A 288,358-nucleotide genomic window follows, 5' to 3' on the forward strand; every position below is an offset into this window, starting at 1 on the left:
CTGTCGAAGACTTACAACCCGAAAATTTACAATTTTCAGGTCCTTTCGCCAGCGTCTAACCTATGTTGTAGTTCTTTCTCGGCTTCCCGTCTTTTAACACGGTCTGCCAACGGTAGGTCCTTTCGGATAAAGACTCCTGAACCCTTTAATTTGTGTCCATTTTGTAAAATTAGGTCACGTTCGTTCGAAGAGCCGAATACTACTTTAAGTAGTCTGGAATGATTTGGTTTCGAGTCCGTTAGACTCCTAGTCTGTACACCTTTAGCAAGGTGACCCCGGTCATATTTTGAGGCATGAGTTGATTAAGCAGCTGCCTAATCAGTACAATGTCATGCTCAAAACGAGCTTTAGGTTCAGAGCTATCGCTCTCCTTGATTCTATGAAAAATAGCTGATCTGTCGCTATAATCAGCTTTCGATTTTTCAACCACTCTTACGGGGGCAGGTTTCTCTTTTATATCCCTACTTTTCTTTCTTACAACCTTTACCCATTCGTCAACGGTGCTGGTAGAAGCAATAATAGTTGCGTCAAACCTAGTGTTGGGTTTTGGGGGTTGTCGACGTCCTGAGAGGTCGTGTTATGTTTACCGTTCAAAACCGATCGAGCCTTGCGATTGCGGCTTCTAGGTGTTTCCTGTTGGATCCCATCTGGAAGACGGGGAACAGAAGACCCTACTGTTCTTGAGCTTTTGTTTAAGGCAGGCCTCTTTGGAGACTGCTTTTCCTTCTTTGACGGGCGTGAGTCATCTGTCACCGGACTAACCTTAGTTTCCTTCACGTTGATTTGCGTGTCGGCAGATCGAGTGCTGTTTGACGCGTTCCGACTATGCTTGCTAAAACACTTCTTTGCAGCATCAACCAGTGAGATGGCCTCGGTTAGCAAGCTGTTTGCATCCGAGCAGCACTGTTGACAAAGCCACACACAACCCTTCTTACTGAACCGTTTGAAAGCAGCAGGCGTTAAGTTCGTGCAAACTTCGTGGTACCAGCCTTTGCACTCGTCGCACTGCATGCCGCTTTCAACAGGATAACGACAACCCGGACGTTGACAACTGCTTTTTTACACTGTCCGGTCATTTAGGAGGTTCTTTTTTAAACTGTGATGACACTCAGAAACAAAAAAATTTATCAGTGACCAAAAGTGAAGAGCTGTAGATTGCTAGGACCAAAAGTACTAACAGATACAGTTGAAAAGAGGTACTCAAGAGTACCAACGACAGAACAGTAAAAACGATACTTTAGTCGAATACTTTAACTGAAATAAATTCAATTACAGTGAAAACAGTAGTCTTGATACGTAATAAACGACCAAAACAAACAAATTTACTCAGCGAGGAAAAATACCACTGTCCTTTTTAAATAGCGCGCTTAGTGAATTGTCGTATAATGTAGAAAATATTTAGCTTCACAGTTGACTTGGCTATGGCTAAGTGGGATTTTACCGGCCCTACACACTTATTATACTTTATAACTTAGAGCCTGTGGTGTTTGAATGAATTAATGATACCTTTGTACTTGTTGAATGCTCGATTTCGAATTCCTACAATACATCCGCTTGTGCTTGTGTCTTACTTCTTAATTCGATTGCGTTAATTCTGGGATTCCTAGTTCATACTACAATTCAAAGAATTCAAAATATTATATTGGCGTCGCGATGGAGCCTGTAATGGAAAAGTTAGATATTCATTCAACTTCGGAAGCTTTTGAAGATTACTTTGAAAGGTTCGAAATCTGGGCTATGACCAAGGAAGATGATGAGGATGTTAATATTGTGGCACACTTCCTCACATTCATTGGGAGAGAAGCATACAGCCTATTAAGAATTCTGACTATGCCGGAAAAGCCTATCTCGCTTCCTTATACAACTCTCAAGGAACTGCTGCTAGACTATGTTAATTATACAAATTTCGAATGCGGTAAAGGAGGAAGATCTCATAAAATGATTCATGAGGATATAAAAAACACCACTACATTACTACGTCATCCTGACCCAGTGCATACTCAAGGTTATGCAAACAATTCATCGAGTTTGGATGCAGTTCACGAGGATGGAGACAAGTTTGGTCAGTGTTTGTCCTGTTGTAAGTTCCACTCTTCTAATTCATGTCAATTTCGTAACTCTAAGTGCTTCAAATGTCGTGATATTGGACAAGTTCAGACAGTTTGTAATGCTAACGTTCATCTTACTGCAACTAATATTAAGTCTTGTAATTCTGATTCTACTGAGTCAGTATTCATGATGATCATTTATCTTTATCAACGATTTCAAAAGACAGTGCAGAGTCATATGGCAGTTCAGAGTTAAATGAAATCCAGAATTCTTGTGAGACAACAGTTCCTAATCAACCGATTTATCAGAATTCTCATGCTATTGTACCAGGTATGACTTTTCCTAATGATTCACATATTTCTAATGAAATTACTTGCAATTCTGAGGAAAATATGTTAAATGAACCTAATCATGATCGGAAACCCGATGTGGTTTGGATAGATGCTGATTTTTCTAACGATCCTACGCTCTGCAATTACAGTCCTAATGAATTTCATGGGAATACTTCAGAAAAATCAAATCCTGATGTCATATCATATATTACCTCTCCTCATAATGCATTTGATCCTTGTGAAAAGCCTGCTCAATGCGAAGCACGAGTACTAAGTGACCTCGAGTTTGATTACATTTCGGATGATTTCATATCAACTGCTGTTTACCCTTATCACAAAAACAGTTCTAATGTTTACTCTAAACAATGTGAGAAATATGTCTTAAATGAAGCCACATTATTCATAACTTGGGGATATAAAGATCCAAGATTATTTCGTGGGGGAGGATAGGGTTGAAAAATCTATGGTTCGAATTCTAGATATTAATGATTTCATTACAAAACCGACATGCTGGTTGTATACAATTCCAGGTGAGTCTGTTCCGATTTCGTTTGTTAATTCCAATACTAATGAGCACTTTCTAGATACTACAAAGTTTTTATCTTATACAATGTCGGACAGACTCAGGATGAACTTAACAAGAAGACGTACAACCGATTACAAACACATACTTCTATTTAAGCTGTGGCGGATGTGGTGCTTGAATGAACTAATGATACCTTTGTACTTGTTGAATGCTCGATTTCGAATTCCAAATACAATACATTCGCTTGTGCTTGTGTCTTACTTCTTAATTCGATTGCGTTAATTCTGGGATTCCTAGTTCATAATACAATTCAAATTATTCAAAATATTATAGAGCCCCTCACTAAAATTTTCATACATATATACTTTATTGTAATGACCTATTAGCAGTTGAATTACTGACTGTTTGAACAAAGAAGCTTCATTCATCTAAAAAGATAAAACCAGTAATGGACTTATCAAAGTAAACAATTGTTGTAACAAAACAGAATGGCAACAATTGTCGGATGAAAATAAACTAAAGATTTTGCATATACTGACCTAGAACTGTGTATCCAATAAATTATACTGGCCAAACTATAAAAATGTGTGAACACCTAAGGAGTACGTAAAAACCGTAATAAAAATACATTTTCCTGTTTATTAACCAATACTTGACTGATATATATGCAGTAACTGTTTAGCTTGAGTCTAAGCTGATAAATGTTCGCCTTTTACACAAAATTACCAGCCTTCCACACTGATTTACCTACGATATACCTACTAATTATTTCATAGCTATAATCGGCAAGAACAACTACCTGAAGAAATTTATAGCTAAATATTTGTTTATTACAAGTTATTTCTGTTACCAAAGGTCAGGAGTAAACAAAGAAAGGAAACATGTGCACAGTACTCGATGTTTAGTTAGTAAACAGATATCTTTGCTGCGCTACAGGTACAGAAAGTTCCCCAAAACGGTTGTAGGACGTTAACATTTTTATGACTATTCGTAAACATCCATTTTCAACCATTTTACGGATATATTTGAGGCTTTGTTGGCAAGAAACATTTGATTTTTATCGTAGTGAAGAATAGTTTATGAAGAAAAAGCAGCCCAAAAACTATTCGACATTTGAGGTTAATCTCGAACGTCCCAATAAATTTAACTAGCCGAACGCGAATGGTAAAATCGACGACATATACCCTCATGTTAATCGACACTACCATCGATTACTAAAAGCAGGTAAAACTACCGGAAGAGTAACAACTGTCTTAAAAAGCCGGTGACTGGGTCCACTTTGAACACCATTAAACGAACATTTAACAACGAAAGCTACCAAAAGGGAAACTAGACGTAAACACGGGGAAAGTAAAGGGAAACGCGCTATAAAGTGCGACACTTTCCCTTACTGTCACTGGATTGTCTACATCTCCCTGGACGTATGTCGCCAAATCACTCAATCCAACTACCATAATTAAGTACTTAATTATTAGCCACGTTGCTTTTTATCGCGAGGTTTATCACTCAAAGCAAAAGGACACAGAAACTCAAACGACCCAATATAATGTTAAAGCTATTATGTTGCAAATTACTAGTACTCCCAAGAGATAAAATTTCATTGAACATTAGGTTTTGATATAAAAATCAACTCACTTCAGAGAATTGCTACGAACTTGAATAGAATTCCGTAAACACTCCACACGATTGAAATCATTATAACTATTTACATTATAATACTATGTGTGTAAATATGTACATAGTTCTTTGACTCACCGCCGACACTATAATTTATGGGCGAACTAATCAGAAGCGTTTTAGGAATTTCAAGGTCATGGCGCTAAGTTCAATAAGTGAAGCTCACATAGGATTGTTTTACAGCAGATTTCAGAGAAGAGGTGATTGTTGAGCGACTACAACAGATAGGACTATTAAGAAGTTCCTGTATCTGTGGTTGCGGCAATCAAATGACTACAGTACGACGTGTAGACTACCGTGACGAGATTGTGTTTCGTTGTTCTATATGTTGGAGAAAAAGAATGCTCGGACTGGCAATTTCTTCACTCGATCACGACTCAGACTAAGGCAAATCATGATAATTGTTGCAAACTGGATTATAAAGTCACCAGTAACATTGGCTGCGTTTTTGCAGATGTTACAGTACGTGCAGCCTGGCAGTACTATATATACCGATGATTGGAAAGCGTATAGATGTCTCCATAGACTTGGGTTTGTGCACCTTAGCCCTAAATACTAACCCTATGCATTATGATTTCAGGATATCTGAACCTTTATCTAACCTTAACCAGTTTTTAATTCATGTAAAGAAGAATATCCGCTGTAATTCATTGGTTTTTAATATATTTTCACTTTATGCAAACTCTTCTCTGATTGCCTAGTAGTCTCAGTCTTCAGTAATAAGGATAGGAGGTCTGTCGATCTATATTAATCGTTACAGTTTTTAATACTGTGGAGGTCCAATCTCGTTTTGAATATATTAGCAGAAGGTGCTGATATTACGTATTCCGGTAGAGAATTCCAGTAATGCACTACTCGGTGCGAGAAACGGAACTCCAGACGTAAACGGTTTGATCTCGGTTTTGAACTTTCTTCGAATGTCCTCTCAAATGATCGGTTCTAGACGGAAACAAAAGATAAGACATGTTAATACCAAGGTCATCGTTCAGTATACGATAAGCCAATATTAGATCACCCCGTATTGTACGGTAAGATAACGGAAATAAGTTAAGGTGTCTCAGTCTGTCTTCATAAGATAGGCCAGCTAGACCTTGTACCATCTTAGTAGCTCGTCGTTGGACTCTTTCTAGCATACCTGCTTCATATTTGAAACAAGGACGCGCTGCTTGAATCCCGTATTCTAAATGTGGTCGCACATAAATCGGGCATAGTAATCCAAACATTTCATCATCTAAATACTGAAAAGACCTACGAATTGACCATAATATCCTATAGCCTTTTGCAGCAACAGCCTTACAGTGACTAGTCGTTTTGAGGTCATTGCTTAATATAACTCCTAAGTCTTTATAGTTTCTTGCTTTGGGTGGCACGAATCCACGTAGTGTATAGTCATACGATTCATCAGAGTTATTTAACTGCATCACTACACTCTTATTAGGATTTACTTCTAGTGACCACCTGTCTAACCATGCCACCAATGAGCTAAGATCGTCCTGTAATACTATTCTATCCGACATACTATGTATGGGTCTCCAAATCTTTATGTCATCAGCGAAGAGTAGAACGGATGATTTTGCTACAGTTGGCAATTCATTTACATAAAGTAAGAAGAGAAGAGGAATGAGGATTGTACCTTGGAGAACTCCACTTTTTACAGGTACCCACGAGGAGAGAGCCCCATTAACCCCTACCCTTTGTTTCCTGTCATGGAGAAAGTTACTTATCCAATCGACGACTGTTTATTGGATTCCAAAACGTTTCAGTTTGAATTTAAGACCAGAGTGGGAAACCTTATCAAAGGCTTTACTTAGATCTATGAAAATTACATCCACAGGAGCATTCCGATCCTTTGCCGCAACCCACTCTTCTCGTGCAACGAGAAGATTTGTCAAGCAAGATAGGCCTTTCTGAAAACCATGTTGTTCCCTGGAGAAAAGATTTTGCCCTTCAACATAGTTTATAACAGCTATCCGAATGATTTTCTCCATCAGTTTCACAACTGCACTAGTTAAGCTAACGAGTCTATAGTTACTAACTAAATCCCTACTCCCAGCCTTATACACCAGACTTATTATGGCGTCTTTCCAGTCTCTAGGCAGTCTGGACTGTCTCAGAGACATGTCGAATAGTATCGCTAATGGTTCAGCAATTTCATCTGATATGGCTTTCATAATCCTAGGCTGAATATCATCAGGACCACTGGACTTATCAGGTTTGAGATGCTGAAGTAGCCTTAAAACAGTATCTTTCTCAATGACTACAGGATCCATCAGCGAGCCATCACGGTCATGACGAATCATTGGTCGTTCCTCATTACCAATAGAAAACACTTTACTAAAATATTCCGATAAAGCTTCAGCTTTTTCGGCATCATTCTCTGCTAAGATTAACGGATTGTCTCGTATCAAAAGCGATGGAATTCCATCGCTTCTCTTAGTTCGCCTTTTTATATACGAGAATAACCGTTTCGGACTATATCTAGAATCCCTAACCAATTGTTTTTCGTATGATAGTCTAGTCTTGCTTATTAACGCTTTACAGGCATTCCTAATCTTACAATAACTGGATCTGTATTGTTCTAAGCCAGTAGGGATGAACATATTCCAGTGATTCTTCCTTTTTCTAAGGAGTTTCCTGACTGTTTTAGCTATCCATGGTGGACTATTATTCGGTCTTCGCGGTACCAGGTATGGTATGAACGGGGACGTAACTAGTCTAAATTTACCTTTAAATACAGACCATGCTTCTTCAACTGATATGCTAGTATCTACTAACCAATTTGTCTTAGCAGCACATTCCTGAATGGCTGATATGTTAGCTTTCCATACATTTGGGCGAGGTGTAACCTGATCGTATAACATGTCCCTATTTCGAAACGCGAATGACAAAACAGAGTGATCGCTGTTTACTAACGGTGGAAGAATATTTAAGTCGACAATATCCTCAGTCTCATGAGTGATTACCAAATCCAGCAGAGAAGAACCCTGGTTAACACCAAAACGTGTGGGTCGGGATATATGCTGCACTAGTGCATGCTCCATTATTGTTATCAGGAACCTACTATCAAAGGAGTTTATAGATCCTTCTGTGGTCATATCAGTCCAACTAATATCAGGTGCGTTAAAGTCTCCTATTATCAAGCATCTGGTATTATCACTCCAAAGATGAATGTGCTCTAAAACAAAGTCATCAGCTAAGCAGATTGGGCTCCGATAGATGACACCTAGCATAAATGTACTACATCCTATAGCCAACTTACAGCTAATGACTTCACAAGTGCCGCTATCATGGGATTCGCTAGTAGAGGAGCGGATATTTATGCCATTGGCTATATATAACAGGACGCCGCCTCCTTTCCTACATCTATGTCTATCACTCCTGATGCAATGGTATCCGGATAATTCTGGAGTAATGTCTAAGTCATGGACTAACCAAGTTTCTGTCACTGCTACTATGAGTGGCTTTAACCTTTCTACTAGTACTTCTAGTTCATAGAACTTATTTCGTAGACTACGAGCGTTGGCATATAAAACTCCTAAGTAGAACAGCCTATCCACACAGGCCTTGGTAGCATTCGCTTCCAGAGACTGACTATCCGAAAGCCCACTAGTCGGAGATTTTCCTCGCCGTTTTGCCGACGGGTTTCAAGTTCAGCTAGTGCTTTCTTCCTTTTATTCTATCTTCGAGAGATATGTCAGGTCTAACTCGGATGTCAGAATTGTCGTGACAACGAGCGCTACTTAACAAGAGATCCCGTTGCTTCTCCGATCCTAGGATTACCTTAAGGAGTCTGCATGGACGGGGTTCAACATTGTCCTCGGTCCTCTTGCCTATTCTAACCAATTTTTGACCTGAACTCCTTTGGAGTTATCTGGTAAAATACTACGAATGTATTCTCCTAGCTTTTCTGAGTCATGCGCGTGTCTAATTTTCGGATCAGGGTCGTTTGACTCCCGCAATTTGCTCATAATAATATTCGATGTTATTAGATTTTTCTTCTCAGTCACGCCAGGATGGGTTTCACTCTTACCATCAGATCTTGGTAGTGCAATTTGTGGCTCACAATTTGAGTCCACTAGTGAGTTACCAACTACCTGTGTACTGCTTACAGCTTTTTTTTTTCGTTTCGTTTCCTACGTACCGTAGTCCATTTTCATCCCTCATAACACTGGGACTATTTGGAACGGTGACTGTTTTATCCAGCTCTTCGGTTCCCATTAAAGGTGCATTATTAACAATGTCAGTACCAGGTGGTACTACTCCCCTGTTAATGTCAACGAAGATTTCACTTTTACGTCGGTCATAGTCGGTTGTTTGAGGCGTCGCGTAACAGCAGGTACTACACTGACACATTCGTCACTGTCAGTGCCCGTGTTGTCAGCGCATATGCCATCCTTCTTCTTACAGGCCAAAGCCAATAGGCTCATAGCCTCCTGTATTAGTAATGCCTTGTTGGCACAGCAAAACATGCAAAGCCAATGTGAGTTAGGCTTCGAACATCTTTTGTATGCGGTGGGACTTAAGCGGGTGCACATTTTGTGGAACCACTTATTGTATTCGTCACACTGCATTCCCTCCTCCACAGGGAACAAACAGTTTGGTTGTCTACATTTGTGAGCACCACCAACCATTTTAGTCTGATCAAGGTGTAACACACAATATGATCACAGTATGAACACAAATGTCAGTCAACGAATAAAAGTTTTATACAAGAAAAACTTTAGCAAGACTTCAAACCTTAACTAAAGTACTTTGATACAGACCAAGAATGCCTCGAATGTAATAAATACACGAAAGCCAAAAAACTCAACAGAATATAACTTTAACTGTATTAGATTCAATTAAAGTGTAAATCGTAGTTTTGATACGTAATTTACGATCAAAACAGTTTACTAATCCAACGAGAAACAATACCACTGTCCTTTTTAGATAGCGCGCCGTGACCAGGGTTACTTAAAGGTTCGTTCAAGGTTGTCCATAAAATATAGTCTCGCCGACTCACTCAAGCAACCAAGAAAGGGGAAATAAAGCAGACGACGACGTAAATAAAGATGAAATATCGCTTTCTCGCCTTTACGTCGGTTATTTAGGGAAATATCGGTTTTCGCGCCCTTACGTCGTATTTGGTGGAAATTTGTCGACAATTATACTTAACGTACAGTGTTTGAATATACCACAACCCCAAATTACGTTTTCATAAACGCCGACAAATTAAGGCACGGCTTAATAAAAAACAAAACTATTTTCATAAAAACAAGGTTTAAAATACGGAACCAGGCATTCGGTTGATACGCATTTACACTGGCTTCATTTTTTGTTTAGCTAAAGTGTTCCGACATGCTAGGAGCCATCACAAATAACTTACGTGATGCAGGTGAGTGACGTGCTCTCAGATGTTCATGTTCATTATAACTAATTGCCTTCCTAGTCCAATACTATGAGTTTCATTGAAGTCAGTGAGTGTTCGTAGACTTAGGGCCACTGTGAACTTGGTTACGTTCCCTTCGCTGTCATAGATCCACTTATAATCAAAGGTGGAATAAAATGCGAGCCACTTTCATGAAAAATATGACTTTCTTTCGTTCAGTGAGTTTGCTAATGAAAGCACCCTAAAAAGTAACTGAGTTCAACAGTGTTTTTATTAAATTGATAGAAGTAAAGACAGAAACCACTTGTAATGACAGTACTTCAACTGTAACACCATCCACTAGCAACACCAATCAAAGGCCTTTAGATAATAGTGGTATGTACATGAAGTTCATACGTGAATATATTTCTTATAGGATGTAATGAAGTGAACTTGTTCTCTCAGAAGTTCGTCAATCGCAAAGACCTGATGAACGACGTTATGATGTATATAATGTCAAATACATCTCTGAGCATAAGAGATGTTGATCGGGTTCTGTATTGTTTCCGATTTCTTATACCGGACTTACCGAAAAGCATCCGAAGTGTCCTGAGGACGTGCACAAGTGTACAACCAATGTTCATCGGCAGTGGGGTTTACTACCATCTAGGATTGAAAACCGATCTGCTAAGATACGTTGAACTTTGGGTGTGTACTTTTGATTTTGACACTTTAAATTTATATATTAATTTGGATGAACCTTCTATGTCTAGAAGCTCCAATCAACAGTTGTGGCCTATACTAGGACGGATCATTGCCCCTAGGTTTAGTGACGTGTTCATGATAGGTATCTACGGAGGGAATACTAAACCGGCAGAATTTAACGAATTTTTGCGGGCACAATTTCTGGAATAAAAGAAATGGCTGACGTGGGTCTTTTTAGTGTGAAGTTTAATAAATACATAGCTATTAGGTTGGCGGCTGTTATGTGTGACTCACCTGCCCGTTCTTCCGTTAGGTACACGGCAAATCATAACGGTAAGGCAGGTTGCGATAGGTGTACTGTACTTGGGAGACGGCCGGAGTGGAAGACGATCTTTCCAAATGGGGCATATACTTTCAGAACAGACGACACGTTCCGTTTTCAGACTCAATCTATTCACCATCAAGGACATTCTATTATGGAAACGCTTCCTATTAATATGATTATAACTTTTCCTTTAGATCCTATGCACGTGGTGTACCTAGGTGTTACAAAAATCTGGATAATTTATGGATAGATTTAGCACGCAGAAGACTGCTGAACTTTAACCAATGTGCAATTAGAGACATAAGTAATTTAATATCAGGTTGTGTGGCAAGTAATCCTTCCGACTTTCTGTGTAAATGCCGTACACTAGACTTTGTATCGACATGGAAAGCTTCTGAATGTAGGTTGTTCCTTCTGTATTTAGGCCCGGTGATTCTTCAAAAACGTTGCCACAACCTTTGTATGTTAATTTCCGGCGTTTAGCGTTATCCATTTACCTGCTTGCACATCTAAACTACATAATACTGTTAAAGAATCCGCCAGAATAGATTTACAAAACTTCCTTGAGGAATACGAATGGTGTTATGGGTCTGAAACCTTAGTTTACAATGTGCATTCGTTAGAGCACCTCCTTAACGACGTTCGTGCACATGGACCTTTAGATAGTTTTTCAGCCTTTCCGTTCGAGTCCTATATGAGACAAATTAAGGATTCTGTGTACAGTGGGTTTGCAGTAGCTAAGCAACCAGCTCAGCGTTGTGCTGAAAATATGTACCTCTACGATAGGCTTCAACTTGTTTAACAGATACTACCTCAATAACTTCATTTAAGTCAGATAACATAGTAGTAGTAAACGGAAAGCCTGGTTTAGTCACTGATATAAAGGAGGATGGACTACCAAAATTTAGGTTTTTCACTGACCCACGCAATTACTTTGAAGATCCTTTCCCATCTAGTGATATAGGAATCTTTATGTGCTCTGTAGTTATCCATGACCACACATGGATATCGCTTAAGGACATTGATTGTAAATGCATAGCCATAAATTTTATCAATAATCTAGTTATAATCCCATTGTTGCATGCTTTAATGTAAATGCATTTTGCTTCATTAGTGTTGAGTTAATGACGATAAACCATTTAATTACATCTTATGTTATTTTTAGCCCACTAACAAGCGATACGTCATTGTTGACGTCCTCAGCAAGAAACAACTTATGATAGCATCCAAGGAGTGGATCGTAGGCAAGGAACCGATTTGTAAGTCATCAACATTAATTTGATAATTTGTTCCTGTTACAGATAGCAATGGTTACCCGGTTATCGGGTGATGATCCGAAAACATCAATGCGGTATGTTCTGTCGCACCTCTTGACACCTGAGGTTGCCAGTAAATTCAAGTTACTCGGCACCTCTCCAAAACGAGCACTTTAGAAATGCCAGTTTTACGGCTGCATACGAAGTAACTCTTATTTATTATTTAAACTTCAGGTGCGTTAACAAATCGCTTTCTGTCATCCGCTGTCAAAGAAAAGACCTTGCTAAGCTGTACAACATAGCGACACAAGGTTATTTTCATGATATCCGAGACAAAATGATAAAGTGTAGTAGAAGGAAACAAGATCAGGTATGTACTAATTTAAAGTTATAACTTCCCTACGGCTCTATAGTTACAGTCTACTGTAATAACGAACATAACCGTAAGTTTAGCTTAAATTAAAGCACGTCATTCAGATGTTGTTGTGACTTGTTTTGTTTTTAAACCTCAGAATTCACAGGACGACTATTTCAATTCTCAATAGCCGAACATACGTGGCTAAAGGCAAAAGTTCGTACAGTCTTTTTTATGTTCTACTTAATTTTTGATAAACAGTTTTTGGTAAAACAGCTTACCTTTTTACTTACATGGGAAGCTATTGAAGTGTTGAGAAAGTGTGTTTGATTGTCAGTGAACTAGCGATTAAATACACATGCCTTATAAATAATACATCACCTGTTCCTTCTTTTGCAGGTATTTTCAAATAACTATGATTTAGCAATTGCAACGGAAATGCAAAACAATCGATGCTGAAGCTTCTGCTTTAATGTTGTACAAAAATATGCTTTTCCCTTTAAATAAAATTTTTTAAAATATACCGGTTTTCCCGTGGATTGCAATTTTATTTTGGTCTGTCGTTGAAAATAAAGGCGAACATGGGAGACGTTTGGGGTTATGCCAATGGATCGAAAATAGGGAGTTCTGTGTGTATTTAGGCGAAAAGTTGACAATTAAGCGTATCTATAGGCGAAAAGTAGGCGATTCGGCGGAAATATAGGCGAAAAGTGGGCGATTCAGCGGATATTTAGGTGGAAAGTCGGTAATTTATCGACAAAGTGAAAAAACACGGAGGAAATCCGCATTATTTCTCCCGGACAAGCAAAAAGGCGACATTCTGGCGCGTTTTCCTCTTTATTTCCGTTTTCTCTTCCAATGCATTTTCCCCTTTGTTTCCCCTTTGTTCGCCTTTATTTCCCCTTTTTGGTTGTTTGGGTGGACGAATAACATTATTTGACCAGCACATATATTCTGGTCAAGAAAGCCATGACTGCAACTAAACTCAATTTTGGCAGACCATTTAGCGACCAATCAGAGTAAAGCGGGAAATATCGTTTCCTCCATCTTTGTAAGCAATGATGATCGGTTTGCGTCCTTCCCTATTTCTTTATTTTGTGGGAAATTTTATTTGTTTTGAGGAAGGCGCTATAAAAATTTCGAGGAAATAGCACAAAAGCCCAATATTTTGGGTTTTTTCCCAATATTTTCCCAGAATTTTTGATAACTTTGGGAAATCGTCTACGTTCTGTGATCAAACCGAAATATTTTTCACATTTTGGGGATATTCTGAAAGACTTTGGGTTATCTACAATATCACATTCGGAAAAACCCTAAGACTACAGATTGTACGTAGAAGCCTGTTGACTTGATAACAGGTACACAAAATTCCTACGTACCTATTCGACTTTTTCAGTTGACTTTGCAAAGTGAACGCACTCACAATGTTCTGCAAGAAGAAAAAGTTACTTTTCTGCATTACAAGCACACCACAAAAAAGCCATATTGCTAATAGTAGACGAACGAATACCCTATATCATAGCAATCATCCAACCTATGAACCCATAATGTCATGCAAGAGGTTGATAATTTACCGACGGCATGACAATAATGCTTGAAAGCTTACAGTTAGATCTGTGAACACATGCAAAGCCAGCTGAAAATAAGATGGATAGGAAATAATTAGTTTGATATAAATATTTACCGAAAGTTAATAAAAAAGAAACAGGTATTCAACTACAGGTCAAAAGTATATTTAGCTTGAATCACCATCCACGTTTATTTACTTTATCTCTTTCGTCGTGTAAAAATGCCCGGATCGCAACATGCATGCCTTGTGTTATTTCTTTTTCTGGAAAGGTTGCACTTCGCAACTGTGGACACAGAACATCCATAAATATATCAAGACTGTGATATGAACTCACTTTGAGTCGTCCTGTAGAATCCGTAGTTACTGATACATGTTTTACTTCTAGCCTCCCGTAAGTTATAAGTAACTGAAAATTCCAGTGTCGGCACGTAATCTAGACGAGCTTTGATTGAATTCCGAAGATTATCATCTACGATCTCAGACAGTCGGGTCACCTAAAACTTTACAAGTATCTGTCATGGAATTTGTGCTCCTCTAAGGCAGCTTTAAGAGTTCGCATTTACTCAGGCGTTTTTAAAGGCAATGCGCAACTTGAATTGTTTGTGCTGTCGCTGTGTCTGTTCTCTGCACCCACGGACGAGCTTTGGCCTTAGTCAGTCAGTTGTTCATCTTCTTGGACAATTCAATGACTGCCTTCAGAATCATTTTCAGTGCTTTACTGTCACGATTGTGCAACCTTTTGCTATTATGTTTACATTTACCCTAAATTACGGTTTACTAACTACCGTTGAAGTAGATGGAAGTGATGTTGAGAACACCAGCTTTCTATGATCTAATTTATGAGCCTGTGTTCGATAGGTACTTAATTAGCTATAGGTAAAAGGTTCCCAGTTAAAGTGTTGAGAACCGGAAAGTTGACTGAGACACATCCAGCCTTCATTTCAGCAAACTCCAGTTGTCCACAGATAGACAAGTAGTCGTTCATTTTTTGTTTGACAGCACCAACAATTAATGAATGGCTCATGTTTATCCGTTCACCTCTTCGGCTTCTCAGTTCAACACGGTAGTGTGTGCTTGTGTAACCGAACACTGTGGTGAATGATACTTTCAGTCCCTCGTCTGTATGGTAATCATCTGAGAGCAATGATCTCGAAGTGATGACAACACTCCACAATGATGCAATACGGTGCATGGTCTCAAAGAGAAGTGTGGAGATATGCATGACAAGCTTATTTTGTAAATAGTTTTCGATGTTATTTGCATTTATTATGTTAGTTTTTCATAGCATATACATTTACTATTAAATGATTGTACGTGTCGTTTAAGTGTATGACCTTGAACACACTTTCTTCCGTCGTGTTACACTTATAGTATGACACACGTTGTTACCTACTAACAAGTGCACTGCCATACACACACCTCTTGTTCTCCGTTTGCTCGTGGTTGTGTTAACTGAACTCTAAATCGACTACTATACCGCACCCTACGTTTGGTTATATCACTGGAAGGACATCAATCTCACTGGAATCTTCAATCATCTATAATTGTGGATTCAGTACTAAACTCAACCGGAACACGCACAAACCTGCTGAATTAAGTAGAGCCTCTACTTTTTGTTGTGTTTACAACGTTTAACTGATATATATTGACATTACTATTTGTACTTGGTAACTCGGTTATCATTTTTGAGTTCATATATTATTTGGTCCACCACAATTGTCTGGTGAGCCTCGAGTTTATCACAGTTGTTATATTGCTTATATTTTTACTTGGTACATAAGTTTATTTTTCACATTATGTACTCGCCAAATAAACTTATTGACATGGATTGTCCACCACTAAATCCCCTTAACTCATCGCACGCAAACGATAATACTTTAAGTTCAGACTACCTACATGCGGTGCTAACAACCCTAGGATTTGGTTCGCCCAAATAGAAGCATTATTCATGGCTAGAGGCATACGCTCATAAGCGGCGAAATATGCCTAGGTTGATTCTAGACTAGCGTGTTCAATAACTTCGTCAACAACGTGCTTTAAACCATGCATATTATGGACTAAGTGTTCCCTCCCGTAGTAATTTTTGTATCCCAAGAAGAAATTATTCAAATCAACACAAACACTGTTGAAGACAGTGCAACTTTGGTTGTGATATTAAGTAGACTGATAATGTAGTTTCCATAATTATAGGCAGTTCATCATATTTGTGTGTGGGCTGTGATATTGCCCGGGTGCCCAGACCGAAGCAGGTGGTTATCTTGGGGGCCACTCCCCGAGCCTTCGACCTAAGGTCTAACCCACAAGGCGGTGGAGCATCGTAAGGAGATGCAGTCCCATGGCAGCCAGTGACCAAGGATTGGTTCATACGCCACTTGTTCCCGCAGGATACTGGTGCCCATGTGCACCATTGGTTTAGGATTCGGTTAAAGCGCCGGACATTCGCTTTTCGTCCTCTCATTTTCGTAACCAACACCCGCGCCACGAGAAGGCAATGAGCAGGACTTCCCTGGCAGAGGCTGTATACGCGTGGCCGTGTGAGGGTATTTCGAGAGGGAGAGCGGACTCTCCCCACTCTCGGCCATACCAGGGCATTCGGGGGCCTTCGTGATGTTAGTCTGGATGTAAAGGTCGGATCTACAGCGCGTCGGTGAGAGCAGTTTTACTCTACGCTTGTGAAACCTGGTCTCTCCGAGTTGAGGACGTTAGACGACTCTCTGTGTTCGATCATCGCTGTCTCCGAAGGATTGCTAACATCCAGCGGCAGCACCATGTTAGTAGTGCAGAGGTTCGGCATCGTGTGTTTGGGCACAGAGATGATAATGCGATTGGTGTCACCATTCTGAAACACCGACTTCGGTGGCTTGGACATGTTCTACGAATGTCGTCCCAGAGACTTCCACGTCGTGCATTATTTGCCGACTCTGGGACTGGTTGGAAAAAGCGGAGAGGTGGTCAGTGTATGACATGGTGTCGTGGTATGAAGAAAGCTACAAAGGACTGGCTTCTGTTGGTCCTTCACGGCTCCCTGATTGGGGTCTGAGAGATGGTGCTACACAGTGACTAGAGACGTTATCAGATATGGCTCAGAATAGAAGCCAGTGGCGATCCTGCTGTAACCTTCTTTTACTTTCTTCGTGAAAAGTGGTTGTGTCTCCCTTACCTGAAAGATTTCTTCCGATTGTACCTTTCCGTCCCCCATTATTGCTATTATTATTATTACACTACCTTACACCAATCCGTTCGTTATTGTTCCTTTTGTTTCACTCTCCTTATTTTTTTCCTCGTCTTTAAATTCTCATTGTTTTGTGTGGCGCATATATATTTGGTGCCCTCTTGTACCAATATTTATGTGTTCAAATAAAATAAGATAAAATAATAGACTGATAATGATAGACGTTGAACGATACTGTATAATGTTATTCTAACTTATCATGAAGAACTACAGGACCTAAGTACAATAAAAAACCTGCATTCAATTGCTTTGCGAACAGAAACTTCATGCAGCGAACGACATTTCCTTTGAAAGTACAGTGTCGTTTGTTGTCTAAAAAGGACTAAGGCTACACTGATGGATGTTAAAATAGATTGATCCATCCGATTCAGTTGCTTACTGACTAGATCCTTCCGTAAGGAAATCACTTTCTTGGTGACGCCTAAATACTTTGAGTGCTGATCCAAATATTTTTGATTTCGTTATGTTTTCTTGGCTTTCGCTAATACTGATCAAGTGATTGTATCCCTTCAGGTAATCACTCTTGTTTTGTGTGACAAAATTTTGTCCGCTTTGCTCTGAGTATAATTTTGCAGATGTTGGAAACCAGAGTTAGTTTTTTAACAAATATGTGTTGCTAACGTCTGGGATTCTCTAAATGTCCGCATATTCGTTCCTAAATGCTATTTATTTTTCGAGAGCAATGGAAGACAAAAAACAATAGTTTGTTATTTCCCTCAGCAATACGGGTATGTAGATCGCCAAGATAGATGATATATGTCTGATGATTAGGGGCCTATTCGAGTTAGATGGGAATGGTATGACCAGCAGCTAACTTCGAAGTCACATCTCATGATCAGCACTTAACACGAATTACTCTTTCGTCGTATCAAGGTACTATTGGAGTGCAGGAGAACACAGGTGAGAACAACCGAATTATACTTAGCACTAAATTACAGAGTTACTTGGTAAAATAGAAAAACCATACAATAATACCTAATTTGCAAAATGTTCAATAATTGTCTCGGACTTCATTTTTCTTACATTTCCATACTAATTGCTTTCTATTTCCGTTCTTCCTTTCCTGATCTTCCTAATCTTCTGTTGCCAGACATTACATTCCTGACTCATGTTACACACTACTTATGTCTATATAAGTAGCACATTATGGTGAATTTGAAGACCGCATACTATAAAGGATGTTATTACCGAAAAGTATTAGTAAGAATGGAACAGAGAAGATAATGTGGGCACAACCGCATAGGCCAGTTCTTAGTTGTCAGGGAAATCAAAAATTCCTCGACAAATACCAAAAATGCCCTGAAAGCTCTGAGACACCCCATATTCGATCAGCATTCAATAGAAATTTTGCCAGAAACATCCAGAACGTCGCATGTCGCACTTCTGATTGAGTGATTATTTATACTACTGCTATATTTTGTAGCTTTCAAAAGATCAAGGCTACCTAAAATGCCATAAATACCCTAGATTCTCTGTGCACAAACGAAGCCTGAAGCAAAACGTCCTTTCCGTATTTCGTACCTTTTCTCTAGTGTTCTGGTTGCTGTGTAGTTTTGGCCTGGGGGTTACTCAAAGAGCTTAGGAAACCGAATCTAGCATTCAATTAGAAGATTTATCGATTGGGTACGATTAATTGCTGCACGTTGATTGTCCTTGACCTTGGCCGGAGTCGATGAACTGTCCGACATGTAGTGACCTAAACGTCCGGTGATTCGGCATGTGCCCAAAGACATTTAACTGACCGTAAGGATGACCTTATCCCATCAGCGAGTAAAACTAACGATAAGTGTCCAGTAGTAGCAGTAGTGAATACCAGTGATTTTTCGGGAGGATTATTAGACCTAGGCACTTGACAACATGGGACCAAGTCAGAAGTGTTATTAATTTATTGCGAAAAGCTTTTTATTTAAAATATACCATAAAACATTATTAGATGAGTCGGACGCATTACGTTGTGAGTAGAAGTAAGCTGGAAATCCATTACCAGTATATGTTATACTTTTGTTATTTTTGGCCATAAAAGAGCCGTAGGGCTATGATCAGGGAGAAAAAGGGTCAATAACTGTCATCATACTCACTATTTAAAGATCATGTTTCAGTAGTTGAAAAGCCATGTTTTGTTTGCGGTATGATGTCAGCCAGAACATAATAGCTTCACTTAAGATGATCCACAACCATCCTTGTGATGAAAAGTACCTCACAACTGATTATGGTTTAGGAGATTAAATGACGATTGGTCTCAAGTTATTGTGCCCACGATAGAAACTGAAAGTGATCCCGAACAGATTATTAAGTGTGTAATGCACTACTCGGTGCGAGAAACGGAACTCCAGACGTAAACGGTTTGATCTCGGTTTTTGAACTTTCTTCGAATGTCCTCTCAAATGATCGGTTCTAGACGGAAACAAAAGATAAGACATGTTAATACCAAGGTCATCGTTCAGTATACGATAAGCCAATATTAGATCACCCCGTATTGTACGGTAAGATAACGGAAATAAGTTAAGGTGTCTCAGTCTGTCTTCATAAGATAGGCCAGCTAGACCTTGTACCATCTTAGTAGCTCGTCGTTGGACTCTTTCTAGCATACCTGCTTCATATTTGAAACAAGGACGCGCTGCTTGAATCCCGTATTCTAAATGTGGTCGCACATAAATCGGGCATAGTAATCCAAACATTTCATCATCTAAATACTGAAAAGACCTACGAATTGACCATAATATCCTATAGCCTTTTGCAGCAACAGCCTTACAGTGACTAGTCGTTTTGAGGTCATTGCTTAATATAACTCCTAAGTCTTTATAGTTTCTTGCTTTGGGTGGCACGAATCCACGTAGTGTATAGTCATACGATTCATCAGAGTTATTTAACTGCATCACTACACTCTTATTAGGATTTACTTCTAGTGACCACCTGTCTAACCATGCCACCAATGAGCTAAGATCGTCCTGTAATACTATTCTATCCGACATACTATGTATGGGTCTCCAAATCTTTATGTCATCAGCGAAGAGTAGAACGGATGATTTTGCTACAGTTGGCAATTCATTTACATAAAGTAAGAAGAGAAGAGGAATGAGGATTGTACCTTGGAGAACTCCACTTTTACAGGTACCCACGAGGAGAGAGCCCCATTAACCCCTACCCTTTGTTTCCTGTCATGGAGAAAGTTACTTATCCAATCGACGACTGTTTATTGGATTCCAAAACGTTTCAGTTTGAATTTAAGACCAGAGTGGGAAACCTTATCAAAGGCTTTACTTAGATCTATGAAAATTACATCCACAGGAGCATTCCGATCCTTTGCCGCAACCCACTCTTCTCGTGCAACGAGAAGATTTGTCAAGCAAGATAGGCCTTTCTGAAAACCATGTTGTTCCCTGGAGAAAAGATTTTGCCCTTCAACATAGTTTATAACAGCTATCCGAATGATTTTCTCCATCAGTTTCACAACTGCACTAGTTAAGCTAACGAGTCTATAGTTACTAACTAAATCCCTACTCCCAGCCTTATACACCAGACTTATTATGGCGTCTTTCCAGTCTCTAGGCAGTCTGGACTGTCTCAGAGACATGTCGAATAGTATCGCTAATGGTTCAGCAATTTCATCTGATATGGCTTTCATAATCCTAGGCTGAATATCATCAGGACCACTGGACTTATCAGGTTTGAGATGCTGAAGTAGCCTTAAAACAGTATCTTTCTCAATGACTACAGGATCCATCAGCGAGCCATCACGGTCATGACGAATCATTGGTCGTTCCTCATTACCAATAGAAAACACTTTACTAAAATATTCCGATAAAGCTTCAGCTTTTCGGCATCATTCTCTGCTAAGATTAACGGATTGTCTCGTATCAAAAGCGATGGAATTCCATCGCTTCTCTTAGTTCGCCTTTTTATATACGAGAATAACCGTTTCGGACTATATCTAGAATCCCTAACCAATTGTTTTTCGTATGATAGTCTAGTCTTGCTTATTAACGCTTTACAGGCATTCCTAATCTTACAATAACTGGATCTGTATTGTTCTAAGCCAGTAGGGATGAACATATTCCAGTGATTCTTCCTTTTTCTAAGGAGTTTCCTGACTGTTTTAGCTATCCATGGTGGACTATTATTCGGTCTTCGCGGTACCAGGTATGGTATGAACGGGGACGTAACTAGTCTAAATTTACCTTTAAATACAGACCATGCTTCTTCAACTGATATGCTAGTATCTACTAACCAATTTGTCTTAGCAGCACATTCCTGAATGGCTGATATGTTAGCTTTCCATACATTTGGGCGAGGTGTAACCTGATCGTATAACATGTCCCTATTTCGAAACGCGAATGACAAAACAGAGTGATCGCTGTTTACTAACGGTGGAAGAATATTTAAGTCGACAATATCCTCAGTCTCATGAGTGATTACCAAATCCAGCAGAGAAGAACCCTGGTTAACACCAAAACGTGTGGGTTGGGATATATGCTGCACTAGTGCATGCTCCATTATTGTTATCAGGAACCTACTATCAAAGGAGTTTATAGATCCTTCTGTGGTCATATCAGTCCAACTAATATCAGGTGCGTTAAAGTCTCCTATTATCAAGCATCTGGTATTATCACTCAAAGATGAATGTGCTCTAAAACAAAGTCATCAGCTAAGCAGATTGGGCTCCGATAGATGACACCTAGCATAAATGTACTACATCCTATAGCCAACTTACAGCTAATGACTTCACAAGTGCCGCTATCATGGGATTCGCTAGTAGAGGAGCGGATATTTATGCCATTGGCTATATATAACAGGACGCCGCCTCCTTTCCTACATCTATGTCTATCACTCCTGATGCAATGGTATCCGGATAATTCTGGAGTAATGTCTAAGTCATGGACTAACCAAGTTTCTGTCACTGCTACTATGAGTGGCTTTAACCTTTCTACTAGTACTTCTAGTTCATAGAACTTATTTCGTAGACTACGAGCGTTGGCATATAAAACTCCTAAGTAGAACAGCCTATCCACACAGGCCTTGGTAGCATTCGCTTCCAAGAACTGACTATCCGAAAGCCCACTAGTCGGAGATTTTCCTCGCCGTTTTGCCGACGGGTTTCAAGTTCAGCTAGTGCTTTCTTCCTTTTATTCTATCTTCGAGAGATATGTCAGGTCTAACTCGGATGTCAGAATTGTCGTGACAACGAGCGCTACTTAACAAGAGATCCCGTTGCTTCTCCGATCCTAGGATTACCTTAAGGAGTCTGCATGGACGGGGTTCAACATTGTCCTCGGTCCTCTTGCCTATTCTAACCAATTTTTGACCTGAACTCCTTTGGAGTTATCTGGTAAAATACTACGAATGTATTCTCCTAGCTTTTCTGAGTCATGCGCGTGTCTAATTTTCGGATCAGGGTCGTTTGACTCCCGCAATTTGCTCATAATAATATTCGATGTTATTAGATTTTTCTTCTCAGTCACGCCAGGATGGGTTTCACTCTTACCATCAGATCTTGGTAGTGCAATTTGTGGCTCACAATTTGAGTCCACTAGTGAGTTACCAACTACCTGTGTACTGCTTACAGCTTTTTCTTTTCGTTTCGTTTCCTACGTACCGTAGTCCATTTTTCATCCCTCATAACACTGGGACTATTTGGAACGGTGACTGTTTTATCCAGCTCTTCGGTTCCCATTAAAGGTGCATTATTAACAATGTCAGTACCAGGTGGTACTACTCCCCTGTTAATGTCAACGAAGATTTCACTTTTACGTCGGTCATAGTCGGTTGTTTGAGGCGTCGCGTAACAGCAGGTACTACACTGACACATTCGTCACTGTCAGTGCCCGTGTTGTCAGCGCATATGCCATCCTTCTTCTTACAGGCCAAAGCCAATAGGCTCATAGCCTCCTGTATTAGTAATGCCTTGTTGGCACAGCAAAACATGCAAAGCCAATGTGAGTTAGGCTTCGAACATCTTTTGTATGCGGTGGGACTTAAGCGGGTGCACATTTTGTGGAACCACTTATTGTATTCGTCACACTGCATTCCCTCCTCCACAGGGAACAAACAGTTTGGTTGTCTACATTTGTGAGCACCACCAACCATTTTAGTCTGATCAAGGTGTAACACACAATATGATCACAGTATGAACACAAATGTCAGTCAACGAATAAAAGTTTTATACAAGAAAAACTTTAGCAAGACTTCAAACCTTAACTAAAGTACTTTGATACAGACCAAGAATGCCTCGAATGTAATAAATACACGAAAGCCAAAAAAACTCAACAGAATATAACTTTAACTGTATTAGATTCAATTAAAGTGTAAATCGTAGTTTTGATACGTAATTTACGATCAAAACAGTTTACTAATCCAACGAGAAACAATACCACTGTCCTTTTTAGATAGCGCGCCGTGACCAGGGTTACCAAAGGTTCGTTCAAGGTTGTCCATAAAATATAGTCTCGCCGACTCACTCAAGCAACCAAGAAAGGGAAATAAAGCAGACGACGACGTAAATAAAGATGAAATATCGCTTTCTCGCCTTTACGTCGGTTATTTAGGGAAATATCGGTTTTCGCGCCCTTACGTCGTGTATTTGGTGGAAATTTGTCGACAATTATACTTAACGTACAGTGTTTGAATATACCACAACCCCAAATTACGTTTTCATAAACGCCGACAAATTAAGGCACGGCTTAATAAAAACAAAACTATTTTCATAAAAACAAGGTTTAAAATACGGAACCAGGCATTCGGTTGATACGCATTTACACTGGCTTCATTTTTTGTTTAGCTAAAGTGTTCCGACATGCTAGGGAGCCATCACAAATAACTTACGTGATGCAGGTGAGTGACGTGCTCTCAGATGTTCATGTTCATTATAACTAATTGCCTTCCTAGTCCAATACTATGAGTTTCATTGAAGTCAGTGAGAGTGTTCGTAGACTTAGGGCCACTGTGAACTTGGTTACGTTCCCTTCGCTGTCATAGATCCACTTATAATCAAAGGTGGAATAAAATGCGAGCCACTTTCATGAAAAAATATGACTTTCTTTCGTTCAGTGAGTTTGCTAATGAAAGCACCCTAAAAAGTAACTGAGTTCAACAGTGTTTTTATTAAATTGATAGAAGTAAAGACAGAAACCACTTGTAATGACAGTACTTCAACTGTAACACCATCCACTAGCAACACCAATCAAAGGCCTTTAGATAATAGTGGTATGTACATGAAGTTCATACGTGAATATATTTCTTATAGGATGTAATGAAGTGAACTTGTTCTCTCAGAAGTTCGTCAATCGCAAAGACCTGATGAACGACGTTATGATGTATATAATGTCAAATACATCTCTGAGCATAAGAGATGTTGATCGGGTTCTGTATTGTTTCCGATTTCTTATACCGGACTTACCGAAAAGCATCCGAAGTGTCCTGAGGACGTGCACAAGTGTACAACCAATGTTCATCGGCAGTGGGGTTTACTACCATCTAGGATTGAAAACCGATCTGCTAAGATACGTTGAACTTTGGGTGTGTACTTTTGATTTTGACACTTTAAATTTATATATTAATTTGGATGAACCTTCTATGTCTAGAAGCTCCAATCAACAGTTGTGGCCTATACTAGGACGGATCATTGCCCCTAGGTTTAGTGACGTGTTCATGATAGGTATCTACGGAGGGAATACTAAACCGGCAGAATTTAACGAATTTTTTGCGGGCACAATTTCTGGAATAAAAGAAATGGCTGACGTGGGTCTTTTTAGTGTGAAGTTTAATAAATACATAGCTATTAGGTTGGCGGCTGTTATGTGTGACTCACCTGCCCGTTCTTCCGTTAGGTACACGGCAAATCATAACGGTAAGGCAGGTTGCGATAGGTGTACTGTACTTGGGAGACGGCCGGAGTGGAGGACGATCTTTCCAAATGGTGCATATACTTTCAGAACAGACGACACGTTCCGTTTTCAGACTCAATCTATTCACCATCAAGGACATTCTATTATGGAAACGCTTCCTATTAATATGATTATAACTTTTCCTTTAGATCCTATGCACGTGGTGTACCTAGGTGTTACAAAAAATCTGGATAATTTATGGATAGATTTAGCACGCAGAAGACTGCTGAACTTTAACCAATGTGCAATTAGAGACATAAGTAATTTAATATCAGGTTGTGTGGCAAGTAATCCTTCCGACTTTCTGTGTAAATGCCGTACACTAGACTTTGTATCGACATGGAAAGCTTCTGAATGTAGGTTGTTCCTTCTGTATTTAGGCCCGGTGATTCTTCAAAAACGTTGCCACAACCTTTGTATGTTAATTTCCGGCGTTTAGCGTTATCCATTTACCTGCTTGCACATCCTAAACTACATAATACTGTTAAAGAATCCGCCAGAATAGATTTACAAAACTTCCTTGAGGAATACGAATGGTGTTATGGGTCTGAAACCTTAGTTTACAATGTGCATTCGTTAGAGCACCTCCTTAACGACGTTCGTGCACATGGACCTTTAGATAGTTTTTCAGCCTTTCCGTTCGAGTCCTATATGAGACAAATTAAGGATTCTGTGTACAGTGGGTTTGCAGTAGCTAAGCAACCAGCTCAGCGTTGTGCTGAAAATATGTACCTCTACGATAGGCTTCAACTTACTTGTTTAACAGATACTACCTCAATAACTTCATTTAAGTCAGATAACATAGTAGTAGTAAACGGAAAGCCTGGTTTAGTCACTGATATAAAGGAGGATGGACTACCAAAATTTAGGTTTTTCACTGACCCACGCAATTACTTTGAAGATCCTTTCCCATCTAGTGATATAGGAATCTTTATGTGCTCTGTAGTTATCCATGACCACACATGGATATCGCTTAAGGACATTGATTGTAAATGCATAGCCATAAATTTTATCAATAATCTAGTTATAATCCCATTGTTGCATGCTTTAATGTAAATGCATTTTGCTTCATTAGTGTTGAGTTAATGACGATAAACCATTTAATTACATCTTATGTTATTTTTAGCCCACTAACAAGCGATACGTCATTGTTGACGTCCTCAGCAAGAAACAACTTATGATAGCATCCAAGGAGTGGATCGTAGGCAAGGAACCGATTTGTAAGTCATCAACATTAATTTGATAATTTGTTCCTGTTACAGATAGCAATGGTTACCCGGTTATCGGGTGATGATCCGAAAACATCAATGCGGTATGTTCTGTCGCACCTCTTGACACCTGAGGTTGCCAGTAAATTCAAGTTACTCGGCACCTCTCCAAAACGAGCACTTTAGAAATGCCAGTTTTACGGCTGCATACGAAGTAACTCTTATTTATTATTTAAACTTCAGGTGCGTTAACAAATCGCTTTCTGTCATCCGCTGTCAAAGAAAAGACCTTGCTAAGCTGTACAACATAGCGACACAAGGTTATTTTCATGATATCCGAGACAAAATGATAAAGTGTAGTAGAAGGAAACAAGATCAGGTATGTACTAATTTAAAGTTATAACTTCCCTACGGCTCTATAGTTACAGTCTACTGTAATAACGAACATAACCGTAAGTTTAGCTTAAATTAAAGCACGTCATTCAGATGTTGTTGTGACTTGTTTTGTTTTTAAACCTCAGAATTCACAGGACGACTATTTCAATTCTCAGTAGCCGAACATACGTGGCTAAAGGCAAAAGTTCGTACAGTCTTTTATGTTCTACTTAATTTTTGATAAACAGTTTTTGGTAAAACAGCTTACCTTTTTACTTACATGGGAAGCTATTGAAGTGTTGAGAAAGTGTGTTTGATTGTCAGTGAACTAGCGATTAAATACACATGCCTTATAAATAATACATCACCTGTTCCTTCTTTTGCAGGTATTTTCAAATAACTATGATTTAGCAATTGCAACGGAAATGCAAAACAATCGATGCTGAAGCTTCTGCTTTAATGTTGTACAAAAATATGCTTTTCCCTTTAAATAAAATTTTTTAAAAATATACCGGTTTTCCCGTGGATTGCAATTTTATTTTGGTCTGTCGTTGAAAATAAAGGCGAACATGGGAGACGTTTGGGGTTATGCCAATGGATCGAAAATAGGGAGTTCTGTGTGTATTTAGGCGAAAAGTTGACAATTAAGCGTATCTATAGGCGAAAAGTAGGCGATTCGGCGGAAATATAGGCGAAAAGTGGGCGATTCAGCGGATATTTAGGTGGAAAGTCGGTAATTTATCGACAAAGTGAAAAACACGGAGGAAATCCGCATTATTTCTCCCGGACAAGCAAAAGGCGACATTCTGGCGCGTTTTCCTCTTTATTTCCGTTTTCTCTTCCAATGCATTTTCCCTTTGTTTCCCCTTTGTTCGCCTTTATTTCCCTTTTTGGTTGTTTGGGTGGACGAATAACATTATTTGACCAGCACATATATTCTGGTCAAGAAAGCCATGACTGCAACTAAACTCAATTTTGGCAGACCATTTAGCGACCAATCAGAGTAAAGCGGGAAATATCGTTTCCTCCATCTTTGTAAGCAATGATGATCGGTTTGCGTCCTTCCCTATTTCTTTATTTTGTGGGAAATTTTATTTGTTTTGAGGAAGGCGCTATAAAAATTTCGAGGAAATAGCACAAAAGCCCAATATTTTGGGTTTTCCCAATATTTTCCCAGAATTTTTGATAACTTTGGGAAATCGTCTACGTTCTGTGATCAAACCGAAATATTTTTTCACATTTTGGGGATATTCTGAAAGACTTTGGGTTATCTACAATATCACATTCGGAAAAACCCTAAGACTACAGATTGTACGTAGAAGCCTGTTGACTTGATAACAGGTACACAAAATTCCCTACGTACCTATTCGACTTTTTCAGTTGACTTTGCAAAGTGAACGCACTCACAATGTTCTGCAAGAAGAAAAAGTTACTTTTCTGCATTACAAGCACACCACAAAAAGCCATATTGCTAATAGTAGACGAACGAATACCCTATATCATAGCAATCATCCAACCTATGAACCCATAATGTCATGCAAGAGGTTGATAATTTACCGACGGCATGACAATAATGCTTGAAAGCTTACAGTTAGATCTGTGAACACATGCAAAGCCAGCTGAAAATAAGATGGATAGGAAATAATTAGTTTGATATAAATATTTACCGAAAGTTAATAAAAAAGAAACAGGTATTCAACTACAGGTCAAAAGTATATTTAGCTTGAATCACCATCCACGTTTATTTACTTTATCTCTTTCGTCGTGTAAAAATGCCCGGATCGCAACATGCATGCCTTGTGTTATTTCTTTTTCTGGAAAGGTTGCACTTCGCAACTGTGGACACAGAACATCCATAAATATATCAAGACTGTGATATGAACTCACTTTGAGTCGTCCTGTAGAATCCGTAGTTACTGATACATGTTTTACTTCTAGCCTCCCGTAAGTTATAAGTAACTGAAAATTCCAGTGTCGGCACGTAATCTAGACGAGCTTTGATTGAATTCCGAAGATTATCATCTACGATCTCAGACAGTCGGGTCACCTAAAACTTTACAAGTATCTGTCATGGAATTTGTGCTCCTCTAAGGCAGCTTTAAGAGTTCGCATTTACTCAGGCGTTTTTAAAGGCAATGCGCAACTTGAATTGTTTGTGCTGTCGCTGTGTCTGTTCTCTGCACCCACGGACGAGCTTTGGCCTTAGTCAGTCAGTTGTTCATCTTCTTGGACAATTCAATGACTGCCTTCAGAATCATTTTCAGTGCTTTACTGTCATGATTGTGCAACCTTTTGCTATTATGTTTACATTTACCCTAAATTACGGTTTACTAACTACCGTTGAAGTAGATGGAAGTGATGTTGAGAACACCAGCTTTCTATGATCTAATTTATGAGCCTGTGTTCGATAGGTACTTAATTAGCTATAGGTAAAAGGTTCCCAGTTAAAGTGTTGAGAACCGGAAAGTTGACTGAGACACATCCAGCCTTCATTTCAGCAAACTCCAGTTGTCCACAGATAGACAAGTAGTCGTTCATTTTTTGTTTGACAGCACCAACAATTAATGAATGGCTCATGTTTATCCGTTCACCTCTTCGGCTTCTCAGTTCAACACGGTAGTGTGTGCTTGTGTAACCGAACACTGTGGTGAATGATACTTTCAGTCCCTCGTCTGTATGGTAATCATCTGAGAGCAATGATCTCGAAGTGATGACAACACTCCACAATGATGCAATACGGTGCATGGTCTCAAAGAGAAGTGTGGAGATATGCATGACAAGCTTATTTTGTAAATAGTTTTCGATGTTATTTGCATTTATTATGTTAGTTTTTCATAGCATATACATTTACTATTAAATGATTGTACGTGTCGTTTAAGTGTATGACCTTGAACACACTTTCTTCCGTCGTGTTACACTTATAGTATGACACACGTTGTTACCTACTAACAAGTGCACTGCCATACACACACCTCTTGTTCTCCGTTTGCTCGTGGTTGTGTTAACTGAACTCTAAATCGACTACTATACCGCACCCTACGTTTGGTTATATCACTGGAAGGACATCAATCTCACTGGAATCTTCAATCATCTATAATTGTGGATTCAGTACTAAACTCAACCGGAACACGCACAAACCTGCTGAATTAAGTAGAGCCTCTACTTTTGTTGTGTTTACAACGTTTAACTGATATATATTGACATTACTATTTGTACTTGGTAACTCGGTTATCATTTTTGAGTTCATATATTATTTGGTCCACCACAATTGTCTGGTGAGCCTCGAGTTTATCACAGTTGTTATATTGCTTATATTTTTACTTGGTACATAAGTTTATTTTTCACATTATGTACTCGCCAAATAAACTTATTGACATGGATTGTCCACCACTAAATCCCCTTAACTCATCGCACGCAAACGATAATACTTTAAGTTCAGACTACCTACATGCGGTGCTAACAACCCTAGGATTTGGTTCGCCCAAATAGAAGCATTATTCATGGCTAGAGGCATACGCTCATAAGCGGCGAAATATGCCTAGGTTGATTCTAGACTAGCGTGTTCAATAACTTCGTCAACAACGTGCTTTAAACCATGCATATTATGGACTAAGTGTTCCCTCCCGTAGTAATTTTTGTATCCCAAGAAGAAATTATTCAAATCAACACAAACACTGTTGATGGTACTTGTAAAAGTGTATAGAAACTGTGATATATATATATATATATATATATATATATATATATATATATATAGAGAGAGAGAGAGAGAGAGAGAGAGGCTGGAGAATATGTACTTTATTTACAGACACAAAGATACGTGTTGATATAGCAATATTTGACAAACAAACTTAGATTATTAAATACAAACAAATGAAGCCTGACAACACAGATGGAAACATTTTCAAAAAAAATCGATAGGGATTAAACTAAGCAAATGAAATAGCAATTAGGAACCCCCCACCGAACGAACCGAAAAATACACGATTTTCTTCAATTGTTTTAATAATCTACAAGAAAAAAGAAATGAGAAAATGTTTTAGATATTGGAAAAAGGATTTCACTTTATCTGTATAGGGTTATGGAGCTTATTAAGTTTTTGATTGAGATCATGAACTGATTGATGTTTGACCACCACTGAAAACCTGGAAGCACTGGATGGCCGTTTCGTCCTACTATGCGACCCCTCAGCAGTGTGCATACACGATCCCGTTCGCGGGATTCGAACCCAGGGCCTTCAGTCTCGCGCACAAACGCTTAACCTTTAGACCACTGAGCCGGCGTCCAACGGAGTTAATGTCTAACTTCAACTAACCCACAAAATTGCGCGACCATTTTCCATTGTACTGAGGTAGATACCTGTCTCTATCCGACACGGATTAGCTCCACTGATCACGGCTTCTCACTAGAACTCCGAGAATTTCCTCATGAAGCTAGTCACCAGTGAGCACATGGTAACTATTGACTATGTTATTAAAAATTTGATGATATATCCCTAGAATTAAGTTATTAAGGTTATTGATATCACTGGCCTTTTCAGTTGTCAATGACAGAAAAATAATGAAAGCTTTAAGATTACAATATCCAGTTCGAAGAACGCAACTACATCAAAATGTTTTAATTTGTGACATGATTGAATTAATCAAGTGTTTATAACTAATTTATCAACAAATGAGTTTCAAGTTCAAATTTGGTTCTGAGAAATCTTTTCTACAATGAATTACACTGAACTCGATGCAATTGCTGAATGAAATCCGGTAACTAAGGATGAAATTGAACATGCGAACACATACTTCGAAAAAGATGTACGAACTTTAAAAGCTAAAGAATCGATGGGGTGTAAGAAATATCTTAGTTATCGTGGTTGACATGCAATATATATATATATATATGAGAGAGAAGCGAGTGTTCGGCGCTTTAGCCGGGTTGATGGACATGGAGAATCCATCTAGAAGAGTTGGAAAATAACCCTGATTCCAAACCGATGGGGCACATGGGCTCCAGTAAACCCGTAGGAAACAAATGGCGTATGAACCAATCGTTGGTCACTGGCTACCATGGGACTGCATCTCCTGAAGTTACTCTATTGCCATGTGGATTCGACCTTCAGGTCGAAGCCTCGAGGTGTGGCCCACTAATGAAAACACCTACTTCGGTTTAGGGACCCGGGTAGCATCCCAGCCCTCACACAAATTGAATGATTTATGTGGCGCATATCTGTTTATTGCCTCCTCGTACCAATGTTTATGTGTTTAAATAAATAAATAAACGAGAGGGAAAGAGATTAAGCACATATCAATATCACTTTTCCCCATCGGATAGCAATCTACTCAATATTTGAGTTTTTTTTAACTCGCGGGACAATTACGATCTAAAATGATGAACACCACTTTTCAATGTTGTAATATTATTAAAACAACTTTGAAGTGTAGTTTTATAGTGTAATGGATGATATACTAAATTTAATGTTAAAAACGTAGATGTAGACATTGAATAGTATAAGGTACTACGAGGTCCGAGATATCTTTGGTAGTTGGAGTCAACAGTAGAATGTCTTTTTGATGAATGACTTGAAATTTATAAAACAATTTAGTTTATTAAAAAGCTGAATGGTTGATCTAATAAAGCAGTAGTTTCATTGTATTTCTTGTGATTTCGTTCAGAATTTCCGAGTCCTCAAAAATATACGTTTACTTGTTTCTAGCATACGACGTTGGGTTGAAAGTTTTATAAAGCTTTATATTTTACACTATTATTCATATTTATTTGGTACAAGGGGGCACTAAATACATATGAGCCGCACAATAACAATGAGGCCAGTAACAGTTATCATTGATTTTACTCCTAATCGTATCTATCTTACATATATGTTTGGACAGCTTTTTTCACTATATTGTTCATTGAGACAGTAAGAAAAAAAAAAGTGAATAACAAATACACGAATTCAATAAAGTTTTATAAGGTGGGGTTTTTTTCCAACTACAAGTAACCAGTGGGAGAACCGAAGACAAAAAACCGACCTTTCCAAATCATAATTGTCTTAAAGCTCAAATGATTCAAATTATTATTCACTCATGTATACACACAGCAACATTCTAATTCTATGAACACCAAATAATTTTCATTACACACACAAAATAATGCACCATTCTTAACACCAAATAAAAGATTGAAACATTAAGAAATATAGAAAATGGGAGGGTGAACAATAATGCGAAATACAATATTTTCAGGTATATTAGTCGTTTAGGTGTTCTAAAAAGTTCATGATTCAGTGAGAACGTATTCATTTTATTAGTGCTAAAATGGTCGTTATAAATTTTTGAATTGATATTACCTTACTGACTTTTGCTGTTATCTGATTAGCTACCTTCTCTTTTAGTCTATTATTTTCATCATATACCCTAAGGTTATAGTTTTTATTATATAAAAATTTGTTGTATCACAATTTCGACTTCTTGAAATAATCGTCAGCTCCCAAATGCGACGAGGGTGTTGTTTAAGAAATCGAGAGAACGAAAAGCGAATGTTTGGCGCTTTAACCGGGTCGGTAGGTTCGAACATCCTTTTAGGGGAGTTGGAAAACCCTGATTCCAAACCAATAGTCGATGCTACAGTATGACTCTGTTGGAGATAACATGGACGTTTAAGGTATTTGTCATTGTCAAAGGTGGTAACTGTTCTGGATAGCCAAAACTAAACACTAATAAGCAACTCAAAGCCTTTGGATGATTGTTAAGTCTCTATTGATAGTTCAAACCGAATCGACCGTCATGAGGCTGTTAACGGAACATCCTAATAGAAATAAGAAGAATGTCTAAGTAGACGACAACACTAAGGAAGCATTAGTCAAAGTGAATGAAAGGATTGCTAAGTCAACGACAATTGCTTACAATGTCATACATCAGGTAACATTTGTCCCGACCGTTGCTGCTACCTCAAGGTCCTACCATGCCAAACAGGTCGGTTGAAGAGTGGCAAGATTAAAAACAGCAAACCTAAGGTCTGAGGTCGAAGTTGTACTGCTGACTGTACAGAGGTGTGACAGCAGTAAGGTGTTTCCTTCAGACATTTAACATAACAGCAATGCTGCCTTCCCATAAGAAGGGGTGAGGTTAGAAAACGTCAACCCTAAAATGCACACCTCGCATTATCACACGGATATCCGTTTCGAGCGGTAAGGTTCCAATAAGTACGGAGCTAACACGAAAATTACTCACAAAAAGGTCGTGTATGACCGACCTCAAACAGTTGCCCCTTAGGCACCGTGGTCACGCTCTTACGTCACTAAAACCACCTTTAATCCAATTTCCTATTCAGGTACCTCCAGAAGAACCGTTCCGCGGTGTGGGCAACAGGGAAGTGATAACCGCCCTCATACCTCTAACAGCACTCCAGATCACTGCATTTATAACCAATCTCCCTGTTCAATTTTTATTATTCCTCCTACCGCGACTTTCAACTCTAAACTTGCTCTTTTGACTTCCTCCTCAAGTGTCACCATAGCCAACGATTCTGGTGCGCGAAACACTGTCTCAGGTCTACTGAAAACTCGCTCCAAATTACATACTAGAGCCTTCAACGTATGCACCCTGTGTTAAATCGGCAAGCAGGCCTCCTTGGTTAGGATCTAGAATCTTGTACCATCGACAGTGTGAATGGAACATTGAAGTAGGTCCCCCGACTCTACCTGAAGTTCAGAAAGCTATAGCTAATCTGAAACGAGGGAGAGCAGCTGGTCTAGATGGATTGGCGTCAGAGGTTTTTAAGGATGGTGGTCCAATTTTAGCGACTAGGTTGACTAATACTTTCAGTCAGTCAGTCAATAACAACGTAGAACTTCGTACATACGTACATCAGTTCGAGTTGCCACACCACATTAGCACAGAGATGCAGTTATCGATTTTAATCCAACAGTGATAGAGGCGGTAAGAGTATAAGCAGTAGTCGGAAACATCAGGGTTTGAAGATGTTATTCACGGAGTATAATCCAGTGAAATAGATTTGGGAAGAGAAAAAAAGAGACAATGAGGATTCAGGAGATTAGAATTTGGGAGAACACAAAGAGTGGATGCACCTGCGCCATTGCAGACTATTTTGAGCCATGTCATTCAGGGTCTCTAACCATCGGTTGCTTTCATTTCGCAGATCCCAACCAGGTAGTGTACACCTACCAACGTGACTCAGTCCACTTGTCAGTGACTTTATGGATTTGCGCCATGTTTTGGTCTGACCGCTCCTAGCTTTCTTCCAATCTACCCCTACACCATAAAATATCGCACGTCGAGACAGTCGGTGGTTGGGTATACGTAACACGTGTCCCAGCCATCTCAACTGATGAAGTTTCACTACGTCATCAATTGATTTGCCATCCTTACCTAGTACCCGTTTCCTAACAACTGCGTTATTTACTCGATGGTCCCAGGATATACGAACAATGTTTTGAAGACACCTATGATCAAATACTAGTAACCTATGAATATCATTTACTCTTACCGGCAATGTTTCACTGCCATAAAGTAGGACGGAACGAACTAATGCTTTAGCTAAAATCTGGCGGTTGGACATAATCCCATCTGGCTGGTCACAATCACTGATTGTCCCAATATATAAAAACGGGTCAAAATCACCCTGTAATAACCATAAGTTCAATATAGAATCTAAAATACTACCCTCAATAATGTTCGGATGCCTAATAAAGACTCGTGAACTGCAAACACGAGAAAATCAAGCTGGCTTCAGACCTGGTCGTGGCTGCATCGACCACATATTCACCATTCGTCAGGTTTTAGAACACAGGCATACTTATCGGTGTCCAACAGTGATAGTTTTTCTTGACTTAAAGGCAACATTTGACTCCGTAGACCGCGAGATTCTGTGAGTGAGATTCTATGGCAGTGTCTGTCAGTGAAAGGCGTACCTCAGAAGAACATAAACCTTGTGAAGGCTCTTTACTCGAACACTACCAGTCGAGTCAGAGCTTATGGCGAACTGTCATCTGCTTTTGCAACCTCAAGTGGTGTTTGACAAGGTTGTCCACTATCTCCATTTCTGTCTAACTTTATCATAGACCTATTGATGGAAATAACATTCTCGTCTACTGAATTCTCGGGTATTGATCTTATTCCAGGAGATCCACTTATCGACTTAGAATACGCAGATGATATAGTCCTGTTTGGTGAAGACGCTGATAAAATGCAGTCTTCCAGTAGCACTGAGCGACAATGCCAGAATGTTTGGGATGCTTTTCCCCTCTAGACCCAAGTTATTGCTTCAGGACTGGCCTATGTCAACACCTAAACTAAGGATAGGGAGTGAAGTAGTCGAACGCGTTGACAACTTCACTTATGTTGGAAGTCTGATCAACCCTAATAGGTTGGTGTCTGACGAAATCTCAGCACGGATTCGAAAAGCTCGCTTGACTTTTGCCAACTTACGTCACCTATGGAGAAGGCGAGATATCCGTCTATCAATTAAGGGACGAGTAAACTGCGTGGCAATTCGTTCCGTTCCACTTTACGGATGCGAAACGTGGCCATTAAGAGTAGAAGATACTCGTAAGTTACTGGTATGGCATTCAACTGATAAGATTATTCATGTGTATCAATAAATGGAGAAAAGGAATAAGTGAAAACGAATAAAAATTGGTGCTCAGTGTAAAATTTGATGACAAAATTATAAGCAGACAGATATCACCAGCAATAATACGTATATATAAGGACAATGATTCACAACAATCTACGACATGCACATTTCTTGTATGACTAACTTTATTTTTCGACGTACGCTTTACATAGAAATAAGTAAAGTAAAGGAATTATAATGAAAGTTTAAAAAAGATCTAGTGGGAAAATTTATACAAAACTAAGTAAATGTATAAAGAAACCCGTCCTCACTTTAAACTAGCATGGCAATTGAGGGTGTTGATAACCGAGAAAAAGTAAGCGAATGTTTTATTCCGATTCGGAGCTATTCATAAGTAAACATTTAAAGATTTTCAAAACATTTACATCCTGTGTTGAGCAAGTTGCAATTAAATTGTTGGTTACTAAGTAGGATGCTCCCAAATACCCTGGTACGGCCGAGAGTGGGGAGAATCAGCTGTCCCTCTCTAAACGCTCTCATATTGCCACGCGCACACAACCACTGCCAGGGAAGTCCTGTAGTGAACGAGAACGCAAGTGAGGACAATCCAATGTATTTGAATACAAAATTACGGAATATCTTGGTAAAATCTGAGAACCATACAGTAAATACTTCATTTGCAAAATGTCAACCAATCATCTAAGACTTCATCGTTCTTTCGTTACCACACCAATAATTGTTTGTTCCTTTTCTCTTTTCTTTGATTTTCTTAAACTTCTGCTCCAGGCATTTCACTTTTGACTGATGATACATCCTACTTATATCTGTCAACATTAGTAACAGACACCACAGTCCTACTCGGTGCCTTCTCGTCGCATTACTGTTGTTTACGAAATTGAGAGGACGAAAAGCGAATGTCCGGAGCTTTAGCCAGGTCGGTAGGTTGAAGCATCCTCCTAGGGGAGCTAGAAAACCCTGATTACAAACCAATGGAGCTCATGGGCTCCAGGATCCTAAGGAAACAAATGGCATGTGGATCTATTGTTGGTCACCGGCTACCATGGGACTGCATCTCCTGATGTTGCCCCACCCCCTTGTGGATTAGACCTTTAGGTCAAAAGCTTGTGGTGTGGCCCCCTAAAATAAAAACCTGCTTCGGTTTAGGGACCCGAGTAACACTCCAGCCCTCACGCAAATCAAATGATTTATGTGACGCATAGCTATTTGATGCCTTTTTGTACCAATGTATGTGTTTAAATAATTATAAAAAAATAATAACAAGTCCTAATTGAAACTAGACGATAGAGGTTCAGTGAGAGATGAGATTGACCTTGTACAGTTACTATAGATATATACGAGGTACATTCACTGTAACGTTATAAATAGAGTAGACGTAGAAACAGAATCAACGTCATTAAAACCGCGCATCAACAAAATATATACGATTTGGACATTTACAGCTGAGTCATTGTTGAGTTAGAATTGCATTCAATAGACAGTAATAGGTAGTGTAGGACTTGTTCTAAATGTATATCGATCCAAGTTACCACAACTTACATTAAAGACATAAAGAAATAAAATTAACAAGATGGACACAAGATCGAAAACAATTATAATTAAGGTTGAATCCAACTGTTCCACTGCAACTGATTCTGGGACATATTACCTGACGTCTTTTATTCATGGGTTACGATTAACTTACAGATTCCAAACTGAAACTTTGCACTAGCCGATGTTATTAAGTTCGAATGTTTAAGACTTAGTGGACTGAATTCACGCCTTCGTTTGGTGGCCTGTGGTTTTCTTTTAACCTACTCTTATGGAACTCAGCATTGAGTGCTGAGGTAGGGAGTGGGTGAGATACGCTTATCATGTATTTCTTCTACCTAGGTTGATGAGAGCTTGTGACCTAGTTAGTCGAATGTCCGGCGCTTTAACCAGGTTGGTGGACATATAGAGTCCACCTAGGAGAGTTGGAAAATAACCCTGATTCCAAACCAATGATGCATATGGGCTCCAGTATCCTGAAGGAACAAATGGCGTATGAACCAATCGTTGGCCACTGGTTACCATGGGACTGCATCTCATTACGATGCTCCACTGCCTTGTGGATGGAACTTTTAGGTCGAAGGCTCCGGGTGTGGCCCCATAAGAAAACCACCTACTTCAGTTTGGGCAGCCGGGCAGTGTCAGCCCTCACACAAATCAAATGATTTGTGTGGCGCATATGTACCTGGTGCCTTCTTGTACCAGTATTTGTGTTCGAATAAATCAATAAATTAATCGATTTATCAATTCTCATAAAAAATCACAAAGACCCTTTGATCAACTATTATTAATCGAGTACTGGCCTACGATGGCCCATCAACTGAATTCAACGAGTCAAGTAGTTTATTAGAACTACCAACTTATCTCAACCTTTACTGTTTCATGCATACGCTATTGGAACTGTATTGATTTCGTTTTATCTCTGAACAGTAGTTAGAAAATAAGTCATGAGAAAAATGATATATGATACGATTAACGTTTCTCTTTGACTATATGTAGATCAGTGGGTTATATACTGAAGAGATCAGTCAGTTCCCCAATTCGAATAAACGAGCAAAATTTGCCTTAATTGCTTATTTCGCGTGCATATCTGGAATTTAGAAATAGCATACAGTAGTTTTGACTTAAAATATTAGTAAGGATTTAAGAATTGCAACTAAAATGTTTGATTAGCGAAGCAACTAGGTACTTTGCAAAATAGTAAGTCATGAAATAAAAAGCAAGGATCCAGAAAGAACTATCAAATACTATTCTGAAACCAAAGACACAACCCACTGAGGGCCTACCTTGTCTTCGAAGATGACAGGTGTGTTTGACTGTATTTGGTGACCAGCATGTTCTACTTTTCTCCAATTGATACGTATAACGTCTTGTTGGACGGCGCACTAAGTGAAAATTTTAAGCAATAGAATTATATAAGAATGCAGAATGATAATGAAAATAATGGTAATCGACAATTGTTAATGTTACTAAAACATATGAACACGGTAATCATGAATTAAATTATGAAGTTGTATCAGCCTAGCCGACTGAGATATGTGGAGTACATAATCGACGACAACCCACACTTATATTGGGTTTTGAAATAAAATCAGTCAATTCATTTGATCGTTTTCAACTGTTTGAACTACCATATAGTCCGTATGGTTAGTGCATGAGGAAATGGGATCTAAATGATATAGCCAAATAAAAACCAGTGTAAAGTTTGTATGTTATTTAGGTCACTAGCATCTTTTTTTCAAAGAACTTGAAAGACAGTTTGCTGTATCTGGTTTACTACTTTTGATCAGCCTCTAAGCTTAGTAACATTCTATGTATATTTTTAATTTTACGTTGCTGATTTACCGACCGTTTAATTTTGAACTATGAAAACAAACCAACTCACGAAAACCACACGTATGAGGAAATGTTTAAATTCTAATATTTTGTAAAATAAGCGATTTTTGACTGTGACGCAAATCGATAAAACTCAGTTATCTACTTACAGCTCGCCAATTTAGGATGTAGTAAACCATAGAACGAAGTAGACTTTAAAATGATGGTATGCAGGTCAAGAAAGGTGTCTATTATGTTAGAAATGGCGTAAAACCAGAAGGGCTATTCATGAGGATGTTTTAGACATGCATACGAAACCATGTCATATATTGATAGGTAAATTGGTTTGTACGAATGCACAAATGTAACTATAATCATGTAGTACATGTTGGTGACACTAAACAGCAGTTGAAACATCATTATTTTAAGGAACGGAGCTGTATAGAAAAAGCGAATAGCTTTTACAACCTAAATAACTTTAATAATTGCATTACTTAGACTCCTTATTTTAACATTTTCCAACAAACCTCAAGAACGAATTTTAAAGACAGTTTGCAAAGTCACATACTTGTAAGGCAATCAGACTTCCACCCAAAAGAAGAGCAGCAACCCTGCCGATTTTCGCGAATATATAACCTGCAAGTCTAGGGAAGTAATTTGAAAATTTTATTACGATCTTACAGTCCTGATCCTACACCTATAATAACCTGCTGGCGATGAGGACGGCTTTTGATGTCATCGAGTGTATCCTTCACTGCAGTTAAGGCGCGTTCGCTCTGACCCTCAGTTCTCGTCATAGTAGCGCAGAATGATGAACTGACCACCCTCAACCTCTAGTAATCAGGTTTCAAGGTAGTGGTTCAGTCGACCTGTGCTGTTACTTGAGATATGTATAAGCGAAGTTTTTCATTCGCCATTTTTTGCTGATAAATCTGCTATTACATGTTTAGGGTCTTTTAGTCGTTTATTTGGTTGTTTCTGAACCCTTTTGCTGTGATCATGAAGATTATTAATGATAGATGGAGCAGCTTAGGTTGATTGGTTAAGAGTTGACCTCAAACAACTAATCACGTCAAAACAGTATAGTTCAAGTATTCATTCACTTCCTTATTTTGTATAGGCTTTACATTTCCTATTATTTTATATTGAATGTTAAGAGTTTTTTTTGTCTGAACAGGTAATCCCACGCTCCACTGTGACTGCGCGAAGATCTAAATAAAGACCTATTCACTACTAGTCTGGTTTCTCCTATCAATAGCACGAGGGTTACCTACGGGCACGAAAGATTAACACTTAAGCAGTGAGGCAATGAGAAGTTTTAATACAAATATCGTCGGACGTATCTTAATTGGCTGAACAAACTCTAAGATGTGGTCGTGCTTGATTTACTCAGTATCAGCTATTGTACAAGAGTAATCAAGGAACTACATTACTTCCCTATGTTCTATTAATATACGAAAATAACCGCCTAGTGGAAGCACGGATTTTATGAGTGGTGAGAGATCTAACGATCAACGTTTTACATAAACTCCTAACCTTTCGATCCTCATTCTTGAATGGTTCACTATTAGCCCACTAAGACCATTCGAAGGCATCAGTTTTATATTTATAGTGTAAGGAAGTAATAGATGAATTTGAAGATTAATCTGTAATTGCTAAAAACGTTAATAAGTTTACAGAGCTCAAATAAGGTGGCTGCTAAGCTACAGACCTGGGCATTTAATCCAATTATTCCTAGTTTGCTGTAACTCCGTCCGGTAAGTCCTTTCTCATCTTTTCCCATGTTAGTCTAAGTTTTGTGAAGCTCCAACATCTTGAAGTCGAACAGATCACCAGCTTGTGTAAATATAATGACTGAGATGGCACACGACACAGAGTCCTGATGGAATTCTATGACCTTATTGGCTTCTCTTCAGCAACGCTTTTCGAAGTTCTTTTAGTTAAGAGTGGACTACCCTCTGAATAAAAAAGGAGAGAAGTTACACCTGTACCTCAAAGGGATGGCAATTTTGAAACTTTTAGTTTCCGGTCAGTTTTTTCGCTCTGCAGTGGCGAAGGTCATCGTAGGAGTTACTGGTGAGTAACTCTCCAGTTACCTTCCCAAGATATTCACCCATGAATTGTAATGTGGTGTGCTATATGATGTGCCCTATAACGCGAAGTTGTAGGCTATCTATGAAAGCCGAACCATTCCACTGGAACACAATCAACTGATGTACATTGTCATTCTGTCTCACGAACTGAAGTATATAAGTATAACAATAATTAACCTTTATTCTTCAGCATTAAGGACAGTAGTTCAGGGGAACTGTGATAATCCTTGAAGCTTGCTTCACAATGGAGACCCGGGATTCTCTCTGAAAATGTTCGTTGATAGGGCAAAGAAGTCAAGTGGGGATTACAAATTTATTGTTTTATGCAAAATTACAGGGTCTTCGCAAAGTATGGAGACAATACATCGAATATTTCATTTCCACATCTTCCATCAATCATCTCTTTCAAAATTCATCGTTTCTTTATTTTTGTTGTTATTACAATTACTATCTGATTATACTTCTATTCCTTTCAATCAGATCTTCTCAACTTTCTGTTGCCACTCATTCCACTTCTGAATGGTGTTACGTACTACTTATATATATCGACATAAGTAGCATACACCACAATGTCACTTGTTCAGATAAGGCATTTAAGTAATTAATCATTCCACGAAAAGAATGGAACACCAGTCTAAGTTTATTTGATCGCTGTTTTTGAACCTCCTTGCTGTGCCCTCGGAGACTACTAGTTCTGGATGGAGTAAAAAGGTGAGACATAAATACCAAAGTCGTTATGAAAGATACGGAATGGAAATATGAGTCCACCTGATAACATTATACGGTAAAAAAATGGTCAGACGTTTTAGGCATCCATCATAAGGTAGTTTGTAGAGACCCTTCATTAACGTTTTTCCTAAGCGTTGAACATGCCTGAGTGTGTCAGCATCCTTGTTAAGAAATAAAACAGCCACTTTCATGCAGTATTGTCAGTACAGTCCTACTTAAGCAGGGTATAAAGTCCGAAACACCTCATCAGTTTTTTAATGCTCAGCGAAGTGAACATAGCACGCGAAAACGTTTGGCCGCTGATGCGTTACAATGTGCAGTTGTTTTTAAGCCATGACTTACTTCTACTCCATAAGTCCTTGGGTTCCTCCACACATGGAAGAGGTGTACCGTTAACAGCAGACTAGTAACTATTGCCGTATCCAACATGCATTGGCACACTCTTTCTAGAGTCACTTTGTAAGCCCTAAATTTGAGACCACCTGACAAATTCATCTAATTTGGCTTGGGGATCAGGATGATTAGCAACCCTATTTATTTTCACCCAGAATTCAACATCATCTGCAAACAGCAGTGACGACGCCTTAGGCAGTTGCAGTAATTCACTGATGTAAAGAAGGAAAAGTAGGGGACATTAGATGATACCTTGTGATACACCATTTTTGGTCGGTTTACATTCAGATAGCATCCCATTTACTCTCATGCTGTCTCCAGTCATAGAGGGAGTTTCTTATCCACTATTGTACGGGACATATTATTCTGAAGCTCGAGAGCTTCTGGATAAGATCTAAATTAGAATGAACGGTAGTATTACGGCTTGGAATATGGTCTTAAACATATTACATTTGTTTTCGACAGACCCATCTACAAAGATCAACTAGTCTTTTGTGATGACACAGTATCTGATTGCCGAAATGTTAGCTCGTCAGATATTGGGATGGGTGGAACAAATACATACTGCGTCATATGTGATCGAAACCTGATGTAAGGTACAAAACGTGATCACTGCTTACTAATGAGGGAAGGTGCTGAATGTCGATGACATCATCAGAGTGGTGTAAAGAAAAAGTCAAGTGTTGACAATTAGTGTTTGTCGGTTTGGCGGCACATTGAACAAGCGCACACCAAATAATGGCTGACAGTAAGCCACTGTCAAAACACCTACATGGGGTTGTAAGCCTATCCGGTCGGTGTGCGGCGCCAACGACGCGAGAACGACCGGCCGTATTCCAAGAACAAACTGTAGGACAAGCTACTATGTTAAGGCTGTATAACAGATTCTAGTTTTCGGACAAGCCAATCTACCCATTCTTCTTGATTCGGGTTTTGACCACGCTAATTATTCGCTTGTCGAATTTGACTGTTTTTATATGAGTGTATGTGTATGTACATTATATCCTACTCATAGCATGTCTGTAGCTTAATGTTGTGTGTCTATAAATATTGATTAACGCTTGATTAGATCGAGTTGGTTTACATGCCTTCTCCACTGCTAGTGCTTTCGTTTCGCTTCATCTCTCTGATTATCTGTCTAGATCGGTGAGTGTACAAAATATATGTATTCAGAAATACTCTCGCGTATTTGACTTATTTAATCCCGTTATTCATCAATGCCATCTAAGTCGATAACTATATATGAGGATTGATGTTATGAGTATTTCAATAACAAGCAATCAGAAGCGATCCAAACGGAATCAGATATCAGGCCACTAAAGTGGTGAGCCCGTCGACGTCGTCAGATCCAATTGGCTTAAAAACTGTAGAACTATGGTCTACTATAATATTAGTACTGCTCTAATAATAGACCTAATCCTAAATTTGTAGATTTGTCATGATATAACTGCCTAATCTATAAGATCTTACGTGGAAGTCACACCATCGACTACACCAACTCACTGTATCGTATCAATTACCAATACATTATGTAGAACAAGGTTAGGCTAGAGAAAGAACAATATATTTAGTATGAATAGAAGATATAAGGTAACATTCGCCAGAGACCACGCCTGCATGGCCGAGCCATGCCACTCGATCGACTCCAGTCCATTCAATTCATTCTCCGCGCCTTCTCCACTGTTAGGTATTTCTCTGAGTTAAATATTGAATATCTATTTTCTGAGTAGTCTCGTGTTCACAGCTTTGTGGATTGTGTGGCTATTGTCCAATGCCACCACAAAACAATGGGCCACTAAAAGATATGACTTAAAGTAAATTTGTTAGCAAGACTACGTGAACCATGGCATATTCCTCTCATAGCCACTATCCCATGTCTAGATTTAATTGCATAACAAGCTATCCCACATGTGTACCATAGTGCGTTTCTGATGCACACGATTTCACGCGGTGATCTGTAATATATAATATTATCCTTCTACGCTTACGATATGCATTCTGAAGACTCTTCTCTATGTACATTTCTGGTAGCGGAACCCACTAACTCCAAATTATATGTATGTCTTTTAGCAGGGTCATTTTCTTCTGGTTTACCGAGGTTCGAAATACTAAAAGTAGGAATGTATTCAGCTGCTGAAGCTCGTGTTCACGGCCTTCCACTGTGTTATAATTTTTTTCCAGTTAATCTGTAGTGGCATTGGACAATAGCCACACAATCCACAAAGCTGTGAACACGAGACTACTCAGAAAATAGATATTCAATATTTAACTCAGAGAAATACCTAACAGTGGAGAAGGCGCGGAGAATGAATTGAATGGACTGGAGTCGATCGAGTGGCATGGCTCGGCCATGCAGGCGTGGTCTCTGGCGAATGTTACCTTATATCTTCTATTCATACTAAATATATTGTTCTTTCTCTAGCCTAACCTTGTTCTACATAATGTATTGGTAATTGATACGATACAGTGAGTTGGTGTAGTCGATGGTGTGACTTCCACGTAAGATCTTATAGATTAGGCAGTTATATCATGACAAATCTACAAATTTAGGATTAGGTCTATTATTAGAGCAGTACTAATATCATAGTAGACCATAATTCTACATTGGTGAGCCCAACTAAAGAAACGCAACCCATTACTGTTAATCCTTATTTCCACCTTAACCTTCTCAATCGGTTTTTATTTTTGTAAACCCAGTATTCGTATAGTCCTCTGATTAATGGTCACATATGTTATCGTAATGTTATATCTATTAGTTCACATAACTTACTAGCTCAATCGATAATAAAAGTTGATCATCTATATCAACTAATTAGCTTTGATGGTTCGTTAACAAGCTTTAATAGCATTTACATGCTTCAGTGACATAGACTTGTTTAAACATCAAGCTCTAGCAAATATGACCTGTAAATAACGTAAATATACATTGACTAACAATGCAATCAAGGACTAAATAGTTATATGGATCTAATTCTCAGTGTTCCTTCGCTTAACACCTCATCCTGTTTTAAACTACGCACTATCCTGTAATATCTTTTCTTCCAACCACTGCCTGCCTAATTTTATATTCTCGAGTTCCATTGCCAAACAACAAGGATGACACTTCTCCAAAAATACGGTGAGTTCCAGCTATAAGTTTTCTGCAATCATAAGTTCATTTTAGATGGCTCATTCAATGGCACACACAATTATCTGGATTCATTCAGTTGTTCTGATCAGAGCGAGTCCCAAAAACCTCAACAGCATCAAGCACCCTGGAAGTGATTACCACACTGCATGTTTTATTCTGGATGCTTTTGGATCATTACTACTCACGAATGGCGTTATATATGTCGTCCACTGAATAATCTAATTTTCAAAAATAATCAAGGCGAGTTCAACTATTTTACTGGATGATTTTTTGTACTTAACATGTATATGTTTTCCAGTTGCTTTTGCCACATATTTGTAAGTGTCCCCAGGCTAAATGCAGTAACTTCTTATGGAATGTTTATAACGCGTCATATTCTTGCCTGAAGTTTCGTAAGCAGTCTTAACCTTAAAATTATTTTTCTGGTCATGTTCATTATTTTTAAATTTTTATATACGTCAACAACCTGCATGTTAACCTGGCCCGTACATACGTTACACTATATCTTCATATCTTTTGAATTTACAAATCATCTGAACCGCCTTTAACATTTATCAATAAACCCATCATAGTCGTTGTTGCTAATCGTATTTGGGTATATGGATTGGTTCATCATATTAGCAGCCTAAAATGCGAACATAGTTTAGATAATAAGATTAAAAATTTAGGTACTATCAACTGCACTAGTAAAATAACTAAATCCCTAGGTAGCTGTTGGCTAAACAAACGTTTAAAATCAAAACTCCGTAGCCTACTAGAATTAACACTAAACGAATCTTTCTGAATTAAAATTTATAATTAAATTAGGCGTCTCGGATTCTTTAACGTTATAAATTTCTGATAATTTCGAAACACCTAAAGCAACAATACCTATTTTTCCACTGACTAATCCTCATTCAACACTATAACTAGTTAAACATAATAGTTTCAGGATATCGTCATAAAGCATTGTCATGACTTGACAATCACGTAATATGATTGATAAAATTAATGAAACTATCAACAAAATCGGTCAGCAAATTGACTTATAATTATCACTAGTGTTGTTTTTCTTTTATCTTCATTCACTACAGATGATTACAGTATGTTTCTCTATCAGTTGCTCATTCAGTAAATATCTCAAAACCTTGTCAGTCTAATTGATGGTTTAGCGACACAATCATGCATGCAAATAATCAGTATAAGCAGTCGAGCAAATCTCCTGCAAACTGAAAACATCAATGTCGAATTTGCCCCAACACTGACTAAGGTTCAAGCCATTATCATAGACATGAGTTGGGAGTGTACTCCCTTGGTTACAACTTATGTTCTCCCTGTTAATCACATGAGCATCACTCACTATTAATCATCTTGTAAAAACTTATTTAGCTAAATACATCTTGCAGCACCACATCACTTCGTAATATGACACATAGGCCTAACTGATTTTAATAACTTGTAACCACTATATCTCAATTAAATCGTATTCCGACTTATGACAAACTGCATACTTGCAACTAACTTGTATGAATCATCAGCCGGTAGGTTTAAATAAAAATAAATATTCTATGGCAGATCAGAACATTGAGTCTGGAGCATGTCTCTTACGAATACACCCATGTTTAACGATTTGTTATTATTATTATTATTAGCTTTATTCAATATTATAATTTTGGTACAATATAGAATCCTAGCTATCTGTCCAAAATTCATATAATTATCAGTCACGTATTTAAATTTTGTTTTGACAACCATTCATGTGTATTAGTAGTATTACTAAATTATATCACAGTCAAGTAAAAATGAGGTTGAGGAAATCTCGCCGTAACTAAATAAACCGTATCAAACTAACTGGAACACTAGTTGAAATTCTCCACTCTAATACTTTTGTTCTTTCAGTTAGCCTACTAATGCAGATGCATTTGGAATTCAACTCATATGGACAACTTACCGGCATAATCGTTATTTGATTTCATAATTTAAACCAAAACTAATACCAATATTAATATTTCTACAACATTCATTATTTTAATACTTCTAAACACAAAATACTTACTACCTATACGTTAAGTTATTAACCAACGGCTATTAGCACGCATCGTTTTATTATTATTATTATTGTTATGCCATTCTTTATAGTTCAAATAATCTTCACCCAAATTCTCATTTCAAGCGTTTTAAGCATGAAGGCAGACATTTTAAAATTATTACATGTATTTCCCGACCAGATGCTGCCGCTTTCTTTTTGATTTATCTTTCAGCTTACCAATACCCGGAGGATGCTTATTATCCTTGGTAACCTCCGGTGCGCGACGATCTCATCCAATTTGGTATCAAACCAACATCACGTTGATTCTGGCGGGAGAGTAGTGTAGTGGCATTGGACAATAGCCACACAATCCACAAAGCTGTGAACACGAGACTACTCAGAAAATAGATATTCAATATTTAACTCAGAGAAATACCTAACAGTGGAGAAGGCGCGGAGAATGAATTGAATGGACTGGAGTCGATCGAGTGGCATGGCTCGGCCATGCAGGCGTGGTCTCTGGCGAATGTTACCTTATATCTTCTATTCATACTAAATATATTGTTCTTTCTCTAGCCTAACCTTGTTCTACATAATGTATTGGTAATTGATACGATACAGTGAGTTGGTGTAGTCGATGGTGTGACTTCCACGTAAGATCTTATAGATTAGGCAGTTATATCATGACAAATCTACAAATTTAGGATTAGGTCTATTATTAGAGCAGTACTAATATCATAGTAGACCATAATTCTACATTGGTGAGCCCAACTAAAGAAACGCAACCCATTACTGTTAATCCTTATTTCCACCTTAACCTTCTCAATCGGTTTTTATTTTTGTAAACCCAGTATTCGTATAGTCCTCTGATTAATGGTCACATATGTTATCGTAATGTTATATCTATTAGTTCACATAACTTACTAGCTCAATCGATAATAAAAGTTGATCATCTATATCAACTAATTAGCTTTGATGGTTCGTTAACAAGCTTTAATAGCATTTACATGCTTCAGTGACATAGACTTGTTTAAACATCAAGCTCTAGCAAATATGACCTGTAAATAACGTAAATATACATTGACTAACAATGCAATCAAGGACTAAATAGTTATATGGATCTAATTCTCAGTGTTCCTTCGCTTAACACCTCATCCTGTTTTAAACTACGCACTATCCTGTAATATCTTTTCTTCCAACCACTGCCTGCCTAATTTTATATTCTCGAGTTCCATTGCCAAACAACAAGGATGACACTTCTCCAAAAATACGGTGAGTTCCAGCTATAAGTTTTCTGCAATCATAAGTTCATTTTAGATGGCTCATTCAATGGCACACACAATTATCTGGATTCATTCAGTTGTTCTGATCAGAGCGAGTCCCAAAAACCTCAACAGCATCAAGCACCCTGGAAGTGATTACCACACTGCATGTTTTATTCTGGATGCTTTTGGATCATTACTACTCACGAATGGCGTTATATATGTCGTCCACTGAATAATCTAATTTTCAAAAATAATCAAGGCGAGTTCAACTATTTTACTGGATGATTTTTTGTACTTAACATGTATATGTTTTCCAGTTGCTTTTGCCACATATTTGTAAGTGTCCCCAGGCTAAATGCAGTAACTTCTTATGGAATGTTTATAACGCGTCATATTCTTGCCTGAAGTTTCGTAAGCAGTCTTAACCTTAAAATTATTTTTCTGGTCATGTTCATTATTTTTAAATTTTTATATACGTCAACAACCTGCATGTTAACCTGGCCCGTACATACGTTACACTATATCTTCATATCTTTTGAATTTACAAATCATCTGAACCGCCTTTAACATTTATCAATAAACCCATCATAGTCGTTGTTGCTAATCGTATTTGGGTATATGGATTGGTTCATCATATTAGCAGCCTAAAATGCGAACATAGTTTAGATAATAAGATTAAAAATTTAGGTACTATCAACTGCACTAGTAAAATAACTAAATCCCTAGGTAGCTGTTGGCTAAACAAACGTTTAAAATCAAAACTCCGTAGCCTACTAGAATTAACACTAAACGAATCTTTCTGAATTAAAATTTATAATTAAATTAGGCGTCTCGGATTCTTTAACGTTATAAATTTCTGATAATTTCGAAACACCTAAAGCAACAATACCTATTTTTCCACTGACTAATCCTCATTCAACACTATAACTAGTTAAACATAATAGTTTCAGGATATCGTCATAAAGCATTGTCATGACTTGACAATCACGTAATATGATTGATAAAATTAATGAAACTATCAACAAAATCGGTCAGCAAATTGACTTATAATTATCACTAGTGTTGTTTTTCTTTTATCTTCATTCACTACAGATGATTACAGTATGTTTCTCTATCAGTTGCTCATTCAGTAAATATCTCAAAACCTTGTCAGTCTAATTGATGGTTTAGCGACACAATCATGCATGCAAATAATCAGTATAAGCAGTCGAGCAAATCTCCTGCAAACTGAAAACATCAATGTCGAATTTGCCCCAACACTGACTAAGGTTCAAGCCATTATCATAGACATGAGTTGGGAGTGTACTCCCTTGGTTACAACTTATGTTCTCCCTGTTAATCACATGAGCATCACTCACTATTAATCATCTTGTAAAAACTTATTTAGCTAAATACATCTTGCAGCACCACATCACTTCGTAATATGACACATAGGCCTAACTGATTTTAATAACTTGTAACCACTATATCTCAATTAAATCGTATTCCGACTTATGACAAACTGCATACTTGCAACTAACTTGTATGAATCATCAGCCGGTAGGTTTAAATAAAAATAAATATTCTATGGCAGATCAGAACATTGAGTCTGGAGCATGTCTCTTACGAATACACCCATGTTTAACGATTTGTTATTATTATTATTATTAGCTTTATTCAATATTATAATTTTGGTACAATATAGAATCCTAGCTATCTGTCCAAAATTCATATAATTATCAGTCACGTATTTAAATTTTGTTTTGACAACCATTCATGTGTATTAGTAGTATTACTAAATTATATCACAGTCAAGTAAAAATGAGGTTGAGGAAATCTCGCCGTAACCAAATAAACCGTATCAAACTAACTGGAACACTAGTTGAAATTCTCCACTCTAATACTTTTGTTCTTTCAGTTAGCCTACTAATGCAGATGCATTTGGAATTCAACTCATATGGACAACTTACCGGCATAATCGTTATTTGATTTCATAATTTAAACCAAAACTAATACCAATATTAATATTTCTACAACATTCATTACTTTAATACTTCTAAACACAAAATACTTACTACCTATACGTTAAGTTATTAACCAACGGCTATTAGCACGCATCGTTTTATTATTATTATTATTGTTATGCCATTCTTTATAGTTCAAATAATCTTCACCCAAATTCTCATTTCAAGCGTTTTAAGCATGAAGGCAGACATTTTAAAATTATTACATGTATTTCCCGACCAGATGCTGCCGCTTTCTTTTTGATTTATCTTTCAGCTTACCAATACCCGGAGGATGCTTATTATCCTTGGTAACCTCCGGTGCGCGACGATCTCATCCAATTTGGTATCGAACCAACATCACGTTGATTCTGGCGGGAGAGTAGTGTAGTGGCATTGGACAATAGCCACACAATCCACAAAGCTGTGAACACGAGACTACTCAGAAAATAGATATTCAATATTTAACTCAGAGAAATACCTAACAGTGGAGAAGGCGCGGAGAATGAATTGAATGGACTGGAGTCGATCGAGTGGCATGGCTCGGCCATGCAGGCGTGGTCTCTGGCGAATGTTACCTTATATCTTCTATTCATACTAAATATATTGTTCTTTCTCTAGCCTAACCTTGTTCTACATAATGTATTGGTAATTGATACGATACAGTGAGTTGGTGTAGTCGATGGTGTGACTTCCACGTAAGATCTTATAGATTAGGCAGTTATATCATGACAAATCTACAAATTTAGGATTAGGTCTATTATTAGAGCAGTACTAATATCATAGTAGACCATAATTCTACAAATCACTGTAAGTTTTCCTTTATTCATCCTTCTGGTTTTGGCTTTCAGACGAATCCACTCACTAATAATGTTGAATTTTCTTGTGAGTGTTGTTCTCTGTATATTTTATTGTTGTATTCGTCTCATCTGCAGTGTTTGGAATAAATGTACTTTCAGTGGGTGGTAATTTCTTTGTCCGGACGGTAAAAGACTTATTTCGGTTACGCGCAACAATGATCTGAACAGGCTTTGTCTCCTGCTGGGGTGTTAAAATTTTTTGTCGAGACTTGTCCGTCAGATGCAAGAGCTGGACTAATGACACTGGCGACTAAACTTGTTTCTTCTTCATCTGCTGTCAGGCTCTATAATTGGGTATCGTCACTCTGTCACTTCATCAAAATGAGAAGCTCCGGGGTTAAACTAGGAGAATCACTTTAGTAAGATAACGTGCTCTACATAACCATGATGAGACCGGTTTAAAACAACGCTTGTACACGGATGACGATAAGTTGGTACACATGTTGTGAAGTCATTTCATGCGTTGGTCACACTGCACACGATCTTCAATGGGGAAGTGGCATAATGGTCGACTGTGTCGATGACTTTGAATCATCATTATAACCAGTACGATGTGGGCGAAACAAGAAAAGTTCAAACAACTACAAAACCCGACTCAGAATAAAAGCATGATGAAAATGGGAAATCACGGATACATGGTAGCAAAATGCTTCAAATAGTGAAAGGTGAAGTAAAAAACTTGGAAAGACACTTCAGAAACCCAAACAACTCCGAAGACGTCATACAAGAGCTTAAAAGTAGTTCCTGACACGATAACCACAAGAAGAATCTATTGTCTTAACACTTCCTTTTATCGAATCGCACGGCTCTCGTCTTCGTCATAACCAAGATCACATTACAATTGCCCAAACGCAAATCTCAGGACGCAAAGGGTTTTTTAATTTTTCTCAGATGATTTTAAGCTGAGGTATAGACGATTTGAAAGTAAAATGTATTTCGCAGGACGTTTGAAGTTTTCGTCACCTGGTAACAAACTCTGGCATTTCTTCAAAAATGGACGGGCAGACATGTGAAGCACTTGGGTCCAGTCACACCAATATATATCAGAATGCCATTTCTTTACTAAAAAACATATGTATTTCTAAATCAAAACATAATGACCTCTTAAATAGATGCGACTGTTGACAGTGGAAACATTCAGTCAATTACAGAAAGTGAAGTTAATAATATCAAGTCCTTAATAAATGATTTAAGATCACTCGTAGGTTCATTTAGGTTTCTTAGACCTTTAGTAGCATAAAATGAGATGTTGCGCCCATCAGATTCTTGAAACGGAGTCCATCAAAACATCCACTTTGAGGGTAAAGCTTCAGGAATTTAAAAAGCGAAAGGTAGAAGAAATTTTCGGTAAGACAAAGTTTTAATCCTACTATTCAAGCCTTCAAGACAAAAGAAATCTTGTGAGAATGCTGAATGAAAAGGAACTGAAGAACCTAGAGGATTCTCTGAACTCCATTAAAAGTACTTATGAGGAAAGTGAACAGGCACTTGAGGAACTTACTCGCATACTGAATTTATTAAGGTCAGATATTGATTGAATCTTAGCTCATCACTTGTCAAAATCACTGACCTGGAATTTCTAATTGGTTCACGTATTAGTTTGTCTTGTAGTAGTATAAAGCCTGGAGAACTATGAAATCCTACAGCTCATATCCATCCAGTTCATACTCCAAAGTACTTTTGACACAAACGTCGGAGCAAAAGGTTTTTTAGGCGTCTAATTTGTACCCCACTATTAGCCCATTTAGCGAGCTTCTGCCCTTCTCAAGATTGTGGTGGACAAGATATATGACTTCAGAAATAATCAGTCTTCAGTGATAAGGATAGGAGGTCTATCGATCTATATTAATCGTTGCAGTTTTTCACACTGTGGAGGTCCAACCTCGTTTTAAATATATCAGCAAAAGGTGCTGATATTACCTGTTCCGGTAGAGAGTTCCAGTAATTCACTACTCGGTGCGAGAAACGAAACTCCAGACGTAAACGATTTGATCTCGGTTTTTGAACTTTCTTCGAATGTCCTCTCAAATGATCGATCCTAGACAGAAGCAAGAGGTAATACATGTTAATATCAAGGTCATCGTTCAGTATACGATAAGCCAATATTAGATCACCCCGTATTCTACGGTAAGATAACGGAAATAAGTTAAGGTGTCTCAGTCTGTCTTCATAAGATAGGTCAGATAGACCTTGTACCATCTTAGTACCTCGTCTTTGAACTCTTTCCGGTATATCTGCTTCGTACTTGAAACAGGGACACGCTGCTTGAATCCCGTATTCTAAATGTGGTCGCACATAAATCGGGTATAGTAATCAAAACATTTCATCGTCTAAATACTGGAAAGACCTACGAATTGACCATAATACCCTATAGCCTTTCGCAGTAGCAGCTTTACAGTGACTAGTGGTTTTGAGATCATTGCTTAATATGACTCCTAAATCTTTATAGTTTCTTACTTTGAGTAGCACGAATTCACGTAGTGTATAGTGATACGATTCATCAGAGTTATTTAACTGCATCATTACACTCTTATTAGGATTTACTTCTAGTGACCACATGTCCAACCATGCCACCAATGAGCTAAGATCATCCTGTAATACTATTCTACCTGATATACTGTGTATGGGTCTCCAAATCTTTATGTCATCAGAGAAGAGTAGAATGGATGATTTTGTTATAGTTGGCAATTCACTTACATAAAGCAAAAAGAGAAGAAGACTGAGGAATGTACCTTGGGGAACTTCACTTTTTACAGGCACCCACGGGAAGAGAGCTCCGTCAAACCCTGCTCTTTGTCTCTTGTCATGAAGAAAGTTACTTATCTACCTATGACTGTAAAATTGATTCCAAAACGTTCCATTTTGAATTTAAGACCAGAGTGGGAAACCTTATCGAAGGTCTTACTTAGATCTATGGAAATCACATCCACAGGAACATTCCAATCTTTTGCAGCAGTCCAATCTTCTCTTGCAACGAAAAGATTTGTCGGGCAAGATAGGCCTTTCCGAAAACCATGTTGCGCCCTGGAGAAAAGATTATGCCCTTCAACATAGTTTAGGACGGATATCCGAATGATTTTCTCCATCAGTTTTACAACTGCACTAGTTAAGCTAACGGGTCTATGGTTACTTACTAAATTCTACTCTCAGCCCTATACACCGAACTTATTATAGCGTCTTTCCAGTCTGTGGGCAGTCTGGACTGTCTCAGAGACATGTCAAACAGTATCGCCAAAGGTTCAGCAATTACATCTGATATGGCTTTCATAATCCTAGGATGAATATCATCAGGACCACTCGACTTATCAGGTTTGAGATGTTGAAGTATCCTTAAGACAGGGTCCATCAGCAAGCCGTCACAATCACAATGAATCGTTGGTCGTTCTTCATTATTGACAGAAAACACTTTGCTAAAATATTCCGATAAAGCTTCAGGTTTTTCGGTATCATTTCTTGCCAAGATTAAAGGATATTCTTGTATCAAAGGTGGTGGAATTCCATCGCTTCTCTGAGTTTGCCTTTTTATATACGGGAATAACCGTTTCAGACTATATCTAGAATTCCTAACCAATTGTTTTTCATATGATCGTCTAGTCTTACTTATTAACGCTTTACAAGCATTGCTAATCTTACAATAACTGGATCTGTATTGTTCTAAGTCAGTGTAGATAAACATATTCCAGTACTTTTTCCTTTTTCTAAGAAGTTTTCTGACGGGTTTAGTTATCTATGGTGGACTTTATCCGGTCTACGCGGTATCAGGTATGGTATGAGCGAGGATGTAACTAAACTAAGCTTGCTTTTAAATACAGACCATGTTTCTTCAACTGATAAGCTAGTATCTACAGACCAATCAGTTTTAGCAACGCACTTCTGGATGGCTGATATGTTAGCTTTCCATATATTTGGGCGGGGTGTAACCTGATCGTATATCATGGCCCTAGTTCTAAACGTGAATGATAAAACAGAGTGATCGCTATTCGCTAACGGTGGAAGAATATTTAGGTCGACAGTATTGTCAATCTCATGAGTGATTACCAAGTCTAACAGAGAAGAACCTTGGTTTGCACCAAAACGTGTGGGTTTGGATAGATGCTGTACTAACGCATGCTTTATTATTGTTATCAGGAACCTACTATCAAATGAGTTTATATATTCCTCCGTGGTCATCACAGTCCAACTAATATCAGGTGTATTAAAGTCTCCTGATATCAAGCATATGTTATTTGCACTCTATAGCTGGAGTGCTCCAAAATAAAGTCATCAGCTAAGCGAATTCGGATGCGATAGATGGTACCGAGTATAAGATTATTAAAGAAAAAGATCAGAGGCATCTGACGATATGCCGAAATATAAAATATGCTCAAGGAAAAATATGAGACGTTACTTAAATTTTAGCAGAAGGCGTGTTCGGGTTCGTCTTTTGAGCTTGTGATCCACAATTATAAGTAGTCAATCTTCCAAAGTATGATCAATATAATTTTAGATATGTATCTAGATTCATCAAGCAATGAGGATATCAATGTGATTTGTAAACATAGACGATGAATATGCTAGTGTCCTATTATCGTGATAGCTGATAAATGGGAACGAGAAGCATGTGTGTTCAATAGTGTATTTGTGAGTGATAAACAATGTATCATTTCTGTACTATATCATTCTATGCAATCTTTCTTTTATATATTACCACCATTGAGTTTAATGCTCCTATGAATTCGGTGTTCATGTTGCTGTGCTAATGCAGTATGGCAACTTGGATCGATGCACATATGTGCCTGGCTCTACTTTGTAGCTGACTAACTGAATATTACCTTGAATCTTCTATCCTCTACCATTTAAATTCAATTATAAAATGATTTGTTAGGACGTATTTTCACCTTTATTCCATTTGTTTTGATGATTTGAATATTTTATCATGTTACATCCAAAGTTTGTTCGCATTCCGATGTCCGTTAATCTAGACACATATATTTCAGCTGCAGGGTATTGTGTCCAAACTCAACTATAACCTTTAAGCACTTCTCTTTTTTAGATATTTTTGGAGATTAGTTATTTTTTGTAAGGGAAATGTGCCAGTTACCACTCTTGCTAGCAATTATATACTGAAGTATGCACTAAGCTAGTTTTTTTAAGCATTCCAGCTTGTGGTATGTATTGAAACAGGTTCAAAGTTGATGTAATTTGATGAATAACTAGTATCTCAAAGTGGATGAGTTGTTGTGAAAGTGGTTCGAGCCTTAGAAACAACAAAATGTATTTCTTAAAATGTATGGTGGAGTCATACTAATTTGCCTTAAATTCCAAACACTTCAATGTCGGACCTATTCATCTTCTCAATATACATGACTTGTTAGTAACACTTTTCATAGTTACGCGAAGTATATTCAGTTGAACGTTTTCTATGAGTTTCAAAAATTCGATTGAAGATAAGGGTTTTCAGGCTAAAAACTAAAGTTTAACTAACCTTAATATCTATCTTTCAGGCTCATTTATCATTGGCTATCTCGATTTTTATATTTCACTTCTACTGGCTTCATATTTGATCTCCGTTACCTTTCTAATTTAAACTGTCATGATAATAATTTATCGGATTTTTATATCATTCATTCATTTAATAATTGAATTCATGAGTCGATTGAAAACCTGGAAGCAATGGACGACCCTTTCGTCCTATTCACAGACTCATCACTAGCGTGCATCCACGACCCCTCTCACAGACTATGAACCCAGAACCTTCGGTCTTACACACGAACCTTTAACCTTAAGACTTCTGAACTGGCATCCAATAATGCTAATGTTTAACTTCAATCGATTCATTAATTTTCAAACTTTTCTATTTAGACTTCATGAATTAAAGTCAAATGAAGAAAATAGTGTTACACTTGAAGCTTTAAATAACTGCTTAGATAATAAAGCAAATAAACAAATATTTTTGAATCAAAAAATTGAAGAAATTGAAATGACTGAATTGAAGGTAATTCGATGTTATTATTATTATTATTAGCGGCTTTATTCAATATTGAATTGTTGGTATAATATAGAATTTTCAGTAAAAAGTATTTCAAGAAATTTATGTTCCCTATTTCTTGACCGATCATGAAGATAAATATTGAGTGATCGCCAGTTAGATGTTAACAGTCCAGGAATCATCGGCATCTGAATAATGTATATTCTTTTCGCTACATATTGCCAAAAACCATCATGTTTCTGATTAGGCTCTTTTGTAAATTGTACAAATGCACCTGAATAGTTTATGCGACTAATAGGCATGATGATATATTAAAACACAAAAAATTAGATAACTTGTTGAAATATGTAGATAACAGGAACAGATAGCTCAGTTATTCAGGCAGGCCTCCATTATTCAACTTTTGTAAACAGATACCATTTTAAGCAAAGATGGATGATGACTAGCAGTGGAATCCAGTTTGACGCGTGTTTCGTCCTATTTGGGACTCGTCAGCTGGATGTACCTGCATCTCAGAGTTGATGTGCACTCTGCGACTCGAACTCAGTACCTTTCGCTTCAAACGCTATCGCGTTATCCACTTAGCTACTGAGTCCTGATAGCCACTTGCTTGTGCGATGGAGTGAAGTTTAAATTTAATCCGTAGTGTTTTTTTGAATCTTCCCATTGGTTTTTAGGACTGCAATTGATCAGTCTCATGTTGGCATATGTGCAACCTATGCGGATTGCCTCGATATAGCCTTAATTGATAGGACTTAGTAGCTCAATGGAGAACGCGATAGCGTTTGAAGCGAACGGTACTGGATTCGAGTCCCGGAGTACAGATAAACTCTGGGATGCAGGTATATCCTGCTGACGAGTCTCAAATAGGACAAAACGCGCGTCCTGGATTGCACTGCTAGCCACTATCCATCTTTGTTTAGTCTTCTTTTGTTAATATTTACATTTCAATGATTAGTAATTATAAATAGACCTGTTATCTGAAAAAAAACATTACTTTTGGACAGGTGAAAGAAACTCAAAAGATGTTGGACGATTTAAATACAGAAATAACAGAAGAACGTAGAAATGCAGTAAGAAAAGTTATCAAATTGGAAGAAGAAACGGTAAACATTGTCTTTTTAATTTTGTTTGACCATATTTACTACTTACTAGTTTTAAAGTAACCAGATTATATTAGAAAAGAAATGTCACCATTATAGGTAAGCTGAAAATTCCTGAAGTCAGAATGAAGTGACTGTTTGATACTGATATAACTTCTAGTAATTTTTACCGAGCAGTTAATCTATACATACGGAAGAACTTCGAGTTTACTCAAACTTTGAAGTAGGTTATTTCACTCACTAATAAAGGAATTTAAAAAATCAAGGAACGTGATATTGGAAACCAAAGTGTTTGTTTTACCATCAAACTGATGATGCTTTATGCTTTTAAATATTCCCACTGAAATATTAACATTACACTATTAACAAAGTACACTTAAGCAAATTGTGTGATTTCTAGGTTTCTTTCTATTTCACAGAAAAGAATTTGTTCCTAATGTTCAGTATTTAGCGTGTGTGATCTAAATTGACGAGAGTTATTCTAGTTTGTTACTTACTTACTTATGCCTGTTACTCCTCGTGAAGGAACATAAGCTGCTCACCAGCATTCTCCATTCAACCTTTTCCTGGGCAATCCTTTCCAGCTGTTTCCAGTTGTTATTCATCCTTTTGCATATCTGATTCCATTTCTCGACGTAATATGTTCTTTAGCCTTCCACTTTTCCGTTTCCTTTCAGGATTCCAAGTTAGGGCTTGCCTCGTGATGCAGTTTGATGATTTGCGTAATGTATGTCTTATCAATTTCCATCGTCTTTCACTAATTTCCTCTTCATCTGAAAGTTGGTGTGTTCTCTCCTACAGGAGGCTGTTGAGGCCTACTGATGCAGAGACTGCTGCTACACTGGCTGTCTTTATCTGCATTTGTTCATGTGTATGCGATAGGAGGGCTAACTCATCTGCGAAGTCCAAATCGTCTAATTGATTCTGAGCCGTCCATTGTATGCCGTGTTTTCCCTCAGATGTCGAGGTCTTCATAATCCAGTCGACCACCAGAAGAAAGAGGAAGGGAGAGAGTAAACAGCCTTGTCTGACTCCGGTCCTTACTAGGAGTGCATCTGTCAGCTGTCCTCCATGCACGACTTTGCACTATAGTCTGTCGTATGAGTCCCGGATAATATTGAAAATCTTCCAAGGAACGCCGTAGTGTCGAAGAAGTCTCCATCATGTTCTCCTATCTACACTGTCAAACGCTTTCTCATAATCAATGAAGTTGATATACAGTGACAAGTTCCATTCAACTGATTGTTCGACGATGATCCGTAGCGTCGCAATTTGGTCAGTGCACGACCGATCCTTACGGAATCCAGCTTGTTGATCTCGAAGTTGGGGGTCTACTGCATCTTTCATCCGGTTAAGCAACACTCTGTTGAAGACTTTCCCTGGTATTGACAGTAGTGTAATGCCTCTGTAGTTTTCACATTTGCTCAGATCTCCTTTCTTTGGAATCTTGACGAGGTGCCCTTCTTTCCAGTCCATCGGTACTTGTTCCTCCTCGTAAATCTTTTTGAATAGAAGGTAAAGCATGTTTGTAGTTACTTCGATGTCTGACTTCAGTGCTTCAGCTGGTATATTGTCGGGTCCTGCTGCTTTCCCGCTTCTGATTTGTCTGACGGCCATTCTGATTTCTTCCGTAGTTGGTGGATTGACATCTATAGGAAGATCTGTGTGTGCTGCTTCGATGTCCGGTGGATTCATTGGAGCCGACATAGTCAAGAGTTCCTCGAAGTATTCTACCCATCTGTCCCGCTATTGTTGAATTTTAGTGATTGGCTTGCCTTCTTTGTCCTTGACCGGTCTCTCTGGTTTACTATATTCCCCTGCTAGTTTCTTCGTTGTATCGTAAAGCTGTTTCATATTTCCTTCTCTTGCTGCTTTTTCCGCCGTCGTTGCTAGTTCTTCCCCGTATTTCTGCTTGTCGGCTTTAATGCTCCTCTTCACTTGCTTGTTTGCTCCTGTGTACTCAGCTTGTTCTTGGTCTTTCTCTGCACGTGATCGGCTGTTGTTTTTCCCTTCTTTGATCCTGTCCAGTGTTTTTATAGAGATCCATTCCTTATGATGATGCTTCTTTAGGCCCACAACCTCTTGACACGTTGAAGTTAAAGCTTCTTTGATACCTTTCCAGGTTTTCGCCATAGTAGTTTCTTCTTCCTTCAGTATATCTTGTAAGGCTTGGAATTCGTTGAAATTTTTAGTATCTCGAAGGAAGGCCTTATCGAATCTTTGTAGTGTTGTTGGTCCAGTTGTCCAGTTCTTCTTTAACTTCAGTTTTAAATTGGCCGTAACTAGGTGGTGATCTGAAGCTATGTCAGCTCCTCTCCTGGTTCTCATATCTTCCGTTGTCCTTCGGAATATTTTATTGATGCGAATATGATCTATCTGGTTCTCTGTGATGTGGTCCTCACGCTGGTTTATAATCCTCATTTAGCCCTAGTATGTAGGTGGACATTCTCAAAGTCTCTTTAGCGTTGCTCAAAGGTCGTCCATAAATTAGTGTCACCGAGATTACATTTTGTGATATATTTTTTTATTTTTAAAAAAATGACCACATGTTCTTTGGTTTCCGTTTAGTTAAATCAAAACCCTAACCTTTATATAATTTCACTAATTTGAGAATTAACATTTTTCATGGACTATTCTAAAGATGATGGAGAAGATTTGTAGCTCAGGTGGATGATTTTGATGGAGTTCCTGTTCTCTGAGCTGAATGGTTTAGTCGTGAAGCTTTCATCTTTCTTCTGGACGACAACATCAACACCATCCAGCTCAGAGAACGAAACTCCATCAAAAACAGGATTATCTTTAAAGATTGCATTTTATTAAGGTGTAATTTTTTTCTTATTTACAGAAAAAACTGAAAAAAGCGCTCAGTGTTCAACATGAAAAAAACAGAACATTAGAAATGTAGGTAAACGTCTAATAGATTTTGTTAAAGATGATGGTAAAGATTTGTAACTGAGGTGGATGATTTCGATGGAGTTTTGTTTTCTAAGTTGGATGGTTTGATCGTGGAGTTTTCATCGTTCTTCCGAACAACATCGTCAGTACAAAATTTAAGTAGAATTGAAGTGTTCGAATTTCTCCACAAATGACTTACAGCTTGTTCTGTAGACCTCGATGTTGATTGGTTCTTGTCGACTTTAGACTTCTTTGCTTTGGTTGTATCTTCGATTGGTTTGATTTTTGTTCCTATGTTTGTGCATAATTTCCCTGATTGGATAATAAATTGGATCGATTTCAATGTGCTTGTTGATTGTTGATTGATGAGTCTCAAACATTTTAGATTGTTCTTTATTCAAGATATCAACACTTTTCCAGTCGAATGTGTGCCCGCAGTTGTTCACGTGCATTGATATGAGTGAGATGTCATGGTGTTTGACTTCTAACTGATGTTCATGCAGGAGAAGACAAGTAATGCGTCCGCTTTGTACGACTGAAAAAATGTAGAAATCTTCGATGAAGGTAATTCTAAAAACACCAGATAATTTTTAAATGTTTGGCACTCAGATCAATCAGCAATCAACAAACACATTTAAATCGATCCAATTTCTAAACCAATCAGAAAAGTTATGGAAAAACTATAGGACCAAGAATCAAATCAATGGAACATACAACCAAGATAAAGAAGTAAACAATGACAGGTTAAATGTCAACAATAATAAATCGACATCGAGGTCTACAGGACAAGCTGTGAGCCATATGTGGAGAAGTTCGAACATTTCACTTCTACCTGAAGTGTGAGCTGATGAGATCGTTCAGAAGAACGATGCAAGCTCCACGACCAAACCATCTAGCTCAGAGAACAAAAACTCCATCAAAATATTTTTTTTAAACTTGGAAAGTGTACATTTTAATCCTGTTTATGGACTCACTCATTCGACTCGCACGCTCATTCACCTTCCCGCTTGCTTTTCGGCACTACTCTTTCATGCTTGTTTAACATACCTGTAATTTTGCTTATCTGTGCATGATGCAATAATAAACGTAATCAACACTTCGTATTCACCTTCTGATTAATACACCACTAGAGCATTATCTAGTGACGATTATTAGGACGAACTATATACGAAGCTTAATGATTCTATTGAATATCAACCATTACAATCTACTTAACGTCTTCCACTTTAAATAATTAGCCTTATAAAAATCAAGCTCTTATTCTCTTGGTTCTCTATATCTGTAAACATTTTGAGTATTTGTGTAGCTACATTGATCAATGCTGTCATGATGATATTTATGCGTATCTTGTTTAATATACTCTCAAAAGAAGTTACTTAACTTAACAATGAAATGTTTGGAAGCGTAGATTGATGAATCTTGTATAATTTATTTATTTATTTGAACACATATATATTGGTACGAGAGGGCACCAAAAATATATATAATGCTCTCAAATGCCCTGGTATGGCCAAGAGTGAGATGGGCCTTCTCTCCCTCTCGAAATGTTCTCACACTACCACGCGTATATAGCCTCTGCCAGGGAAGTCCCACTCACTGCTTTCTCGTGGTGAGGTGTTGTTTACGAAAATGAGAGGACGAAAAGTGAATGTCCGGTGCTTTAACCGGATCCCAAACCAATGGTGCACATGGGCTCCAGTACCCTGAGGGAATAAATGGTGTATGAATCAATCGTTGGTCACCGGCTACCATGGGACTGCATCTTCGGACGATGCTCCATTGCCTTGTAGATCAGACGTTTAGGTCAAAGGCTCCGGGTGTGGCCCCCTAAGATAACCACCTACTTCGGTCTGGGCACCCGGACAATATCGCAGCCCACACACAAATCAAATGAAAATGACAACATTTACTGAAAAATCTTGTATAATACTGATTAATATTATGGTTACTTTCTTCATCACTATCATCAGCTTCATTATAATCATTATTGTTCACTTCACAATTTTGTATTTTAATAGACCACATAAAGAAGTTAGTGAAGTATTACGTTGTAAAAGATTTGAAGAATTCTCATTATCAAATAGTGTTGATGAATTATACAATAATATTCATGAATGTAAAATACGAAAATCGTCTTTATTAAATACAATTCAAAAGAAAGAAATTGAAATTAAAGCAGCTGAAGAAAAACGGTTAGTTAATTGTGTGTAGTGATTGATACTATATCAAACTCATATGGGTTATTCTAGCTTCTAAACAGACCAATTTAAGATGAAATGGTCATCCAGTGCTTTCAGATTTCCAATGGTGGTCTAGTTTCAATTGATTCATGATCTCAACCATTGAAATTATTCATTCTTCTTGAGTCAAATGTTGATCGGTAAAACTATCATTTATGGACGACCTTTTATTGACCTTGAAAGTGTTCACCTAATAACTAGGATCAAATGAAGGTTATAAACCAGTGTGACGAATTCGAACTATGATTTACAGTTGATGGTCAGGGTTATAAATTAGATTTACGGTTTTCATCACGAACTGACATCAGCTATAATACCAAAACTTTATTTAGCCAGATGGGTGAGTGAATTTCGCGTCAAAATTCGAGATCTGTCATCTTATACCTGATTTGTTCGTCCATAAATTACAGTCTCGTCTGTTAACCTTCTTAATTATTTGCTTATCAACTTTGAGTGTTTTTCTGTGAGCTTATGTGTGTACATTGCTTATCTTATTCATCATCTGTCTTTAATGTACTTTTACTTGACTATAAATATCGATTCAAACTTGATTAAATCGAGTTGGCTCACATGCCTTCTCTGATTTCGTTTCGTACTCACTTCTTTGCTTCGTTCCCCTGATTGTCTGTCTGGGTCAACAAGTGTACGTAATATACCGATTCAAACTCCATTCTTGTACTTGACTTATCTAATTCCGTTATACACTAAAGCGATTTAAGTCGATAATTATGTACAAGGGTTGGTGGTATGTATGTTTCGATAGAAATCATAGGATATAACTGGAGTCAGATATTGGGCCACAAAAGTTGATAGTACATTATTTCATCCTGACTACCCATTTATCTTTCTTATAGTTAACAACCCGGATTGATCTTTTTTAAACAGCTTCTGATGATCAAGAAGCAGTGGACAACAGTTTCTTCTTGTTCATGGACTCTTCGCCAATGGGCATCCACAGCTTCTCTATAGGAGATCAAGGCTTAGGTCCTTCGGTTCCACGCGCAAACGTCTGACCTTTAGATCAATGAGCCAGCATACAGTGGCTTACATGTTTAGCTTTGATGGATTTTTAATATTGAGCAACCATCTCCCAATGTTACTTGATGGGTAACTGCCTCGTACTCGACATGGATTGACTCTACTGATCACGGTTTCTCACTAGGATTCCGGAATCACCTCTCGAAATTAGTCACTAGTGAGCACATGATCATTAATTACCATAGGGGATCTGTAGAGATTTCTATCTTTTTTACAGTTAAAACTTAGGCCTGATCTTTGTTTGCATTTATGAGGGAGACCAATAGTCCTAGGATCAACCACTGGTGGTGGGATCACAGACTCATACTTCTGTGAAGTCTCATACTACGACGAAACAACTTTCTAGTATCACTTAATCTTAAACAGATCAGTCCGAAATGCTAACTATAAAAATCCAAAGATCTACATGAACTCCCTATCGTAATCAACCGATTAACGTTTTAATTAATCTTGGATCAAAAATTTGTTGATGGATAGATATAAATACATGGAGTGTGTCAAAATTGGCTGATTGTTTTGTCGCTCACTCTACAATGGTGTCAAAACAGGTTGGGGTCATTCTTACGATGAATTGTTTTATATTGAGTCAGTTAAGTGTAGATGTAGTTGTGTGATAAACTGATAAAGTTAAAAAACCCCCCACCAATTTAGTTCTTTTTTCCTGATGTTAGATATCTGATGATAAACACTGAAACCATTAATCTCTGGATAACTAGTGGATTAGTTGAAGTTTGACATTAACATTGTTGGATGCTGGCTCAGTGATCTACAGGTGAAGCGTTCGTGCGTAAGACCGATAGGTTCTGGGTTCGAATCCCATGAGCGAGATCGTGGATGCTCACTAGTGAGGAGTCTCGTACTAGGACGAAACGGTTATCCAATGCGGTGATCTGCCGTTCATCGATCACATGATCTTAATCAAAAAAATTAGTCCAGGGTTTGACTCACTGAACTGTAATAGCTGACTCATTTTACTTCATTCATAGAATATTTAGTTCCATTGTCTAGTTAATGCACAGTTATTTCATTTCACTTTGATACCTATCAACATTGAACATACCTGACTATACATAGGACTGAATAAAGAAATCCAAATATTCCTGTCTTTTGACTGTTATCCAAACATTTCTAATCTGTGCTTAGAACAATGCTGAAAGAGATAGAAATTTCTATTAAGTAACCTTATTAAGATAAGATTTAAAGACTTACACTATCGAAATTTACACTGCAGCGGTAAGTAAATCCCCAAAATAAATAGCTCTGGAAGTTTTCGACATTGGATGCTGACCAAATTATTTTTAATGGACTCGCCTAGCTGAGGGAGCTCGGTCTTGCATCCGCACCAGATCACGAGTGGGAATGCCGTGCTCAAAAACTCCTGCAATCGCTAGCCAGATTAGATCAGACGATCCTCGATATATTGATAGCTTATCAAATATATCTTCGGACCTCCTCGCTTCTGTCTTTTGAGTTCACTTGGTGGGTATGATTCATATTACAAGGTGTTACTGGTTGAAGCGTTGTCAAACTCCGAATACCTGTGGCATCTTCAAAATCTTAAGTTTTTCTTCAAATCAACAAGATTAAAAGAAACTTAAAAGAGGATAATCAGAATAATGGCATTCATTATAAATACAAAATATGTTCGATGTACTTTTGAAGGATTTTAAGTTGTAGTGGTAATTACGATAACATACAGCTACTGTAGTAAAATACAACCTTCCACACTTTCCACCATCTTTAAATTTGTAACAAATTACTTGTAATCGTTTAGTGTAATCACTGAGTAATTACCCTACTTTTAACTTCATTCACTACATGAATAACTATTAATCATTACTAACTCATTTACTAAGTGGGGTATAAATATAGATATGCATATCAATTGAAGTCTTGGATTTTTGTTTTAAAATGATATTTTCTTTGAACGATTGAATTACCCTAAAATATTTCATCGTAAATTAGTAGTTGAATCCATGAAACAACTGAAACTAGACCACCATGAAAAATCTGGAAGCACTGGAAGGCTGTTTAGTCCTAGTACGAGACTCCTCAAAAGTGCGCATCGAAGACCCTGCTCGCGGGATTCAAACCCAGAACCTATAGGTCTCGTATGCGGACGTTTAACCTGTAGACCATTGGTCCGGCATGTAACGGTGTTAATGTCTAACTTTAGCCAATTCACGAAATTGAGCCACCGTCCACCATTGTCTTCAGTGAGATACTGTTTCACAACAGACCCGGTTTAATTCCACTGGTCACTGCTTCTCACTAGAACTATAGAAAATCTATCTTGAAGCTAGTCACTAGTGAGCACATGATTCTTACCAGAATGAACAGGGATCGTGAATGCGCACTTCTGAAGAGTCCTATATTAGGACGAAGCAACCATCCAATGCTTCCAGATTCTCCATGATGGTCTTTAGTTGCTTCATGAGTTCAACTATTAAATTACTATAATCTTTACGGAACCCCAATCTAATTGTAAATAATTATTCTATTTCTTTCATTTAATTTCTATATTATTTCTATAACTGTTAAGTTATTTACTGATTTCAGTGATTTCATACAACAATCATTAAATAAAATGTTAGAAGAACATGAAGAAAGTTTAGAAAATATAAGAAAAGAATTGAAAAAAGTACGTTATAAATTATTCTTCTTCTTCTCCTTCTCCTCCTTCTCCTTCTCCTCCTTCTCCTCTTCCTCCTCCCCCTCCCCCTCCTCCTTCTCCTCCTCCTCCTCCTCCTTCTTCTTCTTCTTCTTCCTATTATTATTATTATTATTATTATTATTATTATTATTATTGGCCTTATTTAATATTATAACTTTTGGTAAAATATAGAATTAATATCGGAAGGGGTTTTTGGGCATTATAGTAATTTTAATAGCTGAGATCATGAGTTAATTGAAGCTAGACCACCATGGAAAACCTGGAAGTACTGGACGGCTATTTCGTTTTAGTAACTCACTGAAGACAATAATGAACGGTTGCTCAATTTTGTGAATTGGTTAAAGTTATACATCAACATGGTTAGATGCCGGATCAGTGGTCTACAGTGTCCCCAGGTTTTCCACAGTGGTCTAGCTTCAAATGACTCATGATCTCAACTATTTAAATACAGAATTCTCAGCACAAATTAATTTCAACAAGTTTCCGTTCCTTACTTCTTAGTCGATCCTGAAGACAAGTATTGAGTGATCTCCAGTTAGATTCTAGCAGTTTAGGAATCGACATCTGACTAATGTTCATTATATTCAATGCATATTGCCAGCCATCACGATATCTCTGACTGTACTTTTTTGTAAGTTGTATCGAGAAAGGTCGTAAACTTTTCACAAACGCACCTGAATAGATTGTGCAATTAATTGACATAATGATCTGTTAAAACAAACTAGGAAACAGATAACCTGTCGATATATCTGGATAACAGGCGCAGGTAATCCAGATATTCAAGCAGGCCGCCTAGTTAATCCCAAAATAGTTTCCACATATATTTTTCTTAAAATAGAATAATCAGAATACATATATGATCGTGAATGCGCACTGCTGAGAAGTCTCGCACTAGGATGAAACGACCATCCAATGCTTTAAGGTTTTCCATAGTAGTGTAGCTTCAACTGACTCATGATCTCAACTACTGATATTACTATAATATCCATAAAACACCCCTTCTGACACATATGTTTGCTCGGTTTGAAAGCTGATCAAATACTGACTAATTTATGGTGAACTTCCATGAATTATTCACTAATAACATTAATTAATCCACCTATTGATTCGGGGGTTTTCTGTTTTGAATTTCCATTATTTTATGATGAATGAGTAGTTAAGGCACTGAAGGTTCCACTAATCATTTGATCAAATAATTTTAGAATATTTGAATTATGATCAGTAGTGAATGACCACTACATCCTATTTAAGACTTATCATCTGTATTTATTCGAATCTTATAATTCACAATTCAAATATGATAAATAGGTAATGTCGAGGCATCTCTTACATGATTGTTCGAGAGATCCCGAAAACTTCTCGTAATAAGACAAGCAAGGCTTTGAAAACATTGAAAAACATCTTATCCAATCAGCGTTCAGTAGGAGTTTGTGAAAAGTCACATGTAAAGTTTCTGACTGACTGATTACTATACTGCTACTATGTTTAGTGGCGTTCCAGAATTCTCGAGAAACCCAAAGACATCTAAAATACTATAAAAACATTAGATTTTCTGCACATAAACGATTCTTTGGAGTAAGGTATTTCTTGCATATTTCCTACCTTTTCTCTCGTGTTCAAGTTGTTGTGTAGATCTATGCCTGAGAGTTACTAGAAGAGCTTAGAAACTAAATCTAGCATTCAATTAGAAAGACTTATCAATGATGCCTTATGTGTCAGAAAAGAGTAATCGTAGGAATCTTCTACAAACCTTACATATAACTAACAATCTTCATTGGTTTAATAAAGCCAAACTTTGTGAATTTGGTTCCAAGTGTTTTGTTTACTTAGTTGTTATAAAGTAAATTTGATTTTGTTGTATTTCAAGTGATTCAAAACTGAAATGCTCTTCATAGTTTCCAAGAAAATTTTTGAACGGTTTCAATGTTTATCTTAAGATGTAAGACCGGGTTTGAAGCGGAGATATTTTTATCTACTACAACTCTATTAACTGAGTAGGTATGTAAGGGAACGACTCGAAACTAGTCTTAGTGGTGTTGATATATTCAACATTTATCGTATCTTAGATCCTAAGTTTAAATATACGTACATGGAGAAGATTTGTAGCTCAGGTGGATGATTTTGGTGGAGTTTTGTTCTTTGAGCTGGATGGTTTAGTTTTCGGAATGACATCATCAGCACAAACTTCAGGTAGAAGTGAAATGTTCTAATTTCTCAACATGTGGCTCACAGCTTGTCCTGTACACCTCGATGTTGATTAGACAGGACAAGCTGTAAGCCACATGTAGAGGAATTAGAACATTTCACTTCTACCTGAAGTTTGTGTTGATGATGTCTTTCAGAAGGACGATGAAAGCTCCACGACCAAACCATCCAACTCAGAGAACAAAACTCTACCAAAATATACGTACGTGCATATCTTCATTTTGTTCCTTCTTTACAAATCATATTCTTTATGTTTAGTCTTTTTTATTATCATTGTTATTCCCACTACATTGACTCTTTCATTGTTCATCTTGATCTGTTGGAATGGTGTAACAACTTGGTTGGATGGATATTTATTCCATGCTCTGACCTTATGGTGGTGTTGGGATATTCAGAAAAATATCCCTAAAACAATTATCCGGTTAAGTCTAATGCTACCCTTGAATGTTAAATGGTGTCATTTTCCTATTGGTTGTTTCCCTACTGATCAATGTTTATTCCGCGTGTCATTTTCCCATTGGTCAATACTATTTTACTGTCATTTTTCGATTGGTCAATATTTATAGTAATCCTAACTGTATAAATAGGCATTTGTTTATAAATCATGATTCTGCTCCTGACCCCATAAACAATTTCTCATCTACGGTTCGTGTCCTGATATATTGGAGATTGAGTACAGTATTGGGGTCGTACTGGGATAACTGAAGCTGGTCAATCGGTAGAATTTAGAGTAGCCACCTCGCGATTCACAATAGGTAGTTAAAGGAATTCTTTTGTTTTTCATTTCGAATATAGTAATGGAACCAATATCTAAATATAGTGTATCGTAATTCAGTAAAAATGTAACATTTGTACATGAGTTCATAACTAGCATGCAATTAAGCAAGGAAAATACATTAGGAAACTTGCGTTTATTAATTTAGTATGAAGATGAACGTGTAGTGGCTGGTCCTATGTGTAACCCACATCGCTTATTCTAGCTTCCAGACAAGCCAGTTTATCCATTCTTACCAAGCTACATTTTGACCATGTTAATGATTCGCTTATCACATTTAACTGTTTTTATATGAGAGTATGTGTGGGCACTGCATATCTCATTCATCATATGTCTGTAACCTATTTTTATCTGGCTATAAATATTGATTAACACTTGATTAAAGGGAGTCAGCTCATATGCCTTCTCTACTGCGCGTCTTTTCCTTTCGCTTCGCTATCTCTTTCTTCTCTTCATTTGCTGCGATTCTCTGATTGTCCGTTCCGACCAACGAGTGTACAAAATATACATATTCAAACATCCATTCACGTATTTGTTTTATTTAATTCTGTTATACACTAAAGCGGGTTAAGCCGATAATAATAAACGAGAATAATTAGGATGTATATTTCAACAGCAATCATTCATTGGAGTCAGATCCCAGGTCACTAAAAACGTATTCAATAAGATGATTTAAAATATTAGGTATAGAAACTGTTATCCCATATACTGATCTTTGGATGGTGAAAATCAGTAATTAACTATTGAACATGAAGCAACAGATACTGTGGTGTGTGCTACTTATATTGACATAAGTAGTATAGGATGTTAGTCGTGAACAGAAGGTCTGGCAGCAGAGAGACAAGAGGATCAAACAGTAAAGAATGAAAACAGAATGCAATTTGTATAAAAATGCAAGAACAATGAAGTCTGAGTCATTTTGCAAATTCAGTATTTACTTTATGATTGTTAGATTTTATTAACAAGTCCTGTAATTTTGTGTTAAATACATTCGATTGTTCCCTACTGGTGTTCGTGTTCACTACAATACAACTTAGTAACTATTGAAGGAGAGATTTCCTTTCTATCACAGACTGCTTTTAATCAGATTGAATAGAGTATTTTGTGCTTCTTTTCATCTATCGTATCATTTGGCAAAGCTAACATCTGTGATAGCTACTATGTATTCATGAAATAGTTGAAAAAGTATGGTTTATTTCAAATAAAAAATAAATTATCGAGTAGTATTAGTGAGAATAAACAATCAAATCCATGGTTTATATATGAGAGATAATAGAAATAAGAGATAGATAGTGATTTACTGTACATGAATGAAGCCACAGGGGTTAGGGTTACCAATATCAAAGTGAGAATCTTCAATACGAATATCAAGGCAGTTCTACTGTACGGAGCTGAAACTTGGAGAACTACAACAACCATTATCAAGAAGGTACAAGTATTTATAAACAGCTGTCTACGCAAGATACTCAACATCCATTGGTCGGATACCATCAGCAACAGTCTTTTGTGGGAGAGAACAAGCCAGCTTCCAGCTGAAGAGGAAATCAGGAAAAGACGATGGAAATGGATAGGAGATACATTACGCAAATCATCAAACTGCATCACGAGGCAAGCCCTAACATGGAATCTTGAAGGAAAGCAGAAAAGAGGAAGGCCAAATAACACGTTACGTCGGGAAATGAAAGCAGATATGGAAAGGATGAATAACAACTGGAAAGAGCTGGAAAGGATTGCCCAGGAAAAGGTTGGATGGAGAAAGCTGGTGAGCGGCCTATGTTCCTTCACGAGGAGTAACAGGCATAAGTAAGGGGTTAGGGTCACATAAATTAGATATTAGAGGAAATAATGCTTCTTACTTATTGCTTTCAACTAACATACAGATTTACATGTATTAGTTGTTTGGATCTTCCAATTAATGTTGATGAGTAGGATTGATCAATATCTTTTGGTGTATGTGCATCCTGTGTAGATTGCCTCAATATTGTAACTAAGTCACAAGCATTTTAAAGCATAGATTGATTGTGGTTACTTATAAATAACATACAGACTGTTGGTCCTTCAAGGTTGTCCACTATCTCCATTTTTGTTCAACTTCATTATAGACTTACTGATGGAAATAAAATTCTCGTCAACTGAATTGTTGGGCATTGATCTCTTTCCACGAGGTTCAGTTATCGACTTAGAATACGTAGATGACATAGTCCTGTTTGGTGAAGACGCTGATGAAATTCAGAGTCTCCGAGTAGAATTGAGCAACAATACCAGCATGTTTGGGATGACCATTAAGAGTTGAAGATATTCGTAAGCTACTAGTATTTGATCACAGATGACTTAGAAATATTGCTGGCATTTGCTGAGATAACCGAATAAGTAATAGTGAGGTTAGACGCAGGGTATTGAGGAACGATGGTAAATCAATTGATGAGGTTGTGAATCTTCATCGACTGAGATGGTTGAGCAACATGTTTCGTATGCCTGAACACTGATAACCACAACGCGCAATACTGACTAGTGTGGGAGACGGCTGGAAGAAAGTTAGGAGCGGCCAAACCGAAACCTGGCATCAGTACTTGAAGTCACTAACTTCTAATCTGAGGCATGTTGGTAGATGCAGACTACTTGATTGGGGTCCGCGTGACTATCGTAACTAATGGTTAGAGAGTGTGTGTGACATGGCTGAAAATCGATCACAATGGCGTGGGTGTATACACTCTCTGTCTTCCGTTAAACCATGACATTAAAATTGCTTTGTATCTTTCTTTCTACCAACTAATTCTTTCTTCCTATACTATATCCTTATATGCAATCTTTCTTTTATATATTACCACCATTGAATTAAGTACTTTTATGAATTTGGTGTTCATCTTGTTGTGCTAATGGGGTGTGGCAACTTAGACCGATGGATATATGTGCCTGGTCCTACATTGTAGCTGTCTAACTGATAATCTTACACAAGCACTTAATTATTAATTACATTAACCAATGCTGAATAAGTAAATTACATGATCCAACTAGGATGAACACATTGACTTCATAAATTTTTCTTTTCTGTCAGTCACTTTCACTTTCTTGTTGACAACTTTTCATAGATTGAAGAATCACAAAAGACTTCAATCACAAATATTGAAGCATATGAAAAGAAAAAGAGATTTTAAAAGCCGGTTAGTTTAAATGAAGCAAAATGTTTTTTGTTTGTTTTTTTAACCAAATTTATCTAACTCTTTGATGGAGTTTTATTCTCTACGCTGAATGGTTTGGTCGTGGAGCTTTCGTCGTTCTTCTGAACGACATCATATAAGTACAAACGTCACGGTAGATTATCATAAGACTTTCATAATATTGGTATCCTTCAAATTTTTATTATTATGTAAGTACTACTTATATGTGACTAATTATATTTGAAATATTCTCAGCGATTGAAATTTAAATAATTCCAACGTTTTGTCCAGCTAACTTGTCTGGACTTCTTCAGGGTAATAATCAAAATATAATTTTCACATATAATGACTTCTCTATACTCGGCGCCCGATTTCTGTCAAACTATTCGTTCTAATCTTGACGAATATTCGTATTAACTACTACTTAGTTTATTAGAATTTATATCTTTATAGATTGTTTAAATTGTATTTAGTTTCTGTAAATAACTAACTTTACTGTGATTAGTAGGGTTAAATCATACAGGGATTGAAATAAATATAACTGATTGAATTGATGATCATTTGAATGATCTTTCTAAATTCATGAAGTTCAACTATTTTGGTTATGAATTATTGGTGTCAGTTAGTCAACAACAACCTAGAACTTCATACGTACGTACATCAGTTCGAATTGCTATACCACTTTAGCATATAGATACAATTTTCCATTCAAATCCTACAGTGGTAGAGGTAGTAAAAGTAGAGGCAGTAATTGGAAACACTAGGGATTGAAGATGTTATTCAAAGAGTATAATACAGTGAAATAAACTTGAAAAGAGAAAAAGAAAGGGACATAAAGAATTTAGAAGATTAGAATTTGGGAGAACACAAAGAGTAGATGCACCTGCGCTATTGCAAACGATTTTGAGCCCTATCACTCAAGGTCTCTAACCATCGGTTGCAATCGTCTCGTGAATCTCAACCAGGTATTCTACACCTACCAACATGGCTCAGTTCAATTGTCAATGACTCGATGAATTTGTGCCATGTTTTGGTCTAGCCGCCCTTAGCTCTCCTCCAAATTACTCCTACACCATTATTGATTAGACAGGACAAGCTGTAAGCCACATGTAGAGGAATTAGAACATTTCACTTCTACCTGAAGTTTGTGTTGATGATGTCTTTCAGAAGGACGATGAAAGCTCCACGACCAAACCATCCAACTCAGAGAACAAAACTCTACCAAAATATACGTACGTGCATATCTTCATTTTGTTCCTTCTTTACAAATCATATTCTTTATGTTTAGTCTTTTTATTATCATTGTTATTCCCACTACATTGACTCTTTCATTGTTCATCTTGATCTGTTGGAATGGTGTAACAACTTGGTTGGATGGATATTTATTCCATGCTCTGACCTTATGGTGGTGTTGGGATATTCAGAAAAATATCCCTAAAACAATTATCCGGTTAAGTCTAATGCTACCCTTGAATGTTAAATGGTGTCATTTTCCTATTGGTTGTTTCCCTACTGATCAATGTTTATTCCGCGTGTCATTTTCCCATTGGTCAATACTATTTTACTGTCATTTTTCGATTGGTCAATATTTATAGTAATCCTAACTGTATAAATAGGCATTTGTTTATAAATCATGATTCTGCTCCTGACCCCATAAACAATTTCTCATCTACGGTTCGTGTCCTGATATATTGGAGATTGAGTACAGTATTGGGGTCGTACTGGGATAACTGAAGCTGGTCAATCGGTAGAATTTAGAGTAGCCACCTCGCGATTCACAATAGGTAGTTAAAGGAATTCTTTTGTTTTTCATTTCGAATATAGTAATGGAACCAATATCTAAATATAGTGTATCGTAATTCAGTAAAAATGTAACATTTGTACATGAGTTCATAACTAGCATGCAATTAAGCAAGGAAAATACATTAGGAAACTTGCGTTTATTAATTTAGTATGAAGATGAACGTGTAGTGGCTGGTCCTATGTGTAACCCACATCGCTTATTCTAGCTTCCAGACAAGCCAGTTTATCCATTCTTACCAAGCTACATTTTGACCATGTTAATGATTCGCTTATCACATTTAACTGTTTTTATATGAGAGTATGTGTGGGCACTGCATATCTCATTCATCATATGTCTGTAACCTATTTTTATCTGGCTATAAATATTGATTAACACTTGATTAAAGGGAGTCAGCTCATATGCCTTCTCTACTGCGCGTCTTTTCCTTTCGCTTCGCTATCTCTTTCTTCTCTTCATTTGCTGCGATTCTCTGATTGTCCGTTCCGACCAACGAGTGTACAAAATATACATATTCAAACATCCATTCACGTATTTGTTTTATTTAATTCTGTTATACACTAAAGCGGGTTAAGCCGATAATAATAAACGAGAATAATTAGGATGTATATTTCAACAGCAATCATTCATTGGAGTCAGATCCCAGGTCACTAAAAACGTATTCAATAAGATGATTTAAAATATTAGGTATAGAAACTGTTATCCCATATACTGATCTTTGGATGGTGAAAATCAGTAATTAACTATTGAACATGAAGCAACAGATACTGTGGTGTGTGCTACTTATATTGACATAAGTAGTATAGGATGTTAGTCGTGAACAGAAGGTCTGGCAGCAGAGAGACAAGAGGATCAAACAGTAAAGAATGAAAACAGAATGCAATTTGTATAAAAATGCAAGAACAATGAAGTCTGAGTCATTTTGCAAATTCAGTATTTACTTTATGATTGTTAGATTTTATTAACAAGTCCTGTAATTTTGTGTTAAATACATTCGATTGTTCCCTACTGGTGTTCGTGTTCACTACAATACAACTTAGTAACTATTGAAGGAGAGATTTCCTTTCTATCACAGACTGCTTTTAATCAGATTGAATAGAGTATTTTGTGCTTCTTTTCATCTATCGTATCATTTGGCAAAGCTAACATCTGTGATAGCTACTATGTATTCATGAAATAGTTGAAAAAGTATGGTTTATTTCAAATAAAAAATAAATTATCGAGTAGTATTAGTGAGAATAAACAATCAAATCCATGGTTTATATATGAGAGATAATAGAAATAAGAGATAGATAGTGATTTACTGTACATGAATGAAGCCACAGGGGTTAGGGTTACCAATATCAAAGTGAGAATCTTCAATACGAATATCAAGGCAGTTCTACTGTACGGAGCTGAAACTTGGAGAACTACAACAACCATTATCAAGAAGGTACAAGTATTTATAAACAGCTGTCTACGCAAGATACTCAACATCCATTGGTCGGATACCATCAGCAACAGTCTTTTGTGGGAGAGAACAAGCCAGCTTCCAGCTGAAGAGGAAATCAGGAAAAGACGATGGAAATGGATAGGAGATACATTACGCAAATCATCAAACTGCATCACGAGGCAAGCCCTAACATGGAATCTTGAAGGAAAGCAGAAAAGAGGAAGGCCAAATAACACGTTACGTCGGGAAATGAAAGCAGATATGGAAAGGATGAATAACAACTGGAAAGAGCTGGAAAGGATTGCCCAGGAAAAGGTTGGATGGAGAAAGCTGGTGAGCGGCCTATGTTCCTTCACGAGGAGTAACAGGCATAAGTAAGGGGTTAGGGTCACATAAATTAGATATTAGAGGAAATAATGCTTCTTACTTATTGCTTTCAACTAACATACAGATTTACATGTATTAGTTGTTTGGATCTTCCAATTAATGTTGATGAGTAGGATTGATCAATATCTTTTGGTGTATGTGCATCCTGTGTAGATTGCCTCAATATTGTAACTAAGTCACAAGCATTTTAAAGCATAGATTGATTGTGGTTACTTATAAATAACATACAGACTGTTGGTCCTTCAAGGTTGTCCACTATCTCCATTTTTGTTCAACTTCATTATAGACTTACTGATGGAAATAAAATTCTCGTCAACTGAATTGTTGGGCATTGATCTCTTTCCACGAGGTTCAGTTATCGACTTAGAATACGTAGATGACATAGTCCTGTTTGGTGAAGACGCTGATGAAATTCAGAGTCTCCGAGTAGAATTGAGCAACAATACCAGCATGTTTGGGATGACCATTAAGAGTTGAAGATATTCGTAAGCTACTAGTATTTGATCACAGATGACTTAGAAATATTGCTGGCATTTGCTGAGATAACCGAATAAGTAATAGTGAGGTTAGACGCAGGGTATTGAGGAACGATGGTAAATCAATTGATGAGGTTGTGAATCTTCATCGACTGAGATGGTTGAGCAACATGTTTCGTATGCCTGAACACTGATAACCACAACGCGCAATACTGACTAGTGTGGGAGACGGCTGGAAGAAAGTTAGGAGCGGCCAAACCGAAACCTGGCATCAGTACTTGAAGTCACTAACTTCTAATCTGAGGCATGTTGGTAGATGCAGACTACTTGATTGGGGTCCGCGTGACTATCGTAACTAATGGTTAGAGAGTGTGTGTGACATGGCTGAAAATCGATCACAATGGCGTGGGTGTATACACTCTCTGTCTTCCGTTAAACCATGACATTAAAATTGCTTTGTATCTTTCTTTCTACCAACTAATTCTTTCTTCCTATACTATATCCTTATATGCAATCTTTCTTTTATATATTACCACCATTGAATTAAGTACTTTTATGAATTTGGTGTTCATCTTGTTGTGCTAATGGGGTGTGGCAACTTAGACCGATGGATATATGTGCCTGGTCCTACATTGTAGCTGTCTAACTGATAATCTTACACAAGCACTTAATTATTAATTACATTAACCAATGCTGAATAAGTAAATTACATGATCCAACTAGGATGAACACATTGACTTCATAAATTTTTCTTTTCTGTCAGTCACTTTCACTTTCTTGTTGACAACTTTTCATAGATTGAAGAATCACAAAAGACTTCAATCACAAATATTGAAGCATATGAAAAGAAAAAAGAGATTTTAAAAGCCGGTTAGTTTAAATGAAGCAAAATGTTTTTTGTTTGTTTTTTTTAACCAAATTTATCTAACTCTTTGATGGAGTTTTATTCTCTACGCTGAATGGTTTGGTCGTGGAGCTTTCGTCGTTCTTCTGAACGACATCATATAAGTACAAACGTCACGGTAGATTATCATAAGACTTTCATAATATTGGTATCCTTCAAATTTTTATTATTATGTAAGTACTACTTATATGTGACTAATTATATTTGAAATATTCTCAGCGATTGAAATTTAAATAATTCCAACGTTTTGTCCAGCTAACTTGTCTGGACTTCTTCAGGGTAATAATCAAAATATAATTTTCACATATAATGACTTCTCTATACTCGGCGCCCGATTTCTGTCAAACTATTCGTTCTAATCTTGACGAATATTCGTATTAACTACTACTTAGTTTATTAGAATTTATATCTTTATAGATTGTTTAAATTGTATTTAGTTTCTGTAAATAACTAACTTTACTGTGATTAGTAGGGTTAAATCATACAGGGATTGAAATAAATATAACTGATTGAATTGATGATCATTTGAATGATCTTTCTAAATTCATGAAGTTCAACTATTTTGGTTATGAATTATTGGTGTCAGTTAGTCAACAACAACCTAGAACTTCATACGTACGTACATCAGTTCGAATTGCTATACCACTTTAGCATATAGATACAATTTTCCATTCAAATCCTACAGTGGTAGAGGTAGTAAAAGTAGAGGCAGTAATTGGAAACACTAGGGATTGAAGATGTTATTCAAAGAGTATAATACAGTGAAATAAACTTGAAAAGAGAAAAAAGAAAGGGACATAAAGAATTTAGAAGATTAGAATTTGGGAGAACACAAAGAGTAGATGCACCTGCGCTATTGCAAACGATTTTGAGCCCTATCACTCAAGGTCTCTAACCATCGGTTGCAATCGTCTCGTGAATCTCAACCAGGTATTCTACACCTACCAACATGGCTCAGTTCAATTGTCAATGACTCGATGAATTTGTGCCATGTTTTGGTCTAGCCGCCCTTAGCTCTCCTCCAAATTACTCCTACACCATTATTGGTCTATATATACAATACTCATTCCAAAGCATAATGATCCTGGGTTTAACTCTATGTTAATTTACTATTCATTACTGATGAGAGGTTCTGAAGACTGCACGAAACAGCCATTCAATCATCGTTTGTTTTCTATGACTCTAAACTTTGTCAGTTTATTATATGAAAATTCAAACATATAAATGTAATACTTTAAATGTTCGAGCACGTCTAAACTATAATTTTTTAATCTTTTTAAAATGGTGAGACCATAATTTATGGACGACCTTTGGGTGACGCCAAAGTGACCTTGAGTGTGTCCACCTAATAACTAGGACCAAACAAGGGTGTAAGTAATTAGAATTATGATTTACAGGTGGTGGTTACGGTTAGGATATAGATTTAGAGTTTTCATCACGAACTGAGATCAGCTAAAATGTCAAAACGCTATTTAGTCAAATGGATGAATGATTTTCGCGCCAAAATCCAAGACCTGTTATCTTATATCTGATTGATTCGTCCATAAATTCTAGTCTCACCTTTAATACTAATTAAAAGTTTAAGGATGAGTTTTGTTTTTGTAGAAAAGTCAACTGCAGTGACTTTCTCCAGTTTATTTACTACTAATTAGGATAATCACAATGGCTTATTCTGGCTAGTTAATGTTACTATTCTACAGTGATTATTGAGAGTGAATTATATATATATATATATATATATATATATATATATATATATATATATATATATAGCGTGCTATGTTGTGTGAAAGTGAGGTTTCTGGTCTATTGTTCTAGTGCTATAATGATATGCAGATGTATGTTTTTTATCTACTCTATATGATCTATATCGATTTAGACTTAAATAAAAAATGTAGGATCTCGGATCTGAAAATTATATGAACATACTACGTTAAATGGAGGAATGTTATGCAACGGTACAAAATTGAGAAAGATGATTAAGAATATTTCATATAAGCAGAGTTGAAGAGAAATATAGAAGTTTTATTTTAGGTCATAGTCAACAAAGTACTTGGATATGTCTTCTTTTAGAAATATAGTCTCTGTTTATTTCATATGATCCAAGGATAGTTACTACGATGCCTCTTGATAAATTAATTGGAACCTGATTTTATATTAGTTAAGCTTCCTCTACTTCAATACTATGATCATTAACATATCACATTAGAAAAGTTCACGATGGCTCATAGATTTTGTGACATCTTTTATTCATTTAAGCGTATGTTCACGAGCATTCTGGAATAAAGTTCTCTCAGTTTGACGTATGTACACGGAGTTGTTAAAATTATATATATATGTTGAATACTATTTAGTTTTCATCAGCTCTTTAGCTGATCTTAGTAGTAAATTCACTTGGTGATGTTTACTCGTTTCTTCCTATTTTTATTTAGGGCTGCAATTGATCAGTCTCTTATTGGCGTATGTACATCCTGTGCGGACTACCTCGATATTGTCTTAGGTTACAAGCTTTATAAGCAAAGATGGATGATGGCTAGTAGTGGAGTCCAGGACATGCGTTTCGTCCCAGAGTGAACACCAACTCTAAGATGCCGGCACATTCAGCCGACGAGTCCCAAATAGGACAAAACGCGCGTCAAAATGGGTTCCACTGCTAGCCACTATCTATTTTTGCTTATAATCTTAGTTGTTGTTTTAGGTCAATAAGGATTATTACAATATTCCTATGCAGTTATATCAGAAATGAATAGCTTTATTTATATAAACATAGATAAAAGTAACCAAATATTCACTAACATCGTTTATTTGTCAAGCACATTTAAAGCTTCTAGATAATAGAATAGAAACATTTTCTTAGAAGACCTATTATTCAAGTAATCTATGTAGAGATTATCCTTTAAAAATGTTCTCAGATTTGTTTAAAATGATAGATATAAATATCCTAGTGCACATATATGCGCACTGCTGAGGAGTTCCACAATAGGACGAAACAGCCATCCAGTGCTCCCAGGTTTTCAATGGTGATCTAACATCAATCAGCTCATGATCTCAACCAAAAACTTAATAATCTCCGCAACCCTATTCTGATAGACGCATATTCCTGATATTCCATAAATCTTGAATTCTGTAAAACAGCCTTATTAGGTTCACATTAAACATCTTTACTGATTGATAGATGATCTTTTTTCTTTTGGATTGACACATTTGTTGATTGTAAGGAAATTGAACTAATTGTGATGTGATATGTTGTTTTAGATGAACAACGTTATGAATCTGAAAAGGAAAAACTACAAAAAGTTTTCAAGACAAAAGAAACTGAGTAAGATATTTGTTTTATAAACTCGGCTAAAATATTTTAGAAAGAGGTTTGTGCTACTATTCAAATATTAAGTAGTTTATCTAAGTAAAAGAAAGATGACATGAGCTACCCTAAAGCTCATCAAGAGCGGAGGATATAATGAAATAGTGACTTAGATTCTAGTATACATATAAGCGACATGATTATTCAGGGACAACCATATAAAGACGTTTCAGGTATCTATGCTTCAAAATAACAACTTGACCATACTAATTTTCAATACGTAAGAAATGTTCAGAGTAAGAATAAGGTTTGAAATAATTTATCAATTTCCGACCACCACAATAATCGAAATACCACATTGTTCGAAAATTCAGAACTGTAGACCTCTTGATACCGTCATATTGTGGCAGCTCATTCATCAATTGATCTGAATTTTCTAAGAAATTGTGGATCTTTGTGGTAACTGGTTCAGTCGGTCAGAACTCTTCTATTCGTTTCATAATAATCCTGCTCCTAGGTTCAATGTTATCATCATCTTACTCTCTCTTCCTACTACCTTTCAGTAATGTTCAGGTTCTAACCTCATAGTTTATTTACACGGCTTTGAATGTCGGGTTAGATAAAGTTTCAGGATTCAGGTCTAAAAGAAGTAAGCTTCTGATCTGGAGAGTTCATATTTGACGACGAGAAGATGACCTTTAAGCCACCGCGTTAAATGTAGTTATTCCAAAAAATTCCTAGTTGATGCACTTGTGTACAGTCACAATAACTCGCGACTCCAATTACAATACTGCAAGCGAAAATATTCGATTCTATTTTTTTCCTGCCTTGCTAATTAGAGTAACAACATCAGTTTTTGTAGATGAAGCTATTTGATGTTCACTCAGTTTAATCAATCAAAATGCATTGAAAAGAGCAAGAACAAACATTTTAGGAGAATACCATGAATTCGTTTTTATTTCGTCTGATTCTCATCAGTTGCTCACAACTCGTGATATTTAAAATCATAATTACATAATGAGTCTGGTTGGAGGTTATATTGAAGACACTTTAGTAGAGCATAGCAAGGGCGTAAATAAATTTATTAGACTGAATATTGTACCTTATGTAAAAGAACATTTTAACAACAGTTCAAAAGGCTAGAAACAAGTAAACATTGATAGGAATAAATGAGTAGAGCTCAGTTGATAATATAAGGTTATTAATTTGGTGATGATTTTACAACCGGACAAAGGTTCAGGTGTCGTTCTAATGAATACAACTGATTATGTCACTAAGATGAAGCCACTCCTAGACGATCAACTGGGATTCAAGGTAGATAAATCCAAAACAGATTTAACTGATTCAACAGAAAAATGAATCACAGGTATGCTTATAATGACTTAAAACCATGTGGCTCACATCTACCTCATATATATGGTTTACTAAAAGTTCACAAACACGACGTTCCCCTTAGACCTATCCTATCAATGATCAACTCACCGTATCACAAAGTTGCACGCTGGCTAGCAGAAAAAACTAGAACCACTCCGTCGGAGATTAGCAACATATACGTTAAAAGAATCATTCCAGTTTGCTGATACACTAAATCGTACGAATGTTGCCGATAAGTTCATGGTTTCTTTTGATGCAACATCCTTGTTCACCAATATACCACTTCTTAACAATATTGATATAATTTGTCAGAATTATGATCTCCTACTTTCACCAGCCTCGGAATTCGAAAAATCCACTATTAATGTGCACAATAGACGTTCAACTCCAGTTAAATAACACCATATATCGTCAAATCGATTTCGTAGCAATGGGAAGTTCACTAGGTCAAATTCTGACAAATATTTTTATGAGGTATCTTGAAAACATGGTGCTCAAACAGGCAATTAACGAAAAGACGGAATATTCCAGATATGTTGATGACACGTTTATTGTCTGTAACAATAAACAACATGCAATCCGCCTGCTAAAACTCTTCAATAACACCCATCCTAACGTACAATTTACTATAAAACACGAACAGAATAACATGTTCCACTTTCTTGGTGTTGCTATCAAACGTAAGAGAGACGGGACAGTCCAGCGTTCGCTTTATTGAAAAAGTACTTGGAATGACCTTTACCTGAATTTTAATAGTTTTTGTCCACTCAGCCACAAGAAGGCATTAGTTAAAACACCATTTTATAGGGCAGAAAAGATATGTACCACCGACAAACTGGAAGAAGAATTAATGAACGTAGAAAAATGTCTAAAAGAAAACTTTTATCCACAAAAGTTTATTGACAAATATAAAAGGCCCAAGGAAAAGAAGACGGTAATAACTATGGTCAATAAGAAACCACTATCTATAAATCTTAACTTTAAAGGTGATGACGTCGCACAAATTATCAACAAGAGACTGAATACAGCGCTAGCCAGAACTTATCTTAAGGCCAAACTTCAAATTCTGTATAAAACAACATGTTCAATAATTCAATCAAAGGTTGATAAGCATTCTTTTCATGTTACGGCCAATTGTATTTATAAATTTACGTGTACCTGCCAAAGCAGCTACATTGGCCGAACAAAAAGGAGGGCATATCTCAAATTTTTTGGACATGTTCCAAAAAGTCTTAGAACAAGGGAAAGAAAGACTCTGAATAGTGCAATCACCAAACATCTCCTTGATACAAGACATCAGGTCGATACCCAACAATCATTCAAGGAGATTAGTAAGCAGCCAAACTCTAGTCTTCTGAAGTTTGTTGAAGCCGTTGCTATTAGACACCAAAAACCTGACCTATGTATTCAAAAGGAGACGGTGGTTAATCTTTCCTTGCCCTGGTGACAAATATTCCTTCACTGCACCATAAAATTTTTTTTCTTTTTTCTTTTGCATTTATTACATCATTGACTCTATTTTATTTTTTTCAACTATCTTTCAAATTAATAATCTTTCAACTGAACTCTATTCACTACATTCCTTCAATGTTATTCATTATGTAATCGATTGTTTCTAACCCACTTTTGAACTGTTGTCACAATGAATGTTGTAGAATATTCTTTCACATTAGGTATATATTTACAATATTCAGTTAGCAATTTAAACCCATTATGTAATTATGATTTTTAAATATCACAGGTTGTAAGCAGTTGACGAGAACCAACGAAATGAAAAATGAATTCATGCTATTCTGCTAGAATCTTTGTTCTTGCTCTTTTCAAAATGATAAAGGGAACTATGTGTATGAAAATGCATTGAGTTTGCCGATTATAGATCAATAAAAAGATGATCAGAATACTTAAATTGAATAGTTATCAATAACATAGAATATCGTAAAAATGGATTGAAATTTCGTGAATTATGTTGAAATTTAATAATTTACGTACTTACTTACTTACTAACTTACGCCGCCCACTAGCACTCTCCATCCAACCCTATCCTGAGCAATCCTTTCCAGCTCTTTCCAGTTGTTATTCATCCATTTTATATCTGATTCTATTTCCCGACGTAATGTGTTCTTTGGCCTTCCGCTTCTCCACTTTCCTTCAGGATTCCAAGTTGGGGCTTGCCTCCTGATTCAGTTTGATGAGCTGCGTAATGTATATCCTATCCATTTTCAACGTCTTTTCCTAATTTCCTCTTCATCTGGAAGTTGGTGTGTTCTCTCATACAGCAGGTTGTTGCTGATGATATCCAGTCAACGAACACTGATTATTTTGGGTGGATAATTGATTATAAATACTTATACCTCCTGACATACCGATGTTGATGCTTCTTTGATATCTGTCCAGTTGTCCTCCATAGTAGTTTCTTCTTCCTTTAGGAGATCTTGTAAGGCTTGGAACCTGTTGTTGAGAGCTATCTTGAATTAGTTGAATTTGTCAGTATCTCGAAGGAAGGCCTTATTGAACCTTTGTAGTGCTGTTTGTCCAGTTTTTCAGTCCTTCTTTAATTTCAGTTTTAAATTGTCCAAAACTAGGTGGTGATCTGAAGCTATGCCAGCTTCTCTCCTGCTTCTCAAGTTTTCCATTGTCCCTCTGAATTTTTTATTCATACAAATATGATCTATCTGGTTCCCCGTGATGTGTGGTTAATTACCCTGTGATAAATCACATTATAACTAGACCTTTCCATTTACTTTTCAAAATTACTTACAGAGTGTATAGTTCATTCAATGTTCTGGTATCATAGTTGAATCTTTGGTTCAGTCAGTCAGTCAATCAGCTACAACGTGGGACCAGGCACATATATACGTTGGTCCAATTTTGCTTACCTCATTAGCACAAGAATATGAACACCAAATTCATAGAAGTAGTTAACTCAATGGTGGTAATATATAAAAGAAAGATCGCATATAAGGATATAATACAGGAAGAAAGAATTAGTTCGTAGAAAGAAAGATACAAAGCAATTTTAATCTCACGGTTTGAGGGAAGATAGAGAGTGTATACACCTGAGCTATGTCACCCACAGTCAACAACAATTGATTACGAGAGTGACGCGGACCCCAATCAAGTAGTCTGCATCTACCAACATGCCTCAGATTAGAAGTTAGTGACTTCAAGTACTGATGCCAGGTTTCGGTTTGGCCGCTCCTAACTTTCTTCCAGCCGTCTCCCACACTAGTCAGTATTGCGCGTTGTGGTTATCAGTGTTCAGGCATACGAAACATGTTGCTCAACCATCTCAGTCGATGAAGATTCACAACCTCATCAATTGATTTACCATCGTTCCTCAATACCCTGCGTCTAACCTCACTATTACTTATTCGGTTATCTCAGCAAATGCCAGCAATATTTCTAAGTCATCTGTGATCAAATACTAGTAGCTTACGAATATCTTCAACTCTAAATGGCAACGTTTTGCATCCGTAACTTTAGATGCATTGAAAATCCTTTAAGGTTTACGTAAACATAATCAATATTGCTAAAGAAAATTATGTAAATATTTAATTTACTGAATAATTTACTAGTTAACGAAGTTATTGATTATCAAATTACGTTACGGGAACCTTTTTACGTTTGTACAGTACTACAGCTCTTGGATAAAGTTGATTGAAGTACCATTGAAAATATCAGAATATTATAAGATAATATTTATGAACTGCTTGTTAGCCTTTCTACGAGGAATCTAATCAAGATCTATCAGTCTACGGTTCGGTATAAGTTAGCTGGATTTTAAACAAATAATTTTCATTACGGACAAATAGAATTTGGGAAAAATATTGGCAATACAAAAAGGGCGAGGTGACAATCATTTCCATCAACAAATTTGTGGCTTATTACCAGTAAACAGCCATGAGCGATTACTGAACTGAACCCCGAATCCTTGATCTAGACAACAAGGAACTACACCTTTAACATAAGTTATTTTATGGTATAGAGAGATCATAACTTTATATCGTAGTGCCTAACTGACTTATAGCCGATAATAGAAACTCAACCAGTCATAAGCTCTTGGCTAAATATCTGGAATTTACTTCAGAGCCATTCACTCATAAGTATATAATTACTGTAAAAGGTTTGACTATATCTATAAAAACCACCTAGTACAGGACTCACTTCTCAGTTACCAAGTAAAACCCATTCCAAGAGGCGAGTACTTAATGAAGTGTACTAGCAATGGAATCCAAATAACTCATTATTAGTCTTGGTTAATATTAGAAGTTCAATTTCCCTCTACTAGACAATAATTAATTTGATACTATAAAGTTTGTCTTTAAAAACCACAATGTCTGGATGTTTTAATGATTGGAAACATTTATAGAAAAATATGGGTATCCTAAAACAAAGTAATTTATTAACTCACTCTGAAGGTTTCTCGTGAATCTTTCCATACATTACCCAGATTCCAGTGCTTTTCAGTATAATAAAATAATGAAATGATTGGCCAAGCGTTTGCTTCCTTTAGGTTTCCAAATGCCCTGGTACGGTCGAGAGTGAGGAGAGTCCGCTCTACCTCTCCAAATGCTTTCACATGGCCATGTGCATACAACCACAGACAGGGAAGTCTTATTCACTGCCTTCTGACGGCATTACTGTCATTTACAAAATTGAGGGGACGAAAAGCGAATGTCCGACTCTTTAACCGGGTTGGTGGACACAGAGAGTCCACTTAGGGGAGTCGGAAAACCCTGGGCTTTAGGATCCTAAGGAAACAAATGGCGTATGAACCAATCATTGGTCACTGGCTACCATGGGAATACATCTCCTTACGATGCTGCACTGCCTTGTGGGTCAGTCCTTTAGGTCGAAGTCTCCGGGCGTGTCTCCCTAAGAAAACTACCGATTTGGGTTTTGGAACCTGGGCAGTATCCCAGGCCTTACATAAATCGAATGATTTATGGGCGCATATCTGTTTGGTGCCTTCTTGTACCAGTGTTTATGTGTTTAAGTAAGTAAAAGTAAGTTATTTCTTCTATGAGCTGCCTCTCAACAAAAGCCACTACTTTTTGGATGCATTATCTATTAAAACCTTCCCATCTTCAGTATATGCAAGATTTGAGATTAATACAATATTCCAAGCGCATATGTTCATATCACATAATGAGTCTTCTGATAAACTCAATGATATAACTATAAAATCATAAAAACTGATTCCCAAACATTGGATTTGTTACATTTTCAGTGTTGATGCCACTATAATTTTCTATATGGCTCAATGAAACTCATTTATACTTATGAAATGATTTATCTCGAAATCAACAGATTTTAGAAGCTCTATCATTGTGACCTATCAGTGGGAATACCTAACTCATCTTAAGTCACAATTTCATTTTTGTTACCTATAATGGATACAGATATTTGTTTCAAATAGGTGGAAGATATACATCCTAATGATGATATAACTTAGTTAATTTCCTATCGATTTAGTTTTCCCACTTAAAAGTACTTTTCTTAAAACAATGTAACTATTTATTTAATATAACTGATGACAATGATGGATGTATCGCTCACTTTTGTGGATTAGTTGAATTTAGACATTAACACCACCAAATGCCGGCCAGACCATTGGTCTAGTGGTTAAGCGCTTGCTCGCGAGACTGATAGATCCTGGGTTCGAATCTCGCGAGGCGGGGTCGTAGATGCGCACTACTGAGGAGTTCCACAATAGGACGAAACGGCGGTCCAGTACTTCTAGGTTTTCTATGGTGGTCTAGCTTCAATTGGCTACTCATGATCTCAACTATTAGAAATTATTTATCTATTTGTTTTTTCATATGTTAATAAGTTTTTTTTCATATCTCTAGAGTAATAAAATTCGAAAAGGAATATATGGTTAAAGCGGAGAAGGCAGCTGAACTTCAAAAGCAAATCAATGAAATGCTTGAAAAGATTGAAAATTTAAATTTATCAAATAAGTATGTAATGATCAGTTTTTAATTTTAATTTTAATTAAATTAAACGTATACAGTCCTAGAGGGACCTTCGACTCTGAGACGCAGGTACCTCCAAATGACGAGTCCGAAATAGGACAGAACACGTGTCCTGTATTCCACTGTTAGTCACTACCCATCTTTGTTTATAATGCTTATGAATTAAGGCAAAATCGAGGCAATACGCACAGTATGCACATATGCCAATAAGAGACTGATCGAATGCAGTCCTAAACATCAATGGGAAGATTCAAGTAAAACAGTATCAAGTGAATTTAAATACAGTGGTTTATAATTTTCTTTCAAGTTATAATATTGATAAATAGTGTGTGATCTAACGACTATTTTGATACTAAGCAAAGATAGATAGTGGTAAGTAGTGGAATCCAGAACTCGCGTTCCGTCCTATTTGGGACTTGTCAGATGGATGTACCTGAACCTCAGAGTTGATGTTCACTATGGGACTCGAACTCAGTGCCGTTCGCTTCGAACGCTATCTCGTTATCCACTTAGCTACTAAGTCCTGATAGTCAATTGCTTCTGCAATGGGGTAAAGTTTTAAATTCACTTAGTACTGTTTACTTGAATGTTTCCATTGATGTTTAGAACTGAATTTGATCAGTTTTTTCGATACTTAGTTCATTCAAAGTTGACTTGTAATGAAATATTGAATTATCCATGATCAGATATTTGATGGGATATCAGTTTCCGCTTATTGTTAAGCCTACTTTTATCATTATTATTGGCTTTTATCAATATTATATTTTTGGTACAATATAGAATATTCAGCATGAAGTATTTCAACAAGTTTTACTTTTCTTATTTCTTGAACAATCCTGACGACAAATATTGAATGATCGCTAGATAGATGTTAGCAGTTCAGCAATCGACATCTGATTAATGTATATTCATTTCGATGCATATTTCCAGCAACCACACTGTCTCCCATTTGGCTCTTTTGTAACTTGTACAGTGAAATGTTGTAAACTTTTCACAAATACACCTGACTAGGTTGTAAATCACCAGGGTAGATGATCTATATCGAATGACTGGGGGCCTATTAAAGTTAAACGGGAATAGTGTGACGAACCAGATAACGTCAAAGTCATACCTTGCGGTCAGCACCTTATGTGGATTACCCCATCGACGCATCGAGGTACTATAGATGCTTTAAAGACTGTAAAACACAAAGGACGTTATTACAGAAATATATTAGTTAAAGTAGATACAAGCGAAAGTAAGACCATCACTGCATAGGCCAATCCATGGCGTACGATCAACTGACGCGCGTTGGTTGTCCTTGACCTTGACAGGAATCAACTATCAGTTCAATATTCAGTGACCCAACTGCCAGATGAGTTGGCTAAGGCTTAGTGACATTTCACTGGCCCTACAAAGTTATGCGATTAATAGCCATAATGATGTATTAAAAACAACAAGAAAACATATAACTTGTTGAAATATCTAGATGGTAGGAAGGTACAGGTAACCTAGATGTTCAAGCAAACCGCTTGAGTGATAAAGTAACAAAAAGCAGATATTTCATGATACCACAATATCCGGTTTAGTGATTACAGTGTATTCTGCAATTACTGGTGATTGATTAAACTATAAAACATTAAACATAGAATATAATTGCTAAAAATAGGTTCATTTTAATTAATGGATAATAATTGTATCATAAATTAATCTTGATGTTAAAACAAGAACTTAAAGTGTCAGTTTGAGTTTCCCCTGAAGTCACCTATAATCAAATATTTAATGATATCACTTATAATCCCTTTTTTTCTATGTATTTTCTAGCTGCTATATGCTTGATATAAGTGTATTACCACAAATTAGAGTAGTGCTCCGTTAATCCGATCTTCAATAGACATTTAAGTATCCTAAGATTCATATATATCACATGGGTTCCTTATTTATGTACATAAAGGTTTTTGTTTCCTATTTTAACCAGTCAATGCATACTATATATATATATATATATATATATATATAGGCGGCCTGTCTGAATATCTGGGCTATCTGTTCCTGTGATCTAGATATTTCAGCAGGTTACCTGTTTCAGAGGAATGTTTATTTATTATTTATCTGAACACATAGATACTGGTACAAGAAGGCACCAAATACATACGCGCCACACAAATCTCATTTGATATATGTGAGGGCTGTGATGCTGCCCGGGTGCCCAAATTCAAACCGGTGGTTTTCTTAGGAAGACACACCCGGAGACTTCAACCTAAAGATCTAATCTACAAGGCAGTGAAGCAAAATAGGGCGATGCAGTCCCATGGTAGCCAGTGATCAACGATTGGTCCATATGCCATTTGTTTCCTTAGAATCCTGGAGCCCACATTCACCATTAGTTTGAAATCAGCGTTTCTCGACTCCCTTGAGTGGACTTTCTGTGTCCACCAACCCGATCAAAGAGTCGGACATTCGCTTTTCGTCCCCTCAATTTCGTAAACGACAGTGATGCCGCGAGAAGGCAGTCAATAGGACTTCTCTGTCTGTGGTTGTATGCACATGGTCATGTGAGAGCATTTGAAGAGGGAGAGTTGACTCTCCTCACTCTCGACCGTGCCAGGGCATTTGGGGGCAGAGAGGAATGTGGTGAATATTATAGTAATATAATAGTTGAATTTATGAGTCAATTAAAGCTAGACCATCATGGAAAACCTGGAAGCACTAAAGGGCCGTTTTGTCCTAGTATGGGACTCCCCAGCAGTGAGCATTCACGATCTCGCCCCCCGCTAGATTCGAACCCAGGATCCATCGGTTCTGAGAATTCTATATTGTACCAAAAAATTGAATAAAGCCACTAATATGTATAGTTGAATGTGTTCATCTTGTATACTCACCACATAACAGTGTTAAGGTAAACACCATGTGAGTGATCATTCAAATTGAATCCATGATTGAAGAGACTAGATGGATGATCCATAAATTTAATAATACTGTTACTTACTAAATGTTTGTTACAGAATATCAGCTTTGATGGATTTGATATTGAAATAATATATATGAACTACTTCTATTTAACACCATTATCCAGTGACTAGAATAGAAATCTAAGTTGTGTGACTTTCTGGTTAGATTCCCTTGAGTGCTAGTATGTTACTTATTACTTGCCAGATCTTATACTAAACACATAAAACTTCGAGATGGTGGCGAAGATTTGTAGCTCAGGTGGATGATTTTGATGGAGTTTTGTTCTCTGAGCTGGATGGTTTGGTCAACATAAAACTTCATTTATTAGGTACAATAAAAGAGATTATTGACATTTCTATACAATCAGTCAGTTTTGTTATTACAAACTATTCATGTAGATAGTGCAATATCGACTTTTGAATTATACCTTACATTTATTATTGTCCCATCAAACCAGTTTTGAATAAAGAAGGAACGAATCGAGCACGAAGAAATTTCTCCTCAATTAGTTTTTCACCATGGCTCTACATTAATATCTATATCTATATGATATACAATAATGAAATAATACTCATCGAGTGGATACGTTACGTAATAGTTACATAATGATATATCGATTATAAATTGAGTAATTAGAAGGAAGAGGAGATAATAATAATCCATAATCACGCTAGACCGGTGAGTCCTAGGTTCGAATCCCGCAGGGCTAGATCGTGAATGGGCACTAATGAGGAGTTTCATACTTAGACGAAACGGCTGTTCAATGCTTCTAGGTTTTCTATGGCAATCTAGCTTTAATTGACTCATGAATTCAACTATTGAATAATCAAAGTAATTCTTCGAAAATCAAACGATTCCTACGTTGCATAATATAAAAAAGAGAAGAAGGAACTAATGAAATATTTTGATGAATAATCAGTAGTATAGTAGTCATGTAAAAATCAAGAGACGAATGTTGAGAATAAGTAAAATACAAAAAAATGGAAGAAATACAACGATAGTTTATCAAAGTTCTGCTTTAAACTCTGCTATACCGGTAGCCAAGGTAGCGAGAGTGATTGTACAAACTTCTTTTGGATGCTGCAAAGGTTAGGTTTGTGAACATGGATGGAAATGGCTTCAGTTATGTTCAAAAGACAAACTCGTAAACGATGTGACAAATTCGATGGAATATGGTAGATAACCTTAAAAGTTTTATTCAATTAAACTTGATGACCTGTGTGCACCAAGTGAACGAGAATAGAACTTTTAATCACTCTTACCTGTCTTTTGCTCAACCATAAGGGATGGTGTTCTGTTATACGATGACGAATTCGCTCAATTGTACATCCTATATAACTGGCTGCAAAGGAACAGTTGAATTGGTGAACACACATAGATGTTTTTGATTGGGATCATGAACCGATTGATGTTAGACCATCTTTGGAAACCTAGAAGCACTGGACGGCCCTTTCGTCCTATTGTGGGACTCCTCAGCAGTGCGCATCCACGACCCCGCTCGCGGGATTCGAACCCAGGGCCTTTGGTCTCGCGCGCGAACGCTTAACCTACTGGACCACTGAGAGGGCATCCAATGGTGATAGTGTCTAACATAGATGTCATGAATTCAGTTAATCTGTCTTTATTAACCGTTCTTATTATGTGTCAGTTGTAGAAGACGGCATGACATAGTTTAAGTCACTTCTTCAAAGAGTAAAGTAGTGAATAAATTAAACTAATGTAACATTAATTAATAACATTTTCAAACTACGTTTTCTTTAATTTGAAGAGAGCAAGAACTAAGATTCTAGCAGATTAGTATGAATACATTTCATCTCATCTTGTTCCCAACAACTGCTTACGACCTATGATATTTAAAAATCATAATTGACATATTGAGTTTAAATTACTTACATGAGAGGCTTTGGTTAGAAGTTATATTGAACATACATTCCTTCTTTATTTACTAAATGTTAAAATGGCATTGGTGGAGTTTTGTTCTCTGAGCTGGATGGTCTGGTCGTGACCAAATCATCCACCTGAGCTACAAATCTTCTCCACCATGTTAAAATGACAGTTTTGAATAAATAGTTACTGTAAAGGTTAATTCCCTATCTTCTTTCTCTTCTCTTCTAGAAGTGTAATAGATAATTTAAAACAACAAGCAGAAATTATCAATGACCAGTTAGCCAATGCACGTAAAGAAAGGTAATATCGCTCTATACTCATGATTATAAATGTTCAATTAGTCAATATGATTCAAGTGTATTATTATATATCAATAAAGATTTTAGTGGCTCGGGATCTGATTTCAGTTATATCGTATGTTTGTTTGCTGTCGAAATAGATATATCCCCATATATAATCATCGACTTAGATCGCGTTAGTGAATAACGGAATTAAATAAGTCAAATACAAGAATGGATTTTTGAATATGTATACTTACTTCACTCATTGATTTGAACAAACAATCAGAGAATGAAGTGAAGCGAAACGACACGAAATGGAGATGGCGGATAAACCAACTCTCTTGAACCAAGCGTTAGTCAATATTTACAGTCACATAAAAACAAGCTACTGACATGTGTTGAGTAGGATAAGAAGAGCACACACATATGCGCTCATATAAAAATAGTCAAGGTTGATAAGTGAATAATTAACATGATCAATGTGTGACTCAAGTAGAATGAATAGATTGGCCTGTCCAAAAGCTAGAATAAGTTAATATAGGTTTAACATAGTAACCGACACTACAAAGTCTATTTCAAAATGATAAGAACAAATTCATAAGTATCTATTGAAGGCTATGATGTACATTCTCAGGGTTAACCTACATTGAAATGTGATATTTTTCCATCATCAACTACGGCGAGACTATAATTTATGGACGAACCAATCAGATTTAGGATAACAGGTCTTAAATTTTGGCGCGAGATTCATTCACCCATTTGGCTAAATTGGATCCTGGCACTTTAGCTGTGATGAAAACCCTATATCTAATCCCTAATCCTGACCATCAACTATAAATCATAATCCTTATTTTTCAAACTGCTTTATAACCCTTTATTTAGCCCTAGTAAGTAGGTTAACACCCTCAAGGTCACTTTAGCGTCGCTCAAAAGTCGTCCATAAATTATAGTCTCACCTCAACCACTACTATCCTTGTTGTATCAATATAAGTGATTTGTCATTGTTAAACAATATTAGATACCCTGACTAACAAAAAGATGAACAGTTTGTTTTGAACAACACCCAACACACTAATAAAGACATTGTGATACATGAGATCGATGCATAAGTTACTGAAATCTGTGTATGAACCAGTAAACATTGAGTAAACAGTTAAAAGGCTAATTTATTTCTGATTTAGCATACTTTATTTTTTATCAAATACAGTATTAAATGAATGATTCAGTCAGTCACTTACAACGTAGGACCAGGCACATATATTCATCGGTTCAAGTTGCCATACCTCATTAGCACAACAAGATGAACACCAAATTCATAGAAGTAGTTAATTAAATGGTGGTAATATATAAAAGAAAGATTTCATATAAGGATATAATACAGGAAGAAAGAAAGATATAAAGCAATTTTAATCTCATAGTTTAAGGGAAGATAGAGACTGTATACACCTACACCATTGTGATCAATTCTCAGCCATGTCACCAAGAGTCTCCAACCATTGATTACGATAGTCACGCGGACCCCAATCAAGTAGTCTGCATCTACCAACATAGCTCAGATTAGAAGTTAGTGACTTCAAGTACTGATGCCAGGTTTCGGTTTGGCCGCTCCTAACTTTGTTCCGGCCGTCTCCCACACTAGTCAGTATTGCGTATCGTGGTTATCGGTGTTTAGGCATACGTAACACGTGACCCAACCGTCTAGGCTGATGAAGATTTACAACTACATCAACTGATTTACCATCATTCATGAATGATTTGTTTTCTAGAATATCCCAGTTGATACCAAAAATGAATTGTTACGTCATACTCGCTTTTATTTGTAAGAAACACTAGAAGTAATGTAAATAAATAAAGGATCGTTTCATTAATGACGGTATTGATTGAAAGCAACAAATTTAATAAGGAATAATTTGACATTCTAATATTGGAAGAAATTTTTTTTAAAAAAAAGCTTAAACTTAATCTTGAATGAACTGATTCTCATCACTCGATCCAAATGAATAACACTGTAATATACTTCACTGATGATCTAACCAGATAGCAACTGATTTCCTGTTGGAGCGAGAGATTTATGTCAATTTACTTTACTTAATCCTGTTACCCATAATGGAAGATAGACCACAGACTAACCTTGTCCCGGATCTTTCTTTCTAGTTCTATCTAATTGTTGCTCATTTTTCTCATGTCTATCTCCATTTCTCGGTGTATTGTGTTCTTTGGTTTTTCTTTTCTTCTTTGGCCTTGAGGAATCCGAATGAAGGCTTGCCTTATGACGCAGTTGAGTGCTTTCCTCAGTGTCTGTCTTATCTACTTCCAACGCTTCTTATTAATTTCTTCCTCTACTAGAATCTGGTTTGTTCTCTCCTACAGTAGGTTATTGCTGATAATTTCTGGCCAACGGATCTGAGGTATTTTGCGTAGACAACTATTAATAACCATTCAGAATAGAAAGTTCGAATAAAGCTGTTGTCTAGTTTTATCCTGTATGTCATATGTCATCGTTAATCTAGAACTTATTTAGGGCTGATCCAAGTTATGTTTGCCTTGAGTTCAGAAAAGAAGTTTGAAACTATTAGAATGAATCAAATCAGTAGTCGATAACTTTGATTTATCTATTCCCATTTCATTTATCAATCCATATTACTTAATGGTGTACTCAGTGTTTAGTGTCTTCTAACCACAGATACTTATCATTAAATAGCACTAATTCATAATGCTAAAATTGTATACTATATATTATTCGTTTCACACACTTATTTATATTTCAATAGTTGAGATTATGAGTCAGTTGAAGCCAGACCAACATGAAAAACCTAAGGAGTCGCACAATGGGACGAAACGACCGTCCAGTGCTTCCAGGTTTTCCATAGTGGTCTAACTTCAACTGACTCATGAATTCAACTATTGAAATTACTATACTATCCACGTTAAACCCTTCTGATATTTATTTCTATGTAAACAATAATAATAATAATATTAATAATAATAATAATGATAATAATAATAATAATAATAATGGTAATTCTATTCATTAAAGAGTTCAATTACAACGTAAACAACGTAAAATTCATAAACAAATTGGTAGTTTTAATGATGAACAAAATTTATTTGTACGAAAATATCAACGTCGTATTAATGAAACAAAAAATAAAATAAATTTACTTTTAAAACAAGTAAGTAGATATACTACTTATTTACTGATATATAATATTCTATGTATTTATTTTAATTATAATATGTTACATATGTAAGTGATCATGGCGTGTAGTTATCAAACGAGATATTATCATACAGTTGTTTAGTGCCATTTTATTAATTGTCACTGGGCTTGGAGTCCTTCTGGGGCTACTGCCGGTCCCAAGCCTGGATATAGAAGGAGGGTTGAGCATGGGGTAAGCGAACACATCCTGTCGAAAACTAACTCGCTAAGAAAACGCTAACCAGAAAAAATAATTCAAAAGCATTTAAACTCTGCCTTGGGAGTTAGAAGGTCTTCATTTAGAAGAGTTATTACGCCTCATGATGAAAGCCAAGTTCCTTCGGAATTCACGAGCCTGATACCCTTTTTGACAAACAGAGCAACCATAAATCTGAGTACATGGAATGCTTGTACAATGTGGGAGACCGGGAGAGTCATCCAAATCGCTGATGAAATGAAAAGATACAATAATTGTCTCGCTATAGTGGAAAATGTATTGATTGTGGTTGAAATTTACTATTGGATGCACAGCCAATGGTTTTAATAGTTAATTGTTTGATGAAGAACTTTGAAAATCTTGCATCCGATCCAACTATATTGGTAGATCCAGACTATTTGATTGAGGTCCGCGTGACTACCGTAACAAGTGGCTGGAGACTGTGGTTGACATGGCTCAGAATCGATCACAATAGTTTAGGTGTATACACTCTCTGTCTTCCCTTAAACTATGAGAATAAAATCGCTTTATATCTTTCTTTCTACCAACTAATTCTTTCTTCCTGTACTATATCCTTATCTGCAATCTTTCTTTTATATATTACCACCTCTGAATTAACTACTTTTATGTATCCGGTGTCCATCTTGTTGTGTTAATGAGGTATGGCAACTTGGACCGATGCATATATATGCCTAGTCCTTTGTTATAGCTGACTGACTGACTCGATCTAACTAAGATACACTTTTGACGAGCACAACTTATAAAATTAATCAGTCTTCATAAAATTCCTTTTAATTCGGTAATGATTTCCCAGGACAAGGTTGAATGGAGAGTACTGGTCGTTAGCCTATGCTTCTTGATGAGAGGTAATAGACGTAAGTAAGTATCATTCATCTATACAAACTGTATAATCTAGAGCAGATGTGTATCTGTTCAAATGATCATAATTCAAATTACGGTGATATAATGAATATGATCAATTAAAGACGAAAATGGTTAAAAAATCTCAATTGTGAAATTCTTTGGTTGATAAATGTGAAATAGAACTCCCATCACTTAAAAAAGGTTATGCACCCGATCCTTTTATAATACGAACAAAATTGGGATATGTTACCTATGTTTATTTTAAAGTAAATAACCTTTAGTTTTTCAACATATATCTATTCCAACTAACCTACAATACTAAGTGTTTTATCAAATATATATACAATATACAATTCTACTTGATTTATTAAACAAACTGTTATGTCCCGATAAGAATAAGGAATGGTAACTTTTACGATCCAGTTATGGACACATACTATGCTTACACTTTTATCGTATAATTGTTAAATAACTAAACTGTTCATATTCGTGTTCCTCTTGGTATATACATAAGATTTAACCTTTCATAACACTTACCACACCTTTATTTGTCTCGTTCAAATTGAATCTGGGTTATTTACTCGCTTTGTTCATGGTTGTTCAGTCAATGAAACATAGATATTGATAATGTGGAAAATTAAAATATAAACTATTTTGTTGAAATAAGATCAGTGAAAAATGTGTTACATGGAAACATCATCTTGAATGGAATGATCACAAAGCTTTCAAATTAAACTATCCAGCTTATGAAAAAACACGGCACCAACGAAAAGCATCCACTGTAATTAAATCTCTTCTGAATCATTTCAATATAGTGTTTAATGGTGTTGGAGTAGGTTGGAAGAAAGCTAGGGGAGGTAAGATCAAAATATGGCACAAATCCATGAAGTCATTGACAATTGGTTGGGATCGGCGAGACGATAGCAACCGATGGTTAGAGACCGTGAATGACATGGCTCGAAATCGCTGGCAATGGTGCAAATGCACCATTATCTCTATTTTGCTCTTTCCAAATTTACTTCACTCGATTATACTCATTGTGTAATGTCTTCAAACCGTAATCTTTCCGATTATTACATATACTTTTACCACCTCTACCACAATGGGATTTGAATCGACAGCTGCATCTCTGTACTAATGTGTTATGGCGACTTGAACTGATGTACGTTTGTACGAAGTTCTACGTTATTGCTGACTGACCGATAGTGTCTATATATCACTCACTATCAAATGTTTACAGTAAACTATGTAAAATTAACAAAAAACTATCAAATCACATACAAATACGCAACACTGAATACATAACAATTCTGTACTTATTATCAACTTGTATATTAAGTACGGAGTCATTTGATCGACTTAGATCCATCCAACTTGTGTGAAGCTGATGATTGTTTTAAGATGAAACCTCAAACTTAGTAATGGAAAGTTGAACACTTCAATCACTAAACTATTATGTATATCAATAGTATAGTATAGTACAGTAACGTATAGTATATAAGCATAATGAATTGTAACTTTTGGGATCCATTTATGGACCAATGGTATACGTATATTTCTATCGTATAATTATTAAATAACTAAACTGTTCATATTCATGTCCCTCTTATCATTCTTGAATTATGCCTTGTCTATCAACCAACATCTCCCTTATTCATAGCTACTTTTTTGCTAGATCTTGTACAAATGTTATTTTCTATTTTATTGGTACGATGTGGTCTATCTGGTTGGTATATAAATTCAGTATGTTTGAGATACATGATTCATATCGGGGAGGCTGAGAGTGATGTTCTGGACATAACATGCTGAGCTAGGCGGGAAGCAGGACCGATAAATATTCTAGACTGCTCGTACGATTTTTATGCGTCGTTGGTCCGATCGACAATTCACTGTTCTCTAATTGACGGTATGATGATTACGTTGTATATTAACAGGGCACACAGGCCATAAGTTATAACAATGACATACTCATATAAACATAACTTTAACAGTTTCAAATATCTTCATTAATTCATCACAAATATTGAATATTGAATAATCTACATTAAACTGTTATTGTTCTTTTACTCAATCAACAATAAAGTAAAGTTAATTGTTGATATCTTCTTTTATTTAAATGAACTTTTATTTGTATCAAAACTATTGACCTTGATTAGTCTAATCAATTAAATGATAGGAGTATTTCATTATGAATAGTTATATATTTAGTTTTCTGTTTTAATATTAACTCAGTTAGTAACAAAAAGTAACTTCAAACACATTGATTTATATCACATCCCATTTAAACTATTCACATAATGAATAATAAGGAAGAATAATGAAATTTATTCAATAGAATTCATTGATGTTCAATGGTTCAAATGATTTATTGATCTGATCTATTTAATTAGTAACAAATATTTCAAATATTTAAAATTAAAACAAATTTGGCAAGCAAATTACAGTAATAATAATAATAATGAATGTTGTATCTCAGTCAGTCAGTCACCTACAACGTAGGATCAGGCACATATGTGCATCCGTCCAAATTGCCATACCTCATTAGCAAAACAAGATGAATATCGAATTCATAGAAGTAGTTAATTCAGTGGTCGTAATCTATAATAGAAAAATTGCAATAAGGATATAATACAGGAAGAAAGAATTAGTTGGTAGAAAGAAAGATATAAAGCGATTTTAATCTCATAGTTTAAGGGAAGACAGAGAGTGTATACACCTAAACTATTGTGATCGATTCTGAGCCATGTCAACCACAGTCTCCAGCCACTTGTTACGGTAGTCACGCGGAGGCAAACCAAGTAGTCTGCATCTACCAACATTGATCGAATGTTGTATTTATTGAAATATGATTGGAAATATTAGACTTACTAAGAAAAGATGAATAATGATTAGTAGTGTAATTCAAGACTTGTCAGCTAGGTGTACTGGCATCTAAGAGTTGATGTTCATTCTGAGACTCGAACTAAGTATCCAGTATTAACGATAAGATTCAAATAAACAATATCAAATGAATTTAAAACTTCACCCCATTATACAAGCAAGTGGCTATCAGAATTTAGTAGCTAAGTGGATAACGTGATGGTGTTTAAAGCAAATGGTGCTGTGTTCGAGTCTCAGGGTGAACATCAAATCTGAGATACAGATAAATCTAACTGACAAGTCCAAAATAAAATGAAATACTCGTTCTGAATTCCACTACTAATCACTATCCATTTTTGCTTAGAATGTTTGTGAAATAAGGCAATATCGAGATAAGACCCACATTATGCATATTTGCCAATAAGTGGCTGATCAATTGTAGTCTTAAACATCAATGAGTAGCATTTATTTATTTATTTATTTATTTAAACGCATAAACATTAGTAAAAGGAGGCATCAAATAGATATGCGCTACATAAATCACTCGACCTATGTGACGGATGGGATACTGCTCGAGTGCCCAAACCCAAATCAGTCGTTTTCTTAGGAGGTCACACCCAGAACATTCGATCAAAAGATCTGATTCATAAGGTAGTAAAGAAACATAAGGAGATGCAGACCCATGGTAACCGGTCTCTAACTATTGGTTCATACGCTATTTGTTCCCTCAAGATCCTGGAGCCCATGTGTACTATTGGTTTGGAATCAGGGTTTTGCAACTCCTCCGTATCCACCTACCCGGTTAAAGCGCCGGATAATCGCTTTGCGTCCCCTCAATTTCGTAAACAACAGTAATGTCGCGAGAAGGCAGTGAATAGGACTTCCCTGTCAGTGGTTGTATGCATGTGGCAATGTGAGAGCATTTCGTGAGGGATAGCTGACTTCTCACCACTCTCAGCCGTACCAGGGCATTTGGGGACACATAAGTAGTATCCACCATATTATTTCTATCTTCCACTTGTGAAATATTTGAAGTAACTAACTAACTAACTAATTAGTCATATTTAATCAATATTTCCAGAAAACTCAATTAGAAAAAGAAATTGAAATGAACAAACAGAAACGCGAAGAAATTCAAACAACAATGAAAGTGGAAAAAGAACATCATGATCATGAAAGAATACATACTACAGAGAAAATTGTTTGTAAGTTAGTTGTTAAAAAAAGAAAAAAATGAAATAAACAAAAGAAACACTATTATTTTTTTGTTATTTGTGTTTTTTTTGTTGTTGTTTGGTACAATCTATAATGAATGATTCATTCAATTGTGATGAAGGACCACGGGTGAACTCGAGGAAGCTGTAGGAGGCTCAGAAGGAGCCGAAGATATTCCATCCAATCATCTTTTGGAAGAAAATCCTAGAATTCCTACGTGTAGCTTCCTGATTGGTCAATGCTAATAACCTCCTGTATGCGGATTGGAGGACTGTAATGATGATTTCGTTCTTACTAAAAACTATAAGTACCTGACAATTTTGTACTATAATGGACACTGTCGGGGAACAATATTCCTCTCATTAATATTCTATCTTCGCATTGCGACTTGGACGGGTTCTGGCGTTTTAGTGCTCACGTTATACGCGGTATATCAAGAACAACCTTCTAGATATAACATCAGTAATATACGTTTCATTCCAATTCAAATTAACTATTAAATAAACTAATCAGTGGTCTAGTGGTTAAGCGCTCGCGCGCAAGACTGATAGATCCTGGGTTCAAATCTTGCGAGGCGATATTGTGGATGAGCACTGCCGAGGGTTCCCAAAATAAGACGAAACAGCCATCCAGATTTTCCATGGTGGTCTAGCTTCAATTGACTCATGTTCTCAACTATTGTAATCTGCAAATGTTATTTTGCGTTCAGTTGAACTAGACTGAAATACTTCTAATCATTGAACATTAGTTGAAGTTAGACATTAACACCGTTGGATGCCGGCCGGCTCAGTGATCTTGATGTTAAGGGTTCGTGTGCTAGACCGATAGGTCCTGGGTTTGAATCTCGCGAGACAGGATCGTGGATGCGCACTGCTTGAGAGTCCCAGGATAGAACGAAACGATCATCCAGTGCTTCCAGGTTTTCTATGCTGATCTAACTTCAATTGTTTTACGAATCCAACTATTAAATTTATAAAAAAAATCCATGTTTCTGTTCAGTTGACGGATTATGTTTATTAACTGATCGACTGACTTATTTACTTACACCTGTTACTACCAATGTAGCATAGGCTGCCGACCAACATTCTCCAACCCACTCTGTATTGAGCCTACCTTTCTAGTTCTATCCAATTGTTGTTCATTCTTATCATGTATGTCTCTACATCTCGGCGTAATGTGTTCTTAGGTTTTCCTCTTCTGCTTCGACCCTGAGGATTCCATGTGAGGGTTTGCCATGTGACGCAGTTAGATGCTTTCCTAAATGTCTGATCGACTGAAGAACAATCTAATCATTGTTAAAAGAATATTGATAAACTTAGACTGTTGAGATGAATTTGAGAAATCGATAAAAGATATTCTAGGAAATATTGGTCTATTTTTTAGCCAATAAGTTGATAATCATAAATAATTGATAATTGGAAATAAATTCAATTAGGCGGTTTACTGAATAAATAATTCAAGAATTTTGTTTTAATGAATTCTTTTGTTTTAAAATATAAGTACGTTCTATATAGGAATGTAATTTTGTAGTTTAAAATCATTCTATTGTGTTAGTTATTGTAAGAAACATAAATGTTAGTTAGAAAGTATTTTGAAATTGTGGAAAGCTAGATTCAGATTTGTGTAGCAAGGACAGAAAGCCTACGGATTATGTTATTCCTTTTCTGGTATGCTTCTGTGAGTGTCCAGGCTTCTCTTGAAAGTCAATTGAAGGTGCGGACACCACTGCTTCGGGCAGCAGATTCCAAGTATTGATGACTCGGCGTGAAAAACCTGTATACTACGTGTATTTTGTTATTTCTTGGCTTTTCTACTTGCCTTCTATATCCTCTGAGATGTCCTGATCTAGTGGGAAGAATTATATTTAAGCAAAATAAACTGATTATATATATATATATATATATATATATATATATATATATATCTTACTCTAAGAATATCTCTTTCTGCTATGATTGTATTAAGATTCTTCAATTGTTATTTTTGTAACAATAATCACAGATTATTACGTTACTAAGCAATTCAACAAATAAAAATTATAATCAGAGAAGGGGATTTTGTGGTTATTATAGTAATTTAACAGTTGAATTCATGATTCAATTGAAGCTAAACTACCAAGGAAAACCTGGAAGCACTGGACGGTCATTTCTTCCTAGTATGGGACTCCTCAGCAGTGCGCATCCACGATCCTCACCTATTCTGATAAGAATCATGTGCTCACTGGTGACTAGCTTCAGGATTTTACGGAGTCCCAGTGAGAAGCCTTAACCAGTGGACAGTAACTCATTGAAGACAATTGTGGACGGTGGCGCAATTTCGTGGATTAGTTGAAGTTAGATATTAACAACGTTAGATACCGGCTCGCTCACGAGACTGATAGGTCCTGGGTTCGAATCTCGGGAGGCGGGGTCATGGATGTGTACTAATGAGAATTCCCATACTAGGACGAAACGGCCGTTCAGTGCTTCCAGGTTTTTCATGATGGTCTAACTTCAAATGACTCACGAATTCAGTTATTAAATAAAAATTATTCCGTTATGATGTACTCATTTAAATAGGCCGAAGTTGAGTCAATATTCGGTAGTTTACCTTTTTGTGCTTCATAAAAACTTCTCATATCAAATCTGATTGACTCACTTCTATAATAGTAGCAAGATTACAATTGGCTAACAAAATACCCTCAATAAAATTGATTTTGACCCACAAAATACAACATAACTACGATGATAGTACTTGAAGGAAAAAGAAACTATTTATAGATTATTAAGTTTGCCTTGATTCATTATCACGTTAGTTTTTGACTAACTTCAGGCAATTGGTAGATAGTTTTTTTGGGGGATCAAAAATGTTAATAAATTATGAGTGTTAGAGTGAAGAAAAAGGTGTGACATTCAATTGTCTCAAACTAATCAGGATCATATAGATCGTATTTCTATATAAAGTTATTCAACTTATTAAAATTTTTAGAAGTTTAATCGATAGTACTCAAATGCTTATGAAGATTGCTTGTTATTAACACATTAAATTGGCTTAGTAACAACCGTATGTGACTGTGAAGCCATAGTAAACTTCCTTGAATATCTCAGAAGTTATTAGTCGGTACTAATTAACCACTGAATACCAACTGCCCTGGTACGGCCGAAAGTAGGGAGAGTGAGCTCTCCCGCTCGAAATGCTCTCACATTGCCACATGCATACAACCACTGAAAGGGAAGTCCTACTCACTCCCTCCTCGCGACATTACTGTTGTTTACGGAATTGAGAGGACGAAAATCAACTGTCCGGCGCTTTAACCAGGTAGGTGGATATGGAGGAATTACGAAACCCCGATTCCAAACCAATGATGTACATGGGCTCCAGGATCTTGAGGGAACAAATAGCGTATGAACCAATAGTTAGAGACCGGTTACCATGGGTCTGCATCTCCTTATGTTTCTTTACTACCTTATGAATCAGATCTTTAGATCGAATGCTCAGCGTATGACCTCCTAAGAAAACGACCGGTCTCGGTTTGAGCAACCGAGCAGTATCCCATCCGTCACATAGGTCGATTGATTTATATAAATGATGATTTATATAAATTCAATATCCTAACTCATAAGCAATAAGCTAGCATGATTCATGGCGAAATATTTCTTAATGTAAATCAATAGTGATGAAATGTATTTTCTTTTCACTCAACATGTTTTACGTATAAAATCATAAATAGATCAGTGTTAGACCTGAAGGCATTGGACAACCGTCTTGTCCTAGTATGGGACTTCTCAACCGTGCGTATTTATGACCCTTCACGCTGGCCTCGAACCTAAGACCTTCAGTTTTCGATAATCTTTATTTTCTATCTCTTACTCTCAAATATATCATTGCTATTTAAATATTATTCTCTCTCTGTTGATGTTTATATAGCACTAAATAAATTGTTGGATGAATTCGTTGAAAAGTGTCAACAGATGGATAAAAATGTCCAAGATGAGCTACCAATATTGAAGGGATTAAATAATAAAGTAGAAAAAATTGAAAAGATTGAAACAGAAACTAAGTCATTACAGGTTGGTAAGTTTAGGGAAAAAAAAGTACACACTTTCAATGCTTTAAAGAGATTGATATTGTTTTATATAGGGCTTAATTTAAAAAAAAACTTCGATACCATCTAGAGTGCTGTTAAACGCTTTGACTATTTCATGGAAGATAATGAAGTAGTTGGAGAGTACAAATGAATAGGTTGCAAATATTAATAATCAGTGGTTTGTGCTTAAAATGAAAATGTTTCAAACCTCAGCTCACCTACTTAGAATTTGGTGACAGGATACTTTGGTTAAATTTCAGAATTAATAAGTGACAATTCAAGAACATATGGAACTCAAAACAACTATCAGGATTTGCAATACAAATATTAGGAGAGTTCTACAATATGGAGCTGAAGCTTAGAGAACTACCACAAACATCATCAAAATGTGCAGGTATTTATAAATAGTTATCTACTCAGGATACTCAATATCCGTTGACTAGTTATCATCAACAACAATCTAATGTAACAGAACAAACCAACTTCCAGATAAAGAGGGAGTTAAGGAAATAAACTGAAGGAGGGTAGGGCATACATTGCAGAGATTATCAAACTACATCACGAAGCAAAGCCTTAGTTGGGAACCTAAAAGTAAAAGAAAAAGAGAAAGATCTAAAAAGGCATTGTGCCGAAAATTGGAGGTAGGTATCAAAGGAATGAATGATACTTGAAAACAATTGGTAAGGAGAGCTAAGGACAGAGTTGGTTAAAGTATCCTGATCAAGCGTCTATGCTTCATGAGTAAATTAGCAGAATACAAATTCTGTCATAGATAAGCTGGAAACACAATAATGTTAAGATGCATTGGGTTAGGATTACATCGCTATACTTTTAACCTTGGATACCATACCGATATCAATACTCACAGCTAAATGGCTACACAGACATCATCGTTCTTTCCAATAACCCACTTGAGAGGTTGAGTATATATACAGATTCATGCAGTTGATCAAACGACTATTACATATTTTTGTTTTTCTTTTCTTTACAACTGTATCTGACAATTCTTTTTGTTCTGAATAATCATTTGCATTTTTATTACTTACTTACGTCTATTAATCCCAATGGAGGATAGGGCTGCCGACCAGCATTCTCCAACCCACTCTTTCTTAGGCCTTGCTTTTTAGTTCTATCCAATTGTTATGAATTCTTCTCATATGTGTCTCTACTTTCCGGTGTATCGTGTTCTTAGGTCTTCCTCTTCTCTTTTGAACCTAAGGATTCCATGTGAGGGATTTCCTTGTGATGCAGTTGTGTGTTTTCCTCAATGTGTATCCTATCCACTTCTATCGCCTCTTCCTGATTTCTTCCTCTGCTGAGATCTGGTTTGTTCACCATGAGGAGTCAGAACTCTTCTAAATGAAGATCTTCTAACTCCCAGGGCAGAGTTTAAATGGTTTGAATTATTTTTTTATGGTTAGCGTATTTTAGCGAGTTGATTTTCTACAGGACTAGGTCGCTAATCTCATGCCCAACCCTCCTCTTTTATCTAAGCTTGGGACCGACAGTAGCTTAAGAGGGGCTCCAGGCCGAGTTATTTACATGTTTATAGTGAAAATTAACTTCTAATTGTATCCAATTTTGTTTTATTCATTGGACAAAAAACGGAAATGGTAACTAACGTTTTTTGGTTTTAATGATCAGATTATGCAAATTTTATACTACAATAATAAATCTTTAGATAAATAAGTAGAATAGATGCAAATTTTCACAAGTTTTGTTATGATTACCAATGTTAATTAGGTAGGTATACGATTACATTTGTGATAGAAAAGATGATAAGTTATGTAATAGCATGGTAACTGATTTTATACATCATTTGTGGAATTCTGTTTTAATGTTTAATTCATCAATAACATGAATATACGATTATGTAATATGGATAAGATTATGGTAAGCAGTTAATAAATTACAATGTCATCATTTGTATCATTGCATGCAGATAAGTTTGCTAATTTATTCTGATATATGGCAAGCAATTACTTATTAGGACGAAACGGTCGTCTAGTGGTTTCAGGTTTCTCATGGTGGTCTAGCTTTAATTGACTCATAAATTTGACTATTAAATTACTATAATATTCACAAAACCTATTTCTAATTATGATCATCATATCCTCACTAGTGACGGTCTCCAAGAGGTATTTCCTGGAGTTCTATTGAGAAGCCATGACCATTGAAATTCAACCCGGTCTATTGTCAGATAGTAACTCACTGAACGGTGGCGCAACTTCGTGGATTAGTTGAAGTTAGACATTAACACCGTTGGATGCCGTTTTAATGGTCTAGAGTTTAAGCATTCATGCGCGAGACTGATAGGTCCTGGGTTCAAATCTCGCTTGTGGTTTGTGCATACGTACTGTTGAGTAGTCCTATGCTAGAACGAAAAGGTCGTTTAGGGCTTCCAGATTATCCACGGTGATCTAGCTTCAATTGACTCATAAATTTAGCTATTAAATTACTATAATATTCACAAAACCCATTTCTAATTACTTAATCATTTGGATTGCAAAGGACAATCATCTCTACAATCATCTGTAACTTGTAATCTTATTTTATGGTGTAATTATATGAATTAGTTAATCGGTCATATCTATTTGTTATATAAATGCTTAATTATTTGATATGTGTGCACACAGTAATTTATTGATTAATTGATGCTACATACTACTGAATTCAGTATAAACAAACCTAACTGTTAACCTGAATGTAAATAAATCACATGAAAAGTGATGTACTTATGAAAATATATTTCTCTTGATTTACTTACTGGGTCAAATAAATCTTTCCCATCAGTATTTATTGTTTTCATTACGCATCACTGGATTTCGAGTCTCAGTAACAAACACAAGGCAGTTAAGGATTACGTAGAAATTATAGTGTATATATATATATATATATATATATATATATATATATATATATATATATATATATATATACTATATTAACAAAGTGTCGAAATCCGTGTTAGAAAAACCTCTTAGAATGCTAGAGAACTTCTCAGTCAGCTACAACGTAGGACCAGGCACATACATGCATCAATTCAAGTTGTCATACCTCATTAGCACAACAAGATAAACACCAAATTCATAGAAGCAGTTAACTCAATGGTGGTAATATATAAAAGAAAGATTGCATATAAGGATATAATACAGGAAGAAAGAATTAGTTGGTAGAAAGAAAGATATGAAGCAATTTTAATCTCTTAGTTTAAGGGAAAACAGAGAGTGTATACACCTTCGCCATTGTGATCGATTCTGAGCCATGTCACCCAGAGTCTACAACCATTGACTACGATAGTCACGCGGACCCCAACCAAGTAGTCTGCATCTACCAACATGGCTCAGACTAGAAGTTAGTGACTTCAAGCACTGATTCCACATTTTCGTTTGGCCGCCTCTAACTTTCTTCCAACCATTCCCAATAGTAGTCAATATTGTGCGTCGTGGTAATCGGTGTTTAGACATACGTAACACGTTGCTCAACCATCTCGGTCGATGTAGATTCACAACCTCATCAATTGATTTACCATCATTCCCTAATTCCCTGCGTCTTCAATATCCTTCTAATAAAACAACAATAAAAGCTTCATGATAAAACGGTTCCACACCAGTGATACTAACGACAATCAATCCATGTATTTAAAATATAACTTTTTATTGTCAATAAGAGATTTCCAACACTAGTTATAACAACTTTTCAACCATATCAATAACATCTTCCGAAATTCTAGTCGGATCTACTTTAAAGGTTTATTACTTACTTGCTTACGACTTTTACTCTTCGTGGAGGAGCATACACCGACCACGAACACTCTTCATCCGATTTCGTCCTGGAAAATCATTTCCAACTCTTTCCAGTTGTTATTCATCCTTTCATATTTGATTCCATTTCCCGACGTAATGTGTTCTTTGGCCTTCCTCTTTTCCACCTCCCTTCAGGATTCGAAGTTACGGCTTGCCTCGTGATGCAGTTTGATGATTTGCGTAATGTATGTCCTATCCAGTTCCATCGTCTTTTCCTAATTTCCCCTTCAGCTGGAGGTTGGTTTGTTCTCTCTCACAGAAGATTGCTACTGATGGTATCCGTCCAATGAATGCTGAGTATCTTGCGTAGACAGCTATTTATAAATACTTGCACTGACAAGTGGACTGAGCATTGTTGGTAGGTGTAGACTACCTGGTTTGGATCCGCGAGACGATAGCGACCGATGGTTAGAGACCTTGAATGATATGGCTCAAAATCGTTTGCAAAAGCGCAGGTGCATTCACTCTTTATGTTCTTCCAAGTTCTAATCTGATGAATTCTTCATGTCCTTTATTTTCCTGTTTCCAAATTTATTTCACTGGATTATACTCCTTGAATAACATCTTCAAACCGTAGTGTTTCCGATTTCTGCTTATACTTTTACTATCTCTATCGCTATGGGATTTGAATCGAAACTTGTATCTCAGTGCTAATGTGGTATGGAAACTCGAAGTGATGTACGTATTTACGAAGTCCTACGTTGTTACTAACTGACTGACCTTGTTCATCGATGATGCTTCCCAGGTACGTGAAAGATTCCACATCTTCCAGAGTTTCGCCATCAAGTATGATTGGCTTGGTGATCTTTGTGTTGTATTTGGGGATCTTACTTTTTCCTGTCGTGTATGTTGGTTCCTACTGATGCAGAGGCTGAATATTATTTCAAGAAAGCTTCATAAGTGTCATTTTTTAACCTTCATGTTGAAATGTTCATCTCCTTCTACAAAAAGCAAAAGCATTAATTTTTCTGATGTCTTTGGATATAAAGTGTTTTTGTAATTATACATCTTTACAAAATGTAATTATTATTGATCATATCAAAGATTCACTAATTCATAAAAAATTCTTATTACTTGAAGACTATTTCAATCATAAACTACGATCCATTGAAGAGGTATTCGAAGTTATGATAATGGTTTAGTTCTAGTTTTAGGAATCCATGGTAAGTCCATACTCATCATTCTATACAAGAAAGAAATATTTGAATAAGATAAATGTTTACATTATAAGATGATGGAGAAGATTTGTAGCTCAGGTGGATGATTTCGATGAATTTTTGTTCTCTGAGTTGGATGGTTTGGTCGTGGAGCTTTCATCGTTCTTCTGAACGACATCATCAGCACATTCCATCCTAATGGGCAGTTGATGATGTCGTTCAAAAGAACGATGAAAGCTCAACGACCAAACCATCCAGCTCAGAGAACAAAAATCCATCAAGATATTTACATTATCACGGAATATTGTAAATGTTGATGATTATGTCAGTCAGTAAACAACAACGTAGAACTTCGTACGTGCATACATGATGATAATGATGATGATAATGTTATAGATAAATAATTATGTTATCATTGAACATGATTTGATTATTTTGATCCATTAGAAATGAATCAGAATATTCGTTCATTGGAAAATGAAATAAATCGATTGAATGATGAGAATAAAAAACTTGATTTTGATCTAGTAAGTCTTTTTTTGTTTTTTTTTTAAGGATAAATTACTTTTTATTATCTGTTTATTGATTAGTTGATTATTGATTGGTCTGATGATTGATTTCAAGAAGAACTGTTGAAGTTCTAATATGATTCTGAGGAGAGTAAACATCTGTTATGTCAGGAATGGGTTAGATATTATTAATGGAATGGATTATGTTGAAGACTCTGATTATTAGATATTATCTTGGTAGGAGAAAAATAATGCGCTTTCAACATTCCTTAAATACAGTAGGCGAGCAGTACTGTGGAGTCCTAGAGAGGAATAAAATATTTCATTGACTTTCAAATGTACCCCAATTGATGTCGATCTATGATAAAAAGAAACAAAACAATGACCTATATATTAGATTCATCTGTACAAGTAATAAGTGAAATATCTTAGATAAAATCAGAACGAACATGTATGTAAAATAATATGAATTAATTAGATTTCGTGGTTTCTCATCAGCTGTTTCCAACCGAATATGTATGAATTGCATGTAATATCAAACACACAGTTCACTTTTGCTTCCCCTCCCCTCTTAGTTACAAATTCAACAGGACTTTCAATCTATGATCTCATACTATGTTGAATTTTATACATTCCGATTTGTGGAATTATTTGTTATGAGGAAAAAATCGATAGGGAAATATCACAGTTACATTCACTCTTTTACTTTACCCTAATTCTATTTTCTGTACTATTCTAAGGTATTAGTTTTTCAATCTTAGTTATTTCGTATATATCATCATTAAGAATTGAATTAATGGTTTCCAACATACTCAATATTACTCAGTTTTAGTACATGAGTGAGTGAAAACATGGAAGTACTGGACGGACGTCTCGTCCTATTGTGGGACTCGTCAGCAATGTGCATTCACTATCCCGCTCGCGGGATTCGAACCCAGAGCTTCTGGTCTAGCGCGCGAACGTTTGAACTCTAGAGGTTAATAATCTACACAACCCCATACTGATACGTTACGTAATAATTATATAAATGACATGTCAATTATAAACTAAAATTGAGTGATTGGAAGAAAGAGGATTATAATAATCAATAATCACACTAGACCGACAAGTCCTGGGTTGGAATCTCGCGAGCGAGATTATATCATGTTGAAGATACATTAGTATTGCATAGCAAGCGTATGAATAAATGCAATCGACTGAATATTGTAAAATTTACCTTATGTAAGAGAAAATCCAAACGGCCAGAAATAAGTGACTACAGTGATAAGAATAAAATGAGTAAAGCGTAGTTAATAAAATAAAATTAGTAATCTAGGAGACAGTCTAAAGAGCAAGACATAGTGATGTAGTAAATGCTAGAAAGACTTTTAAAAACAAGGAAAAAGTTGTAAGATGCACAAAAGGAATATTTGTCACCAAGGCAAGGAGAGATTGATAACCATCTTCGTTTGAAAATATAAATCAGATTCCTGACACTTGATAGTAACGGCTTCAGCAAACTTCAAAAGACTGGAGTTTGGTTGTTCATGAACCACTTGGATAAATTGCAAGGTATCAATCTGATGTCCTGTATTCAAGAGATCTTTAGTAATTGCACTGTTTAAAGTCATTTCGTCTTTTGTTCTAAGTATTTTTGAAGCATGCTCAATATAGCTGTTTCGGCAGGTACACGTAAATTTATAAACACAGTTGACGATAACATAATTTAATCAATTCTGATTCGCCGAAGAGATGACTTGAATTATGTTATGAAATGTCAAAAATTCCATTCTGTTCCTCACTGAGATACTACAAATATTACTTACTTACTTAAGCCTATTACTCACAATGGATCATAGGCCGCTAACCAGCAATACTAGAAATATATTTCTTGTTATTTTTTGTCAACTTCATTTGATATTATTCCTATTTGTATTGCCTTGAATTATATTTTCTGGTTAGCGTGTTTTTAACAAGTTGGTTTTCTACAGGATGGGGTCGCTAATCCTATGCTCAATCCTTCTCCTCTATCCGGGCTTGGGACCGGCAGTAGCCCCAAAGGGTCTCCAGGCGGAATCGGCCAATAGAGATGATTACTTCGCTGCGAACTGTCTTTTCATTTTATCGCTTTATAGGTATTTGTTAAGTCTTGTATTGTTTGTAACTGACTGATTGATTTAAAAATATAGTAAAACCGTTTATAATATATAATCATCTATTATTCTATTCCATAAATAATGATTTCTACTATCTAAATACTGTATTCATATTTTAATGGTTGAAATCATGAGTCAGTTGAAGTTAGACCACCATGGAAAACCTGAAAGTATTGAGCCTCTGTTTCGTCCTATTGTGGAACTCCTCAGAAGTGCCCATCTACAATTCCGCCTCCTGAGATTCAAACCTAGGATCTATCAGTCTCGTGAGCCAACGCTTAACCTCTAGACCAATAAGCTGGCATCCAGTGGTGTTAATGTCTAACTTCAAATGATCCATGAAATAGAGTGACACATCAACCATTGGTGATCAGTAAGCTACTATTTCACAATCGAATCAATTGAACTCCACTGATCACTGTTTCTTACTAGAACTCCAGGAAATACCCCTTGATCCCAGTCACTATTGAGCATATGTTGATGAATATCAGAAGGGGTTTTGTAGATCTTATAGTAATTCTAATGTATTATATAATATTGAATATTTTTTTGTTTTAGAAATTATCGAAAAAGCAAACTAATGCATTTCAAATGGATTATATGAATAAATTTATCAATGAAATTGATTTATTGAATATGAATGAAAAAAATATTTATACTTATGGTTGTCGTTTAAATACAGTAGGAATTGAAAATGCTCGAATCAATGCAGTAAGTTACTAAGATGGATATTGATTTTTTAATTTTCAATAATTTTCCTTAAAAATCGATTAAATTTGGGATGAATCGGGTAATTTGAGTTTTTGATATTATGTTATTATATACTATACTATATTATACTATGGATATACATAATAGTTTAGTGATTGAAGTATTCAAATTTCTTGTGAGAACTTGTGGTCTGGGTACCCTGCTAATGTATCACGTAATGATACCGCCAACTGGAGTTCAGTGATTTATCGATCGGATCAATGACGCGTAGACCCGTATGAGCAGTCCACAGTCCTTATCGGTCCTGCTTCCCGCCTAGCTCAGCCAGTTAATTTTAGAACGTCAATCTCAGCCTCTCCGATATGAATCATTTAATTCAAACATACTAGGTTTATACAGCAAACAGAAAGACAACATCGTATCATAAAATAGGAAAAACATTTGTACAAAATTTAGCCAAATGTAGCTGTGAATAAGGGAAATGGTGATTGATAGACAGGGCATAATTCGAGAATGATAAGAGGGACATGAATATGAACAGTTTAGTTATTTAATAATTATACGATAGAAATATACGTATACCATTGGTCCATAAATGGATCCCAAAAGTTACAATTCATTATGCTTATATACTATACGTTACTGTACTATACTATACTATTGATATACATAATAGTTTAGTGATTGAAGTGTTCAACTTTCCATTACTAAGTTTGAGGTTTCATCTTAAAACAATCATCAGCTTCACACAAGTTGGATGGATCTAAGTCGATCAAATGACTCCGTACTTAATATACAAGTTGATAATAAGTACAGAATTGTTATGTATTCAGTGTTGCGTATTTGTATGTGATTTGATAGTTTTTTGTTAATTTTACATAGTTTACTGTAAACATTTGATAGTGAGTGATATATAGACACTATCGGTCAGTCAGCAATAACGTAGAACTTCGTACAAACGTACATCAGTTCAAGTCGCCATAACACATTAGTACAGAGATGCAGCTGTCGATTCAAATCCCATTGTGGTAGAGGTGGTAAAAGTATATGTAATAATCGGAAAGATTACGGTTTGAAGACATTACACAATGAGTATAATCGAGTGAAGTAAATTTGGAAAGAGCAAAATAGAGATAATGGTGCATTTGCACCATTGCCAGCGATTTCGAGCCATGTCATTCACGGTCTCTAACCATCGGTTGCTATCGTCTCGCCGATCCCAACCAATTGTCAATGACTTCATGGATTTGTGCCATATTTTGATCTTACCACCCCTAGCTTTCTTCCAACCTACTCCAACACCATTAAACACTATATTGAAATGATTCAGAAGAGATTTAATTACAGTGGATGCTTTTCGTTGGTGCCGTGTTTTTTCATAAGCTGGATAGTTTAATTTGAAAGCTTTGTGATCATTCCATTCAAGATGATGTTTCCATGTAACACATTTTTCACTGATCTTATTTCAACAAAATAGTTTATATTTTAATTTTCCACATTATCAATATCTATGTTTCATTGACTGAACAACCATGAACAAAGCGAGTAAATAACCCAGATTCAATTTGAACGAGACAAATAAAGGTGTGGTAAGTGTTATGAAAGGTTAAATCTTATGTATATACCAACCTTCATTCAAGATCACCAATATTAAAGCTTATTGATTAACAAAATATCGTCTATCCGCCAAGTGATAATCAACTTGAGTTAATATACACTTGCTATGAAATCAACTGTTATATTTCATCGTGGTTGTTCGGCTATTGATGAAGTTCTGAGAAGATTGAAAGTCACTTAATGCAGAATAACAATAATACATACAGAAATCGTATTTAGAACAACTGTATTGATTCGAATATTTAATACAACAGCAAAATGTTCTAGCATGTTACAATATAACTTAAAGTTTCTTGTATTGGTTAGTATGAGGAAGATCGTCAATACTTCTCAACTTTTCCGTTTTGCATTCTTCAAGCTGTCGATCAATCGAATCCTCACGCAAGTAATGATGAGCAGTTTCTGGCTTTAACCAACTGGTTATTTCTTTAATAAATAATCTTTACTATCGATTCTACGATATTTGATTTCAACGTTTGTGCGAAGGTGGTAATAAGGAGGATAAATACGGATGAAGTTGGATGGTTTTATTTGAATAACTCGTTTATTCAGAAGGGAAAGATAAACAAAACATAGAAGAAAACTATGCCAACTCCACTTGATAAAGTGCGACTCACTACTTATAACCAGAAAAAAAAAAGCTTAAGACATGCGATGAATAGTGTAAGTGATACACACACATAAGCCCAAAGAAAGACAGTTAAGGCTAATAAACGAATATTTGACGAGATCAAAACCGACTCAAGAAGAATAAATAAATCGGTCTATTCTTGATATGACGGGATAAAAAGGCAACTATCAACAAGACAACCACCAGTCATAACTATTCAAAAGTTAAAATAACCCATGTATGCTAGATATAATACTATTGCAACATTAAGCCAACCTTTTAAACTGAGGTGTTATGAACATGTTAGAATCCGGATTTTAAATGTCTATGTTGCTTATTTGTTGACTAACGCTTATTTTCCTTCTTAATCTGTCGAAAAAATATGAAGAGCAGTACACAACTTCAAGGATCGAAGTAAAGTTGCGTAACGATCAAGAAGTGAAAGAGAGATGATAAGATAGAACCAAATATATAAGGAATAATGATTACGGTAAAAATGAAAAGTTTAAAAAACATGAAGGTGGTAATAAAAAGTAACAATAACCGATTATGTGAACGAGTGAAGTTAGTTATTAGAGTCATTATATTATGACAACTTAACGCCACGTTTTTGGACATATAACTCAGGTTTGAAATGGTGAATTGCTACCGGTTCTACAGCGAAATCATCTGAGACATTGTTGTTATATAGTTGGATTTTTGAATTAAGCTAACTAATTTTAAAAAAATAAACTGCTTAAACATTCCTTTCTGTCAAATGTAAATCTGCCTTTTTGATGGAGTTTTGCTTTAGTCAAAAACCAAACCAATGAAAGATACAAACAAAATAAAGAATTAAACAATGACAGGTTTAAGGTCAACAAGAACCAATTAACATCGAGGTCTAGAGGACAAGCTGTTAACCACATGTGGAGAAATTTGAACACTTCAATTCTATCTGAAGTTTGTGCTGATGATGTCATTCGTAAGAACGATGAAAACTCCACGACCAAAACATCCAGCTCAGTCAACAAAACTCTATCAAAATCATCCACCTGAGCTACAAATCTTCACCATCTGTAAATCTGCCTATAGTTTCAACTGAAATAAATGATTATTTAAATTATCTACATAATAATCTTATATTAATAATGGTCATTGTATGAGGTCCACCTATTCATCTAATTATTATTATGAAATAAAACCTACTTATTTGACGACTCCACTTGGAGCCCCCCTGGGGCTACTGCCGATCTGAAGCACGGACAAAGGAGAAGAATTGGGCATGGGGTTAGCGACCCCATTCTGTAGAAAACTAACTCGCTGAAAAAGCGCTAACCAGAAAGAACTTATTTGACGCTTATTATCCCAGTTGTCAACAATCGACATTAAGTTTCACTACAGAGCACAAAGAATGATGATTTTTTGAGAATATATGTAATGAAGAATTCCGAGTATGACTTTTTAATTTTAAAATAAAAGCGTTTTTTTGGTATCTAAAACTTATTCAAAGTAAAATCTATCGAAAATTTCCCAAGTACTACCCCTTGAATAGACTATCCTCTGGCTGCTTGAAATAGATATACGAGATAACATTACTATAATGAAAATAAAAATTTGTAAACAAATTTGAAGAATTACAGTATTTATTGAGAGCAGAGTTTTTATTTGATCACATAAATACTAGTACAAGAGGGCACTAGATACATATGCCCTACACAAATCTCATTTGATTTGTGTGAGGGCGCCCAAACCGAAGTAGATGATTTTCCTAGGAGGACACACCCGGAGCCTTCAACTTAAAGATCTCGTCCACAAGACAGTGGAGCATCGTAAGGAGATGCAGTACCATGGTAGCCGGTTCCCAATTATTGGTTCATACGCCATTTATTCCCTCAAGATCCTGGAGCCAATGTGCACTATTGGTTTGGAATCAGTGTTTTCCAACTCCCCTAGGTGGACTCTCCATGTCCACTAACCCGGTTAAACGCCGGACATTCGCTTTTCGTCCTCTCAATTTCGTAAACAACACTCCCGCCACGAGAAGGCAGTGAGTAGGACTTCCCTGGCAGAGGCTATATACGCATGGCCATGTGAGGGCATTTGGAGGCAGATTCTTCATTAGACATTTAGAAAACTACATTTTTGACTGATTGCAGAGCAGAAGGACAGAAGACGAATCGGACATGTTTCACATCATCAAAAATATTATTCCCCATTTCAATTCTCACCTTTACTTATATGCGCTTTTTTCATGATAGCCCTTATTCATGTGTACCCTTTTTCATTTGCTCTTTAGAAAGAATACCATTCTACATTACTTATCACATAGATTGATTAAAATGTTTACATCATATTTATACAATTTTTTTCCACTTTATGGACACTTGGATAGATATGTGTGTATTTAACATGCTTATTCAACTTCATATGATGCATAAATATGTGTGCACGTACCTGTGTGGATTTTTCGGTGTTTATTTAAAGTAAACAAATTAAAAATCGATAAAAAAAATTACAAAATTGGTTTGTATTAAATAAACAGCACTAGAAATTCAGACACATAGATTATTTGTTCTGATCTGAAATGTATTGTGCTTGCCTCGTAACTTCAATATACTATGTCTTACCCCCCCCCATGGGGGGTTAAGAAAAGCAACTTGCATACATATTTTTACAGAGAGAAACGAATAGGTTACTTCTCAAAAGAAGTATTGATAATGGTAAATCTTCTGACTGAACGCTTGAATCGGTTTTCTAAGCTCTTCTAATAACCACAGGCTAACTCTACACAACAACTTGAATACGAGAGGAAAAGCACGAAACATGGTAAGGAGGCTTTACTTCAAAGTTAGTTTATGTACAGAAATTGGAGGTATTTATAGCTTTTCAGATGGCTTCGGGCTTCTGGAACCCTACTAAGCACAATAGCAAGATTGGTAACCATCCAATCAGAAATGTGACACGTGACTTCACTTTCCAGTAGTTTATGAGAAACGCTTATTTAATGCTGATTGGACTAAACGTTTCCAGGGGCTATTTAGGCTTTTTTCAAGGAATTTTCTGGACCTCCCCAGCCCCTTTATCCTTTCTTCTTCGAGCCTGTTTGCAGCCTGGTGACTGGCTTCCGACGCCGTTCCGACTTCCTTGGTGTCCTGTGACTACGAATTTTCATCCTATTGTTCTCCATTATGTCCCTAAAAGTCCTGTCATTATACTATCTGTAATTATTCCCAGTGAGAGACTCACTTGCCTATCTACCGCATTCAACGTCTTTTTCTTCTCTATGGATTTGGTTGATGAATCTAATCCACGTTCCGAAAGTCCCACCCACTTTATACAAAATGTTTCTTATTCTTTGTCTCAGTGAAGTGATCACAATAAATTAATCACAGGCTGTATATTTTAACTTTTTGGTCACACATTGATTAACTTTTAAGTACCATCAAAAACCGGGAACTAATAGGAATCTATATCGTACCACTATGGAACTTTTAATCAGTGGGACTCACGACATCTTCAGGAAATAGACCAACGACCTTCAGATCCCGTGTTTTAAGTAAATAAATATACAAATCACATGGTGGACGCATAAACATCAAAACCACTGATATAACTTTAACCATAAACAATTTCCAATATAGTATGCCGACCATTCAAAAGGAATGATGACAATTGTCACACTCCCAGCGTGTTTGAAGCCCACCAACAGTGATTTCTCGATAGTTCTAATGGTTGAACGTTCGTCACAACACCTGAAAGTTCTGATTTCGATCCTCGATATGGTTATAGATAAATCCTACGGAATAGTCCCGTACTAGAATGGAACGTTTGTCCATTGTCTCTTGGTTTTCATTGGTACCGCAAATGAGATCAAACTATGACGCATACTACTCACAATCATAGATTCCTTTGAAAATAACTAAATCCGAGATAAATGTTTTATAAAGAGCTGTTAATGATAGCAAACATGGCTAAATTTCCATCCTTGATACATCTGGACACATGTTTCTAATCCTTTATTTCAGTCGTATATAATCTGAAATGCTGTATGTAGAAATTTAAAATTTCTCTTGCAGTAAAGAAAAATAGTAACGCATTTCAAATATTTCAAGGATACTCCAATGTGAAAATGATTCGACTAATATGTGCATTGTAGAACCTGGAACATATGGGTTCCCATATTACAATGAAATAAAATTATCATAACAAATCCCAGAGTAGTAGAAATAGTTACAGTGTCTGTGGTAGTAAATAATACTAGACATAAGTAGTACGATTTGACAAGCGAAAATGAATTCGAAGAATAAAAAAATAATACGCTGATTTTAAATATGAAGATCTAATGGTATGGAAATAATAAATACATGATTCACTGTGATCGAAATTGAACTATATCAGCCAGTCTCCAACTATTGGCTACGACCATAGTCTGAACTTATTAACATGTCTCAGTCCAACAATCAATGTTAATTAATTAATAATTAGAAAACACAGAAACAGTAATTTTAAAACTCTGGATATCTAAACAAAGATGGATAGTAAATAAAAATAATATATTTGTAATATCCCAATGAGTAGAAAATTGGATTTTCTGGCGTTTCGTGACTTAGTGTAAGTCACTTCTTCAGAGAATAAATAACCAAATTAAAATTAATCCAATTCACAATTTCACACTATCATATTACAAATTTAAACTCTATCCTGTCTTACCATAAAGGTCACACAAGTTTTCATTCTTAAACAATGCACATATACATACACACACAAATTTACATACTTATCACTTATGAATCACCCTGACAGAAATGACAAGACATCAACTTGTTCAGACCTGTTTTCGTTTGATGCAATATTATTATTGCATTGTTCCGTTGTACTATTTAAACTTGGATTAATTTTAATTTGGTTATTTATTCTCTGAAGAAGTGACTTACACTAAGTCACGAAACGTCAGAAAATCCAATTTTCTACTCATTGGGATATTACAAATATATTACTTTTATTTATAACAATCAACCCAATGCTCAATTTATTCGAAATTATCAAATCAAACCTTGGTAATGACACCTACAAAGATGGATAGTGATTAGCAGTGGAATCCAGGACACGCATTTCTTTCTATTTGGGACTCGTCAGCTAGATATACTTGCATCTCAGAGTTGATATTTACTCTGAGACTCCAACTCAGTACCATTCACTTCAAACGTTATTGTGTATATCCACTTAGCTACTGAGTCCTTGCTTATGCAATAAGGGTGAAGTTTTCAGTTCACTTGATATTGTTTACTTGTATCTTCCCACTGGATATCTAAATAAAAGTGACCTATTTTTTTTTGTGTTTAGCATATATCCCTGCAGGCTATATTATAGTTACTAAGTATATCCACCCCCCTAATTATTTCTTCCTTGTTAACCTTTCAGCATATTACAATTTATTTATTATAATAAATTCTTATTAAATATTTAGGGTATTACAAAACAAGAACAAACTATACAACATATTTGTTCAGATTGGGAAAAGATATTGAGATTTAAATCAATATTAAGAAATCAATATCAATCTATAAAAGGTTCGATTGATTTACGATTTGCAATGTGTATCGATTCAATGAATCATAAAATGTTATCTACATCAAATGAAAATTTTCCCTATATTTTATTCATTTGTTAAGGTAGTTAATTAAGGTAATGATTAAGGCATTGATTGTTGTTGTTTACGTAAATCTGATCAACAATTGGTTATTGCATACTATCTGATATTCTTTCTTTAACTATTTGCAACATTTTGTATTGCTTCAGTCAGTCAGCTAAAATATAGGACCAGGCACATATATCCATCGGTCCAAGTTGCCACACCTCATTAGTACAACAAGATGAACACCTAACTCATAGAAGTAGTTAATTCAATGGTGGTAATATATAAAAGAAAGATTGCATATAAGGATATAATACAGGAAGAAAGAATTAGTTGGTAGAAAGAAAGATATGAAGCAATTTTAATCTCTTAGTTTAAGGGAAAACAGAGAGTGTATACACCTTCGCCATTGTGATCGATTCTGAGCCATGTCACCCAGAGTCTACAATCATTGACTACGATAGTCACGCGGACCCCAACCAAGTAGTCTGCATCTACCAACATGGCTCAGACTAGAAGTTAGTGACTTCAAGCATTGATTCCACGTTTTGGTTTGGCCACACTCCTAACTTTCTTCCAACTGTCTCCAACACTAGTCAGTATTACGCGTTGTGGTAAGTGGTGTTCAGGCATACGTACCACGTGACCCAACCATCTTAGTCGATGAAGTTTTACAACGTCATCAACTGACTTTACTGATTGATATAACCAGCGATGTTATTATTGATCTGTTCGGACTGTAATTCACCTTCCCTTAGGTTCTAAATATCTACTTATAATTTCACCAATTACTAGTTATGATTGCCAATGTTGATTGAATTTCATGGACAACATTCTAATGAACTTAATTTAATTTTAGATGGTTAGAAAAAATCATCAAACATGCTTTACTCGTCACTTATTGTAGATTTCTAATTATTTAAGAGGTCAGGAAGTATCTCGAATAGTTCAATGGTAATGTCTTTGATAATGGTTCACATCTCTTTCAAAAACAAAAATACATTGAAATTTTCAACTTCCATCGATAGACCTTACTGATGATTCCCAACTAACATGAAACTAATCAATTGTCTTCAATAAAATACATTGCAATATCAAATTATCGAAACTAGTAATCATTTTATAATTTGTTTAATAAAATTTAATCAACTCTAAATAGTAGTGTATTGACCAGAGGTTATTTCAGTTATGTTATTAATGTGGCCTATGTGCCCTGTTAATGTATAACGTGATGATACCGTCAATTAGAGAACATTGAATTATCGACTGGACTAATGATGCATAAAACAAGTACGAGCAGTCTAGAGTCTTCACTGGTCCTTCTTCCCGTCTTGTCCTACCTGATGGAGTCCAGAACACCAATCTCAGCCTCTGAGATATCAATCATTTATTTCAAGCATACTGGGTTTATATACAAACCAGACAGACCATATCGTAGTATAAAATAGGAAACAACACCTGTACAAGATTTAGCCAAATGTGGCTGTGAATGTGGGAGATAGAGACTGATAGACTTGAGTATAAGTCAAGAATGGTAAATCGTATCATAATAGTTCATAGATCAAAATAAAGCTCATAATTAGAGGGACATGAATATGAATAATTTAGTTGCTAAACAATTATACTCATAGGAATATAACAAGTTACTATATACATCTTCTATTGATTATTTATACCCATTATTCATTTATATATTTGGTTGTTGTTTTATGATTAGTTATGATCACAAATAATGAAAATAAAGAAAAGAAATTTATTCAATCATCTATTGAGCTTTATCAATATCTTATCAATATAAAATTAAATATCATAAAAGAGCAATGTATTGAACGTGATCAATTATTGAATCAATTTCTACCGGAATTAATGAAAAAATTTAATGAAATTAATCAATATTTTTACAATGATATTAACACATCCAAACAATGATAAGATGATGCAATCAATGAATGATTCAAAAGAAAATAGAGAGAAAACATGACAAGGAACATAATGATGGTGATGATGATGACGATGATATGGAATAGGTTAAATGAATATGTTTCAATTAGATGGAAACTATTTAGTTATTTTGTTTAATAAAACAAAACAAAAATAATAATCATAATCATAAGACATTTGTTTATTGACTTTTTTTTAAGACTCAGCAGTTCGCATTCACGATCCCACCTTGCAGGAATCAGTTGTTTAGAGGTTCAGCGCTTGCGCGTGAGACCGAAAGGTCTTGGATTCGAATCCTATGGGTGAGATGGTGGGTATGCATTTGTGAGGAGTTTTATACTAGGACAAAACGACCGTTTAGTGCTTCAGTTTTTCATAGTGGTCTAATTTTAATTGAACCATGAATTCAATTATGTAATTACTACAATCTCCACAAAAACCCTATTCCGGTAATAATCATCATATGCTAACTAGTGACTGGCTTCATGAGGTATTTCCGGGATTTCTAGTGACAAGTCGTGGCCAGAGAAGTTCAACTGTGTCTATTGTGAAGTAGTTACTCGATCAAGATAATGGTGGATGGTTGCACAATATCGTGGATTGGTCGAATTTTAGACATTAACACCATTGAATGCCTTAGCAGTGGTCTAGTTGGTAAGCATTCGCGTACGAGACCGAAGGGTTCTGGGTTCGAATCCTACGGGTGGGATCGTAGATATGGATTGTTGATGAGTCTCATACTAGGACAAAACGACGGCTTACTGTTTCAGAGTTTTTCATAGTGGTTTAACTTTAATTGACTCATGAACTAAATTATTAAATTACTACGATCTCTACAAAAATCTCCTTCTAAATATATATAATTAGACAAAATTTAATAAAAGGGAATGTAATTAGTTCATAATCGTAGAAAAATGTTTTGATATACTGAAATAGTTTGATATCTTATAATTGCTTTTTGATTTCTTCAAGAAACTTGAGACGCGATAATGAAACGAATGTATACTTTGCAAAGTTTAGCAAAATTCATCTTTATAAAGTTGTTAAGACTGGTTGAAATTGATAAACATGTTTTTGTAGTGGAACCTTACGATGGGTATATTATACTATGAAAGTTAAGTTATAGGGAACACTTATTAGATGGCACCTGAAGTGGAAATTACAATTTATGTAAACTTCATGTGATTCAAAGCATTATTATGAGTGTTTATTAATGAGAAAAAACTGACCTTGATAGCATCGTTGGGGATCTAACTTCCAATGACGATGGTGGAACCTAGGTCACAATCAACTTCAGATATTTACTTAGAGTTAAAAGTTGCGTGATGAATAAGATGAAAATAATGACTTATGAAGTCTGATGCGAAATTTGTTGTAGCTCTGTATATTACAAGTATTTCCATAAGCAGACAAGCCGTGAATGAATAGAATAAGTTTATTGTAGAAATTAGTGTGAGATAAAATTGTGGAATTAAATTTGACTCAATTTATATATAGGAGCATACACCGCAAGAAACAAACACGATGTACAGAAAATATACATCTCGTTATTCATATGAGATATACTTACTTAGGCATGTTATCCCTTGTGGAGGGACATAGACTGCCCATCAGCATTCTCCATCAAAATCTGTCCTGGGAAATCCTTTCCAGTAACTATTCATCCTTCTCATGTTTGATTCACATTCCTATTGCAGTGCGTTTGTTGATCTTCCTCTTTCACGTTTCCATGTTAGCACTTGCTTCGTCATACAGCTTGGTGATTTCCGTAATGTATGTCTTATCCACTTCCAACATCTTTTTCTAATTCCCTCTTCAGTTGTAAGTTGATTTTTTTTCTGTCACAGTAGATTGTTACTGATAGTATCCAATCAGTGGACCTAGTATATTTTGCGTAGACAACTGTTTATCAATATTCGTACTTTTTTTATAATGATTGTGGTAGTTCTCCACGTTTAAGCTCCGTACAGTAGAATTGTTTTGACATTCGTATTGAAGATCCTGATATTGGTTGACAGTTGTTTCGAGTTCCATATGTTGTTCAACTGTAAGAATGCTGCCCTTGCTTTGCCAATCCTTGTCTTTATGTTTCCATCACATGTGAGAAATTGTACAACATAATTCAACAGAACTAGAAATGAAATATTTACACGTCAGACTTGAAAAGATAATAATAGATTGCATAGGGGTCTACTCAAAATGGGTACATTCCAAACCATAAAAAAATGCCTTGATTAGCAATTTGGACTTTGTTTACCTAAGATTTCATCAACCATAAATGAATGAAATTAAACAACTAGGCATTTGTTTGTGAATTCCTCCATAACTTTACGGGATATGCATTTTTGCGAAGGCTAGTTAATGATACTACTATTCGACTACTTGAATAAAAAAAGGTAGAGTGAAGTTGAAAGATTTAATCATTTCATCATTTGAGGTTCAATATAACACAATACAATGTCAACCGATCAAATTTCGTTAACAGCAGAAAAATGATTACAAATAGAATAAATGGCAACCAATTGCATTAGATATTACAAATGAATATTGTTAATAATAATCAAAGGGAATAAGAAGAATATGGCAACTACGATGGAGGACAAAAAAAACTGGATTATAGTACTTTAATTTTGGAATTAATGTAAAATGTACAATCAGTAGACATATTATGCAATTTCATTGTCGGTCATGGTGAAATATCATATGAAGGTTACTAGTGATAATATTTGATGTGTTAATGAATGGAATAAACATTGATTCAAATCAGTTCATCTCAAAAATAAAGTCATCTAAATATTTATGTTTAAAACTTAGAAACCTTGAATTCAAGCTTCATCGAAGTTGGTGCTCATCAGCAAAGTGTACTTGGAAATTCGAAGCAAATGATGCTCCACAGTGAATTCAACACAGTTTCATTAGGTCAGTCCAACCACCTCGTATTTCAAAAAAGTCCATGCGACAATGACCAATCTAAACGTTACAGATCCATATATAAATAAGGAATATTTACTACATAAGTGAACAACTGCAGATTTGGTTATACACTAACCGTATAAATAATAGGGATGTTATATTTGCAATATCCTGACATTTAGTGACTCAGTGAGTCACTTCTTCAGAGAATGAAAAAAGATAACTATTTAAATATTTATACCACTCAGCTTCAATGGATTTCCCAAGATTATGCAATTATATAGTTAGCCTACGAATGAACTCATTAAAAACACATATACCGTATCTACAACTGGTTGGCGAATTCCGTTAAAACGTGTTATTTAATGACTTATTTTCATTATTGATGGAAATTAACTAGGAACTGGAATTCTATATGATATAAAGACATACAGAATTATTAACCTTAAGCTTAAAACAACGGATTAATGTGACCGGATCATAAGACAATTATAAATGAGATAGAAATTACTGATAGTAGTACACTACCTTAGTACAATGTTATATTGATCATATAAATTCCTGAAATCATCTATATATCCAAAAAAAAGATATCAATATGAATATAGTGAATAATTCATACAAGCTATTCAACCAGTTTCAAACAAACAAAATTGAAAGTATTTTTCAGTATAGGATTGTTAGTCAGTCAGTAACAACGTAGAACTTCATACATACGTATATCCGTTTGAGTTGCCATATCACATTAGTACATAGATGGAGTTGTCGATTGAAATCCCATAGTGGTGGAGATAGTAAAAGTATAAAAGTAATAGGAAAGATTAGAGTTTGAAGATGTTATTCAAGGAGTATAATCCAGTGAAATAAATTTGGAAAGAGGAAAAAGATGAGGGATATGAAGAATTCAGTAGATTAGAATTTAGGAGAACACAAAGAGTGAATGTTCCTACGCCATTCCAAACGATTTTGAGCAATGTCACATTCAAGGTCTCTAACCATCGATTGCTAGGGTTATTAGATCACTAGGTTTTCAATGATAGTTTAACATGGATAACTTTATGATTTCAATAAAGTAAAAAAAGAAGAAAAAAAAAGGAACTAATTTCAGAATCAATAATTTCTTATTTTCTCAGTCACTAACACAAAAAAAACATTTACTCTGAGATATAAAAAAGAGTAAAATGATTTACACTAATATCAATGTTGTGTTGAGATGTAAATGAATAGATTGTCTATAGTTCAAATGAACAAATAATCATTAACAATAATAGGAAGTAATAGAATACACTTTAAACAAAACATATACAATAGAGCAATACCATGCTCATATGATTTTGAAATGGTGGAGAAAATTTGTAGCTCAAGTGGATAACTTTGATAAAGTTTTGTTCTCTGAGCTGGATGATTTGGTCGTGGACCTCTTATCCTTCATCTGAATGACATCATCAGCACAAACTTCAGGTAGACGTCTTCTATGATGAACGATGAAAGCTTCACGACCATATCACCCAGCTTAGTCAACAAAACTCGATCAAAAATAGAGTAATACATAGATACATATAGATTATATATGCAAAATACGTTATAAATGCATTTGAAGCAAAGTAATAAAGGAGGCAAACTTTTTTTTAAAATAAATCCCATTCCTTCCTATGAAATGGGTAAATAGTAAGGTAAAGAAATAAAAAACAACCCATGGATCATAGACGAATAATGATAATAATAATAATATCTAATCTTGAAATGAATGTAGTGTATACACATCTAGAAAGAATATTTTATCACAACAACAACAACAGCAAGAAAAAGAATGAAGGGCGAAAAACAAAACATGGTAATAATAATAATAATAATAATAATAATAATAATAATAATAATAATTGGACGTGTTTTTGTAATCATCTTCATGAAAGAAAAATCAATTTTGCCATAGCAGATACCTTTTATAAAGTAAGGAGAATAATGATGATGTTGATGATAAAAGTTGGAATCATGTCATTATAATCATTGACCAATCATAACACAATGAACAGCAGTTAATAGTTACATAATATTCATAAACCGGGGTTAATATCATGCACACAAAAAAAGCAGGCAACGATGAACATATACAAACAGATCATATTTATATGTATATAATAAACTTAATGTACACAAATGAATCATCGTAATGGATTACTTAATAATTGCAAAAGAGAACAAAATGTATCTATCCATAAATAGATGAATGTTACTCTTTTATTACCAATCTATTCAATGAAGATACAATGATGATAGTGAACATTGGAAACATCTTTAGAAAATGGAGAAAAAAACAAACAATAACACATTGATTAACAATTTTCAAAACAACAAAAACAGTGATGAGGTAAAGAAAAAAAGTAGAAGAAGAAGAAGAGTTGTAAACATATAAGTATGTTTATACATGATATAAGTAGTATCTGAAAGACTAAAAACATTTCTCTTTATATAGACGGAAATAAATAAGAATTTCTAAATTAGAAAAGAAAACTATCAATCATGTTTGTTTAAATGTTTTCAATGAAAAATCTTTCTGAAAGGATCAACAAATATAAGTGATTAACGAGAAATAAATAAATAAAGGGGAGACCAATGAGGTATCCATTTACAACAGTTATATTATACATTCAAAATCGATGTGTTCTATATCTTATTGCCAACAACAAATGAATACATTTAAATATCAAAATATTGTAATAGATATACAATATGAAGGTAGATTAGTTGTTAAAAAAAAAGAGAGGGAGAGAGAGAGGGGAGGAGGAGGAGGAGGAGGAGGAGGAGGAGGAGGAGGAGGAGGAGGAGGAGGAGGAGGAGGAGGAGGAGGAGGAGAAAACTCTTCAGTTACACTTCGAACAATAGATAACAACAACAAAATATATTTGAATGTATATATGTGTAACTGTATGTAAATATAAAAAATTACTAATATTAGCAGTATAACCAAGAAGTATCATGAAAGCGTACAAGCATAATAACGACTAGAAATGATTATTCGATATAATAGATGGTGGAGTTGACGGTGGAGATGTTGTCGTTGTTGTTGTAGTTGACGTTGCTGATGAAGATGAATTCAAGTAAACACTTGTAATCATTGGATCATCTGGTATAAGACAAAGATCTTCTAATGGACCAATTGACTCAGTCATAACAGCTGGTGGTAAATCTTTCCACATTGAATATAATTCACCATTAATAGGACAATATGATTTATCATAATTCACTATTTTGTTATCCATTGTTGATTTTGGTGTAGATACAGTGGAATTTGATGGGTCAGATGGTGGGTTTGGTTGAGTAAATTTTAAATAACTACCAAGGGTAAAACGATTAGCATTATTACAACTATTATGTTCAGTGGTACTATTAGTGTTATTAGTCATTTCTAATATTTTATCAGAATCCAATGATGATTTTCTAAGCATCAATTCATGATTATCGGTTTTCGATTGAAGACGTTGTGATGTTAGTAGACTTTCATATTGATATTCCAATTGTAAATAACCTTGTTTACGTTCAGCTAGTTGAGTTTTAAATTCCATTTCACGACTACGCCACATAACACCATCGGCTTTACGCTAAAATTTTCAAACGAAATATTATTCAGGAAAAAAAAATAGTTAATTGTGACATTGTCGTGAAACAATGAGAAAACAAATCAAGCATAGAAATTTGTAATTACAAAGTGTACTTTCCACAATGTTATTGTTTGAAGGTATTAGACTGTCCAATCAGTGAGTCAATATTTTAGAACCCTACTAGATCGCCACTGCATTGTATTTAATTAAATGTGAATTTAAACAGGATCAATACAAGGGATTTAACAGTCAGTCAGCTACAACGTAGGACCAGGCACATATATGCATCGGTCCAAGTTGGATTGTTAGTACAGGTTGTTCAATTTCGAGATGGGAATGTAGAAAAATCGAATTGGAATTCAATAGTTTGAAAGAAATTGTGCTCATGAGAAGACCCGAAGATCTTTCGGTAAATAGGAGGGACTGTTTAACGGACTTAAAATATAACAAAGCTACTGTCCAGTACTCCGACGTTTTCACTGATTTCAGAGCTGATGTTAATCCAAAAAAATTATATTAGAGGGGTTACATTTGTAAGAAAACTAGTCAATCTTGTGATTCAGTGAAGAAAAGTTCCAATAATAAAAATAATATTAGTGATCATATTAGTATCCTAGTTGAAATGAGAACCAGGCTTGCAGTGCAATGAATCTAAACATTTAATAAAGTTTAAAAAAATAAGTAACGAATATTGATTGAGAACTGTGTAGTAGACGATTTCGTGTTTGCTATCCAGTTCTTGGTGTCGATCAAATTTTATCCATTAACTTGAATGAAGCCAATAGTCTAAGTGAATTTGTATTGCCTAGCATTGTAGTTTGAGGTTAGAGGCCTATGAAAGGACTGGACCTAAATTTCGAGCTAACTGGGAATTATCAACAAGGGATACTTGGAAATTAGATACTATTGACCGTTTCGCCATCTAGTCGATAGAATTATGTTAGGAATGAAGAAAAGATAAGTAAGAAATTGGTTAATACACAGTGACTATTCTATGCAAGTATTTCAGTTCTGCAGCGAATTATTCGTAGCGTGAATAGTTTAGTGGCAACATCTAATATTATCGAAACAATATGACGTGGATCAAATCCTACAAGAGCATTAGTCCTCTCAAGATTGATACTTATTATTACATGGCCTCTAAAATTACTGAAGTTATCGACCATCGATCTGAGTCATTCTAGTACGTACAGTTTACCCAGTTGAGGTCCACGCTATTAATGTGACGGATAGTTGCGAACGTTAGCTGATAAACCTTAGAGTCTATTTCAATGATGTAATTGTATTCACTCTTTCTTTCCGATTATATCATGAGTTTTAGAAACATTTTATACACCTAATTCATTTTATCGAGTCATTTTCTTTATGCCGAATCTTCAATATCACTAATACTTTTGATACTCAGGTATTTACCTTGATAATTTTGTTCTCGATGTATAGTTGCAGTGTGACAACTTGAGCTAATGTATATATTTACCAAGTTCCATATTGGTTATAACTAACGCAAGCAGCTGAATATTAGTGTGCCCGGTAGGCTCTTACAGAACATGTACTAGCTACTGTATAAAGCTTAGTAATCACTTACACATAATTATTAGGTTGATAATACAAACCTGAAACAAATTTTAAAAAAAAAACTGGGAGGACAGACAGAAACTAATGGGCAGTGAGACAGCGAAATCTATTACAAAAAAGTACATCACGGGATTGTTGTCGAACAGCAGTGGTCCTAACACCAAAGTTAGTTTGGCAGGGAAGAAAAAAAGTGGACAAGGATGTGGACGAGTACAGAATAAACAAATCTAAGAAAAGAGCAGTATACTAATACTGTGTACAATTTATCAATACATGTATATGCACGAAAAGAGAGAAGGAAACCCACACACTTTAAACAGATTTCGAAGTAAACATGTTTTCTGGTTGAGTAGTGTTTATGACGTAACAGATATAATGTACAAACTATTGATTACTATCAGCCTTTCACGGTCATTTCATTTTAATAATGGTAAGAATTATTGCATACCGGTAAGAGTTGTTGTGCTGTTGGAGAGTGGGTTCAGTTCAACTGGTCACAATAGTCATACCACAGGAATATTATGTAGGTATGTTTTTATCAATGTTACAGCACAGAATTGACAGAAAAAAGATCAACAAATATGCGTCGGAAAAAATCGGTATGTATTAATGATAAATAATCAGTAAACTCATTCACCAGGTACTTATGTATGAGATGGATATATTTTAAGTGTGAGGACTGATGATAGTACTCAATTCCGCAAACCAGAGTAGATAGAGTGGCGTTCAAACCTGAGATTTAGTGGTGTTGAGATGAATTTGTATTTTTAGTATATACTAAACAATTGTCCTAACGTTTCTGAAGTATATAAAATGCTAGCCTAGTCGTAAAATATCTTACTTTGAGACTGAATGTCGACGTGCAGGCTTAAGATACTATTTACCAGTTTCGTACGAAAATAAAGTTGGAACGTATGATGACTTGGTATAAAGTTGAATGTTTTAAATATTTCCAGATGGTTGAAAACCGTGAGTGACATGAAATTCACTGAGACGTTATTTAGAATGTTTTGTGCTTTGAGTAAGTAAATCAAGTACAAGGATATAACCTTATGAAGGTACAACAACTGGATAGCTTTTTAAAAAAAAGTAATTCAAAATACTATTTGAATATGATATACATGAAGGTCCTTCAGAGATATCCCATAGTTTTTTAAGTTCATGTGATACTGAATGATCAAAATTCAGTGCGATAAAATTTACAGTTGTGAGAAAGCTAATTCCAGAAGAAAACAGTACCCCTGCAGAAAACCTACTCATGTATATTCAGCTAAAAAAAGACACGACGATAGGAGACTGAATAAAAGGTTAATTCAACAACAACAAAAAATATGGGAAAGAAACCAGACCGTGATAGAAGCTGAAAATATGAACAATGGAATTTCAACTTTCAGTGATCCACAAAGAACAAAAAAAAAATAGAAATAGACTTGGAAATCTTACACCGATTTCATTAAATCAGAATTGTCACTATGCACTGCATAGTACTAACAAACTAGAACGAAACAACTGTGCAACGGTACTTCCCGGTTTTACATGTTATTGAAGTTGATTTTAGTTATCAGTAACATGGAGGCTGGCACATATGGGTTAAGGTCCCAATTGAAACAACAAATCAGCACTGTGAGATGAAATTATCAAGACAAACATCAGCGGTAGAATCATTAGTTATAGAAAATATTTGAGAAAAAAAGAGAATGAATACGTGGAATAAAAAGCATAAGTCCTTCAAGTCAAAGAGTGAGTTATGTGGCACAATATCTTCAACCTCTGGTTATGATAATCGTACCTACTTACATGACTAATTTCAACAATCAATAAATACCACATATTAGAATAGATTTAGGTAAACAACACTGTTTTTATTTAAATCACTGTCAGGATTTACTGGTCATATATAGTTACCAAAACTTCAAAACAACATCATATGAATGTATACGGTGAGCAAAAGAGAGAAACACTATAAACAACAGAATTTAAATCATCTTATGATCATTAATAAAAAATCATTATTTGATACACTCAAGTTTATTTTTGATACAACAATGTAAATGGAATATAATATTTAACTTTATAGCAGTTGTTATGAATTATTTTTTGTTCTAATGAATGAAAGTAAATATAATAGTGTAGAAATGGTGGAGAACACTTGTAACTCAGGTAGATATTATTGCATTCTCTGAGCTGGACGATTCAGAGTTCTGGACAAGATTACTGTCTTTTAATTCAAGTGTACATATAGAACAGAAATACTATCTATCAACTCGAAGATAGATAAAGGTTTAAATGAACACAAACTAATTGGGTTAGGTTCAGTAACTACCATCAGTAACTGAGAACGTTGGTAGATACGAACAGATATACAGTGGTTAGCAGTGGAATCTAGGACAGACTTTTCGTTCCATTTAGGACTTGTCAGCTGGTTGTGTCTGTATCCTAGAGTCGGTATTCACTACCGGATTTGGATTGAGTAACTTTCGCTTCAAATATCGACGCATTATTCACTTAGCTGCATACCTACCTGGGCTCAAACAAACTGATCATTTACAATCCTGAACATTAATGAGAAGATTCAAGCATTCAATACAATGAGTTGGTGAAAACGGCCTAAATTCGATTGCAATGGCACAGATTCATTCAATTTTCAGTTTACACTATATCTTATGTTTCCAATTTTATCCATTCCATTTAAAGTATAGTCGCTAAAACCAATGACATACATTTTATGACAAAAATGATAAAAGTATGTATATGATTAAATCTGTTTGCTTTTTTCAACAAAAAAAAGAATGACATCACTGTTACCTTCGCTTCTATATCAGCACATTTCTGTTCTAATTGCTTTAATTCCAGTGTTAATTCACGTTCTCTTGTTTGAAATGCTGTACGTGATTCGAGTAGTTCAGTGACACGTTTATCTAAACGATCAGCACGACGATCAGATAATTCTTGTTGTACAGTTAAATCAGTAATCTGATAAATTATGTGTTTTTTTTTTGTTGGGTAAAAACAGCAATAAAATGACAAATGTAAGATAGTTGATAAAAATGATGATTAGAAAGAATTAAAAAAGTATAGATATTTAAGAATATTTATGTTCAACAAATATACCTGGACAAATTTTATAGACTAATGGGCCAATGGTGAAAGGGATTGCTTCATCAACTAATAGATTGCGGACTCGAACTTCGTCGACTAGTCTACATCAATTTCAGCAACCGAGTAGTACCATGGAAGCATATAACTGAGAGTTCAGTATTTAAATCAGTAATTCGTATATGATTTATATTAGGTACGAGTAATACATTCAGCATAAAGCTGTGATTCCATCTTCATGTATAAATAACGTTATTTAGTTTCAGTTGGTCTACAGAATTTAAACATATAGGTTGCCTGCTAACGTTTACTTCTAATGGCTTCACTGACTTATCAACTTTCCAAATACAGCACTGACAGAAAATCTAACATATAAAAATACTTAAGAAGAGAAAGATACACTGCATATAAAGTATAAGAAAGGACTCATAGCTAGGATATAAGTAAAATTGTTGACAAGCATATTCGATCTTCCACGGTAGGGATGATTTTTGATAGTAATTAATGAAGAAAAAACTTAAGCTAAACTAGTATCAATATGATGCTAAAATCTATAAGGAAATTGATTATTTTAATAGTTCTTGTCGGTAACACGAATAAAATTCGTATCCACTGTACCTATTTCATATCAATAGTTACATGATCAGTATTTTGCGATTAAGTCAAACATTAAACCTAACATTTTTATTGATTTCCTTAATTCATTATTGTGTTCGAAGTTAATTCACTTAAAGATTAGTCAGTCAGTCAGCTACAACGTAGGACCAGGCACATATATGAATCGGTTCAAGTTGCTATATCTCATTAACACAACAAGATGAACACCGGATTCCTAAAAGTGATTATACATATGTTAGAGCGGTTGTGTGTAACCCTATGAATATAAAATATATATAAATATAAATATATATAAAAGTTTATATGCACATCGTTTAAAAGGGTAATTGAAACCAAGATGGAGATCAAAAACAGATAAAAATGCATACAATTATAGGTTAAAGATCAGCAATAACCAATCAATATCGAGGTCGTCAGGACAATAAGTCCGTCATATGAGAAGAAATTCGAACACTTCACTTCTAACTGAAGTTTATGCTGATGGTGTTGTTCAGAAGAATAATGAAAGCTTCACGACTAAACTAAGCAGCTCAAAGAACAAAAAACGATAACCACTAATACTGTTGAGCTCTTTTATTACATGAATGTATTTACAATTGATTGATCACTGAGTAGTGACCAATGTCATCTTTGCCAGGTCCTTCTTAGTGCTGATCAAGTTCTATCGACTAAGTTACCAATTTATTACACCTGCGCAGGTAGAACGTGTTATAACTTATGACCATGTGTCCTATTAATATATAACATATTTATACCGCTAATTAGATAACACTGATTTTATCGACCGGACCAATAACGCGAGCAGTCTAGAGTAATATGAATATGCATAGTTTAGCTACTTTACAATTACACAATAAATATGTATGTATCGTATTGGTCCATAAATAGTCTTCAAAAGTTATTATTCATAATTAACGTCAGCATACAACACCTCCTTTTTTCAGAAGATTCGGAGTTTATATCCCAATTTTAAATCTTCCAACTTTAGAAAGTAGAGTTGTGCACAAATATCCCAAAGTATAACAGAATAGTTGGTCACTTGTGTTTATTTTTCCCTCACTCGTATGAAGAAGAATAAAAAATTATTACACATAAAATAAATTTATACCTGTTGTTTTAAACTACTGATTTGATTGACGAATCGTGTTTCCAGTAGTCGGTCAGAAAATTTCATCTTGAAATTCGTTTCATGTGAATCCAGTGAGTTTAAAGAACCAATCCAAAGTGAAGAACGTTTTGTATCACTGTTAACACCTTTACATTTTCCAATATGTGCCTTATTACAAAGCGGAAACAAGGGAGAAAAAAAAACAAATATAAGGGAGGATTATGGTTAACTTAACTCTGCTTGGAGACCGTCTTGGGTTACTGCCGGTCCCAAGCTCGGATAAAGGAGGAGGGTTGGGCATGGATGGGGTTAGCGACACCATCCCGTAGAAAACTAACTCGCTAAAAAACGCTAACCAGGAAAAATTATTCAAACAATTTAGGTTCTGCCCAGGAAAGTAGGTCTTCATTTAGAAGAACTATTACGCTCATGGTGAAAGCCGAGTTTCTTCGGAAGCCACGAGGCCGATGACCTTTCTGACAACCAGAGCAACCATTTATTTGGGTACTTCGAATGCTCGTACGATATGGGAGACCGGAAGAGTCGTCCAAATTGCTGCATATTTCAACATACGATATAACTGAATTCAAATCCTGGGTCATTAAATCCCATTATTCAACACATAACACAAAAGAATCAATTATTCTAAAATCAATAAATCGATTTCTACATATATTTACAAATTGCTACAGAAATGAAGAGATACAACCTAGAGGTGCTTGGAATTAGTGAAACACATTCAGCACAAGTTCGACAACAATGACTAACTTCAGGGCAGCTTCTGTTATACTTCGGCCATGTTGAAGAAAATGCCCCATATACACAACGAGTTGCATTCATGCTGTCCAAACAAGCACAAAATGCTTTTATAGGATGGGAATCTCATGGACCAAGGATCATCAAAGCCTCCTTCAAAACAAACAAAGATAAAATTTCAATGAACGTCATCCAATGCTATGCGCCTACCAACGACTACAATGAAGACGCTAAAGATCAATTCTACAATAGGCTGCAGTCAATCATCGAGAAGTGCCCAACAAACGACTTGACCATTCTGATGGGAGATTTAAATGCCAAGGATGGAATGGACAACACTGGATATGAAGACATCATGGAACGACATGGACTGGGAGAAAGGAACGAAAATGGTGAGAGATTTGCAAACCTATGTGCCTTCAATAAACTGGTCATAGACGGCACTATATTCCCACATAAACGCATACACAAAACCACTTGGACTTCACCGGATCACACTACGCAAAACCAAATCGATCATATCTGCATCAACAAAAAGTTCAGGAGGACGATGGAAGACGTGGGAACCAAGAGAGGAGCTGATATAGCTTCAGATCATCACTTGCTGGTCGCCAAGATGAAATTGAAACCCAAGAAGCACTGGACAACAAGGGGCGGACAATATCACAAAAGTTCAATACGGCTTTTCTTCGGGATACTGACAAATTCAACAAATTCAAAATAGCCCTCAGCTATAGATTCCAGACCTTTCATGATCTACCCAGTGGAGAAGAAAATACTATGGAGAGCAACTGGAAAGGGATAAAAGAGCCAGTGACTTTAAAAATGTCATGGGGTTCTGGGCCACAAGAAGCACCACCACAAGGAATGGATCACTGTTGATACACTGGATAAGATTCAAGAAAGGAGGAACAAGAAGGCAGCAATCAACATCAGTCGTACAAGAGCACAAAAGGCCAAGGCACAAGCTGAATACACAGAAGTAAACAAGCAGATGAAGAGGAGCATCAGAACTGACAAACGTAAATATCTGGAAGATTTAGCAATGATGGTAGAAAAGGCTGTAAGAGAAGGAAATATGAGACAACTGTTCTGGCTCTTCTATCGCAAACGCAACAACAAATACAAGAGAAGACAACCAGAGTAGTAGCCGCAGTACGTCTCAACATAAACAAAGGAAAAGCAATATTCTCCGATACAACACAGCATGCACCAATCCAATCACAATTGATGGAGAAGATTTGGAAGATGTAAACACCTTTACATATTTGGGCAACATCATTGATGAACATGGTGAATCGGATGCAGATGTGAAGGCGCGAATCGGAAAAGCAAGAGCAGCATATTTATGGCTGAAGAACATCTGGAACTCAAAACAACTATCTGTCAATCAACACTAAGGTCAGGATTTTCAATACAAGGTCAAGACGGTTCTACTGCACGGGGTGGAAACCTGGAGAACTACGAAAGCCATCATCCACAAGATATAAGTGTTTATTAACAGTTGTCTACTCAGAATACTTTGGATCCGTTGGCTGGACACTATTAGCAACAACCTACTGTGGGAGGGAATAAACCAGATCCCAGTGGAGGAAGTAATCAGGAAGAAGCGTTGGAAGTGGATAAGACATACATTAGGGATAGCACCCAACTGCGTCACAAGGCAAGCCCTCACATGTAATCCTCAAGGCTAAATAAAAGAAAAGAGGAAGATTAAAGAACACATTATGCCGAGAAATGGAGACAGACATGAGAAGAATGAACAACAATTGGATAGAACTAGAAAGGAAGGCCCAGGAAAGAGTGGGTTGGAGAATGGTGGTCGGCGACCTATGCTCCATTGGGAGTAACAGGCGTAATTAAGTAATTAATTATGGTTAACTCAAGTGTTTTTTGATTATTGATACTGGCTGAAAATTGTGGTGTATCGCGAAAGAACTAGGTTTGAAAATGTGAGGTAGTGAATCATGTAAGTCGATAGACCAAACATATTCCGCTCGCTGAGAAACTTGAAGCTTGTATAACTCATGGCAGTTAGATACAACCAGATTACAGGAGTATTGTCCATGGGGCTAGTTAGTTACAATATCCAGGACTTGTTACGTGAGTATAAACATAGACTTCATGAAGCAACCATTCAAGATTATCTAGCTCACAGAGCTGAACGATAGCAAGAGCATATATGGTGTATAAAAGATCCGCTAGTCATAACATAAATACGATCTAATGTAAAAATCTATCGTATCAATGTTCCACAATTCCTATCGAAAAAGGTCTTTAGTAAATAGAAATGAATAAATTAATGTTCTACAATTAGATAACGAATTGCTAACTAACCTGCCAAAGTGAATTCAAATCATCAAATCTTCTTTTTAACTCTTCTACTTGATTTATTAATTCTGTTTCTCGAAGTTTTGCACCAAATAATTCATCTTTTAATACAGCAATTTGTTCAGCTGATCGAAGTGATTGATCCGATTTTGACTGATTTTGTAGTCATATATTCGTTAGGTACAAATGTGTTGTAGAATTAAGAAAAGCAAAGAAAATTATTAGGAGCATTGCTTGGACAATTATAACAGTAGAGTTTAGAAGAAAGAAAAAAAAACCGACATCATAACAACAACTCGTACAATAACCAAGGCGATACACAAGAGATTCTCAACAGGAATTTAGACAGAAATGACTTGAAGCTACTTGCATTTTTCAAGTTTCATCTAACTTCATCTATCATAATTCAGTATGAAGGACAGTGAAAACTGTTAGGGATGCAGAGGAATATACCAATAATTATCGTGTTAAGTTTAATGGTGTCCTTGGACGTTAAATGGACATTTCCATTGGTCGATATTCATTTCACCTGTCAAATATTGTACAAATGTTGTTTTCTATTTTATGGTACGATGTGGTCTGGTTGGTTGGCATATAAATAGAGTATGTCTGAAATATAATGATTCATATTATCTCAGAGGCTGTGACTTGCATTTTGGACTCAACTGGCTGGGCTAGACAGGGAAGCGGGACCAATCGAGACTCTAGGTCGTTCATTACGTGTTTTACGTGTCACTGTTCATCTTGTTGTGCTAATGAGGTATGTAAACTTGGACTGATGCATATATGTGCCAGGTCCTACGTTGTAGCTGACTGACTGGATGACTAACTAAAAGATAAAAGTCTATTTTCACCTATTTATATCAGAGAATGAGGTATATAATTAAAATTGAAAGAGAAACTTTTACTGACAATGAAAGAACACATCACTATTTTGTAATTAAGATGAAACATTCATTAATTAAAAAAATAAGAGAGTTTTACAGTTTGCTTTATTAAGTTAACTGACATCATCATTAAGAGTTGATGATATACGACTATAGTTGATGAAAAGAATGTTTACATTGAAAGTAAACTTCTCATCGACAGAGATAATGGATAAGATCGTACCCTTGAATCAAATAACATAATCTTTAAACCGTTCATGTCATATTCTATAGACATTGTAAAACTAAGAATTCAAATGTTTTCAAGAGTATAGCAAACAAAATGACACAGTAGTCAAAACAATGTTTATGAGCTCAATCTTCAGTCATATTTCCCGTGTGAGTAATCACTAATGACAAATAATGTAGTAAAGATAAAAATAGAAATGACCGTATTATAAGCAGAGATGATGGTGGCTATCAGTGTAATCCAGTACTAGAGTTACATCCTATTTGAGATTCGCCAGTTGGATGAATCTAAACCTTTAATTGAATTAAACTAACTCGAAGTTAAATATAATCGAGTTTATGTCACAATCATATATCGACTATTTTACTGACAAGAATCAATAACTGTAAATACTAATTATATTTTTCTGTTATATCCCAATAAATAGAAAAATTGTATTTTTGACGTTTCGCGACTTAATGTAATCAACTTAATCTGAAGAAGCGGTTTACATTAAGTTACGAAACTTCAGATATACAATTTTCCTACTCATTGAGATAACACAAATATTGATAAATTTTAATTCTGTCTGTGCAAAATCCAGTAAATCTATTTATTTATTAAAACACATAAACATTGGTACAAGGAGGCACCACATAGATATGCGCCACACAAGTCACTTGATTTGTGTGTGGGTTGTGACACTGTCCGGGTGCCCGAACCCAAGCAGGTGGCTTTCTTAGGAAGTCACACCCAGAGCCTTCGACCTGAAGGTCTCATCCACAAGGCAGTGGAACATCGTAAGGAGATGCACTACCATGGTAGCCAGTGATCAACAATTGGTTCATATGCCATTTGTTCCCTCAAGATCCTGGAGCACATGTGCACTATTGGTTTGGAATCACGGTTTTCCAACCCTTCTAGGTGGACCCTCCATATCCACAAACCCGGTTAAAGCTTCGAACATTCGCCTTCCATCCTCTCAATTTCGTAAACAACAGTAATGCCGCGAGAAGGCAGTGAGTAGGACTTCCCTGTCAGTGGTTGTATGCATTTGGGCATGTGAGAGCATTTCGAGAGAGAGAGAGAGAGAGAGAGAGAGAGAGAGAGAGAACCCTCCCCACTCTCAGTTGTACCACGGCATTTGGGAGAAATCCAGTAAATCTAATCGAGCTATTCAAATTAAACTAAAACTAAATTGATTTAAAACTTTTGAATCTTGCGGGGAGAGAGATCATGGATGCGCATTGCTAAGGAGTCCTATACTAGAAAGAAACAGCCATCCAATGCTTCCATATTTTTCATAGTGGTTTATTTACAATGGACTCATGAATTTACTCATTGGATAAATATTATTAAATCATTATTTAATATATCATTATAAAAATTTTAATAAATAATTACATAGAAATTACCTCTTCTAATTCATGTAATTTACATCGTAATTCATGTAATATTTTTTTAGTATCCGCTTCATTAAAACGTGAATTCATTAAATCTGTTTGTAATTGATTCATAGTAGTTGATAATAATTCATCATTTTTCATTTCATTATAATGATTACCACCTTTTATTTGATAATCACGATTTCTTGATCTTGGTAATGTACAAAAATCATATGAATTATTTAATTGTTGTTCATGTAATGAAGAAGAAGAACAAGTATTATTATTATTAGTAGTATTAGTATTATTAGTAGTATAGTTATTCTGAATATTATAAGTAGGTGATGAGAAACCATTAACAAGTGATTGATGTACTGTATCATTATTGGTATAATTCTGATTTGGGTTAGATATATTTGTGATTGTTGGCTTATCCATAGAGATTGTTGTATTTGTATTAGAAACAGTGGTATTTATTATCTTTTCATTTGTTGGCAGTACATCATCATGATTGATTGTGGTTGATTTCTGTAAATGAATTTCGAAAAAAGAAAGATGAAGATTTGGAGGATAAAGAAAAGTGAATTGTTTGAGAGATAGAGAACCAACAAAGATAAATATATCTTTTTACAGAGATAATGATTGAAGTATAACTGTTACAGTCATTATATCAGGGAAGATATTCAAAAAAGCTTCATTTACTGTACGAATTGTTTATTATTAATAGTTGAAGGAGATCGATAAATTATTGTGAACCTAGGAATCTTGCTAGAAAACAACTATAAAAAAGTTTTATCAACAATCTCTAGAAGATTTACGTGCTCTCATAAACCTAGTCCCAATTAGTGAAGTTGTCATCGAGTGCTTTAGACAGCGGATTAAAGCTCCCTAGATTAGAAGTATTGACATCAAATGATCATTGAATGATATTCTATGTTATGACTTTTCTAATCTTTCCTTTTATCATACAACTTCATCCACAGATTTATTAAGTGTCATTGAAAGATAGATGTTTGTAAACCATAGATGATTAAACATAATACATAGGTTCTAATTACCAATAACTTCTTAATAACAAATATATCAAAAGTTTTATGTTATACGTATTATAGGCATATGACACTAGTTTTCTAGCTTGTTACTTAGACCTAGAAGCAAAAAATCAATAAACTTCGGAATATTTGAAAGAACAGAGATCTTATTACCCATTTCTTGATTTGAAAGAACATGGGATTGAGGATCTTTAGAATCTATTGAAATTCAATATAGGAACATAAGGCTTCAAAAGAATGAATTTTTTTCTTCTTCTTAATGGTTTTTTAGAGGGATATTTATTAACATTCCCTAAGAGGAGGCAAGTAAAAATGCACTAGGAAATTAGAAAAAAACAAACAAACTAATACGGAGATTATCATCATTGAACATCATAAGATCTGGCAAAAAAATATACATCGTTCCAAATTAACTCATTTAATATCCAATCACTGATAAAAGATCAAACAAAGTACAAATAATAAAGAATAGTAACACTGATAGTAAAAAAAATTCAACTGATGTTTGAAATGTACACCTATTAGGTACTGAAACTCGTTTAGAAAGTCTTGATTTCAGTACTTAGTGGGCTCATGTGTATAGAGTAGTAAGAAGTCATATAATAAAAACAAAATAACCGTCTGATGATCACTAGTTTGTTAATAACTGTTCAATGAGAATCAATCCAATAATATAAACTAAATTTCAAATTAAATGAATAAGAAGATTATATCCTGGAAATAATTATGGAATGTATTTCAGTAATTTTCAGAAGTATCCTATGAGTTTAAGTAAAAAAAACGAACATAACTAGGAAATAATAAGTATGGAAAACAATTAAAATTGCTAGTATAGGGGTTGTGGAGATTATTAAGTTTTTGATCGAGATCATGAACCGATTGATGCTAGACCACCACAATTGAAAACCTGGAAGCCCTGGACGGCCGTTTCGTCCTATTGTGGGACTCCTCAGCAGTGCGCATCCACGATATATAGTATATTCGGTTTATGGTTCGGAGTGGAATCCAGATTAAACGTTTCATCACAATCGGAACTCATCAGGTGAATGTACCCAAGATTAAGGAGTTGATATTCACAATGAGACACATATTTTTCACTTTGAATGCCTAACACATTATCTATTCAGTTGTAAACTATTACTGATACTAGTCCATTCGATTATAAAATCAATTCAATAATAGAGATCAATATGCAAATGGGTTACTTTGAACTACATATATCTAGTGCAAACAATAAGACAATTATGTATTAAATTAAATTACAATGCGTTGTATTTGAAAAGTATTTAGGCTCTAATAATAGAAAGAAAAAATGTTAAAAAATTATTTGAAATAACTTTGTTTTCATGATTTATCACTATTATCTTTATTAAGTTGACGTATGAAATATTAATGAATGTGCCAATATCAAAATGAACAGTCATAGAATTCTCTTAGATACAACATACATTTGGTTGACGATTAATTCTTTTGAGAAGTATTTAATCCCTCTCTATTCCACCTCAACCCCCCCCCCCACCTTGTATAACTTTAAATATTAAAATGAGATCATAAAGTGATTGTCAAGATGTAGATCATTTTAATAATAATGAACTCAGCAACATACAGAAAGTAATAATACGTTTATCTACAGATATTTACTGATGACATTTTCTTTTTCAGTAAAGAAAATGAATAAGGTCTCTCTGTGTCAGATTGGAAACAACAACAACAACATAGTTCATACTTAATTTAGATGAAAAAGGATGAGTATCACATGTTCATTTAATCAAAAGTAAAAAATGTAACTGACATTTATATTATATGAAGCAAGAAATACAATTACAAACATCACTATAGTAAATGCTTTTATCAATTAGCTGTTCATTTTATTATGCTAATGAAGTGTGACAACATGGACTGATATATATACGTGTCTGGTCCTAAGTTGTAGCTAACTGACTAACTTCTATTGAAGCATCATCTAGTTTTTTTTATGACCGTGAATCAAAACATCATACAGTTTTACAAATTATTCCAGGATTCAATGGCTGAGTGGATAACGCGATGGCGTTTGAAGTGAATGGTACTGAGTTCGAGTCCCAGAGTCAACATCAACTCGGAGATGCAGGTACAACCAGCTGACGACTCCAAAATAGGACGAAACACGCATCCTCTATTCCACTGCTAGCCACTATCCATATAAGCCCCCAAATGCCCTGGTACGACCGAGAGTGAGGAGAGTCCCCTCTCCCTCTCCAAATGCTCTCACATGGCCACGTGCCTACAACCACTAACAAAGAAGTCCTACTCAATGCATTCTCGCAGCATTACTGTTGTTTACGAAATTGAGAGGACGAAAAGCGAATTTCCGCCGCTTTAACCCGGTTAGTGGACACGGAGAGTTCACCTGAAGAAGTTGGAAAACCCTGATTCCCAACCAGTGGAGTAAGTGGTCTCCAGGATTTTGACGGAACAAATGGCATATGAACCAGACGTTGGTTACCGGCTACGATGGCACTGCATCTCCTTACGATGCTCCACTGCTTTGTGGATGAGATCTTCCTAAGAAAACTACCTGTTTAGGTTCAGAGACCCGGGCAGTATCACAGCCCTCACACAAATCAAATGAGATTTGTGTAGGGCATATGTATCTGGTGCCCCCTTGTACCAGTATTTATGTGTTCAAATAAATAATAAATAAATAAGAATTGCTGGATGCTACGTTTTACAAAACGTAGGACAAACAACGGACATTGTTATTTTGAATGCCTTTATTAATGGTTGTTTTCAGCAACTTCAGCAGCATTTAAACTAAGTATAAATTTACTTTTCCAATTTTTTTGAAATGTCCATTCTGATTAATTTGTGATTAAATCAATTCATCCCTATGATGAATTTAGATAGAGCAATAAGAAGACGTAGATCATCAAGTCATCTGATAATCTTAATCTTCTTATTATACTATCCAAATTTATAATTAGCTATTTGTACAGCTTTTATTATCTTTGCAGGTTTTCATGTTCCTAACAGGAGTTTACTTCCCCATGACGTAGAAGTTATGTTGTCTAGAACTATGTTGAAAACTTCATCATTGTATTATCCAGTTCAGAGAATAAGAAAAGGATCGAAAACATCCATTTAACTTTAACGTTCTCTCCACCATTATTCAAACTAACTATTATTTATGTTTATACATTATGTAATATCAACAACGACAAGAATCTTACTTATTATTAAGCTTCTGTAATTAGGTGTACAATCATCAAGAGCAAAGAAATTTATACATAAATAAGCATAAATATTGGTACAAGAGAGTATCAAATAGATATGCACCACATAAATCTTTCGATTTGTGTGAGGGCTGATATACAACTCGGGCGCCAAAACCGAAGTACGAGCAAAGAAGTAAATATAGAATAAATACTTACCAATAATAATTTATGTTGTTCATCATTATTTTCAATACTTTTATTAGTATTATTATTCAATAAAAATTCATTAGTTATTAAATGAGAATTAGAATTTAAATTAGCATATTCACGTCTTAATATAGATAATTCACAACGTAATGCAATGGTAGTTTCAGCTTCTTGTGCTCGAATCAATTGACATTTAACTAAACGATCAGCCATTACACCACTTTCCTATAGTAAGATTTAAGTAAAACCAGAATAGTTAAGAAAAATATGGTAATGAAAAGAGAAAAAGAAAGAGCAATTTTAAACAAAATTGAAATGTAATTTAAGTGTGAAACAATTTAGTTAATCAGTCAGCTACAACACAGGACCAAGCACATATGTGCATCAGTCCAAGTTTACATACGTCATTAGCACAAGATGAACATTGAATTCATAAAAGTAGTTAATTCAATGGTGGTAACATATAAAAGAAAGATTGCATATAAGGATATAATACATGAAGAAAGAATTAGTTGGTAGAAAGAAAGATACATAGCAATTTTAATCTCACGGTTTGAGGGAAGACAGAGTGTATAAACCTACACCATTGTGATCAATTCTCAGCCATGTCACACACAGTCTCTAACCATTGGTTATGATAGTCACGCGGACACCAACCAAGTAGTCTGCATCTGCCAACATGGCTTAGACTAGAAGTTGGTGACATCAAGCACTGATGCCACGTTTTAGTTTCGCCACCCCTAACTTTCTTCCAACCATCCACAACACTAATCAGCATTGCACGCTGTGGTAATCGGTGTTCAGCCATACGTAACACATGGCCCAACCACCTTTGTCGATGAAGATTCACAACCTAACCAATTGATTTAACACCATTCGCTAATACTTTGTGTCTAACCTCACTATTACTTACCCGATGATCCCTTCCCTATAAAATCGGTAAGGATAAGATATATAACTGAACCTATGGCTATTACATCAATTTGCCTATAATAAGTGTTATGAAAGAGACATCACACTACTGTCGGTACAAGGAAAAGTTTTCGACAGTGTTGCTGAACCGAATAAAACACGCAGTAGACGCCCAACTTCGAGATCAACAGGCTGAATTCCGTAAGGATCGGTCGTGCACAGACCAAATTGCGACAATACGGATCATCGTCAAACAATCAGTTGAATGGAACTCGTCACTATATATCAAACTCATTGACTATGAGAAGGCATTTGACAGTGTGGGTAGGAGAACATTATGGAAACTTCTTCGACACTATGGAGTTCCTGAGAAGACTGTCAACATTATCCGGAAAGGGAAAGATAATATATTCTTTTGACGTGAATCCCGTATATCTTTAAACAGACTATTGATATTTTATATTACTATGTATCTCTGAATAACCTTGCATTAACTTTTCCTTTAAAAATTCTTAAACATTTGTTACTATAATGCACTAACAGAGTCTAGCTCATATCTGAAGGTGAATATTTCCGTTAGACCGACAGGGTTGATATGGGTAGTCCGTTAGGACCGTTATTGGCACGTGCTGAAAACTTGGCTGTAGACCTAATCGAAAAAATGTCTCTTTATAAGGGATATGAGGATGACATCTTACCTATCTGCAGAATAAAGGAGGATATGAATTGCTCATTAAATGAACTTAATGCTTATCAAAATCTCATCATCAACTGGTTTATCATCATTCCCAAATACCCTGCATCTAACGTCACTACTACTTACCCGATAATCCCAGCAGATGTGAACAATACTTCTAAGGCATCTGTGGTCAAATACTATCAACAATAAATTATATATTATTCTAGATTGAATATATCATGCATTGTTTCATTTATCATACTTCTATATTAGTAAATCGAACATAGTGATAATTGTTCACTAATAAACTCAAATAAATAAATTTGTTTATCTTTCACACAAGACAAAATCTGTTAAACTATATCTTATTTACAAAATATAAAATGTGTGTGAAAGATTTAGAAAGCATGTGAACTAATTAAGCAAAGATGGATAGTGGCTAGCAGTGGAATCCAGGACGCGCGTTTCATCCTATTTGGGACTCGTCAGCTGGATGTACCTGATCAATTGCAGTCCTAAATAATAATGGGAAGATACAAGTAAAACACCACCATGTGAACTAATCATTAAATTAACTCAATTTATCTTCTATAATGATTGTTGTTATTATTTTGAGTGAACATGAATGCATTAAAGAGTACCCATAATATGTATATAGAAACAATAGATTGAAAAACTTGAACCGAAAATAGTGATGATAAACAAGTTAAGACTTCGCATATCATCAATCGAAAACATGCAGATTGGCATATAATAATATGAATAAATGATATATATATATATATATATATATATATATATATATATATCCATACATAATTAAGTAAATTCAAGAGTTCTACTGTATAGACCTGAAACTTGGAGAATTACCATAACCATCATCAATCAAGTACGAATATTTATAAACAATTGTCTACGCAAAATATACTAGATCCGTTGACTGGATACTATCAGCAACAATCTGTTGCTGAAGAAGGAATTAGGAAAAGACGTTGGAAGTGGACAAGACATATATTACAGAAATTACCAAACTGTATCACGAAGCAAGCGCTAACATGGAAACCTGAAGAGAAACTTGAAAGAGGAAGAACAAAGAACACACTGCGTTGTGAATAGGAAGTAAACATGAACAGGATGAATAGAAACTTGAAACGACTGGAAAGGATTGCCCAGAACACAGAGAATGCTGATGGGCAGGTTATGCTCCACCATGAGTGTTAACAGGCGTAAGTAAGGAATTACAAACTTATCTACGTATTAAATACAACATTAGTTATGATTTAGAAATCTATCATGAGCTCATTTTTATGCAAATTATCTCGATTTGGTCAATTAAATAAATCAAAACTCGCGCATACATACATACATAATAATGATAGCTTGAATAAACACTATAATAAATTAATCTCACCTCTTCTAAACGGGCTAAACGTTGTAATAATAATCCATTTTCAGTACGAAGACGCTAAAAGTTAAATGAAGAAAGAAAAAGAAAAGATAAATATATAACACTTTCAACTAAGGCACATTTAGAAAAGTTAACACAGTTTACTTGAAGGTTTCAATAACCTTCAGTTAGTGATTGGTAAAATCTATAAATAAATCAAGATTTTCTGATTACATGATTTTAATATCGAATATTAAAATATATTGCAAAACAGTGATTAACAAGAAAAAAAAACTTATAAAGCAGAACCTTCAAAGTGAATTTGATGTTCTGGATTCTACCCATAACAGATGTGTTTCCAATATGACGAATCATTCATCTTAGCTTTACGTTCAAAGACACTGAGAAGAATGACAGAAATGCATTAATTTTTTATCAAACTTTCCATGCATTAGGCAATGTATCATTCATATATATATATATATATATATATATATATATATATATATATATATTGAACTAATTTACCAGGTTACTTACTTACTCACGCCTCGTACTCCTAATGAAGCATAGGCCGCCGACCAGCATTCTCCAACCCACTCCGTCCTAAGCCTTCCTTTCTAGTTCTATCCAATTGTTGTTCATTCTTCTCATACCTGTCTCCATTTCTCAGCGTAATGTGTTCTTTAATCTTCCTCTTTTCTTTTATTTAGCCTTGAGGATTACATGTGAGGGCTTGCCTTGTGACGCAGTTGGGTGCTATCCCTAATGTATGTCTTATCCATTTCCAACGCTTCTTCCTGATTACTTCCTCCACTGGGATCTGGTTTATTCCCTCCCACAGTAGGTTGTTGCTAATAGTGTCCAGCCAACGGATCCAAAGTATTCTGAGTAGACAACTGTTAATAAACACTTATATCTTGTGGATGATGGCTTTCGTAGTTCTCCAGGTTTCCACCCCGTGCAGTAGAACCGTCTTGACCTTGTATTGAAAATCCTGACCTTAGTGTTGATTGACAGATAGTTGTTTTGAGTTCCAGATGTTCTTCAGCCATAAATATGCTGCTCTTGCTTTTCCGATTCGCGCCTTCACATCTGCATCCGATTCACCATGTTCATCAATGATGTTGCCCAAATATGTAAAGGTGTTTACATCTTCCAAATCTTCTCCATCAATTGTGATTGGATTGGTGCATGCTGTGTTGTATCGGAGAATCTGGCTTTTCCATTTGTGTATATTGAGACCTACTGCTGTTGAGGCTGCTGCTACACTGGTCGTTTTATCCTGCATTTGTTGTTGCATTTGCGATAGGAAAGCCAGACCATCTGCGAAGTCTAGATCATCCAACTCCATCCTAGATGCCAGTGGCGATCCTGCTGTAATCTTCTTTTACTTCATAAAAAATGTGGTTGTAACTTCCTTAACTGAAGGAATTCTTCTGGTTGTACCTTTCCGTTTCCCAAATTATTATTATTATTACACTACCTTATACTGATCTGTGGTCGCTATTGTTCTCTTTTTTTCTTATACGCTCCTTATCTTCTTTTCTCTCATCCCATTCTCATTGTTTTGTGTGGCGCATATATATTGGGTGCCCCCTTGCACCAATATTTATGTGTTCAAATAAATAAATAGATAAAAACAGTTGAGATCATAAGACATTTAGTTAGACATTAACACCGTTAGATGCCGTCCGGCTCAGTGGTTTAATGGTTAAGCGCTAACACGCGAAACTGGTAGGTCCTGGGTTCGAATCTCGCAAGGTGGAATCGTGCATGCGCACTGCTGAGGGGCCCCACAGTGGGACGAAACGACTATCCAGTGCTTCCATGTTTTCCATGGTGCGCTAGCGTCAATTGACTTATGATCTCAACTATTAAAATTAGAAATTGTTCTATTATTATTGATAACTTAATACATATTTTTTACTATGTTACATAATTAGTTGATGGAAGTCGTTGAGAAATCCTGAACTTAATTTCATAGCTAGTTGACACGAAACATACCTACAATATTGAAGGAAATGATGCTTTCCGTGGAAGTTGGACTTGAAATAACTTAGCTGTTTTTCAGTCTGTAACATTACCAGTGGGCTATTCGAAGATCAATTAAAATGTTTACACAGATTGATCATTGATTAGCAAGCAATATCATACTAGGACGAAACGGCCGTCCAGTGCTCCCAGGTTTTCCATGGTGATCTAGCTTTAACTGACTCGTGATATCAATCTGTGAAATATCATATTTACTTAATTCGTCAGTGTTGATCGAATTTTATCGATCATATCTTTGTTATTCCCAGCTGTAAACTACGCGTTCTATGTACGGACAAAACATTCTTACCGATTTGATTATACACCCAAAGATTTACATATATATTCACATGGAATACTCACACGTAATTCAATTTGTTCTTCTCGTTCTTGACTACGCATTGTCATGTATTCTTTCGCTAATCTATAATTATAAATGGACAAATTACTTAGTTAATATTATGAGGAAAACAAACAGAACAAATGAAGAATAATCGAATAAGAGGTAGATTTTTATAACAATAAAACATATGATAGTATTTAATGAATAAGATTATTATATATTTTGTATGCAGATTGACTGATTTAGAGTTTATACAATAATTGTAGCCTAATATGATTAATAGATTGGTTAATATAACTTGAAATCAATCGCTATAACGTAGATACATTTACATTTTCTATAATTAAACATTTTGAAATTATGTTGATGAGACTAGAATTTATGGAAGAATCAATCAGGTATAAGATAACAGGTATCGGATTTTGGCACGAAAGTCACTCATCTATTTGGTTGAATAGAGTTTTGGCATTATAGTTGATATCAATTCGATATCAATTCCTAACCCTAACTATCAACTGTAAATTATAATTTGAATTCTTCACGCTTGTTTATAACCCTAGTTTGGTCCTAGTTATTAGGTGGATATTCTAAAGGTCACCTTAGTGTTGCTCAGAGATCGTCCATAAATGATAGTCACATCATTATGTTATACAATTGATTCTCTGAATTCGTTATTTCTTCGTGAGTCAGTTAATATATATGTATGTGTATATGTCAAGTGATTTTTTATTATCAATGATAATTTATTATTATCACTATTCTATCATCCTCAACGAGTGATTTATGATCTCACACAAAACTCAACAATCTCCACAACCCTATACTGATAATTATAATATGCTCACTAGTGACCAGCTTCGAGAAGTAAATCTCGAAGTTCTAGCGAGAAGCCATGACCAGTGGAGTACAATCCGTGTCAGATGTGAGGTGCGTACTTGTAGAAGCACGTACATACGAAGGATTGAAAGGAGAGTATTAACAACGTTTGCGTTACGAATTCTTCGTAAACAAGAAATGTATTAAACATCAATGGCCAAAGTTACTTTTCTACACTTAGTGAATAATTATTTACGTCAAGAAACTATTCTTAAACCGTCAAGTAAAATAACCGAACGGAAAATACATAAAAATTTATGTATGGTACAAGGAAAAATATACTAGAACCTGGAAAGAAAACGTGTGAAATATAGCGATTGTTTCATCATACGGAACTTACTTTTTCATCTTTTTTGTATTCAATTTAAGCGAACAAGCATTTTCAAATATAGTATTCGAATGTTTATCCCACGCTAATGGTCCTTCATGTTGAAGGAACTGGAAAATAAAAATATATATACATAGAAAATAATTTAGTGCGATCCAAATAATTGCCTGTTACTTGAAGAAAAAAGCTTGGAAAAACAATAAACAAAACATTTGTAGAATAGATAGATTTTGAACTAGCCCCCAAATGCCCTGGTACGGCCGAGAGTGGGGAGAGTCCGCTCTCCCTCTCCAAATGCTCTCACATGGCCACGCGTATATAGCCTCTGCCAGGGAAGTCCTACTCACTGCCTTCTCGTGGCATTACTGTTGTTTACGAAAATGAGAGGACGAAAAGCGAATGTCCGGCGCTTTAACCAGATTCCAAACCAATAGTGCACATGGGCTCCAGTATCCTGCGGGAACAAATGGCGTACGAACCAATCGTTGGTCACCAGCTACCATGGGACTGCATCTCCTGACAATGCTCCACTGCCTTGTGGATCAGACCTTTAGGTTGAAGGCTCAGGGTGTGGCCCACTAAGTAAACCACCTGCTTCGGTTTGGGCACCCGGGTAGTATCACAGCCCTCACACATATCGAATGAGATTTGTGTGGTGCATATGTATTTGGTGCCACTTTGTACAAATATCTATGTGTTGAAATAAATAAATAATAAAAAAGTAGTAGAATCCAAGACGTATGTTTGGTCCTATTCGGGATTTTTTAACCAGATATACCGACCAATCCTGGAGTTGATATTCATATCAAGATATGAAACCAGCAGCTTACACTACAAGTACCAAGGTGTTATGTCTGGTACTATGTCAGTTTATTTATTTGAACACATAAATATTAGTTCAAGGGGGCACCAAATACATATACACCACACAAGTCGCTTTATTTGTGTGAGGGTTGGGATACTGTCCAGGTGCCCAAACCGAAGCAGGTGGTTTTCTTAGGGGGACATATCAGGAGCCTTCAACTTAAAGGTCTCATCCACGAGGCAGTGGAGCAACGTAAGGAGATGCACTACCATGGTAGCCGGTGACCAACGACTGGTTCATACGCCATTTGTTCACTCAGGATAGTGGAGCCCATGTGCACCATTGGTTTGGAATCACGGTTCTCCAACTTCTCTAGGTGGACTGTCCATATCCACCTACCCGGTTAAAGCGCCAGACATTCACTTTTTGTCCTCTCAATTTCGTAAACAACAGTAGTGCCGTGATGCAGTGAGTAGGCCTTCCCTGACAGTGGCTGTATACGCGTGACCATATGAAAGCATTTTGAGAAGAAAAGCTGACTCTCCCCACTCTCGGTTATATTGGGGCATTTGGGGACGAGCTCACATGAGTTATTCTAGTTCCCAGACAAACCGACGTATTCATTTATTTTATGTCGTACTTTGATCTTGTCAACTATAGGCTTATTAGCCTTGACGTTTTTCATATGAGCGTGCGTGTACATCGCTTAGCCTTAGCGGTGCTTAAAACAACTTTCAGCTACTAATTTGCTGATTTATTCGCTTTTGTATGGACACTATCTTGTACAAATAAACTGAGTCATGAAGCTGAGCAGACTAATATGTACCAGGTAAACAACGTTAATAGACGAAAAATACCGAAAAAAACTTACTGCAACCATTGACTCCATATCACATCTTAACAAATTGTCTGCAGAAAATTTCAATATTGATAAAGCCAATTTAAATATGAATTGAAGGCCCTGAAATATTTAATGTAAAAAGAAATAACGAATGATAAATAATGAGACTATAATGTTCCTAACTGAGATCTGTCAATCAAAGGACCAATTTTTTTAAGTATTATTTAAGTTAGTGTTTTCGGTGGCGAACATTGAGATAGAAATTTCGAAGTTAATTGTAAGATACTCGGTAAAGATGGTAAATTGGTTGAAACTGTATCAGTTGAGATAGCTGATATATATGTTATGTACAGCCAGGAATAGGTGGGCAGAAAGATAGAGGTGGTATTAGTCCAGTTGTCACTGAGTATTGGACTGAGCTTTATCGGTAGTTGTACATTACTTGATTAAGGTCTGTATGGTTAACATGCCCAATGGCTGAAAACGTTGAGTGAAATAGGTTATTATCAATCGCAATAGCTTAGTTCCAGCTACTCATTGTCAACCCTTAGATCCTCCTGAGTATTAAGACTATTTCGGACATCTTACTTCGCCAATATATTCTTGCCTATTGATTCACATTCGCTCAGATCACTATCATCACTGGGACTATTACTACTCTGATATTCATGTTGTTAGTTCCAACTTGTTGTGTTAGTGCAAATATGATAACTTGAATTAATGCATATTTTTGCAAGTTCTAAGTAGCTTGTAGATTCAATTATGTTTTTGTGTTAATTATTATGCATTGAATAGTTGAATTCAATAGTTGTATGGCTAATGTTCAGTTTGAGTAATATCACAGACTGAATATGACACTTTTGAGCATTTATTCACTGTAAGCTTGTATATTGTAAAAGGAAAATAATCAACTTAGATAAATTCAAGATTAAAGGGATAATAAAACTGGGAAAAAATACTTTCATTGACTGAATACTTCAGTATGTAAATTTTTGACAGATTATAAGCAATAAGATTAGCAATCAAAGTCAATCAGTCAGTCAGCTACAACGTAGGACCAGGCATATATGTGCATCGGTTCAAGTTGCCATACCTCATTAGCACAACAAGATGAACACCGAATTCATAGAAGTAGTTAATTCAGTGGTGTTAATATATAAAAGTAAATTCAATAAACATTGCTCTACATAATCGTTAATCAGCGGTGTATTTTGATAGAGAAAAATTAAACATAGATTGAAACTTCTGATTAACTGTAAGTCAGTTATATGGATAATTCATTAGTCATTATTTTGATGTACTATGGTGACTAAAGTTTAGAAAAAAATATATAGATGACCAAAATAAAACATGGCACTTGACTATCAGGGTTACTGACTGTTGTTGATCTGAGGCAAGTGAAAAAGTATAGATTACTTAAATTACTCAGTGTCGCTATATATCATATGTGGAATATGACTGCAGAAAAATGGAAGAAGTTTCTTACACCTAATTTCTTATATATTCCACGTTTCAAATTTTGTTATCATTGATTTTGATGAACTCCTTTGATGCCTGTGCTACTAAAAAGCGTGACGACATTCAATGATTGATTGTAACGATAATATGGATTTGAATACATTGAAAAGACTGTACGAAATTGTTCGAACATCATTAAGTAACTGAATGACAATAAATTGAATTAATCAATAACACATACAAAAAAGGAAATCAATCTAAATAACTCAGTTTATGCGATGGTGGAGAGTTGTAGCTCAAGTGGATGATTTTGGAGTTTTGTTCTTTGAACTGCTGGTCAGCGGCCTATGCTCCATTGGAAGTAACAAGCGTAAGTAAGTAAGTAAGTAAGTAAGTAAGTAAGTAAGTAAGTAAGTAAGTAAGTAAGTAAGTAAGTAAGTAAGTAGTAAGTAAGTAAGTAAGTAAGTAAGTAAGTAAGTAAGTAAGTAAGTAAGTAAGTAAGTAAGTAAGTAAGTAAGTAAGTAAGTAAGTAAGTAAGTAAGTAAGTAAGTAAGTAAGTAAGTGAAGTAAGTAAGTAAGTAAGTAAGTAAGTAAGTAAGTAAGTAAGTAAGTAAGTAAGTAAGTAAGTAAGTAAGTAAGTAAGTAAGTGAGTAAGTAAGTAAGTAAGTAAGTGAGTAGTAAGTAAGTAAGTGTAAGTAAGAGTAGTAAGTGAGTGAAGTAAGTAAGTAAGTAAGTGAAGTGAAGTAAGTGAAGTAAGTAAGTAAGTAAGTAAGTGAAGTGAGTAAAGTAGTAAGTAAGTAAGTAGTGAGTAAGTAAGTAGAGAGTAAGTAAGTAAGTAAGTAAGTAAGTAAGTAAGTAAGTGTAAGTAGTAAGTAAAGTAAGTAAGTAAAGTAAGTGGTGAGTAAGTAAGTAAGTAAAGTAAGTGAAGTAGTGGTGTAAGTGAGTGAGTGAAGTAAGTGAGTAAGAGTAAGTGAGTAAGTAAGTAAGTGGTAGAGTAAGTGTAAGTGAAGTAAGTGAAGTGGTAAGTAGTAAGTGAGTAGTGAGTAAGTGAGTAAGTAGAGTGAGGTGGGTGAGTGAGTGGTGAGTGAGTGAGTGAGTGAGTGAGTAGTGAGTGAGTGAGTGAGTAAGTAAGTGAGTGAAGTGAGTGAGTGAGTAGGTGAGTGAGTAAGTGAGTGAGTGAGTGAGTGAGTGAGTGGTGAGTAGTAGTGAGTAAGTAAGTAAGTAAGTGAGTAAGTGAAGTGAGTAAGTAAGTAAGTAGTAGTAAGTAAGTAAGTAAGTAGTAGTAAGTAGTGGTAGAGTAAGTAAGTAAGTGAGTAAGTAAGTGAAGTAAGTAAGTAAGTAAAGTGGGTGTAAGTAAGTAAGTAAGTAAGTGAAGTGAGAGTGAGTAGTAAGTGAGTGAGGTGAGTGAGTGAGTGAAGTGAAGTGAGTAAGTGAGTGAGTAGAGTAAGTGAAGTAAGTAAGTGAGTGAAAGTGAAGTGAGTAGAGTAAGTGAAGTAAGTAGGTAAGTGAGGTGAGTGAGTAAGTAAGTAGTAGTGAGTGAGGTAAGTGAGTGAGTAAGTAGTAAGTGAGTAGAGTAAGTAAGTGAGTGAGTGAGTAGAGTGGTGAGTAAGTGAGTGAGTGAAGTGAGTGGTGAGTGAGTAGTGGTAAGTAAGTAGTGAGTGAGTAAGTAGTAAGTAAGTAGGTGGTAGGTAAGTAGTAAGTAAGTAAGAAGTAAGTAAGTAGTAAGTAAGTAAGTAAGTAGTGAGTAGTGTAAGTGAGTGTAGTGAGTAGTAAGTAAGTGAGTAAGTGTAAGTAAGTAAGTAAGTAGTAAGTAAGTGAGTAAGTGTAAGTAAGTAAGTAAGTGAGTGTAAGAGTGAGTGGGTAAGTGAGTGAGTGGAAGGTAAGTAAGTGAGTGAAGTGAGTGAAGTGAAGTAAGTGGTGAGTAAGAGTAAGTGTAAGTGAAAGTAAGTGAAGTAAGTAAGTGATAAGGTAAGTAAGTGAAGTAAGTGAAGTAAGTAAGTAAGTAAAGTAAGTAAGTAAGTAAGTAAGTAAGTAAGAAGTAAGTAAGTAAGTAAGTAAGTAAGTAAGTAAGTAAGTAAGTTCTTTGGACTGAATGGTTTGGTAATGAAGCTTTCATTGTTCTTCTGAAGCTTGTGTTGATGATGCCGTTCAGACGAATGATGAAAGCTTCATCACCAAACCATCCAGCGCTCAGAGAACAAAACTTCATCAAAATTCAGTTTATTAATCATATGATATTTAAGGGTATACGGAATAACATAGTGTTATATAGGAGGTGGTCAGTGTATGATATGATGTCGTGTTATGAAAGAAGGTTGCAAAGGGCTGGCTTCTGTTGGACCTTCACAACTCCTTGGTTGGGGTCCGAGAGATGGTGCAACACAGTGGCTAGAAACGTTATCAGATATAGCTCAGAATATGAATCAGTGGCGATCCTGCTGTAACCTTCTTTTACTTCCTTCATAAAAAAAGTGGTTGTAACTTCCTTAACTGAAAGAATTCCTTCTGGTTGTACCTTTCCGTTCCCCCTCCTATTATTACTATACTACCGTACGTTAATCTGTGGTTGTTATTGTTCTCTTTTTCTCTTTTCTTCTCTCCTATACACACCTTACATTCTTTTTCTCTTCCCATTCTCATTACTGTTGTGTGGCGCATATATATCTGGTGCCCCTTGTACTAATATTTATGTGTTCAAATAAATAAAAAAAATAGTGTTATATAGTGTTTTTCATCAAATGAATCGTGTAATTAACGATGAAAAAGAATTTAATTCAATGCTCCTCTTTTTATGCAGAAAATCTGAATACAAATTTTAAAGTTATAGAAACACTAATTATAAATGGATGGAGAGTGTTGATGGGCAGCCTATGCTCCTCCACGAGGAGTAATAGGCATAAGTAAGTAATTATAAATACTATGAGTATTGCATAGATTATATTAAAAGGTATAATGACTATCTTTACATTGAAATATTCTACTGAATAAAACAAGAATTAAGTAAGTACACGTGAATCTTAACTAAAAAAATGATGTTGTGAAAGATTGTTAAAGTAACAACACCTTATAATAGAGAATAAACATTATAACAAAAAAGGGAACTATTTACATGAAACATCTATGAAATAAACAGTAAAGAAATTTTGACATTAAACTATTATAATTAGTTTAGTTTCTCAAACTTCCGCAATTGATCATGTGAATTTATCACAGATCTAGTTAAACTATAAACAAAACAGAAAAAAAAGCAACAACATACGACCAGTTTGGATTGTTGTTACTATAAAATGAAACAGTTCATACATAAAATACATCAGAATTTTTAAGAGAAGAATAATCTACTTTAGTGGAGAGAGAGAGAAAAAAAAACACGGTAACGTTGTTGGTACTATATCATAACACTGATCATAGTGACTTTTAAACCATTTTCTAAACTTCTACTATCAATCAACAATGTTTGAAAACCGAATGAAATCAGAAAGTGAGAATAAGATTAATGCTGTTTTTCTGTATTAATTTCAGTGTAGATATCAAGGCATAAAATTCAACAATCTTAAAAACTTTAATTTTAATAGTTGAGAACATGGGTCAATTGAAGTTAGACCACCATGGAAAACCTGGAAGTACTGGACAGCCGTTTCGTCCTAGTGTGGGACTCCTCAGCAATGAGCATCCTCCATCCCACCCCGCGAGATTCGAACCCAGGACCTATCAGTCCTACAGTAGGACGAAACGGCTATCCAGTGCTTCCACGTTTTCCATGGTGGTCTAACTTCAATTGACCCATGTTCTCAACTATTAAAATTAGAAATTGTTCCAACTAACTTAAAATATTATAACACACCTCTCGATACACTAAAAGTATAAAAAGACTACTTCAATGGATAAATAACTATAGGTCAAGAATGTGGTATGAAACATGAAGATATAGATGGCACAGATAATGATCAATAGACCGATAGGACATATGTTAAGAATAGATTATTTGAAGTCAATTTATTAAGTACAATGTTAACAATTCAATTATTGTGTCGATCTAAGCTACACAACCATTGAGAACATAGAAGTTATGGACGGCCGTTTCATCCCAACATGAGACTCCTCATCAGTCCGCGTCCACGGTCTCGCACGTAGGAGTTTGGCACCTGTGACATAAATTATGTATATGTATACCTTAAGAGTTCATTGAAGTTTTCTATTTATATCGTACTTACTTACAACTTTTAACCCTCGTGAACGAACATAAGCCGCCCATCAGCATTCTCCATCTAACTCTGTCCTGGAAAATCCTTTCCAGTTGCTATCCATCCTTTTCATGTTGGCTTCCAATTCCCGACGCAGTGTGTTCTTCGACCTTCTTCTTTCCCGTTTCCCTTCAGGATTCCAAGTTAGCGCTTGCTTCGTGATGCAGTTTGGTGATTTATGTAATGTATGTTGTATCCACCAACTCCATTGTGTTTTCCTAATTCTCTATTCAGTCGGAAGCTGGTTTGTTATCTCCCACAGTAGACTGTTACTGATGTTATCCGGACAACGGATCTAGTAAATTTTGCGTAGACACCTGCTTATAAATATTCTTACTTTTTTGATGGTGGTTTTGGTAGTTCTTCAAGTTTCAACTCCGTACGGTAGAACTGTTTTGACGTTCGTATTGAACATTCTGATATTGGCTGACATTTATTTTGAGTTCCAAATGTTCTTCAATTGTAGGGATGTTGAACCTTCTTTGCTAATCCTTACCTTTACGTCTGCACCAAATCCTCCTTGTTCATCGATGATGCTAATTGACTAAAAGTTGGATGATTCTCATATTAAACCACCTCTAGTGTTGTAAATATCTCAGTTGACATTTAAAAAAAAATGAAATCAGATTTGTACCGAGACTATCTTGTCTACAATGTCAGTATTTAAGATTCTCTCCAGCTTATCACAATCATCCGTCATACACATATCGTACATAAATCGTTCATATTATGAGGACCTATTAATACTCTATTCTAACCAATAACCTACTTATAACCAAAGTAAGTAAACCAAAGGATCTGCTATCAGGATATTTATAGTAATTTTAATCGATTACCACCTATCATCATTAGATTACGCTTTCTTAACTATTCAAAGAAGGAAGAAAAAAAAGACCAAGATTGACTGTCATCAATTAGAATTACAAAACTATTTATAACCCAAGATATCATTAAAGTTTTTAATTATTGCATGGAATTTTAATAGAGCAAAATGGTTCAGTCAATTATCTAACTATTTTGGTTAATTACAACATACAAGTCAATCAATCAGAAGTTAGTGAGTTATTAATAATTCTTGGCGTAAAGATTAAGTAATTAGTATTATATTTATAATATAGTATAATATTAATAATATTTCTTCCATTATTGAATGATAGACTTGTTATTAAGAAAAGAAACATTAAAAAATGAAAGAAAAAACAACACAAAGAGTTGACTACTAATTGATGAACATCGGATTCATAGAAGCAGTTACTTCAATGGTAGTAATATATAAAAGATTGCATATAAGGATATAGTACAGGAAGAAAGAAGGAAAGATATAAAGCTATTTTAATCTCATATTTTAAGGGAAGACAGAGAGTGTATACACCTCATCCATGTCACTCAGAGTCTAACCTCACTATTACTTACCCGATGATCCCTTCCCTATAAAATCGGTAAGGATAAGATATAAAGCTGAACCTATGGCTATTACATCAATTTGCCTATAATAAGTGTTATGAAAGAGGCATCACATTGTTGTAAGTACCAGGAAATTTTTTCAACAGTGTCGCTGAACCGAATGAAAGACGCAGTAGACACTACGGATCATTGTCGAGCAATCAGTTGAATGGAACTCGTCACCATATATTAACTTGATTGACTATATTATAGGCGGCCTGCTTGAGCATCTGGGCTACCTGCTCCTGTCATCTAGATATTTCAACAAGTTATCTATTTTTGTTTGTTTTAATATATTATTATGTCTATTAACCGCATAACCTATCCTGGTGTATTTCTGAAAAGTGTACAACCTTTCGTTGTTAAAGTTACAAAAAGCCCATTAAGAGATAATGTGGTCGCTGGCAATATGCAGAGAAAAGAATATGCATTATTCAGATGTTCATTTACTGGACTGCTAACATCTAACTAGCGATCACTCAATATTTATCGTCAGGATCGACCAAGAAGTAAGAAACGGAAACTTGTTGAAATACTTTGTGCTGAGAATTATATATTGTACCAAAAATATAATGTTGAATAAAGCTTATAATAATAATAAAAATAATAATAATAATAATGAGAAGGCATTTGACAGTGTGGATAGAACATTATGGAAACTTTTTCGACACTATGGAGTTCCTGAGAAGACTGTCAACATTATCCGGAAAAGGGAAGATAATATATTCTTTTGAAGTGAATCCCGTGTATCTTTAAAAATACTGTTGATATTTTATATTACTATATATTACTATATGTGTCGCTCAATTTCATGGATTAGTTGAAGTTAGACATTAACAGCGTTGGATACCGGCTCAGTGGTCTAGTGGTTAAGTGCTCGCGCGCGCGAGACCAGTAGGTCCTAGGTTCAAATCCCACGAGACGGGGTCATGGGTGCGCACTGCTGAGGAGTCCCACAATAGGACGAGACGGCCGTCCAGTGCTTCCAGGTTTCCCAAGGTGGTCTAGCTTCAATTGACTCATGATCTCAACAACTGAAATTATTATATATCTTTGAATAACCTTGCATTAACTTTTCCTTTAAAAATTCTTAAACATTTGTTACTATAATGCACTAACAGAGTCTAGCTCATATCTGAAGGTGAATATTTCCGTTAGATCGACGGGGTTGATATGGGTAGTCCGTTAGGACCGTTATTAGCACGTGTTGAAAACTTTATTGAAGACCTAATCGAAAACATGTCTCTTTATAAGACATGTAGGATGATGTCTCAGCTATCTGCGGAAGAAAAGAGGATATGAATTATTCATTGAATAAACTTAAAGCTTTTCAAATCCACATAAGTCTTTAATGTGAAGAGGAGAAAAAAGACCAGTTTCCTTTCATAGACATACTTACAAGTAGAAAAGATGGTTCAGTCAAACGACCCATTTTTAGAAAGCCAACTTGGACAGGTAAGTACCCTAGTTATAATAGTTATTGCTCAATTCATTACAAACGGGCCTTGATAAGGGGACTATTTAACAGAATTTATCGTATTTGCAAAAATGACACTACTGATAAGGAAGTAATGTTGTTTTTCATGAGACCACATTGTTCGGAATGTATTGCGCTAATATATCACATAGTTTTGATAATCTTTGTTTTAATCTAATTTTATCACCAAAAGAGTTACTGTTATTACGCCATTTCAACACGCAACATTCTATTCGTAAATAGTCAGTCTATTTCATGAACCTAACACGGACACAATAAATACAAAGATAATTACATGTTTATAAAAACAATATTATGTAATAGGGCACATAAATACATAGCTAACTTTAAGTTACATTCTAATGATGAATAGTTGTAACTGATATAAGGTAATACAATTTTACAATGAGTGAAATTCTACACTCATATAATTTAGTAAGTCAACAACAGAGTACATACATATACACACATTTTACAAACAAATCGAAAATAATACTGATAACTTGGAATAAAACAGTAAAAGATATTCAGATCTAGTTCACTCAGAAATAAACCTAGAGTTCGTATAGGATAAGTATAATGTATTGAAGGCATTCATTAAGAAGCTTAGTACCTGACCTTTGGGCTAGTTGATGCCCTTTAATAAGATGTATCAGTAACATCCAGAAAACTGATTTACCCTATGAGATTTAAACTCGAATCAACCAGTATCATAGTCAGAAATATCACGACTGAGCTGCTTGGGTCGCGACTGTCCACTTGTAGGAAAGATCATAGAGCAGTAATCAATGTAACATTAGTCTAATTTTTCGAACTGGTCAAATTCTATCGGTCAGGTTACACTGAAGCCATTGCTGTACGTAATTCAAAACCTAATTTAATACCTTCTCTGTGACTGCCTCCAAAATTATGTAACGTTAAACAACATGTATAAAACTCTCCAATAATTAAAATTAGTATTGCTCCATTGCACATCTACCAATAGAATTCAATCGACACTTAAAAGCAATCTTGTAGATTCAGGAAGAGGATCAAAGTCCCCGATGAACAACTGGAAGATATTCAAAAAACGCGGCCCTTTGGGGAACAACGTTTTATATGTTGGCTCGATACTTTCAAGGCCTCACCACCCACAACCGGAATCTATGGGGTAATGTAAAATGTGTTATTTCTGGTGTTGACTTTTTCTACCCCTCATTTTTGTTTTGGGAAGAAAACATCGATTCAGACGCTCCTTGTCTGACGGAAACACCAAACTGCCGTAACATCCATATACAGTCAACAGCATGACTTCTTCATATGACCTAAAGTTGTTGCGTTTGGTCTTAACATTACTGAACCGATCTGGTTGGAATGCTAGGATCTAAAGAAACAAATATTTAAGCCAGGTATAGATCGGCTGGGTTACCCAAGACTGAAAGTCAATTCGAGGTAGTAATTACGGTCGGAAATGCAAATCATGTACAATAAGAAAGTTTATTTAAGAAAATAAAAGCATACCTCAACAATATAAAAATCCATAACACGTGTAGCACATGGTATAGGTAGAATAGTAGAGAACAATGTCAAAAACCATGCTGATGCATATAAACTTGGTGCAAATGATTGTGTACGAAAATGCGTATACAATTCGGGTAAATTATCAGCAATTAATTGTTCTAACTGGTACATACAAACGCCAAGTTCCATCATAGATGGTTTATACATTTCACGAAGTCGATAATCATTCATTAATTGAACAAGTACAGCGAATGCATTAAGTTCAGGCATCTGAAGTATCGAACAAAAGAAAGTCAAACAATGAATAGTCATGTTTCTACAAACAAAATTGGAAAGTAAAATGGAAAACTATTACTAGGTTGCGTCAATCAACTACATATGATGTGGTATAAATATGTAACAGTCTAAATCGCTAAACTTTCCATCAGGACATTAAACGGAAATTGATTTGATGAAAACCGAAGAAACTAAATTACATGTATCAATGGTAATAAAATGAAACATGGAGAAGAAAGATGAAACACAATACAATCCACATTCGTGGAATTGAAACTGATTTTAAAGCCAATTGCCTAAATAATGATTATAATTTGTACTTCATGATACATTTCATAAAATTGGTCAAACAGTTCATGAGCTGAAATGATGTTATGATTTAACAACCTGAATTTGCTATTAACTTACTCTAACATTAGTCAAAAATAATGTGTAAGTTGGACAGTGACAAGGTTTATAAGTAACACATGTTCCAGACAACTTAATCAACTAAGTTTCAAGTTCTCATCAACCCGTTTATTATATATTCCTAATACCTTATGCTGCATAACAGCTTTATTATTTCGGTAATCTTATAGTCACAGATTAATATTAATATCCAGTAGATTATCTCTTTATAAAGTTCGTCACAGATGGTGTTAGTTACATAAAACCAAGTAAGATTTCCGCATCATACCTCAGATCAAAGCATATCTGATGTGAGCATAGAAACAAAGAAACCATGACAAAAAACGGAAGCTAGTTTTGGGGCCGTTATTTCCCTTAATTCAATACTAACATTTAGCTTTGACCCTGATTATTTCTATAAACCGTAAACTTTCGTTTGATGGATGATTCATTGTCAAACTCTTTTCTATTCCAAAGTAATTGTAATTTAAACATGATGTTTTTACTTCATTTTCCCACCCTAATGGTTAGTTTGGACATAATTGTGTTTTCCCGATTGTTTGTGCGTTGTGGTCTTGTTATTCAACTATTTATTCATGCATCTTTTTACATTAATTCGAATCAGGGATCAATCAAGTAGTGTTCCAGTTGACTCGTCTAGTATGGTGTTCAATTATATATTAGGCAATAAGTCTGTTTACTTTCGATAATGTAATAAGAAGACGAAGATTATCAGAACTATGTGATGATATATTAGCGCAATACATTTCGAACAATCTAATCACACATATACTTGTTAAGAACATTTATATATAAAAATAAAAGGTCAACTAGACTGGAAATGGGGTAAGAGGAGACAAGGATAATAATAATAAGAGTGATAATAATGATGTGGAAACAATTTGAAACCTAATCACTTTGGATAATAAGCCAAGATCACTAGGGTAGGTTTAAGGTGAGAACAAACTGTTTTTGAATACACAAAGGGAGTTTGAATTTTTGTATTATCAAAGAAAGAACAAGGTGCATGCTTCATCCAAAACCTAAAAGACATGAAAACGATTGTGTCACATTCCACTGTGTTTACCAATTTAAATGTGTGTGTGGTCACACATACATAGGGAGGAGCAATCGTGATCTGATAATCTTCGTCTTCTTATTACATTGTCGAAATTTATCAAAGAGACTAATTACTTTAAATTTCTGTTTGTTTAGTTGAAAGTCAGGGACAAACAATGAATCAGTTTTTATTCTCCTACGTCAAACCATCTAATGAATGGATAGTCAGTTATAAATAACATTAACCTCAAAATAATAAACAAAACTAAACTGGTAAGATAATTGTTATTAAACATATAATAACTATTTATTTTACCTGCATTAATAATAATCCAACAATAAATGCGGAGCCTTGACAATAGCCCACTTCTGGGTCATGAATTGAATACGCTTTGATTACACGGAATAAGCTTTCTTGACCACAACCGTTCTGTGAAAAATATATATGTATGCAAAAAGAAATATAATTGTGAACAGAGACACAGGGAAACCATGACAAACAATGGAAGCTATTTTAGGGAAAGTTATTCCACTTAATTCAAAGCTTGTAAAATATTAACATTTAGGTTTATTCCTGGTTATTTCTATATATAAAGAATAGCATTCGAATAACATAATTAGCACATGATAGATAAATCAGCCTACCACACAGGACTTAAATCTGAAAGTGTATATTCACCTGTTGAAATTATTGAATTTCCAATAAAGGACTTAATTAGTGACTATCCTGTTGATTTGAAGTTTAACATTTTAGCGCCGAATCTCCACACAAGAGTTATTCTTTATATTTATCGCTATAAAAGACGATATTTCCTTATTGATCACTACCTCTTATGTGTTAGACTTTTGCTCTATCTGCAAGGCCATTGTGTCTGTACTTGTACAAATATGTTAATTCCTTAAGTATGTCGTTTTACGTTCCAACTAAATAAACTTTCCTTAAAAGATTATATTTCGGAGTGGAAAAAGTTAGAAGGAGAGAAACCGTTGTATCCAGGTATCGAAGTGATACCAAGAGTTCTATCAGTCAGTCAGTAACAACGTGGAACTTCGTACGTACGTACATCAGTTCGAGTTGCCACACCACATTAGCATACATATACAATTGTCCATTCAAATCCCATAGTGGTAGAGGTAGTAAGAGTATAAGCAGTAATCGGAAACACTAGAGTTTGAAGATGTTATTCAAGGAATATAATCCAGTGAAATAAATTTGAAAAGAGAAAAAAGAAAGGGACATGAAGAATTTAGAAGATTAGAGTTTGTGAGAACACAAAGAGTGGATGCACCTGAGCCATTGCAAATAATTTTGAGCCATGTCATTCAAGGTCTCTAACTATCGGTTGCTATCGTCTCGCGGATCCTAACCAGGTAGTCTACACCTACCAACAAGGCTCAGTCCACTTGTCAGTGACTTGATGGATTTGTGCCATGTTTTAGCCTGGCCGCCCCTAACTTTTTTTCAACCTACTCCCAAGAGTTCTATACTGACCAATAACTATCTACCAAGTTGAATCACAGTTTTAAGCGGATACTTTGGGAAATGTAAGATAAAATCTTGGCGTCGCTGTGATATTTTCAGCTTATTGACTTATTGATCCCACTGAAAATTTAGGATACCTTATTAGCAATACAATTAGAATTTTAGGTGATTGAATCTAACGAACAATTAATTTATAATGAAAAAAGTAGCGATGACCAGCCAATAACGAAATCAATCAGGATTTTTAGGTTGTTGAGGATTAAAATCATTTTACCTAAAGGATCATACTCACTGAACAACTGCCTCATCTTCTTATTGAGACAGCCCAGTGGCACATTCAAATGATCCTCCTCCAAGGATCAAATTTATAGTGTTTAAGTCTCTCTCACTAAAAGACCAACGAATTATATTTGCAAATTCACTTCACTTATGATACACAATTCAAACTCACCAGTTACGTTTTCTTACTAGAAAACATCATGTATTTACCTCGAAATCATTAAAGACTATTTCATAATTATTTAAAATAGTACAACCAATCGAAACTACAACGAAACGATTATCCATAGTACATTGTTAATAATTGAAGAGGTGAATATAATCCAATGTCAACACATAATTATTGATAAATATCAATAAAATTCAATATTGACACGACAAAATCTTTAATTAATTATGAAGAAATTGTAATAGTTAACTTTTTAATGATAATATTATCATTTATAAAGACAATGGAGGTTTGATGATTAGAAACGATGAAACAGTTGCTGATCAGTAATTTAAAGCCTTAAAACAGAATTCCAGTCAGTCAGTCAGTTAGTCAGCTACAACGTAGGACCAGGCATAGAATTATTCGAAAATATATAGAAATGGAGTGTATGCATGAATGTATTGTTAGCAAAAAATGTCTTAACAATAAACAAATAAGCTATGATTAGGATTCTATAGAATGGATGTCAGCAAGAAAACAACGAAAATAAGATATTGCCAATGGTTAGACAAACGGAGGTAGAAACAGAAAAATGAAAAGTTGAAAGGAGTATGCACATAAATGAACAGAAAAGAATTCAATGAATGTGGGGAAAAAATGTAATATATCATCAATTGTTTTCAGTTGACAGGTTTTAACTTTGTTCTTTTTTTATTCAGTCAGTCAGTCATCTTCAACGTAGGACCAGGCACATATATGCATCGGTCCAAGTTGTCACACCTCATTAGCACAACAAGATGAACACCGAATTCATAGAAGTACTTACTTCAATCGTAGTAGTTTATAAAAGACAGATTGTGTATAATGCAGGAAGAAAGAATTTGTTGGTAGAAAGAAAGGTAGAAAGTAACTTTAATCTCACGGTTTAAGGGAAGACAAAGAATGGTGCTACGCTTTGGTTTAGTACACTGATACTAGTTATTTTAGAAGGAGAATTAAGCGATCGAATATGAATTTAGACTAAACTGTATTCCGATTTGTATGGTCATTCGTACTGCAATGAAAATTTAGACAGCCTATGTGGCAGACATGTACACACTGTAAGAAGCCGCGAATTATAATTTTATTTGTCTAAATCGTCACATTTTATGTGAAAACAGTGAGGATGTACTTCAATAAGAGGAAAAGCAGTAAAGAGGTGGCTTAATAGCTAAAGGATTGAAATTCGGAACACAACGCCTCAGGTTCGAGGCCCGCTTCGCCTACCTTGAATCGGGTAACTGGATAGTGTCATTAGTCCTTACACACTGAGGGTTTGAATTATATATAAATACCTAGTGAATGAGTTAATCATATATATCTGTGCATGAATGATAAGTTACTTAATACATGAAAAGTTAGATAAAAAAAGAATGCATTTTTGTCATTCTTCTCATTGAATTTGGACGAAAATGTAACATGAACAAAACATGGTTATATTGGAAACACCCCTGTCATGGGTAGAATCAAGAACTTTCAAATTCGGAGGAGACTTCTCGGACACGCATTGATGAAAAAGAATACTGTAATCTGAGGAAAAAGTTGTCCAGTGATTTCTAGTTTCCAACGGTTATGAACTACACTTTGTCAGTGACAAAATCTACCTCCAACTGATCTCTATAAAATACATAACCACAGACTGCTTTTGTCTAGCTTAATATATTTTATACTTGGAGTTCCTTCATTGGTATTTTTATAATTTGTTAGAAAGATACTTGGAAGTTCCAATGATCAGTTAACTTATCATATATCTACCTTAAATGCCAACGTTAAATTATAACAGCATTACTTGGCACATTGTGAATCTATTCAAATTTGCACGGTGGCTTAGTCAAATACGAAAATCATACATTAAATACATCAATTGTACAACTTCTTTGCGTTTTCCTCTACATACTCCATTATTCCTCTAATTCTGTTGTTATTTTGATTCCTCTCCGATCTCTATTCTTATCTATTTGATTTTCTGCTGCCAGGTATTCCACTTCCGATTGCAGCTACACACTACTTATGTCTATCAGCATAAGTAGCATACACCACAATAGTACAATCATTGATACGATTAAAAAATTTAAACGTTCCCCCTTGCTTATAGCACATGACTTTAAGATGTTAACTAAACAAAATTCGTAAATTATAGAAATTAAATATATGATAAGCCAACTATAAGAAAAGTTTCACTCAGGTGATTAATTTTTAATACCTATGTAACGTCTTGCAGTGGAACCTAAACCAGTCGGCATGAAGTATCAGAGAAGAGAATTCAGGATTATTCGTGAGGACAAGATACGGGACCTACTCAAAACTAATTGAATACACATCATTTATGATCATTATCCACCGTAAAATTGTATCCCCTGGTGTTACTATATTCGTTGAGCTTAACATCATAAAGTCAACGTAGTCGCATCAAACAATTACTTGTTTCATTCTTAACGAAGTAGAAGTACCAACATAATGGCCAGATAAAGTCTAATGTAACATACAAAGAATTTAGCCGAACGAATCTACCATTAATTAAACTGTAACAAATTCGTTTAGATGAAAATAGATGAGAAAATTTGTCTTAAGTAAAAAAATTTCCAGATGAATAGTTTAAAACAATGCGATCATGTAACAATATTGAAAAGAAGATAACATAAAAACTGAAGTAGAAGGAGAACATTAGACAAAATCGATAACATTCCGTAAGTATATTGTGTAAATTTAAGTGGGCTAAATATAAATGAAGCAAAACAAAACTCAGCCTCATTATTTTTAATTGGTTAATTACAGGTCAATTAAGTTTCCATGTAATGTGAAATTTAATAGCAACAATAGAATGGTAGCATATGTTTTTCAAGGACATAAATTGTATAATTACAATGGAATGAAATGAGAAAATAGTTGGTATATACATTGAAAAATAAAGGAAAGAGCAAACAGGAGTTGGAAGAATTATCTTTCATTTAACAGTGAATTAATAATTGGATGGAGGTAGTTGTCAAGATATCCTAAACCTAAATTTCATACTTGTTCTCACTCGTCAGACAGGGCGTACATGCAGTCTTGAGGGAATTTGCTGTCTTAGTTGGATTTGAAACCGTGTTCCATTCGTTGGACAGGACTGTTATCTGGGATTGTCTATTGAAGAGGGGTGTGCCTGAGTTTATTAACATCCTAAAGGCTCTATATAAAAACACCTCAGGTAGAGTGAGGGCATACAACCACCTCTCTCCATTGTTCCATTCAAGCAGTGAGGTTAGACAGGGTTGCCCAATCTCACCATTCCTCTTCAACTTTGCCATCGATGACATTCTGAAAACAGCTCTGATGAATGTAAGTAATGGTGGTGTGGATCTGTTGCCTGAAGAAGGACTTCTCGACCTTGAGTATGCGGATGATATTGTCTTACTGTGCGATAATGCCCAAGCCATGCAATCCGCACTTAATCAGTTGGTAATCAATGTCCGTAGGTATGGTATGTGCTTTGCACCTTCGAAATGCAAAGTACTTCTACAAGACTGGCAGGATTCCAATCCTGTACTCACCCTGGATGGTGAGCAGATAAAAGTAGTCGAGAAGTTCGTGTATCTAGGTAGCTGCATAAGTGCTGGTGGGGGTGTGAGTGATGAGATCAATGCACGAATAGTGAAAGCCAGAGCGACTTATGCCAATCTGGGCCACATTTGGCGCCTTCGTGATGTTAGTCTGGCTGTAAAAGGTCGGATCTACAACGCGTCGGTGAGAGCAGTTCTACTCTATACTTGTGAAACCTGAGCTCTCCAAGTTGAAGATGTTAGACGACTCTGTGTTCGATCATCGCTGTCTCCGAAGGATTGCTGACATTCAGTGGCAACACCATATTAGTAATGCAGAGGTTCGGTATCGTGTGTTCGGGCACAGAGATGATAATTCAATTGGTGTTACCATCTTGAAACACCGACTTCGGTGGCTTGGACATGTTCTACGAATGTCATCCCAGAGAATTCCACGTCGTGCATTATTTGCCGACTCTGGGACTGGTTGGAAGAAGCGGAGAGGTGGTCAGTGCATGACATGGTGTCGTGGTATGAAAGAAAGCTGCAAAGGACTGGCTTCTGTTGGTCCTTCACGACTCCCTGGTTGGGGTCTGAGAGATGGTGCTACCCAGTGGCTAGAGACGTTATCAGATATGGCTCAGAATAGAAGCCAGTGGCGATCCTGCTGTAACCTTCTTTTACTTTCTTCATAAAAAGTGGTTGTGTCTCCTTCACCTGAAAAATTTCTTGTGATTGTACCTTTCCGTTCCCTCATTATTACTATTATTATTGCCACACTACCTTACACTAATATGTTCGTCATTGTTCTTTTTTTCTCTTCGAATTCTCGTTGTTTTGTGTGGCGCATACATAATTGGTGCCCTCTTGTAATAATATTTATGTGTTCAAATAAATAATTGATTTTTGTTCCTATGTTTGTGCATAATTTTCCTGATTGGTTGATAAATTGGATCGATTTCTCCACCATCTCAAACGACTTCACAGTTGGGTGTCAACAAACAGTACGGGTGAAGTACATGTTATCTAGATGGGGAATTGTACTTCGCGGAGTGCTTTATGGTACAGTTTTGGGGACGGTGTTCTTACTCCTGTATGTAAATGACCTTTCTAGTCTCCTATCACCATCGGTTTATTTACATGCCAACGATGTCAAAACAATGGAGAGTGAAGGTAATAGTTTCCAGCTTCAAACTGAACTGGAGAAATTGTCTGAATGGTATACAATTTAGCAGTTGCCGATAAATGTTTCCAAGTGCATTATGATGCTTATTGGTCAGTAAGGTACGGATACAGACGCACAATGACCCAGAAGTTGTCGTTAGTCAAGATTCGAAAACTACTGGACATTGTTGTATTCAATGCGTTAATGTATAAATCTCCTAAGTCAAACTTATTATACGAAGCCTAATGATGTTACTAGTCAGAGATACAGCGCACTTTAATTGCTGAAAGTGAAGTATGTAAGTACATATCTAAAATATATTAGACAATTCCACAATATACCAACAAAATATTGAATTTAACGACGAAAATAACTCCTACATAAATAATGTGCAATGCTGAAATGGCTGAACCGGATGAAGGATGTAGTAGACGCCCAACTTTGAGATCAAAGGGCTGGATTCCGTAAGGATCGATCGTACACAGACCAAATTGAAACACTACGGATCATCGTCGAACAATCAGTTGAGTGGAACTTGTCACTAGACATCAACTTCACTGATTATGAAAAGGCATTTAACAGTGTAGATAGGACGTTATGGAGACTTCTTCGACACTACGGAGTTCCTGAGAAGATTGTTAATATTATCCGGAACTCATACGACGGACTACAGTGCAAGGTCGTGCATGGAGGACAGCTGACAGATGCACTCCTAGTAAGGACCGGAGTTAGACAAGGCTGTTTACTCTCTCCCTTCCTCTTTCTTCTGGTGGTCGACTGGATTATGAAGACCTCGACATCTGAGGGAAAACACGGAATACAATGGACGGCTCAGAACCGTTTAGATTATTTGGACTTCGCATATGACCTAGTCCTCCTATCGTATACACACTAACTAATGCAGATGAAGACAACTCGTGTAGCAGCAGCCTCTACATCAGTAGGCCTCAACATATACAAGGAGAAAACCATGGTCCTCAAGTGCAACACGGAGAACAGCAATCCAATCACTCTTGATGGCGAAACTCTGGAAGATGAAGAATCCTTCACATACCTGGGAAGCATCATCGATTAACAAGGGGGATCAGATGCAGACGTAAAGGCGAGGATCGGCAAATTAAGGGTCGCATTCCTACAATTGAACGAACATATGGAACTCAAAACAACTTTCAACTAATATCAAAGTGAGAATCTTCAATACGAACGTCAAGGCAGTTCTACTGTATGGAGCTGAAACTTGGAGAACTACAACAAACACCATCAAGAAGATACAAGTATTTATAAATAGCTGTCTACGCAAGATACTCAACATCCATTGGCCGGATACCATCAGCAACAGCCTTTTGTGGGAGAGAACAAACCAGCTTACAGCTGAAGAAGAAATTAGGAAAAGACGATGGCAATGGATAGGACATACATTACGCAAATAGTCAAACTGTATCACGAGACAAGCCCTAACTTGGAATCCTGAAGGGAAGCGGAAAAGAGGAAGGCCAAAGAACACATTGCGTCGGATAATAGAAGCAGATATGAACAGGATGAATAACAACTGGAGTTGAAAAGGATTGCTTAGGACAGAGTTGGATGGAGAATGTTGGTGAGCTGCCTATGCTCCTTGACGAGGAGTAACAGGCGTAAGTAAGTAAGTAATGCTGAAATGAAATAAATCACTTTCTTTTCAAACAAAGATATTTAAATTATAAGTGAAATAACTCACTTCATCTTTAAATAAATCATGTTTAGGAAATGTACGTGCAATATCACGTCGGATAGCTTTTTCAACCGGTGAATTTACTAACAAATAATTATGATAATGTTTTTTAACAGCTGAATCATAAGCTCCACAGTATAGTTGCCAAATTAATGGACGAAATTCATCAGGAACACCTTTTTTAATGAGATCCTAATAAAATAAATATTTTTTCAACACATTAACAATTTGATTAAAATTACGTAAACATGGATAACATATTAAAATATCATCTCAATAAGCGATAGACTTATTAAAATTTCAGGTTAGTTCACGTCGATGACTGATATCGTCATAATGAAGTATTTAAAAGGCGAAAGAGGATTAGGTAAATGTTTTCTTCGAGCTTAAAATATCTGAATAGCACACACTGGCGACAAGAGATCTGACAATCATGAGTTTAATCTTATATGGAATGAGAGTTATGAGTGAGCAAAAGTTGGAATCCTGAATGCAAAACGAAAAGAGGTAGACGAAACACGTTGCGCTGGGAATCAGAGGCAGACGTCAAAAGAGTAAATAGCACTTGGTAACAGCTGAGGAGAGCTCAGGACAAAGTTGGTCGGAGACCTATGCTCCACAGGTGTAAGTAAGTATATCCCCATTTTTTGACATTAGTACAGAAACGGTATTGTTGGACTGTGTTCCGTAATACAGTCACTAAATTTTATCACTCAACTTTAACCACAAGAACTACCGTAGAAACATCTGTTACAAACACCCAAGAAATGTCTGACGCTTCTATAACCTAAAATACGTGAATATTCATGTACATTTCCTGGCTAAATATCTGCGGAACTGACTGAGTTAACAGACAGAAACATTGTCTCAGTCAGCGACCATATCACGTTGAAGACAAGCTCACATTCAGTCACCGAAAGCATGATGACTAAGTGGTTAAGGCAACTGACTTCCAACAACCAAGTTTAAACCCTACTCCGTCTATCTCGGTTAGAGTGGTAACCGAGTCGTATCACTTTATACTTCAAAAAACAGTGTGACTGGGAGTTGAGTACATTAACCTATATTTGACTGATAAAATCTCAATAATGAATAATTTTAGGGGCACTTCTGACACAAAAATATCTAGTTGCTTTAAAACTATTCATTCAGAACAATTATAATGACTCATCACAACGCACTAAAGATGACGGTGAATAAGAATTTGAAAACATCTTTCTTAGGAAAAAATGTTGTTTCTAACAACCTACAGAAACATAGGATTTCTTTTTCGAACATTGATCCCAATTATTTATTACGTAGTCCCACTGTTCACGAATAGAACTGCTAATTGGTGCTCCAGCAGTCCAACCAATCATTAAAGGAATCGAGACTCCAGAAGTGTTACTCGATTTCGACGACCCATGTGTTGCATGACCATTAAGCTGCAGCGAAGATGTTCCATTGCCTAATATAAGTGGACAAAACAAATACTATAATTTAAGTCACACCGTTTATATAGAGTAAATCAGAAAATACTTTAACTCAGAAAGAAATTACAGATTTGTAGACTAAGTTGATGTCCTCTACCTCCTACAACTACATATACATATACTTATGCCGCAGACACTATTATACGATTGAACCTGTAGTAACCTCACTGAACTTCCCTTGATTTTTCCAATTAGGTGTTGCGTGTTAAGGAGCACCATCAAGATTACTAAAACTTGCCATTGTTGGTCTTTTGTATGTGATTGTGTCAGGTTTTCAAAACTCATGCTAGAATATCATATGTAATGGTAATATTCTAAGTGATGAAGGTTACCTAAAACTATTATATCTAGACAGCAACAATCAGTTCTAAAGTTGTGAATAACACACAATGTAACGGGAATAAAACGCTGGAAATTCCTTTACAGAATTTCACTGGACAGTATTGTCATTTATTTGTTTCTTTTCCCTATCTTGTATTTTAACCTTTATCCAGGTCTCGTTTTAACCACACTTTACATTCTTAAGTTTTCATTGTCGTGAACTTTATTTGATCTTAATTGAAGATTTACTTTTGATTGCTTAATTAACTGTTTCATTTTGCCGGACCATTGATAATAAGGTCGTGTTTGACTGAACTGAGGGTCACGGCGCGGTTCAGTGTGACTGTTAACCTTTGACTGCCAGCTTGGAAAGGTTACTGGAATCCTCGCAGATAGATATCTGATTCCATTTTTTTGAGAATATATTTACTGATTCTCAGGTATAGAACACCTATTTGTTGACTATTCCTTTTGTTGTTTAGGACGTTAGTTTATGTTAGAAAAAGTCTTCATTGTATAGCACAGGCTGCACCTTTTGATGCATTTTGTACTTTTGATGCAATGTGTTTTCTTCTTCAAATTAGAATCGCTAAAATTGAACACAGAATTTGTTTCGATATAATTTAATACGAATCACTCAAAAACGCTTCGTGCGCTTAACATAAGAACGTAGTTTGGACTAATCGAATAAACTTTGGTTTGCTAGTTCTGCGTTCAAACTGAATATTGGTATTTCGGTCATTACACATAGTGAAAAAGATGTTATAAAACCATAAAAACAATGAAGGTACATTATATTAAAACTTCTATGAATGATAGACATTTCGTATAATGACACTATTCTTTCTGTCAGGTTTAGTCCATTTTCTTGGCGGTTAATCTTCTGCTTTTGTAATATCCGTTGACAACGTAGTTTACATGGTGTCAAGGTTTTAAGTCGGTAACTATTTCGAATGAAGTTTCAAGATATTACTGGTTAAGTATGTGATTGGCTTAAATCTTAAAATATCGAAAATCTCGTTTGAATTATATGAAATGTCTTCAACATTTAAACTAGGACACTAAAACTTGGAATTTTAGGGAAACCATGAATTGTATATGAGAAATGCTGATGTAAACCTTTAAAGAGGAAGTGAAAGCCAGTTAACAATAGGGCAAATTTCAAACAAATGTGGTAGTTAAAAAATGATGTGAAATGGAATAAACACTAGATTCTTCAGTAACGCTCTTACTTCGTGTATCATCCTGCCCAGATCCAGTGGAAATGCTACTTGATAAAGAACCTTCTCGTCGACGAGTATGTAAAGATGGAACGACTTTAGCATCTGAAAAAAGAGCTCTGAGGACTTAGAAACAATTATTGATCTTAAACTAATACCGATTTTTTTCCTCAAGTTTGGCTAGAAGTTCCAGTTCAGATTGTCTTTTGCACTCCATTATATTATTGGAAATACCTGATCAACATCTGTAAAAGGTTCGATATATTTGTCGACAGAATTTCAGTCGGTAACTCCAGTGAAATAAAGAATAATAGTAACTTTGAGTATTTGTAGAAGAGATCTTTCAATTGTACAAGCGTCTCAAACTTTGATCACTGAACACGATTACAAGGAGTCAACGAAAAAAGAGTTAATTCTTCGATTCAGCCACTTGTCCATATCTTCGTGTCAAATTGTGCTTTATAAGAGAATAAAAAGAAGAACTCTGAGGATATTGAAAAAGTACACATAATTAGTTACATGGTAGAAATAAATGTTATAAACAAATTGTGTACGTTATGAGTGAAATCACAAGAAATACGTGACTGGCAGGAATGAAAAACTTAAGTGTGTTTAACTATTTTTTATCAAATGTTATTGTTAAATCCTAGTGAAGATTAAATCACGAGTAACGTCTGAGACTTATTAATGAACTAATATTATCTATATATTCTCATGGTATAAATATTCGGGAACTAGATTACGTATATCTATATTCCCCTTGTTATAAGCCATATTTTGACCTATAATTTATTATTGTACGATTCACGGTTCTTAAGCTATGTTCAGTTTACTAACTACTGCCTCCCACGTTCACAGCCACTTTTTGGCTTTATTGTGTACAAATGTTATTTCCTATTTTATGGTGCGTTGCGGTCTGTTTGGTTGATATATAAACCCAGTATGTCTGAAATAAATGACTCGATTCGATTCGCATAGTGGAAGCTGGTGTTCTGGACTCAAGTGGACGGGCTAGGCGGGCATAGGACCAATAAGGACGCTAGGCTGCTCATACCGGTCGAACGTCATTGGTTTGGCACAGTACTAAGATTGTATAAGTCGTATTTTGATTGGTGGATAAATCACGTGGTAAAAAGCCGGACATAAAGTCATAACAGTTATTTTTTGAGATGTAATTACACTTTATCAGGAAAAAACCATTGACTGTTGAAGCAAATGGTCATTTGTGGGAGTTATTACATAGTAACAAGTTTTCTGGGATTTGATGTCGTCAAGTAGAACTAATTGCAGCCACATTCTGTAAGTGTCGTTCAAATTCCCTTTGGCGGATAAAACTTACGATAACTGGTATTTATAAAAACTTTTGTAATATCAGAAAGTCAATAGTCAAGCACGTAGATACGGTTGAGAGGAGAATCAACTCCATGACCAGACCAAGATGTCTCCGAATTCAAATAAATTTCTGTCCCAAATATCCTCGTAGTTAATAGTTAATCAGATGTACCTTTCGAAAATCCTTATGTTATTTCTATGATAGAGGATGTGAACTGTTGCTTAAATGAGACTTATAAAGAACCAACTGTATATCGATTCTAGCTAGTAAGGTATGTATGAAAATGAATAGTGAAGAGCACTGGAAACTGCACTTTTTCATAGTGTACAACGAGAGAGAGGATTGGAAGTCGAGTACTCCGAGGAAAACCAGATATTTATTTTGGAAGACATATTAGATAAAAATCCGGACATTCGCTTTTCGTCCTCTCATTTTCGTAAACAACACCCCCACCACGAGAAGGCAATGAGTAGGACTTCCCTGGCAGAGGCTGTATACGCGTGGCCGTGTGAGAGTATTTCGAGAGGGAGAGCGGACTCTCCCCACTCTCGGCCGTACCAGGGCATTCAGGGGGCGAATGTCCGGCGCTTTAACCGGATTCCAAATCAATGGTGCACATAGGCTCCAGTATCCTGCGGGAACAAATGGCGTATGAACCAATCGTTGGTCACCGGCTACCATGGGACTGCATCTCCTTACGATGCTCCACTGCCTTGTGGGTTAGACCTTTAGGTCAAAGGCTCGGGGAGTGGCCCCCTAAGATAACCACCTGCTTCGGTTTGGCCACCCGGGCAGTATCACAGCCCACACACAAATTGATGAACTCTTTATGCCTATGGAAATTACCTTTCTCGCTTTGAAAAACAAACAATTGATTCAGATTATTATCATTACAATTATTATCATTATTAATACTATTATTATTGGTACTACTATTATTGTCATTATTATTATTATTATTATTATTATTATTATTATTATTATTATTATCATTATCATTATTTTCCACATTATTCACCCTCTTTTATACTTATACAGCGGCTCGTCTTTGGTGGAAATTCGACTGTACCTAAACGTTCTCGAGTCACTGTCCGGTTGAAAATTGTATGTTACCACCGAATACGAGGACTGAAGCAGTTTTTCTGAAACCACGTGCACCATTCAAACTGGCTGCCTTCAACGTTCGCACATTTATGCAGGTCGGACAACAGATAGGGCTAGCTATGTCTTTGGAAAGTCTTAATATTGATGTTTGTTGTCTATCCGAGACCCGTATTCAAGACTCTGGCGAAGTACTACAAATTCGATCTCCATCTGTCGCTTCGAAAAGCTTGTTTTACGTGCGCTTATCCGGGGACCCTGTGGCATCTTCGTCTGGTCTTGCTGGCGTTGGTGTCGCACTAAGCGCTAGAGCTGAGGCAGCACTAGTCGATTGGATCCCCATTAACAGTCGGTTATGTGCTGTTAGATTAGAAAATTCCATCAAAGTGAGAAGAAATCGATGTGAGAAACGATGTCTTTTCGTCATCTCCGCCTATGCCCCGACAGATTGCAGCCCGGATGCAATCAAGGATGAGTTTTACCACCAGTTATCAGTTCTTCTCCAGAAAGTGCGTTCGACAGATATTGTAGTACTAGCCGGAGACTTGAATGCCCAGGTCGGGCGTCTAGGCACAGAAGAGAGTCGTTTAGGTGGCCGACGGGGACTCGTTGGTCGCAGGTCAGATAACGGGGACCGTCTACTGCAACTGTGCATAGACCACAACCTGTTTCTGGCTAGCACTAACTTTCGGCACAGTCATCGCCGATGTGCCACCTGGCGTCCTCCCTCTGCATCTCAAGCCTGGACTCAGATTGATCACATCGCGATCAGCTACCGCTGGCGTGGTTGTGTACAAGACTGCCGCTCCTTTTGGAGTACCTATCTGGACTCTGACCATGCCTTGGTCTGCGCCAATCTTGCCTTACTTTTCAGTGGCCAACGAAGTGACCACCACCAAAAGATTGATGTTAGCAAGCTGGTTGCAACTTCTGTTGCAAGTAAGTATCGAACCGAGCTAGTCTCTAGGCTAGCTACCACTCCATCGAAAAGTATAGATGAGCATTGGTTGCAATTGCATGACGCCATGAAAATGGTGGGAACAGTCAGTTGTGGGTTTGCGAAACGTCCCGCTTTTAAGCACTGGGTTTCTCCAGGTTCCTTACAACTCATTGAAGCCCGTCGGTCTACTCCGGGTGACCGTGAGTTTGACCATAAACGAAGGATGTTACGTAATGAAATTGGGCAAAGCTTGCGTAAGGACCGAGAAGCCTGGTGGTCGATGCGTGCTAATGAGCTGGAAGCAGCAGCTGTATCTGGTAACTACCGGAAACTCTTCCAGCTCATCCGAGCCACTGGCAGCAAAAAGTCTGGTGTGAGCGAAACAATCTGCGAGGATGATGGGATGCCAATCACTAACATCCATCGACGTCTTGGACGGTGGGCAGAATTTTTCGAAGGGCAGTTCAACTGGCCTGCTGCTCCGGCAACATCGGTCAGACTGTTCTGCCCTCCATGACCGGTGACGACTGATCCACCAAATGAGGAGGAAGTCCGCAAGGAACTCCAACTCTTGAAGTGTTACAAATCACCTGGCCCAGATGACTTACCTCCGACTCTTTTTAAAGATGGTGGTGACTTTTTGACTAAGGAATTGACGACGTTGTTTACAAAGGTTTGGGAACTAGAGAGTGTACCAACGTCATGGAATGAGTCGATAGTTGTCCCTATCTTTAAAAAGGGTTCACGTCGTTCCTGTAACAACTATCGGGGGATAAGTTTACTTCCGATTGCGTCCAAGCTATTGGCTTCCATCATACTTCGTAGGTTGTTCAAAACCCGAGAAAGATTGACTCGCGAGGAGCAGGCTGGGTTTCGTTCTGGTCGAGGATGTATTGATCATATCTTCACCTTCCGCCAAATGTTAGAACACCGCCATACTTTTCAAAGGCCGACAATCGTAGTGTTTCTTGACATCAGGGCTGCCTTCGATTCGTTGGATAGGACTGTTCTCTGGGATTGTCTATTGAAGAAGGGTGTGCCTGAGAAGTTTATTAACATCCTAAAAGCCCTATATAAAAACACCTCAGGCAGAGTGAGGGCACACAACCACCTCTCTCCATTGTTCCATTCAAGCAGTGAGGTTAGACAGGGTTGCCCAATCTCACCATTCCTCTTCAACTTTGCCATCGATGACATTCTGAAAACAGCTCTGATGAATGTAAGTAATGGTGGTGTGGATCTGTTGCCTGGAGAAAGACTTCTCGACCTTGAGTATGCGGATGATATTGTCTTACTGTGCGATAATGCCCAAGCCATGCAATCCGCACTTAATCAGTTGGTAATCAATGTCCGTAGGTATGGTATGTGCTTTGCACCTTCGAAATGCAAAGTACTTCTACAAGACTGGCAGGATTCCAATCCTGTACTCACCCTGGATGGTGAGCAGATAAAAGTAGTCGAGAAGTTCGTGTATCTAGGTAGCTGCATAAGTGCTGGTGGGGGTGTGAGTGATGAGATCAATGCACGAATAGTGAAAGCCAGAGCGACTTATGCCAATCTGGGCCACATTTGGCGCCTTCGTGATGTTAGTCTGGCTGTAAAAGGTCGGATCTACAACGCGTCGGTGAGAGCAGTTCTACTCTATACTTGTGAAACCTGAGCTCTCCAAGTTGAAGATGTTAGACGACTCTGTGTTCGATCATCGCTGTCTCCGAAGGATTGCTGACATTCAGTGGCAACACCATATTAGTAATGCAGAGGTTCGGTATCGTGTGTTCGGGCACAGAGATGATAATTCAATTGGTGTTACCATCTTGAAACACCGACTTCGGTGGCTTGGACATGTTCTACGAATGTCATCCCAGAGAATTCCACGTCGTGCATTATTTGCCGACTCTGGGACTGGTTGGAAGAAGCGGAGAGGTGGTCAGTGCATGACATGGTGTCGTGGTATGAAAGAAAGCTGCAAAGGACTGGCTTCTGTTGGTCCTTCACGACTCCCTGGTTGGGGTCTGAGAGATGGTGCTACCCAGTGGCTAGAGACGTTATCAGATATGGCTCAGAATAGAAGCCAGTGGCGATCCTGCTGTAACCTTCTTTTACTTTCTTCATAAAAAGTGGTTGTGTCTCCTTTACCTGAAAGATTTCTTCTGATTGTACCTTTTCGTCCCCTCGTTACTACCACACTACCTTACTCCAATCTCTTCGTCATTGTTCTCTTTTTCTTTTGCGCTCCTTAGTTTTTTTTTCTACTTCTCTTCGAATTTTCATTGTTTTGTGTGGCGCATATATATTGGCGCTCTATTGTACCAATATTCATGTGTTCAAATAAATAAATAAATAATATTAGATAAAAATTAGCCACATAAAAATGTTATTTAGTGACTTTGTAATTGGCCAAATTTTCATTTACCGTACTATGATCAATAGATCAGCTTTCAATGAACTTAGATAAACCATCAAAATATCGTCAGTGGTTGACCAAGAAAGAGCATTTCTATAATTTTAAAGTTGAATTTTTTTTATGAACAAATAGTTGTTAGAACATAGAGATCACTTTCTTTTTCTTGGACCGTAATTTCAACAAATTTTTTATTTTATCTAAAGACAGTGAAAGTTTACACGACAATAAACATGAGACAGCATAATCCCATGATTTTACAAATTTGTACAGGATTATTAATTTACGTAACATTCAGAGAGCAAATAAAATCCAATCCAGTGCACCATATTCTTACAAACACAATCTTAAACACCGCAATTACTATGACAAAAGCTTGTTATTCACTCTACAGACACTCGAACAGGAACTCATGTCAGTTTACCGGGATCATCAGAAATCGTTAAACAATACAACACGAGTCGCGTAAATTGGTCTCAGTAACAAAGGACAAAAGTCCTCTTGTGTCAATCACAGAGGAATCAGTTTGACTAATATAGTGTCTAAAATATTAGCTTCAATAATACTTCGACGCCTAACTAAAGCTCGTGAAGAACAGACTAGAGAAAACCAGGCCGGTTTTCGACCTGGACGTGGTTGTATAGACTAGATATTCACACTACGTAAGGTTCTAGAACACAGACACACGTTCAGACGCCCCACAATGGTAGTATTTCTCGACCTTAAGGCGGCATTCGACTCTGTTGATCGTGAGGTTCTATGGCAGTGTTTGTCACTGAAAGGAGTACCAAAGAAGTACATTAACCTTGTAAAGGCTCTCTACTCGAACACAACTGGTAGAGTGAGAGCTTATGGCGAACTGTCATCAGAATTGATTACCTCAAGTGGTGTTCATCAGGGCTGTCCACTCTCCCCATTCTTGTTCAACATTGTCGTCGACGTACTTTTAGAGATAACACTCTCCTCATCTAAATTTACAGGGGTTGAACTTCTGCCGGGAGGTTCACTTGTTGACTTAGAATATGCAGATGACATAGTTTTATTTGGTGAAGACGCTGGCAAAATGCAGAGTCTTCTGACCACTCTAAGCAACAATGCAAGCATGTTCGGGATGCGATTCTCTCCCTCGAAATGCAAAATGTTGCTTCAGGATTGGGTCACATCGACACCCGAACTAGTGATAGGGAGTGAAGTAGTTGAGTGTGTTGACCGCTTCACTTATCTTGGAAGTCTCATCAGCCCTTGTGGTTTGGTGTGTGACGAAATCTCAGCACGGATACAGAAGGCTCGACTAGCTTTTGCCAACTTGCGTCATTTATGGCGTAGGCGAAATATCCGTCTATCAACCAAAGGACGTGTTTACTGCGCAGCAGTTCGTTCCGTCCTGCTTTATGGCAGTGAAACATTGCCGGTAAGAGTAGAGGATATCCGTAGGTTACTAGTATTCGATCATAGGTGTCTTCGAAACATTGCTCGTATATCATGGGACTATCGAGTAAGTAACACAGTTGTTAGGAAACGGGTACTATGTAAGGATGGCAAATCAATTGATGAAGTAGTGAAACTTCATCAGTTGAGATGGCTGGGACACGTGTTACGTATGCTCAACCACCGACTGCCCCGACGTGCGGTGTTTCCTGGTGTAGGAGTAGGTTGGAAGAAAGCTAGGGGCGGCCAAACCAAAACATGGCACAAATCCATCAAGTCACTGACAAGTGGACTGAGTCATGTTGGTAGGTGTAGACTACCTGGTTGGGGACCGCGAGATGATAGCAACCGATGGTTAGAGACCCTGAATGACATGGCTCAAAATCGTTTGCAATGGCGCAGGTGCATCCACTCTCTGTGTTCTCCCAAATTCTAATCTTCTGAATTCTTCATGTCCCTTTTTTTCCTCTTTCCAAATTTATTTCACTGGATTATACTCTTTAAATAACATCTCCAAACCCTAATCTTCCCGATTACTGCTTATACTCTTATTACGTCTACCACTATGGGATTCGAATCGACAACTGCATCTCTGTGCTAATGTGGTGTGGCAACTCGAACTGATGTACGTACGTACGAAGATCTACGTTGTTACTGACTGACTGACTGAACAAAGCATACGTTCATTTCACATAATTATAAAAACAGTCCTAACAAAGTTACGTAGTAGCCAGAATACATTGCACAGTGACACAACTTTCTTCAATTACCGATGATGTGGGGATAGATGAACTCCAAATGTTTTCATAACGAGTCCCACCGTGCTTCGGTAATGAGGTTCTCACCCTACTCCGTAAGAGGAAGAAGTGTGGGAGATTTAGGTTACTGGATACTGATGAGACAGAACCTCAATATCGAAAAGCTCGAAATATTTGTGCCTCGATGCTCCTAAAGTCTAGATGATTGCATGACCAAAAACTTATCAAATAATCTACAGAATACCCTAAACGCTCATACTCGTACATAAACCAAACGGCCAAGAGAACATGAGATATCCAATCATTATGGGGAGACAGTAGTAATACTTCATTAGTGGAATACGATTATGATAAAGCTCGGGTATTCTCAAACTACCAAAAGAACTAGCGAATTTTATCCTACATTTCCTAAGTATATGCTTTCACCTATCTATAATCCAAGGTAGATTACAAAAACACTGGAGGAATGCAACAGTAAGGCCTGTCTTCAAAGTAGGTACGAGACAAATTTAAGAAATATCGACCCGTAAGCCAAAATAGAGTGGTTGCGACAATTTTTGAAAAGATTGTTTAGAATCGAGTTTTTAAACATAGAGACGAAAACCAAATTCTTTCCGAGAATCAAAATAGCCTTTGAAAAGGTTAGTTACGTCTCACTAACCTGTTATTACCCCGTAAAACTTGATGCACTCTTAATGATCTAAATTTACCTATAGATGTAGCCTAAATTGACCTCGAAAAGCCTCTTGAAAAATGCCTACAAAACTATATGCCATCTATGCCCATTGATATCGCGATTGGAGGCAACTTACTTGTGTATTTAAAGGACTTCATAGATGGGTGTCAAAAAACCGAACAGGTGAAGCACACGTCTAACCAAGGCTTCAGAGTACGGTTTTGAGGACAGTATTCTTACTCCTGTGAGTAAATGACCTTCCTAGTCTCCTACCACCATCGGTTTATTTACATGCCAACGATGTCAAAACAATGGAGAGCGATAAAAAGTGAAGGTTATAGGTTACAGGTTTAAACTGAACTGGAGAAATTGTCTGAATGGTATACAACTTGGCAGTTGCCAATAAGTGTTTCCAAGTACATTTTGATGCCTATTGGTCACCAAGGTACGGACACATGAATGGTGAATAAGTGAGCTACCTGTTTTCCAGATGCACAATGACCCAGGTGTTGTCGTTAGTTAAGACTCGAAAACTACTGGATACTGCTGTGCAATAGCCACCAAAGGCTTTGGAACCCTGTGGTCAATACGTAGAGCCTTTAGTCATGTCGATGTTGAAACGTTTTCGACTCTGTATACAATGTTTACTGAACCTAAACTCAAGTACTGCATACAAGTGGCTTACCCCTACCTAAGAGGAGATATTGACCTTTTGGGATAGGTTCAAAGAGTCGTAGGTAGACTGGTCCCTGGAATCACTAAGCTGCCATATGATGTTCGACTGGTTAGACTAAACCTATGTCCCTTGTTATATGGAAGAACAAGAGGTGACTTAATCCCATCGAATCATCAGCGAAGTCAGTCAGTCAGTAACAACGTGGAACTGAGTACGTACGTACATCAGTTCGAGTTGCTATACCACATTAGCACACAGATACAATTGTCCATTCAGATCGCATAGTGGTAGAGGTAGTAAGAGTATAAGCAGTAATCGGAAACACTAGGGTTTGAAGATGTTATTCAAGGAATATAATCCAGTGAAATAAATTTGGAAAGGGAAAAAAACGGGAGACGAAGAATTCAGATTAGAATTTGGGAGAACACAAAGAGTGGACGCACCTGAGCGATTGCAAATCATTTTAAGCCATGTCATTCAAGGTCTCTAACCACCGGTTGCTATCGTCTCGCGGATCCTAACCAGGTAGTCCGCACCCACCAACATGGCTCAGTCCACTTGTCAGTGACTTGATGGATTTGTGCCATGTTTTGGTCTGGCCGCCCCTAACTTTCTTCCAACCTATTCCTGCGCCAGAAAACATTGCACGTCGGGACAGTCGGTGGTTGAGCATACGTGACACGTGTCCGAGCCATGTGTTACGTATGCCCAACCAATCATCAACGAATGGGACGCGTTACCTCACTACGTGATTGGAGCTTCATCTGTCGACGCTTTCGTAAGAAAGTTGGATCAACTGAGAAAACATTATTTCCAGGACTAACATAAACCACTCAGTATTGTCCTTTCCCAAACCTGAATATAAATTAAGGTAACGAGCCAAACAAATGACTAATAGTTAACAAAAATTGGGTGTTCTGATCATGTCAAGACAATATGATTTACAGCCACCAAAATAAAACATGACCCTTTGTTAACGCAGATTTTCTTCATACACGTGACTAGCTACTTGTTCCTAGTTCTGAAAAGCGAAACGTTGAACAGGGTGGATAAGTAGTAATGCGAAGTCTAAAACAGAGGTGAGACAACTAAAAACTTAGTAACATAGCAGCCTGCTTATGTCCTACTGATTATAGATAAGGCCAACAAAACAATTCAGTCTTCAGTAAGAAGGGTAGGAGGTCTAGCGACTTTCAGTTTGTAGCACTGTGGAGATCTAATCTCATTTTGAATGTGCCGACAGAAAGTGCTGATATTACGTTTTCTGGTAGAGAACTTCAGTAATCCACTACTGGGTGCGAGAAGCGAAACTCCAGATGAAGACGATTTGATATCAGTTTTTGATTTTCCTTCGAATCTCCTCTCTAATGATCAGTCCTACATGGAAGGAACCTCAGAACCAAAGATTTACTGGGCTGTTTTTAAGTGCCGACAACAATCGGTAAGTAGATTAGCGTTCAAGATATTTATAGGAAGGGTTTAATTAACCTCCTGATATTAGAATTGGAATATGACAAAGGTTATGAATTAACCCGTTCGTTATTAAAGTAGAATATTGGATAAATAGGGATGAATGAAGAAAAATATTTCAATGTACTTACAGGCACACCCAAAACCATGTTCATGAAACCACGACCACTAAATACTTATCGGCAGTAACGCATTAGTTTGTAACACGTGCTAATGAGACTAGGTAACTTAAATGCTTAATCACAGTTTCAGGATGCTGTTTGGCTTATCTTAGTCCTGGAAATAATGGTTTCTCAGTTGATCCAACTTTCTTATGAAAGCGTCGACAGATGAAGTTTCAATCACGTACTCAGGTAACGCGTCCCATTCGCTGATGATTCGATACGGGGTGATCTAATATTGGTTTATCGCATACTGAACGATGACCTTGGTATTAACATGTCTTATCTTTTGCTTCCGTCTAGAACCGGTCATTTGAGAGGACATTCGAAGAAAGTTCAAAAACCGAGATCAAACCGTTTACGTCTGGAGTTTCGTTTCTCGCACCGAGTAGTGAATTACTGGAATTCTCTACCAGAACACGTACTATCAGCACCGTCTATTAATATATTCAAAACGAGATTGGACCTCCACAGTATTACAAACTGCAAGGATTAATATAGGTCGACAGATCTCCTATCCTTATTACTGAAGACTGATGGGATTAAGTCACCTCTTGTTCTTCCATATAACAAGGGACATAGGTTTAGTCTAACCAGTCGAACATCATATGGCAGCTTAGTGATTCCAGGGACCAGTCTACCTACGACTCTTTGAACCTATCCCAAAAGGTCAATATCTCCTCTTAGGTAGGGGTAAGCCACTTGTATGCAGTACTTGAGTTTAGGTTCAGTAAACATTGTATACAGAGTCGAAAACGTTTCAACATCGACATGACTAAAGGCTCTACGTATTGACCACAGGGTTCCAAAGCCTTTGGTGGCTATTGCACAGCAGTATCCAGTAGTTTTCGAGTCTTAACTAACGACAACACCTGGGTCATTGTGCATCTGGAAAACAGGTAGCTCACTTATTCACCATTCATGTGTCCGTACCTTGGTGACCAATAGGCATCAAAATGTACTTGGAAACACTTATTGGCAACTGCCAAGTTGTATACCATTCAGACAATTTCTCCAGTTCAGTTTAAACCTGTAACCTATAACCTTCACTTTTTATCGCTCTCCATTGTTTTGACATCGTTGGCATGTAAATAAACCGATGGTGGTAGGAGACTAGGAAGGTCATTTACTCACAGGAGTAAGAATACTGTCCTCAAAACCGTACTCTGAAGCCTTGGTTAGACGTGTGCTTCACCTGTTCGGTTTTTTGACACCCATCTATGAAGTCCTGTAGTGGCATTCTGCTATGACCACACAATCCTCAAAGCTGAACACGAGACAACTGGCAAAGTAGATATTTAATACTTAACGCGAAGAAAAACTCATTGATGGAGAATGCTGGAAATAGGAGTTGAAATATTTCTCATTGATCGGTTTGCATGGCTCGGCCTTAAAGTCTTGACTATCCTTTAATGTTTTCATACACCTTTTATTCATATTTAAATGTATTGCTCTATCTCTAGCGTAAGTGTCTTCTCCATCATATATTGGTGGTTGTTACGACGCGAGGTGTTGGTGTGGATAATAATGTGACTTTCACGTAAGATCTTATAGATTATGCAGTTACATCATGAAAAATGTACAATTTTAGGATTAGGTCTATTATTAGAGCAGTACTAATATCATAGTAGACCATAATTATACAGTCCTTTGACTACATAAGTAAGTTGCCTTCAAACGCAATATCACTTGACATAGACGGCAAGTGGTTTTGAGGGCGTTTGTCAAGAGCATTACTGAGGCAAATGTGGGCCACATCTATAGGTAAATTTAGATCATTAGGAGTGAATCAACTTTCACGGTCTTCTAATATTTTAGTACCATGTGAATTATTTCGTCTCGGTAAATAATTCTCAGAAATAGTACCTACATTTGTTTTAGACTTTCTTGCTGATGCCTTAATTCTAATGGACACATCTAGTTCAATTTCTCCGGTCAAACCTTCGCATCAATTTACTAGTGTGTACTCCTTGCTGCGCGTCCCCTTCAACCTTTAGTCAACTTAGATTTAACCTTTTTTACGATTCATCCATAACCCTTAAAATTTATCTAACAACCCCTACATTTCCAACTTCTGATTTTACTGGGTCATCACGCTTGTATTTTAAAGGTGTTACGTGTAAATGTATTGTCAAACTCCAAAAAGCTGTTGCAGCTTTTGTGGTGAGAAACTCATTGTCTGGTACAGTGAATTGTAAAGTGTGTCTTTTTGTTGTTTGAGCATTATATATCTTTTCCGTCTTTACTTTCTCTTACCTTCACATTGTTAATATATTTTCAGTTAATTATTCTCACCCATATACGTAACTTACTTAAGATAAGACTTCTTTCACCCTCATCCCATATTTCAGACAATGCCATTCTGACCTGACATTATAGCTCTGCAGACGAACAAACCTCTTGCTTTCTTTTTAACATCGTCTTCAGACAAGCACTCTCCTCGAGTGTCTCGGCAACTGGATCACAATTCTCAGTTTACTTCAGATATACAACACATTTGGGGTAAACAATGTAGTTGCCGATGCCTTGTCTCGTATAACTTCCCTGAACAGTTTACAAGGAGTTTACACTCCTAGACTCACCCAGCCCCAAAAAGAAGGCACTGATCCTCATTACGAGTTATCCTTGAAAACCCTGAAACTAAGAATCAAGAAAATGGTAACCGGTAAAGAAACATTACTATGTGGCACAATTACAAGTATGGATCGTCCAAAAATGCCGGACCATTATTAACACGATGTCTTCATTTTTTTGCACATACTTTCTCACACAAAAGATGTTTTATAGGCTCTTTCAAAACTCCCGATGCTCGTTTGACCATGTTCATCTGGATTTGATTTGACCCTTTTTGGTTCAAATGGACACTTTTACCTATTAACGCATGTAGAATGTTTCACACGACGGCCACTAGTATTACTCATCAATTATATTATTGCTAAAACAGTGGCCTGTGTCTTCGTCGAACAATGGCTAGAGACTCTTAATGCCATTCAACCATCACTATAGACCATGGACGCCAGTTCGAACTTAAAATTTACTGCTGTCTCTCCACACTACTGAGAATCCCACTATTCCGAACGACCGCCTACATTCCACAAGCAAACGGGTTGGTAGAACGATCTAACCGACAGGTAAACGCTTCATCTTCACCTGCAAACGTTTCAAATTGAGCCGACGCTCTTCCACTTGTGTTAATCGGTACTCGCAATACAGTGAAATCTGACGTTAGACACATTGTTGCACAACTCGTTTACAGAACGACACCCCGACTTCCCGGAGAATTCATGGATCCTTGATTTTCTTCAGTGAATGTGGATCTAAACTTTTATACAAACAGGCTTACAAGCGCTATGTGTTCACTTAAGCCTGTTTTCATTCGACTGCAGTCCATTGATGTCTTCGTTCAACCCGCCTTACGACACTGCATGAATATTTTTGTACGTCATGACTTATTACGACGACCTATCGAAATAGTATACAAAGAACCCATCAAAGTCCTTCATTGTGGGTATAATTACTGTATTATCGATATGCTACGGAGGTGTTGGAAAACTACAAAGAGAAAGCAGCAAGCTTGAGAATAATGATATGATATTGTGTGATCATGACTCTGTTGTGTTACAGGAAACCGATCGGTAGCACGATGACTGTTTACTATTAATTCGCCAATTGAGGGTTTATACATTTGTGAATCATTGTCGGTTCCACTGAAACGAGCCTAAATTACAAAATCCATCAGACAGTGTTCACTTATCCAAATCTGTCTATTTATTCCACTAGTTCGATGCACACGTCAGACACTGTCGACTGATGATTTGTGACTTTTGAATTAGTGAGTCTTAAAATGAATCGATGTGATTTGTTTAATAACAGAAAATGAACAAATACGCTGCATTCATTGAGTCATTTGATCGCTCAGACAACATGATTGAATGGCCAAATTACTTTGATTCAATTTGTGGGCTGTACATTGTTGAGCACTGAAAATGGTCGTTGTCAAATCAGTTTTATTGCATACAAGGCCATATTCTATTCACAGTTGTTGATAGAGAATTGTAAGTGAAGTGTTTGCATACTGAAGAAGCCCAAATTTTGTTGTTATTGGGTAAAGCTCAATCGCTGAGCGACAGACTGTCGCCAAACCATGAGATGCGATATCGATGGTTGTAAACAATGAAATCATAAACTTCATCGTATCGTAAAGTTTGTGGTTAGGCAGTCTTGCTGAAATCCCATTTGTTCGACAGGAACTTACATTGTACTCTTATCTATTAGGTCACGTATTCCTACAGGGAGAAAGGTTACGTATGCTTTATTTAATAACGGGTCGGACACAATCTTCCTATCAAATATCGTAGCAAAACAGGCGGGACTATCAGGAGAAGCGACTCAGTCAGAAATTTCCTTCATATCAGGTCTCGGTTCAGTGCATCTTTTTAAACAATATACTAACATATTCACTACGCATGAGAGCAAAGGGTATTTATCCCCAGTGATGTAAGCTGTTTAGGAAGAAAGGTATTTTATTCCATACCAACATGATATGAATCTTAAATCCCAAAAGAAGTTCGTATGGTGTTTGACTGTGCTGCTTAGTCAAAAGGTGTGTATACTAATGATTCCACATACACCTAGCCAGATCTTAAAATGATTTAGAGAATGGTTTTGCTCTGATTTAAATAACAAGGGAATATAACAGACAATTAAAAATTGTTCATTCCAGTACATCTCACTGGATAGAATGAAAAAATATTCAACTTTATGTGTTACCTTGAGGGTAATATTAACTTGCAGTGACACTGTTTCCGAACCACAAGATCCTTAAAGCCAAGCATATAACTACTGAGATCTATATTTAACACGTAACACTTAGAGAAGGTCAAAAATGGTGAACTCGGGGACAGCTGATCAAAGTGGAATGGCTTGGTCATGCACGTAGGGTTGCTCATTTTAGCCTCCTGTTCTTTGTATCAAACATATTACTCCCATCCCACCCAAAAATGTTGTCCAGAAGTGCCAGGCGTTAAACGGCTGATCGTCGTCCTGATATGAGTCTTTGTGGACTATGATGAGACCTCCACGTAAAATCTTATAGATTAGGTGGTCATATCTTGACAAATCCACAATTTCAGGGGTGGGTCTATTATTAGCAGTAGTACTACTGACGAAGTAGACTGTAGTCCTACTAGCTCTCCTCCTGATATCTGTGAAGTGAAAGCACATCTATCTACGTTTATGTCTTCAGCGTTTCGTGACACTTACACTATAGAATTTACGGTCATAAGTCATCACGATCTATCTACGGAAAAACCATGAGCGAAAATGTTACGTCCAAGTGTTCGCTCTCGACCGTTTGAGAGACACGATAGATTGATCAATTCACATCCTACGAACCAAATAACAATAGAAGAAAGATCCAGGACTGACAAGATTATTTTGTAAATAGTTTTTAATATTATTTGTATTTATTTTGCCAATCTTTCACTGTATGTATATTCATCATTAAATGATTGTACCTGTTGTTTTAGTAAATGACCTTGAACACTTTTTCTGTTGTGATACTAACATAGCGTGACATACTGTTGCTGGCTAACAAATACACTACTTCTCACACATTCCTCGTTCTATTTTCATTCGAGATTGAGTTAACTGAAATCTAAAACAAATATTATTTACATTCATAGACTGTGAGTGCGAATACACCATAACTCACTTTGGATTACACCACTGGAGATTTCATCGATACGTTTGGAATTACCAAGCATCTATAATTGTGGATTTATTGTAGCAGACTAAAGCCGAACACGCATCATTTTGGTGAACTTAAGTAAAGTCCCATTTTTATTGTATTTGTAACATTTAACTGGTATATATTAATATTACTATTTATCTTTATTAACTTTGTTGATACTTTTTGCGTTTATATATCGTCTGGTCCACCACAATTATTTGGTGAACATCGTGTTAATCCTAACTGTTATATTGTTTACCATTTCACACGATTTACTGGTTTATTTTTCTCGTAATGTCCTCTCCCACTAAACTAATTGATATGGATTCGCCTCCGATAACAACTTTTCTCTCATTGTCGAACTCTACTGAAAATAATTTAAGTTCAGTTAATACTATCTCAGAATTCAGACTCCCGACTTATGGAGCTAATAACCCACGAGTCTGGTTTGCCAAAATTGAAGCTTTATTCATGGCTAGAGGCATAAGATCTCAGGCAACAAAGTATGCATATGTAGTCGGCGCACTTCTCATTGAGATTGTCGCTGAAGTCGGGGATTTAATCGACCACGTGCCAGAATCTGAACCATATGATAAGATAAAGGCAGCAGTAATTCAACGTACATCGGTCTCAGATAAGAAAAGACTGCAACAATTGCTAACGTCTTGTGACTTGGGAGATAAGAGACCCTCCCAACTTCTCCGCCACATGAAACAGCTTGCCGGTCCATACAAGCTAGACGAAACCCTCCTAAAGCAAATGTGGTTTCAAAGATTACCACACAGCGTTAGACAAATTCTCAGTGTTTCAGGGAAATCCGTCGCACTTGATGACTTAGCCGACATGGCGGATAAAATGATGGAAGTCTACCACGACAATCACTGTGTGAACTCATTGCAACCACCTGGACCAGCAGATATTAGCTGTTTAGCCTCCTTCCAAAGGCAGTTAACGCAATTAACGGGCCAGCTAGCGTCACTACAGACGACAATCGCAACCGTCCAAGCCAGACAATTGAGATCCTCTTCCAAACGAAGATCCTTTTCTAGACAACGGTCACGGTCACCGAAGCAAACATCCGAAGTTTGTTGGTATCACTAAAAATACGGCACCAAAGCACGGCGTTGCACACGACCGTGCACATTTTCTGCGGCTGACACAGAGAATCAGGGAAACGTCCCGGCCAGACAGTGATGGCGGAGCCTGTTTCTGGCCACTATCCGAGCCGTCTATTTCACGTCGGGGATCAAATTTCGGGCTCGGATTTTCTGGTCGATACAGGAACCGAAATCAGCATTATCCCATTACACCTCTCTCAACGACGGCACTCTCAGAGTACTAAATTGTCTCTAGTCGCAGCCAATAACACAGTCATTAAAACTTACGGCGAACAATCACTTATCTTAGATCTCGATCTTCGCAGGCGTTTCACATGGGTTTTCATCGTAGCTGAAATCAAACAACCCATTCTCGGGGCCGACTTTCTCGGTGCTTACAACCTACTTGTAGATATGGGGAAAAAGAAACTAATTGACAAGAACACAAGCTTACAGGTCAGCGGCACAACTATCTCCAATTACGATATTCATGGAGTCCGAATAATAAGACCTGAAAATAAAATTTTCACCGATATCCTGTCGAAATATGAAAGTATAACCAGAGCTGATTACCAAAGCGAACGCTCCACACATCATGTTCAACACAGTATCACTACTACAGGACCACCCATTCGCGCCAGGGCGAGAAGATTCCCTCCAAACAAGTTGCAGTTCGCTAAGAGAGAATTCGAACACATTATGCAACTTGGGATTATTAGACAATCCAATAGTCTTTGGGTCTCGCCGCTTCATATGGTTCCCAAGAAAGACCAAGACTGGCGCCCATGTGGAGATTATCGCCGTTTAAATAACCAGACTATCCCAGACAGGTATCCGATCCCTCATCTGCACGATTTTTCTTTAAATCTACATGGAAAACAGATCTTTTCGAAGTTAGATCTAGTCCGAGCATATCATCAAATACCGATGGCACCTGAGGATATCGAAAAACAGCCGTAATCACACCTTTTGGCTTGTTTGAATTCTTGAGGATGCCTTTCGGACTAAAAACGCTGCTCAAACCTTCCAGAGATTTATGGACGAAGTAACTAGAGGTTTGGATTTTGTATTTGTCTATGTCGACGATGTTTTAATCGCTAGTTCTTCCACTGAAGAACATGTTCAGCACTTACACACGCTTTTCGAACGTTTCAAAAGTTATGGTGTTGTAATCAACCCTTCGAAGTGTATATTTGGCGCCTCAACTCTGGAATTCCTGGGACACCACATTGATTCCTAAGGAATTAAACCGCTTGAAGAAAAAGTCAAAGCCATCACCAGCTACCCAGAACCAACCTCAGTAAAATCCCTACGTCGTTTTCTTGGAACATGCAATTTTTATCGACGATTTCTACCAAATTGCGCCGATGTACTACAGCCGTTGACAGATTTACTGAAAAACGATAAATCAGGTACCAAGAAAGAAAAGAACCAAATATCTAAGTTACCTTCTGATGCCAAAGTAGCATTTGAAAAAGCTAAATTCATGATTGCCAATGCTGCCATGCTCCAACACCTAAATATCGATCCCACAACACTGTTGATCCTGTGCACAGATGCTTCACAAAAGCCGTCGGGGCAGTATTGCAACAGCGGGTAAACAACACGATTACCCCCATTGCCTTTTTCTCCAAGAGATCGCCAGCACAAGAACGTTATAGTACTTTTGGACGGGAGTTACTCGCTATCTACTTAGCCGTTAAACACTTTAACTTCTTACTACAAGGACGAACTTTCACCATCATGACTGATCACAAACCTTTATGTTACTCATTCAACACTTCGTACGACCGACATTCACCTCGCGAAGCACGACAATTGGATTACATCTCCCAGTTTACGACAGATATTCAATTTGTCAAAGGACACACTAACGTCGTAGCACACGCATTATCATGAAAGGACGTAAACACTCTGGTACGTAAGCAAGACATCAATCTGGAAACAATCGCAAAATTGCAAGTAGACGACGCAGATATAAAAAGCTGCAAAGACAAGTCTAACTTGAACCTTAAACAAGTACCCATCCCTTTCTCAAATACATCTATCATTTGCGACGTTTCAACGGGTAACAACCGCCCTTTCGTCCCCGAGCCTGTCGTCGACAAGTATTTCGTCAACTGCATGACCTTTCGCACCCAGGAATCTGTTAGGTATACAGAGGAATATACCAATAATTATCGTGTTAAGTCGAATGGTGTCCTTGGACGTTAAATGTACACTCCCTATTGGTCGATATTTGTTTCACTTGTTAAATATTGTGTAAATGATGTTTTCTATTTCATGGTACGATGTGGTTTGTTTGTTTGGTATATAAGTAGAGTGTGTTTGAAATATAACGATTCATAACTCAGAGGCTGTGACTTGCGTTCTAGACTCAACTGGCTTGGCTAGACAGGGGAGCGGGGCCAATCAAAACCCTAGGCCGTTCACTACGTGTTTTTCCGTGTCATTGAACCGATCGATATAAACGCTGCTTATCAAAACCTGCAGTCCACCCGTTACAACAGAATCACAGCCACAACCAAATTGATTACTGAGCGTTTTGTGTGGCCAAAGATCAATTCAGATATAGAACGATGGACACGAAGCTGCTTACAATGTCAACGTAGCAAAATTCAGAAGCACACGATCAATCCCTTTGGCAAGTATCCCCTGCCAGAAAAACGTTTTCAACATATCCATCTAGACATAGTTGGTCCACTGCCACCATCTAATTCATCCACACACATCCTCACTGCAGTGGACAGATTCACCAGATGGGCGATAGCATGCCCTATTGCTGATACTTCCACAGAAACAGCAGCCAGCGTATTCCTTGACCGTTGGATAGCAAATTACGGAGTACCTCCCATCATCACTACCGACCGTGGCCCCCAGTTTCAGTCTATCTTACTTCAGGAATTCACAAGACTTCTGGGCGTGAACCACATCAAAACAACAGCCTATCACCCAGCAGCTAATGGTTTGGTCGAAAGGTTTCACCGCAAATTAAAAAGCTCGCTGATGGTACAAGATGATACAACAAAATGGAGTGACGCATTACCACTCGTACTTCTGGGAATACGTTCAACCATAAAGGAGGATATAGGTTGTACAGCCGCCGGGCTAGTTTACGGTACAACTCTTACATTACCGGGTCAATTAGTAGATCCAAACACATCAGTACCAACGGATCCAAGCCGTTTCGCTAGTCGACTGCTGCAAACCATGCAAAGAATCAAAGTCATACCGCCGCGAGAACATAATAATCGAATACAACTCGACAAAAACCTAGAAACATGCAAATTCGTCTTTATTCGAGTTGATGGTGTTAAAAAGCCATTGAAACAACCTTATAAAGGACCATATCAAGTAATTAAAGGAACGAACAAACACTTCATAATCGACAAGTGTGGAAAGAAGGAAACTATCACTATCGATAGAATAAAGCCTGCTTTCTACGAAGCACAGCACGATAAAGAACATACTACTTCACTGAACCAACCCTGTCCAACAACAGCCACTAGAGCAGACATGGAAGAAAAACCGAGTATCAAACCTACTTGTTTAACACGTTCAGGCAGAGCTGTAAAAACCCAAACGCTATGTACATTTCGCTGAATAAAAAAATCGAAACAAACAATTATCGATGTATTATACTATTAAATTCACCCGATTTTCCAGACAAAATCTATAATTTTTCTTCTCTTTTCACAGTGTACATAATTAATCACGTTTTTACATAATTATTCGTTTTGTCACACAATAATAAACGAGTAATTACGTATTCATTGTACACAAAAATAAACAGTTCAATTTTTTTGTTGGTCATTAACAGTTTCGCACATTATTATCATTGTTAGCCAAACAAGACATTAAATGACAGTGTTTTCTTTTTTGTGTTCGTTATACTATGCTACATCATTGCTATTCTCAAACGATAACACACTGCATCTTACTAACGTATATGTCATATCCAACTCCACAATTTTTGTTGGTTATAACTGTAAATATTATTTTTGTATATACATATATATATCATATTCTTACATTTTTTTGTTATTATAACCAGTGTTACCTCCAGACACTATGGGGGAGCTATGTGGAGATAGATCTGACAAGCTTATTTTGTAAATAGTTTTTAATATTATTTGTATTTATTTTGCCAATCTTTCACTGTATGTATATTCATCATTAAATGATTGTACCTGTTGTTTTAGTAAATGACCTTGAACACTTTTTCTGTTGTGATACTAACATAGCGTGACATACTGTTGCTGGCTAACAAATACACTACTTCTCACACATTCCTCGTTCTATTTTCATTCGAGATTGAGTTAACTGAAATCTAAAACAAATATTATTTACATTCATAGACTGTGAGTGCGAATACACCATAACTCACTTTGGATTACACCACTGGAGATTTCATCGATACGTTTGGAATTACCAAGCATCTATAATTGTGGATTTATTGTAGCAGACTAAAGCCGAACACGCATCATTTTGGTGAACTTAAGTAAAGTCCCATTTTTATTGTATTTGTAACATTTAACTGGTATATATTAATATTACTATTTATCTTTATTAACTTTGTTGATACTTTTGCGTTTATATATCGTCTGGTCCACCACAATTATTTGGTGAACATCGTGTTTATCCTAACTGTTATATTGTTTACCATTTCACACGATTTACTGGTTTATTTTTCTCGTAATGTCCTCTCCCACTAAACTAATTGATATGGATTCGCCTCCGATAACAACTTTTCTCTCATTGTCGAACTCTACTGAAAATAATTTAAGTTCAGTTAATACTATCTCAGAATTCAGACTCCCAACTTATGGAGCTAATAACCCACGAGTCTGGTTTGCCAAAATTGAAGCTTTATTCATGGCTAGAGGCATAAGATCTCAGGCAACAAAGTATGCATATGTAGTCGGCGCACTTCTCATTGAGATTGTCGCTGAAGTCGGGGATTTAATCGACCACGTGCCAGAATCTGAACCATATGATAAGATAAAGGCAGCAGTAATTCAACGTACATCGGTCTCAGATAAGAAAAGACTGCAACAATTGCTAACGTCTTGTGACTTGGGAGATAAGAGACCCTCCCAACTTCTCCGCCACATGAAACAGCTTGCCGGTCCATACAAGCTAGACGAAACCCTCCTAAAGCAAATGTGGTTTCAAAGATTACCACACAGCGTTAGACAAATTCTCAGTGTTTCAGGGAAATCCGTCGCACTTGATGACTTAGCCGACATGGCGGATAAAATGATGGAAGTCTACCACGACAATCACTGTGTGAACTCATTGCAACCACCTGGACCAGCAGATATTAGTTGTTTAGCCTCCTTCCAAAGGCAGTTAACGCAATTAACGGGCCAGCTAGCGTCACTACAGACGACAATCGCAACCGTCCAAGCCAGATAATTGAGATCCTCTTCCAAACGAAGATCCTTTTCTAGACAACGGTCACGGTCACCGAAGCAAACATCCGAAGTTTGTTGGTATCACTAAAAATACGGCACCAAAGCACGGCGTTGCACACGACCGTGCACATTTTCTGCGGCTGACACAGAGAATCAGGGAAACGTCCCGGCCAGACAGTGATGGCGGAGCCTGTTTCTGGCCACTATCCGAGCCGTCTATTTCACGTCGGGGATCAAATTTCGGGCTCGGATTTTCTGGTCGATACAGGAACCGAAATCAGCATTATCCCATTACACCTCTCTCAACGACGGCACTCTCAGAGTACTAAATTGTCTCTAGTCGCAGCCAATAACACAGTCATTAAAACTTACGGCGAACAATCACTTATCTTAGATCTCGATCTTCGCAGGCGTTTCACATGGGTTTTCATCGTAGCTGAAATCAAACAACCCATTCTCGGGGCCGACTTTCTCGGTGCTTACAACCTACTTGTAGATATGGGGAAAAAGAAACTAATTGACAAGAACACAAGCTTACAGGTCAGCGGCACAACTATCTCCAATTACGATATTCATGGAGTCCGAATAATAAGACCTGAAAATAAAATTTTCACCGATATCCTGTCGAAATATGAAAGTATAACCAGAGCTGATTACCAAAGCGAACGCTCCACACATCATGTTCAACACAGTATCACTACTACAGGACCACCCATTCGCGCCAGGGCGAGAAGATTCCCTCCAAACAAGTTGCAGTTCGCTAAGAGAGAATTCGAACACATTATGCAACTTGGGATTATTAGACAATCCAATAGTCTTTGGGTCTCGCCGCTTCATATGGTTCCCAAGAAAGACCAAGACTGGCGCCCATGTGGAGATTATCGCCGTTTAAATAACCAGACTATCCCAGACAGGTATCCGATCCCTCATCTGCACGATTTTTCTTTAAATCTACATGGAAAACAGATCTTTTCGAAGTTAGATCTAGTCCGAGCATATCATCAAATACCGATGGCACCTGAGGATATCGAAAAAACAGCCGTAATCACACCTTTTGGCTTGTTTGAATTCTTGAGGATGCCTTTCGGACTAAAAACGCTGCTCAAACCTTCCAGAGATTTATGGACGAAGTAACTAGAGGTTTGGATTTTGTATTTGTCTATGTCGACGATGTTTTAATCGCTAGTTCTTCCACTGAAGAACATGTTCAGCACTTACACACGCTTTTCGAACGTTTCAAAAGTTATGGTGTTGTAATCAACCCTTCGAAGTGTATATTTGGCGCCTCAACTCTGGAATTCCTGGGACACCACATTGATTCCTAAGGAATTAAACCGCTTGAAGAAAAAGTCAAAGCCATCACCAGCTACCCAGAACCAACCTCAGTAAAATCCCTACGTCGTTTTCTTGGAACATGCAATTTTTATCGACGATTTCTACCAAATTGCGCCGATGTACTACAGCCGTTGACAGATTTACTGAAAAACGATAAATCAGGTACCAAGAAAGAAAAGAACCAAATATCTAAGTTACCTTCTGATGCCAAAGTAGCATTTGAAAAAGCTAAATTCATGATTGCCAATGCTGCCATGCTCCAACACCTAAATATCGATCCCACAACACTGTTGATCCTGTGCACAGATGCTTCACAAAAGCCGTCGGGGCAGTATTGCAACAGCGGGTAAACAACACGATTACCCCCATTGCCTTTTTCTCCAAGAGATCGCCAGCACAAGAACGTTATAGTACTTTTGGACGGGAGTTACTCGCTATCTACTTAGCCGTTAAACACTTTAACTTCTTACTACAAGGACGAACTTTCACCATCATGACTGATCACAAACCTTTATGTTACTCATTCAACACTTCGTACGACCGACATTCACCTCGCGAAGCACGACAATTGGATTACATCTCCCAGTTTACGACAGATATTCAATTTGTCAAAGGACACACTAACGTCGTAGCACACGCATTATCATGAAAGGACGTAAACACTCTGGTACGTAAGCAAGACATCAATCTGGAAACAATCGCAAAATTGCAAGTAGACGACGCAGATATAAAAGCTGCAAAGACAAGTCTAACTTGAACCTTAAACAAGTACCCATCCCTTTCTCAAATACATCTATCATTTGCGACGTTTCAACGGGTAACAACCGCCCTTTCGTCCCCCGAGCCTGTCGTCGACAAGTATTTCGTCAACTGCATGACCTTTCGCACCCAGGAATCTGTTAGGTATACAGAGGAATATACCAATAATTATCGTGTTAAGTCGAATGGTGTCCTTGGACGTTAAATGTACACTCCCTATTGGTCGATATTTGTTTCACTTGTTAAATATTGTGTAAATGATGTTTTCTATTTCATGGTACGATGTGGTTTGTTTGTTTGGTATATAAGTAGAGTGTGTTTGAAATATAACGATTCATAACTCAGAGGCTGTGACTTGCGTTCTAGACTCAACTGGCTTGGCTAGACAGGGGAGCGGGGCCAATCAAAACCCTAGGCCGTTCACTACGTGTTTTTCCGTGTCATTGAACCGATCGATATAAACGCTGCTTATCAAAACCTGCAGTCCACCCGTTACAACAGAATCACAGCCACAACCAAATTGATTACTGAGCGTTTTGTGTGGCCAAAGATCAATTCAGATATAGAACGATGGACACGAAGCTGCTTACAATGTCAACGTAGCAAAATTCAGAAGCACACGATCAATCCCTTTGGCAAGTATCCCCTGCCAGAAAAACGTTTTCAACATATCCATCTAGACATAGTTGGTCCACTGCCACCATCTAATTCATCCACACACATCCTCACTGCAGTGGACAGATTCACCAGATGGGCGATAGCATGCCCTATTGCTGATACTTCCACAGAAACAGCAGCCAGCGTATTCCTTGACCGTTGGATAGCAAATTACGGAGTACCTCCCATCATCACTACCGACCGTGGCCCCCAGTTTCAGTCTATCTTACTTCAGGAATTCACAAGACTTCTGGGCGTGAACCACATCAAAACAACAGCCTATCACCCAGCAGCTAATGGTTTGGTCGAAAGGTTTCACCGCAAATTAAAAAGCTCGCTGATGGTACAAGATGATACAACAAAATGGAGTGACGCATTACCACTCGTACTTCTGGGAATACGTTCAACCATAAAGGAGGATATAGGTTGTACAGCCGCCGGGCTAGTTTACGGTACAACTCTTACATTACCGGGTCAATTAGTAGATCCAAACACATCAGTACCAACGGATCCAAGCCGTTTCGCTAGTCGACTGCTGCAAACCATGCAAAGAATCAAAGTCATACCGCCGCGAGAACATAATAATCGAATACAACTCGACAAAAACCTAGAAACATGCAAATTCGTCTTTATTCGAGTTGATGGTGTTAAAAAGCCATTGAAACAACCTTATAAAGGACCATATCAAGTAATTAAAGGAACGAACAAACACTTCATAATCGACAAGTGTGGAAAGAAGGAAACTATCACTATCGATAGAATAAAGCCTGCTTTCTACGAAGCACAGCACGATAAAGAACATACTACTTCACTGAACCAACCCTGTCCAACAACAGCCACTAGAGCAGACATGGAAGAAAAACCGAGTATCAAACCTACTTGTTTAACACGTTCAGGCAGAGCTGTAAAAACCCAAACGCTATGTACATTTCGCTGAATAAAAAAATCGAAACAAACAATTATCGATGTATTATACTATTAAATTCACCCGATTTTCCAGACAAAATCTATAATTTTTCTTCTCTTTTCACAGTGTACATAATTAATCACGTTTTTACATAATTATTCGTTTTGTCACACAATAATAAACGAGTAATTACGTATTCATTGTACACAAAAATAAACAGTTCAATTTTTTTGTTGGTCATTAACAGTTTCGCACATTATTATCATTGTTAGCCAAACAAGACATTAAATGACAGTGTTTTCTTTTTTTGTGTTCGTTATACTATGCTACATCATTGCTATTCTCAAACGATAACACACTGCATCTTACTAACGTATATGTCATATCCAACTCCACAATTTTTGTTGGTTATAACTGTAAATATTATTTTTGTATATACATATATATATCATATTCTTACATTTTTTTGTTATTATAACCAGTGTTACCTCCAGACACTATGGGGGGGGAGCTATGTGGAGATAGATCTGACAAGCTTATTTTGTAAATAGTTTTTAATATTATTTGTATTTATTTTGCCAATCTTTCACTGTATGTATATTCATCATTAAATGATTGTACCTGTTGTTTTAGTAAATGACCTTGAACACTTTTTCTGTTGTGATACTAACATAGCGTGACATACTGTTGCTGGCTAACAAATACACTACTTCTCACACATTCCTCGTTCTATTTTCATTCGAGATTGAGTTAACTGAAATCTAAAACAAATATTATTTACATTCATAGACTGTGAGTGCGAATACACCATAACTCACTTTGGATTACACCACTGGAGATTTCATCGATACGTTTGGAATTACCAAGCATCTATAATTGTGGATTTATTGTAGCAGACTAAAGCCGAACACGCATCATTTTGGTGAACTTAAGTAAAGTCCCATTTTTATTGTATTTGTAACATTTAACTGGTATATATTAATATTACTATTTATCTTTATTAACTTTGTTGATACTTTTTGCGTTTATATATCGTCTGGTCCACCACAATTATTTGGTGAACATCGTGTTTATCCTAACTGTTATATTGTTTACCATTTCACACGATTTACTGGTTTATTTTTCTCGTAATGTCCTCTCCCACTAAACTAATTGATATGGATTCGCCTCCGATAACAACTTTTCTCTCATTGTCGAACTCTACTGAAAATAATTTAAGTTCAGTTAATACTATCTCAGAATTCAGACTCCCAACTTATGGAGCTAATAACCCACGAGTCTGGTTTGCCAAAATTGAAGCTTTATTCATGGCTAGAGGCATAAGATCTCAGGCAACAAAGTATGCATATGTAGTCGGCGCACTTCTCATTGAGATTGTCGCTGAAGTCGGGGATTTAATCGACCACGTGCCAGAATCTGAACCATATGATAAGATAAAGGCAGCAGTAATTCAACGTACATCGGTCTCAGATAAGAAAAGACTGCAACAATTGCTAACGTCTTGTGACTTGGGAGATAAGAGACCCTCCCAACTTCTCCGCCACATGAAACAGCTTGCCGGTCCATACAAGCTAGACGAAACCCTCCTAAAGCAAATGTGGTTTCAAAGATTACCACACAGCGTTAGACAAATTCTCAGTGTTTCAGGGAAATCCGTCGCACTTGATGACTTAGCCGACATGGCGGATAAAATGATGGAAGTCTACCACGACAATCACTGTGTGAACTCATTGCAACCACCTGGACCAGCAGATATTAGCTGTTTAGCCTCCTTCCAAAGGCAGTTAACGCAATTAACGGGCCAGCTAGCGTCACTACAGACGACAATCGCAACCGTCCAAGCCAGACAATTGAGATCCTCTTCCAAACGAAGATCCTTTTCTAGACAACGGTCACGGTCACCGAAGCAAACATCCGAAGTTTGTTGGTATCACTAAAAATACGGCACCAAAGCACGGCGTTGCACACGACCGTGCACATTTTCTGCGGCTGACACAGAGAATCAGGGAAACGTCCCGGCCAGACAGTGATGGCGGAGCCTGTTTCTGGCCACTATCCGAGCCGTCTATTTCACGTCGGGGATCAAATTTCGGGCTCGGATTTTCTGGTCGATACAGGAACCGAAATCAGCATTATCCCATTACACCTCTCTCAACGACGGCACTCTCAGAGTACTAAATTGTCTCTAGTCGCAGCCAATAACACAGTCATTAAAACTTACGGCGAACAATCACTTATCTTAGATCTCGATCTTCGCAGGCGTTTCACATGGGTTTTCATCGTAGCTGAAATCAAACAACCCATTCTCGGGGCCGACTTTCTCGGTGCTTACAACCTACTTGTAGATATGGGGAAAAAGAAACTAATTGACAAGAACACAAGCTTACAGGTCAGCGGCACAACTATCTCCAATTACGATATTCATGGAGTCCGAATAATAAGACCTGAAAATAAAATTTTCACCGATATCCTGTCGAAATATGAAAGTATAACCAGAGCTGATTACCAAAGCGAACGCTCCACACATCATGTTCAACACAGTATCACTACTACAGGACCACCCATTCGCGCCAGGGCGAGAAGATTCCCTCCAAACAAGTTGCAGTTCGCTAAGAGAGAATTCGAACACATTATGCAACTTGGGATTATTAGACAATCCAATAGTCTTTGGGTCTCGCCGCTCCATATGGTTCCCAAGAAAGACCAAGACTGGCGCCCATGTGGAGATTATCGCCGTTTAAATAACCAGACTATCCCAGACAGGTATCCGATCCCTCATCTGCACGATTTTTCTTTAAATCTACATGGAAAACAGATCTTTTCGAAGTTAGATCTAGTCCGAGCATATCATCAAATACCGATGGCACCTGAGGATATCGAAAAAACAGCCGTAATCACACCTTTTGGCTTGTTTGAATTCTTGAGGATGCCTTTCGGACTAAAAACGCTGCTCAAACCTTCCAGAGATTTATGGACGAAGTAACTAGAGGTTTGGATTTTGTATTTGTCTATGTCGACGATGTTTTAATCGCTAGTTCTTCCACTGAAGAACATGTTCAGCACTTACACACGCTTTTCGAACGTTTCAAAAGTTATGGTGTTGTAATCAACCCTTCGAAGTGTATATTTGGCGCCTCAACTCTGGAATTCCTGGGACACCACATTGATTCCTAAGGAATTAAACCGCTTGAAGAAAAGTCAAAGCCATCACCAGCTACCCAGAACCAACCTCAGTAAAATCCCTACGTCGTTTTCTTGGAACATGCAATTTTTATCGACGATTTCTACCAAATTGCGCCGATGTACTACAGCCGTTGACAGATTTACTGAAAAACGATAAATCAGGTACCAAGAAAGAAAAGAACCAAATATCTAAGTTACCTTCTGATGCCAAAGTAGCATTTGAAAAAGCTAAATTCATGATTGCCAATGCTGCCATGCTCCAACACCTAAATATCGATCCCACAACACTGTTGATCCTGTGCACAGATGCTTCACAAAAGCCGTCGGGGCAGTATTGCAACAGCGGGTAAACAACACGATTACCCCCATTGCCTTTTTCTCCAAGAGATCGCCAGCACAAGAACGTTATAGTACTTTTGGACGGGAGTTACTCGCTATCTACTTAGCCGTTAAACACTTTAACTTCTTACTACAAGGACGAACTTTCACCATCATGACTGATCACAAACCTTTATGTTACTCATTCAACACTTCGTACGACCGACATTCACCTCGCGAAGCACGACAATTGGATTACATCTCCCAGTTTACGACAGATATTCAATTTGTCAAAGGACACACTAACGTCGTAGCACACGCATTATCATGAAAGGACGTAAACACTCTGGTACGTAAGCAAGACATCAATCTGGAAACAATCGCAAAATTGCAAGTAGACGACGCAGATATAAAAGCTGCAAAGACAAGTCTAACTTGAACCTTAAACAAGTACCCATCCCTTTCTCAAATACATCTATCATTTGCGACGTTTCAACGGGTAACAACCGCCCTTTCGTCCCCCGAGCCTGTCGTCGACAAGTATTTCGTCAACTGCATGACCTTTCGCACCCAGGAATCTGTTAGGTATACAGAGGAATATACCAATAATTATCGTGTTAAGTCGAATGGTGTCCTTGGACGTTAAATGTACACTCCCTATTGGTCGATATTTGTTTCACTTGTTAAATATTGTGTAAATGATGTTTTCTATTTCATGGTACGATGTGGTTTGTTTGTTTGGTATATAAGTAGAGTGTGTTTGAAATATAACGATTCATAACTCAGAGGCTGTGACTTGCGTTCTAGACTCAACTGGCTTGGCTAGACAGGGGAGCGGGGCCAATCAAAACCCTAGGCCGTTCACTACGTGTTTTCCGTGTCATTGAACCGATCGATATAAACGCTGCTTATCAAAACCTGCAGTCCACCCGTTACAACAGAATCACAGCCACAACCAAATTGATTACTGAGCGTTTTGTGTGGCCAAAGATCAATTCAGATATAGAACGATGGACACGAAGCTGCTTACAATGTCAACGTAGCAAAATTCAGAAGCACACGATCAATCCCTTTGGCAAGTATCCCCTGCCAGAAAAACGTTTTCAACATATCCATCTAGACATAGTTGGTCCACTGCCACCATCTAATTCATCCACACACATCCTCACTGCAGTGGACAGATTCACCAGATGGGCGATAGCATGCCCTATTGCTGATACTTCCACAGAAACAGCAGCCAGCGTATTCCTTGACCGTTGGATAGCAAATTACGGAGTACCTCCCATCATCACTACCGACCGTGGCCCCCAGTTTCAGTCTATCTTACTTCAGGAATTCACAAGACTTCTGGGCGTGAACCACATCAAAACAACAGCCTATCACCCAGCAGCTAATGGTTTGGTCGAAAGGTTTCACCGCAAATTAAAAAGCTCGCTGATGGTACAAGATGATACAACAAAATGGAGTGACGCATTACCACTCGTACTTCTGGGAATACGTTCAACCATAAAGGAGGATATAGGTTGTACAGCCGCCGGGCTAGTTTACGGTACAACTCTTACATTACCGGGTCAATTAGTAGATCCAAACACATCAGTACCAACGGATCCAAGCCGTTTCGCTAGTCGACTGCTGCAAACCATGCAAAGAATCAAAGTCATACCGCCGCGAGAACATAATAATCGAATACAACTCGACAAAAACCTAGAAACATGCAAATTCGTCTTTATTCGAGTTGATGGTGTTAAAAAGCCATTGAAACAACCTTATAAAGGACCATATCAAGTAATTAAAGGAACGAACAAACACTTCATAATCGACAAGTGTGGAAAGAAGGAAACTATCACTATCGATAGAATAAAGCCTGCTTTCTACGAAGCACAGCACGATAAAGAACATACTACTTCACTGAACCAACCCTGTCCAACAACAGCCACTAGAGCAGACATGGAAGAAAAACCGAGTATCAAACCTACTTGTTTAACACGTTCAGGCAGAGCTGTAAAAACCCAAACGCTATGTACATTTCGCTGAATAAAAAATCGAAACAAACAATTATCGATGTATTATACTATTAAATTCACCCGATTTTCCAGACAAAATCTATAATTTTTCTTCTCTTTTCACAGTGTACATAATTAATCACGTTTTTACATAATTATTCGTTTTGTCACACAATAATAAACGAGTAATTACGTATTCATTGTACACAAAAATAAACAGTTCAATTTTTTTGTTGGTCATTAACAGTTTCGCACATTATTATCATTGTTAGCCAAACAAGACATTAAATGACAGTGTTTTCTTTTTTGTGTTCGTTATACTATGCTACATCATTGCTATTCTCAAACGATAACACACTGCATCTTACTAACGTATATGTCATATCCAACTCCACAATTTTTGTTGGTTATAACTGTAAATATTATTTTTGTATATACATATATATATCATATTCTTACATTTTTTTGTTATTATAACCAGTGTTACCTCCAGACACTATGGGGGAGCTATGTGGAGATAGATCTGACAAGCTTATTTTGTAAATAGTTTTTAATATTATTTGTATTTATTTTGCCAATCTTTCACTGTATGTATATTCATCATTAAATGATTGTACCTGTTGTTTTAGTAAATGACCTTGAACACTTTTTCTGTTGTGATACTAACATAGCGTGACATACTGTTGCTGGCTAACAAATACACTACTTCTCACACATTCCTCGTTCTATTTTCATTCGAGATTGAGTTAACTGAAATCTAAAACAAATATTATTTACATTCATAGACTGTGAGTGCGAATACACCATAACTCACTTTGGATTACACCACTGGAGATTTCATCGATACGTTTGGAATTACCAAGCATCTATAATTGTGGATTTATTGTAGCAGACTAAAGCCGAACACGCATCATTTTGGTGAACTTAAGTAAAGTCCCATTTTTATTGTATTTGTAACATTTAACTGGTATATATTAATATTACTATTTATCTTTATTAACTTTGTTGATACTTTTTGCGTTTATATATCGTCTGGTCCACCACAATTATTTGGTGAACATCGTGTTTATCCTAACTGTTATATTGTTTACCATTTCACACGATTTACTGGTTTATTTTTCTCGTAATGTCCTCTCCCACTAAACTAATTGATATGGATTCGCCTCCGATAACAACTTTTCTCTCATTGTCGAACTCTACTGAAAATAATTTAAGTTCAGTTAATACTATCTCAGAATTCAGACTCCCAACTTATGGAGCTAATAACCCACGAGTCTGGTTTGCCAAAATTGAAGCTTTATTCATGGCTAGAGGCATAAGATCTCAGGCAACAAAGTATGCATATGTAGTCGGCGCACTTCTCATTGAGATTGTCGCTGAAGTCGGGGATTTAATCGACCACGTGCCAGAATCTGAACCATATGATAAGATAAAGGCAGCAGTAATTCAACGTACATCGGTCTCAGATAAGAAAAGACTGCAACAATTGCTAACGTCTTGTGACTTGGGAGATAAGAGACCCTCCCAACTTCTCCGCCACATGAAACAGCTTGCCGGTCCATACAAGCTAGACGAAACCCTCCTAAAGCAAATGTGGTTTCAAAGATTACCACACAGCGTTAGACAAATTCTCAGTGTTTCAGGAAATCCGTCGCACTTGATGACTTAGCCGACATGGCGGATAAAATGATGGAAGTCTACCACGACAATCACTGTGTGAACTCATTGCAACCACCTGGACCAGCAGATATTAGCTGTTTAGCCTCCTTCCAAAGGCAGTTAACGCAATTAACGGGCCAGCTAGCGTCACTACAGACGACAATCGCAACCGTCCAAGCCAGACAATTGAGATCCTCTTCCAAACGAAGATCCTTTTCTAGACAACGGTCACGGTCACCGAAGCAAACATCCGAAGTTTGTTGGTATCACTAAAAATACGGCACCAAAGCACGGCGTTGCACACGACCGTGCACATTTTCTGCGGCTGACACAGAGAATCAGGGAAACGTCCCGGCCAGACAGTGATGGCGGAGCCTGTTTCTGGCCACTATCCGAGCCGTCTATTTCACGTCGGGGATCAAATTTCGGGCTCGGATTTTCTGGTCGATACAGGAACCGAAATCAGCATTATCCCATTACACCTCTCTCAACGACGGCACTCTCAGAGTACTAAATTGTCTCTAGTCGCAGCCAATAACACAGTCATTAAAACTTACGGCGAACAATCACTTATCTTAGATCTCGATCTTCGCAGGCGTTTCACATGGGTTTTCATCGTAGCTGAAATCAAACAACCCATTCTCGGGGCCGACTTTCTCGGTGCTTACAACCTACTTGTAGATATGGGGAAAAAGAAACTAATTGACAAGAACACAAGCTTACAGGTCAGCGGCACAACTATCTCCAATTACGATATTCATGGAGTCCGAATAATAAGACCTGAAAATAAAATTTTCACCGATATCCTGTCGAAATATGAAAGTATAACCAGAGCTGATTACCAAAGCGAACGCTCCACACATCATGTTCAACACAGTATCACTACTACAGGACCACCCATTCGCGCCAGGGCGAGAAGATTCCCTCCAAACAAGTTGCAGTTCGCTAGAGAGAATTCGAACACATTATGCAACTTGGGATTATTAGACAATCCAATAGTCTTTGGGTCTCGCCGCTCCATATGGTTCCCAAGAAAGACCAAGACTGGCGCCCATGTGGAGATTATCGCCGTTTAAATAACCAGACTATCCCAGACAGGTATCCGATCCCTCATCTGCACGATTTTTCTTTAAATCTACATGGAAAACAGATCTTTTCGAAGTTAGATCTAGTCCGAGCATATCATCAAATACCGATGGCACCTGAGGATATCGAAAAACAGCCGTAATCACACCTTTTGGCTTGTTTGAATTCTTGAGGATGCCTTTCGGACTAAAAACGCTGCTCAAACCTTCCAGAGATTTATGGACGAAGTAACTAGAGGTTTGGATTTTGTATTTGTCTATGTCGACGATGTTTTAATCGCTAGTTCTTCCACTGAAGAACATGTTCAGCACTTACACACGCTTTTCGAACGTTTCAAAAGTTATGGTGTTGTAATCAACCCTTCGAAGTGTATATTTGGCGCCTCAACTCTGGAATTCCTGGGACACCACATTGATTCCTAAGGAATTAAACCGCTTGAAGAAAAGTCAAAGCCATCACCAGCTACCCAGAACCAACCTCAGTAAAATCCCTACGTCGTTTTCTTGGAACATGCAATTTTTATCGACGATTTCTACCAAATTGCGCCGATGTACTACAGCCGTTGACAGATTTACTGAAAAACGATAAATCAGGTACCAAGAAAGAAAAGAACCAAATATCTAAGTTACCTTCTGATGCCAAAGTAGCATTTGAAAAAGCTAAATTCATGATTGCCAATGCTGCCATGCTCCAACACCTAAATATCGATCCCACAACACTGTTGATCCTGTGCACAGATGCTTCACAAAAGCCGTCGGGGCAGTATTGCAACAGCGGGTAAACAACACGATTACCCCCATTGCCTTTTTCTCCAAGAGATCGCCAGCACAAGAACGTTATAGTACTTTTGGACGGGAGTTACTCGCTATCTACTTAGCCGTTAAACACTTTAACTTCTTACTACAAGGACGAACTTTCACCATCATGACTGATCACAAGCCTTTATGTTACTCATTCAACACTTCGTACGACCGACATTCACCTCGCGAAGCACGACAATTGGATTACATCTCCCAGTTTACGACAGATATTCAATTTGTCAAAGGACACACTAACGTCGTAGCACACGCATTATCATGAAAGGACGTAAACACTCTGGTACGTAAGCAAGACATCAATCTGGAAACAATCGCAAAATTGCAAGTAGACGACGCAGATATAAAAAGCTGCAAAGACAAGTCTAACTTGAACCTTAAACAAGTACCCATCCCTTTCTCAAATACATCTATCATTTGCGACGTTTCAACGGGTAACAACCGCCCTTTCGTCCCCCGAGCCTGTCGTCGACAAGTATTTCGTCAACTGCATGACCTTTCGCACCCAGGAATCTGTTAGGTATACAGAGGAATATACCAATAATTATCGTGTTAAGTCGAATGGTGTCCTTGGACGTTAAATGTACACTCCCTATTGGTCGATATTTGTTTCACTTGTTAAATATTGTGTAAATGATGTTTTCTATTTCATGGTACGATGTGGTTTGTTTGTTTGGTATATAAGTAGAGTGTGTTTGAAATATAACGATTCATAACTCAGAGGCTGTGACTTGCGTTTATATATCGTCTGGTCCAACACATCAGTACCAATTTCATTTTTCTCAGAGGCTGGGTCCTATAAATACGAAGTAAAGTGGGCTTGGAAGAGAGTTGCTAGCAGTTTATTTGACAGTAAACGCGAAAAGTATCAACAAAGTTAATAAAGATAAATAGTAATATTAATATATACCAGTTAAATGTTACAAATACAATAAAAATGGGACTTTACTTAAGTTCACCAAAATGATGCGTGTTCGGCTTTAGTCTGCTACAATAAATCCACAATTATAGATGCTTGGTAATTCCAAACGTATCGATGAAATCTCCAGTGGTGTAATCCAAAGTGAGTTATGGTGTATTCGCACTCACAGTCTATGAATGTAAATAATATTTGTTTTAGATTTCAGTTAACTCAATCTCGAATGAAAATAGAACGAGGAATGTGTGAGAAGTAGTGTATTTGTTAGCCAGCAACAGTATGTCACGCTATGTTAGTATCACAACAGAAAAAGTGTTCAAGGTCATTTACTAAAACAACAGGTACAATCATTTAATGATGAATATACATACAGTGAAAGATTGGCAAAATAAATACAAATAATATTAAAAACTATTTACAAAATAAGCTTGTCAGATCTATCTCCACATAGCTCCCCCATAGTGTCTGGAGGTAACACTGGTTATAATAACAAAAAAATGTAAGAATATGATATATATATGTATATACAAAAATAATATTTACAGTTATAACCAACAAAAATTGTGGAGTTGGATATGACATATACGTTAGTAAGATGCAGTGTGTTATCGTTTGAGAATAGCAATGATGTAGCATAGTATAACGAACACAAAAAAAGAAAACACTGTCATTTAATGTCTTGTTTGGCTAACAATGATAATAATGTGCGAAACTGTTAATGACCAACAAAAAAATTGAACTGTTTATTTTTGTGTACAATGAATACGTAATTACTCGTTTATTATTGTGTGACAAAACGAATAATTATGTAAAAACGTGATTAATTATGTACACTGTGAAAAGAGAAGAAAAATTATAGATTTTGTCTGGAAAATCGGGTGAATTTAATAGTATAATACATCGATAATTGTTTGTTTCGATTTTTTTATTCAGCGAAATGTACATAGCGTTTGGGTTTTTACAGCTCTGCCTGAACGTGTTAAACAAGTAGGTTTGATACTCGGTTTTTCTTCCATGTCTGCTCTAGTGGCTGTTGTTGGACAGGGTTGGTTCAGTGAAGTAGTATGTTCTTTATCGTGCTGTGCTTCGTAGAAAGCAGGCTTTATTCTATCGATAGTGATAGTTTCCTTCTTTCCACACTTGTCGATTATGAAGTGTTTGTTCGTTCCTTTAATTACTTGATATGGTCCTTTATAAGGTTGTTTCAATGGCTTTTTAACACCATCAACTCGAATAAAGACGAATTTGCATGTTTCTAGGTTTTTGTCGAGTTGTGTTCGATTATTATGTTCTCGCGGCGGTATGACTTTGATTCTTTGCATGGTTTGCAGCAGTCGACTAGCGAAACGGCTTGGATCCGTTGGTACTGATGTGTTTGGATCTACTAATTGACCCGGTAATGTAAGAGTTGTACCGTAAACTAGCCCGGCGGCTGTACAACCTATATCCTCCTTTATGGTTGAACGTATTCCCAGAAGTACGAGTGGTAATGCGTCACTCCATTTTGTTGTATCATCTTGTACCATCAGCGAGCTTTTTAATTTGCGGTGAAACCTTTCGACCAAACCATTAGCTGCTGGGTGATAGGCTGTTGTTTTGATGTGGTTCACGCCCAGAAGTCTTGTGAATTCCTGAAGTAAGATAGACTGAAACTGGGGGCCACGGTCGGTAGTGATGATGGGAGGTACTCCGTAATTTGCTATCCAACGGTCAAGGAATACGCTGGCTGCTGTTTCTGTGGAAGTATCAGCAATAGGGCATGCTATCGCCCATCTGGTGAATCTGTCCACTGCAGTGAGGATGTGTGTGGATGAATTAGATGGTGGCAGTGGACCAACTATGTCTAGATGGATATGTTGAAAACGTTTTTCTGGCAGGGGATACTTGCCAAAGGGATTGATCGTGTGCTTCTGAATTTTGCTACGTTGACATTGTAAGCAGCTTCGTGTCCATCGTTCTATATCTGAATTGATCTTTGGCCACACAAAACGCTCAGTAATCAATTTGGTTGTGGCTGTGATTCTGTTGTAACGGGTGGACTGCAGGTTTTGATAAGCAGCGTTTATATCGATCGGTTCAATGACACGGAAAAACACGTAGTGAACGGCCTAGGGTTCTGATTGGCCCCGCTCTCTGTCTAGCCAAGCCAGTTGAGTCTAGAACGCAAGTCACAGCCTCTGAGTTATGAATCGTTATATTTCAAACACACTCTACTTATATACCAAACAAACAAACCACATCGTACCATGAAATAGAAAACATCATTTACACAATATTTAACAAGTGAAACAAATATCGACCAATAGGGAGTGTACATTTAACGTCCAAGGACACCATTCGACTTAACACGATAATTATTGGTATATTCCTCTGTATACCTAACAGATTCCTGGGTGCGAAAGGTCATGCAGTTGACGAAATACTTGTCGACGACAGGCTCGGGGGACGAAAGGGCGGTTGTTACCCGTTGAAACGTCGCAAATGATAGATGTATTTGAGAAAGGGATGGGTACTTGTTTAAGGTTCAAGTTAGACTTGTCTTTGCAGCTTTTATATCTGCGTCGTCTACTTGCAATTTTGCGATTGTTTCCAGATTGATGTCTTGCTTACGTACCAGAGTGTTTACGTCCTTTCATGATAATGCGTGTGCTACGACGTTAGTGTGTCCTTTGACAAATTGAATATCTGTCGTAAACTGGGAGATGTAATCCAATTGTCGTGCTTCGCGAGGTGAATGTCGGTCGTACGAAGTGTTGAATGAGTAACATAAAGGTTTGTGATCAGTCATGATGGTGAAAGTTCGTCCTTGTAGTAAGAAGTTAAAGTGTTTAACGGCTAAGTAGATAGCGAGTAACTCCCGTCCAAAAGTACTATAACGTTCTTGTGCTGGCGATCTCTTGGAGAAAAAGGCAATGGGGGTAATCGTGTTGTTTACCCGCTGTTGCAATACTGCCCCGACGGCTTTTGTGAAGCATCTGTGCACAGGATCAACAGTGTTGTGGGATCGATATTTAGGTGTTGGAGCATGGCAGCATTGGCAATCATGAATTTAGCTTTTTCAAATGCTACTTTGGCATCAGAAGGTAACTTAGATATTTGGTTCTTTTCTTTCTTGGTACCTGATTTATCGTTTTTCAGTAAATCTGTCAACGGCTGTAGTACATCGGCGCAATTTGGTAGAAATCGTCGATAAAAATTGCATGTTCCAAGAAAACGACGTAGGGATTTTACTGAGGTTGGTTCTGGGTAGCTGGTGATGGCTTTGACTTTTCTTCAAGCGGTTTAATTCCTTAGGAATCAATGTGGTGTCCCAGGAATTCCAGAGTTGAGGCGCCAAATATACACTTCGAAGGGTTGATTACAACACCATAACTTTTGAAACGTTCGAAAAGCGTGTGTAAGTGCTGAACATGTTCTTCAGTGGAAGAACTAGCGATTAAAACATCGTCGACATAGACAAATACAAAATCCAAACCTCTAGTTACTTCGTCCATAAATCTCTGGAAGGTTTGAGCAGCGTTTTTAGTCCGAAAGGCATCCTCAAGAATTCAAACAAGCCAAAAGGTGTGATTACGGCTGTTTTTTCGATATCCTCAGGTGCCATCGGTATTTGATGATATGCTCGGACTAGATCTAACTTCGAAAAGATCTGTTTTCCATGTAGATTTAAAGAAAAATCGTGCAGATGAGGGATCGGATACCTGTCTGGGATAGTCTGGTTATTTAAACGGCGATAATCTCCACATGGGCGCCAGTCTTGGTCTTTCTTGGGAACCATATGGAGCGGCGAGACCCAAAGACTATTGGATTGTCTAATAATCCCAAGTTGCATAATGTGTTCGAATTCTCTCTTAGCGAACTGCAACTTGTTTGGAGGGAATCTTCTCGCCCTGGCGCGAATGGGTGGTCCTGTAGTAGTGATACTGTGTTGAACATGATGTGTGGAGCGTTCGCTTTGGTAATCAGCTCTGGTTATACTTTCATATTTCGACAGGATATCGGTGAAAATTTTATTTTCAGGTCTTATTATTCGGACTCCATGAATATCGTAATTGGAGATAGTTGTGCCGCTGACCTGTAAGCTTGTGTTCTTGTCAATTAGTTTCTTTTTCCCCATATCTACAAGTAGGTTGTAAGCACCGAGAAAGTCGGCCCCGAGAATGGGTTGTTTGATTTCAGCTACGATGAAAACCCATGTGAAACGCCTGCGAAGATCGAGATCTAAGATAAGTGATTGTTCGCCGTAAGTTTTAATGACTGTGTTATTGGCTGCGACTAGAGACAATTTAGTACTCTGAGAGTGCCGTCGTTGAGAGAGGTGTAATGGGATAATGCTGATTTCGGTTCCTGTATCGACCAGAAAATCCGAGCCCGAAATTTGATCCCCGACGTGAAATAGACGGCTCGGATAGTGGCCAGAAACAGGCTCCGCCATCACTGTCTGGCCGGGACGTTTCCCTGATTCTCTGTGTCAGCCGCAGAAAATGTGCACGGTCGTGTGCAACGCCGTGCTTTGGTGCCGTATTTTTAGTGATACCAACAAACTTCGGATGTTTGCTTCGGTGACCGTGACCGTTGTCTAGAAAAGGATCTTCGTTTGGAAGAGGATCTCAATTGTCTGGCTTGGACGGTTGCGATTGTCGTCTGTAGTGACGCTAGCTGGCCCGTTAATTGCGTTAACTGCCTTTGGAAGGAGGCTAAACAGCTAATATCTGCTGGTCCAGGTGGTTGCAATGAGTTCACACAGTGATTGTCGTGGTAGACTTCCATCATTTTATCCGCCATGTCGGCTAAGTCATCAAGTGCGACGGATTTCCCTGAAACACTGAGAATTTGTCTAACGCTGTGTGGTAATCTTTGAAACCACATTTGCTTTAGGAGGGTTTCGTCTAGCTTGTATGGACCGGCAAGCTGTTTCATGTGGCGGAGAAGTTGGGAGGGTCTCTTATCTCCCAAGTCACAAGACGTTAGCAATTGTTGCAGTCTTTTCTTATCTGAGACCGATGTACGTTGAATTACTGCTGCCTTTATCTTATCATATGGTTCAGATTCTGGCACGTGGTCGATTAAATCCCCGACTTCAGCGACAATCTCAATGAGAAGTGCGCCGACTACATATGCATACTTTGTTGCCTGAGATCTTATGCCTCTAGCCATGAATAAAGCTTCAATTTTGGCAAACCAGACTCGTGGGTTATTAGCTCCATAAGTTGGGAGTCTGAATTCTGAGATAGTATTAACTGAACTTAAATTATTTTCAGTAGAGTTCGACAATGAGAGAAAAGTTGTTATCGGAGGCGAATCCATATCAATTAGTTTAGTGGGAGAGGACATTACGAGAAAAATAAACCAGTAAATCGTGTGAAATGGTAAACAATATAACAGTTAGGATAAACACGATGTTCACCAAATAATTGTGGTGGACCAGACGATATATAAACGCAAAAAGTATCAACAAAGTTAATAAAGATAAATAGTAATATTAATATATACCAGTTAAATGTTACAAATACAATAAAAATGGGACTTTACTTAAGTTCACCAAAATGATGCGTGTTCGGCTTTAGTCTGCTACAATAAATCCACAATTATAGATGCTTGGTAATTCCAAACGTATCGATGAAATCTCCAGTGGTGTAATCCAAAGTGAGTTATGGTGTATTCGCACTCACAGTCTATGAATGTAAATAATATTTGTTTTAGATTTCAGTTAACTCAATCTCGAATGAAAATAGAACGAGGAATGTGTGAGAAGTAGTGTATTTGTTAGCCAGCAACAGTATGTCACGCTATGTTAGTATCACAACAGAAAAAGTGTTCAAGGTCATTTACTAAAACAACAGGTACAATCATTTAATGATGAATATACAGACAGTGAACGATCGGTCGGTCCTGACGATAAATATTGTGTGATCGCCATTTCTATGTTAGAAGTCCAGTAAATGAACATCTGAATAATGTACATTCTTTTCGTTGTATATTCCCAGCAACCACTTTGTCTCTTATTGAGCTTCTTGTAACTTTGACAACGAAAGGTTGTACACTTTTCAGAAATACACCAGGATAGGTTTTGCGGTTACTAGACATAATAATATATTAAAACAAACAAAAATATATAACTTGTTGAAATATCTAGATGGCAGGAGTAGTTAGCCCAGATGCTCAATCAGGCCGCCTTTGTGATGAAAATGCACACTTCCCAACGTTGTTAGAGATGCCATATTTTTGAGTGTTTATATTTTCCAAGATAAATAAACGTAACGAATTCCTGTTTCGTTACTTTCTTTATTTCAATGTATATGTATAAGTAATAAAGAAATGTAAACCGACAACAATAATGATCATAACAAATGATACAATGTTATAACATAGAACACACCGACTCAATCGCTTCCGTATATCAAGAAAATGCAAATGTCTATTATTATTATTAATATGGTTACTATATAAATAATCATATTATATATTGTTATAGTTAATAACAATAATTATCGATATCTTGTGTATTATTGGTACACTGCCACGATTTCATCAGTCCGTTCCAAGTTATAACATTGTATCATTTGTTACGATAATTATTGTTGTCAGTCCATAAGTAGCCTTCACACATATATAGCTTTATTCTTAAGCTATTTACTCTTTATGAACATATCTTCAGGAAACCCTTAAATAAGTCTCCCTTAAACGACATCCTTTGGGTCTTTTAATTTTTCTATCCCGCCTTTTAAAGTTACATACAACTTTGATTCATCAGACTTGAAAACTATTTTGTGGATAACTGTATCAGTTTTCAACGAGACAAATTCGTGCACACATGCCCACTACTTTCGAATAGCACTCGATAGAGTACCAGAAGTTTTAGCTAAACCGGATCACAAAAAGTCATATTATACTTTGTAGCGTGATTTGATAATATCCATTTCTGTAACCGAGAAACAAGCTGTTGAACAGCTTGTCAATCATGTGCAGTTGTTGGATAGGACTCCCGTGCTGCTAAATAAATTTATGAAAGATCTATTAGGAGACAGGAAAATACACAGTGAATTATCTAAATAATTATGGCTCAGCCGACTTCTGTTGATTGTGTAACTGTTTCTAGCAGTCGGAGATAGCGGTGAGGATACAGATAATATCGCAACAACGGCTGACAGCATATAAAAAAAATCACAAAAACCAATTTTTAATTACATTAACCGATTGTAGAGTAGGGGATCAATAAATTACAGAATAAGATAAGTATTTTATGCCAAAAGTTGAAAGCGATTACGTTAATGTCGAACCAAATTGATGGTCTCGAAGAAGTTCGCGCACCTGAAGTCAATCATTCTTCAGTGGACGTCTAACTCCTTTAATATGGCGGCATTATCAAACATAAAGAAAAAGAGCAGGCAAGATTAGACTGCCTTGAAAATTTAAAGTGATAGAGAAACGATCCGCTGGTTGTCGGTGATTACTACATCAGTTGGGGTAACTCCTAGAAGTAACCGTTTGTATACACACAGTATATATATTTTTATATACATGACATGAATATTCGAAATAAGTTCGTCATCAGGATACACTAAGCTAAGATTTGGTAGCATTTGACACTAGTTAGGGTATAGCCCAACAGTTGCAACTATGACTATGAAGCTGGGTGACAAATGACCGGATAAATTAAAGAGGATCAGTTCCTTCAAGGTTATGGGTACTACTTGCTGTTGAGTGTCATATAGCATGAAGCCTTAATCCATGGTTTCCTGTCGACTAACTCCAACCGCCACCTTATATCTCCACACAATACCAAGAATGTTAGTTCACTTTCACCAGAGGTCACATTGAAACTTGATCAAACAGAGTTCGATCAACACCAAGAACGACTTGACATAAATCACATTGTTCACTATCCATTGATCAATCAAATGTGAATCTGTTGTTTTGTTTGTGTCAAGTGAAATGTATTTTAGTAAATTATATTGTACTATTTTCATCAATCATCCATGCATTGGATAAATTTGTTTATAACCAGTCAACATGTTCGTGATATGTTTAAGAAGATTTAAACCGGTGTCACATGAGAATACGTTTGTACAGTTCCAATGAAAATGTAAATACATCAATTGAAACAAAGTAGTGTGACTACTTTTGTTGTTTATATCTCTCACAGATTACGAATAAGCAAAGATTTAAAACAAGAATGAATGATCAAAATGTCCTTGATACTTAATCACAATCATCATATGGAGCTACAAATTAATAAGAGTTATTATTTCTACAAATCGTGATGTAAACCTAATCAATATAGTTTAAAAAATTAAGGTTATTTGTATAAACAGGAGAAATTTGTTAAGTGGTTTTCCTCGAAGTGGAGTAATTTCTGAAACGTGATAGGTAATCAGTGAAACGAGATAAAGGAGGTGATCACACGTGCTTGGGTTGTCAGCTGGTTGTAAGTAGTCTGTTGGAAATTCCGGATAAAGATTTGGGAATCGTTGACAAAGTGAACCTCGAATTCAAATATAGATTAAGCTGATCAGTGAATTCGGTCTCCTGAAACCTTGCTTCTCAACCCAAAACATCATCACTGAGGTACACTTTCATCGACTGACCACCTGTAGGATTGGGATGTTTACCACTGGTCGTTCACTTGATGACAACCAATATCATGTTTATCCAGTTCTCTAGCGTTAACCGAAGTCTCTCGATCAGGTTACAGTGTTTTGCTGATCTAAGTGACTTAACACCACTGGCACTGTGATTTGATTTTAGGAACTTAGAGGTAGTCACCAGGAAACCTTGATTGACTTAGGTTCTCTGATGGCTTCCACTCATGAGTAGCACACACCTCAGAAGATGAAAAGAACTTGTGATACAGAACTGTTTAATGAGAAACGTTTGATTAAAATAGAGGGATAAAACACATTATTTGTGCTGGAGATTTTCGGAACAACAAAACATCTGTTCACAACCCTGTACTATCCAATAACCATCCATTTAAAGTCATTTCGTTGTTGCGAATAAATGTGACATATATTGTGCATTAAGTAATCTCATCTCAATTACAGTGTCCTTAGCAGGACGCATTAAGGCAATTATCACTCGATTGAAGTATTTTCAAACGTTGTTCAGGTTACTGATGGATTTTCAAATATTTATATTTATTTCAACCCCCATTCTACGACAACTGAAATGAATTCCAAACAAGATAGCCTAGTACGCATTTTGTCCAGGAAAAACGGGACATTGAAGGTAGATTTTATTGTTAGTCTAAACACAAACAGAATAGCGTAATTCTCGATATCTTATCAGCATAAATAGTTTGAAACAGTCTACATAATGATCAGAATGTTTGTTCATAGAAGTCAACTATCCATGAAACTGTCTGACAAACCAAAATATTTACTCCCGATATTACTTTGTGTGTTAAGTTCAGAAATTAATGCCAACTATCATTTGACAAATTCATCACTATTCAGTGTTGATACACCTTCACAACCGATAATCAATTCGTTCCTTCTTTACCAAATGGCAAAATGGGAATTTTCATTATAACCAACCATCAGTTGTAGAAATGATGTGGTTATTGAATTAGGCAAAGTGCATGTTTATTCCAGTTGATCCTTCTTCTATTTCACTCGAATTAAACTCCCAAGTACATCACTTTAATCTCAATTGAATGATGCTAGTCATTACCGCGGTATCTGAGTCTTCTTAAATAACTCCAAGTTATCAGTGCTTGAGCAAGTTTGTACTCAAATATAATGTCTCTTTGATCGAAACCTTTAATTCGACATTGTAAGTGATACAGTAATCAACTGGTTCACGTTCCTATAGATGTGCGTGTGCTGAAATGCTTTTGCTTTTCAAATAGGAACACCCACTATAGATCACGAATGAGTCACAAGCCTGTAGTGATCTACTTTTATCAAGAGAACGCGATTGGTGTAATGGAAACAGTTATTATTATAACCGATTGTATCAAAGATTGTTTTACTGTACTTGTTTGTTTCGCTGTACCAAAATGCATACATTCTTCCGTTGATTGTGACCTTGCGCGAACTGGGTTACGCTCAGTAACCCCACTTGTAAACCTTGGCACGATCTCGGTATTCTTTCGATACCACGAGATCTCCAACAAATACATCTTGACTACAGTCATCAACTGCCTTCTGATACTTGGCACTATAAAGACGTCAAGACTGTTGAACAATTCAAAAACAGTCTAGAATATATTCAACAACAAATATATTAACAACAATGACATATTCATTCATGTTTATTAGTTGTTTAAATCTTTTCATTAATATTTAGGACTGTAATTGATCAATCACTTTTTAGCATATGCATTGATAATACCTATGATAATTAGGAGTATTTGAGTTATAGTACGAACTACGAATCCCAGAAATAAAGTAATCGGATCAAGAAGTACTAGATAAGCACAAACGAGTGTACTGTATTTTGAATTCGAAATCAAGCATTCAACAAGTACAAAGGAATAATCAGTTCATTCAAACACCACAATACCTTAAATCACAAGTATTATTATAAGTAAAGATGGATAGTGATTAACATTGGAATCCAGATACATCCTCCATTCACAACATGTCCCAAATCGAAAGAAACACACATTCTAGATCTCATTGTTAATCATCATCAATCTCTGCTTATATAGTCTTATAGTCAATTGTATTATCAAATGAAAAGTAACAACATTGTTTATCAAATCATCATCATAGAATGACCATACATTTGTTGATCTCTATTAATTTATACTTTATAAACTTATTTCAATGAGGAAATTATATAGAATCATTTATTTCATAACTTAATAGGTATGTCATTATTTTATCTGGAGGTAGTTTCAAACTAATACTCGATGAGTTCATTTCATAGTTTTTTACGACACCTTGAGATATTGGTTCCGTTGGCCAATGTAGTCTATGTAATATAACATCTTCTTTTAATCGATCAGCTGTTAATATCATCTCTGTTACATCAATTATTGTAATACCATAGAATAAATGTGTAACATCTATCTGTGTATATTCAGAATTATTCAATGTATGCATATTTTCAAATCTGACAAGAAGTTGTTTTTTACATTCTGCTTTGTCAACAATATTTAAAGGCCATGATATTAAACTAAGCAAATGTATGTTATTCGGTAAAGATTTTGTAATTCCACTCCATCCATTAAAATGATTTGATAAATTCAATTTATTCACTGGAATAAACATTGGAAGGATTGGTCTACGCATTGTTTGAGCAATCATTCGATCTTCATATTCAATGAAATATAATTCATCAAATCGTATTTTATGTGTACCTCGAACAATTAAACCTATTAGGTAAAAAAGAATATAAGTGAAATTACTGTATTCAGTGTCAAGTATTTATCATATAGAATATAATAGATTATAATTATGGTGTGTGCTACTTATATTCACATAAGTAGCATATGATGTTAGTCGTAAACAGAAAGTCTGGAAGCAGAGAGACAAGAGGATCGAACGGTAAAGAATGGAAACAGGATGCAATTTGTATGAAAATGCAAGAACAATGAAGTCTGAGTCATTTTGAGACAATTGGTGGATATTTTGCAAATTACGTATTTACTTTATGATTGTTAGATTTTATTAACATGTCCTGTAATTTGATGTCGAATACATTTGATTGTCCCCACTAGTGTTCTGTTCACAACAATAGTAACCCAGAGGGAATTCAAAGTATTGTCAAATAATTAGTGATAATCGGGTAGATATTGACTACTGTCAACCATTCAACCTCAATTAGAGAACAGTGTGACATAAATTCATTCAAATGTTTAAACACGTTATGGGTGTGGTCCATGAAATCTCATCATAACACGAGATATAAGACAGATAGATGGAGAGAGAGAACATGGAATTGGTTCTTTTCTCAAAAATAGTACATTGAATTTAGTGATGTAGTGAGTTTTTTGGAATTATAATTGTGTGAAACTAACGTCTGTGACCAAATAACTAAGCTATGAAACTCCAAATGATTAATGTTATAATGGACGAGAACACAAGTGAGGGATAATCAAATGTAAATTAACACAACGTTACAGAATATCTTAGTCAAATCTAAAAACCATACAGTGAATCCTTCATTTGCAAAATGTCAATCAATCATTTCAGACTTGATTGTTTCTTCGTTACCATACTATTCATTCTCTGTTCTCGTTCTGTTTTCTTTGATCTTCTTAATTTTCTGCCTCCAAGCGTTTCACTGTCGATTGATGATACATACTACTTTTATATATCGACATCAATAGCACACCACACTATGATCGATTGGTTCCTTATGCTGAGAATCACATATTAATGATGAAAAAATCTAGCACTAATTCATAAATATTATTAAGCGTAGTTCTCATCTAGAAAAGAAGATATATCTTACATGATCTGAGTTGTTATGGTAACCATAATCTACAATTGTACACCACGGTTAACTCAGGTTAAAAAATTGTGACAGTGAAAAAATTATAGGTTACTTATTTACAATCAAACAACTTCAAGGTCAGAATTTTCAATACAAATGTCAAGGCAGTTCTACTGTATCAGGTGGAAACCTGGAGAACTACGAAAGCCACCATTCAGAAGATAAAAGTATTTATTAACAGTTGTCTACGTAAAATACTTCAGATCCGTTGGCCAGACACTATTAGCAACAACCTAGTGTGGGAGAGAACAAACCCGATCCCAGAGGAGCAAGAGATCAGGAAGGAGCGTTGGAAGTGGATAGGATACACATAGAGGAAAGCACCCAACTGCGTCACAAGACAAGCCCTCACATGGAATCCTCAAGGGAAAAGGAGGAGGGGAAGACCAAAGAACACATTACGTCGAGAAATGGAGACAGGTATGAGAAGAATGAACAACAATTGGATAGAACTAGAAAGGAAGACCCAGAACAGAGTGGATTAGAGAATGTTGGTCAGCGGCCTATGCTCGAGGGTAACAGGTGTAAGTAAGTAAGGTCAGTTTATAACGCAGCGCGTTGTTATGAAAGAGAACTGTACGGAACTGGTGTTTATCAATATAACACGGGTTCCCCTTTTGGATCCTTAGAGTTTGTGAAACTCAGTATACCGGTTGTAAAAGAATGTATGTTTATATTTAGGAGCTTGACTTTATGGTATGAATACAAATAAGTAAGTAAGTAATTCTTGACTATTAGTCATTTCATAAAACCGTTGCACACTTTACATTGGTTGATAATACGTAAAGCATATTCATCTTATCTTCTATAAAACCATTGTCTATTTACACTTTAAATGATACTTACCTTTATTGTCTAATCCTAATTCCATTAATGGTTCATTTACACCTAAATTATCATCATAAACTGTTTGACGATGTAGCATCAATTCTAATTGACCATCTTTTAAACTTGTTCCACCATGACTACGATCTGTATAGATTGCTAAACCAAATAGAATTTTTTCATTTAACCATTCAAGTAAAATATTTTTAATCATAATTCTATTGACAATTGGATAATAATTACCAGTAATATTTTGTATTTCATGATATTGAATTGGTAGACTCCAATCATCTCTGCGATTACGTAAACGTTTTATTAAACGTCTACCAGATGAATCTGTGAAGAATTCACCTTAATGATAGAAATAATTTGAAATTTAAGATATCAGTTAAACAAACCATAAAGTAATATTCATAGAGGTTTTGTGGATATTATAGTAATTTGATAGTTGAATTCATGAGTCAATTAATGCTAGACCACCATGAAAAACGTGGAAGCACTGGACAACCGTTTCACCCTAGTATGGGACTCCTCAACAGTGCGAATCTACGATCCGGCCTCGCGAGTTTTGAACCCAGGACCTATCAATATTACTGGCGAGCGCTTAACTTCTAGACCACTGAGCTGGTGACGCAATTTTGTGGGTTGGTTCAAGTTAGACATTAACACTATCAGATTCCGGCTCAGTGGTCTAGATGTTAGACGTTCGCGCGCGATAGACTGATAGGGCCTGAGTTCTAATCTCGCGAGACGGGATCATGGATACACACTGTTGAGGAGTCCTTCCAGGTTTTCCATGGTGGTCTAGTGTTAATTGACTCATGAATTCAACTGTCAAAGTAATATTCAGAAACTATTTAATTTCAAACAATCGAGGTAAATACTAAGAACGTTTTCCTATATACCATAGGTTTATGTAACCTGACCGAAGTTATGATTATATTTGAAGGTAATCTTATCTATAAACTAACCTCAAATTAGAAATTGTTTAGGTTCTCAAAGAGAAGTGAACATATAATTTTTCATAGCTCGGTTGCAATCTATAAAGAATTGACTGTGATTGAAGATTCTAAACCTAATTTCAAACTTAGTAGTCCATAGGTTCCATACTTTCTTTAAAACGTAAGTTTTCTTTTGGAGTTCGATCAGTAGTGAAATTGTTGATATGCACTCCTGATGAATTTCAGATTGCAATGAGACAACTAATCTACTACGTCTCATGTTTATCTTGTTCATATGTAATGATCACTATCAACTGAAATTTCAATTTTATGATACAGTCTTATAAATATCCACAATCTGTTAAATTATACAAACTAATATAATTTCAATGATCTGCTATTGATGAGCAACACTTCTTGAATGTGTGAATTCTTTTAGCACTTTATACGTTGAATAAAAAGAGTTGCATTAAGTGATTTCAGTTTACGGTTGAGAACTAGTTTCGAGAGGGAATTTTCGGAAATCTAGTGAGAAGCCTTGGCCAGTGGACATCAACCGTGTGGGATGTGAGACAGTTACTCACAGAAGACAATGAAACATGGTCTCATAATATCATAGATCGATTGAAATTAGACATTAACACCGATAGGTTCGGGCTCATCGGTCTAGCGGTTGGGTGATTGAGTGAGACCATGTGTGGGATTATGTATTTGCACTTCTGAAGAGTCCCATACTAGGACGTCCAGTACTCTGAGGTTTCTAATGATCATCTAACACTGATCGGTTCATGATTTGAATCAGTGATTTCGGTTGGTTTCTAGGTATTATTATTTTTACACTGAATAATCATTGAGTAGCGGTCACGATGAAGTTCGCTCAATTCGCAGAGGCGACCGAATAACATAAATGAATATTGGATACGTGAACGCCAATCCGTGTTTTTCACATATTTTATCTTACTTTGAAGTACTCCTAATACATTGTTCAGTGAAGTATGTGTAATAGTATTGTAGAAAAAACATTGTCTTTGTCCTGTTAACGAAAGTCTATAAATATTTTAATCATTATTTCGAAGTATATAACATTATGACTCGTTAAATAAGTATTCGCCATACCTGTATCACGATATTGAACATTATTTCCATCGATAGTATATCGTATTATAGTTTCTCGACCAATCATATCAGATGGAAATGAACCAACCGTCCATTCAACTTCTAATTCTCCATTATGGTAAAGACGTACAATCATAGAAGCCCATGAAGAATATTCAATATAAGCTTCATCGACTAAAGTTCCACGTGTTATCTTTAAATATTCAAATAATGTAAAAAAGAATATGAAAGGAGAGATTTGTAAATCTTTGCTTCTTTTTTATTTTCATCACTAGGATGATCAATGTCAGTATATAATTTGAATAGAAACAAATATGTACACTCCATGAGTCCCATAAATTCTGAATCATACTGCTATTATTATTACTACTACTACTACTACCTTCCATGCGTCAGTAATACTCTCAGCTTCTCTTTACAGTGGTTTCATAATAGATTTCCAGTTAGTTGGTCACTCGTAGTCATAGAGACTTGATGAATTAATCATTTTCGAAGTATAAACTAATCAAATAGACTAATAGAAATCATTTATCGTCAAATATGTTATGTAATCTGATTCAGATTGAATCCATGTAGCTCATTTCTTCTCTGAAATTGCCACTGATATTGTTTATAGATATGTTGGCAAAAGATCTATAATATAATCGACATATTCAGAGAATTATTAGCATTCTAAGTCATTTACTCTTTGTTCATCAATTATAACTTTAACATAATAGTGAAAATTTAATGGTAGTTCTGATAAGCTAAACAATGAACGTAGGATGAAATGTTAATTGTAGGACTTGTTTTCTACCTACATGCTGTACATATTGGCAACTATTGTCAAACCGTATCTTCAACCTTAAAGTAACTTTTGTTGCTGTGGTGATGGTAACATTCTGTGTACTTTTATTACAGACATTGTTACTAATCATTAAGTTTCTAAATTTAATCTCATTCAGTGATTGAACATATTCAGGATATATTTTAAGGAAACATTCATTCTGTATATATATTTTTTCCAGTCTAACTTTTAGTAGCCCGGAATCTGACTCCAATTGGATCAATTCTGATTGCTATTGTGATACACGTCACCAATCCCCGTAAATAATCATCGAGTTAAACCGCGTTAGTGAATAGTGGAATTAATATAAGTCAAATACGAGAATGGAATTTCGAATATGTGTATATTTCATGCACTCATTATTGATTTGAACAGGCAGAGGGAAGAGGGAAACAGGTAAGTGAGCCAACTCCATTTAATCAGGCTTTAATCAAAAATAAGATACAGATATGTGATGAGTAGGGTAAGATGTACACACACACACGCTCATATAGAAATAGCGAGGATTGATAAGCGAATAATGAACACGATCTATGTGTGATTCAAGAAGAATGGGATAAATGGGCTTGTCCAGAAGCTAGAATAAGGTATATGGGCCTTAACATAGTAACCGGCACTACATATTTCTTGTAATTATGATATTAATAAGTAATATATAAATTTTAATAGAAATATCATAACACTATTTAAAATCTGATGTTGAATGATATGGACTCGAAGTGAATTGGAAGCATCAATGTCAGTCAGTCAGTTACAACGTAGGACTAGGCACATACTTGCATTGGTTCAAGTTTCCATACCGCATTAGCACAGCATGACGAACACCGGGTCCATAGAAGCAGTTAATTCAGTCGTGGTAATATATAAAAGAAAGATTGCATATAAGGATATAGTACAGGAAGAGAGAATTAGTTGCTAGAAAGAAAGATATGAAGCGATTTTAACCTTATCGTTTAAAATAAGACAAAAAGTGTATACACGCACACCATTGTGATCGATTCTGAGCCAGGTCACCAAGAGTCTCCAACCATTGATTACGATAGTCACGTGGACCTCAACCAAGTAGTCTGCATCTCCCAAATGGCTAAGACTAGAAGCTAGTGACTTCAAGTACTGATGCCAAGCATTAATGTACTCAAGTTTGAAAACAAAAAAATGATTAGTTTACTTAAACAAATTGAAACATGAAGTTTAAGTGATAGACTAATTTACGACAAATTTATTATGAAGCTGAAATATGATGATATAATAATGAAAACAAAAATATGACACTTCTTTTATACATAAGATTTATCCAAGTACATTATTATTATTATTATCATTATTATTATTGTAGTGAACTAGAACACGTGGGGACAATCAAATGTACTTTAACATAAAATTACAGAACAACTTAGTAAAATCTGAGAACCATACAATGAATACTCCATTTGCAAATTGTCAATCAATCGTCTCAGACTTGATTGTTCCTTCGTTTCTACATTAATTATTCTCTATTTTCATTTTCTTCGATCTTCTTAACCTTCTGCCTCCAGGCATTTCATTTTCGATTGGTGATATATGCTACTTATATCTGTCGATATCAGTAGCATATACTACATTCTTAATATCAAGTTATGTACCTCGAGTACAGAACAAATGTTTTCGTCTACAGTATACATATCCTTAGCCATTTTACTATTATATCATTTTAATAATTTAACATTAATATATAAGTCTTTCTTCTCTTTTTTCATTATTTCTCTTATATTCATGATTGTAATAATTGTAATAATTTCAATAGTTGAGATCATATAGTCAACTGAAGTTAAGTCACCATGGAAAACCTGGAAGCACTGGATGGCCGTTTCATCCTAGTACTAGACTTCTTAGCAGTGTGCATCCACCATCCTGCCTTGCGAGATTGAAATCCAAGACCTACCAGTCTGGCGCGCGAACGCTTAACCTCTAGACCACTGAGCCGGCAGGTATCCAATAGTGTTAATGTCTAACTTAAAACAATCCACGAAATTGCGCCACCGTCCAGCAATGACTTCAATGAGCTGATGTCTCACAACAGACCTGGTTGAAATCGTGGGGGGGGCGGGATCGTGAATGCGCACTGATGAGTAGTCGCAGACTAGTAAAAAACGATCGTCCAGTGCTGAGAAATTTTCCATAATGGTCTTGCATTTATCGACTCATGATTTCAACTATTGAATTTACTAAAATCTCCACAAAACCCCTTCTGATAATAATATAAAACAATCAATAACTTACTATTCCATGAACTGAATCAAATTTATTCGCACTTGAATTAGATTTTGGTAAAAATACATATGCACCAGATGATTGTGGTCCATTTGTTTCACCTATATAATACATTAATTCAATGTGTAATTTTATTGGAATATCACTTTTAATAGGGTTTATTATAATTTGAACATAATTATCAAAATCATTATAATGTAGTTGTAATTTCATAGTTTCTGTAACAATAAAAGGAATTCTTAGTGTTGTACTTTTAAATGACGATGATGTCGACGATGCTGACGATGATGTTGATGATGATGATGATGATGATGACGTACGATTAATCATGAAATAAAATAGATTCAACCCAACTGGTAATATATTTTTAGGATTGAATAATAATTCATAATTTAAACGATGTGTTGAAGATTGACGTTCAGGGATTTGAATAGTTCTTTGATTAATTAAATTTAGTTGATAAGGTAAAGATTGTTGTGATGGATTACGAAGATCTTTTAATATAATTTGATATTTATTTAATGAATTATTATCAATATTATTATTATTATCATTCATTGGAATATATACAGGGAAACGTATCCATACATTGGATTGTATCCAACCTAATGGATTATATAACAGAATCAAGATACCATCGTCATCATCATCATCATCATCAATGGTGTGATGATTATGTAACTGATAATATTCTGTTGCATTACATAAACTAATATTTAATAAATCACAAAATATTAAATTGAATTGATTATTGATATTGAATTGATTGATTGGCAATAGATTCCTATAGGAATTATTGATCACTAATTGACATGATTTTGTTGCATTATATAAATGCCATGCATAATCGTTAGTTACATGTTGTTTAGCAGTACCAGTTACAGCATCATGATGTTGTAAGATACCAATTACGTTGCGTAAACGATTTACATTTTCATCATTATCATGATGATACTTTTTAGTTAAAATATGATTTGCAAATAAATGAATCTATTTCATTGAAGAAAAGAGAAGAAAACAAAAGCAAAGAAAAAGTAGCGGAAGAAAAACAAACAAACAAATGAGGACGTGAAAAGTGATAAATCAGAAAAAAAAGAAAAAGAAAATTTGGGTAGATTATTGTATTTAAGAATTTAGAGAACTATTATAACCATCCACTAAGGATTTATAAATAGTTGTTTCATATAAGATACTCAATATCCATTGGCCGGATGTGATCAGTAGGCCTTAGTATATATGAAGAAAAAAACAAGATCATCAGCCAAATCACACTTGATGGAGAAACTCTGGACTAGGTGGAATGTTGTACGTACCTCAGATGCAGCATCAATGAACAAGAAATATCTGATGCAGACTTAAATGTGAGGATGAGCAAAGCAATTACAGTATTCTTACATTTGAACAACATATAGAACTCAAAACAACTGTCAATCAATATCAGAGTCAAAATACTCAATATGAATGTCAGGATAGTTTTACTGTACGGAGTTGAAACCATCATCAAGAAGGTACAAGCAACTATAAATGGTTGTCTACACAAGATAATCAATATCCGTTGGCCAGATACCATCAGCAACACCCTACTGTGGAAGAGAACAAACCAGCCTCCAGTTAAAGAGGGAACTAGGAGAAGACTTTGGAAGTGGATAATACATATATTGAGGAGATTACCAAATTACATCACAAGGCAAGCACTAACTTGGAATCTTAAAATGAAGCGGAAAAGAGGAAATCCAAAGAACACACTACGTCGGGAAATGGAAACATATGTGATTAACAACTGAAAAAGATTTCTCAGGATAGAGTTGGATAGAGAATGCTGATAGGCGGCCCATGCTCCCCCATGAGGGTTAACAGGCGTAAGTAAGTAAGTAAGTATGATTTTTAATAGATCATTTCCTTAAAACTCCCGTAACCTTTTCAAATCCTAGTTAACTATTTTCTTAGATCCTTTACAATTTTTTGTAGCTGATGAAGAACCATAAACTAAAATGAATTCATCTTATTCTGATATGCTCATTAGTGACTGGCTTCAAGATATATATCCTGGAGTTCTAGTGAGAAGCAGTGACCAGTGGAGTTCAACCGGGTCAGTTGTGAGGTCGTAACTCACTGATGACAGCGGTAGATGTGTCGCTCAATTTCGTGGATTAGTTGAAGTTAGACATCAACACCATTGGATGGTCTAGTTGGTTAAGCGGCTGGCGCGAGACTGATAGGCCCTAGGTTCGAATCCAGCGAGGCGGGATCGTGGATGCGCACTGCTGAGGAGTCACACAATAGGACGAAACGGCCGTCCAGTGATTCTAGGTTTTCCATGGTAATCTAGCTTCAATTGACTCATGATCTCAACTGTTTAAATTATTCAGTTTTATTTTATTTTCCTTGTTTTATTCAAATATGTAAAGGCAACTGATTATATGAGAGTTGTCAATTTATATAGATTTCTATCAACATTATATCACTGTACAAAACTATTCATTATTAAAAACTGATTTTCATGAAAATCTTCCCCAAAAACAGTTTATATCATGAAAGAGGTTACCAAGTGAAGAAATAGGGTAAAGTGGGAAATATTATACATTAACTGTATCTCAATATGAGACCACACTATCATTCATTAATGAAAGAAATAAAATATATTGATCTTCATGATAAACACACTAATAGTTCATAATTGAGTTAAGATTCACTATGCTACTCTATATAACTTTAATCGATTAGTAATGTTACGTAACCACTGACTTATGTTAACAGTAAGAAACTAATTTATTTTTTGAATCGTTTGAATTAACGAATCAAGGGGTCACATCAGAGCTTCAAGAAATCCAAATTGAAGCTTACTTGCGAATGGAAGCACATTTATTTGGGAAGATGAACACTATTTTGAGGGGAAAAAAAGGTTAATGAGCCGTTTACCATCATTGAGCATACAACAGATAGATAGTTTTAGAGTATACTCTTTACGTTCACTTGGTGTTGTTTACATGTATCTTCCCATTGTTATTTAGGACTACAATTTTTCCGTCTCATGTTGGTATATATATGAATCCTGTGAGGACTTCGTCGATATTTTCCTGAAGTCACAAGCTTTATAAGCAAAGGTAGATAGTGGCTAGGACAAAATGTGCATCCTGGATTCCACCGCTAGCCACTATCCATCTTTACTTGTACTCCTCATGTGTTCTAGAAAGAATAGATTCTTCAAGTATGTTATGTTATGTTATTTTACTGATATTCATCTGTGATATAGGATATCATGTTTCAAAATAAACTTCATCTAATCATTTTTAAGTAAATGAAATCCGTTGTGTGAATACAATCGGTTCTAGTTATGTATTACATATTACATGTACGTCATAACACTTTTCCATTCATAGTTTCACTAAATATGAGTGAATAAGATACAAAACTCTTAATGAATTACATAATTAATTTAAGGGTTGTAGAGATTGTAAAGTTTTTGATTGAGTTCATAAACCACCATGGAGGATCTGGAAGCACTGGACGGCTGTTTCGTCCTATTGTGGTTCATGATCTCAATCAAAAAGAATTTTTATATAACAAAAATCAACACTAATCAACACTGAAGTGTATATAAAGCTTAAAGGTAAGATTATTTATTTATCATTTGAAACCAAAAACTACTAGAACATAACTTGATAAATGGGAAAGAGAAATACATAAAGCAAAATAATAGCCACTATCCAACAGATTTTTCCCTATCTAATATGAATTGAACCATCAGTTCCCCTTTCCCCTCAAAAAAATGCATAGCAACAACTAGAAGTTACTTACTTGTTCACATATTGATAATAAATTTGATGCTTGACGTACATAATATTTTAATGCTGGTCGACTTGTATAATAACCTGTCCAATATGAATGTGGACCACTAGCATATGGAAAGAAATCACCACAACGACGATTGATTGTACCGATTCGATTAAATTCTTCATTCACTGCTTTTGTATAACATGCTGGTGTAGAATACAATAAATTAATCTTACTCCCATATAATTGTTGTTCATTCACATACTTAATTAATTTATCCATATTATTATAATTGAAATGAGCATTCTCATATGTAAAATCACAACCCATTAAAACCATTATATGATTCGTTTGATATGCTTTAGATATCATATGAACATAGTCTATAAATTTCTTTACAATACTATCAACATTATATTCTGGAATATATGGATTATCTACAATTGTATTATCTGGATATTTATCATCTAATTCTAAATTAGGTGGATAACAATAAGTATCATAAAACATTCCAGTAAATAAACCATATAAACTACTATTATTTATATTAGTAGTAGTATCCCATAGAACTTCTAATTGTTTTAATCGTTTACGTTTTTGTTTTTCACGATAATCTATACGTTGAAAATAGACAGCATCAAAACCGGCATCTTGAAATAAATCAGAATGATCACGTGAATGTCCAAATGGATCAATTTGCCATGCAACTAATGGACGTCCACATTCACCAAATAATTCTTTTAATATAATATGTCCATAAGTTAATTGATCAATTGCATCAGAATAATAAACAGTTGCTTCATCTGCCATACTCCAACCACCTAAAGCAAATTGTAATTGTCCAGATTGAATTAAATCTTTCACTAAATGTTTTATTTCATTTGATTGTACTAACCACCATTTATAAAAATAAACTATTTCAACATAAGTAAATTTACGATGTGGATGATGAGCTAAAGCCGAGATAACACTATCTAAAATATATTGTACACCAGCACGTTGAATTGTGCTATTAGCACCATAATAATATTGATCAACTGTTTTTAACCAGCCAACATCATCATGTGTATGCGGTATTAAATGAATATTAAGATATCCCGGTTTTCCCGTGTCACATGATTCATAACCACATTTAGATGAAGTGAAATATGTTAATAGATCATGGAAACTAATACTATGACATTGAATTGTGTAAACTACTAATATAAGTAGTATCATTGGAAGTCTTATCATCATTGAATATGTTGCTACTGTAGATACATTATGAATATGGAGATTAAAGAGAAAAAAAAATAGGGTAATGATTTGTTACTAAAACTATGAAAATATACTAAGTTCAGCTTGAGTTTTTTTGAATTTCTTATAATTGATTGTTTAACATAACTAATGTCATTGGTTAATTGTTTGTATAAGGGTGTAGTCGAAATTCAAATTAACCACTTGTATAATTAATTGTTCATTTTACGCTTCATTGTGAAAAATCGTTTAGCTAATATATCACTTTGTGACTATTCTACTTATTAGATTATTTGGTGACAAATACCTGACAGATTTATGTCATTATATTAATGTTCGAATGGGTAAATCCTCGTTCAGGTCACCAACTAAGAGTGATTAAAATTCAGGATTGAATCAAACCTCTTAAACAAGCTGGTGGCTGTCTGAACTCAATAATTTAGTGAGTAAAATTTTGAAATTCAGTGCGAAGGATAACTGGATTACAGTCTCGAGCTTAGATACAGGTTTATCCAGCTGATGAGCTCACTACCAATCACAGTCAATCTATTCTTTAAGAATAACTTTAGTATAATACGCTAATATTGATATGAAATAAATCCTTTGCTATTTGATTTCATAGCAGTTATTTATTACTTAAAATTAAATTACTAAATGTTAGTATCAGAAGGGGTTTGGTGGATATTATAGTAATTTTAATAGTTGAGATCATGAATCATTTTAAGCTAGACCACCGTGGAAAACTTGAAAGCACCGGATGGCCGTCTCGTCTTACTGTGGGACTTTTGAACTGTGCGCATACACGATTACGCCTCACAAGATTTGAACACAGGACCTATCGATTTCACATGCGAACGCCTTACCAATAGACCACTGAGCCGGTCGATATCCAACGATGTTAATGTCCAACTTCAAATTATAGCCATTTAATTCCTTTACAACGACCATATTCAAATCGACTGTTACGCGTGAGAATTTATAAATCTACAACTCCCTTTGTAATATTAAATGTGAAATTCATCATTCAGTGGTTTAAATAACATCACAGTTTTTAGAGTAATTTTGATTCATTCGAAACATATATGTTGCTTATGATTGACAGTTCATATCTCAGCACAATGAGCATGTCGAGAAGTCTATTTGAAACCTTTCTATCGCTTTATTCAGCTTATACGAGTTGAATGCCCTAGTACGGCCGAGAGTGGTGAAAGTCCGCTCTCCCTCTCCAAATGCTCTCACATGGCCACGCGTATATAGCCTCTGCCAGGGAAGTTCTAATAACTGCCTTCTCGCGGCATTACTGTTGTTTACGAAATTGAGAGGACGAAAAGCGAATGTCCGGCGCTTTAACCAGCTTGATGGACACGGAATTTTCACCTAGGGGAGTTGGAAGACCCTGATTCCAACCTCGTTTGTATGTATATGAGCGTATTATGTGTATGCATTTCATATCCTACTTACCGCATGTCTGTAGATTATTTTTATGTGACTATAAATATTAACTATTGGTCAAACGGAGTTGGCTCACATGATTTCTCAATAGCGCGTAATTTCGCTTCATCCCTTTAGATTCCTATCCAGATCAGTGAGTGTATATATTCAAAACTTCATTCTCCTATTTCACTTATTTAATTTCATTATACACTAACGCGATTTAAGTCGATAATTTTTTACTAGAATAGTCAGGATGTTTATTTCAACAATCAATCATACGATATTACTGGAGTCAGATCACGGGCTACAAAAGTGGTAAGCCCGTCGACAACTTCGTCCGATTTATTATATGTGAAAATTATATTTGAAATATTCTCAGCGATTGAAATTTAACTAATTCCAACGTTTCGTCCAGCTAACTTGTCTGGACTTCTTCAGGGTAATAATCAAAATCAAAATTATCAAAGAAATATATAGCTTTTAACAATCAGGATTATACTGTGTTAAACCAATCATATTTGGGTGTTGATTTTTTGTAAAATAGGATAAAATGAGTCAGTTGACTACAAATCATGTGATGAATTCAACTACATGGAAATACTTAATTGAGTAACAAATCGTATGTGTGTGAGTGTGTATGTATGTATGTGTGAGAGATTGATGTTTATCCAAAATCTCTGATGGTCAAATCTCCAGACAATTCTATTCGGTCAATCAAAGCGGCGATATCAGCCACTAGAACATTTATTAGAGAACTTATACACAAGGCCACTATGAATTTGGAGGCACAACGTTCAAGGGTTTGTAATATCGATGACATATTGTCAGTTATCGCACCGAACGAAATAAGATCATATATAATTGAATTTTTCAAACATAGAGAACAATTTTATTATCAATCATCAAAACAACGACAAATTAGGAAGTTTGAAAAACTATTGAAACATTCATCAAACACCAAAGTTCAACAGACGGAAAATAGATCTAACACAAATGATATGAATAAAATAATTGTTAATTTATCGGATAGACCTCTCAACCCACATGAAATATCATTACTCAAAAAGGGTCTCAACTTCAATATAAATAGACATAAATTAACACCTTTCAATGTTATACCAACAGTAGAACCAGCGCTGAATATACTCCCGAATGATACAGCGAATGAACTGAGGAATAAAATAATGAACACATTATTACATCAGAAACCTCACAACCCTAACATAAATAAAAATGAACATTACGCATTAAAACAGCTGAGAGAGGACAAAACGATCATAATAACGAGAGCAGATAAAGGTAATACTACAGTTATTATTGAATAAAACAGAGTATGAGAACAAAGCCAAAGAACATCTACAAGAGGGTCCATATGAACAAATCAAAGAAGCGAAAAGTAGAACAACTCTTAATAAACTCAAGGCGCAAACTAGCAAACTCTTACAGTCATTAAAAGCTAAGCTAGGATCGTCCTTATGGTTTATGTTATATCCAAAGAGTTGTAATCCATGCAGATTTTATGGGCTACCAAAGATCCACAAGAATAATACTCCACTAAGACCAGTGGTAGACTATACAAATTCACCGACTTACAATCTAGCTAAATATTTAGCTAAGATTCTCAAACCATATGAAAAACGAATTAATCATGGAATTAAAAACTCTATGGAATTCAAGAATTTAATTGATACCATCGATATAGAAGAGGACGAAATAATGGCAAGTTTTGATGTATCTTCCTTATTCACTAATGTACCTATCAGTCGAGCTATGGATATTATCAATGATTGTTTAGAATCTGATTTAGATTTGAATTTACGATGCCCATTAGATCCATCAGAGGTTATAAAATGCTTAGAATTATGTTTAAGATCTACCTTATTCATATTTCGAGGTCAACTTTACAGACAGAAAGAGGGTATAGCAATGGGCTCACCAGTTTCTCCGATTGTAGCGAATTTATTCATGCATTCCCTAGAAACTAGTGCAATCGCAAAGAGTTTATGTCCACCAAAGTTATGGTTAAGGTATGTAGACGATATTTTTATTATCAATAAACGGGATGGTATGGAAGAACTATTTAACAATGCAAACAGCATTTCTGAAAACATTAAACTAACTAAGGAATTAGAATCAGTTGACCACAAACTAGCATTTCTAGATTGTCTGGTTGAACGTCGACACAATAATAAGTTAAAAATAAATGTTTACAGAAAATCAACGCATTCCGAGAGATACTTGGATTTTAATTCGGCCCATTCACAGAGCACGAAAATTAATGTGGTAAAAAATCTAATGAACAGAAGTACTAAGATTGGTACAGACAAGGAAGACCAACGAACCGAATTAAATAAAGTATTTTCTACTCTTAGGGATAACAACTACCCAAAAAGGTTTTTAAAAAAGATTATTAAAAATGAAAGAAAAACTAAACTAGAAAGTATACGAAAAGAATGGAAGTACACCGTAGTCATACCTTACCGGAGTGAAACATCAGAAGAAATCAAACGGATTCTAAACAAACATGATATAAGAGTGTATTTTAGAGCAAATAACACATTAAGATCGACATTGGTGAAAGTTAAGGACAAGTTAGCAAAGGAAGAACAACAGAACATTGTGTATGAGATTCACTGTCATGACTGTAATGCTACCTATGTTGGAGAAACATCCAGGCAATTAAATGTAAGATTGAAGGAACACAAACAATGCTTGAAAAATGTTCCAAAATCCTCGGTAGATTTAAAGAAACTTGAAAATAAGTCAGCGATAGCGTTACATGCGTTAGAAACAGGACACAAGATTAATTTTGAAGGGACCAAAATACTTCAGAAAGGTTTTAACACCCATAAAGAAAGATTGACAGCAGAAGCTCTGCATATATGGGCGAACAAGAACAGCCTGAACCGAAAAGATGGTATTCAAATGGCAACTACCTGGCAAATTTCGTTTGACAAGTAAATTTGGAACCTATCTCTTGTTTAAACCTGTTTTTAATATCACATGCATCGTTATTATTATTGAAAGAACTGAATGAGTTTTTAAACAATACAATTTATGTTTTGACATGTACATCGATGTTTCATTATCAATTTTTCATCCTTGAACTTGAACTTTATTTATTCCTTCCTATCAATCTCTCACACATACATACATACACACTCACACACATACGATTTGTTACTCAGTTAAGTATTTCCATGTAGTTGAATTCATCACATGATTTGTAGTTAACTGATTCATTCTATCCTATTTTACAAAAAATCAACACCCAAATATGATTGGTTTAACACAGTATAATCCTGATTGTTAAAAGCTATATATTTCTTTGGTAATTTTGATTTTGATTATTACCCTGAAGAAGTCCAGACAAGTTAGCTGGACGAAACGTTGGAATTAGTTAAATTTCAATCGCTGAGAATATTTCAAATATAATTTTCACATATAATGACTTCTCTATACTCGGCGCTCAATTACTGTCAAACTATTCGTTCTAATCTTGACGAATATTCGTATAAATCGTCCGATTTAGTTGACATCAAAATAAAGGGCCTCACAAACTACCGTAAGCAAGATAATTCACCGTTCTCATTAGTGAAAATTATAGGCCGGTACCTCTTAACTACAAACACCGGTTTACGCATCAAGTATTTTACCAAGTTCTCTTGAATATATATAATTCAATTATCTTCCGAATATCGCCCTTAACATTGTGAATTGTATAGTCTTTATTAAAACATTTGATAATCGACAATAATGTGACGTTACATTGGAATAATGATGTTATGAGGAGTGAATGAATTTAGTTAAGAAAAAAATTTTTCAACGAAATCATTTACTTATGCTGTTGTTGGGCTGATCCAGAAACATTCTCGCAAAAGACAAGAAAAGATCAGGAAGCATTAAGAAGCATTTTATCCAATCAGTGTTCAGTGGAAACATCAAGAAAGTGAAAAGTCACATGTAGAGTTTCCGATTGTCTGATTACTATACTGCCACTATGTTTAGTGGCATTCCAGAATTTTCGGGAAACCCGAAAGCTAGAATAAGGTATATGAGCTCCAGAAGAACCCTTCCACGGTGTGGGCAACCGGGAAGTGATAACTGCCCTCGTACTTCCAACAGCACTTAACACCACTGACTGGCAATACAACACTTACAACTCAAAAGAGTATGTAGGTTGTCAAAATGATCCAAAAAGAGAAATGCGTACAATGAACTTGGACATATGAATAAGTTAATTACCGACAATACACTCTGCTGCCTCAACTATATTAGCATTGTAAAAATGTGTAATCACTTACGGATTACACAATAAGTCCGATAAAATATTAATCATTAGATCTAGTTACTTTACGCTAACCAATATTTTAATCTATCTAGATCCATAGTTTTCATTTCCATATAAATAAATAACCGACTTCATGCATCTGTTAATAATGATATCAAACAGTGATGATGAAGAGCAACATATCTACAATTGAAGAAAATCTGTCAACTAACACTAAAATCAGAATTTTCAATAAAACTGCCAAGACAGTTCCACTGTATTGGGCGGAAACCTGGAGAACTACGAAAGCCATCATCCAGAACATACAAGTGTTTATTAACAGTTGTCTACGCAAAATACCTCGGATCCGTTGACCAGACACTATCATTAACAACCTACTGTGAGAGGGAACAAACCAGATTCTCAGCGAAAGAACAAATCAGGAAGAAGCGGCGGAAGTGGATAGGACACACATTGAGGAAAGCACCCAACTGCGTCACAAAGCAAACCCCTACATGGAATCCTCAAGGCTTAATAAAGGAAAACAGGAAGATCAAAGAATACATTACGCCGAGAAATGGAGACAGACATGAGAAAAATGAACAAAAATTGGATAGAACTAGAAAGGAAGACCCAGAACAGAGTAGGTTGGAGAATGCTGGTCAGCAGCCTATGCTCCTTCACGAAGAGTGACAGGCGTAAGTAAGTAAGTCAGTGATGAGAACTGTGGACGTTATTTCACTTTTGATCATATAAAAAATAAACTAACGAATACCGGAAAAAATATTTTTTTTCTATTTTCTTCTTTTTAGAAAAAGAAAATTGTCTGTACAAAATAAACTAACATGGAAACGTAATGAGTATCATGAATAAGAAACAAAAATATTCGGTTACATTTTCCTTTATTTTTTGTATAAATTAAATAGATAGTTAGGTAAACAGACATAAACGTGAAAAGATAGATAGACAGGCATCAGATAGATAGATAGACAGACAGATGGATAGATAAACTGACTTGGATAAACAAATAAACCGGAAGAAAAAAAGAAAAAAAAGAAAAAGAAAAAAGTCATAAGTACAATACGGTTTATGAATTAATCAATCTACTAAAATTTCAAAATCCATTGGATCACCAGGATTACGTACATTAAATAGTTCACAGCGTACCATTAAAAGGACATGACGTTTAGGACTTGCGAATTGTACAGCAACAAGCGGTGAACGATAAGCTACTTGCATAAGATATGGAAAGTATAAATGACTAAAGTAACCGCTGAACAAACAATCAAAATAAAAAAACAAACAGAAACAATTAATACATACATTTCATTAATAAACAAGAAACATAAATTACTTCATGAGATTATTACTTTATTACTTACTTACGCCTGTTACTCCTAATGAAGCATAGGCCGCCGACCAGCATTCTCTAATCCACTCTGTCCTGGGCCTTCTTTTCTAATTCCATCCAATTCTTGTTCATTTTTCTCATCTCTATCTCCATTTCCCGGTGTAATGTGTTCTTTGGTCTTCCTCTCCTCCTTTGGCCTTCAGGATTCCATGTGAGGGCTTGTCTTGTGATGCAGTTGGGTGCTTTCCTCAATGTATATCCTATCCACTTCCAGCGCTTCTTCCTAATTTCTTCCTCCGTTGGGATCTGGTTTGTTCTTTCCCACAGTTGGTTGTTGTTAATAGTGTCCGGCCAACGGATCCGAGGTATTTTGCATAGACAGCTGTTAATAAACACCTGTATCTTCATGAGATTATGTCGTTGCTTAATTGATTTCATCTTATTCAATCTTTATATGAGATCAAGGGCTTATTTCTTTGACAATAGAATGATTCCTTCCAATGAAATATCTTTGTAAACTATAAGATGAATCCAATGTATCAAAATTACCAAGTCTCAACCATTCAGTAGTGGTAATTCATCTCATATATAATATACAATTTACAATACTAACGGCTAATACAGATCATCGACCTACCTATGTCACATGGGTTATTTCTATATTGTGCGTCAGATAAACAAAATCAACTTGTGAACCGTTTTTTCGACAAATTCTTAAAAGAAGATTTTCATTACAAGTTGGTGCTGATAATACTGTTTAAGATCAGAATGAGGTTTGTGGAGATTGTAGTAATTTTAATAGTTGAATTCATGAGTAGGTTAAAGCTAAACCACCATAGAAAACTTGGAAGCATTGGATGGCTGTTTCGTCCTATTGTGGGACTCCTCAACAGTGAGCATCCACGATCTCGCGCAAGAACGCTTAACCTCAAGACCACTGAGCCAGCATCCAACGGCGTTGATATCTAACTTCGATCGATCCATGGTCTTGCGCAACCATTCATCCATTGTCTGAGGTAGGTACCTGACTCTACTCGACGCGGATTGGATTCCACTGTTTAAAGAGATGATAAGAACTCTGTGACTCAGTCAGTCAGTAACAACGTAGAACTTCGTACGTACGTACATCAGTTCGAGTTGCCACACCACATTAGCACAGAGATGCAGTGGTCGATTCAAATCCCGTAGTGCTAGATTGTAGTAAAATTATAAGCTGTAGTCAGAAAAATTAGGGTTTGAAGATGTTATTCAAGGAGTATAATCCAGTGAAATAGATTTGGAAAGAGAAAAAAGAAAGGGACATGAAGAAGTCAGAAGATTAGAATTTGGGAGAACACAAAGAGTGGATGCACCTGCGCTATTGCAAACCATTTTGAGCCATTTCATTCAAGGTTTTTAACCATCGGTTGGTATCATCTCGCGGTCCCCAACCAGGTAGTCTACACCTACCAATATGACTCAGTCTACTTGTCAGTGACTTCATGGACTTGTGCCATGTTCTGGTCTGGTCGCCCCTAGCTTTCTTCCAACCTACTCCTACACCAGGAAACACCGCACGTCGGGGCAGTCGGTCGTTGGGCATACGTAACACGTGTCCCAGCTATCTCAACTGATGAGGTTTCACTACGTCATCAATTGATTTACCATCCTTACCTAATACCCGTTTCCTAACAACTGCATTACTTACTCGATGTTCCCAGGATACACGAGCAATATTTCGAAGACACCTTTAATCAAATACTAGTAACCAACGGATACCCTCTACTCTTACCGGCCATGCTTCACTGCAATAAAGTAGGACGGAACGAACTGCTGCACAGTAAACACGTCCTTTGGTTGATAGACGGACATCGAACTCTGTGACTAAATTATCTAGCTCGAAAAAATGTTAATTTACCAATAATATTATAGTGTTTGTAAAAATTATTATTGTTTTGTAAATATCTAAACCAAAGAATCCCAATTTCAATACGATATATTCAAGCGAGTTCTCTATGTTCCCTGTCTTGAATCCTTATCCATTCGTGACTATTAGAGCATAGATTGAATAGCTCTGAGAATAACTTGTTAGAATATCACACTCAATACGACTACTTTGAAACACCTTATTCTCATACAAAACTGATATTCAGTTCACTCGTGTCTTGCAAAATGTTAGACTGTATAATCAGCAGGATTAGATCATTCCATATTGTTTCACTTAACGATATGTAATACCTTAAGCATATATTTAGTTACTAATTTATCTAAATCTTTCAATTTCCTTATTAATATACCATTTCTAAAGATACTCATCAATTGCACTCTATAACACAAATGAGAAGATTCAAACAATCAACATAAATGAATTAAATTTTGTCCCGTTGCACAAACCAATGGCTATTTCAACTGAGTAATTAAGTAGATAATGGTTTATACGTATGAATTGAATGGTTCTGAGTTCACATCTTAATGTGAAAAACAAAATCAGGATGAAGGCAAATTCAGCTAACAAGTTTCAAACAGAACGAAACACGTGTCTTGTACTCCATTACTAGATACTATAGAAATTTATCCAAAATGGGGATATCAAGGCTAACAGTATATGATGTACATATGCCGAAAAAGAGTGGTCGCTTGTAGTTCATTGAATGAACAGGAAGATGTAAACAACCAATACAAATAAATCTGAAATATCTGCCTAAATTACACATTTTCTGCATCATTTAGAAATTATTGAAGCTAGGGGATATAAAACAAACTTCATATTAATAGAAGTCTGAACTTATTGAACTTAATGCTGCTCGGTAATTAAGTCATGGAATTAACGTAAAAGGTAGTGATACTATCCATTTGTCTAAACGAGAATAAACAAGGTGGAACCTCATTATTAAAGTTGACTATTTTAACATCATGTACTCACTAGTGACTAGCTTCGTGAGGGAATTCTCGGAGTTCTAATGAGAAGCCGTGACCAGTGGAGCTAATCCATGTTAGGTAGAAACAGATATAGACCTCAGTACAATGGGAGATGATTATGCAATTTCGTGGATTAGTAGAGATTAAACATTAACACCGTTGGACACTGGCTCAGTAGTCTAGAGATTAAGCGTTCGCGCTTGAGACCGAAGGCACTGGATTCGAATCCCGCTGGCGGGATCATAGATGTGCACTGCTAAGAAGTCTCACAATAGGACGAAACAGCCATTCAATGCTTCCAGGTTTTCAATGGTGGTCTAACATCAATCGGTTCATGATCTCAATCAAATACTTTGACACACTTGAATCAGACTACATGGTAAGCTTAATCGAAATTGAAAGCATAGAATTTTCTAACTCATAGATCAAAAGCTTAAAATATTAACAATCGATCGAGTTCCACCCAGTAACTTAATAAGACGTTTTTGTCATTTTATTTTTTTAATTAATAAACATTTTCATGTAGAATCCTAATTTCAAGAAAACAAAGTGATTGTGAGTTCGAATAACAAATAAAAATAGATTATTGATTATAGGGACTAACTACAGTATTTCGTCTCATCTATATATATATATATATATATATATATATATATATATATATATATGGTAGTTGACGCTACTTACAAGCATGATTGTAAGTAGTATGTGGAGGAACGTGTTGTTGAAGTTGCAACAATCGTCAATGTGAAGAATTCCAGTACATCACAATTAACAGTCACTTCTCTTGCCTATTGCCTTCTTTACAAATATATGTAATAGAATTAATTAAAATACAAATGAACTTACTAAGTTTTTCCATCAACAGTAATATTAGGAAAATAAAGTACTTGACCAAAATTTTCCAGATCTTGAGGATTCTGTAGATAAGAATTGATTAGCAAAATAAGCGATAATGACATCAAAAAACATAGGTTATTAAAATTACATTTCATTATTTCTATAGACGATTTGGTGAAACTATAAACATCGAGTGTTTCGCACATCTTGTATGTCAACCGAGGTTAGTAAGCTCAGTTTATTAGATGGACAATTAGAAGTTGGGAATTCTAGTGATAATTGACTTTCAGTTTTATAAGAAATTACTTTGTGATTTAGCAAACTTAGTAAAAGACTTGATGGAACCATCTAGACAGTCAGTAACGTTAAGATTAAGTACAGTGTTTTTGATGAGGCTGTAAACCTTGAGCGATGTAATTTTTTGAAACTTATATTATTCATGATTAGCTACCGCCTATCATGATACATCATTATATTTGTTACAGACGTGCAATGCTAATCGGTGTTGGGGATGGTTGGAAGAAAGTTAGGGGCGGCCAAACCAAAACGTGGCATCAGTGCTTGAAGTCACTAACTTCTAGTCTGAGCCATGTTGGTAGATTCAGACTACTTGGTTGGGGTCCGCGTGACTATCGTAGTCAATGGTTGTAGACTCTTGGTGACATGGCTCAGAATCGATCACAATGGCGTCGGTGTATACACTCTATCTTCCCTTAAACTAAGAGATTAAAATCGCCTCATATCTTCCTTTCTACGAATTAATTCTTTCTTCCTGTATTATATCCTTATTGAAATCTTTCTTTTATATATTATCACCTCTGAATTAACTACCTTTATGAATCCGGTGTCGATCTTGTTGTGTTAATGAGGTATGGCAACTTGGACCGATGCATATATGTGCGTGGTCCTACGTTGTAGCTGACTGACTGACTTGTTACAGAAATAGATCGAGAGAAAGCTGCAGTGGAAAAGATATATCTTACGATCAGTGATGCAGTGACATAAGTAATAATTGTATAACAACTTTCGTCTAAATTCGATCGAATAGTTACACAGTATTTCGGCAGCGAGTTGATGTGAGACATTAAAGATGAAGAAGAATGTTGTATTTGTAAAATCTCAGCAAATGAATTTGAAGTAAATTCAACGTTTTTTTTGGCAATCTAGTTCAAGAAAACATAATCAAACATCAAAATTATCGAATATAAACCAGGTTTATGGTTCTCTGGTTAACTGTATACCAAACAGGTCTTCCAATTAACTTTAATAATGTTTAAAGTAGGTATTGCTTTTTGCATGTAAGAGACTTGTGGTATGAAACGAAAAGTGTTTTAGGGTAACAGATTGTGTGTACTCGTAGGTGAATCTGAGATATGAGAAGAAATTTCATCAACTAATTATCGCCTCTGATAAGTGACTATATAAGAAAACATGCAGCGTTTATATATGATATGAATAAGACATGTTACAGAATGCATAAAACATAGTTAAAGAAGTAAAATAAAAATGAAGGAATGAATGTTTTAGTTATTTTGCTGTCCCACTTAATTGTTTATGATATATTCAGATAACAAAGTCAGTCAGTAAGTAAGTAAGTAACTACGTAGTGCTTCGTAATTACGTACATCAGTTCGAGTTGCCATATCATATTAGCACAAAGATGCAGTTGTCGATTCAAATCCCATAGTGCTAGAGGCGGTAAGAGTATAAGCAGGATCAGATAAGAAAACTGATTAGAATAGTTGAATGTAATTGTTTTTATTCAGATAATAATTAATTGATTAAATGGAATAAAGACTTCAGGTTTACTTATTAATGATTAGTTGCCATGAGACAGCTAATTGTATTCCATCTCTCCTATTAATACCGTTTGAATTTGCCCATACGTGTAGGGCTTCGACTGTAAATTTTTTTTGTAAGAAAGGTTAAAACTTTTTTGAAGGATTCTTATGCCGACGAAATCAAGTGTATAATCCTGTTAGATTACGAAAACACATTAGACGAGACTATAATTTAAAGACGAACCAATCAGGTTTAAGATAACAGGTCTTGGATTTTGGCACGAAAGTCATTCATCCATTTAGTTAAATAGAGTTTTGACATTAAAGCTTATTTTAGTTTGTGATGAAAACCCTATATATAATTCCTAACTAAGGTAAATTGTGAAAATTATTGTGAACTGTATAATAAAAACACCAGTAACACTGGCTGAAACTAAGTACTACAATATATACAGATGACTTGGTTATGTGCAACGTGTCGTTATCCACAAATGGTATTTTGTGAACCCAACAACCGTAGTGCACACAAACAGTATTGAAGCTATGTGATCAAAACTAGAAGAGTTTTTGTGACCTTATCATGGCTTTTCTATTATCAGTTTAATAATAAGTACCTTATTATCCGTAAAGTAATACTAACGAGTTTCCTTTTGTGGTAAGTTCAATACACCTTGATGATATGGTATAGTAATTCAAACTGATATCCACTTGCTCTAGATCCTGCATCGATTATGAATAACTGCTTGTTGGTTATATCAAACAAATACCATAGAAGAATCAAATTAGTTTCAATGGTTGTGTTAAGTTTGTCTTACATTGTTCCTACCTGTTCCCTTTCTACTCTTTTGTATATTGTCTTATACTACTTATTTACATTCAGTAAGCAGTTGTATTCCGGACAACTTTCAAACTTATGTTGTAACTCAAGTTGTACTGTGACATTCTGAAATGTTCACATAATATCTTTAACGTTTATTGTACTTATCATTGTATTTATCATTATAATCACTGTACTTTAATTACTGTAACGGTTATCCACAGTTTTGTGCATTTGTTTAAACGCAACAGTTTCCATATTGTTTGCTCTTGGTTCGAGTTTCGGTTGCTCATAAACTGTTATCAAATTTATACACAGCTATCGGCTGTCTTTGTACTATCGAAGCCTTTGTTATTTTCATTCTTGAAGGACGCGTTTAAACGCCTAGACACCTCACAAGTTGAGGTTTGTAACTAAGTTTTGTGTATTATTTAATAAAGAACCGCTAATGTAGACAAATCGTTGTTTTGGAACTTCGATTTTGCGCGTATCTCAATCAGGTCACTTGGACTTAACAGGTTGGCAACCAATAATTTTTTAAATGGTGAAATAGATTTCAAAGATTTAGTTGAAAGAAAGGTTAGTGTTTTTCAACTCACTTGACCATGACATCTAACAAGAGGATTATTTGATAACGTTTTATTGACAATATCAGGTAACCAACCATAAACCTAAATGAAATAAAATTGACATTCATAAATGAGATATAAAATATGTACTCATCAATTGATTTCTATTTTATGCGTGTAATAATGATCGACTAGAGACACTAGTCTACTACTTGAGCCTAAAGTATTTGAAGAGAAGTTTGAACCAGAAATTCAATTTATTGAAATTCAAGTATTTAAGAAAGAAATAATAAGTCATCGTAGAACACAGACTGATTGAGGAATATTGTGGGGTGGGTTACTTATATTCACATAAGTAGTATATAACGGTGGTCAGGCATATAATGTGTTTCAGTAGAAGATCGATAAGGAAAGAACGGGAACGGAGTGCATTTAGTATGAAAATGAATGAACAATGAAATCTGAGACAATGAACTGATATTTTCAACAGAAACAGTCAAGTTTGAAACGATGGATTGATATTTTGCAAACTACATTCCATTGTCCCCATTCGTGTTCTTCTTCACTATAATATTATGCCATACATTGTCAAAAGAAACGTTGAGTAATATAATTTAGTCAACAACTTAAACTAAATATAACGCATATTATGGATTAATCACAGAAAAAAACGAGTGATTATCACCAGTATATTTATCATGGAATAGTAATGCTGAAAAATTATTCTATAAGTATAGATTGAATCAATTATTGTATTAATACATAATAGAATATAGTCATCAGTAGAATTCAAGACGCGCGGTTCGTCCTATTTAAGACTAGTTAGCTGGATGTACCTGAATCTTAGATTTCACTGTTAGTTACATTCCATCTATTAACTTGTGCCATAATGACCATATCGAGGTGACGCTCATAGGATATACATATGTCAATCACGGCTGAGGAGTGCCATACTAGGACGAAACGGCCGTCAAGTGCTTTCAGGTTTTCCATGGTGGTCTAGCTTCAATTGACTCATAATTTCAACTATTGGAATTAATAAAATCGCCAAAAACACCCTTCTGATGATTAAATTTTAGTCAAAATATCAACAATAGGATAATCAAAGTAATTTCAAAATGAACTTAATCACATAGTTATCATTTTTCCGCTGTCATTTTAAACAAAGCGAACTATAGGAGTAGAAGTTCGTCTATTAGTTCAGTTAGTCAGCTATGACGTGGGACCAGTCACATATATCCATCGGCTCAAGTTCTCATACCTTATTAGCATAACAAGATGAACACGAAATTCATAGTAGTTAATTCAATGGCAGTAATATATAAAAGAAAGACTGCAAATAAGGATATGATACAGGGAGAAAGAATTAGTTCGTAGAAACAAAGATATGAGGCGGTTTTAATCTCATAGTTTAAAATAAGACAAAAAGTGTATACACCTACACCATTGTGATCGATTCTGATCCATGTCACAGAGAGTCTCCAACCACTGGTTCTAATTGTCGTGCCAAAATAAGTTAGAATACTTAAAAAGTTTAGACAGTAACTGTGATGTCATTAATTACATATTTTACTATATATTATGAGTTGGAACACCATCTCAAGTACCGAGATTTAAACAAGTAAGCTGTACTATTTACCCTGAAAGCATACATTTGGTCATTATCTTAACAGATTAATTTAAACATAAACAATCAATTTTCCAGTTTGTTATAATTACTGAGTTAGTTATCATATAACTTAGTGATTTCAATGAAATTCAACAACCATCAAACCCTCATACTGATAACAATCATGTCATCACTGGTGAGTAGCTTCGAAAAGAAACTTTGTGATTTATTATGAGAAGCCGTGGCCAGTTGGATATAACCGTGTTGGATGTACAGTAGGTATTTACCAAAGACAATGAGAGATGGTTGCGTGATATCGCAGATTGATTGGAGTTGGACATGTATGTTGTTGAGTCTCCAATACATGTTAGGTATTAGCGCTCAAAGTCAAAAATTTTGGGTTCAACCTACGGTGGCGAGGTCGTAAGTCCCCACTTCTAGGCAACCTATTCTACGATTGAAAAATTTTCCAATCACTCCAGGTTTCCAATCGTTGTCTAGCTTAGATAGACTTGTGTCTTCAAGAACACTAACAAGTGTTGAATAAGGCGTTTCTTGAAAATAATATGTACTGTCCCATTAAACTCAGTGTTTTGATTTTTGTTCATTAAGAATATTCAATTAATGGTTTCCATACAATGTTTTTAAGTCGAAGGAATCTACGCCCTCAACATAAATATCAGCACTCAAGTACTTTATGTAAGTTTACTAATTGGATGTGCATTCAATGTTCAAAATTTTTAATAATAATTGATCGGAGTTATCTATTTCCTCTGTCAACTTTTGAAGAGTCTGATCGATGCTATATCGCTAAGAAGAAAATTAATATTGTGTCTTTGGTGAATGGTCCGTCCATTATCTGTTTCCCAGTTTTAAGAATAAAATTCTAAGCTACTTACAAGTAGAAATGAAAATAAATGAAAATATTTTCAGGTACATATAATTTTGATATACCTTATTAATTTTCATGATGACACATGGTTGACTTCTATCGTATCCAAAATTATTCTCTTTAACACATACACCCATATCATGTGGATAAAATTTACAAACCAAATCAACATCATCTGGTGATTTAATTTTATCACACGTTGCAAATCCATCCTGTGGTTGTATATTGACCTCTTCGTAGAAATAAAGAAATGTTCGTATATCTTGGACAAATGGCATATATGTTTGTGGATCAGACGAAGCGTAAGCAATTAAAGTCGTCTTAAAGTCATTGCGTGGTCTCATTCCTAAGCCTACAATAAACGTGAATAAAAATAAAAGCATACTTCTGAAACGATATTAAAATGGATTTAAGATGAATTAATCAGTAATGAATCATTAAGTTTCTATCAATTACGTTGAAACTGGAAAAAGTATCCGGAACAGTTGAGTTTTAATTCATCACTTAATAGTATAACAAATCACTGCTTTGAGCAGGAATATCTCTTGAGGTACGGTTAGGATAGTAAACAAAGATGGTAAACCTCGGTCAATGATGCTTGAATCTTTACAAAGTAATGCGATTAACCCATGTATTATACCACCGCCTACCTTAACGCACTCTTTAGGACAGTTTAAGTAAGTCTGAAAAAATTGGCAGGTTGTGTGGGCAGGACATGGCATTATTCCATTAAATCACTGTGAAATAGACTGTTAAGTGTTTATAAGTCCAAAATTCCTCGTTTGATTTAATAAGTTCATCGTCCACCATTGTTCAACAGACTGAATTGTTAATGATGAGTTTAAAAGTTTTCAACCTGTCGATACCAGATGCATCCAAAATTGTCTCTATGAGTGCCACTTGTGAAACGCCATTCACAGTGTTAGAAATAATGGCAGACTTGAACAATTGAGTTTCATCTTTTTGCTACTGCTTAACTAAGAACAGGTGATCTTATATCCCAGAAAAATAGTGCAGATTATAACCCTGTTAAACTTGGCGGGATTGTTATCTGAAGATAGGACTTCTACAGTAATAAATAGAGGTTTTGTCTCGCGTGTTACATATTTTAAATACGTTTACCTATTAATTTTACCAAGAGATAATACAAATTACTCTAATACGAAAAGGTAACATCTGAGTTCCGTTAAAAGTCATTCTTCAGCTATAGGGTCATTTTATGTTCTACAAGCAAGACTAAATTATGCATTTTTGTTTGAAGTAGTTCTTGAAACCATTTTATAGCAAATTTTCGACGATACAGACATCTTTCTCACCAAAGTACATTGCCGTTATTCAGAAATAAGAAATCCCAAGAGCATAGATTATGTTTAAGAATAGTCAATTATATGTAACATTGTGGCAGAATTCGAAAGATAATGAGAAATCTTGTGTTTTGAATGAAGTGATTTTGTAACCACTGGCTTATGATGAAATTATGCTCAAAGGGCAAAACGACCGAGCCACAAGGCTTTAAATAAGTAAGGCAAATCATATGACACATCCATTAAACCTTATTCGATAAACAATCTTATATTATTTGCACGTAATAACACTGTGCCAAACCTTGATGTTTGTCATTTCTCTGGACTGAAGTTTATTGATAACGACTATTTCATTATAAACAGTATGTATCGAATGACGAACAACATTCGATTTTTATCGAAAAAGTGAACTCACAGATTGGAAATATATGTTTTTAGCTGCATTATCCGTGACCATAATTATTAAAATCGGCAGTGAATTAGCTAACCTTGTGTTTTTGAAAAATACTATCGAAGTGTAAAACCGACTAGATACCAAAAAACACTTATTAAACACATGGTAATGTTTAACAAGCAGTTTACTTAGTAAGAAGATGAAATTGTACGGATATGAGCACCATTATCGCTATTCTTCTATTAGACAATTCTCTAAGCATTTATTATTACATCCTCAACTACCATCTTTCTGGTCTCAAGTCAACATACAACCAGGATACTAATAATAAATACTTCATATAGAAAATATGCTTATTCTCATCTAGTAAATGACGGTAACATAATAGTGCGATATTTCTGTCACAACATATCCATTATCCCTAATAATTCAGAATTTACAGTTCAACTAAAGTTTTACGCATCATCTGTTTTGATTTCAGTTACAAAGCTATCAACAAATAAACACATTTAACCACTCTCAACTTTCATTATACAAATTAAATTAGTTTTATTAGTTTGGATGTAGAAGAAATAGTTGGGAATAAGAAAATATGTAACTCAGTGATCTAGCTAGATTTGTTAGTTGAAGTAGATTTATCCGTTGAAATAGGATATCGTATACATACATCAAATTGTTGATTAATTATATTCATATTTAATCATTGGACAATCAATAAATTTTCATAAAACTAAGTCTTTTGTTCTAGGTTAAATAAGGGCGATAAGATAACTTGGAATATTCCTCACTCAAATGATGAAAACAAATTCTTTTCACCACAATGATTGAAACTAATAAGATTTCAAAGTATGACATTACTTCGGTCATTAACGCACTATTCTTTACATAAACGCGATCGGTGGCTGGATATATCGAGGGATATATGTTCATTTATTGTTCAAACTGTTTGAACATTCATTTTTATTTAACATGTATTCATTCATATTTCAAGGACCTGTGTAAAACTTTCTGAATGTGGAAGTCAACATAAAATGGTTTGAAACGTCATTTCTATGTCATACCCTGCAGATCGCCCAGTAAATCTAGTATACCCCTTTGTTTTGATAATAGTTCAATGTTTTCCCTGCTTTGAAATAAATTATCCAAAACCCACCGTGTCACATTTTGAACAATAATCAACACATCCCAGGTCTACTCACATTTTTTCATCACTTACAGTTTTCACAGAATTACATCAATTTACATAACAGTGATGTATACACGTTTAATTTCATCCCCTTTTCAAAGGTGAACACAATCTACCAATTTTGAGAAAATCCCCAAAGTCAAATGATCTTCCTCAAAGTTTGGGGAAACTTTTGGGAAAAACCCCGAAATCAGTGTTGCGCAGTTTTCCGGACAGACATTTAATAAAAAGCGCATTTTTTAAACCTTTTTAAGATAAAATCACAACCAATATGATTTGTAGTGTTACCATGAACTTTGATTACGATTAAACTGTCGATGTTAGTGTTTTGTTTTAGTATGTCAAACGGACACGAGACAATCAATCGTCGGCTTTTCACCACTTTTTAAAAATTCTCACGGCAAGAATGTGAGTTATTTGTACGGTCCACAACTTCGATTAATGTTTATATAGTCTGATTACAGCTAATCGCTTCTTTTAGACTAATAATGTAGGGCTTAACGAAAGTGATGAAAGATGAGTTACAGCCAGTAGAGTGGTAAAGTTGATGGGCTATCTAAAATCAACCTTTTACAGAAGGTTGAGAGAATTCAGATCTAAGTTTTAGGAGTATCACTTAACGACCACTGACTATGAAAATTACAGTTCATTCAGTGTAAAAGAAGTGGGAAACGCTGTAGCTGCACACCGGTGCAGCAGTATTGTCCCACAATCATCCACTGCCACATGTAGTTACCTCCAGTGTGCACAGAGTACGGCCAACCGTATAGTCTAGGTTTCTTTATTGACAAATAATAGATGATGCAAATTCCAAAATGTCTCCACCTGTTCATCTATCAATGAAGAAACAGGTAGACAGAGTCGTAATTGAGATGATGAAAGGTGTCATTACGGTGAAGAAGGTAAACGGGACTTTGGAGCTTTTTCGGGTGTATACTGCAGAAACCCTCGTGTCCGCTACAAGTGTACTACGTTGCTGCCATAATGTAGAGCCAAAGTTTCTGGAAATAGTAGTCTACTACTACATTGGATTGAAAACAAGTTTGCAGAGAATATCTAAAAACTAGCTACGCATCGAACTGAAGCTCCAACTAAACCACGACGGCCTGTCTTGGATCAAAAACTCTAACCAACAGTTGTGGCCAATCCTAGGTCGCCTAGTAAGTCCATTACTTAGTGAAGTATTCATGGATGAGATCTGTGGTGGTGACGTAAAACCACCTGATCTCAACAAAATGTCCGCAATACATGTAACTGAGTTACAAGAGTTGCTGACAGTAGGCATTTATGTAGATAAGTGTCAGGTACATTTAACATAAGTTAAGTTTTCTTTTATATTGTACACTTGACCTCTGTCCTCTAAAAATCTAAAAGATATATTCAATATCTTAGAAAAAATCCAGGGAATCTCACTATGACCTATAACAAATTGAACGCATATAAAACTCCAAGAAGTTTAGATCACAATATATGTATGAAAGGTCCGTATAAAGAGTTCTATAAACACAAAGGCAGTAAAAAATAACTGGAATTATAATACGTAAAAACTAACCTGGTGAAAGTGCAAGGGGACTGTCCATTCCAGTTATGTAAGGTTGATCATTGCTGATGATAAGCTGAGTTATTATTATTAACATTCCCATCATTATAATTAACAAACATATGTACAGAATAAGATAGTGCAACCAAAACTTAACTAGAAAGTAACAGCTAAATCAATAGGAAACCAACAAACTCCATCCACATAAACTGCGCCCCATCATATACTTGGTTTTCTCGTCACTGTTCCAAACTGGCCGCTTATACCAGGAATCAATGTTTCTTTTTACATGATTCAAATTTTCTTTCTCATTCAGAAACGGTTGCTTTTCATCGGTGCCAATCGTTCCCATTTCCACAGGATGTAGCAACGAAAATGATATTCCCGCTGTTTACCAGGTTTGCAAGGTGAAAACAACCCATGTCTTGAAATGATTAAACAAACAATCACCTTGGTCAGCAACTGCTACTTCTTTGATTTCTGTTGCTCCAGATAACGTATTTCGCTATTTTAATCGATAATGGACACTAGGTATTTTTTCGTTGTCTGAAAGTTAGGAGACCCACAGAATTCAGATTTCCGAAATTTTCCTTAGGGACAATACCTTGCCTTGCCGTATAGAAGACAACACTTATGGACCATGCACGTGTAGATTATTTGATATTGTTCAAGTGATCACGTAAGCCTTCAAGTTATTCCAGAGCGTAGATTCGTTGATGAGCTATCCTGAAAAGCTGAGACTCGGGTCAACTTAATTATTATTATTATTATTATTATTATTATTTTTATTATTATTATAACTGTTAATGGCTTTATTCAATATTATATTTTGGTACATTATAGAAATCTCAGCACAGGGTATTTCAACAAGTTACTCAAAAAAAGTAATAAATACAAAAACAGAAAAAAGGTTTAAAATAACAACCGAAAAACTGTACATTTCAAATAAGAGACGTGTTAAGAATGCAGGTTATTGACTAGGTTTACTCTAACAACCTGTTCGTCACACAGTATATTTACTAGGTAAGGTATTATAGGACTTTTGTACCTTTGCTTGCGTGCATGGATTTTAATGTAGTTACATCTCGTTCTACCAGAAGATACACAAGGAGAAAGATAAGAGTGAAGGGGATGGTTAGTATCTGATAAGATAACACCTACCAGGAGTTTGCATGACTTTAGATGTCTATCCACAACCATATTAATTATGACCTCGAAAGATTCACCACACATCTTGCTAACTGCCTTCAGCACTCTCCGCAATACAGCAAAGTCTTTTCTCAAAAGCCCCGGGAAAGAATAATGGAGAACAGTAAAGAATAATAGGTAATAAGCAAGAATTGACAAATTGTAAGAGTAAATGACGAGTAATCCCAAGAGCATGCAATCTCTTTATGTAGTAAGTCAGACGGAAAACCTTCTTCGATAACAATAAAACATGGGAAGACCAAGAGAGATCAGAGGGAAAGGTGACATCAAGATAATCGACCTTCGACACTGTGTTTACCAAAGAGTCTCCAATGGCACAAGCATTATGGGATCTCAAAATGGTGTTTAGATGCATTTCATGTCTCATGCTAAAACTAACAGCTTGACATTTAGACGGATTAAGTATTAGACCATTATCAACAGACCAACAATCAATACGAGGCAAAAACTCATTCATTTCTATAGGATGTAAAGAGGAAGATATAGCCATACATACAGTGAGATCATCCTTATATTTCACAAAAGTGTGTTCTGTGGAAGATGGCAGATCATACAGAAAAAAAGAGAAAAGAAGAGGTGGAAGAACAGCTCCTTGTGGTGTACCTTCATGAGACAGTAGAGACTCTGAACACTTTCCTCCAAATTCAGTGTACTGCTCCCTTCCAGAGAGGTAGGAACATAGCCAGTTGGTTATCAAGCTGTCAGTGTTGACGCTGATTAACTTGTCAATTAAACGTTGTCCTGGTATAGAATCAAAAAGAAAAGTATTGTCCGGAAAGGAGCATCCAACATACTTCTTGCTGTTTTCTAAGTTGAACACTACATTGTGATGCAGAACAGCAACAGCATCTAAAGTGCTTCTTTTGCGTCTGTAAGTAAACTGATATGGATCAATATGCTCTTTTATCGCAGGCTGAAGTGGAAGTATTAATAATTTTTCCATTGTTTTGAGTAAGGGTGGAGTTATTGCAATAGGTCTAAATTTTACATTCTTATCACCAGATGCTCTCTTGGGTACAGGAATTATCTTCATCTTTCTCCACATGTTCGGTATGAGAATAGATGAGAAGGATCTGTTAAAGAAGCTGTGAATGGATAACATAGGACGTCAGCACATTTTTTAAAAAGGTCTGGGATACCATCAGGTCCTAAACAACGGGATGAATGAAGTGACTGAAGACATCTTCGGACATCAGTCTCAGTGAAAGTAGGAACACAGCTTTTCTTTAAACCTGTGGATGAAGAGAACACTACATCAGACAACTGACGTACAAAAGACTTATTAAACTCACAAACATTGAGCTGGTCATCGATTCCAATATGCCTGTCACCTGTAAGTTCCTTAAAGAGTTTCCAATTACTTGGCGAGTTTTCACAAGACAGGAGCTTTTGAATAAATATAGAGTTGAGACATCTAATCTCTGCATTCATTAGACCATTTAGCTTACGAACTTCATTAGAGTTTTCCTTCTTGTAGATTCTTTCTTTTACTCACAGTAGTCGTTTTAGTTGTGAAGATATAAGTCGATCAAAACCTACGAAAATGGTTTCAGTGGGACAGTAAATATCAAAACAGAATTTAAGGTAACAAGTGATGACATCAGTAGTGATTTCCAGTGAGTCATCTGTAAATAATTCCCAGTTAGTTGTATGAAACATGTTTTTCAGATTTCGGATGTTTACTTCTGAGTAGTTCCTATATTTGATTTTCTTGGTTTGATTTAGAAGTGTACTCGTAGAATTATGGTCTACTATGATATTAGTACTGCTCTAATAATAGACCTAATCCTAAATTTGTAGATTTGCCATGATATAACTGCCTAATCTATAAGATCTTACGTGGAAGTCACACCATCGACTACACCCACTCACTGTATCGTATCAATTACCAATACATGATGTAGAACAAGGTTAGGCTAGAGAAAGAGCAATATATTTAATATGAATAGAAGATATAAGGTAACATTCAGCAGAGACCACGCCTGCATGGCCGAGCCATGCCACTCGACCAACTCCAGTTCATTCCATTCATTGTTCCCGCCTTTTCCATCGTTAGGTATTTCTCCGTGGTAAATATTGAATATCTATTTTCCGAGTAGTGTTGTGTTCAGCTTTGAAGATTGTGTGGTTATGGTCCAATGCCACTACACTACTCTCCCACCAGAATCAACGTGATGTTGGTTCGATACCAAATTGAATGGGATCGTCGCGCACCGGAGGTTACCAAGGATAATAAGGATCCTCCGGGTATTGATAAGTTGAAAGATAAATCAAAAAGAAGGCGGCAGCATCTGGTCGGGAAATACATGTAATAATCATAAAATATCTGCTTTCATGATTAACACGCTTAAAATGAAAATTTGGTTGAAGATTATTTGAACTATAAAAAATGGGATTACAATAATAATAATAAAACGATGCGTGTTAATAACTTAACATATAGGTAGTAATTATTTTGTGTTTAGAAATATTAAAATAATGAATATTGTAGAAACGTTAATATTGGTATTAGTTTCGGTTTAAATTATGCTGGCAAGTTGTCCATATGAATTGACTTACAATTGCATCTGTATTAGTAGGCTAACTGAAGGAACAAAAGTATTAGAGTGGAGAATTTCAACTAGTGTTCCAGTTAGTTTGATACGGTTTATTTGGTTACGGCGAGATTTCCTCAACCTCATTTTTACTTGACTGTGATATAATTTAGTAATAATACTAATACACATGAATGGTTATCAAAACAAAATTTGAATGCGTGATTGATGATTACGTAGCGTGGCGTCGAGTCGCGGTTGACTATAAACACCGCTACCAAGAAACACGTGCCAAGTAGATCAGAAGGCGAAGGTTGAACGTAACCAAAGAAACCCATAAAATCTCCGAGAAGCCAAATATCAGAAGGCAGTTAATGGACCAAGTCGAGTTATATTTGCTGGCGATCTCGTGGCATCGAAAGGATACCGAGATCGTGCCAGGATACAAGCTTGGTTACAGAAAGTAACCGAATTCGCGCGAAGTCACAATCAAAGTGTAAGTATAAGAATGGAAGCACAAAATAGCTGTCATTAGCACAGTCAAACGAAAGCACGTTAAAACAAGCACTGGTACAGTTGGTTATAATAATAATAATTGTTTTTATTAAACCAGTCGTGTTCTCGTGATAAATGTGAGTCACTACAGGAGCCCCCCGCTAGAAAGGGTTTACACTTTCGATAAATGGCGGTTTGAATCGTGGGACTGATCGGCTGACGAGCGATTGTAGGACGGAGGAATTGGCGAACAGGAAAGCGATCGTTGATCGTCGAGTTGCCAACGAAGGTCGTTTTCGGAGAACGGTACCAAGAGCGATGTGCTGTATTTGTTGCTTGAGTTGGTATGCTACACCAGAGTGGTTTGTATCCAGAATCTGAAGATGGCGTTCGTAGGGGTCCGCACCAGAAACGCTGCAGACGTAGGACGAAACCACGTTGAGCCGATGAACCAAAAGCGACCAAAACGACAAAGTTCGAGACCAAGCGTATGCCAAGCCTTCGAAACCGATATATCGACTGAGTACGTTGACAAGATCGTGGTTGATCAGGCCAGCTTTCGCCAAAGTTGACTGAAGTCGACGGTACCAAGCAGAGATGGTCGAAGGCGTGGGCTCAGGAAACAAAAAGAAAATCAAAAAAGAGAAGAGTGTAGCATGCGTGTAGTATAGGAGTAATCCTACACCGTATCGGTTGGTAACTGTGCGGCTAGTCGCGGAAACGTACGGGCAACCGTACTCGGCGACCGGAACGTGAGACGGCAGTCTCGTTCGCGTCGCGTGAGCCTGCAATCTCATCCGAAGTCAAGGGCGGCGTGATCTGCTGATCTGGACGTGAGACTGTCGTCTCGTCCGTAGACGGTGCAGATGACGCGTGCTGTTGACTGGGACGTGAGAATGAGGCCTCAAGTGTATCTAGCGTGGGACCTGAAGATGGTTTGAGGATCCCGCTAGTAGGTTTGATAGGTCTAGCATTGAATCTCAGGTTATCAGATAGGGCACTGTCATCGACGTGTGCTGGTTTGAGACGATCAATGCTGACGATCTCGACGCGGCCATGTCGATCAACCTTGAAGGTCTTTTCGTGACGACCGATCACGTGAAAAGGGCCTTCATAAGGCTGTTGCAAAGGTTTGCATACCGAATCTACTCGTATGAAGACATGTGAACAGGTAGATAACTCTCTCTCGAGAGTGACCTGTCGATGTTGTATTCGAGTTGACACCGGAGACAGCGTTCGCATAAATGCAGACAGTCGATGGACGTAGTCTGATGTACCGAAATCAGGTCTGCTCCGTGGTGTGAAGAATTCTCCGGGCAGACGCAATGTCGTGCCGTATACCAGTTCAGCGGCGGAACATTGTATATCTGCCTTCAAGCTCGTTCGAATACCTAAGGGGACGAGCGATAAGGTTTCGTACCAGTTGTCGTTCTCGTGTGCTCGTAGAGCACTTTTAAGTTGGCAATGAAACCGTTCAACTTAACCATTTGATGCTGGGAGGTAGACGGTAATGCTTATGCGAATGCATTCCGTACCAAGCAGCCGGGTCAGCGAGGAGAATAGTTCATAGGGGAAAATTTCTCGAATAAAGCGTGGGATTCATCGTCACGCGAATAATAAGTGACAAGGATTTGGTACACATACATGGGAGTCTATTATATTAATACTATTCTTATCGTTATCCGTCATGTCGCGTATATTATATATTGAAAGGTAATATGAAAATATACGACAGACGTGGATAGATAAATCATAGACTCACCGAATTGGCTTCTTTGGAAGATTTGACCCGAAGCTGAGGCGTGTTCCAAAATACGGGTCACCAAATGTAGCGTGGCGTCGAGTCGCAGAAAATACAAATTTGAGACTGACCGAATAACAAAACTGTCACTTTGGCTTTAAATATGCACACTTTGTAGATAAAAATGGTGCATGTTCCAAATGTCACTGCTGCTGCTCATCAACCAACTTTGTTCATGCTAATTTCATTTATATCTGATTCCAATGAATAATAATTATAATAATAACAATATCATCCCGTTAACTGAGTATTTAAAGCAGGCTTAATCTTCCAGTAGAATTATCAATTCACTCGAGATGATTATTCAAAAGCCTGAACAACACCAGTTATAGACATCGTTTATTATTAAACATCAGCTAAAAATAATCCACAAGCCACAAGGGGAAATCACCAACAACTGAGTATGCGTGTTAAAAATCCATGTATATATTAATGAGTGTTAATCGAATATGGACCAATTATTGATTACCTGTGACTTACAACCAATGGGAGAATAGATTACAGATTGATTGATGTGCAGACACGCACACAATCAGACTCACACAGAAGTTTACATAGTGGATTAAGTGTCTAAATTACAATGAGTAGACAAGTAATACCATAGTTCAATGGGCTTACTAAAACTATACACAATACAATACGCAGTCCACACAGACACACACGCATATGCATAGGCAATTTCACATCCACATGCACTATCAACATCGAATCAGATCATACAGTCACAACACCTGATCGAAACCATCTCATTCTCACTCACTCACTCACTCACTGATCGTCTCACTTAATCACTCATCACCATACATCACAGTAGTACCATACTGTGAGACCATGTTGTCTGTGAATGGGACTAGGTAAGGCACTGTCACTGGTCGGTGTTGTGCATTGCACCAAATGTTCAAGAGACACGGAACGCTGTGAGAATATGTACAGTGTCACCTGATGGTTATGGTGTGACTCGAGTGATTGTAAACAGTTTTGATGTGGTTACAACTCGATCAAGCGCCCATTAACACTGCAGCAGAGATCCAACTCCTAACAACACCCAACCACAGGAAAAATAACCGGATATGCGGAAAACGCGGCGTGGTCTGCTGATCTGGACGTGAGACTGTCGTCTCGTCCGTAGACGGTGCAGATGACGCGTGCTGTTGACCGGGACGTGAGAATGAGGTCTCAGATGTATCTAGCGTGGGACCTGAAGAAGATTTAAGGATCCCGCTAGGTTTGATAGGTCTAGCATTGAATCTCAGGTTACCAGATAGGGCACTGTCATCGACGTGTGCTGGTTTGAGACGATCAACGCTGACGATCTCGACGCGGCCATGTCGATCAACCTTGAAGGTCTTTTCGTGACGAGCGATCACGTGAAAAGGGCCTTCGTAAGGTTGTTGCCAAGGTTTGCGTACCGAATCTACTCGTATGAAAACATGTGAACAGGTAGATAACTCTCGAGGGAGAGCGACCTGTCGATGTTGTATTCGAGTTGACACCGGAGACAGCGTTCGCATAAATGCAGACAGTCGATGGACGTAGTCTGATTTACCGAAATCAGGTCTGCTCCGTGGTGTGAAGAATTCTCCGGGCAGACGCAATGTCGTGCCGTATACCAGTTCAGCGGCGGAACATTGTATATCTGCCTTCAAGCTCGTTCGAATACCTAAGAGGACGAGCGATAAGGTTTCGTACCAGTTGTCGTTCTCGTGTGCTCGTAGAGCACTTTTAAGTTGGCAGTGAAACCGTTCAACTTAACCATTTGATGCTGGGAGGTAGACGTTAATGCTTATGCGAATGCATTCCGTACCAAGCAGCCGGGTCAGCGAGGAGAATAGTTAATAGGGGAAAATTTCTCGAATAAAGCGTGGAATTCATCACGCGAATAAAAAGTAACAAGGATTCGGTACACATACATGTGAGTCTATTATATTAATACTATTCTTATCGTTATCCGTCATGTCGAGTATATTATATATTAAAAATATGAAAATATACGACAGACGTGGATAGATAAATCATAGACTCACCGAATTGGCTTCTTTGGAAGATTTGACCAGAAGTTGAGGCGTGTTCCAAAATACGGGTCACCAATTGTAGCGTGGCGTCGAGTTGAGATGAACACCGCTACCAAGAAACACATGCCAAGTAGATCAGAAGGCGAAGGTTGAACGTAACCAAAGAAACCCATAAGATCTCCGAGAAGCCCAATACCAGAAGGCAATTAATGGACCAAGTCGATGTTTATTTGCTGGCGATCTCGTGGCATCGAAAGGATACCGAGATCGTGCCAGGATACAAGCTTGGTTACAGAAGGTAACCGAATTCGCGCGAAGTTACAATCAAAGTGTAAGTATAATAATGGAAGCACAAAATAGCTGTCATTAGCACAGTCAAACAAAAGCACATTAAAACAAACACTGGTACAGTTGGTTATAATAATAATTGTTTTTATTAAACCAGTCGTGTTCTCGTGATAAATGTGAGTCACTACAGGAGCCCCCCGCTAGAAAGGGTTCACACTTTCGGTAAATAGCGGTTTAAGTCGTGGGACTGATCGGCTGACGAGCGATTGTAGGACGGAAGAATTGGCGAACAGGAAAGCGATCGTTGATCGTCGAGTTGCCAACGAAGGTCGTTTTCGGGGAACGGTACCAGGAGCGATGTGCTGTATGTATTGCTTGAGTTGGCATGCTACACGAGAGTGGTTTGTATCCAGAATCTGAAGAGGGCGTTCGTAGGGGTCCCGACCAGAAACGCTGCAGACGTAGGACGAAACCACGTTGAGCCGATGAATCAGAAGCGACCATAACGACCAAGTTCGAGACCAAGCGTATGCCAAGCATTCGAAACCAATATATCGACTGAGTACGTTGACAAGAGCATGGGTGATGAGGCCAGCTTTCGCCAAAGTTGACTGAAGTCGACGGTACCAAACGGAGATGGTCGAAGGCGCGGGCTCAGGAAACAAAAAGAAAAAAAACAAAGGAAGAGTGTAGCATGCATGTAGCATAGGAATAGTCCTACACCGTATCGGTTGTTAACTGTGCGGCTAGTCGCGGAAACGTACGGGCAACCGTACTCGGCGACCGGAACGTGAGACGGTAGTCTCATTCGCGTCGCGTGAGCCTGCAATCTCATCCGAAGTCAAGGGCGGCGTGGTCCGCTGATCTGGACGTGAGACTGTCGTCTCATCCGTAGACGGTGCAGATGACGCGTGCTGTTGACTGGGACGTGAGAATGAGATCTGAGATGTATCTAGCGTGGGACCTGAAGAAGAGTTAAGGATCCCGCTAGGTTTGATAGGTCAAGCATTGAATCTCGGGTTACCAGATAGGGCACTGTCATCGACGTGTGCTGGTTTGAGACGATCAACGCTGACGATCTCGACGCGGCCATGTCGATCAACCTTGAAGATCTTTTCGTGGCGAGCGATCACGTGAAAAGGGCCTTCGTAAGGTTGTTGCCAAGGTTTGCGTACCGAATCTACTCGTATGAAAACATGTGAACAGGTAGATAACTCTCGAGGGAGAGCGACCTGTCGACCTGTATTCGAGTTGACACCGGAGACAGTGTTCGCATAAATGCAGACAGTCGATGGACGTATTCTGATTTACCGAAATTAGGTCTGCTCCGTGGTGTGAAGAATTCTCCGGGCAGACGCAATGTCGTGCCGTATACCAGTTCGGCGGCGGAACATTGTATATCTGCCTTCAGGCTCGTTTGAATACCTAAGAGGACGAGCGATAAGGTTTCGTACCAGTTGTCGTTCTTGTGTGCTCGTAGAGCACTTTTAAGTTGGTAGTGAAACCGTTCAACTTAACCATTTGATGCTGGAAGGTAGACGTTAATGCGTATGCGAATGCATTCCGTACCAAGCAGCCGGGTCAGCGAGGAGAATAGTTAATAGGGAAAATTTCTCGAATAAAGCATGGAATTCATCGTCACGCGAATAAAAAAGTAACAAGGATTCGGTACACATACATGTGAGTCTATTATATTAATACTATTCTTATCGTTATCCGTCATGTCGAGTATATTATATATTAAAAAATATGAAAATATACGACAGACGTGGATAGATAAATCATAGACTCACCGAATTGGCTTCTTTGGAAGATTTGACCAGAGGTTGAGGCGTGTTCCAAACTTTGGGATCACCAATTGTAGCGTGGCGTCGAGTTGAGATTAACTATGAACACCGCTACCAAGAAACACGTGCCAAGTAGATCAGAAGGCGAAGGTTGAACGTAACCAAAGAAACCCATAAAATCTCCGAGAAGCCAAATACCAGAAGGCAATTAATGGACCAAGTCGAGATATTTATTTGCTGGCGATCTCGTGGCATCGAAAGGATACCGAGATCGTGCCAGGATACAAGCTTGGTTACAGAAGGTAACCGAATTCGCGCGAAGTTACAATCAAAGTGTAAGTATAAGAATGGAAGCACAAAATAGCTGTCATTAGCACAGTCAAACAAAAGCACGTTAAAACAAACACTGGTACAGTTAGTTATAATAATAATTGTTTTTATTAAACCAGTCGTGTTCTCGTGATAAATGTGTGTCACTACAGCGAACAGGAAAGCGATCGTTGATCGTCGAGTTGCCAACGAAGGTCGTTTTCGGAGAACGGTACCAGGAGCGATGTGCTGTATGTATTGCTTGAGTTGGCATGCTACACCAGAGTGGTTTGTATCCAGAATCTGAAGAGGGCGTTCGTAGGGTCCGGACCAGAAACGCTGCAGACGTAGGACGAAACCACGTTGAGCCAAAAGACCAGAAGCGACCATAACGACCAAGTTCGAGACCCAAGCAGTTGTCCCTTGGGCATTGCGCTCACACTTCCAGGTCACTAAGACCTCCACTAATCCAGCTTCTTTATCAGATCCCTCAAGAAAAAGTATTCTTCGACGGTAGGAAAATTAACCACCGTCTTCATACCTTTAATAGCACTCGGAATTATCTTGTTGACGATTGAATCCTTACCTCAACCCATAATAATTCTTGCATCCCACGACTAATCGTCCTCGTATATCTTTATCATGACGTGCCACTAATGCTTTTAGTTCACGAAATGTTATTCTTGATCTTTTGAAACTACGCTCTAAACTACATGTTGGAGCTTTTGATGTTCAAACCTTGTGTCAGATGGGACAACAGGTTTCTTCAGCTAAACTCTAGAACCTCGCGCCTTAGATCTATGCTGCATCCCCGAGACGCACATACAGGATCCAAGTACAGTTATTAGTCTGACCTTACCTTATCAATCTAAAAAACCAGTACGTCAGTCAGTCAGTCAGTCAGTAACAACGTAGAACTTCGTGCGTACGTGAATCAGTTCGAGTTGCTACACCACATTAGCATAGAGATGCAGTGGTCAATTCAAATCCCGTAGTGGTAGAGGTAATAAGAGTATAAGCAGTAATCGGGAAAATTAGGGTCTGGAGATGTTATTTAAAGAGTATAATACAGTGAAATAAATTTGAGAGGAGAAAAAAAGAGACAAGGAGGAATAAGGAGAACAAAATTTGGGAGAACACAAAGAGTGTATGCACCTGCGCCATTGCAAACGATTTTGAGCCATGTCATTCAGGGTCTCTAACCAACGGTTGCTATCATCTCGCGGTCCCCAACCAGCTAGTCTACACCTACCGACATGACTCAGTCCACTTGTCAGTGACTTCATGGACTTGTGCCATGTTTTGGTCTGGCCGCCTCTAGCTTTCTTCCAACCTACTCCTATACCACTGAACATCGCACGTCGAGGCAGTCGGTAGTTGGGCATACGTAACACGTGTCCCAGCCATCTCAACTGATGAAGTTTCACTACTTCACCAATCGATTCGTCATCCTTACCTAGTACCCGTTTCCTAACAACTGCGTTACTTACTCGATGGTCCCAGGATATACGAGCAATGTTTCGGAGACACCTATGATCGAATACTAGTAACCGACGAATATCCTCTACTCTTACCGGCCATGTTTCACTGCCATAAAGAAGGACGGAACGAACTGCTGCACAGTAAACACGTCCTTTGGTTGATAGACGGACATCTCGCCTACGCCATAAATAACGCAAGTTAGCAAAAGCTAGTCGAGCCTTCTGCATCCGTGCTGAGATTTCGTCACACACCACACCACAAGGGCTGATGAGACTTTCAAAATAAGTGAAGCGATCGACACGCTCAATTACTTTACTCCCTATCATTAGTTCGGGTGTCGATGCAACCCAATCCTGAAGCAACATTTTGCATTTCGAGGGGAGAATCGCATCTCGAGCATGCTTGCATTGTTGCTTAGAGTGGTCAGAAGACTCTGCATATTCTAAGTCAACAAGTGAACCTCCCGGTAAAAGTTCAACCCTTGGAAATTTAGATGAGGCAAGTGTTATCTCTTAAAGTCCGTCAATGACAAAGTTGAACAATAATGGAGAGAGTGGACAGCCCTGACGAACACCACTTGAGGTAATCAATTCTGATGACAGTTCGCCATAAGCTCTCACTCGGCCAGTTGTGTTCGAGTAGAGAGCCTGTATAAAGTTAATGTACTTCTTTGGTACTCCTTTCAGTGACAAACACTGCCATAGAACCTTACGATCAACAGAGTCAAATGCCGCCTTAAGGTCTAGAAATACTACGATTGTGGGGCGTCTGAACGAGTGTCTGTGTTCTAGAACCTGACGTAGTGTGAATATCTGATCTATACAACCACGTCCAGGTCGAAAACCGGTTTGGTTTTCTCTAATCTGCTCTTCACGAGCTTTGAATAGGCGTCGAAGTATTATTGAAGCTAATATTTTAGACACTATATTAGTCAAACTGATTTCTCTGTGATTGTTACAAGAGGACTTTTGTCCTTTCTTATAGACTGGCACAATCAGTGATTGAGACCAGTCAGATGGGATTACGTCCAGTTCCCAAATTCTACCTAAGACCTCAGTTAATCTCACTGCTAATACTGAACCACCATCCTTTAAAATCTCAGGAGTAAACCTGTCAGGGCCTGCTGCTCTCCCTCGTTTCAGATTTCCTATGGCTTTTTCAACTTCGTAAAGAGACGGAGGACCTACATTAACTTGCCATTCAGGTTGAATAGAGATCGTGGGAAACTGAAGTGTGGCTGAAGGCCAGTTGAACTGATTCCTGAAGTGTTCTGCCCATCGATCCAATCTCCTGGATTGAGAATGAATAATATGTCCATCTTTCTCTGAGATTGTTTCGCTAACGGTCGGTTTCCTCATACTGGTTTCCTTAACAAGTCTGAACAATTGTCTACTATTACCTATTGCCGCTGCCTTTTCCATCTCTCTTGCTTTCGCTACCCACCACTGTCCACGATCATTGCGTAGGCTTCTTTTCGGCTTGTGCTTAAGCTGACTCCGCTCTTTATTATGTTCAGAGTCAGATGGAATGAGTTTCCGAGCATCTATCAGTGCGGTAGATGCTGCTGAGATCCAGTGTTGCTCCCTAACCTTACGGTTTACCGTACTAGCAGATATCATTGCTGTTTCCACAGCTTTTCGGATATCAATCCATGCTGCCTCGGGGTGGACATCACTTACATGGCTGCCTAACTGTTTTCCTAGTTGTTCCTGAAATATACTCTTAGCTTGACTATCATTCAGTAGGCCCCTAAGAGGTTTCCTTGCAGTGTCTTTCCTACGTCCAGTAAGACGCAGACAGATACGCACTCGTACTAGAGCATGATCTGAATCTAAGCATGTGCTCCAGAATGAGCGACAGTCTTCTATCGAGCCCCTCCATCGGTGGCTGATAGCGATGTGATCTATTTGGGTCCAACGTTGGGACGAATTAGGGGGTCTCCATGTTCAAAGATGTTTTTCCTTATGCTTAAAGTTAGTATTTGCAAGGAACAGATACACGAAGTGTGAATCGAGTCGGTTCCTTATTTTGGCATGGTGAGGTGAAATGAATGACGCTATTCAGATCCTGTATGCGCGTTTCGGAGACGCAGCACACATCGATGGCGCAGGATTCTAAAGTCCTAGCTAAGGAAGCCTGCTGTCCTATTTGGCACAGTGTTCGGACGTTAAAATCTCCTATGTGTAGTTTAGAGCGTGGTTTCAGGAGACCAGGAATGGCGTTCCACGTACTCGAATCGTTTGCCCTAGCGGTGCGAGGTGATAAAGAGACGTGAGGAGGGTTAGTCATGGAGATAAGAGAGGTATTAGGAGGTGTAGGAAGGATTTGAATGTGACCACCTTGGTCTCGTGTGCTGTTACGGGTATGAGGGCTGATGTCACTTCCCGGCTGCCCACACCGTGGAGGAACCTGAAAAGCAATTCGGATTAATGTCGGCCTTAACGACCTGGGAGCGTGACCGCAGAGCCCAAGGGACAACTGTTTGAGGCCGATCGCGCACGGCCTTTTCGTGAAAGGTTTTTAATCTGTTAGCTCCGTTCTTCAAAGGGCCTTACCGCTGGAGACGGAAATCCGTGAGGTAAGGTGAGGTGTGACGTTTTTAGGGTCGACCTTTTCTAACCCCACCCCTCCTTGTGGGAAGGCAGCATCGCTGTCATGCTGGTTGTCCGAGGGAAACACCTTACTGCTGTCACACCTCTGTACAGTCAGCAGTACGACTTCGCCCTCAGACCGTGAGTTACTGCTTTTAGTCTTACCGTTCTCCAATCGACCTGCCTGGCATGGTAGAACCTACAGGAACATATGTTCCAGCCAATATAGCCCGGTTGGGTCATCACGATAGGCAAGCCCGACCACCGCGTCAAGGTAGCAGCTTCGGTCGGGAAAAGAAAAAAAAACAGTACGATATACCCTTTGTGTATCTTGAGACTTTAACTGTTACTTCCTGTGGCCTTGTTAGTGTCAGTATAGCACTAAGTTCAAAGCAGAATTGGGCCTCGTAGACTGGATCGTAATAGATAATCGGTTTTGAACTGTCCGACTAAACGAGACAATAGGAAATCGAAAAGATAGGGACACACGCCGTAGGATTTTTCTTGTCTGCACCCCCGCTTATAGCAACTCAAATGAAGTTAAAGATAAACTTTATGGGAAGCTATCCAACCTCCTTCAAAAATCTAAACACTGATGTATTAATAGTGGCAGCTGATTTCAATGCGCAAGTACGTAAGCTAAACCAAATATAAAGGCACGTAGACGGATCTTACTATGTCGCGACTCAACCAACAGATAATGACGTCTGTCATCTGCAAATATGTTTACATAATCATCCATTTCTAGACAGCACCAACTCCAAACACAAGTAAAAAACATCGTTTGGGATGGAGGCCCCCACAATCGACTTAACGATTAGCTCAGACAGATCATGTTGCCACTAGCCGTCGTTGAACGGCTCGATAGAAGACTATCGCTCATTTTGGAGCATATTTTTAGACTCGGATTATGTCCTAGTTCGAGCACGTATTTTCCTGCAGTACAGCCACGGCAAAAAAGCCTTTATAGTTCAACGTAATGTTGAAAAAGCTTAGATGTGTTTCAGAAATAAATACAAAACAACTTAGTCAACCACGAAAGGGATATCCACCTTGAGGTAACTTGGCATGATATCCAAAAAGCTGTGAAGACAACAGTGATTTTTACTGATAACTTAAACCAAGACGTTAAGAGGAATCAATGGATTTCAATGGCGTCTACTTAACTGATAGGTGCTAGGAAATTCATCCCGTTTGGCTCCGAACACGATGATGATCGGAGGCAACTTAAATGTAGGTTGATAAAAAGCCTACGTAATAATAATGTGTAGTGGTGGGTAGCGAAAGCAAAAGAGATGGAAAAGGCAGCTGAGATAGGTAACATTAGTCAACTGCTCAGACATATTAAGCAAACGGGTATTAAACTTACGACTGTTAGTGAGACTCTCTCAGTAAAAGATGAGACTATTATTCACTGAAATCCTGGAGATTTGACTGATAGGCAGAATACTTTAGGGAACAGTTCAACTGGTCTTCAGCCACACTCGAAGAGACCTGAATAGCAAATAGATGTAAGCTTTCCAACTCGGTGGGTTGCAAATGCTATAGAAATCTAAGGTGAAGGAGGGTAGCAATTTGTAATAGATTGACTCTTGAGGATTTTAAAGACGGTAGTCCAGTTTTAGAAGCTAGATTGACTGAGATTTTAGCTGGAATCTGGGAAACGAACGTGATCCCATCTGCTTGGTGTCGATTGCTAATCGTTCCAATCTACAAGAAGTAAAAAAATCTTCGTGTGACAACCACAAAGAAATCGGTTTAACTAATATGTGCAAAATATTTGCCTATCCACGTACCTACTTAGCTCAACCCAGCAGTTAGTGTCCTCGTGGGCTGATGTTACGCTCTAGTTTGACCGCTCCTATCTTACTTTCATTGTGCTCCTACGTCGGACATCACCTGTCGAGATAGAACTCTCTCGGTTGTCTCAAAATACATGAGTAATGCTTTGAAGCACGTAGTACCCTATGAATATCCTCTATTCTTAATGGTCATGTTCCACACATAAACTAGAACGGAGCGGACTACTGCCAAATAAACTCATCTTTTGTTTGGCAGACGAATATCTCGCCTACACCACATGTGACGCAAGTTGGCTAAAGCCAACCGAGCTGTCTGAATCCGTGTCGAGTTTTCGTCAAACACCAGGTCACCAAGACTGATGAGAACCCTAAGATAAGTGAAGTAGTCAATATATTTGACATTTTCACTCCGCATCATTAGTTCAGGCGTTGATTTAGACCCAGTCCTGAAGCAACATTTTGCATCTGGTAGGAGAGAATCTTATCCCAAACATTCTGGGATTGTTGCTTAAGGGGGTCAAAAGACTCATTTTGTCAGCGTCTTCACCAAAAAGGGCTGTGTCATCTAAGTATTTTCAGTTACCAAGTAAATCTCCAGGTATAAGATCAACCGTTGAAACCAGGCGATGGAAGTGTTATCTCTAAAAGCACGTCTATGTCAAAGTTATTTGAAGATGGGGAAATCGGACAACCTTGATGAACCCCACTTGAAGTAACCGATTCCGATGACAGTTTGCTATTAGCTCTAACTTGACCAGTAGTACTTGGTTAATGAACCTGTACAAGGTTAATGTACTTCTTTGATATGCCTTTTAATCATAGACTGATTCAGAACTTGTTGAACACCACCCTAAGGTCATGGAATACAATTATTGTTGAGCGCCGGAAAGTATGCCTTTGTTGTAAAACCTGACGAGTGAATAATTTGTTTTACACATCCACGTCTAGGTTTGAAACCAGCCTATTTTTCTCAAGTTTGCTCCTTACAAGCCCTAGTTAAGCGTTCAGTTTTCGTAGAGGCTAGTATTTTAGACATATTTTACTCAAACGAACTTAAATGTCCTACTAAAACTGAAAGTTACAGACAAGTTCTTAAGACTGGAATGTGTGATACAATCCATATAGCTTTCAGATTTCGCGTTACTTACTAGGATTTTTAATTACTTGTTCCTCATAGTAGTCAACCTTATAAACAATTTTGATAAATTTCAACTCATCTGGCACACGTATCAGTTTCTACTTTGCGTAAGTTTGATCAATTCTTTGTATTTTGAGGTGATATTTATCCAGGTTGTACTATCCGAACACTATCCTGTAGACTTGATAAAGCCAATAAACACATCTTAAAAACGTATGTATTGCAATGCTTATTGGTTTGAAGCAATTTAATAAATTCTACTCATGTATTCCTTAATCTCATTTTTTCGTACAGCCTGAACAAGAGCAAAAGAGACAGGAAGAGATGAATGTGAAAACAAAACTTGGAGAACCTGTGATTGTTTGTAATTATTGTAAAGGTGGACATTTCACTCGTACTTGCCCGTACAAAAGTGATATGGAAGCAATGCAGTTGTTACAAGAACAACTTCGTGCTAAAACGGAACCTACAGAAGAAACAGCTAAAGAATTAGTAAGTCGGAGTTGGGTTTTTTTTTATCTCAGGTATGGAGAGCTGTATATATTTATGGTCTGTAATATTTATATTACCGAAAAATAGCATCGTAGAGATTATTCAATTTAAAGACAGTTCATGACGTTATGGAGTGACTCAAATAATCTTCACAAACACTTCCCTTTCAAAAAATAATATTATACTCATCAGTGTAGATCTTCAATATTCAAGCTGGGAAAGAATAATCAAAGTCCTTGTGATAAAGCCGTGAATGGTGGGATACAACAATATCCGAAAGGAGTTGAGTATCTTTGATGGTCAATTATAGCTTGTATAATGGTATCGTGAGTTGATTGAGGTGTTTGAAATTTGGACTGTTGGATACTGCTTCAATGATATAGAGATGTAATGTGTTCACTGTAAAGGTCCCGAGTACGGTTCCTCGCTGGGTCTTGAGTGTGAGCTACTAAAGAGTTTCACACCAAAAAGAAAAAGCTATTCGGTGCTTTCTGGATTTAGTCGGTTGTCTAGTTAATTTTATCCAAACCTATCATGTAACTTAAAGGTTTCGTTCATGACGTGAGTAGAGAAAATATGCTGTTACACAGAAACCGTTATTGTTAGTACAGCAGAAAGGTATTTTAAACTATAAACCAAACGTCACTGCATAATAATAATAATAATGTTCCGCATGACAAATAAAATTAACCCTAAATTCTACATCCAGTTGTAATCAGCACAGAGCCAAGAAAATGGTACGCCAGCTTAAGTTCCCATGCAGCATTAGCGCAAATCAATGAAATTAAGAATCAGAAGCCTATGGTTGACTGAATATTTTCTTCAGTAGAATACTGAAATATTATTAGTGACTACTGGCTTGATGAAATGCATTAAGATCGTATTGACAAATCATAGTGTCCTAGGTTGACCGAAGACTTCGTGTTAGGCAAGGAAAAGCTTATTTTTTCAGTGCAAGAATCTTCAGTTTGAAAATATCGATTAGGTGTTTAACATTTTCATGTTTTTTTATGACTTATAGACTAAATCTTTTATGAATTTTGTGTGTATGTGCATATGTTTTTGTGAAGTGATTTGTGATATAACATTTACTGTCAATAGGAAATTGTACTGAATAAACCGCTTTCGTTTTCTTACTGTTTGACCCATAATATTTCTGATAAAGGTTCACTTTCATTTTGTAGCAAAATGATCGTTCTGGACGTTATATACCACCATCATTACGTGGTGATGCAGCCAATACTAGTGGGTCCAGTATGTCAACTGACAAACGTCCATTCGATGAAAACACTGTACGTGTCACTAATTTACCACCGGATACAACTGCAGATGAATTGAAATCAGTGTTCAGTGCATTTGGTCACGTAGTGCGCATCTATCCAGCAAAAGATAAATTGACACAACAAAACAGGGTAAATTATTTCACTTTCTGTATATATCCACTTTTATTATTTTTAAAAGGTTGTCCTAAACATTCAATAAGTACATATGAAAGTTTTCTTAAAATCAAAGTTTACTGAAACTACGCATATTTGAGTTTAACAACACTAATTACAATAGTTGGGTCGTGATAGCATGCATCCAAACAATTATACATCTGTGCGAAATGGAAAGAATAACTCAATATATGCATATCAGCGAGGTAACCGCTTTACGTTCCCTTTTTTATCACTAAACAATAGTGCACATTACGAAGAGTTAATGACACACCAGTTTAGCCATGTGGAAAAACATAAAAACCGCAAAAGCGATTATAATAATTTATTTGTCTCCAATTGTATAACCATTAATTTAATAATAATTAGAATCTTTAATTGTCATCATGCATATGTTGTATTCCAAGGTAACAGGAATATTGAGTAAGAATTTGTATTATCTTGCCGTTGATATTCAAGATTGGAATTTTCTATTTTGTCTTTGTTGGCAAATATGCTACCTAAGCGGATTGTCTTCACATAGCCATTTGTGTCATAAGTACCAGTACTATTTACTTTATAAGTTTCAAATCTGTATGTCGACATCAACATTGAAATGCGTGTACATCTGACTAATCCCAAATATGACGAAACGCGCGTTCTGAATTCCAGTGTTAGACATAATTCAAATTGTGTAATAGATAAGAACGTAGAAAACAAATCTGACACTAATACTGGGCAAAAGACAAGTTGTTACCACGATATCGAGCTCACGGAAGATGAAAAAAAGAAATGACCATTATGGCACATTTTTTACTAACTTGGATGCATACTTAAGGGATGGCTTTGAAATGAATTAAGACCGTCTATTCTAAGTAAAGAATATTAGGAAATAACGAATCATGAAACAGTCTAAAATAGATTTAAAGTGTGTTCCTCTATGTTGAGGACAATAGATCCCCAAAACTCATATTTGTAATTTTATCATATCGATTAAGTAATTAAATAGCAGTCAATTGATGAAATCATTGATTAATGTTTAAAAATCTCCCATGACAATATCGATTATATATATTTGTATATATACGTTTTAAATTGTGTTTGTGGGTTTGCTCGTTTTCTGGCTGTTCGCAGAATATATTTTCCATACCAATCTTGGACTTCTCCTAGGTAGTGGGGCTGGAACGCATCAATAGCTAGATTACTGGTCTTTGATCACTGAGTCTTGTTCTCGTTCGCAGATTAAGTGAACTCGTGAAGCTTCAAACCTAGCACTCTATTACAAAAAACATGTATTTGCAGTTAAATTTAATCGCTTTGTAATCTGTAAAATGTTTAAGTCATCTTTTCTCATTTAATTTAACTCTATTTTTAGGGATTTGCCTTTATATCCTTCAGAACTGCGGAAGAGGCGAAAAGTGCAATTTATGGTGTCAATGGTCTTAGACATAACCATGTTGTTTTAAAAGTCGATTGGGCAAAGTAAGTTTAACATTGTATTTGTGCTGCAGTGCATGAAATCTATTTTAGTCTGGAAGTTAACAAGAAGTGGAATTTATTGCCTTTACGCATGCTCATTTATGTCACACTTTTTATGCCAATATAATCAGATAATGATGGTATAGTGTATTAGCGAGTTTTAGTAATACCTGTCTTCAACAATTCATTAAGCTTTATTATTTCAAAAATTAGTTCTCCTCAATACACTATGTTGATTGACTACGATTTATGAACTACTCTTTACAAAATGTATTCATCTAGACTTCAAGTTTAAATTTGCATCTACAGCTCTAGCATCGGCCTTATCGCAAGACTTGACACAAGTATGTATCGGTCCCATTTGCCACATCATAAATTAAAGAGAAAAAGAGCGATGTAACAAGACATGAAGCACCCGAGTAAAGTAGTATTTGCTCTATTGGTAAACTAATAGCAAGAAGAAGTTCAAAGAACAACTGAGATTTTGAAATAAAATTAACCACGATTGCACCACCACTACCACTGATTTCGAGCCGTGTCGTCTTATTCCTCTCCCTCCATCGATTATGGTTATTATTCCTTCTTCAACTAAAAGATCTGTGACTGTGGGGACGGTTCAGGTTAACAGTCATTGACTTCATAGTAACTCTGTGTTTTTATATTCGTGCCCCTAACCTTTCAAATTTACTACTATTCCGGCCAAAATGAAGGATTTTTTTAGGTATGCGTTTGAGATACTGTGTCCCTAAGTAATGTTGTCACGCTCCAATAGTGAGTAGTAAGATCTTCATTTTATACCTCGTATTTACTGCTTTTCTTACCCCTATCCAGCCGATCTGCACGAAACGTGTTCTAGACAATATTAGCTCTATTGAGTTGCTACCATATGGAAACCTTATCATCACATCAAGATGCTAGCTACGGTCTAGTTTCATCAGTGAAGGGATGACCATAATTATCTTGTTAGCTCTACCGTAAGTAATACGTAGAAGTGGGATTCACTGAGGCCATGACCTAACACCTATTCTAGGTTGCGGTAACCACCAACTTATATTTTTCCATTGCTGATATTCACAATTAAATATGACTATTGGTGGCGTGAGCAAATGAATTCACTGAATGAATGATACCTCAAATATACGTTTATATTGATTATCCATGTATCTATTCAAAGGACCAATACATTTATATAGTGATTAGATTGAACTCTTGATATCAACAACGGAATAATAAGAACCTATACAACATTTATTTAGAATGACCCCAATCTCAAAACCGAATTGGTATAGTACGATATGATGAAATATCTCTTTTGTACATAAAATGTAACCCCTCTTTTTCATCTCAACAGTTCTATTTTGTTTATTCCATCTAATTATCATTTGTGACACCATTTTCATGACAGCAATCAAAGATGTTTACTTTCGTGAAAACCTCTTCATATAGTAATAGTTCTTGTCACTTGAGCCAAAATATTTATTTCGTTGTGTATGGTGTTTTTTTTTGTAATGGTGGAAAAGATTTATAACTCAAATGGATAATTTTATTCTCTGACCAAACCATCCAACTCTGAGAACAAAAGTCCACCTAAAAGATGTTTTTTTTGCAATTATTTGGATATTTTCCATAACACTGATACTATAAGTTAAGATATTTTGATAGTATGAATCCTAAGCTAAGTTGTTCTGTTCGTCAATGAAACTGTTATGATTTGGTTAGTTTATTCCTATAATTCATCTACTCATTACTTGATAACGAAGGTTCACGAAAACAGACAATTGAACATTGTTTAGTCTAATCCCCATTACTATTTAAGTATTATTATTCTTATTTATTATTTCAGACCTTCAAATAATTAAAGCTTTCGAATAAGCATCGATATCTCACTCCTGTTTCACCTACATCAATTGTTAAGAAAAAAATATATATTTACGGACCTAACTGATAATAAACGAGGTGCATTGAATGAATTCTTAATTTTCAATATTTTGTTCGTTTTGATCTATGAAAATTAATCAACCAAACATCTTATATATGTACCGATCAATCTAATCTGCATATTGTTGTTTGTAGTATCCCCTCTTATCGTACTTTTTATTCGATAGGGATTTCAATATTAGCTGCAATTTCAACGTTCCTTATAGTTGAATGATTATGATAGTTCACTCTTACAAATAAAAGATTTGATTTGTATCAACGAGCATATATTTTCTTAGGGTTGAAAAATTGATCAATTTCTACTGAAAGCATCCGTTTTGTGCCGTGTTTCATAACCTAAATCAGTCAATGTCTGTGTTCAATATTATTTAACAATAATCCAAAAAATCTTCACTTTTCCGGAATAAAGCGATATCAGCTCGTGAAATCGTGTACATAACGTTAACCTAGAAAGACACGACCGATTCACCAATTGCTATAAAATTGAATTCCGGCATATATTACTCATTGTTTAATGTTTTAGTTTGCATATTAGTATCAATATAAAACCATGATTGGAAATATATCTAACACGACAATTTTCAGGGTTAGTGGTTTAATGGGAATTAAGTCGTCGAAATAATAAACTGAGTGTCCAGAACAGATCGCCATGGATTTGGCAGCTCGTAACGGTTATGCTGTTCTTAGTTTACGGTCTTTCTCGAAGGACATTAAGTGCAACACTGACTTTATTTACTGGATCTGCCGGGTGATTAAGAGGTATCAAGTTTACTAATATAGCGTACATTATCCCCTCGCAGTTACTCGAAATTTCTGTTCAAAAAGTGAATGCCAAGTACAACATTAACCTTTAAACCTCAGAAGCGTCTGGAATGTACAATGCATTGTTTAAAAATGACAAGATCTATCAATACTAGGTATAAATTTTGAGTTAGTGTAATGATGAGTAACAACTGTCAGCCAATTACCAAAGTCGAAATCTTTAATACGAACGTCAACTGTACAGAGTTAAAACTTGGAGAACTACTACAACCATCATCAAAAAGGTACTATTATTTATTATTATATATTATTTGGACACATAAAAATTGGTACAATAATGCGCCACACAAAACAATTACAATTTAAAGAGAAGGGAAAAGAAAAAAGGTAAGGAGTGTAAACAAAAAAGAGAACAATAATGAAGAGATTGGTGTAAGGTAGTGTAGTAATAATAATAGTAATAATGAGGAAACGGATAGGTACAATCAGAAGAAATCTTTCAGGTAAGGGAGACACAACCACTTTTTATGAAGAAAGTAAAAGAAGGTTACAGCAGGATCGCCACTGGCTTCTATTCTGAGCCATATCTGATAACGTCTCTAGCCACTGTGTAGCACCATCTCTCAGACCCCAACCAGGGAGTCGTGAAGGACCAACAGAAGCCAGTCCTTTACAGCTTTCTTTCATGCCACGACACCATGTCATGCACTGACCACCTCTCCACTTCTTCCAACCAGTCCCAGAGTCGGCAAATAATGCACGACGTGAAATTCTCTGGGACGACATCCGCAGAACATGTCCAAGCCACCGAAGTCGGTGTTTCAAGATCGTGACACCAATCGAATTATCATCTCAATGCCCGAACACACGATGCCGAACCTCTGCATTACTGACATGGTGTTGCCACTGAATGTCAGCAATCATTCCGAGACAAAGATGATCGAACACAGAGAGTCGTCTAACGTCCTCAACTCGGAGAGACCAGGTTTCACAAGCATAGAGCAAAACTGCTCTCACCGACGCGTTGTAGATCCGACCTTTTACAGCCAGACTAACATCACGCAGGCGCCAAAAATGGACCAGATTGGCATAAGCCGCTCTGGCTTTCACTATACGTGCATTGATCACACCACTCACACCACCACCAACAGCTGTGCAGCTACCCAGATACACGAACTTCTCGACTACTTCTATTTGCTCACCACCCAAAGTGAGTACAGCATCAGAATCCTGCCAGTCTTGTAGAAGTACTTTGCACTTCGAAGGTGCAAAGCACATACTGTACATAAAGACATTGATTGCCGACTGATTAAGTGCGGATTGCATGCTCGGGCATTATCGCACAGTAAGACAATATCGTCCGCATACTCAAGGTCGAGAAGTCTTTCTCCAGGCAACAGATCCACACCACCATTACTTACATTCATCAGAGCTGTCTCCAGAATGTCGTCGATGGCAAAGTTGAAGAGGAATGGTGAGGTTGGGCAACCCTATCTAACCCCACTGCTCGAATGGAACAATGGAGAGAGGTGGTTGTATGCCCTCACTCTGCCTGGGGTGTTTGTATATAGGGCTTTCAGGATGTTAATAAACTTCTCAGACACACCCTTCTTCAATAGACAATCCCAGAGAACAGTCCTCTCCAACGAATCGAAGGCAGCCCTGATGTCAAGAAACACCACGATTGTTGGCCTTTGATAAGTATGGCGGTGTTCTAACATTTGGCGGAGGGTGAAGATATGATCAATACATCCTCGACCAGAACGAAACCCAGCCTGCTCCTCGCCAGTCAATCTTTCTCGGGTTTTGAACAACCTACGAAGTATGATGGAAGCCAATAGCTTGGACGCAATCGGAAGTAGACTTATCCCCCGATAGTTGTTACAGGAAGGACGTGAACCCTTTTTAAACGTAGGGACAACTATCGACTCATTCCATGACGTTGGTACACTCTCTAACACCCAAACCTTTTTAAACAACGTCGTCAATTCCTTAGTCAAAAAGTCACTACCATCTTTAAAAAGAGCTGGAGGTAAGTCATCTGGGCCAGGTGATTTGTAACGCTTCAAGAGTTGGAGTTCCTTGCGGACTTCCTCCTCGTTTGGTAGATCAGTCGTCACCGGCCATGGAGGGCAGGACAGTCTGACCGATGTTGCCGGAGCAGCAGGCCAGTTGAACTGCCCTTCGAAAAATTCTGCCCATCGTCCAAGACGTCGATGGATGTTAGTGATTGGCATCCCATCATCCTCGCAGATTGTTTCGCTCACACCAGACTTTTGCTGCCAGTGGCTCGGATGAGCTGGAAGAGTTTCCGGTAGTTACCAGATACAGCTGCTGCTTCCAGCTCATTAGCACGCATCGACCACCAGGCTTCTCGGTCCTTACGCAAGCTTTGCCCAATTTCCTTACGTAACATCCTTCGTTTATGGTCAAACTGACGGTCACCCGGAGTAGACCGACGGGCTTCAATGAGTTGTAAGGAACCAGAAGAAACCCAGCGCTTATAAGCGGGACGTTTCGCAAACCCACAACTGACTGTACCCGCCATTTTCATGGCGTCATGCAATTGCAACCAATGCTCATCTATGCTTTTCGGTGGAATGGTAGCAAGCCTAGGAGCTAGCTCGGTTCGATACTTAGATGCAACAAAAGTTGCAACCAACTTGCTAACATCAATCCGTTGGTGGAGGTCACTTCGTTGGCCATTGAAAAGTAAGGTAAGATTGGCACAGACCAAAGCATGGTCAGAGTCCAGATAGGTACTCCAAAAGGAGCGACAGTCTTGTACACAACCACGCCAGCGGTAGCTGATCGCGATGTGATCAATCTGAGTCCAGGCTTGAGATGCAGAGGGAGGACGCCAGGTGGCACATCGGCGATGACTGTGCCGAAAGTTAGTGCTAGCCAGAAACAGGTTGTGGTCTGTGCAAAGTTGCAGTAGACGGTCCCCGTTATCTGACCTGCGACCAACGAGTCCCCATCGGCCACCTAAACGACTCTCTTCTGTGCCTAGACGCCCGACCTGGGCATTCAAGTCTCCGGCTAGTACTACAATATCTGTCGAACGCACTTTCTGGAGAAGAACTGATAACTGGTGGTAAAACTCATTCTTGATTGCATCCGGGCTGCAATCTGTCGGGGCATAGGCGGAGATGACGAAAAGACATCGTTTCTCACGCCGATTTCTTCTCACTTTGATGGAACTTTCTAATCTAACAGCACATAACCGACTGTTAATGGGGATCAAATCGATTAGTGCTGCCTCAGCTCTAGCGCTTAGTGCGACACCAACGCCAGCAAGACCAGACGAAGATGCCACAGGGTCCCCGGATAAGCGCGCGTAAAACAAGCTTTTTGAAGTGACAGATGAAGAGCGAATTTGTAGTACTTCACCAGAGTCTTGAATACGGGTCTCGGATAGGCAGTAGACATCGATATTAAGACTTTCCAAAGACATAGCCAGCCCTATCTGTTGTCCAACCTGCATAAGTGTGCGAACTTTGAAGGCAGCCAGTTTGAATGGTGCACGTGGTTTCAGAAAAACTGCTTCAGTACTCATATTCGGTGGTAACATACAATTTTCAACCGGACAGTGACTCGATAACGTTTAGATACAGTCGAATTTCCACCAAAGACGAGCCGCTGTATAAGTATAAAAGAGGGTGAATAATGTGGTAAATAATAATAATAATGACAATAATAGTAATAATAATAATATTAATAATGACAATAATTGTAATGATAATGTGAATCAATTGATTGTTTTCCGAAGCGAGAAAAG

The 288,358-nt window shown here is 36.7% G+C and overlaps 7 protein-coding genes across 12 annotated transcripts; 2 read left to right on the plus strand and 5 right to left on the minus strand.

Moving 5' to 3' along the window:
• Positions 1-18,825: 18,825 nt before the first annotated feature.
• On the minus strand, positions 18,826-23,772 carry MS3_00001301 (uncharacterized protein). The gene is made up of 2 exons (XM_051208755.1): positions 19,453-23,772; positions 18,826-19,407 (listed from the first exon to the last, which is right to left on the minus strand). Exon 1 carries the CDS (start codon positions 21,920-21,922, stop codon positions 21,125-21,127), a length of 798 nt encoding a protein of 265 aa, XP_051072739.1. The 5' UTR covers positions 21,923-23,772; the 3' UTR covers positions 18,826-19,407; positions 19,453-21,124.
• Positions 23,773-29,706: 5,934 nt separating this feature from the next.
• On the minus strand, positions 29,707-40,775 carry FUNDC1 (FUN14 domain-containing protein 1). Of its 2 annotated transcripts, XM_051212552.1 has the most exons (5): positions 40,467-40,775; positions 40,354-40,429; positions 39,257-39,355; positions 36,607-36,624; positions 30,519-30,847 (listed from the first exon to the last, which is right to left on the minus strand). In XM_051212552.1, the coding sequence occupies exons 1-5, from the start codon at positions 40,580-40,582 to the stop codon at positions 30,767-30,769; spliced, it is 390 nt and encodes a 129-aa protein (XP_051072741.1). In that variant the 5' UTR covers positions 40,583-40,775; the 3' UTR covers positions 30,519-30,766. The 2 variants fall into 2 exon arrangements, with proteins under 2 accessions (XP_051072740.1, XP_051072741.1); XM_051212551.1 differs by having other exon boundaries at positions 29,707-36,624; positions 40,354-40,775.
• Positions 40,776-53,223: 12,448 nt separating this feature from the next.
• Positions 53,224-125,564, plus strand: MS3_00010517 (uncharacterized protein; the record flags this gene model as incomplete). The annotated part of the gene is made up of 20 exons (XM_051218893.1): positions 53,224-53,320; positions 53,358-53,446; positions 53,481-53,592; positions 53,632-53,767; positions 58,087-58,219; positions 59,221-59,319; positions 62,162-62,217; positions 64,230-64,403; positions 68,049-68,130; positions 79,195-79,267; positions 82,557-82,620; positions 89,829-89,939; positions 95,001-95,072; positions 98,091-98,226; positions 103,274-103,397; positions 107,314-107,460; positions 112,884-112,963; positions 115,639-115,791; positions 123,468-123,570; positions 125,353-125,564. The coding sequence occupies exons 1-20, from the start codon at positions 53,239-53,241 to the stop codon at positions 125,562-125,564; spliced, it is 2,238 nt and encodes a 745-aa protein (XP_051072742.1). The 5' UTR covers positions 53,224-53,238.
• On the minus strand, positions 113,014-191,212 carry EVI5_1 (ecotropic viral integration site). Of its 2 annotated transcripts, XM_035731133.2 has the most exons (18): positions 190,828-191,212; positions 180,072-180,370; positions 179,926-180,032; positions 178,151-178,347; positions 176,907-177,092; positions 168,871-168,984; positions 166,833-167,102; positions 156,741-156,830; positions 155,077-155,174; positions 153,881-153,941; positions 151,508-151,561; positions 148,515-148,730; positions 144,083-144,580; positions 141,579-141,725; positions 138,486-138,653; positions 136,469-136,636; positions 127,147-132,088; positions 113,014-113,303 (listed from the first exon to the last, which is right to left on the minus strand). In XM_035731133.2, exons 2-17 carry the CDS (start codon positions 180,128-180,130, stop codon positions 131,492-131,494), a joined length of 3,030 nt encoding a protein of 1,009 aa, XP_035588556.1. In that variant the 5' UTR covers positions 180,131-180,370; positions 190,828-191,212; the 3' UTR covers positions 113,014-113,303; positions 127,147-131,491. The 2 variants fall into 2 exon arrangements, with proteins under 2 accessions (XP_035588556.1, XP_051072743.1); XM_051212554.1 differs by lacking the exons at positions 113,014-113,303; positions 127,147-132,088; positions 136,469-136,636; ... (9 more) ...; positions 168,871-168,984; positions 190,828-191,212 and having other exon boundaries at positions 173,894-178,372; positions 180,072-181,736.
• Positions 191,213-227,059: 35,847 nt separating this feature from the next.
• MAN2B1_2 (Lysosomal alpha-mannosidase) lies at positions 227,060-240,158 on the minus strand (the record flags this gene model as incomplete). 2 transcript variants are annotated; one of them, XM_051212555.1, is made up of 5 exons in its annotated part: positions 227,060-228,066; positions 230,037-230,366; positions 232,073-232,265; positions 235,158-235,249; positions 235,295-236,297. In XM_051212555.1, the coding sequence occupies 5 exons, from the start codon at positions 235,704-235,706 to the stop codon at positions 227,525-227,527; spliced, it is 1,569 nt and encodes a 522-aa protein (XP_051072744.1). The 2 variants fall into 2 exon arrangements, with proteins under 2 accessions (XP_051072744.1, XP_035588555.2); XM_035731132.2 differs by adding an exon at positions 238,947-240,158 and having other exon boundaries at positions 227,525-228,066; positions 235,158-236,138.
• A 6,476-nt stretch (positions 240,159-246,634) lies between these two features.
• Positions 246,635-261,442, minus strand: ATP1B1_1 (Atp1b1p; the record flags this gene model as incomplete). Of its 3 annotated transcripts, XM_051212556.1 has the most annotated exons (7): positions 261,239-261,442; positions 261,056-261,199; positions 256,682-256,971; positions 254,149-254,220; positions 250,961-251,031; positions 250,799-250,912; positions 246,635-247,135 (listed from the first exon to the last, which is right to left on the minus strand). In XM_051212556.1, coding segments are annotated over exons 1-6 (735 nt in total). In that variant the 5' UTR covers positions 261,396-261,442. The 3 variants fall into 3 exon arrangements, with proteins under 3 accessions (XP_051072745.1, XP_051072746.1, XP_012801230.2); XM_051212557.1 differs by lacking the exon at positions 250,799-250,912 and having other exon boundaries at positions 261,235-261,442; XM_012945776.3 differs by lacking the exon at positions 250,799-250,912 and having other exon boundaries at positions 246,961-247,135.
• An 11,476-nt stretch (positions 261,443-272,918) lies between these two features.
• On the plus strand, positions 272,919-287,025 carry EIF3G_3 (Eukaryotic translation initiation factor 3 subunit G). The gene is made up of 4 exons (XM_051212558.1): positions 272,919-278,983; positions 280,168-280,395; positions 281,774-281,880; positions 283,721-287,025. The coding sequence occupies exons 1-4, from the start codon at positions 278,816-278,818 to the stop codon at positions 283,734-283,736; spliced, it is 519 nt and encodes a 172-aa protein (XP_051072747.1). The 5' UTR covers positions 272,919-278,815; the 3' UTR covers positions 283,737-287,025.
• Positions 287,026-288,358: the final 1,333 nt, after the last annotated feature.

This window comes from Schistosoma haematobium, chromosome ZW (genome assembly GCF_000699445.3).
Source record: "Schistosoma haematobium chromosome ZW, whole genome shotgun sequence".
NCBI classification, from domain to species: Eukaryota; Metazoa; Platyhelminthes; class Trematoda; order Strigeidida; family Schistosomatidae; genus Schistosoma; species Schistosoma haematobium.

Excerpts from the sequence above, each read along its gene's own strand:
- FUNDC1 (XM_051212551.1), bottom strand. The coding sequence starts at position 35,405 with ATGTCCAACCGCCAGATTTTAGCTAAAGCATTAGTTCGTTCCGTCCTA.
- EIF3G_3 (XM_051212558.1), top strand. The coding sequence starts at position 278,816 with ATGAATGTGAAAACAAAACTTGGAGAACCTGTGATTGTTTGTAATTAT. Across the intron at positions 278,984-280,167 it reads AAGAAACAGCTAAAGAATTA|CAAAATGATCGTTCTGGACG; the intron begins GTAAGTCGGAGT and ends TTCATTTTGTAG. Across the intron at positions 280,396-281,773 it reads AATTGACACAACAAAACAGG|GGATTTGCCTTTATATCCTT; the intron begins GTAAATTATTTC and ends CTCTATTTTTAG.
- EVI5_1 (XM_035731133.2), bottom strand. The coding sequence starts at position 180,130 with ATGGAGTGCAAAAGACAATCTGAACTGGAACTTCTAGCCAAACTTGAG. Across the intron at positions 155,175-156,740 it reads ATATGGAGTCAATGGTTGCA|TTCCTTCAACATGAAGGACC; the intron begins GTAAGTTTTTTT and ends TTTATTTTCCAG. Across the intron at positions 144,581-148,514 it reads AACAACATAAATTATTATTG|AAATCAACCACAATCAATCA; the intron begins GTAAGTATTTAT and ends ATTCATTTACAG.
- MS3_00001301 (XM_051208755.1), bottom strand. The coding sequence starts at position 21,922 with ATGACCACAGAAGGATCTATAAACTCCTTTGATAGTAGGTTCCTGATA.